We start from the raw sequence: 288,358 nt of genomic DNA on the forward strand, positions 1-288,358 counted from the left end.
TATATGCTCATTTGAACACATCATGAGGCTAGGCTTATCTACCACACAACTTTACATTCTTCTTAAGGAAAGCTAAAATAAAAGGTAATCCACTTTTAAGAAGAGATTTCTTTATACTGCTGTTTTAAATAACGAATTCACTAAAGAAAAACTACCAAAATCCACAGCAAGCATCACACGTGATGGTGAAACAAAAATTTTCTCACGCTGTTGCCATCACTAGTCACACTGCACTGAAAGTTCTAACCCATGCAAACAAGACAAGAAAAATATATGAAACACAGATATTGGAAAGGAAGAATTAAAGCCATTCTTATCTGTAGATTGCTTGGTTGTCTACCTAGGTATCCCAAGAGAATGGACTAAAATAACTGTTACAATTAATGAGAGTTTACTAAGGTGCCTGGATACAAAATCCCTAGTAATAACTAATAAGAAAATGCAACAGGAAAAAAAAAATCCCATTCATAAGAACCGTAAAGACAATAGAGTACCTAGGAATTAACCTAATTAAAAAATGTGCAAGCCTTATATGAAGAAAACTCTAAAACTTTATTGGAAGACTTAAGATCTCAATAAATGTATAGACATTCTATGTTCCTAAATGGGAACACTCAATATTGTAAAGATGTTGATTCTTCCCAAATAATCTATAAAGCCAAGGCAATCCCAATGAAAATTTTCACAAGATTTTTGTTTATTTGTTTGTTTTTGCTGAGGAAGATTAGCCCTGAGCTAACATCTGTGCCAGTCTTCCTTCACTTTTTATGTGGGCTGTCACCTCAGCATGGCTGATGAGCGGTATAGGTCTGTGCCTGGGATCCAAACCCGCAAATCCAGGCCACCAAAGCAGAGCATGCCGAACTTAACCACTAGGCCACAGGGCCAGCCCCTATATATTCTGTTTTTGTATGCATACAAAAAAACTAAGAAGAAAGTAAAAAATAACAGTGGTTGTCTATGGGTGGTAAAATTGCAGGTTATTTTCTTATTTATACTTCTAAATTTCCTATCATTAGCATGTAGTATTTTGATAATAAAATAATAGATATCATCAAAACAATAAGCAAAAGAAAATATCACAATATTAAAAGTGTATGGTGGAGTATGGGAGGGCAGTGCTATAGACTGAATTCCATAAATTCAGGTGATTAGGTTGAGTTACTATCTTCTAGTTAAGGTTGGAATTCTGTCAATTGATCGAAGGAATTTTTTAAACCTTTTTATTTTTTTAACTTGAAGTCTAAGACACATACAAAGGCACAAATCATGAGATGTACAACTCAATGAATTATTTACAAGGTGAACACACTGTATGACCATTGCCCAAGTTAAAAATGTGGACCGTTACCAGCACGCCAGAAGTCCCCTCCCTAGCACTGCTTCTTCCCTCCTCCCCAGAAGCTGCTCACCGTTCTGCAGGACTCTGAGGCTCAGGCTGCCAGGCAAGCTCAGCCAGGCCAAATGGGGAAGCAGGTAGAAACACCTATAGGTGGGGAGGGGGAGAACCTCACTGCCATCCCAGCCTACCTCCCAAACTGGGAGTACCTAGCCAGTGCGAAGGTGGGATACCAAGATTTTCTAAGGGTAGAATGCAACAACACATAAAATAAAAGTTAAAAATACCTCCAGATTCACTTTCTCTTATCTTGTCCCACTGCATCTGCCATTGTGACCCCAGAGAAGGGAAGAGTTCAAACGCCACCACAGCAAGAAGGAGATGAGGCAGGGAAAATTCTTTCAGAGAGAATAAGCCCACTTCTTCCAGCCCCATGGGACGGTGGGAGAAGATGGGAAGGGAAGTGATCAGGTGAGCATGACTTGTATTTCTCCTTTTCCAAGCTGAAATCTGGATTGTGGTTATGGGGTGCTGATAGGTTAAAAGGGATGCCAAAAATAGAGGAGATTTGACCCAACTTGCCACTTGGGACTCGGGATGCTTGTCATAGTCCATTCTGGCTGCTATAAGAAACCACCATAGCACATAGTGGCTTATAAACAACTGACATTTATTTCTCAAGGTTCGGGAGACTGGAAGTCAGAGGTCAGGGTGCCAGCATGGTCAAGTTCTGGTGAAGGCCCTCTTTTGAGTTGCAGACCATCAACTTCTGCATTTCTTGTTGTATCCTCACATGGCGAAGAACAGAGGGAAAGCCAGTGCTCTCCTGACTCTTACAAGGACACTAATCCCATTCACGAGGGCTCCACTCTCATGACCTCATCTAATCCTAATTACCTCCCAAAGGTCCCACCTTCTAATACCATCACATATTGTGGGGGGGGTAAGGTTTCAACATGTGAATTTGGGGGGGACACAAACACTCAGTTCATAACAATGCCTCACAGGAGGGGCCCCTTTGCCCCTGCCCCATCAACATGGGGTGGCTGCAAGGAGTGAAGTAAATGGTATGACATGGTTAGGCAGAGGGAGGCTTGAGCAGAATTTCTCAGATTCTCCATCTACTCCTGAGTGGTAATCTTTCTCAAGGGAGGCAAATATACTCCAAGGGTGCTGTATTTCAAGATGTGTGTGTGTGTGGCAGGGGTATTCTTGGTCATTACAATGAGGAGCCAGTGCTTTTGGTTTTCACTGGGCAAGAAGAACTTTTTGCAATGCCAAGAATTGTCCTGCACAGCCAAAAATTCTCTTGCCCCAAATGGCAGGACCATTCCCATGAAGAAATTTTACTAAAATTATGGCCACTCTCCTTTCATCATATGTAGAAAGCTTAAGGAATTTGTACTTACATAGAAAATAATGGAATTGTATTCTGCAATTTGGTTGGGAAGTTCAAGGATGCTATGCATCATGGGTCTCCCCCTAGGCACAGAAATTCCTAGCTAATCATTACACATTTACAGATTATGAAGCAAGCCACGGTCTGAACTTAAAGCACTGTTACCCTCAGCTGGGCGGCCAAAGAGTAATTTAGAAATAACTCACATTTTTTTCTCACATTTCTCAAATATGATGAAGGGTATACATAACCCTCATCAACCTTTTTTTTGTTGTTGTTAAATCTCCACTCTTCATTCCCATCCATTTCCTCACATCCAGTCTGCTGCTTCTCTTCGCTTAACTAAAAACTCTGAAAAAAAGTCCTCTTCTCTCCCTCCCTTTCTATTCTCTATCACTAAAGCTCAACTGTGAGGGCTAAATCCTGAAGAACATTCTCATCACTGGGTTTCAAGCTGGGGCCGGGGGTCAGACGGCCCAGCTGTGAGCGGAGTGCCGGGGCAGCATGCCCACCCAGCATCTGCCCTTCGTCTTGTGTTTGTCAAGCACACGCCGGGCCAGGGACAGCACCTGACTGGTGGAAGAGGAGACACACAACAAGCCACTTGTGGGGCGCCACTCTCCTGGTCCTCGTCCCACACACCAAAAAGGACAGCACAGAAACAAAGGAGCCAGTTGACAGCAACGTGGCTGTGGGACACCCGCTGCTGAGGAGCCCCTTCTAGGCTGCAGCTAAGCAGCCCAGTGTTCCGCAGCTCTGTTTTGAGGGGACTGGCCAGAACACCCCTTCCTTTATCAGAACCTGGAAGGCCACAGAGACCAAGTCATGACATCCTCCCAGGGAAGACAGGGAGGTAAAGGGAGACGGCCTTCAAGCCTCCCATCCTCTCATGTGAAGGTGTCTTTAAACAGAAACACACACAATACAAGGTTTTATATTGATCAGCTGATAAAAATGTTGTGACTAGAGACTTGTGGGAACATAACCCTGTATTTGCCTTAGGAGCAACAGTGCAGTATTCACTATTCAGTGCTCACAGCCACTCTACAGAACGTAATGACTGCAGCTAATGAGAGTGGGCTATACTATTAAGAATACAGGAACACGGGTGGGCTTTGCACACAGCCCTGAAGTGTCTCGGGGACTTCTCCTCCCTTCCCAGAAGTCCCTAGACCACACTGTGAGAACCCCTGCTCCAGGGCATGCAGTTTGACAGACGAGCGCTTCCAGTAGACCGTGAACTCTGTTAGGGTTGACCACAGCTATGTTGTTCATCTTTGTAGTTCCAGAATCTTGCACAGTGCCAGGTATACAGCACACATTCAATAAACTGTGAGTTAAATTAAAATGAGGTGAGATGATTTCCAATATAAATGGAAGGAAGATATTTATGAGGAGGCAAAAGAAACCTGAGACAGACAGATGGTCTGTTTGGTGTTGAAGGCCAGCTCAGTAGCCATCTTCCTGCGTCTATGTCTGGAGAAGATTATTTGACCTATTAAAAGTGATTAAACATGGTTGGGATTATTTAAACTGAGAACAACTATATCAAAGATATCAAAGAGGATTCTTTTTTAAAAGGAAAAGCAGACGGGGAAAGAGAGCATACTCATACTCAGAGTATGATAAATTGATAAAGAAATACAAATCTATACTGGTTAAATATCTTGATTATTGAAGTGGGTTTTACAGTGTGAACTGTTTTTAAAGATGCAGGATTTGAAATCAGGCCTAACCTCACATTCTTCTAGTGACTGTGTTAACGCTTATATAAATTTTAACTACTGTAGATTAGAAAATAGAACATCACTGTTCCTTATACAAACACGACTCAGCATTAGGTCTACGGCTTTAATGAAATAACGATTTGTAACGCACGTGTCGGGATCAGCCCATGCTTACTGTCATCGGGCCTCTGGCTCTTCCACAGCTAAGACCAACAAATGAAACATGCACATTTGGAAGAGGCGCCACAGTTAGATTCCCATTCTAGCAACCTACATAGCCGCATCCTTGCGCCCGGCAAGACAGAGGAGGAGCAGGTGCTAAGCAGATTGCTGGAAATCACTGGTCACAGGCCATGTGTTCAGAGAGGTGAGCGGATGGGAAATTACTGAGCGGAGGGTGAAGTCCACCCCGGCCTGAAAGAGAATTGGGACTGCAGCCCTGGAGACAGGCAGTCCTGAGGAACGAGGCCCACAGGCTTGGGGTGCTAAGCAGGCAGGCGATGCTGGTTGGCAGTGGGGAAGTGCAACTGGGCTGCCTGGCCGACTGGGACCCGGGCAGGAGTTTTGAGGAGACTAGAGGTTAAAGGTTCTGATGGAGGACCTGGGGGCCTGGAGTCAGGGCACTGGAAGAGCAGAAGTGGGGAGTAGGAGGGAGGACTTGCTCTCACCTTCCCTGTTGCGTGTGTACCAGCGCACGGGTGATGAACCACAGCAGAGAAGGAGTGGGCAGGTACCTTTCACCATCTCCCAGTTGTAGTGGTTTCCTGTGGTGGCCGTAACAAATTACCGCACACCAGGCGGCTTAAAACAATAAAAATTTATTCCCTCACAGTTCTGGAGACCAGATGTCCAAAATCCAGGTGTCGGCAGGGCCACCCTCTGTCTGGAGGCTCTAGGGAAGATCCCTCTTTGCCTCTTCCAGCTTCTGGTGGCTTATTTGGCTGTGACCACATCACTCCCATCTCTGACCATCTTCACGTGGCCTTCTCTTCTGTGCATCCCTCCTCTGTGTGTCTCTTCCAAGCACCCTGTCACTGGACTAAAGGCTTACCTGGATGATCCAGGATGATCTCATCTCAAGATACTTAATTACATTGGCAAAGACTCTTTTTCCAGATAAGGTAACACTCACGGGTTCCAGGGATTTGACATGGACATATCTTTTGGGGGGATGTGATGGTTAATTTTATGTGTCAACTTGGCTGGGCCACAGTGCCCAGATATGTGCTCAAACATTATTCTGGATGTTTCTGTGAGGGTGTTTTTGGATGGATTTACATTTAAATCAGTGGATTTCGAGTAAAGCAGATTGTCCTCCCTGGTATGGGTGGGCCTTGTCCAATCAGTTGAAGGCCTGAATGGAACAAACAGCTCACCTCCACCGAGCAAGAGGCAATTCTGCTAGCAGACAGCCTTTGGACTTCGTCTACAATACTGATTCTTTCTGGGTCTCCAGCCTAACTGCCTTTGGACTCAAGCTACAACTCCTTCATGAGTCTCCAGCCTGCCAGCCTCCCCCATCAGATTTTGGACTTGCCAAGCCTCCATAATCATGTGATCCAATTTCTTAAAATATACTTCTTTCTATGTATATGTATATGGGTTCTGTTTTTCTGGAAAACACTGACTAATACAGGAGGCCACCACTCAACCCACTACACAAGTATCTCGTCTATAGCACTGCTTCTCAGATCTGAATGGGCACATGATCTTGTTCAAGTACAGATTCTGATTTAGTAGATCTGGGATGAGGCCCAGGATTCCCTGTTTCTAACAAGCTCCTGGTGCTACTGGTAGGGTGACCAACTCACCCCAGGACTATTCTAGTTTTAACACTGAAAGTCCCTTGCCCCGGGGAAACCCTGAGCCCCAGGCAAACCAAGATGGTTGGTCACCCTACTGCTGGTCCACGGACCATACTTTGAGTAACAAGAGGCTAGAGGTCCCTGTGGGAGGGGGGAATTGTGAAAACTTGAAACTTCCCTCAAATATGGGGATAAGTGTAAAAGTATCTTGCAGTGGATAAATCCACAAGTATTGGTCCCCAGCATGAGGTCCCATGGGTGGTTGCACACTGACTCTCTGAGCGTCTTCCTTTTCCAGTGCTTTTGTTTCTTTTAATTTTCTATCAGATCAGGATGAAAGAGGCTAGAGGTGTGATGACTACCCTATCTGCTTGGAATGTTATTTCAGTTATAATTTTCCAGAAATCAGCTTTAAATCAATTCTTTTTTTTTTCTTTACTTCACCTTGTCCTAACTAATAATATTTGTGAAACCATGGGTTTAACTTGCTAATTATATATTTTTTCCAATGCACAGTAAGACATTTAGTCACCCATTCAAGACATATGTAGAGTACCTTTTATGCTGTCGATAGGATTAACATGCCAGGTACAGATCTTTTTCCTAATATACATTATAATGAATACATTCAGGTAGGCATTCATTCAGCAGATGTGAGAGTGTGTTTTTACATCAGGACAGCCTGGCGTGGTTCTAGGCCCCTGAGAACTCATGCCGAGGCAGGGGACCCCAAACCCCACTCACTCCTAGGACTGAGAAGATCGATGGCTTGCCACACTGGTTAGGGCGCTCTGGTCTGTGTTTACCCAGAAGCCGAGTCTGGATGCACGAAATCCTGGCCTCCGGCTGGAGGCTTTCTTCTGCTCTTCATTTGCCTCCACGCTATGGGAGGGAGGTGAGAAGGGTTGGGGCATCTATTTTAGGGCCTGACGTCTTGTTCTTGCTTTCTATCTAATGCTTCCTTATAGGTGACTGAAAGAAAAAGTGACTCAAACTTGCTCTGTAGGTTTGGCCATCCGGAGTGCGTGTGGGTGTGTGTGTGTTTTCTCTCCCTATGTTTCCTGTTTGCAGGCAGCTGCATGAGTAAATGGGCTTAGGGCCTACAGAGACTGGGCACGCCAGCCACACTCACCCTCTTTCCTTTTCCTTAGGGGCCTACATCCTTCTCACAATGTTGCTCTGGGCTCCAGGTCCATGCACTGATAAGATGGGAAGATTCCAATTTGGGATAGTTTAGGAGATGACACCTTTAGGCTAAGGCACAATGGCTCCCACCTTTAGTATGACTTTCCAAGGCTCCTCCTTCACTGGAACTTGCCTTTGTCAATTATCTCCTTTGTCTTTTTGGTCCTCCTTTCTCTAAGGGCCTTCCTCTCCGTATACCAACATGTTCCTTTATGGCAAAACAAACACGACCAGGTGTATATACGTATATCTTTATACATATATATACATATATATGTATATACTTATATATACAATGGAATATTATTCAGCCATAAGAAAGAAGGAAATCCTGCCATTTGTGACAACATAGATGGACCCTGAGAGCATTACGCTAAGTGAAATAAGTCAGACAGAGAAAGACAAATACGGGAGGATCTCACATGTAGAATCTAAAAATAACTCAACTCATAGATACAGAGAACAGATTGGTGGTTGCCTGAGGCGGGGGGGGGGGGGGGGGGGGGGGGGGGGGCGGCAAAACGGGTGAAGGGAGTCAAAAGGTACAAACTTCCGGTTATAAAATAAAATAAATAAGTTACGAGGATGTCATGTACAGAAAAGGAAAAAAACAAAACAAAACCAACCCAAACCAGTTCTCTGTGGTAAACGCCCTGTGCCTGTCAGCGCCATCTCTTTCCTTCCTTTCACGCCGCAGCATCGGGAGAACGGGTTGCACTTAGGCTTTTCACTTCAGCCACCTACTCGTTCCTCACTCTTCCCAGTCCGTCCCTAGGCCCCGCCGCCCGCCCGCCAGTCAGCAGCGCCCTCCCTCCCGACTCTTCCCCGCTCCCGCAGGACGCCGGCATCGGCGGGAGCCTCCCTCGCGGCAGCCCCTCCGCGCCCCGCCCCCCGCACGCGGCCGCCGCCCCTCCGCGCCCCGCCCCCCGCACGCGGCCGCAGCTGTAGCGCGCGAGGGGCCGCCGCGCGTGGTTCCACTCTCGTTCCACTCAAAGCCCGGAGCTCAGCACAGAAACCTTGTCATGGCAAACCTCATGACAAGGCCTCTGGGAAGGGCAGTGGGAACGACTCGGGGTTTCAGAAAGAAAGTGTGATCCGGGGGCCAGCTGTTCAGAAGAACAAGGATGTCCATCCAGAACGAGACACACGGGAGCGGCGCCTGGCTGTCCGCTGACAGGAAGCACACGAGTGGCGCTCAGGGGCAAACACGCAGGCCGCCGGTTCAGAGAGGCGTCAGTCCGAGCTTGTCGGACTGGAGGACAAGAGGGAGCCCTGGGGCCAGGTGGGAGGGCAGACCCGTCCCCCTAAAGACTTGTGGATGGAACTGAGGAGAAGGAAGGGCTCCTGAGGCACCAGGACTGTGACAGAGAGACCGAGGCTCCTCAGCAATGTGCAGAGGAAAACAGAGGCCTGAGACGTGCTCCGGGCACAGTCCGTGGGCAGACAGTGGTCCCTGCTGCTACCTCAGGCTCCCTCGACCACCCAGCTGATGGCTAGTGCCCTCGGTGGAGACTGGAGGCCCTTATGGGTGCTCCTCCTCATCAGGGAGCGGCAGACCCCGCCGTAAACCTCAGTCGGTTCTGACCGCAGCCGCAGAGGGCTCTCTGCCCTTCGGGACACAGGCGCCGGGCGGGAGGGAACAGAGCCTCCCCGGAGCCGTGCCCAAGAGCTGCGGGAAGGTGCAGCCCAGACCCCCTCAGACCCCTCGGGCAGGCAGGCCTGCCGCACGTGACGAGGGCGCAGGGGCAGTTGCGCTGCCCCGTCTGCCGAGTGCAGCGCGGCCTGCAGAGGCAGAGGGGCCGTGTCAGCAGCAGCCAGAACTAGGCAGGGCCTGCTTTATTACCAAGGGATATTTGTGAATAAGTTGCAGAACCCGTAGCACACTGGTCTGGGCAGTGTGCGTGTGTGTTCGATGACGGATACGTTTATGAGAATGTAAAACAGAGCACGCAAACGCAGAGAGGAGGAGTGGAAGGTAGGGTGGTAGGGCAGAGGACGAACTGCAGTCAGGCCCCGGCCCGGGGAGGAAATGAGGCCTGAAGAGCCTTTTGTGGTCTAAACCAGCACATCTTCCACGTGTAGGATCTCCACGAGCTGTCCTGCATTTCCAAGAGATGGTGTCCAAGAGCAGGAGGCATCCATCACGCAGAGGACAAAAGGGCTGTTGACCAGGAGGCCACACACTGAGGAGAGGAGCCCACGGTCTGGGGCTGCAGGGCAGCACCGGATCCCTAGGGGCGTTAGGAACCCCTGGCGCCGGCCCAGCCTTCCCTTCGCCTCTCTCTGCTGCTAGAGAGGGGGTCCAAGTCAAAACAAACAATGCAAACCTTCTTCCCTCTAGACTTTCCTTAACAATAAACTTATTTTGTATAAAATATAATAATCCAGCTTTTAAATTTTAGCATTATGCCATTTTGCCTCAGATCTTGGGGTTGAGCAAGTAAACGCCACAGATACAGTGGAGAGATTGACTCTGTCTGTTTCTAAAAGGAAACTTCATTTGCATCAGCTTCTGCTCTGCCGCGCTGCCCTGCGCGTGGAGTACGCGTCCCTGTGCCTCCCATCCTTAGGTCTTGATGTAGGAAGGCAGGCGCTGAAGTATGTGGACCCTAAATTCCCTCCCTCTTGCCCAGGAAGGCAGGCAGACACAGAGGGTGGGTGTGTGGGCAGCTCTGTTGTTAAGTGAAGCCTCCAGAAACAGGATACCTACAGAAGCCTTCAAGCTGTACCTGCATAATGTGGGCACCTGCCTGTGTACTGGCACCGGTCTGTCTTGTTTATGACTTTAATCTGGCTGGTTGACCTTTCACTCACATCTTTATTGAATTTTACACCTTTATTTGCAGTGTGTCCTTTTAACCACTGTGGTTCATGAAACATTACTGTAATTTTCCACTTATATGCCTTGATCTGGGTGTTACCACACTTACTCAGATACTTCCTGCTTATTCACCTGAAAAATTAGGACAATAATACCTATTTCAAAGATTTCTTGAGGACTCAGTGAGATAATATGTGTAAATCACTAGCACGGTGTTGGCAATATACATAGTAAATGTTTTTTTCCTTTCTTTTCTAATTTCTCATAAAGCATCTGTTTAAAACTCCATTTAGAATTCTTCAAATATTGCCAAGAAGCCCCACTATTAGAATTTCTGGAAACTATCTTTGGTCCACTAATGGAAATTGTGGCATTTCCTTTCTTGTGATTAACCTAGATCCTGGAAAACCTGCAGGAATTAACAGTGTTAAAGTATGATTTTTCAAAAATGTAAAAATATGACTTTTAGGCAAATATAAAATGAGCACAGGTCAAAGATTTTATTCAACTCATTAGTTAATCAGGGTACCAGTAAGACGCTAGGATTGTTTCAAAGGAGAATGGAAGGAACAGAGAGGGAATGAAGAAAGATAAAATGGTTTTGCTAATACATGCAAAACTGGTTAATATCCTAGTGCAATAAAATATAATGTGCGGGATTATCTTTTCTGCAAAGGAGAAATCAAATTCCTTTGCGTTGCTAAGGACAGGAACCATTTGCTTTACTATCAATTTTTTATACGTTTACTTTAACTCCCACAGAGATGAAAAATAGCCTAGTCAATAAGAAATCAGTCAAACTGCACAACATATGAGTCAGAAAATCACAGAGATTCCAGGAGGCAATGATAAGCATTCCACTGAAAAGAAACCTGGCAATCTCTTTTGTCCATTTCCATTTTTTGGACCATTTTTCCCGACGGTGCCTCTACCTTTAGAATGTGGTCTAGGAGAGAGGCCTTGGAATTTCCTCACTCGGGATCGTGGGGCCACAAAGTCAGCCTGGGACAGCCTAGATCTAGACACCCAGCCCCCACCAGAGCCAGGTCCTCACTCCCAGGCTCTCATTACAGGAATTCTCCTCTCCCTCGTCCATGATGGGGATTCAGGAGAGGGTGCCGGGGCAGCAGTTCCAGTATTAACCATTTTGTTCTTGTATTTGGTAGCCATGAGCTAACTGTATGTGTAGCACCATTATTGAAGGCTCCTTCCACAAACCGCCCCAATAGGCTTCCCAGACTACTCTCCTACTCTGCCCCTGTAAACCCTCAACCCAAGCCAAAGAGATAATTAATATATCCTGAAATTTGCAAAATTCCATAAGATGGTTTATTAAAGAATTCATCATGTACTACCTTGGAACACCTCTTGTTTAATATTTTTTAACTTGTCTACAATTTTAAAGTGTTATTTCTTATGTCTTCAATTAAGTTGTACTTCTTTGACAGCAGACACTATTCCCCTCTACCACCACCCAATATCAGGTGTTACTTAAATATTTAACAGGTGTTAAATTAGGTGTTTAAACAGGTGTTTAAATATTGATTAAAAGGATAGATAGAAACTGTCAGAATAGAGTCCTTTCCTCCTCAGAAAAAATCTCTCTTTTTTTGTTTTTTGCTGAGGAAGATTAGCCCTGAGCTAACATCTGTTAGCCAATCTTCCTCTTCTTTATATGTGGGTCACTGCCACAGCATGGCTGACGAGTGGTGTAGGTCCACACCTGGGATCCAAACCCTCGAACCCGGGCCACCAAAGTGGAACACACGGAACTTAACCACTACGCCATGGTGCCAGCTCCCCCCAAATTCTCCGACGTCCCAATACCTCCGGAATAATGTGCAAACGACTCATCAGAGAGCTCACCTTCCCCACGTCGTCCACCTCTATTCGTGCTATGCCAGATGCTTATCCCACAATCCATTTTATTTTTGCATCTCTATCTACTCTCCCAACCTGAAATGCTCTTTTCCTTTACCTTCAGGGCTTAACTCAAATGCCATCTCTTCCAGGAAGCCTTCCTTGATCCCCTGGTTAGAAGTCAGCTCGTCACCTGCCGTCTCCTCTCAACAGTGAGGTGAGATGATGACAGATGCAGGCTGTGCAGCCAGACTGCCAGAACCCCCTTATTAGTGTTGTGACCTTTGGCAAACCATTCTGTGCCTGAGTGTTCTAATCAAAATTTGGGGAGAATACGACTGCTTACCTCATAGGGTTTTCATGAAGATTAAATAAATTAATACAGGTAAAGCACTTAGAAGATGCCTGGAACATAGTGAGGGCCCCAGGAGAGTTTGTGATTCTTTCTCCTTTCGGAGGCCCTCCTAATTCTTTCCTGGTGCCTCTTTCAGTTAGTTCATTCTGTCTTACATGGATTTTATTTACCTTTTACATTTCTGTCTCCATCATTGAAGTGAGCTCCTTAAGGCATGTTTAGGGAACATTTGCTGAATGGATGAACAAATTAAAGAATAAATAATTGAGTAATTGCTGCCCTGGCTCTCGGTAAACAAATCAAAAATCAGACTTTTTGCTCATGGTATGTGGGACATTTTTTTAAAACCACCAAAACTTTTGAGCTTCTATTTTGCAATTTCAGGCATCTGCGTGACCGAGTGTCCCAGTCGGGTAGCCCTGACACCTGCTACAGCACCGGGATCTTTACTACATAAACCATCTGGGCATATTTGTTTTCTGGGGTAAGTCAGAGTAGTAACTTGATAGTCAATTTGTCTTGCCTTCTAAAATACACACATATAGTTAATTTTTTCCCAATGAAGGCCCTAGGTTGGAAGGAAGGAACGTTACGGCTGGCAAGTTATGTGACCTTGAGCAATTCACTTCCGCAACCTGGTTTTCTATTCCTCATTTTTAAAAGGGGGTGATTTCACTAACTGTGAGGAGCGAAGGGTTTGGACCACACATCTAGCACCCCAACTTTTAAGACTCCCACCTGAGGGATGGGCCCCAAAACACCCAGCTCTGGAAACCAATGGGGCTTTTGTCCACAAGACCCACAGAACCACAGCAAACAAAAAATGGTTCTTAATCACCGCGCTAGCCCACCAGGGTTCAGCACAGAGGGAGGGGCAAAAACGCCCATCTCCGCCTTTCTTTGAAAGAGGTTTGACTGCATACTTTACCAGCTGCTGCCAGAGGGTCTGGCTTCTAATTTACATGCATGTACGGGCTGGCTGCAATCCTTCCCAGAGTCTGGAGAAGCCAGTGGGCACTTTTCCTGCCTTCTCCCTCCAACTTGCTCCAACAATAAAATCAAGTCATCGGTATCTCCCTAGAAGGCACTTGTCTGCACATCTAGCACCCCAATTTTTATGGCTGCCACCGAAGGACAGACCCCTAAATCACCTAGCTCTGATAGCCAAGGAGGCTTGCATCCACGAGTCCCACAGGACCACAGCAAAAAAAAAGTAGTTTTTAAATGGGCTACCCAAAGCCATCTATAGATTCAATGCAATCCCTATCAAAATTCCAATGGCATTTTTCACAGAAAAAAAAAAATCCTAAAATTTGTATGGAACAACAGAAGACCCCCAAATAGCCAAAGCAATCTTGAGGAAGAAGAACAAAGCTGGAGGCATCACACTCCCCGATTTCAAACTATATTACAAAGGGATAATAATCAAAATAGTATAGTATTGACATAAAAACAGACAGACAGAACTACGGAACAGAATTGTGTGTGTGTGTGTGTGTGTGTGTGTGAGGAAGATCGGCCCTGAGCTAACATCTGCACCAATCCTCCTCTTTTTGCTGAGGAAGACTGGCCCTGCGCTAACATCTGTGCCCATCTCCCTCCACTTTATGTGGGACGCTGCCACAACATGGCCTGACAAGCCGTGCATCGGTTTGCGCCCAGGATCCAAACCCAGGCTGCCAGCAGCAGAGTGCATGCACTTAACCACTACGCCACAGGGCCGGCCCCCAAGGGAACAGAATTGAGAGCCCAGAAATAAATCCACGCATATATGGTCAATTAATTTTTGACCAAGGAGCCAAGAATATACAATGGAGAAAGGATAGTCTCTTCAATAAATGGTGCTGGAAAAACTGGACAGGCACATGCAAAAGAATGAAATTGGACCACTATTTTACACCATACTCAAAAATCAACTCAAAATAGATTAAAGACTTGACCTGAAACTGTAAAACTCCTAGAAGAAAACATAGGGGGTAAGCTCCTTGACATGGATCTTGGCGATGATTTTTTGGATTGGACATCAAAAGCAAAGGCAACAAAAGCAAAAATAAAAGCGGGACTACATCAAGCTAAAACGTTTCTGCAGAGGAAAGGAAACCATCAACAAAATGAAAAGGCAACTTATGGAATGGGAGAAAATATTTGCAATCCACATATCTGATAAGGGGTTAATACCCAAAATATACAAGGAAGTCATACAACTCAATAGCAAAAAAACAAATAATCCAATTAAAAAATGGGCAAAGGACCTGAATAGACATTTTTCCAAAGAAGATATACAAATGGCTAACAAGATGGAAAACGTGCTCAGCATCACTAATCATCAACAAAATGCAAATCAAAACCACAATGAGGTATCATCTCATACCTATTAGGATAGCTATTATCAAAAAGACATAACAAATACTGGCCAGGATATGGAGAAAAGGGAATGCTTACACCGTTAGTGAGAATGTAAACTGGTACATCCACTACAGAAAAGAGTATGGAGGTTCCTCAAGAAATTAAAAATAGAACTATCATATGATCCAAAGGGTATATATCCAAAGGAAATGAAGTCACTATCTCAAAAAGAATTCTGTACTCCCATGTTCATTGCAGCATTGTTCACAATTCCCAAAGTATCAGAGCAACCTAAGTGTCTGTCAATGGATGAATGGATAAAGAAAATGGTATCTATATACACACACACAATGGAATATTATTCAGCCATAAAAGAAAAGAAAATCTTGCCATTTGTGACATCATGGATGAACCTGGAGGGCATTATGCTAAGTGAAATAAGCCAGGCAGAGAAAGACAAATACAGCATGGTGTCACTCACATATGGAATTAAAAAAAAAAAAGGTCAAACGCATAGTAACAGAGAGTGGAATGGGGGTTGCCAGGGGCTGAGGGGTGGGAGAAATGGGGAGAGGCTGGTCAAAGGGTGCAAACTTTCAGTGATAAGATGAATAAGTTCTGAGGGTCTAATGTATAACATGGTGACTATAGTTGATAACACTGTATTGTACAATTGAAATTTGCCAAGAGTAGAACTTAAGTGTTCTTACCACAAAAAAAAAAAAGAAGGTAAATATGTGAGGTGATGGGTAAGTTAATTAACTCAATGGTAGGAGTCCTTTCACAATGTATACATATATCAAATCATCATGTCGTACACTTTAAATATCTTACAATTTTATTTATCAATTATATTTCAATAAAGCTGAGAAAAAGAACAAGGCTTGGCATCAAGTAGGCTCTTGATTATATTCACGGATGAAGTGACAAGGACTTGAGCTAACTAAAAATAAGTTTCAGATGTTAGAAATATTATGAATTAGCGCCTTCAGATCTTGGAGAGAAGACCTTGGCATAGCTGAGTCACAAATGACATAGCAACATTAAATGCACACAAGAATGCAAGAGCTGTCATAAAACTCACATGACCATCATCAGATAAAAGAATAGACAACAGTAGGTCCATACAGAGGAGAGAGCATTCACCTCACTGTGGGCAGGAAACGCGCCCACTGGGCTGCAAAGGATGGCGAAGATTCTGGAGGCTGAAGCAGGGACATGCTTCCTGTTGAGGAGGTGGTATAAGACTAAGCCAGACCAGAACTCCTGGAGCCAAGTGTTTACGTAAGACGGTACTGAGAAAAGAGATGGGGACTCTCCCTGTGCCCATCCAGAGGGCCCTGGCTACCAGGGGAGGGAGGACAGACTTCCATCCTTTAGTCCTTCAGATGAGAACTAAAGATCTGTTTTGTATTTATAACCACCAACCATAATCCATGGGCTTATGTATAAATTGCTTTCTGACGCAAGCTACCTTCTTTTTGAAGTGTTTCTAGAAAAAATAAAAAGCATCACAAGAACATGGCTTTAATACCATTTTAAAGGAGAATTTAATCCAATGAGTGTGAGCTGAGCTTGTTTCATCCACATAGTTCCAGGTCACACACATACCTATATAGTCAACAAGCATTTGGTGAATGGGTGAATACATGAATGAATGAAATACCCGAGGCCATCTTGATCTCTCAATGGACTGGAGCAGGGTGACCAGTGTGTGTGTGGGGGGACCAGATGAGCCACCCAGAAAGAGGTCTGTCTGATGGACAGGTTTTAAGAAAGAAAGCAGAAGCAGACATCTGCCTTTTGTGGGTAAGCCTTTGTTTAGCCTCAGAGCTCCGTGTGCAGAAGATGGTGTGACCCTTCTTTCTCCTGTGTCTGCTCAAAGAGGCTTTCTGACGAATGTTCACAGGCCACAGAGACAGTAAACACCAGCAAGTTTCTGGCCCTGGCAGGGAAACGTTTCAGGTTGGATCCTTTTCTCCAGTTTTAGTAGGGCCTGTGATGGGGAAAGGAATTACTAAATCTTTGCCAAATGACATTTTGAAACGCCCTCATGTTGGAGTGCACCAGGCCAGAGCCCTTGAAGAACAGATAGGCAAGGCCAGTGAGTGCTCTGCTGCCCGCTGCGCGCCAGCGGCGTTTCGGAGTTCCCCAATGGCAGGCACACTGGCGGCTCCTGGTTCAGAAGAACCCCATCTAGAGCTGGAGGGAGGCAGGCACAGGCACTGCTCTCCTGGGGGAGTCCACATCGGGGACTGGGAGAGCCCCAGGCCTAGAGGGAAAAACATTATTTTGGACACAGAAAGACCTGGGTATGGAGTCTGACACAACTGTCTACCAGTCGGATTATTGGGGGAGTTAAATACAGTTTCCAACTCTTGCTAAATCAATCTAAATCTGAGAGTGCTAACCCTTAGCCCTGAGGCAATAGCACCTAGGAGGTGAGAATAAAGGTGGGAACCCAGCTGCAAGACCCAGGCCAGCACTACCAGGCAAGAGCCTGCTGCAGGCAGAAGCATAGTCAGAGGCCCACACGTCTGTCAACTTAGTAAGGAAAAAATTACACCCTGATTTCCATTAACCTTTAACTACAATTTAGATTTTCCTTCAGTTAAGAATGTAGGCAGGGGAAGGGGATTACGAGGTACAAACTTTCAGTTATAAAATAAATAAGTCACAGGGATGTAACGTACAACATAGGGAAGATAGTCAACAATATTGTAATAACTTCGTATGGTGACAGACGGTAACGAGACTCGCCGTGGCGATCATTTCATAATGTATACAAATGTCGAATCACTATGTTCTACACCCGAAACTAATATAATATTGTATGTCAACTATACCTCAATTAAAAAAAAAGAATGTAGGCAACAAACCATGTGTATTAGAGGAAGCTGTGACTTTGTCACAACTAGAATCACAGATATTTTCATATCACATTATGATTGTCGCAGAGACCTCGAAACATCACTTACATTCATCACTTCTTCAGAATCACACTCATTATTAGACCTACTGCTAGATCTTGTCATTTGATGCATTAAAAAGCAGCATTTATTTTCCATATCACAAATTTGTTTATATTTTGATAACTATATTTCAACGTGATGGGTTCCCTCTATAGTCCGTTGTGTTTGTTTTATGCATTAGAAATGGTATTCTGAGAAGTGGTCCATAGGCTTCCCGGGCTGCCAAAGGAGTGAGTTCAGGGCACACAGAAGGCTTAAGGACTGAGAACAGCCGCCAGCAAAGGGGAGGTTCTGAAAACACAAGAGACGTTAAGTTCCATTTCGACATCCTTTTCAGAAGACACTAAGTCCTTTGCTGCTCATGTCTGTTGCCCATAAAAATTGATCAAGGGCCAACTTAGAGCAGGATGGAGACGTGGGAGAAGAATGGGTGGAGGGCCCAGAGACCTAAAGAAAAAGAAGGTCACAGGTGACACTCCCCACCCCGTCCCTAACACACGGAACAACCAAATGGAAGTACATAAGTTAGAGCTGAGCCAGCAGAGGCTGGGAGACCCGGCTCCTTGGGTACCTCGCACTCCGCAGCATCAGTCGGCTCCTGCCAGTCTCAGCGGCTGTCTGCTTACAACTCCCAGCCTGCTCCTAACACCTGCTCACGTTATTGAAAAACTCCCAGACCCCAAACATCTTTTCCTCAAGAAGGTCGAGACGAAATTAATGGTCTTTGTTTGATGACTCTACTGCAACTTGATCACTGAGTGTGGGAGCCAAAGCTCAGTACTAAACGCCCACTTGAACTTTGCAGTTTCCTTGTTTCATTAAGAAGGCTATTGTAGAGTCTGGCTAGGCGTCAAGGACATGTTGACTCTGGGGCAACACATTTCTCCAAGTCGGTCCTGGGGGATGGAAGGGTGTGGCCAGGAGCCAACAGGAAGGGGCGTGGGCCAGAGGGGAGAGGCTCTGCTGGGCAGCTGGCTGCCCTGGAACTGGCGGATGGACGGCTCAAGCTCTGACCTCTGGGGGATTGCCCAGGTCAGGGCTGTGGAGCTGTATCATCAGATTTACTGCCCCAGGACTATCTCCCCAGTAACTCCCAGTTAATGTGTAGACTAAGGAGGAAGGGGTGTGGAGGAAGGTAAGTGCCTGGAACAGAGCCTCCAGGTTTCATATCTGGTAAGGCTGAGTTTACCTATGTAAGTAGGCAAGAGAGTAAATCAATAGTGCTCTCTTTGTTTCTTCTGGGAATCCAGTACTGTAAACAAACCAAAACAGAAACAAAAACCCCCTGCCAACCCCATGTACTGGCTGAAGAGCAAATAGGTGCATGGCTGGCTGGAGGAGGGTGAAGGAAGAAAAAGTCACCTTGCTCCCCACCGCCCACATGGAAAGAACATGGTACCATCTACTAGGAAACCTGGGTCCCAGCCCTGGCCCTGCCTTTAACCCCCGGCTTGACCTTGGGTAACTTCCTTTTCCCAGTATGCCTCAGTTTCCACATTGGGAAGTTAACCCCCAATGAAGATCAGTGACCTGGGGAAGAGAGGGGCAGGAACAGGTAGCTGGAGTGTGAGGAGGCAGGCAGATCGTGGTCTGGGAGCTGGGCACAGACAGGGAGAATGGAGTGAGCTGTGAGGTCTGAGCAGGTGGCGGCAGAGTCCTAGCCAGGGACAGCCAGAACTCTCAAGGTGCTGGTGTGTCCACTAACCACTGGTCCTGAGCACAGACTGGTTCCCAGTCCTGGCTGGAAGCCCCCTCCTGGGTGTGGGCAACCAGAGGAGAAAAGAAAGAGTTCAGCCGGCTCTCCTGCGGCAGAGAAACAGACTTGTGAGCTGCAGTCCTACCCAACCAGTCAGAGCTCTGTATTTAAACGAAAGGAGGGGAAGACGGATGCAAAAATGGTCCTTCTGGCAGCTTCCATTCATTCATTCATTAAATATTGTCTTTGGATATTTTTCTGCTTCTAAAAATAAAATGTGCTTGTTGTAAAAATTTCAAACATGAAAATCTGAAAATGCTGGAAACAATGAGAGCAAACAATTTATTATTATGCGTTCACTATATGTACTTTTTTATTCCTTTATTTTTCTCTTTTTTTGGTAACATAGGAACATATTTATTTGGGGCAATATAGAAGTATTTGGATTAAAACACCAGAGAGTTCCTTTCCACTCTTTCAACACCTAATTCTACCCTCCTCTGCGGAGACAGTCACTGTTAACATTCTGGTTTCTATCCTTCTACACATTCAGATGCAAGTGGCTATCTATCTGAATGCCAGCTGTCCAGCACCGCTCAATGGGAGGGCAGCTCCTCCCAGCGCAGCCCAGCCAGCCGTCCACGCCTCTGCCTCTACACTTCTCAGGGAGGTGTCAGACACCGTCCCCTCTGCCCCCCAAAGTCCAGGGGCACATGTAAGTCCTCTAGTCGTTCCCGGAACATTCTTCTCAAATAGCTTTAGGTGAGGGGCAAGCATCTCTCCCTTCCTCTGGGGGCTGTTGCGGGGGGTGGGGCTCAGCACTCCAATAACTCTTCAGCCCTCTGTCCCTCTACAGGCTGCATGGGGTGAGCATTAATGCCAGCAAAGCTTGTCTCATGATTATCTCAGCATGTTCTGCATATGTGGTCCAGGCCCTCTCTTGGGATGCAGGGGAACTAAGCATCTATTATGTACTCTCAGCCTTTGGGGTCTCAGTTGAAACACAGACAGAAAGAATCCCATCTTAAATGTCTAATCACATATACCATCATTTATTTAACTGGCTTTCATTGATGGACATTGGGTTGTTTCCAGTGTGTGTGTGTGGGGGGGCGGGGTGGGTGTGGGTGTGTGTGCATATGCTCACAAGCTACCTCAGGAAGGCTTTTTTCTTTTCTTTTTTATTTTTTTGCTGAGGAAGATTCACCCTGAGCTAACATCTGTCGCCAATCTTCCTCTACTTTGCACGTAAGCCACCACCGCAGCATGGCCACCGACGAGTGGTGTAGGTCTGCACCCGGGAATCAAACCCCAGGCTGCTGAAACAGAGCTCGCTGAACTTAACCACTAGGCCACGGGGCCAGCCCCTCAGGAAGGCTTTTAATTTAGCTGCTGATTCTTATAAACAATTGTCATTTTAGCCTCCTCAGACCATCTAACCAGTCCTGGAACAGGTTCCCCTGCCCTGCTTCTCAAAGTGGGAGAAAGTTACCACTGGACATACCCAGTGTACACCACAGGGCTATGAGAGCATCACATTTACTTAAAGTTTTGGTGAAAAAGGTTATGTAACATAATTATTCAGTACTTCATATGAGAGGCATAAATTGGGAGACATCAAGAACATTTCTCCTTGGCAGTGAGCTGTTTAGGACTTTGGTGCCAGACCTCCAGGAGATGCACAGCCATTCTCCTATGCCTCTAGGGATGTTCTCCTACATCGTTCTCCTATGCCCCCAGGGACGTCTTGAAATGTACTGCTGGGGTAGCCAGCCTCCAAGACGGCCCCCAATGATCCCTGCCTCCCAGTAGCCACAACTTTGAGTAGCCCCTTCTCACATTGTGCCAGAGTTGGTCTGTGCGACGAACAGAATATGGCAAAAGGGATGGCATGTCACTTCCAAGATTAGGTTATAAGGTTACTATGTCATTAAAGACTTGGGCTCTCTTTCTTTCATGGATCACTTGCTTTGGGTGAAGCAAGCTACCATGTTAAGCAGCCCTATGGAGAAGCCCAGAGGTGAGGAACTGAAGGCTGCAGACGACCACACGAGTGAGTGTTGATGCAGACCCTTCAGCCCCGTCAAGTCTGCAGAGATTGCAGCCCCAGCTGCCACCTGGATCAGATCATCATTAGAACCAGCTAAGCCACTCCAGGGTTCCCAACCCTCAGAAACTGTGTGATAAAATAAATGTTTATTATTTTAAGCTGCTACATTTTGGGGTAATTTGTTATGCAGCAAAACTAATACCTTGCCTTATAACAGTTTCTTTCATAAAACAAACAGCTTGAACACAGGTTGTCTTTCTCCGGATCTCTCTCACTATTAAAAAATTATCCTGAAGTAAACGTGGCAGCCATGGGCCTCCATAACATCCAACTATTTCTGCAACCAACAGTTATTAACAGAGTTTATTCCTATGTGGTGTTAACACAAGGTCAGAAATTCAAGATTACTATGGCTGACAAGTGCAACGGAAAGGGTTAACTTCTGGAAAGATGACCTGATCAATAGGCAGGGCCTGACCTATGACTTTCACCTTTTTCAACCCTCTGGCCAAAGTGTTAATGGGTGAGGCCTCTCTTCTTTCAGTTAAGCCCAATAAACCACAGGGCTTATTCCCCATATGCCTGTAGGATGACCGTAAGTAGCTAGGAGGGATACATACTTCCATGTTTACACCCAGGGGGACAGAGGGCATTTCTGAGCCAACATTCCAAGGAAGAATCTGGACAGTCACCTTAACTTGCACTACTTAGGCCCTGGGCCTTCCTCAAAGCCCTGGCTGTGTCGGAGAGTGGAATGTGCTCACCGCTTTAACTCCTGGGGGCCCACCCTGAAGCCAGGACTGAAGTCGATTCCCTGCAGCCAACATGTGATGCATGGGGGTAGGGGTGGCTGGCTAGGAACTTTTAGGAAGAAGGAATGAAGGAATGGATCCCCAGCAGGCAATGAAAAATCTTCATTAGACAAAATGTCCAGATCTGCAAACCCAAGAACCTAGTCCAGAGAAAGATGTTCCATCTTCCATTTCAGAAGACAGTGAATGCTCAAGTCCTCCTTCAGGGGGTGAAAGAACTGATGTTTCAATCAATTCTGGGTTTCAACCACCCAACACCAATATGTGAATGATTCCAGAATCTTCTCTCCAGACCTTTAAGGGGTGCCTTTGGTCTCTTAGGGAAGGAGTAAATGAGAAAGGCATCAGTTAAGAGCCTGCCCTGTGGGTGGTACTATTGTTCGCATTTTCACTTGCACTAAATTATTTAATTTAATTCCTTTGATCCTGTAAAGAATCTTATTATCCTCAGTTGATAGATGAAGAAATGATACCCAAAGAGGTTAAGCAAATTACTCACGGACATAAAGCTAATTAGTGGTACATTCCAGGTATTAATTAGGATTCTCAATGAATTGGAGTTGAGTTAGCTGAGTCAAAACTCGCTTGGGAAACTTGTCATAAGGATCCAAGGGTAACTCATGGAGCCTGAGGGCTGAGATGAAGGTGGAACAAGAACCAGAGACTGAAGAGCCATCAAGATTCTCTCCTTTCATCTCCGCTCCTCTCTGTTTCTGCTTCATTCTTCTCTCCTGCAAACAGACTTTCTCTGCTTCTCTAGGCCTTGAAGCAGAAAAACCGGCCACTAAAGTGATTGTCCTTTTCTTTCTCCTTCAGTTCCAAAATCCTGCAGAAGCCACACCCACGGCACATGGGACGAATGACGTTACACAAAATGGCTGTTCCTGGGCTTTACTCTGGGAGAGTGTCAGCTAATAAGGCCACGACGAGCCCGCGTGGATAGCTGAGAAGCAGGGTTTTCTTTGTAGACCAGCAACAGGGAGCAAACCTCTGCACTCAGTCAGGACATTCAGCTGAGAAAGGAGCTTTGAGCCTACAACTTCTGCTGGTTGCCTCCTTTCTCTCTCCATGCACATTTGGTCCATGCAACCCCTGCAGCTGTTTATTGTGCAAATCACAAAGTGGATTGAGAACTCTTAAGAAAATTCCTGGGACCTCAGCGTTTCCTGCCACATTGCTGTGTGATGAAATTCTGCGGCATTTCCTCCAGCAAGGCCTTTGGCTCCAGGTTGGGTTTGGGTAGTGGATTCCTAGAAGAGTCATGAGGAGCCAGCCCCTGGGGGACAGGGAAGGCCCTCTCTGAACCATAGGCTCTGTTGGACCCGGGTGGTCAAGGAGCTGATGGCATCTGTGTTCGGTGCACAGGCCTGGGCTCGTTCCTGATTGTAATCTCCTTGTGCGTGTGTGAGTATGAGGGGCGCGGCTCTCACCCTGCCTGGGTTAATGGTGACTGAACTTGATTCTTTTGATACACAAATCCAGGAAGGGCAGTTTGCTCAGAATTGGGAGAGCCATGGGCACCTGGCCCATCTCAGCAAAGGAGTGTCTCTTTATTCTCTGCCATTCAGAGCCATGTGGAACCTGACCCATATCAGCATGCTCTAGTTCCTGGAAGAAGGTGGAGTTGGCCCCCTAGCCAGCCCTGAGGAGACTCCTTCTGAGACCTGAAGTTAGCCTTGTCTTAACCGACACCATTAAATGCTCCTAACACCCAACGGCCCAGGCTTCTCTCTGGAGCTCTAGACCTAGTCATTCAGTTGCATATTGGACATCGGCCCCAGCATGTGCATCTCACAGGGTGTCTAAAGGCCAGGTCCTCATCTCTCACACACACTCTCCCCTTCCACCCTCACTTTTGTCAAAACCTGCTCCTTCTGCAAGATTCATTCCTTGGGTGGTTGTTTCCACCAGTCATCTAATCATTCAAGCTGGAGAGTCAATCTCCACTCCTTCAGTCAAGATACATTCCTTGAACCCCTACCATGTGCCAGACTCTGTGCTAGGCCCTCGAGTTAAGACACCCTTACCTTTCAGTGCAGGCTCAGGATTCTCCTAGGCTAGTGGAACCCACAAGAACAAGTGCTGATAACACACTGGGGAAAGGAAAGGGCTCAGCCCAGGTCGTTGCAGGAGGAGGGGTGGAACGTCTAACCCAGCTTACAGAGATCAGGAAAGAATTCCTGGAAGAGGTGATACTTGAGTTGGGAGGAAGAGACCTTCCAAGCAGAGGGGTCTGCACGAGAAACTATACAGAGAAAGAAAGAGCACAGTGTGTCTGGGAAGTGTGAGCAAGTTGATGCTGCTAGAGGGTAAATGCAAGGCAAAGGGGTCTTGGGTGTTGAGGCAGGAACCATGATCAGGAGCAGACAAGGACGGCCTGTATTAGAGAGGGGGACATACTAGTGAGAGTGGACTTCGTCCTATGGGCAGTGGAAAGCCATTTAAGGGTTTCGGGCATGGGTGGTGAAGGGAGCCAGTCAGATTTGTATTTCGAATGATTCACTTTGAAGGCTATGGAGAGGTTTGAATGGGGCGGGGTGTGCAAAGCCAGAAGCAAGATCTTGAAAAGGCATATGATGGAACCTGAACTAGGGCCGTAGAGGAAGAGGAGACAAAGGGAAGATTGATTAGATGGACAAGTAGCAGAAGATGAATGAGTCAAGGATGACTTCTCTGTTTCTGGCTGGGGTGTCGGGGTGGATGGTGGGGCCAGCAATGGAGAGAATACAGAAGGAGAAACAAGTTTGGGGGACATCTGATGAGTTCATATCTGGATATATTGAGTTTCGGCGCCTATAGGATGTTCAGGAGGGAAAGTTCAGGAGATGTTCGGCAGGAAGCTAGAAACACAGGCAGAAGCTCTGGGGAGAAGGTGGGACTGGAGATACGAATGTGTGAGTCACGGGAGCTGATAAGACAGTTGAAGCAGGAGGAGAGAATGCAGTCACTCCAGGGAGAAGATGCAGAATCGGAAAGCCAGAGGGTGAGGAACACGTCCTAGGGAGCCCTGATATTAAAGGGGCAGGCCAAGGAAAAGAGACTCAGAGAGACAGGAGAGAGAAGACACTCAGAGAGAAACAAGGAGGATGGAGCAAGGGGTATCATGTGAGCCACAGGCACACAGCTTCAAGAAATGAGGAAAAACGAGCAGCGTCAGACACCACAGAGAAGTCCAACAAGACAAAGACAGGAAAGTGTTCAGTTGACCTGATACTTAGGAAGCCACTGGCAAAATTGTGATTGGTAGGGGTAGGTCTTAGTGAATATGGTAGCCCCAATCTCACTGCATGTGTGTGCGTGGGAGGAGCACGGGAGCCAAGTTCACGTGCAGGCATTGGCCTTGATCTACAGAGGGAGCCTGATTTTAAAGCTAAACAGAGTTGCATTTTAGAATACAATTAAAAAGAAAAGAAAAGAAAACAGTTGTAAGTAAACATTCAAAAACCATTTCAACTTTTAGAAGCTTTCCTTGGTATGGAATAAACACAACATGGCTTAGGAAGGAATGAGTGTCTGGGCTGCAGTGATCCTGTACTATTCTGGGAAACAGTTTTCTTATGCTTTCTGTAAATAAAAGCAACATTAAAGCACACTTTGAACGTTTATAACCACATCAATCCTGACCTATACATTAAAAGGCTTTTATCTGGAATTTGGTTTTGTACAACAGTGCCCCCTGGTGTGGATGTCATACATGAATACTTACCTTTTATTAGAATGGAGGCAATATTCTAGAAATATTGGTGTGCTAACACTTTTTTTTAAAGATTTTATTTATTTATTTATTTTCCCCCCAAAGCCCCAGTAGATAGTTGTATGTCATAGCTGCACATCCTTCTAGTTGCTGTATGTGGGACGCGGCCTCAGCATGGCCTCTCCGGCCACGTGTGGTGTGTCGGTGCACGCCCAGGATCCGAACCCGGGCCGCCAGCAGCGGAGCGCGCACACTTAACCGCTAAGCCACGGGGCCGGCTCCTAACACTTTTTAACTTAGAAATCAAGTTCAAAACACAGATGTTTTGGGATGGGGGAAATGTTTGATTTGGGGAACTTAAGTTTTATGCAATGCAATATTGGGGATATCAATGTACCTGGTATGGGTCATTTAAAATGATAAAAATTCTTTTGTCCACATCCATTGTACAGCTGTGCTTCTATCAAATGGATCCTGGAGTGGGACCTACCATTTATCTTTTAAAACGAAGTTTATAAAATTATATATACAGAAAATTGAACACATCGTAGGCACAGAGCACAATGAATTTCTCAAACTGAACTACTTGTGTAATCAAGCACATAGATCAACAGAAATTTACTGACAGCCCAGATGCCCCCCCTTGCCCTCTGTTCCTTCAGTCACTACCACCTCTCCCGAGGATAACCACTATCGTGCCTTCTCACAGCAGAGGTCCATTTTGCTTGTTTTTGAACTTTCTATAAATTGGAATAATCAGTATGAACTTTTGCATCTTATTAAATATTTTGAGATTCATCCATGTTGCTCTGTGTAGTTGTAGTTCATTCTCTTCACTGTATAAAATACCATTGTAAAACTCAGCTGTAATTTATTTATCAATTAAATAGTTGATAAAAATTTGGAGTGTTTCCAGTTTGGGGCCATTTTAGTCTGCTATAAACAAACATTCTTGTACATGCTTTTTGGTGCATGCATTTCCGTTGGGTATACACCTAGGAATTACGGGGTTATAGGGTATGCTTAGCTTTAGTAGATCATGTCAAGCAGTTTTCTAAGTTGGTTGTTCTAATTTATATTCCCATCAACAGTGTATGAGAATTCCATCCAGTTGCTTCACATTCTTACATGGTATTGTTAATCTTTTTAATTATAGACATTTTGGTGGGTGTATGTTGTGCTTTTTAAAAACAGCTTTAAGAATTTCAGAATATTTCCATTACCCCAAAAAGAAACCCCACACCCCTTACGCCATCACTCCCAACCCTCCAATCCTCTCAGCCCGTCAACCACTAATCTACTTTGTTTCTATAGATTTGCCTTTGACATTTCACATAAATAGAATCACATAATATGTGGCCTTTTGTCTGGCTTTTTTTACTTAATATAATGTGTTCAAGATTCATCAGATTTTGATTCAACAAAGGAACCATCATGGAGCAAATTGTACACCTGGGACATGTTATAGGCTCATTCCTATTTATTCATCCCCACTTTACTGAATGGTTTATTGATTGATTGATGGCTGAGGAAGATTCATCCTGAGCTAACATCTGTGCCAATCTTCCTCTGTTCTGTATGTGGGTCACCGCCACAGCATGGCCACCGATGAGGGGTGTAGGTCCGCGCCCAGGAACTGAACCCGGGCCTCCAGAGCAGAGCACGCCAAACTTAACCACTAGGCCACTGGGCCAGCCCCTATTCATCCCCCTTTAAAAAACATTGCTAATTGCTCCCTACCTGATGGTACACTTCATAGTTAACTTTCATAGTTATTTTCACAGATATACTAGGAAGCTGTCTACTCTGAATTAATTTGTAAGAACATGATTGAACCGAAGATAAAGGGATGAGCCCCTTTAACATTTTCCAGGTCAAAATTATTTTGGTCTTGCTTTATGATAAATTCTGGCGTTTTGAGTTCATTTGTTGGAACAGATTCAAATGATTTACTGAGTCGGGACAAATCTGGCTTTTCCTAAGGTACCCCTACTGCTGACCTCTACGTCAAGGCGTTGGGGCCTTTCAGTCAGTTGAAGACACACAGAGATGCAGGCAATGCGAAGATCCATGTGTAGACAGAGGCAGACATTGGAGTTAGTGTCTACAACCCAAAGAACCCCAGGGAAAGAGAGGCATAGAAATGAACTGACCTTGAACTCATTTTTTCCTTTCTCTTTCCCCAACTAAAATTTAATAGCTTGGATTAGGTAGACAGTTTCTCTTAGACACTGTAGTTAGAGCAAATGCAGCCTATTTTCCTCCCTACTGGTATCAAAACTGAGGTATTCGGAGCCTGAATCACCACAGATAGTGATACTTTTTCTTGGCAAGGCTGGCCTTATTTTGATAAAAGAGCCAAGGTATTTTCCCCTGATTCAGCTGAAGTCCAGTATTAATAAGTCCAAAAGCAGAAGGGAAGGGAAAGAACGACTAGAGCACGTGGATGCAATACTGACTGCACTGACTGCAGAATGTCTATTACTACCAGGATTAAGTTGGCACTGTCAGAAACGTAGCTTGGCATACGCTTGGAGAACTCTTTTTTATTAGAGGATATAACTACCAAGAAGGTTGGATAATTTACAAATTATTCTTAGCCAAACATGAAAAGACTGGAGTAGTGGGGAGAGGGAGCCAGCTATCTTACAAACCGCTGTTTATTATTACAGAGGGGCTGTGGGGAAGGGATTTTAACATTGAAAGGGAGGCTAAGAAGGCAGCTTGTGAACATGTTTACTGGGTACTGGCAGAGTGCTGGGTGTGGGTCCTTTTATTCACCAGCCCCTATACTTTGTTTCCATGTGTAGACCAAGAACCAGAGGTTTGCAGGGAATGTGGGTTCCTTCTTTTTGAACAATTCACTTCCTCTCTATAGTGGGAAAACATCCACACTGATCCTGCACCACATTTTCAGACTGTAAAGTGACACTCAGTATTCCTGGCTATCACTATGATTTTTTTTCTTCTTCACTCTTTCTTATTCCTACATTTCCTGCCTGCCAGTTCGGAGGCAAAGGTTAAGAGCATGTGCACTATAGCGTGATCTTGATGAGAATCCACCCCATGATCTCAGTGCTGGTTCCAAGTTCCAACTCTTAGTCCTTCAGGATGCCCAATTTTCTGGTTGGCAAATTAATCTTTTAAATAGCTGTGAATCCTGAAGGTGCCAAGCAAAGGTCTGATTAGAGAATTTACTGACAAACAAGGAACTTTGCTCTTGAATGTTATCTAGGCCAGCTACATATGTTCACAGCAACTAAGTCTGCTTTTTATGTATTTTTTATTTATGTATTGAATATAGCAACAAGTTATATTCAATTATACAGACAGTAAAATATTTCTAATCATACTGTATTTATTAAGGCATGCAATGATAAAATTAATGTCTTGGGGTATCAAAAGTAACATGCAGGGGCCAACTCTGTGGCATAGTGGTTAAGTTCGGAGTGCTCCGCTTTGGCAGCCCAGGTTTGCAGGTTCGGATCCTGGGCGTGGACCTACACCACTCGTCAGCCATGCTGTGCCAGTGACCCACATGGAAAATAGAGGAAGACTGGCACAGATGTTAGCTCAGAGCTCGTCCTCCTCAAGCAAAAAATGAGGAAGGTTGGCAACAGAATTAGCTCATAGCGAATCTTCCTCAGCACAAAAAAAAAAAAAAAGAAAAAATGTTCAATTCTTTGGAAACCAGAAAACTCCGCGTAGTCCCAGTCCAGACCTGTTCCATCCAACATGGTGGCCACTATCCACTTGTGGCTTTTTGAGCACTTGAAATGTGGCTAGTCCAAATTGAGATGTACTGTAAATGTAATTTATACACTGGATTGCCAAGACTTGGTATGAGAAAATAGAAAATCTCTCTTTAGTAATTTTTTATATTTATCACATATTGAAATATATGTGGTATGTTAGGTTGAATATGTTAAACATCTCAAGGGCCACCCCTGGTGGCCTAGTGGTTAAAATTCGATGCACTCCACTTCCATGGCCCAGGTTTGGTTCCCAGGTGTGGATCCACACCACTTGTCTGTCAGCAGCTATGCAGTGGTGGCAGCTCACATTTAAAAAAAAAACAAGAGGAAGATTGGCAACAGATGCTAGCTCAGAGCGAATCTTCCCCCGGAGAAAAAGAAAAACAAATTTTTTTAAATATATATAAAATATATATATATTTTTTAACTGTTTCATTTTTTAAAAAAATAAATTTATTTATTTATTTTTCCACCAAAGCCCCGGTAGATAGTTGTATGTCATAGCTGCACATCCTTCTAGTTCTGTATGTGGGACGCAGCCTCAGCATGGCCAGAGAAACGGTGCGTCAGTGCACGCCTGGGATCCGAACCCTGGGCCACCAGGAGCAGAGCGCACGCACTTAACCGCTAAGCCATGGGGCCGGCCCTCCTTTTACTTTTTAATGTGGCTACTAAAATTTTTTAAGTTACCTATGTGGCTTATTAACACTTCTATTGGACAGTATTGTCTATACAGTTCATTAGTAGACTGAAGCACACACAAGACCTGAAACACTTGGTAGTGATCTGACCACAAACATTCACAAGAATCTTATCCTCTGGTGCAAATCAGGTCTTGTGATCTATTAAGAAATAACTGTAACCAGTGATATTTAATTGGCACATCTAATATGCTTCAGGTTTAGTATTAATCCAAGCATAGTAAGAATAAGACGGAAAAAAAAAACTCTTAAAAGGGGGAAATAAACAGGCAAAGACTAATTCCTGATAAAGAGTCCACGTTTCACATCTTATTTAAGGACCTCTATGGCTCACAAAAAATCTGCTGCGAGTCCAGTAGCTTTCTAGGACAACTCTCTTCCAGGAAGTGACTCAGGACCCAGGGCTGCCATCACCATGGCAGAGGGAAAAAGAGCTGGCTTTTAAATGCTCCCACATGGCCTCCGCTTAGGCCTGTGGTCAAAACCAGGTGCATGGGCCTCCCTGCCTCACTGCAGGTAGGGAGATGTGGGAGAGTGCACGGTGTGTACAAGCACGAGCAGTACATGCCTCTGCCATAAGACAGCACCAGTTTTAGGTTTCTTGAGACATTCAAAGTCCACACTCTTTCAAATACCCTGGAAAAATGAGGGAGTCAGGACTTGGTTCCTTTTCTGAATGCTTCTGTCAGTTAAGCACTGGAGCCAGTCAGAGGGCATCACCTTCGTTTAAGCCAAAGAATGACTGCTTCGTGAGAGAGGAAAGAGAATTGGGATCTATTACCTAGCCTCACTGTTTCGTATTTTGTTTCTACTTTCCTTCCCAAGTAACACAGCCAGCATATATATATATATATGGAGATTGCTTTTATTTTCTTCCTTTTGTACTCAAAGGAAAGCAATTACACAAACATATATGGAAAATGACAAGCAGAGGCTCCTCTTTCCATATTATGTTGACAATAAGTTGGATGTAAGCTGTAGCTAATGTGGACAAATTTGCCCAATTTGTCTACTGTAATCTTATTTCCTGCGTCTTACGGTTAACACAGATGGAAAGAAACCTAGTTACCTACTTTTGTATTTCTTTTTTTTTTTTTAATTTTTTTATTTATTTTTCCCCCAAAGCCCCAGTAGATAGTTGTATGTCACAGCTGCACATCCTTCTGGTTGCTGTATGTGGGACGTGGCCTCAGCATGGCCTGAGAAGCAGCGCGTCAGTGCGCGCCCGGGATCTGAACCTGGGCCACCAGCAGCGGAGCGCGCGCACTTAACCGCTAAGCCACGGGGCCGGCCCTACTTATGTATTTCTGTTGTTCAATAAGCTTATGCCACATGTGTGGCTACACTCAGCTATCTTCTTGGCCTTTTAAAGGTATAAATATGTACCACATGTTATAGTGCTAGTTGCTTTTGTGTTTCTAAGATGTTTATATAAATGCAGAAACAAAATCTGAATTACAGTCTAAAAATTAAATCTGGCAGCTGGTAGCTCAACAGCTCTATCTTCTGCTGGAATCCCCTAAAGCACCCCCCTCCAAGCACACACAACTCCCACCCTTCCCTAACACAGTAACATGAAGCACAACAAAATGTTTTAAGTGTACATCATACATTTATTACCAACAACCCTCTCAACTCCAAAATTGGGCACAGGGATTAAAAATAAAAATTCATTGCACTACTTAGTAAAGCATTACTAGTAACTTTCATAAAAAATGTACAAACTTTGTTAAAAATTTATCAAGCCTTCAAATGATTTGGTTACACATATTTATAATACGTACATTTAAAACTATATGTTAACTGATACAATGGAATATGATTTGAGGAAATGACTCAGCAAATGATTCCAAAAAACACCCCTGTAAGCTTTCATCATCTGAAACAAACAGCAAAATGAGGTAACCAAATATACCAAAAGGGGGAAATCGCTTTCTAATGAAGGCCTCAAGATATCTGTGAAAAATGTTCTCATAAGTGAGTTGGAAAATCTCATTCAAAATATTATAAGAGGCCCAAATTTAAGAATCTTAATAAATCACATTTCAGAGAGTATATAAAATCTAAATATGCTTTCACATTTTCCAGATTTTGCTCAAAAAAATTCAGGACAGAAAATCCTAATGAGATCTTGATACCTGGGAGGCCTTGACTTGCTCTTTTGTTTTTTTTTTTTTTTTTTTTTTTTGGGGGGGGGCTAAAAAAAAAAATCAAAGATAATAATCCATGCCAACAAAACCCCAACAAAATCCCACAGCAGAGTTAAGATGGTAAAGCCAATATTGTTTTAGGAGGAAAGAGAAGAAGGCAACAAACCAGCATCTGCCTGCTATCTGGCGTATCACCAAGGTGACAACAGTCGGGCACGAACCAACTGTCCTTTCTCTTTTGCTAGCCACAAATTTGCTCACTGTGGCTCGTCTGAACTGCTCAGAACACACACATGTATGCTCCTAATACGCACTAATCACTTCATAAACAAGTCTGTACACATCTCTAAGAGCCTCATGCAAAGAAAAGACATTCCAAAGAGACATCAGTCACAAGAGGGCAACAATTAATTCAGGATTTTACCAAAATAGACCCTGCTGCCTCCTAAATTGCCAACTGCCTCTCAAAAATTTACTGGAAAAGAGACTTTATGTCTAGAACTCATTGTCAGAGAGAGGGAAGAAAGAGCTACTCTTCCTAGTCATTAGTACAATGTGCCTTGTTAATTAGGTATCTATATAAATTAGAAAAAGTGCTTTACTCGCATGCTTCAATAAAATGAATACTGAGTGTAATAGTGTTATGTTAGATCTGTACAGATATAAATTTTTTGCAGCTATATAAAAGTGTCTACGTTTAACACGGGTTTTTGCCATTTTAAACATGATCTTTTTAATTAAAAAAATAAAGATTAAACTATACGTGATTTGTAATGTAGCTGATTTTTATGCCAATAATTTTGGTGTTTAACCAAACACTCTTTACTCATCAGGAACAGGTGAGGGATATCCTAATGATTTAAAACTAACATGTACATTTCACCACTGTTTAGTTTTTTCTGATGCACTGACAAATGTAGGGGCAAACGCAAAGTATGCAAAATCCTATTCGTATAACTAGATAGAGGCAACGGTGTCTGGAAAGGGCAAAATTGTGCTTCTGTGTGAACTGACTACTGCACTCCAAGCTGTGATGGAGCTCACCGAGACTTCAGGGGCAGGCAAGCAGTATGGCAGTAACAAGGAGATGACACTGTAGGAGTGAAAAGCTGACACAGGGCCAACTTAAAGCTGAGCGAGGCTGCAGCAAGGTATCACAGTCTTAACTGGAATTACGCAGCTTGTGCTACTGCAAACAGAGCAACGACATCAACTGCAGGCGAGGCAGACAATGTTGAACACTAAAAAAAAACAGGGAGGAATCGAAACACCTCTGGAAAAATGACTTTAAACAATCTGAATTATGCTCAATGAACCTATTAAAAAAACCCTCACATAGCTATGTATTATTTCAGATCAACTAAATGAAGGTCAATTCCTGTTTTACAGCAGTATTTTTTTTATACAAAAACCAAATCTTCATTTATACTGCAAGTATTCTGGACATCTGTTATATTAAATTTTTCTCATTCAAACAAAAATTTAAAAGAAAAGCAATAAAACATCAAAGCACATCAGGTCTAAGGAACTTGAGCCGTCACAGCACTGGATCCATCCTGGAAACAAGGGTTTCGATGAGAAGCACATTTACTGAGGAAAGAAGAACTAGACAACTTGCAGAATCGGAGGCTGGCAGGTGAAGTAATACGAACAGAAATATAGTTTTCTTAAAACAGTTTAGTTGTCTTTGGGAGCTTGAACAAACGACACATATCAGAAGTCAAGCTCAGTTAGTTAACAGATTTTGTTCCGGTGAAAGTCAAGGAGGTGAGACTTCATGGGACCAGTGGTATTCTTAGAAATATATTACTAAAATATCTTCAGAATAGAACACAAATTTAAACATTAAAAAAAAAAAAAATCAAGAGTACTTCCTGTAAGAAGCTTAGTGGAAATGTAGAGAAAAAACAAGAAAGTATCAACATTCAAATCATTGATTGAAATGCTAATATTGCTAACTGATGATGTATGATATTGCACCTTCTTTTTGGAAACAGCAAGTTGGAGATTTAAAAATTTCTTTTTCACAACAGAATAAAAAAATCAGGTTCATGGAGTGAGAATCTGTTACACTTTTTTTCTTAAGTGACCCCCTTGGGACCACCAATGAAGAGAAGGTGACAGCTGCCTGAAGCACAGGAAGAAGGCTTTTCTCATTCCATTCACGGGGAGGGAAGGGGATGGAGTATTCAATGCTTATAATTAATTGCACCCTTAGCAATCAGTGTGCAACAGCAAACACAAGGAGAAAACCAGTGTACAGTACTAGTGCTGTTTAAATAACACACCAGATTATACATTGCAGCATAATTAAAACTACACACACATTCTTGGTACATGCTGGTATATAGGATCTCATACACACATTAGCTACCATGCCCTCACACAAAAGTAGTTGCACACACTCACACACACACAGAGACATTTATTACCAACAGTCACACGCTGCATCCATTTCCACTCACAGTTTCTGAAGGCTCTATATAAGGTAGATTGCTATATCATCTGGAGCTACCACTTTTTATAAAAGCACATGCTAAAAGATCACGTCCACTGTAATCTTGCAGCAACACTCGGAATGATCACACAAAAACCAGGGAATGTTAGTGCACACACAAAATTAAGCTAAAGAAAAAGTCTTTGGAGTTCCAATCACATGGTTAGTATAACAATCCCATAATTGTGAAGACTAATTGTAAGCTTTTATAGTTGATTAAGTCACACAGTGCAAAGAAAGGTCCATCGACCCTTTTGGTAAAGGGGGGGCTGGAAGCCACACAGATTAAGTTCAATGGATAGTCCGTATATACATGTGATGAGGAACACCCAAACTAAATTTGTGCTCTTAGGTTGGTCATTCTGAATCCCGATGCACTTCTGAAGCATCAGCTCGGCAAATTGGGCAAGTACGATTTGCCTAAAACACAAAAGAGAAAACTTGTCTGAATTGTGACTTACACAATGAAACATATTAAAAGCAATGAAACTATTTTTACTTCCCATATAATTTCTACATTCTTTGTTCCTTTAAGAAGGTACAAAGCGATCATTTAACCTGTCTTTTAAAAAATATCCCACTAAACTCAAAGACTTACTAGCCTATGAATGATTTTTTAATAGGTCAGTTTCAACATATAGACAAGATTACCCATCACCAGTTCACACAACTTTAATAACTGGCTTAAAACTCCATCTCAACAAATGGCACCACCATTTGCTGAGTTACTAAAGCCAGAAACAGGCATCATCAGCTCTCTTACATTCTAAAATTACTATTCATCAAATATTCTCATTTCTACACTTTAATAGCTCTCAAATCAGTCCCCTTCTTTTTATCCAATTGCCACTATTCGTTCTCTGTCTGGCCCAGAACATCCTTATTCCATCTCCCCGTCTCTCAGAAATCATCTCTTCTATTCCATTCTCCAAAGATTGGTCAGTGATCTTTCTAAAACATGATCTCAGTCTTATCTTTCCACATTGCTTTCAGGATCAAGCACAAACTCCTTCACACTTCACAGTGACCTCACAATAAGCTGGTCACTGGCTCTCTCTCTGAACGCTACCTCTCTTGCTCCTCTTCCTCACACTCCAGCGACCAGCCACACGGAACCTGGGGTTTTCGGAACATTCTTTGCTCTCGTGGGTCAGGGCTGTGCATTTATAATACTTTCTTTTTCTAAAAAGTTAAGACTCTTTGTCTTCAGGATTCAGTTTGGGCTAAACTGGGTACCCTTAATCTGTGCTCACACAGAGGACTGATTCTATTTTGTTTTAACTCATCTGTCTTCCTCACCAAACTGTGAAGTTATCTAACCCAGTATTGTTATCTCCTAATCAGAACAGTCTAAAAAAAAAAAAAATCATAGTTGACTATTTAAATTATTTTATTGCATCACATTTTTATTCTGCTATTATAAAAAATAGAAAAGAAGAAGCCCCTGAAATAATTTCACCCTGGCGTAACAATTGTTAGAATTTGTATCCTTTGGGTTTTTTTAAAAATCATATCTACAAAGGAGAAAATGATCAGAATTAAATAAAAGCACTAGAGGTTATTTCTCATGTAAATCTTTGACAAAGGAGCTCTAGTGAGGTCCCCTTCTAAACTCTTAAGAGGAAAGTGGCCTAACAAGGTCAGGCCTTGTCCCTACATACCTGGACATATAACCCATTTTCAAGTTGTGCATAATCACTCGCACATTGATGACAGTAGTTAATTTTTACTGGCCTTTTCTCTTCATTTGCAGAAATCATACTGAAAGCTCTGTTTCAATTTTGTCTCCTTATCCACTCTCCATCAAACCATGCACTTAACTCTACATGAAACTGTGGTCAATAAAAAAAAATTTAATGTTATTCTCTTCACAGATGCCATCACTTTACCTTAAGCCATTTGTCGACACACTTGGCATGGAACTCGTGGTTACAGGGTAAAACTCTAAGTAGCTGCCTCGACTCAAAATCACACATGCACACTACACACCTAAAAAAGCAGAAACATCATTTAACCATGGTTTTCTAGTTTGTTACGACTACTGAAGCCTACAAAACCACTTACCATCTCACTTATCAAAATGTCATTTAAATCTTAACACAAAATAATCTATCAATATCCTGAAAAAAATCATGATGTTAAGACATTTAGTAAGAGTGCTTTGCTAAATCTACTGAGAGATCAAGAAAATTTCTGGTTTAACATCCAAGCCAGCACTAAAGATCCTATAAAATTCAACAAATTATCCATATGCAAAAAAATGAAGTTGGACCCCTACCTCACACAAGATACAAAAATTAATCAAAGGCCTAAATATAAGAGCTAAAAACTATTAAACTCTAAGAAGAAAACAAAGTAAATCTTTGTGACCTTGAAATAGGCAATGGTTTCTTAGAGATGATACCAAAAGCACAAAAAACAACAAAAAATGTAAATAAATTGAACATCAAAATAAAAAATAATTATGCTTCAAAAGAGATCATCAAGAAAGTAAAAAGACAACTCACAGAATGGGAGACATTTTTGAAAACCATATATCTCATAAGGGACTTGTATGTATAATGTAACTTTTACAACTCAATAAAAAGACAATTCAATTAAAAAACGGACAAAGGATATAAACAGACATTTATCCAAAGACGACATATAAATGGTCAGTAAGTACAGTAAAAGAGCTCAACGTCATTAGCCATCTGGGAAATGGAAATCAAAACCTCAACGAGAGATCACTTCACCCCCACCAGGAGGACTAGAATCAAAAGACAGACAATAACAAGCATTGGAGAGGATACGGAGAAACAAACTTCGTACAGAGCTGGTGGGAATGTAAAATGGTATAGCCACTGTGGAGAAATTATAAGTTCTCAAAAGGTTAAACACAGAGTTACCATATGACCCAACACTCCTAGATACCCAAGAGAAATGAAAACATACCCACAGAAAAACTCTGTACACGAATGTTCACAGCAGTATTATTAATACTAGCCAAAATGTGGAAAAAATCCAAATGTCTACCAACTGAGGAAAGGATAAACAATACATGGTGTATCCACACACTGGAATATTATTTGGCCATAAAAAGGAATGATGTACTGATACATGCTACAACATGATGGACCATGAAAATATTACGCCAAGTGAAAGAAGCCAGACCATATATTGTCTGATCCCATTGATATATGAGATGTCCAGAATGGGCAAATCTATAGAGATAAAAGTATATTAGTGGGAGACTGTGCTGGGGTGGCAAGGGTTGGGGAGAAATGGGGAGTGGCTGCTAATGGGTAAGGGTTTTTTTGGGGGAGTGATGAAAATGATGTACATTTGAGATGATGGCTGCAAAACTATGACTATATTAAAAACTACTGAATTACACACTTTAAATGTGAATTATATCTCAGCAGAGTTGCTATAAAAAAGATCAAATAATGAACAGAACCTTTAGGTAAAAACCTCAAACTTTATAATGAAACTGTCTGATCTTATATAAAACATTCTCGAGTTTAAATTAGAAACCATAAAATTTCTAGCCAACCTAAAAGTCCACAGCAGCACTGTCCAACAGAACCCTCTGAGGCGACAGAAACGTTCCACATCTACATCTTCCCATAAAGCATCACCAGCTACTGCAACTGAGAGATTTGACTTTTCCTTTTATTTAAACAGCCCCACGTGACTAGCGGCTACTTTACTAGACAGCACAGGTCTCGAGTATAAAATAGAGATTACTTATCTTTATCAAATTATCTTTGATTCTCAAGCTTTTATTTCATAAAGGTAGAAAAGGAAACTTAACACAGAATGATGTCAGAAAAATGTACTTACAAAGTCTGTTCTGACTGGTGGTTGTTAGGATTGAACCGATAAGACGGGAGTTGTTCAATATCTGCTTTAGTCAGTCCTCGAGGCTTAGCCTCTCCCAGTCGCTCTGCCAGGTTTAACAGTGCCTGTGGAGGGAAAAGGGGACAAATTTTAATCTTTCTTTAAATCTTCTATTCCAATAATTTCTTTTAAAAACTACCTTTATTACGGAAAATGTTAAATACATACAAAAGTAGAGAAACAGTATAATAAACTTCCTTATGCCTATTACCCAGGCTGAACAATTCACAGCTAATTTTATTTCATCTATTACTGTCCACTCCTAAACCCCAGATTATACTAAAACATGGTATTTCATTGGTAAATAGTTTTATGTATATCTTTAAAACAGTCTGTCAAGCTCAGCACTTTGACCTTCTGGGCTGGATATAATTTTGTTGTGGGGACTGTCCTGTGCAGCATCCCTGGCTTCTACCTGCTAGATGCCAGTAGCACCCCCCACCTCCCCAAGTTGCAACAAACAAAAATGTCTCCAGATGTTGCTAAATATCCTCTAGGGGATAAAACTGTCCCCAGGTTGAGAACCACTACTCTAAAAAATAAAAGACTTTTTAAAGAATATAACCACAACAATAACATCATCACACCTAAACATTAACAATAATTCCTTACTGTCAAATGTCTCCGATTGTTTCAATTATTTTCAAAACACTTTTTGAACATAGTGTGTCCAAATCAGGATCCAAATAAATCTATACATTACCATTGCTTGATATGTCTCAAGTATCTCTTTTTACTCATATTTGTTGAAGAAAACTCTATACATTACCATTGCTTGATATGTCTCAAGTATCTCTTTTTACTCTCATATCTGTTGAAGAAAACAGGTCAATGGCCAGCAGAAATCCCCACAATCTGAATTATGCTGACTGAACCTCGCCACCCTGACTCATGTGGTTTAATACATTCCTTGTCCCCTGTACTTCCAGTAAGTTGCTAGATTTGACTATTTCCATCATAAAGCTCATCATGTCTAGCTGTTAAATTAACAGCCTCTGATGGAACACTGCCTAGACCCATTAATTCATTAAAGATGGCAAAATGCTAATATTCTAATTCTTATCATTCATTCTTCATTTACTAGATGAAATATTTCTATATGGAGCAACTGCTCCATAGTAAACTGTACTCAGTAGTATAATTTATATAGAAAGGGCAGGATAAGACCAATGAGTTTATTTTCTCTTTTATTTTTTTAAAGTATCACTAAGAACTCATGGATTTTAACACAGTTGTGCTTCAATATATTGCTGCTATTACGCTTATTGATTTTATACCAGGCCCTCCTTGCTCCCAGTTTTCAATGGCTCTACTCACTCACATGCTTTATCCTACAATCAAGAAGCCTTCTGTGTGCTCTTTCCCCCCCTTTTCAGGCTGCTACAGGGTTAAGAGAATGGGTAACAAAGAAATGATGGTGGACAATGAGAGGAACAGAATTAACTTCCCCAAATCTCAATAATTAATGCTGTGATAGCTGTGTGTTTTAACATGATGATGCCACAACACTGCTTTCAGTATAGTTTTATTTGGAGAACTGAGTCATCTAAATAAATTGCTCCCCCTTCACCATGCATGCCCCTAAGTTCTTCTAAATGCTAGAACATAAGGTAATTGTTAAATTTAATTGGTGCTGATTACAATTAGCATACAGAATTTAGATAAAATTTATGGTATAGCTGACATATATCTTTTACACCTCTATTGTATATATATTGTATACTGGATGGAGAATGTAATGATAATCATGCCTTCAACGAATTTACACAATCTAGGCAGGCAAGATGACTGAAGGGAGGGCACAATTTGTAGGTATGGTTTTATAAGAACTGTCAGAACAAAAGGGAGGGAGAGAATCATTTAGATCTGGGAATGGACTAGAAATGCCTTTCATGGAGGTAGTGGGTTTCTAGTTCAGTCTTGAAAGACGGTTATGTGTTAAAATGTGGAGGAAGGGGCTGAAGTTCTTAGGCGGAAGGATCAAGGAGAGTAAAGGCACATAGGCAAGAACGTATGGGGCAGACTCACAAAATGATGAGTACTCTGGTGTTGCAGGCATGTACACTATGGGATGAAACCAGAAAAGCAAGTAAGACTTTCTTGATTGGATTAAAGTATGGCTCTGTGGAAGATCAAATGTATTCAACCCAAAATACAGTTTAGAAAGGGATTCCAATATCAAAGATAAATATTTTTCTTATACTGAGATGGTATCACTATTTTTTTCCACTGATATGTATATGATCTGTTTAATGAAGAGCTGTCTTTTTCAGCAACATGACCTATGACAATTTTATTAGAGAATACCTAAAGGATAACCAACTCCTTTTCTTACTGCTCTGTACAAAACTAACATAAAGAGAGTAGAAACAAAACCAGGAAATTATTATAGCCCCCACTTTTCTCTCAAGAAATTTGGGAATGGAACCCAAAGGACACTGCAGTGTGATTATAATATGTAGAAAGAAAGTGACATAGCAGCATTTTGAAAACTAAAGAAGAATAAAGCATTTGGCCTGATCTTTGCCACATGCTTAAAAAAAAAACAAAGGTGCTTTAAGATTGTGTGTGTGTATGTGTCCCCTCCCTCACCTAAAACAACTGCTCCAGATTCACAGTGTATAAAGAGACACTTGAGGGAGGCTGAGTAAGAAAGATGGCCGGCAGTACAAAACAGTCATACGTCACTCACAAGCAACATATCCAAATCCAAATTTGCCTTCCGACCCCTAAATTGCACCTGCTAGTCCTCCCCTCAAATAATACAATAATGTCAACATCAAAGTCAGATGATGCCTTCGACTGAACCTGCCGTCCTCTTTGGTTCTGCCTCCTTCATGGGCTACCGCTGTACTTTTTTGCAGAGCATCTTCTTTTTCAACCCTCCTACTCACACTTGACACTACCATAAACCATGCAGTGATCAAATCCTGTTAGTCTAGGGTTGAAACATCTTTCAAGATGTACTCTTTTCTATCTGCAGTGCCCATAGTTCGTTTCTTTTGTTTTCCTGAGAAGACTGACTCTGAGCTAACATTCATTGCGAATCCTCCTTTTTTTGCTGAGCAAGATTAGCTCTGAGCTAACATCTGTGCCCATCTTCCTCTATTTTGTACGTGGGTCGCCGCCACAGCATGACTTGACGAGTGGTGCATACTCCCACACCTGGGATCCAAACCTGCGAACCCTGGGCCGCTGAAGCGGAGTGTGCGAACTTAACCACTACACCACCGGGCTGGCCACCCCATACTTCAGAACTTTCACAAATTATTGCCTGACCTATTAAATAGGTTTCTCTGCCACTAACTTCTAACCACTCCCATCTATTCCTTCATGCTACTAGCAGAGTTTTAACTCTTAAAGGTAGAGATCTGATCCCTTAAGCACCAAAACATTTCCTCCCACAATATTCAAAATTATGTCATTTTCAAGGACAAACAGTTGAGACTTTCAATCAAATTTCCATTTTCTCCCTTTCACTTGAGCCACAAACTGTATGCTGTTCCTCAAGAACACCCAGTACTTCCCTGCCTCAATTGCATGCACGAAAAAGCTTTCCCATCCTTCAAGAACCGGCTCAAACACTTCTGCTTCCATAAAATCTTCTCAGAACATCCAATCATAACTCACCATTTTCTCATTTACATTCCTTCACAGGAATCGTATGTAATTCTAACAGAGCACCCAAGTCCATCTTGTTATCATAGCTGCATGTTACATGTCAAAGTATTCTTACAGATGCTGAACACTTTTTTGACATATTTGTATCTTGAAATGTACAAAAGATTTACCTAATAAAGGTTTAATTAAACGAATGAATTGAGTAGAACAATACTTTTCATGCACGCAATACCCCCTAAATTAATTCACAGTTCACCTACTAACCTCATAATTTTCTACTTCTCCATCTTCCACATCCAATTCAAAGCTGAAAGTTGGGCCCACTGCAGGTGGCACTGGAAGCATCGATCTGCATTGAAAATAACCAAGACTAGCACTGACATATTAGTACCTTACTTCAATGAACAGGAGGGGAAGAATAAGGCCAGTGCTACAGGGATAAAGAATGGTCAGTTTTAATCAGTGGCAATCCTTTAAAGAAACTGACTTCACTAGCAACAAAAAATTAGACACTGACATTAAAAATAGACCATTTACAATAGCATAAAAAAACATGAAACATTAGGGATGAACTTCACAAAACAGGTGCAAGACCTGTATAATAAAAACTGTAAAAATACCACTAGGATAAATTTTAATTTTATTTATTTTTTTCCCCCAAAGCCCCAGTAGATAGTTGTATGTCATAGCTGCACATCCTTCTAGCTGCTGTATGTGGGACACGGCCTCAGCATGGCCGGAGAAGCAGTGTGTCGGTGCACACCCGGGATCCGAACCCGGGCCACCAGCAGCGGAGCCCGTGCACTTAACCGCTAAGCCACGGGGCCGGCCCACTAGCATAAATTTTAAAAGACGAATAAATAGAGAAATATATGATGTGGCTAGAAGACTCAATATCGTTAAGATGTCAATTCTCTTCCAAAATTGACCTATAGATTTCATGCAATCCCTACCAAAATCCCAGGCAAGTTTTTTTTTAAGTAGAAACAGATTTGCTGATTTTAAAATGTATATGAACACACAAAAGACTTTGATTTAATCATTTTAAGAACAAAGTTGGGAGACATACTGATTTTAAGACTTAGAATAAAGCCACGATTATCAAAATAGTGTGATATAGGCACATGACCCTTTGGTATAAAGACAACATTGCCTAGCTTTCCCAGAAGGTAGTTATAGACATGAGACTAAATTCTGGCCAATGGGATGTAGGCAGGAGTACTATGTGCAACTTCTAGGAAGTATCCTTGAGAGGAGGGAGCTAGGCAGAGATCCACTATCATTTTTGCTGGCTGGAATGTAGACGTGATGGCTAAAGCCTGAGGAGTCATCTTGTATTATGTAGAGGAAGCCATAAAATTTTGAGGATGGTAGAACCATTCCTCAGAGTTATGGGGCTAACAAATTGTCCTTAAATTACCTATTTCTGGACTTCATTATATGAGAGAGAAATAAAGAACTATCATGTTTAACCCATGGGTGTTTCTATTACAAGCTTAATCCTAACAGAATATTTCTAAGGCACAGAAATAACTTCTCTTTCTTCCTTTGAGAGAAGCAGCGGCATCAAAGCTGGATAATCAAAGAAAGTGGCAAGTGATGCTAGCTGTAAAAGATGCAAAAATTTTAAACAATTATTTATTTATTTATTTATTTTTCCCCAAAGCCCCAGTAGATAGTTGTATGTCATAGCTGCACATTCTTCCAGTTGCTGTATGTGGGACACGGCCTCAGCATGGCCGGTGAAGCGGTACGTCGGTGCGCACCCGGGATCCGAACCCGGGCCGCTAGCAGCGGGGCGCACGCACCTAACCGCTAAGCCACGGGGCCGGCCCAGAGGCAAAAATTTTAAACTTTTCTATCTTTTGATTTGTTAAACTTGTTTTCTAGCTCACAAATTTCTTCCTCCCCCACTTCTCCCTTATCCTTGCTCCTCTCTTTCTTTCACCCTTAAATGGTCCCCCACTCTAACTCCTTAACATTAAATAAAAACAAATATTTAACACACTCTAAATTATATACCACAGAGAAGATACTCATAAAGGAAAGAGAACCTCAAGGGTGTCAAAATTCAGAACTCAGTAGAGTAAGAAAGAGAGAACTTACAGCACATACGGCAGTAAGCTGGGATGGTAAGGGGGAGGTGGCATTGGCTGCTGAGATCGATATCTACTGCGTCCTGCGAGCCTCCGAGGCATGAACTGAGGATAAGGCTGTCGAAGGAAAACGTTAAAACAATTTAAGATCATTCTACCTTTAATACTATTTAATCTGTCAAATAAAATCTCTTCTTTTTTAAAAACCTAGAAAGTTCTTTACTGTTCAAGTGGTATTTCATTATTTCTTAAACGTTAACACAGATGCAACAACTAATTTAAAATACACACTTAGGTATCTTTCTAAACACAATTTGCCAACCAACTGCTTTCAAGACTACATTTAAAATTCTAAACATGTAGTTATACTGAAACAGAACTCAAAATGAATATGTTATTATTATTATGTTTTTTTGTGAGGAAGACCAGCCCTGAGCTAACATCTATTGCCAATCCTCCTTTTTTCCCCCCTTTTCTTCCCAAGCCCCAGTAGATAGTTGTATGTCATGATTGCACATCCTTCTAGTTGCTGTATGTGGGACGCCGCCTCAGCATGGCCGGACAAGCGGTGTGTCAGTGCGTGCCCTGGATCTGAACCTGGGCCACTAGTACCGGAGCGTGCGCACTTAACCACTAAGCCACGGGGCCGGCCCCTGAACACGTTATGAAAGCAAGTAATAAATGAACAACGATGACGGAAAACTTACTACTCCAAAGGACACCTCCTGATGCAAAGGGTCATGTGTTAAGAACTGCAGAGGAGCTGATGGAGGTAACGTTGGGGGGTGGGCTGATGGAGGGTAAGTAAAACCTCCCACTGAGAGATGTTCTCCTAAGAGTTCCACTTCATTTTCTATCCTTTGCAGAGGCTGAGGGGGGAAAAAAACAAACTTTAGATAGACTGTGCTTTATAATAATAAAAATCAAAAACTCCCAAAATATCTTTAGGGTCATGCATGTCTTGATGTTCACACCACTCTAAATTCATGCATGTGGACAGAGACTCTAGCAAAATCTTCCACCTTTCAATTGAATTTCAGTAAGAAAGTTTCTGAAACATGTTATTAAACATTTCCACTATCCATTAAAGGTTGCCATTTCTTTTACTATTTGAACCTTCTCTTAAAATGAGAAGGAAAGACAAAAAGTCATGTAGTAAGCCAATTATATGCAAGTTAAAATTACTTTTTAGTCATGGCACATTGACCTACTCATAGGATTTTCAGACACTTAACCCTAACAGATAAAATCGAACATGGTACATAAAGATCCAAACCAGGGTGCAACGGGATAAGATATGGCAGGTATTATGCTATAGTAGAACGCTATGGGCTTTGGCATTAGACAGACTTAGTGCTGTGAGACTTTTATATAATTTACTTAATCTGACCCTCAATATTGTCAACTACAGAACTGACATATTCATAGCCTACTTCAAAAGTGTGTTGTGAACAGAAAGCACATAATGCTATGCAAAGCACACTGCATGTGTTTTTTTCTTGAAAATATCTTTATTGAGATATGACTCACATACCATAAAATTCACCTTGCCAAGGGGTACAATTCAATGGGTCTTAGTGTATTCATAGAAGTTATGCAACCATCACCCCTATCTACTAATTCCAGAACATTTTCATCCCCATCTCAAAAAACAAAACAAAACAAAACAAAAAAAACCTACGCCCATAGCAGGGCACTACCCATTTCCCCCTAGACCTCTCCAAGTCCCGGACAAGCACTACTCTACTTTTCATTTCTACAGATTTGCCTATTCTGCACATTTCGTATATACGGAATCATGCAATACGTGGCTCTTGTATCTGGCTTCTTTCACTTAGCACAATGTTTTCAAGGTTCATCCATCTTGTAGTTTGTGTGTCAGTACTTCACTCTTTTTTTTATGATTGAATAATAATCCACTGTATAGATATACCACGCTTTGTTTATCCATTTATCAGCTGATGGACATTTGGACTGTTCCCACTTTTTGGCTATTAGGAATAATGCTGCTATGAACATTTGTGTACACATTTCTGTGTTGATGTTTTCAATCCGATTCTCTTGGGAACACGTATTCTTAAATGTTAGTCTGACTTCCTCCCCCAGTTAGACAACAGAAACATTTTTCAAACATAACTAATTACTAATACTTTAATTTGGAAGCTTATTTATGCTTGAGAGAAATCACAACTGCTGACACTATGACAACACAAGTAAATCTAAGTTTTGATTTGGCTATGTGACTGGACCTTTGAAAGAATTCCAAATTCAGATATAAGTGATAGCTAAATTTTGCTTTAATCTTGAATTCCTAGGTACTGGGAGCCAAGGAATATCTTGGCATGAATCCTGTCCTGATTCTAATATAAGATTTTCTTTTAGTAGTTTTAACTTTTCAGATTAGCCGAACTTCTACTACAGTTGGATTCTGTAGTCTTCAAGAAGAGTAGCCCCTCTGCCTGAGACAAGGCATGGTGCATAAACCTTTGGTAAAGAACGGTTAGGCTCTGCTAGAACAGACTGTCACGTTTCTTTCCCAGGGCTAAAATCTTCTACTCTAACCATTTCCATGTTCTCTCTCTTGTTCTCCCTTAATGTCTAAGGGTTCAGATGTTCAACCCGGCCTGTCCAAAAAACAACTGTGCCTTCTTCCTGTGCCCTTCCTTACAGTACTTATCACCTAGACCCCTGAAATAACACGTCTCCTCAGCTATATTCCAGCCCCAGGACAGAATTAACTACGTTAATAGACTATCTCATCTACTTTTCACCAGAACACAGTGGAAAAACAGACCTTCAGAAAAAACCATTGAGGCTCAGAGGATTACTTTACTTGCCTAAATGAATACAAATATTATTCTTAACAAGTATAAAACAATTTTATAATATTCTCATTTTAGAAATACATAAAAGGAAAAACTGAAACAACTAAATTTTTCTTCAGATTTACTTCTTGAAGTAGGAACAAATTTAAATTAGACAAATGACATATAAAATAAATAGAAAAATTTAAGAAACCAAGGCAATTCTAGGTAAATACGTCTATACTAATTTATATATCTGTGGATTCCTTAATTCTTTTAAAAACCAGAAGAATGCCTAAGTTATAGTTTTTAAATGGTAACAACTTACATCTACTAAATTAATCTGCCTAAAATTTTAGATCTCAACATTCTGTGAAAATTAAAGATGTAAAAGTAGAGATACCTACCGATCGTGATTGCTGCGTTTGGAAAGGGACAAACTGGCCCGGTGGTGGCAAATGAGGAGGATGATGGGGGGAAAGGTGAGGAGGATGTAAAAGAAACGGATCACTAGAAATAAGGGGTGGGAATGCAGCATATGGTACTGGTAAGTGCTGAACTGAACATGCTTGAAGCATCTGTAAGAGAAATTGTTATTTTTTGTTAAAAGTATCAGAATATATAAAACTAATGTTTAAAAAAACTATTAAGTGAGACTGAAATGTCATTGCCATATCCCTTCCTAAATCATACCAAAATGTTTTAATAACCTATATTAACAAAGAAAGACTAGTGTGTTTTTGCATCTATTAGTAAAATACTGGGAACTAATTATTCTGTATTTTATATAGTTCTTACAAATCAGTCAAAACACCTCTTTTACTTTAGTCCTTTAGCACGTGCAACGTGGGGAAAGGGCTGCACAGAAGAGGACCCTCTCTCCACTGGGTGTAAGATGTAGCAGATACTACTGCTTTTCAAGAAGCTCAACTTTTCAATCTTGCAGAAAATTTCATTTCCAGGATTTTTATATTTTTAAGAGTCCAACTCACAACTAAACGCCACATGGTCTCTCAATTTTTCAGTCTGCTAATTTAGCACACTGGTTCTATAATCTATAATCTCAGTAATAATCTATTACTGAGAAACCAAGCTTGGAGAAATTAATCTGTTAAACTAGTGTTGGTATTTGTATATGTGTGTCCGTTTTAATCCCACATTCAGACAAGGGTATTAGGATTATATTTAGATTTACTGAGGTGCCTTAGTTAGAAGACATTATTGACCTTAGTCACTGAAATCGTCTGGATTTCAGGGACCTCATTTGTGAAATAAGGAGGTTGGACTGGGGGTTGGTAGATCACAGGATAAAGCATAAGGTTAAGAGGCAGAAAGAAGTGGGTGTGAATCCCTTGCTCTCTCGTAATAATTGCCTCTACAACATTAAGCAAGTCATTTTCAATTTCATCATCAGGAAAATGGGGATACTGTTTTAATCACAGGCTTCCTATAATGAGGAACAAATAAGACCAAGCATTCAAGTGCCTGTTAGAGCCTAGTAAGCGCTAAGACTATTACTGTTGATCACTAAAGCCTCTAAGACGTTATTACTAACTAGTCCAAGGTCCTATGTTAACACCCTACAGCCAACCTTGACCAAAATTTAATTATAAACAGTGCTGATATATGAGAGAACATGCTGTGACCTTCAGGGTATTCAAATATGTTTAATTTAATTAATGTAAAAATAAATCAAGTTTTAAAGTTAATTTTGTTAAACTGATACTATAAGGATGCTATTGAGATTTCTGTTGCAATGAAACTGCCTTTTTTACTTGGAAGTGAAAAGCTACAAAAGGTAGTCTCTTAAATTTTGTTTGCTTATAAAACAGCCATTCTAAAGAGGGATTGTACAGACTTACTGGAGGAGGCACACTACAGACAGGGAGGTGCTGTCCACTGAAAACCACCGAGCATCCTGGGACCTGTTGTGTACTGCAAGCAGGGATGTGCTGGCCTGTGCAGAGTGGAATCCCATGTGGTGCCACTGTTGTTACTGTGTAAGAAACAGGAACGGTGCCCTGATGGAGCTATTAGGAAAAAAAACCAGAACTTTAACTGTTTGGATAAAACATCAACTATTAAAAATTAAAATCTAGGGGCCGGCCTGGTGGTGTAGTGGTTAAGTTCACACACACCGCTTCAGGGGCCGGGGTTTGCAGGTTCGGATCCCAGGCCTGGACCTACATACCACGCATCAAAGCCATGCTGTCGCGGCATCCCACATACAAAATTGAGGAAAAAGGGCACAGATGTTAGCTCAGGGCTAATCTTCCTCAGCAAAAAAGAGGAGGACTGGCAATGGATGCTAGCTCTGAGCCAGTCTTCCTCACATACACACACACAAAAAATTAAAATCTAGGCATTTACTGATCCTGCTCTTAGCTGTACAGATTTTCACAATGTACTTCTCCAATAGTTTCAACCATAATATTCTGTCATTGTACAGGAAAGCTGACTGCTTCAAGAGTAGTACATGATGCCCACAGAACCAACTAAACTCTTCCCTCAAAAAGACTTGAAAAGTCCAGTAGAATAATGAATTACTATATTAACTCTTCTAGCCTGCTTTATAGAGCAGAAAACTTTTGTAAAGAAGAAACTTGGAAAAATGAAAGCTCATATCTTCTAATACCTGGCCACATCCAAGAGGAAAAAAATTTTTAACTGCAACTAGTGAAACAATGTAAAGTAGTATTTAAAAAGTTAACTAATTTCCTACTCTCTTGGTCAGTTGTATTCCCATCCTACCTACCCTGAGGCAAACAATGTTAATAACATATCCTTCTATATCTCTCTCCATGAGCACACAAACATATACAAGCATGATTACCCACAAATTGTCATGTTTGTTTTTGTTTTCTTAACAGAAATGAGATATTACCCTGCAACTTACTTTTTTTCAATTAATGTTGTAGATATCTCTTCAAGTGGGTTAAAAGCAATTCACTCTTTTTGATACCAGTCAGGTATTTTAAGTACAATCCCTTAACACAGCCCTGTCATTCATACACTAAAGGATTCAAGTTGTTTTCACTCTTTCGCCAATACAAACAAAAGTGTAAAAAACATCACTGAACATACATCCTTACATACTAGTAGCTTCATTTATTTCAGAGGGATTACTGGGTAAAAGGGTGAATGTACTGTAAACTTTTGCAAAAAGGCTGGATGTGAGTTAAGTAACAACCCCAACAGTAACAACAGGGCCCATTTCCCAGCACCTCCAGTCAGGGTCGATACACCTGCAGTACAGCCTGCTGACTCACCTGAAGAACGAAGAAACAGTATCAGCATGCTTGCTTTAAATTTGCATTTCTGATCAGAGAGGTTGAATATCTTTTAATATTTTTATTAACCATTTAGACTTCCTTTTCTGTAAATAATCTATATCCTTTGCTCATTGCCCATTTTCTATTAGGTTGTCTATCATATTCATTTATAATTTTGTTTTTGTTTTTGTTTTGTGAGGAAGATGGGCCCTGAGCTAACATCTGCTGATCCTCTTTTTTTTTTTTCTGAGGAAGACTGGCCCTGGGCTAACATCCGTGGTCATCTTCCTCTACTTTATATGGGAGGCCGCCACCGCATGGCTTGACAAGCAGTGCCTCGGTGCACGCCCGGGATCCGAAACGGCGAACGCCGGGCCGCCGTAGCGGAGTGAGCACACTTAACCGCTTGCGCCACCAGGCTGGCCCCTATAGTTTTGTTTTTTAATTAGCGATATGAACCTACTGCTTGTCATGTATAACAAAAATATTTTCCCAGTCTATGTTTTATCTTTTGATAAACCCTTTATTTAATGGTAAATTTTATCTTTCATGGTCTGTTACATTTTTTGAATATAGTCAAAGTGTAGCTTTTGGGTTTCCTTTATTGATGAGGTTATACAAATGTGCTACTAAAATTTCTACCATTTTTATTTTTTACATTTAATTTATACTCCAACTAAAATCTGTTTTTGTTTGTAGTGTGAAGTAGGGCTCTAATTTTTTCTTACAATTACACTTGTTCCATTTATTAAACCATCCTTCATCCTCTAAACTGAACCACCACCTTTTTCCCATTCAATAACTTCTCACATATACCTGGATCTATTTCGTGTCAAATTCGTGCTGTTTCAATTATAGTATCTTACTAGAAAAGTTAATATGAGTAAGGCAAATTTCTCCTCGTTACCACACTTTCTTTTCACTTGATTGTGTAGTGATTTTTATACATTTATTCTTATGCAAAGAAAATTTTATCCAGTTTCAAAACGAACTGGTATTCTGATTTGTACTAATTTAATTGTATTACAGGTTACGTTATTTTATAAAGGACATATAATTTTATATTAAGGCTTTTCATTGGAATATTATGCCACCACATGCTCAATACTGTGGTACTGTTCTTCATGAAATTAGTTTTCTTCATAAATTGGCTAGTGCTAGTAAACTTACCAATTTTTATTTATGTAGCTTGAATCTAACAACTTTATCCAACTTAATTCCACTATTTTTAGAAATTAGAATCTCTTTCCCTTCCTATGTATACAACTATATCTGCTAAGATTCAACACAACTAGTTATTTTTCTTGTCTTTTTGCTTTACTGATAAAAGAACTTTCAAAAATGATACTCATAGGTACCACTCTTATATCCGATTTTAATGGAAATGTATACTGAATTTCTTTTTATGTTCTCGATCCTAGTCCTTTCTCAGAAATAGTATTATTAATATCTTCTTCTGGGCAGTGGCTTGCTTTTTCACATTTTTTTTTGGTGAGGAGATGAGCCCTGTGCTAACATCTGCCAACCCTCCTCCTTTTTTTGCTGAGGAAGACTGGCCCTGGGCTAACATCCGTGCCCATCTTCCTCCACTTTATATGGGAGGCCGCCACAGCATGGCTTGCCAAGCAGTGCATCGGTGCGCGCCCGGGATCTAAACTAGCAAACCCCGGGCTGCCACAGTGGAGTGCACGCACTTAACTGCTTGCATCACCAGGTTGGCCCCTCACTTTTTAAATATTGTCATTGCATGAAGCAGAAAATTTTATTTTAATGAAATCCAATATTTCATTGTTTTATTAAGTGGCTAGTACTTTATATATCCTGTTTAAAGAAACCTTTGCCTACCTCATGAAGATAGTCTCCTTTACTATTTTTTTTGTTTTTTACCTTTCACATTTAGATCTAGAACTCAACTTTATTTTCATGTATGATGTAAAGTAGGAGCCAAAGTTCAAATTCATCCACATGGACATCCAGTTGTTTCCATGCCACTACTAAAAAAGACCTTCCTTTCTCTCCTTGAATTCCTTTGGCACCTTTGCCAAAAGTGATCAATATATGTTTATTTCTGACAATGAAATAAAGTTATTTATTTAATGAAGTTTAATACATCAACAGTTCTCTGTATAGTTAGTGCTTTTCCTATATCTTATTTAAGAAAGCCTTCCCTATTTAAGGTCATGAAGCTATTCCTATATTACTTTCCTAAAAGCTTACAGTTTTGCCATTAACATTTACATCTTTTTTTTTTTGAGGAAGATCGGCCGAGCTAATATCTTACTTTTTTCTCCCCAAAGCCCCAGTACATAGTTGTATATCTTAGTTGTAGGTCCTTCCAGTTCTTCTATGTGGGACACCGCCTCAGCACAGCTTGATGAGCGGTGAGTAGGTCCGCGCCCAGGATCCAAACCCATGAGCCCCAGGCCACCGAAGCAGAATGCGCGAACTTAACCACTACGCCACTGGGTTGGCCCCAATATTTACATCTTCAATCCACCCGAAACTGACTTTTGTGAAAGGTATGAGATAAAGGACCCAGTTTCATGCTTCATTTGGATACTCAATTGTCTGAGCATCATATACTAAGATTTTGTCTTTTCCCAACTCATCTGCAGTCATATATCATATATAAAGTATTCATAAATGCATTGGTTTATTTCTGAGCTTTATATTCCATTTCATTAGCCTATTTAATTATTCTGGCATAAATGCTTTCATTACCACAGCTTTTTAAGTCCTAATAATTAGAAGAGGTACTCTTGCCCACCTTGTTCTTCAGGATTATAGACTAGTGGTTCTCTTAATTGTAACGTGCATTAGAATCACCTGGGTGAAAAAAGATTGCTGGGTGGTCCCACAAAGAGAGTTTCTAATTCAGTAATTCTAGTGTACAGTCCAAGAATATGCATTTCTCACAAACGTCTAGGTGATGCTTCTGCTGCTGATCAACTGATCCAGGACACACTCTGAGAACCACTTGGTCTTAGAGACTCTAGACCAGAGTGTCAGGTGGCCAACTATGTCATAAAGTGCCACAAAGTAAATATTTTAGGCTTCTGGGCCATCCTAGTCTCTGCACAAAGCAGCCACAGACAATAAACAAATAAGCATAGTTGTACTGTAATAAACTCTATAAAAACAGCCAGCAATAGTTTGCTTTCCTCTGCTGTAGGTAACTCCAGGTCCTTTAAAATGCCATCGAAACTGTAGAATTAGCTTCTCAAGTTACACCAAAAACTTGCTTGGAATTTACTTGGGATTATACTAACTCTACATATTCTATATGTCAGTTTTGACAACAAGAGTTTTTATAAAATTGGATCTTTCAAATTAGATCTCTCAGTATTTAGATAGGTTTTCTTTAAACTGACTCAACCAAATTTTATAATCTTCCACAGAGGTCTTGAACATCTTCTGTTAAGATTGATTCTTAACTTCCTTCACATTATTTTGATTTTTCAATGGTATTTTTTAATTTGCATATTTATTAAGAATTTCAAACATGCTCAATAGTAGTATAATGAACTCCCATATCTATCACCTAGGCTCCAAAACCATTAAACCACAGCCAACTCACCATCATCAACCTCTCCCTTTCCTGTATTTTGTTGAAGCAAATCCCAAGAACCCATCATTCAATAAATATTTCAATATGTATTTCCAAAAGAAAAGAATATTTAAAATAACCACAATACCAATATCAATATACTTTTAAAAAGTTCCTTTCAATATTAAGTTGCTGTTCAAAATTCCAATTGTGTCATTAATATCATAAATGATTTTTAACAGTTTTTTTCTTTTTCTCAATCAGGATCCAAAAATGGTTTACACATTGCAATTAATTAGAATGTCTCTTTAAATTTATAGTTGCCACTTGTAGCTCTCCTCATCACTATAGCTTATCTGTTGAAAAAACTGGGTTGTTCAGTATAAGTCTATCCTTTTAAAAGCTTTTTTTTAGATTATTTTAGATTCTGGTATAGAGAAATACAACTGATTGTTGTTTGGTTGTTATTGTAACCTATCAGTCTATTCAATTCTTAATTCTAATAATTTATCTAAGATGCTTTGGGATTTTCTATCCATATAATCATCTCATCTGCAAATACTGATGGTGTTAGGTGCTCTTTTCTTATTCTTATAACCTTTCTTTTTCTTGCCTTCTGTCCTGGCTTAGCCTCCAGAACAGTGAATAGCAGTGGTGACAGTGATCATCCTCACTTATTCCAGGTATCAGCAGGAAAGCACTCCAAGTTTCACTATTAAATATACTGTTTGAAATAGGATATCTGAACTCACTGTAGGTCTGCTTCCATTGGTTTTCATTTATAGTCCTTCTTTCTTCATGTACCTGGTTAACTTTGTTTACTGCCTACTGTCCTTGAAAATTATTTGAGGGAATTCTTTGAGAACTATAATGAAGATTCCTTCCATCAAAGATGATTTGCAAGTTTTCTACACCTCTGTGGTCTAAAACACTTGAAACTAATTTCACAGACTGATGAGAATGTGGCTGCAAATTACATTTCCTTCTAGTCACTCTTACCCTGAGGATACAGCCCTTTAACTTGCCTACTTAACACAGGAAGAGTCTCCAATGTAGGAAGAAAATTCCTTAATCTTAAGTGGTCTTTGATTTCTGTCCCCTATCCCTCCTGGTAGACTTAACATTGAAGTTCAAGTTTGTACAAATGAACAAATGCCCTCAGGACAGAACTAGCATCCCACCCTCCCTTAGATTTTGACCTGGCAATTCCTTCCTATGTTTAAGCTCCTTTGAGGTTAAATTTTAGGATATTGTTAATATTTTATCCAGCATACTCAGTACTCCTCAAGCAATGGGAATGCTCTCAATAACCTTGCCTACCAGCTCTAGAAAATTCAAGTCCCTTTTCCATTTTATCTAAGACCTTTTATTAGAAATGATGGCTAGGATTGCTTGGAAGATGGTAGCATAGGAGGACTCTGAACACATGTCCTCCCACTGACAAAACAAATTTACAACTACCCTTGGAACAATTACCCCTGAGAGAGAACCAGAAACTGGATAAAAGAACTCCCACAAAAATGGACAGTGCTGAGAGGTGCAAGAGGCAGAAATACCTTTCTGGAAAGGAAAAAATCCATATTCCAGCTGCAGCACTTCACAGCAGGGAGCAATCATAAGGTACGAAGCTTTCCCTGGAAAAGTGGGGGATCTGAACAGGAGACCTATGCCACAATAAGCAGCTTTTGAACTCAGCACAAATGAGAAAAGTGTCATAATATCTGGCTTTGCTGGCTATTAACAACTGGGAATACTCCCAGAAAAACTATCGAACATAAGAGAAAAGGACTGTTTTTAAAGAGCCCACATGTACAAATTCATGCATTTATAGAAAGCAACACAAAATGACCAGAAAGAAAGGTGCACAGTCCTTTGATGAAAAGATAATCACTTGATAGGTTCTGGGCATATCTTGGGAGGCAGGAGGCAGCTGGGACCACCTCACCAGGGAATGAGACATTGGAGGCAGCCATTATTGTGACCTAGTACAGGGATGCTGGCAGATACCACTGGAGTTCTTGCCCCTGGTCTGTTAGTGCATGGGTTTGCCCCACACACTACAGCACTGATTTAATCCAGTTCAGCCAGGGCAGGCAGCCAATCCTAGGGACGGGCCCCACTCACCAGCAAGCCCTCGGGTAACTTGTGGGCCTGCATAGGCAGGATGTGTGGGACCTCTGCAGTCGGGGGAGAGGGTCTGCCTTTGTGAGGCAGGGTGTGCATGAGGGTTGGGCTTGCGTTGGTGAAGCATGTGGGGAGTCTGCAGCGGGGCGAGTCTCTTCCCACGATAAGAGGGTAATGGATACACGTGCACAAAAAAGAGGTTAAATATGATATCAAAAACACAAAAGGTGGGAGGAGGGGAGTAAAAGCGTAGAGCTTTTAGAAAGAGGTCAGACTAAAGAGAGGATCAACTTAATATAGATTGCTATATACAAGGTTATTATACATGCACCTCATGGTAACCACAAACCAGGAACCTATAATAAACACAGAAAAAATTAAGAGAAAGGAACTCAGATATAATAATAACGAATGCCATCAAACCACAAGGGAGGAGAGCAAGAGAAGAAAGGAATAGAGAAGAACTACTAAAACACTCAGAAAAAAAGTAACAAAACAGCAGTAAGTACATTTTTATCAATAGCTACTTTAAATGTCAATGGAGTAAATGCTCCAAAAGCCATAGGGTCGCTGATTGGAAAAAAAACAAGACTGATATATATGCTGCATACAAGAGATCACACTTCAGACCTAAAGATACTCACAAACTCAAAGTGAAGGGATGGAAAAAGATACTTCATGCAAATAGCAATGAAAAGAAAGCTGGGGTACCTTATATCAGATAAAATAGACTTTAAAACAAAAACTGTTAACAGGAGACAAAGAAGGGCACTACAAAATGATAATGGGAACAATCCAACAAGAGGATATAACACTTGTAAATGTCTATGCACCCAAAATAGGAGCACCTAAATATATAAAGCAATTATTAACACACATAAAAGGAGAAACAGATGGAATAATAGTAGGGAACTTTAACACTCCACTTATATCAACAGACAGATAATCCAAACAGAAGATCAACAAGGAAACATTGGTTTTAAATGACACATAAGACCAGATGGACTTAGTAAACATATACAGAACATTCCATCCCAAAACCACAGAACACACATTCTTTTCGAAGACACATGGAACATTCTCCAGGATAGATCACGTATTAGGCCACAAAACAAGTCCTAATAAATTTAAGAACACTGAAATAATACCAAACATCTTTTCTGATCACGATGGTATGAAACTTGAAATCAACTACAGGAGGAAAATTGGAAAAGCCACAAATATGTGGAGATTAAAGAAAATACTAATGAATAACTATTGGGTCAACAAAGAAATCAAGGGAAAAATAAAAAAATACCTAGAGACAAATGAAAATACAACATGCCAAAATTTATGGGATACAACAGAAGAGGTTCTAAAAGGGAAGTTTAAAGAAATACAGGCTTATCTCAACAAAGAAAAAAAATCTCCAGTAACAATCTAATAGCGCACCTAAAGGAACTAGAAAAAGAACAAAGCCCAGGGAGAGTGATGTCAGCATCATGGCAGAGTAAGCTTTCCCCTTAGACTCTCCTCCACTAAGATACAACAAAAAGGACATTCAAATACCAAGAGAGGACATTCACACAACACAAAAGATGTCTGAGAGACCCACACACGCTTACAACTGAAGGTGGAGGTGCTGGAACCCCTGGAGGAAGTGGAAGGAGGTAAGAACTCCTCTCCATCCCCAGGCAGCGACTCCGGGTCCAAGTGGCTCTCAGAGAGGAGGAGGGGGCAGCCCTCTGTGGTAAAACTGTCGCTCTCCAAGTTCTCTCACAGCCCCTGGAGAACTCCCATATGGAGCGGACTGAAGTGCAGCTGGGGTGCCTTCATCAAGCCAGCACCCCAGGAGAGCAGATAGCAAAGGAAGAGCGAGAACCCCCAGCATCAGGCAGGCAAAAGAATCAGCCCCTCCCACTGCCCAGCGCTCCAGCACAGCCGGGTGGCCAGAGGGCATGCGGATTGTGGTGGGTTCAGAATACACAGCTCTTTACCTGCACCCAGTGGCAGCAGGTGGAAGCTGCATCCAAAAATTTTCAGCACGAGGGAAAACAAACCCACACTCTCAAGCAGTATGCAAAAATATATTAAATCTCCAGACCGGAAGGAAAATGACAAGCACACAGAAATCAATCCTGAAGAGACAGAAATTTATAACCTAAATAACAGAGAATTCAAAACAGCTATCATAAAAAGGTTCAACAAACTACAAGAAAACAGAAATAGACAATTTAATGATATCAGGAACTTATCACAAAAGAGACTGAAACTATAAAGAAAAACCAATCAGAAATGTTGGAGATGAAAAACACAATGGAGGAGATAAAGAAAAATCTGGGATCTTTAAAGAACAGAGCTGAGAACATGGAGGAAACAATTAGCAACAGAGAGGACAGAACTGCAGAAATCCTCCAGATGGAGGAGGAGAGAGAACTAAGACTAAAAAGAAACAAAGAAATTCTCCAAGAAATATCCAACTCAATTAGAAAATGCAACGTAAGGACTACACGTATTCTAGAGGCAGAAGAAATGGAAAAAGAAGCAGAGAGCTCCTTCAAAGAAATAATAGCTGAGAACTTCCCAAACCTCGGGAAGGAGCTGGAAATACAAGTGAATAAGTCAATAGATCTCCTAAATATATCAACGTAAAAAGACCCTCTCCGACGCATATAGTAGTAAAACTGACAAAAGTCAGTGACAAAGAAAAATATTAATGGCAACAAGAAAAAAAAAAAATGTACAAAGGAATCCCAATCAGGTTCTCAGCGGATTTCTCGGCAGACGCTTTATAGGCTAGGAGACAGTGGAATGATATATTCAAAATTCTGAAAGACAAAAACTTTCAGCCAAGAATACTCTATCCAGCAAAAACATCCTTCAGATACGATGGAGAAATAAGAACTATCCCACATAAACAAAAGCTAGGGGAGTTCATTGCCACAAGACCCCCACTACAAGAAATGCTGAAGAAGGCCCTCATGCCTGGGGGGGGAAAAAAAGAGAGAAAGGGCATACAAAGTTTTGAGCAAGGAGAAAAATACATAGACAAAATCAGAAAAATCACAGGTCTCTACCAGAATAAGATTAGCAACCAATTATAACATCAAAGATTAAGGGAAGGAGGGGGGCCGGCCCGGTGGCGCAAGCGGTTAAGTGCGTGCGCTCCGCTGCGGTGGCTCGGGGTTCGCTGGTTCGGATCCGGGCGCGCACTGACGCACTGCTTGGCAAGCCATGCTGTGGCGGCGTCCCATATAAAGTGGAGGAAGATGGGCACGGATGTTAGCCCAGGGCCGTCTTCCTCAGCAAAAAAAAAAAAAAAAGAGGAGGATTGGCGGATGTTAGCACAGGGCTGATCTCCTCACAAAAAAAAAAAAAAAAAAAAAAAAAAGATTAAGGGAAGGAAAACACCGAAAATAAATATAAACTCATCGCTTTAACCATAAACTCACAACACAAGATGGAATAAGTTGTGACAATAATAACTTAGAAGGGAAAGAGTAAAGGGATGGAATCAACTCATCTAAGGAAATAACAGGCCATCAGAAAATGGACTATCTCACCTATGATATTTTTTTCACAAACCTCATGGTAAACACTAAACAAATAATCAGAACAGAGACACATATGATAAGTAAAGAGAAAAGTAAGGAAACCATTACACAGAACTACAAAACTGAAGTGGTAGTCCGAAACACATGGGACAAGAAACACAGGAAATAACCAGAAAATGAGCAATAAAATAGCAACATTAAGCCCTCATATATCAATGTTACCCTGAAGGTAAAATGGACTAAACTCCCCAATCAAAAGACACAGAGTGGTGGGATGGTTTAAAAAACAAGACCCAACAACATGCTGCCTCCAGGAAACACATCTCAGCTCTAAAGACAAACACAGGCTCAGAGTGAAAAGATGGAAGACAATATTCCAAGCTAATGGCATCCAAAAGAAAGCAGGTGTTGCCATGCTTATATCAGACACAGCAGACTTCAAAATAAAACAGGAAATGAGAGCCAAAGAGAGACACTATATAATGATAAAATGGACAGTCCACCAAGAAGACATATCACTGATCAATATATATGCACCCAACACAGGAGCACCAAAGTACATAAAGCAACTATTAAAAAAGCTAAAATGAGATACTAACAACAACACAATAACTGTAGGGGATCTTAACACCACTCTTACATCAATGGATAGATCATCCAGACAGAAATCAATTAGGAAATAATGGACTTAAAGGAAAAACTTGATGAGATGGACTTAGACATATATAGAGCACTCCATCCAAACACAGCAAATTACACCTTCTTCTCAAGCACGCATGGAACATTCTCAAGAATAGACCATATGCTGGGAAACAAGGCATGCCTCTATAAATTTAAGAAGACTGAAATCATAACAAGCATGTTTTACGACCATAACACCATGAAGCTAGAAATCAACTACAAGAAAAATACTGGGAAAGTGACCAAGATTTGGAGACTAAGCTACATGATACTGAACAAAGAATGGATCACTGATGAAATTAAAGGAGAAATCAAAAAATATCTGGTGACAAATGAAAATGAAAATACACCGTACCAACTCATATGGGATGTAGCAAAAGCAGTCCTGAGAGGGAAACTCATAGCAATACAGGCCCACCTTAACAAACAAGAAAAAGCACAAATAAGCAACTTCAAACTAGACTTAATAGAATTAAAAAAAGAAGAACAAAGCCCAAAGTCAACAGAAGGAGGGAAATAAAAATCAGAGCAGAAATAAATAAAATCAAAACCACAAAAACAGTAGAAAGGATCAATGAAACAAAGAGCGGTTCTTTGAGAAGATAAACAAAACTGACAAACCTTTAGCCAGACTCACCAAGAAAAAAAGAGAGAAGGCACAAATAAATAAAATTAGAAACAAAAAAGAACTTACAATGGATACCACAGAAATAGAAAAGATCATAAGAGAATACTATGAAAAACTATATGCCAACAAATTGGACAATCTAGAAGAAATGGATAAACTCTTAGACTCATACAACCTCCCAAAACTGAATCAAGAAGAAATAGAGAAACTGAATAACCAATCAGAAGTAAAGAGATTGAAATAGTAATCAAAAACCTCCCAAAAAATAAAAGTCCAGGACCACATGGCTTCTCTGGAGATTTTTACCAAACATTCAAAGAAGATTTAATACTGATCCTTCTCAAACTACTCCAAAAAATAGAGGAAGATGGAACACTTTCCAACAGATTCTGGTACTAAAGTCAGACAAGCACAATACTAAAGGAAAACTACAGACCAATATTTCTGCTGAACACAGATACAAAAATCCTCAACAAAATATTGGCAAACCAAATACAGCAATACATTACAAAGATCATACACCATGATCAAGCGGCATTTATACCAGGGACACAAGGATGGTTCAACATTCCCAAATCAATCAATATGATACACCACATTAACGGAACAAGGAATAAAAACCATATGATCATCTCAATAGATGTAGAGAAGGCTTTTGACAAGATCCAACATCTATTTACGATAAAAACTCTCAAAAAAATGGGTAGAGAAGGAAAGAAAGTACCTTAAAACATTATAAAGGCCACATACAACAAACCCACAGCCAACATCACACTCAACAGGGAAAAACTGAAAGCCATCCCTCTGAAAACAGGAACAAGACACGGGTGCCCACTCTCGCCACTCTTATTCAACATAGTACTGGAGGTTCTGGCCAGAGCAACTAGGCAAGAAGAAGGAATAAAAGGAATTCAAACAGGCAACAAACAAGTGAAACTCTGTTTGCAGACAACATGATCTTATAGATAGAAAACCATAAAGAATACATCGAAAAACTATTAGAAATAATCCACAACTACAGCAAAGTTGCAGGTACAAAATTCACTTACAGAAATCAGCTGCATTTCAGGGCTGGCCGGTGGTGCAAGCGGCTAAGTGCATGCACTCCACTGCGGCGGCCCGGGGTTCGCCAGTTCGCATCCCAAGCATGCACCAACACACAGCCTGTCAAGCCATGCTGTGGCAGCGTCCCATATAAAGTGGAGGAAGATGGGCACAGATGTTAGCCCAGGGCCAGTTTTCCTCAGCAAAAAAAGAGGAGGATTGGCCGATGTTAGCACAGGGCTGATCTTCCTCACACAAAAAAAAAAAAAGTGAGAGAAATCAGCTGCATTTCTATATGCGAACAACAAACTAACAGAAAGAGCACTCAAGAAGACAATCCCATTTACAACTGCAAGAAAAACAATAAAATATCTAGGAATAAATTTAACCAAGGAAGTGAAAGACCTATACAATGAAAACCGTTAAGACATTATTGAAATAAATTGAGGACGACATAAAGAAAGGGAAGGATATCCCATGCAGGAGGACTGGAAGAATAAACATAGTGAAAATGTCCATACTACCTAAAGCATTCCACAGATTCAATGCAATCCCAATCAGAATCCCAAAGACACCCTTCATGGAAATAGAAAAAAGAATCCTAAAATTCATATGGGGCAATAAAAGACCCTGAATACCTGGAGCAATCCTGAGAAAAAAGAACAAAGCTGGCTTCAATATACACTACAAAGCTATAGCAATCAAGACAGCATGGTACTGGTACAAGAACAGACACACAGATCAATGGAACAGAACTGAAAGCCCAGAAAGAAAACCACACATCTATGGACAGCTCATCTTTGACAAAGGAGCTAAGAACATACAATGGAGAAAGGGAAGTCTCTTCAATAAATGGTGCTGGGAAAACTGGACAACCACATGCAGAAGAATGAAAGTGGACCATTTTCTTTCATCATACCCAAAAATTAAGTCAAAATGGATCACCAACTTGAAGGCAAGACCTGAAACTATAATACTCCTGGAAGAAAATATAGGCAGTACACTCTTTGACATCGGTTGTAGAGGCAACTTTTCAAATTTCATGTCTACTCGGGCAAGGGAAATAAAAGAAACTAAACAAACGGGACTTCATCAGACTAAAGAGCTTCTGCAAGGGAAATGAAACCAGGAACAAAATGAAAAGACAACCCACCCCAGCTTGGAGAAAATATTTGCAAATCATATATGTGACAAGGTGTTAAACTCCATAATATATAAAGAACTCACACAACCGAACAACAAAAAAAACAAACAACCTGATCAAAAAATGGGGAGAGGATATGAACAGACATTTTTCCAAGGAGGATATACAGATGGCCAACACGCATGTGAAAAGATGTTCCACGTCACTAATCATCAGCAAAATGCAAATCAAAACTACACTAAGATATCATCTTAAACCTGTTAGAATGGCTATAATCACCAAGGCAAAAAAATAGCAAATGTTAGTGAGGTTTCGAGAAATGGGAACCCTCATTCACTGCTGGTGGGAACGCAAACTGGCAGAGACTCTATGGAAAACAGTATGGAGATTCCTCAAAAAATTAAAAACAGAAATACCTTATGATCCAGCTATCCCACTACTGGGTATCTATCCAAAGAACCTGAAACGAACAATCCAAAGAGGTTTATGCACCCCTATGTTCAATGCAGCATTATTCACTGTAGACAAGAAGTGGAAGCAGCCTAAGTGTCCCTTGATTGACGACTGGATAAAGAAGATGTGGTATATATACACAATGGAATACTATTCAGCCATAAAAAAGACAAAACTGGCCCATTTCCAAAAACATGAACAGACCTGGATAGTATTATGTTAAGAGAAATCAGGCAGACAAAGACAAACACTGCATGATTTCACTCATATGTGGAAGATAAACTGACACATGGACAGAGAGAACAGTTTGGTGGTTACCAGGGGGAAGGGGATTGAGGGCTGGGCACAAGGGGCAAAGAGACACATTTATAGGGTGACCGACAAACAATAATGTATACCTAAATTTTCACATTATAAACTATCATGACATTAATAAAAAAGAAAAAACAAGGGGGCCGGCCCAGTGGCGCAGCGGTTAAGTGCGCGCGCTCTGCTGCAGCAGCCCGGGGTTCCCAGGTTCGGACCCCGGGCGTGCACTGACACACCGCTTGCTAAGCCATGCTGTGGCGGCATCCCATATAAAGTAGAGGAGGATGGGCATGGATGCTAGCCCAGGGCTTGTCTTCCTCAAAAAAAAAAAGGGGAGGATCGGCATTGGCTGTTAGGTCAGGGCTAGTCTTCCTCACAAAAAAAAAAAAAAAGGAAAGAAAAGAAAAAACAGAACAAAGCCCAGAACCACTAGAAGGAAGGAGACAATAAAAATGAGCGGGGAAATAAATGAAAGAGACTAAAAAAAACAATAGAAAAAAAAAAAAATCAACAAAATGAAGAGCTGGTTCTTTGAAAAGGTAAACAAAACTGACAAACTTTTAGCAAGACTCACCAAGAAAAAAAGAGAAAAGGCTCAAATAAATTAAAGAGGAGAAATTACAACAGATACCTCAAAAATACAAAAGATTATGAGAGACTACTATGAAAAGCTATATAACAACAAATAGGATAATCTATAAGAAATGGATAAATTCTTAGAATTATACAACCTTCCCAAACTGAACCAAGAAGAAATAGAGAATCTGAAAAGACCAATCACCAGGAAGGAGCTTGGGACAGTAATCAAAAATCTCCCAAAATATAAAAGTCCAGGGCCAGATGGCTTCCCTGGTGAATTCCACCAAACATTCAACGAAGATTTAACACCTATTCTTCTCCAACTCTTTCAAAAATTGAAGAGGTGAGGAAGTTTCCTAACTCATTCCACGAGGCTAACATTACCCTGATACCAAAACCAGACAAGGACAACACAAAAAAAGAAATTACAGGCCAATGTCACTGATGAACATCGATGCAAAAATCCTCAACAAAATACTAGCAAATCAAATACAACAATACATTAAAAAGATCATACACCACGATCAGGTGGGATTTATTCCAGGGATGCAGGGATGGTTCAATATCCAGAAATCAATCAACGTGATCCACCACATTAACAAAATGAAGAATAAAAATCACATGATCATCTCCATAGATGCAGAGAAAGCATTTGACAAGACAGCTGTATCCATTTATGATAAAAACTAAATAAAATGGGTACAGAAGCAAAGTACCCCAACATAATAAAGACGACATATGACAAACCCACAGCTAATACACTCAACAGAGAAAAACTGAAAACTATCCCTCTAAGAACAGGAACCAGACAAGGAAGCCCGCTTTCGCCACTTTTATTTAACATAGTATTGACAGTCCTAGCCAGAGCAATCAGGCAAGAAAAAGAAATAAAAGAGATCCAAACTGGAAAGGAAGAAGTAAAACTGTCACTATTCGTAGATGACATGATTTTACAAATAGAAAACCCTAAAGAGTGATGTCGGCATCATGGTGGAGTGAGCTTTCCCATAAACTCTTTCCCCAATAAGATACAACAAAAAGGACATTCACAGACCAACGAAGGACTCTCACACAGCACAAAGGGACATTGGAGACCCACGCTGCCACACATCTGAGAGTGGATGTGCTGGTGCCCATGGAGGAAGTGGGGAGAGGTAAGGAGAAATCCTCCCCCTCCCCATCCGGTGGGTGACTTGGGTCCACTTGGCTCCCACAGAGCGGGGAGGGGGCGGCCCTCTGTGGGGAAATCGTAGCTCTCCAAGCTCTCTCAGCCTGTGGGAAACTCCCACACAGAGGAGTCAGAACTGCTGCAGTGGTGCCGTCAACATCTGAGCACCTCAGGAAAGCGGATAGTGAGGAAAGAGAGAGAGAAGCCCCCCTCACCCCCAGACCGGGTGGGCAAAAGAGTGAGCCCCTACCCCCTGCATGCCCGACACTGCAGCTCAGCCCATCAGTCAGAGAAACCTGGAGCAGGCAGCCTCGGAGCAGGTGCAAGCAGTCGCGGATTGCAGCGGGCTCAGATTACACAGCCCCTGACTTCACCTGGTGGCGGCAGGTGGAAACTGCAACCAGATTATTTCCAGGATGAGAAAAACAAAGTGAATACAGCAAGCACGATGCAAAAGTACATTAAATCGCCAGATCAGAAAGCCAATAACAAGCACCCAGAAATCAACTCTGAAGGCACAGAAATTCATAACCCAAATGACAGAGAATTCAAAATAGCTAGTATAAAAAAGCGCAACGAAATACAAGAAAACACAGATAAACAATTCAATGAGACAAGGAGTTTCTTCACAAAAGAGATTGAAACCATAAAGAAAAACCAATCAGTATTGATGGAGATGAAGAACACAATGGAGGATATAGAAAAGAATCTGGACTTTTTAAATAACAGAGCTGACAATATGGAGGAGAGAATTAGCATTATTGAGGATAGGAATATAGAGAGACTCCAGATGGAGGAGGAGAGAGAACTAAGACTAAAAAGAAATGAAGAAAGTCTCCAAGAAATATCTGACTCAATTAGGAAATGTAACATAAGAATTACAGGTATTCCTGAGGAGAAGAGAGGGAAAGAGGAACAGAGAGCCTATTCAAGGAAATAATAGCTGAGAACTTCCCAAATCTGAGGAAGGAGGTAGAAATACCAGTAAGTGAAGTTAATAGGTCACCTAAATATGTCAACAGCCAAAGGCCCTCTCCAAGGCATTTAGTAGTAAAGCTGGCAAAAGTTAATGACCAAGAAACAATATTAAGGGCAGCTAGACAAAAACAAAAAATAATCTACAAAGGAACTCCCATCAGGCTCTCAGCGTATTTCTCCACAGAAACATTACAGGCTAGGAGAGACTGCAATGATATATTCAAAATACTGAAAGACAAAAACTTTCAGCCAAGAATACTCTATCCAGCAAAAATATCATTCAAATATGATGGAGAAATAATAACCTTCCCAGATAAACAAAAGCTAAGGGAGTTCATGGCCCTGAGACCTCCACAACAAGAAATGCTCCCTCATGCGCGAAAAAAAGAAGAGAAAGGGAATACAAAGCTTGGAGCAAGGAGAAAAATAGGTAGACAGAAATCAGAAAAAGAGTAGATCTTTATTAGAATAGGTTAGCAATCACTTAAATACAAAAACCAAAGATCACAGGAAGGAAAATCCTAACGAATCCACAAAAAAACTTTTAGAAATAATAAATGAGTGCAGCAAAGTTGCAGGATACAAAATCACCATACAAAAATCAGTTGCATTTGGGGCCTGCCCTGTGGCGTAGTGGTTAAGTGCGAGCACTCTGCTGCTGGCGGCCCGGGTTTGGATCCCATGTGCGCACCGAGGCACTGCTTGTCAAGCCATGCTGTGGTGGCGTCCCATATAAAGTGGAGGAAGATAAGCACAGATGTTAGCCCAGGGCCAGTCTTCCTTAGCAAAAAGAGGAGGATTGGCATGGATGTTAGCTCAGGGCTGATCTTCCTCTCACACACACACACACACACACACACACACACAAAAATCAGTTGCATTTCTATACACAAACGACAAAGTAGCAGAAAGAGAAATAAAGAATACAACCCCATCCACAATTGCAATTAAAAAGAATAAAATACCTAGGAATTAATTTAACCAAAGAGGTGAAAGACCTATACACTGAAAACTATAATACACTGTTGAAAGAAATTGAAGAAGACACAAAGAAATGGCAAGATGTTCCGTGCTCTTGGATTGGAAGAATTAACATAGTTAAAATGTACATACTTCCTAAAGCAATCTACAGATTCAATGCAATCCCTATCAAAAGTCCAACGACATTTTTCACAGAAACAGAACAAAGAATCCTAAAGTTTATCTGGAGCAACAAAAGACTGCAAATAGCCAAAGGAATCCTGAGCAAAAAGAACAAAGCTGGAGGTATTAGACTCCCTGACTTCAAAATATACTACAAAGCTATAGTAATAAAAACAGCATGGTACTGGCACAAAAACAGACACACAGATCAATGGACCATAATCAAGAGCCCAGAAATAAATCCACACATCTATAGGCAGCTAATTTTCGACAAGGGAGGCAAGAACTTACAATGGAGAAAGGAAAGTCGCTTCAATAAATGGTGTTGGGAAAACTGGACAGCCACATGCAAAAGAATGAAAGTAGACCATTATCTTACAGCATACACAAAAATTAACTCAAAATGGACTAAAGACTTGAATGTAAGACCTGAAACCATAAAACTCCTAGAAGAAAACACAGGTAGTACTCTCTTCGACATGGGTCTTAGCAGCATATTTTCAAAGACCATGCCTGACCAGGCAAGGGAAACAAAAGAAAAAAATAAACAAATGGGACTACATCAAACTAAAAAGCTTCTGCCTATAAAAGGAAACCATCAACAAAATGGAAAGACAACCTAACAATTAGGAGAAGATATTTGCAAATCATATATCTGATAAGGGGTTAATATCCAAAACAGATGAAGAACTTATATATCTCAACAACAACAAAACCAACAACCCAATTAAAAAACGGGCAAAAGATGTGAATAGACATTTTTCCAAAGAAGATATACAGATAGTCAACAGGCACATGAGAAGATGTTCAACATCACTAATTATCAGGGAAATGCAAATGAAATCTACAATGAGATATCACCTCATGCCTGTCAGAATTGCCATAATTAACAAGACATGAAATAAGTGTTGGAGAAGATGTGGAGAAAAGGGAACTCTCATACACTGCTGGTGGGAGTGCAAAGTGGTGCAGCCACCATGGAAAACAATATGGAGAGTCCTCAAAAGATTAAGAATAGAACTACCATATGATCCAGCTATTCTACTGTTGAGTATTTATCCCAAGAACATGGAAACACAAATGCATAAAGATATAAGCACCCCTATGTTCACTGGGGCATTATTCATAATAGCCAATACTTGGAAACAACCTAAGTTCCCGTCAAGGGACAAATGGATAAAGATGTGATATATATAAATATATACACAATGGCATATTACTCAGCTATAACAAAAGATGAAATCTTGCCATTTGCAATAAGATGGATCGACCTTGAGAGCATTATGCTAAATGAAATAAGTTAGAGGGAGAAAGTCAAATACTGAACAATTACACTCATGAACAGGAGATGAAAACAACAACCAAACACAAAGACACAGAGATTGGACTGGTGGTTACCAGAGGGGAAAGGGGCAGGGCGGAGGGGAAAGAGGTGACTGGGCACGTGTGTGTCGTGATGGATGGTAATTAGTAATTAGTCTTTGGGTGGTGAACATTATGTAATCTACCCAGAAATCAAAATATAATTATGTACACCTAAAATTTATACAATGTTATAAACCAATGTTACCCCAATAAAAAAAGACAAACATTTCACTACAAAAAAAAAAATAAAAAAGAAACGGTTAAATTTATATTTTCTGCATCTATTAACAAAATAAAACATTTTCCCTTCCTACTGTTGATGAAATCAATTACCTAGAAAGATTTCCTAATGGTTACTTAACCTGCACTGCAGAACAAACTCTAATAATCATTCTTCCAATAATTCTAAATGATTCTCTTACTACATCACCAGCTATCTTTTATTATTTAAAACCTCTGTATCTGTATTCAAAATGGAAACTAGTTATTAGCTTTGTTTTGTTATACTGTCTATGAGGTTTCATTATTAAGGTTATACAAGCTTCATAAAGTATACTTGGAAGCTTTCTATCTTTTTCTATAATCAAGAATAGTTTCAATTGGAACATTTATTTCCTTAGAAAGAATTCAGATGTAATTTCTAAAGACAGATTTTTTTATTATGCCTTCAATTTCTACCATGGCCATCAGCCTGTTGAGGTTTTCTGCGTCTGGGGTTGTTCTGGTATCTACACATGTAACTGTTCCATTTCTCAATGTGCAGACCCAACACATAATTTTACATAAATGAGATCTCACCTTTCTTGAAATGCAGTCTTTTCCTTTTCTTTCTCTGGTTCCATACGTAACCACCTTCTCTTTCCCTTCTCTTGAGTACCCACCTCCCAAGGCTAGTATACATTTCCCCATATTTTCCTGTGTTCACCCAGTCCTATGTATACACATATATTTGTTATGCTCTACGAAATAGCACATTACACTTTCCTCAATTGTGCTTTTCTTGCTCAACAATATCTTGCAGATATCTCTCACCTTCCTGGCGTAATTCTAATTAATACTCAGTAATAGTTACATTCCATGGTATGAAGGTATCATCATTTATTCCGGTATTCTACTAATAATAAGCAATCACTGTTTTATTCCTACTTTCCATTTCTAGAAATCTGTATATTCTAGACATTTCATATGAATGGAATCATACAATCTGTTGCCTTCTGTGATTGTCTTCTTTTACTTAGCTTGTTGCAAAGGTTAATCCATGGTGTAGCATGAATTAGTACTTCACTACTTTTTGAGTGAATAATATTTCATTGTATGGACATACCATATTGTATCTATTCATCAGTTGATCAAGATGTTATAGCTTGTTTTCTGTACATTTAATTTGCATTTAGGCACCACATCAAATTCTTTTCAACTAGAATCTCTGGTGTTTTCCTCTACAATTATATAACAAGGGGGAGAAAGATACAATTATTTCCTTCGTTGTTTTATATCCATTACTACATTATCTTATTGCATTCGGCAGAACTTCTAACAAAACATTTAATAAAAATGGACAGAGCAAGCATCTCTCTAGTTGCTGACTTGTCTCTCACTGATGAGGATACTCGCTGTTTTATTCACTATATTTAAGTAATTTCCTTCTTGTTCTATTTTATTAAATTTTAACTGACTTTTCAACACCTTTTGATATACAGTTTTCCTTCTATTTGTTGACGTAACACGAATATTTTCATATTAAACTACCCTCTTACTTGGAATAAATCTTAATTGGTCACGAGTTATTATTCTTTTGATATACTGCTAGACTATCTTCTAAACATCTATTTAGAAATTCTTTTATGTATTTGAGTTTTTTCCTATAGTTTTTCGGGGATTATATCTTTATATGTTTTTGGTATTAAAATTATGCTGGTTTCATAAAATAATTAGAGACTTGCCTTAAAAAGAAAATAGCCCAGAATCATTTGCCTATTATTAAAATGAGTGCTCCTTAAAGGTTAGAAAAAAAGCTGTGAACCCATCTGGTCATTGTGCCTTTTCAGTGGCACATCTCTAATTACCTTTCACACTTCTGTGGTAAATTCAAATTTTATTACTATTCTTAGATCAATTTTTGGAACTTCCTCTAAGTTTTCTTTTTGTCCCCTCAAGGTTATATATAGAATTTCATTATAATAGTTAATAATGAGGTAATACTTGAGCACTTACCACTTGTACTAATTTAGACACTCAAAATAGATTAACTCTTAATTCTCCTAACATCCCTTACAACAGAGGTGCTATTTTTGTTTTATAATTGAAGAAAATTCTTTGACTATTTCCCATATGTGTGGATATATGTCTTTTTTATATTTGTTCTTTTCTCCTTAACCAAGCTCACAAGAGATGTGACATTCTTACCAATTTTCAAAGCACCAGGATTGGGTTTTCTTTGTGCAACTTCTTTTATTAAAAATAAATTTCCATATCATTAATTTTAGTTGTTTTTCTTGGTAACTTACTCTTCTCAAGTCCTTTCACAGTTTACTCTGCTATTCTTTTCTCTAATTACTCAAATAATTAGTTCATTTATTTTCATTTAAAGTAAATAATGAAGATTTATAAAACTTTCTCAGACAACAGCTTTAGGTGTGTCCCACTGACTTGGATATGAAGCTTTTTTTTTTTTTTGGTGAGGAAGATTGGCCCTCAGCTAACATCTGTTGCCAATCCTCCTTTTTTTGCTTGAGGAAGATTGGCCCTGAGGTAACATCTGTGCCAATCTTCCTTTATTTTGTATGTGGGACGCCTCCATAGCATGGCTTGATGAGCGGTGTATAGGTCCACGCCTGAGACCCAAACCTGAGAACCCCGGGCCACCAAAGTGGAGCACGTGAACTTAACCATTACACTACAGGGCCAACTCCGAAGATTTTTCCTTTTAATTACAATCTTGCCTCAAATATTTCAGTGTCATTATTTTTTAAATCAATTTTTTTTACTTATGATTTATAGTTTTATTATATCATGACCACAAAGAATGTGGTCCAGAAAAACTTTTCTTTTTAGGATTTATTATACGTGATCAGTTTTTTAACGTGTAGAACATAAAGGTAGAACGTTTGATAGAAAAATGGCATCTAGGCAAGATCATTATTTTCTTTCCAACTGTCAGGATACAGTATTTTCACTCTTCTCTATCGTCCAGTGTAGCAGATGAAACATGGGATGCTAGTCTGAGTGTCTTTCCTTTGTAATTTCTCCTGTCTATAAACTTGCAAGATTTTCTCCTTATCCTTAAAATTCAGCAACTTTATAAGAATACATCTGATTTGTGTCTTCTTTGACTCAGAAGCTCCACAGAAAATCATACACTTTTGGTCTTCATCCTCAGGCTTGAACACTGGCAAGCTCTCTCCTCAGCTAGTCCCCTCAGTTCCTGGCAGGAACCAAAGGAAATGGAGTCTTGTACCTGTCATCTCCTTGAGGACCTATGGAACCTATAAGCAAAGATGCACCCAATCGTCTTGCCTACTGAATTATTCCAGAAGAAAGTGGAAAGAAGAGGGAAATCGGGACATGTACTCAAACCACCAGCTGTCTGATAGCTCTTACTAACCCTCGATCAGGCATTTCAAACCAATTATATGAAGTCATTCTGAGCTTTCATAACCTTGATCCTAATTTTTTCAAGTTCAACTTCCTGGTGTTGGCCTGGTGGCGCGGTGGTTAAGTGCACGCGCTCCGCTTAGGCAGCCCGGGGTTCGCAGGTGTGGATCCTGGGTTTGCACCGACGCACCACTTGCCAAGCCATGCTGTGGCAGCATCCCATATAAAGTAGAGGAAGATGGGCACGGATGTTAGCCCAGGGCCAGTCTTCCCCAGCAAAAAAGGGGAGGATCGGCATCGGATGTTAGCTCAGGGCTGATCTTCCTCACAAACAAACCAACAAAGTTCAACTTCCTAAGGAAGCTGTATAGAATTTAAATTTCAATCCTTATGAAGAATGATGAACTTATCTGAAACAGCTTCATTTTAGGTAATATTATTGTTTTCTTTTAGGTAAAATTAAAAGAAATTTACAACAAAAAATAAACAACCTCAATAAACTGCCACCAACTTTTGCACCTGTATTTTATGGACATTCTGTTACTATACCTGATCATGTAGATCAACCATTACTGCATTCTGCTGGGGGGGATGAGCAGCAGGGTGTAACAGACGGGGAGATACATTCGGAGGGTGGAAGGCTCGAGGTTCCTCTATTGCTTGCTGCTGTGCATAAGGGAGATGGTGATAGTTTTCATCTTGACTAATGGAATTATGTCGAGACAGACGATCCCTTCTTCCTCTCTGGCGCCTGACAGGAGGACTGTAATATAGCAAACGTCACAAAGGTCATTATAATGTTTACTGTCATGATCCATCAAGATTCTGCATTGTCTCTCTTGGCAATCCTTCAATAATATATGCTAAGGTAAGCTTGAGTATTAAATAATTACTGTGGTTCCCCATAAGCTCTGAAAACTTACAAATCTAAATAGAATGTCTATGTTTTTTTGAAAAAGTAACCAAAAGAAAACAAAACTGGTATCCAGCTTTAAAAGTATTTAAAAACCAGGGGCTGGCCCGGTGGCGCCAGTGGTTAAGTTCCTGTGCTCCGCTGCGGCGGCCCGGGGTTCGCCAGTTTGGATCCTGGGTGCGCACTGACGCACCGCTTGTCAAGCCATGCTGTGGCGGCGTCCCATATAAAGTAGAGGAAGACGGGCATGGATGTTAGCCCAGGGTCAGTCTTCCTCAGCAAAAAGAGGAAGATTGGCAGATGTCAGCTCAGGGCCGATCTTCCTCACCAAAAAAAAAAAAAAAAAAAAACCCAAGAGCCAACCACTGTCATTTTTTTAGTTTAATTGTATGAAACTGTCCTTTTTATAGGCAAAAATTAGTCAAATATCAGCAATTTCATATGGTTTAAACTACTATTTTGCTCTATTTTTTGAACATTATATAACATATTTTAATGTGCATATATCTTGCCAGTATTCCACATATGCCTAATGGGCACTTTAGGTTTGTCTATCTGGCTGAGACATATAGAAAGACATAGTTCCTATATGCCCGAAATGGCAATTTTTAAAAATGAGAGGAGAAAATACATGAAATAACTAAAGAACATATAATTTGTTGATAATGGCAAATATAGTAGAACTGAGTAAATGCTGAGAATGGAAATGATTCAGAGTGTCAACATAAATATTTCAGTATTATACGGAATTTTGAGTTAGAATCTGGTTATTGAAGGAAACCATTTTTACTCCCCATGCACTCGTCATCTACACAGTTTAACACAAATTTCACCAGGTTGCTATTGTGAGTAGACTTCCATTTTCTACTTCTATACAATTTCACGATTCATCTCCACTGCTTTTTACAATGGCTCAGCACCAACACAATTAGAAAAAGCAGCAGGCCTCATTAAAATGTACTCCACATTGGGCAAAAGAGGTGTAACAGCCCCCTTCTAGACACAGTTGCACAAGACACCTCAGTAATCTTTACTGAGGTCAGGTCGCTTTTTCCTCAATTGTCCCACTCTGTACCTCTAAATCTGTTTCTTCTCACTCCCACTCCCAACTGCCCAATCTTAAAGGGAACAAGGGACATTCCTTTGTGACATTAACTCCTCAATAGTGCCCTTGATATCACCCCCAGGTTCTTGCTCCATTAATTGCTTCCACTATCTTTATTTTTAGTATATTTCTTTTTGCATATTTGCTTCAAAATCTACATATTGTATTTCATTGATTTTAAGATGCCATCTACTTTAGAACTCACTTTAACATTTTGAGATAATTTTAGTATAGTTTTTGCCCAACCCTCACCCAGCTTTCCTTCATGCTATTATCTTCCATAAGCATAGAAAAATTATCAAAATAATTAGTGTCATACAAAATAACTGGTATCATACTATTAATTCAACAACAGAATGTTTTCAGACTTCACCAGTTTTTCCACCGATGTCCCTTGTCTCAGAATCCAATGCAGGATCCCATTATTGCATACAGCTGTCATGTCTCCTTAATCTTCTCCCATCTGTGACAGTTCCTCACTTTTTCCTTGTCTTTCATGACCTTGATACCTCTGAAGACATACAGACATATAGTCTACATAAAGTCCCTCAACTTGGGTTTGTCTGATGTTTGCTCAGGATCTGCCTGAGGTTATACATTACTGACCACAGAGGTGATATGCCCTTTTCGGTGAATTAAACCAAGGGGCACACGACACTGATATGCATCACTGGTACATATGTATGTATCATTGATCACTTGGCTAAACTGGTGTCTACCAAGACCCTCTACCACAAAACAACCATTCTTTCCTTCGCAATGACCAAATATCTGGGGGGAGATAGAGACTCTGAGACCATGCAAATATTCTGCTTCTGCTAGAAATTCCACCAATAATTTTAGCATGCATGAACAGATCTTCGGCAATCACTATTACGGTACTCTAATGGTGATTTTCTACTTACTTCATTTCTTCTACAAGTATTAACTGGAATTCTATAAGGAAGAGTTGTCGCTTCTCTCCATTTATTTATCTAGTTATTTATAATCAGTATGGGTTCATGGATATTTCTTCTTTGGGTTATAATCCACACAATCATTTTATTTTGTTGTTCAAATGATTTCATCCTTGTCCAATGGGACCACTTGCAGCTTGGCCCCCGTGCCCCTTCACTATGTCCCTATCCTTTTGAGTACTTCCTTAATATCTGGTACCACAATATGCTCTAGACTCGTCTTATATTTTGCCTATACCAGTTTTGGAATTAACCAGTTCTTCCAAGAGTCCTGGTTCCTTTAATTTCAGAATGGTATTTAGAAACTAGGTGTGCTCCCTGCTACATGGGAGTCACCGTTTCTAATCTAAGAGAACAGAACAAGAAAATTTATCTAAGTATACTAACACATGTATATACACATAACATATCTTTATATGTGTACAAATATTTTAAAGGAATGTTTTATGTACCACTAAAAAGAAGAAAAAGTTGGGGCCGGCCCGGTGGCGCAAGCGGTTGAGTGCGCGCGCTCCGCTGCGGCGGCCCGGGGTTCGCTGGTTCGGATCCCGGGCGCGCACCGACGCACTGCTTGGTAAGCCATGCTGTGGCGGCGTCCCATATAAAGTGGAGGAAGATGGGCACCGATGTTAGCCCAGGGCTGTCTTCCTCAGCAAAAAAAAAGAGGAGGATTGGCGGATGTTAGCTCAGGGCTGATCTCCTCACAAAAAAAAAAAAAAAAAAAAAAAAAAAAAAAAAAAAGAAGAAAAAGTTGCCAATTCAACTGACATCAATTTTAAGAATTTATCAAATATTAAGATATAAAAAAATATGTACCTTAAAATCAAAATAGAATATATATGCTCAGATCACTCATCTCCCAAAAAAATACTCAACCTGTCCACAAACCTTAAGGGCCCCTTTTAATATTGTTTTACTCTGTTGTTGCCACTTGCTCTCACTACCCTACTCAAAAATAACTTCAATAGCTTTCGAACTATACACAAATTAAGATAAAAGTCCTCATGCTGACATCTAAGTCCCTTTACGATTTTGGTCCCTATCTTTTCTGTATTGCCTCTTATTAAAACTGTGTTATGTGGGCCTTTGTGGTAGAATATTTAGGAAGTAGAATTATTGGAAAAACTAGAAATAAGAAACAACAATAAAAGATAGACAAATATTTCTTTGACTTCATACCAATGACAGATATGTATTTTTAAATTTTGTTTTAGGTGTATCACTTGTAAATATCAGCTGTGCCCTCTCGGCCTCACTTACCTGCCTTTTGTTGGACTGAGTTTTCTAGACAGTAAACGCATTGCTTAACAATTTTGTCATCATGCAAATATCAGAGCGTACTTACCCAAACCTAGACAGTATAGCCAACTACACACCTAGACTAGATGGTACTCATCTTAAGGGACCACTGTCGTATATGTGGTCCATCATTGACTGAAATATCATTAACGCAGTGCATGACTGTGTATGTTGTTTACCTATTTCACTGAGGGGAAGTTATACATTCTAGTTCTATTCTTCCAGTGATTACCCTTAAATTTTTAAACACATACTTCCATTTTTCTAAAAACATCTAGATTTACTCAGCACTCCTAGGGGGAAAAATGAAACTTAATACATTTTTACTTCTCTCTGCTCTGCCTCCATCTCATGTTCAGATCTTTTCTGTATTTCTCTTTTAAACAATCGACTTATGTCTGAATATGTCTTTTTTCTTTGCTTTGCTAACCAATGGTCTTGACTCCTATTTCATGCATTTATCCTTCTGCTTCCTGGATAGAGTACAATATTTAATAATTCTTTTAGGAAGGCTCTCTTACTGGTTAACTTTATTTGTCTCTGAATGTTTGAAATGCTTTTATATTTTGGCTTTATATTTAAATGATATATGAGCTGGTAAAACTCCAAGTTTTCTGTCTTGGGATGTTTGCAAATATTCATCCTTGACATATGTTCTGAAATTCCACCAAGATATTGCCCAACAGTCTTTCTTCAATTCTGGAAAATGATTTTGTATTATTATTATTATTACTTTTTTTTGTGAGGAAGGTCAGCCCTGAGCTAACATCTGTGCTAATCCTCCTCTTTTTGCTGAGGAAGACCGGCTCTGAGCTAACATCTATTGCCAATCCTCCTCCTTTTTTTTAACCCCTCAAAGCCCCAGTAGATAGTTGTACGTCATAGTTGCACATCCTTCTAGTTGCTGTATGTGGGACACGGCCTCAGCATGGCCGGAGAAGCGGTGCGTCAGTGCGCGCCCGGGATCCGAACCCAGGCTGCCAGTAGTGGAACGTGCGCACTTAACCACTAAGCCACGGGGGCCGGCCCCTGTATTATTTCTTTAAAACTGTTTCCCTTCTATTGTCTCTGTCTGAAAATATTAGACATATCTAGAAGTGATGGCTCTGTCTCTGTATTTAAACTTACTTTCCCACACTTTGCATTTTGCCCTTTTATACTACGTTCTGGGAAAACTCCTCAACTTGATCTTCCAGAAACTAAGACACTTTTTCTGCCCATTTATTGAGTTTTTAAGTTTTACCCACTAAGATTTCTAGTTGATTTTTATGGATATAATATCGTCTTGCATCTCTCTCATGTTATACTTATTCTGAAATTCTATTTTGTTTGTTCTATTAACTGTTTCTTCAAGTTCTTTGTTTATTGAGTTTAGTGTGCCCTTCTCTCACTTTGTTGGTTTTCCTCAAATGTTTGGTAATTTCTGGTTGTGTGATCTTTGTATTTGAAATTATGCTAGACTGTTAATGAATATTGCATCTGCTTGCACTGCCTATTTCTGGGAGGAAATCCGGCAGCTAAGTTATAGCCAGCCTACAATGAAGTACTAAAGGGAGAGTGGAGTTAGGAATAACACACACCACTGGCCAGAAAAAGCCTGTAGCTGGTTTTCTGGGTAAGTGCTCCTTATCCCCTCTTTGTGTTTCCACAAACTTACAGCATGATGCTTCTCTTCAAGTACCCATAGCTAGTTACTACTATCATCTGGAAAAAGGCACTTCTGATGACTCCCTTTCTGGTTCAGAGCATTTCCTATGATGCAGCTATTGTACTCCTAGGCTTATATTCTAGTGAAATGTTTGCACATGTACACCAGGAGAAGTGTACATAAAGGCTCCTAATAGCACTCTTTATAACAGTAAGAAATTGGGCATAATCATTACCCAACGGTAGATGGAAACATAAATTATGGTATATTAATATAATGAAAGACTGTATCACAGTAAAAATAAGTGAACTATTGCTACTCACATTAAAAACAGAATGTTTAAGGGGGCCTGCCCAGTGGCGCAAGCGGTTAAGTGTGCGCGCTCCGCTGCGGCGGCGCAGGGGTTCAGCAGTTCGGATCCCGGGCGCGCACCGACGCACTGCTTGTCAAGCCATGCTGTGGTGGCGTCCCAGGCAAAGTGGAGGAAGATGGGCATGGATGTTAGCCCAGGGCCAGTCTTCCTTAGCAAAAAAGAGGAGGATTGGCAGATGTTAGCTCAGGGCCAATCTTCCTCACAAAAAATAAAAATAAATAAATAAATAAAAACAATGTTTAATAAACAAAGTCAAAGAATACATTTAAATGAAAATAACACAGGAAAAACAAAAATTATGCTGTTTTAGAATACATTCATAGGTATTAAAAAGTATAACAACAAAAGGATGACAAATCATAGGACAGGGTTTAATCTCTGGAAAGGAAGAAGAGGGGCTTTTGAGGAATTACCAATGTTCTATTTTTACCTGGGTGTTGGGTACACTTGTGTGTTAGCCTTTTAAGTATACACTTGTTTTACATGTTCTTCTGAATGTACGACACATTTCACCATAAAACAATAGGAAAGACTACAGCAGGTGTTCAGGCTTGAAACAACCAACCATATTTCCTCATGCTATTATATTTAACAGCTATAAAATATTTTACCTGGTTGACATACATTATTTTACCTAATGCACCAGGTAATGAAAAACTCTTAGTGTCTCAACAGAATATAGCTCAGAAACAAGTTTCTTTTGTCTCGTCTGGAACAAAGAATGGTGGTTTTAAGATCCTGCAGTATTACTTTCCTAGAGCTACCTTAATAAAATACCACAGATGGGGTGTCTTAAACAACAGAAATTTGTTGTCTCACAGTTCTGAAGACTAAAAGTCCAAGATCAAAATGCCAGCATGGTTGGTTTATGGCAAGAACTCTCTCTCTGGCTTTCAGATGACCACCTTCTCCCTGTGTCCTCACATGCCAGAGAGAGTAGAGTGAGCTCTCTGATGCCTCTTCCTATAAGCATACTAATCCTATTGGATCAGGGACCCACCCTTCTGACTTCATTCAACCTTAATTACTTCCTTAGAGGCCCCATCTCCAAATACAGGCACTTCAACACAGGAATTTTGAGGAGAGACATTCAGTCCACACGACCTTCCTAACTCAAGATTATCAGTATTTCTTAGATTATCAACATCCTGGACGTGTTGCCTCACCCCAAAGATGTATGATTTCCCTGGAAGAAGAAATGTATGACCTCAGGCAACAACTAAAGAGAAAGAAGTTCAGGAAATGTATTCCTCTGGGAAGGAAAGAAAGGCAGGACCCAAGTCCCATGGAAGAGAGAACTGAGAGTTGAACTAATCCTCAGTCACTTTCATACTACAGACTCCACAGTTTTATAAGAAACCTAATTAAGCTCCCAATTGCCTTAGAGGATACAGAAGAAATAGAAATGGACTGGACAAGAGGTAGCACATTTCTAGGATCTCCATATTTCCTTAGAGTTGTAAACTATAAAAATGCACTCTTCCATAATCAGGATGGTAGTCTAGCCCACAAAGTCTTAAGTCACAAGGTAGTTGAATTCATATATAACGGCATGGACTGATATTAGGTAAGATCACTTTAGCCTCTTTCAGTTTCTTCATCTGTCAACCACAAGCTAAATGAACTCTCATGATCTAGTGTGGGAGTCTAAACAATCTGTAATGTTGTTTTTCATGTGTGAGTGTACGAGTACATATATGATGATGTGTTTATAAAATGCCTACAGAAAAAATGCTTTCTCACATTAAAAAAATTCACAAATCTACCAAGGGAAAAAAATTTAAGAAATAAATTGTAATCAACTAACCTTCTTCTGTTCCGTGCAGGTGTGTTGCATCGTTCCCCTGAGAAGTGATGTTGGCTTGGTCGAACTGAAGGGGGCTGCCTATTTGATGTCATCTCCCATGGTCGCATTGGTGGTGAGGGAGCTGGTGATGCTGATGTATAATCAAAGACTGAATGAGAGAGGCGCTGTCTCTTGGGACTCGGACTATCTTCACTCTGCCAATGCAACAAAATCAGTCAACCGAGTAAGACTTTTCAAGGATTTTGCATTACTGTACCGTCATGTACTGCATAATGACATTTTGGTGAACAACAGACTCAAATATGACGGTGGTCCCATAAGATTAGCACCACATAGGCTAGGTGTGTAGTAGGCTATACCATCTAGGTTTGTGTAAGTGCACTCTATGTTTGCACAACGACGAAATCGACGAACGATGCATTTCTTGGAACGTATCCCCGTTGTTAAGTGAAACACGACTGTATACGCGCAGGTGTTTACATATATTTACCTTAAAGGGTAAAGGAGAAGAAAAATATGCTATCAACCCGAATTCAATACCTTTAGAGAAAAAGATGCTGGGGGAAGAGAAGGAGAAGGGAGACGCACAGTAAACAGTATCAAATGAAAAGTGAAATCTGTTTCTTAAAAATCATAAAATTCATCAGGTAATAACATATAAAGTGCACTATAGGGCAATAAGCAATTGTATTGGTACTTGACCATTTCTTTAAAACCCCAAACCAACTGAGAAATTCCACTATGCTCCCCCATCAGTTAACAGTTACTCTTTGAGGCATCAATTCTCAGCTAAGAGATCAATCTAGGAGGGTAGGTATAATTTAAGTAGGCCCTTGACTTGATCCTAAATCATACTCCTCTGCCTCTTTATTCCTGTTGTTTAAGGCGATCACATTTATTTTCTTTAATAAAGGTTACAGGGGTAAAATAAGATTTATATAAAGCAGATAAAGAAACAGTCAACTGATCTAAACCATCAGTTCCTAACAAGAAAGTTACAGCATTTTGGGAAAGACATGGAGTTTCAGCTCAATTATGGGAGTGATGGGTAATTCAAAACCTATACCTGTTACATGTCAAGGCAAAGTCTCAAGGTTTCAAGGGTCATAGCATTGCTCACTAGCTATAAAATTGGTATGATCTCTTAATTGAATCAGTAACTTTCCAGGATTCCCCACACAACTCAATTTTCCAGTCCACTCTCACCAAAACTGTCAAAATTACAAATTAACTGATTGTCTGATGAGGGCTATGTGTTTTCTAAGAAAACCTCTCCTATCTCTAATCTACTCTTGCAAGTTCTAATTATTTGGGCATTGGAGCACTTTTGATTGCAAAATAATTGGTACCTGCTGCCAGCACAAAACATCAGAATATAAGCAAAAGAGGATATGGGGCTACATATTACAACATTAGATTTTAAGAGATAAGGACATAAAACAATTTATTAAACTGATAGGAATGAAGCAAATTGCTAAATGGTTACTTTTGATCATTCCAAATTATTTAGCAGAGGTAGTCTAAAAACCGTGTCATTTTCCTTCTATGTTTAATATTATAATTCAAATTTGTCACTATAATTAAAATAGAAAATAGTTTTCGGAACCATATACAAATGATATTGTAACTCTTCTCACTACACTGACCTTACCTTCTGTCTAGGCTTAATGGTGCTATTAAAGTATATCTGTTTTTACCCCTTGATTTTAATAAGAAAATCAGTCATGTTCTGATCACCTTAAAACTTAAAAAATGGAAAATAACCACTGAAATTTAGATATTTTGATTAAAACAAAACAAAACAAAAAGGCAGAATGACCAAGATCTGAGAAAGTCATAAGCACTAGAAATAAGTGATCTCCACAGTTGGTAAAATAGACTTGACTAACATTCACTTTTTCTTTAAGCACAAAATGCTAATAACAAATTATGATCATTAGCTTTCATATGTATATCCTATACTACAAACCTTAATGCACGCTAAGATATAGAAACTTCAAATTCTAAAAATTCACTGCCCAAAATGGAGAACACTACAGATCTACAAAAACCACCTGAAAAAGCACTTAGGCTATCAACCTTTACATATTTTCAGAGATGTTCAAACTGTGGGTTAACTCTGTTCTTATTTTACAACAAATGCATTACCTTTAAAAGTATAGATAAGGAAAGGTAACTGAAAAATTTCCCCATGTCTTCTCTTTGTGCCGTGATAGGTTCACATTAGTGAAAAAGAGGAGACAAAGAATAGGAAGTGAAGGGAAGTGAGCTATTCATTAGTACTATGGTAACAAGTCTCCTGTTTTTACTCGAACTAATGGGAAGCCATAATGGGAAGCCACAATGGATACGTTTAGACAGGGAAATATTAAAAAGTTAGTTTACTATATGCAACATGGTTTCATTACATTCCTCATCAATTTTAGTACCCTAAGGAACTGCACCAGAAAAGGGAAGAGGGAAGAACTTACACAAAGAAACAAGAATTAGATTAGCATTAGACTTCTCACAGAAAACTAAAGATGCTAAAAGTGCTCTGAAGGAAAATAATACTGAACTTAGAATTTTATACTCCAACCAAATTATTAATCTAGTGCGAGGGCAAAAACAAAGACCTTGACAGATGTATAAAGATTCAAAGTTGCTTCTCACATATCCTTTCAGAAAATTTTACTTGACTGATTTCATATGTGCACGCATGTACACGTGCTCTCTCTCTTTTTTACTTGAGGACATATATATATAAATACAGGATCCAATAAACAGCAGAAGTAAGCCAGAAGTGCAATGAAAAGAAATGCCACAATGACGGCAGTACAGCAGGTCTGAAAGTAATCATTCCAAATTAGAACAAGAAGTCAGAGGACTCTGAGAAAATGCCCTAACTAACGTGGATTCGAAACCAGTATGATTGAGAACTTGGAAGTTCTTAATAAACTTTAAGCACATGGCTCTTTTGTGATAAGAAATACAAAAGGCAATCAGAGAGTCTAGGAAAAACAAATACATATCATTTTGTCACCTAAAGCATTCTTCGAGTGGAATGGGTAGTCAGAAGATTCTATCTCCTCCTCCATGGGCCAGACATGCTACTTGGTTCTGCATGACTATACAGATATTCCTAACACTATGAAGACTGTTCACTGGTTTTCAATTATTATAATCAACTGAAGACAAGGCATGAAAGATCACTGTTGTAGTTACAGAAAAGAACGTAAATATTGTAAACTTTGATAAAGCAACTATAAAGACTTGTGTTGTGACTAAATCTGAAAAGCCTAATATAAATATTTAGAAATAATAGCTTAAATACAACGAAAATATGTTTTAATTGCATTGCTGAACTCGGAAAAAAAGGAATTGCCAAGGACCAGAAACAAAGAGGAAAGCTAAAAACTAGGTTTGTTTTTTTGATGCTCTCAAGGATGACAGAAGATAAGGCCTTATCACTGAGGTCCCTGCTTAAAACCAAAATTTCCAAAGTACTGTACTTTCAATAAAAGGGAAGACTAGAAAAAGTCAGCCCACTGACATACAGAATCAGTAAGGAAACACGTCTACTCTGTCTAGACTGGGAACTGGAGGAGGGATTTCTACCCTGAGAATTCAAACCACAAGGTTAACTACTTACATTTAGGGTTCAAATTTTTTATTACCCATAGAGGTTTTGTCTGTGAACCTTTAAGCTTAGAAATTAATATAAAAACTGGTCCAGAACTGTACTACCACAAGGACTCTTGACAGAAGTAAATGCAAAGCAGAATCTGGAGGGATGCTCCCATAACTAAGCCAGTGGTTCTCAAACTTTTGCACGCACCAGAAACACCAGATTGTTGGGCACATTCCCCAGTCTCTGGATTCAGAAATTTTGGATTAGGGCCCAAGAATTTGCATTTCTAACACGATCCCAGGTGATAGTTGCTGCAGCTGGTCTGGGACTACACTTCAGAGAACCACTGAACTAAGAGATAAGGGACTCTCAGGAAAAGTGCCTAAGGACAAACTCACCATAACAGAAAAATTTACCTTTTCAGTTCTCAGGGGGAGAAGGTCCTTCTTCTTGAAGGTTGACTCTGTGCCAGTGACCTGACTTTAGACAGTAACAGGCGTTGACAACCTAAATCCCTAAGATGTTGGTTCAAATCAGGTACAAGTACTGTATCTACTGGTACAGAATACTGTATAGGTATTACAGTACAGAATACTGGTGCAGATTTAGGAATCAAGAGAGGGAAGAGAGGGATGAAGGAAGGAAGCAAGGACAGAAGAAAATTAGTTAGCTAGCTTTTACACATCTATGTGAGTACAGGATTAAACTTGTATTAACACCAAATCATCTTTAAAACCAAAACATCATTATGAGAAGTGAAAACAACCCTGGTGACATAAAAATGCATTCCATGATTCCAAAAAAGCAAGTGAGAAGTCATTAAATGCTAAATGTTTTGGAAAAATATGTACATACAGACACACATATAAAAAAAGAATATATGTATCTCAATCAGGAAGTCCTGGAGATAATGGGAGATGCTGTGGCACACAAACGCTCCCCAAAGCGGAAAGAGGTTCCAAGTCCTAGATAAAAACTGGTGATTGAAATGTGTCCCTGACTCCAGCAACCACTAGGTGAGCCCCAAGGACTTCCTTCTCAGAGTAGCAAGGGGGCAACTAGAGTGGGGGTTAAATCTCCAATAAGCTGGTCCTCTCTCCATTCATCATTCAGGGCTACCCTTCATTTCAGGGGTACAAATAAATAAGCACAGCATGATTTAAGAGTCCCCAAGTCTCCTTTAAAATTCCTAGATTTCTCCATTTGTCTTAATTATCTTTGACAAAAGATGACGTTTCTCATTTCACAACTAAGGAAAAAAATGTTAAATTTAAATAGCCCTGAGAGAGAAAACACTCACTGAATTCCACTCGTTTTAAATAACAGATGTGAACGCACTCAGAAAACTAAAACACTCTATATAAACCAAGTTGCTAATAAAGAATAACGTCCAAGACAAACCCTTTTTAGTTTTGCAAAGGAAGGATATAAGCAGGGGGAAAGCAGGAAATTAATAATTTTATATTTGAATCACACAATACAGTTTACAATACGATCTCTACACATTCTCCCATTTAATTCTCCACAAACTGAAGTTTTATCTATTTGAAGTTGTATTTGTTTAGACTAATTTCATATTTATGTAAAATGTTTCTATTAGACAATTCAATAAATATACTGCCCTTGAACTACACAATGTATCTATTCCTGTTTCACATAATTCACACAGGGCTTTAGTTTTCTAATGTAGAGCTCTGATACTCCTGAGCTCAAAAGATTTCAGTCTTAGCAGTATCTTTTCAAATCCCATTCTACTCAGGCAAGTGAAACAAAAGAAAAATAAACAAACAAGACTACATCAGACTAAAAGGTTTCTGCACAGCAAAGGAAACCATTAACAAGATGAAAAGGCAACCCATCAACTGGGAGAAAATATTTGCAAATCATAAAGAACTCATACAACTCAACAACAACAAAATGAACAACCTGATCAAAAAATGGGCAGAGGATATGAACCAACATTTTTCCAAAGAAGACATACAGATGACCAAGAGACACATGAAAAGATGTTCAACATCACTAATTATTAGGGAAATGCAAATCAAAACTACGAGATATCACCTCATACTCGTCAGAATGGCTATAATTAACAAGGCAAGAAATAAGTGTTGGAGAGAATGTGAGAGAAGGGAACCCTCATATAGTGCTGGTGGGAATGCAAATTCATGCAGCCACTATGGAAAACAGTATGGAGATCTCTCAAAAAATTAAAAATAGAAATACCATATGATCCAGCTATTCCACTACTGGGTATTTATTCAAAGAACATGAAATCAACAATTCAAAAATATACATGCACCACTGTGTTCATCACAGCATTATTCACAATAACCAAGACATGGAAGCAACCCAAATGTCCATCAACTGATGAATGGATAAAGAAGATGTGGTGTACATACATATACAATAGAACACTACTCAGTCATAAAAAAAGACAAAATTGTGCCACTTTCAGTAATACAGATGGACCCTGAGGCTATTAGGCTGGGCAAAATAAGTCAGTCAGAGAAGACAAATACCGTAGGATTTCAAGGAGAATAGATTGGTAGTTACCAGACAAAAAGGGAGTAGGGGGAGGGCAAAGGGCACAAAGGGACATGTGTACAAAGATGGATAAAACCTGGACTGTTGGTGGTGAACACAATGCAGTCTATACAGAAACTGAAATATAGTGATGTACACTGGAAATTTACACAATGTTGTGAGCCAATATGACCCCAATAAAATAATAAAAAAGATTTAGAATAAAATCCAACCTCATATCCAGACTTGTTAGTACATTCTCCTGGGATGTTATCTTACTTGCAGCTATGGGAGAGAAAAGAGGCTTTGAATGTTGTTTTCAAAAGCATGTATTAAAAAAGAAAAATCAGGGGGCCGCCCCTGTGGCGTAGTGGTTAAGTTTGGCACATTCCGCTTCTGCGGCCCAGGTTCATGGATTTGAATCCCAGGTGCAGACCTACACTCGTCAACCATACTGTGGCAGCAACCCACATACAAAATAGAGGAGGACTGGCACAGATGTTAGCTCAGTGTAAATCTTCCTCAGCAAAAAAAAAAAAAAAAAAAAAAAGAGAGAAAATATATAAAAAAACAAAAATCTAAATTTTGCTTTTTGATACGGTCCAAGTTTGTATTTTTTTCATGAAAGGCCAAAGAAAACAATAGTTTTATGAGTAGTGAGTGACCGGAAAGAGACTCTAGTGGTGTAACACTGCAATCCCATCATGATGAACAGGATGCAATATTGTGTGGAAATATTGTGTTATCATCATTAGCCATAACTGCTGGCCCAGCAGTGGCTTCCTGACTTTGAAGGGGCCTGCACGGCTAATTTTTGAGTAATGTACTAGTGACCTTATGTCCTAGAGTTTTCTTAATTTTTAATTACACAAAACACCACTGGTTCACAAAAACTGATTTATCTTGATTCTATAATTGTAATGTTTTCAAATGCACTAGATTTTAGCCATCATGCATCGTAACTATAATTTTAAGCTGTAAACACAGACCAACAATGGTTCAAATAAAAAATGTGAAGCATAAACATGAAACCAATGAAAACAGAAAAGATATTAAGAACAACCTGAAATCAAGGGATCTCTCTGAAATACCCATGTGGAGTCGTTCTACACATAGCTAAAGCTCAGAAACTAGAAATATAAATTTAGGAGTTTTTGGTTGACAGACAGATGGTAACTAATGAAGCTCCAGACACAGACAAAATTTCCCAAAACAGTTTATACAGTGAAAAGGAGGCCCAATACTGAATCCTGAGAAACTCCAATATTTTATGCTGAGTAGTTGATGAGAGGAGAGTGGAGTGTGGTGGTAGATGCCCGTGGGATCGAGCTGCAATGATTCAACTGGAAGGTCAGGTAAGATGAGGGCTCAAAAACATCCACTGTGTCTAACATGGAGCTCAATCACATGGAGCTATTTCTTTCTTTTTTTTTCTGTTTTTGGTGAGGAAGACTGGCCCTGAGCATGTTCTCTTGCCAATCTTCCTCTTTTTGCTTGAGGAAGATTGGCCTTCGGCTAACATCTGTGCCCATCTTCCTCTACTTTATATATGGGATGCCACTGTCGCATGGCTTGATGAGCAGTGCACTGGTCTGTGCCCAGGATCTGAACCCACGAACTCCAGGCTGCCAAAGTGGAGCACGTGAACTTAACCATTATGCCACTGGGCTGGCCCCTGTTTCTTTATAATATGATTTAGTATCAATTATGGCATATCTCCTCTTACAACAATTTTTGAAAAAGTTTTTTCCTGTCTTTTCTTTGATTATCTTCCTTACAAATTTTAAGGATAACTCTGAAAAGTTCTAAAATTTAAAAATTCTGATTATTTTGGCTGAAATTTTTATTAAGTCTATAAATTTTCTGAAGAATATATATTTTTACAGTACTTAGTCTTCTCTTTCAGAAACTTAGTATATTTCTCTAGGTGTATAAACTGTCAAAATTTCAATCACCTAATTAACTTTAAAATTTACAAAATAAAGTTATCATATAGCTATCATTAAGGTACACACACACACTTGAAATCAAGGGTTGTGCCGGACATGAAATTCAAGTTCTCCACAATGTATCTGATTTTTTTTTGTGTGTGTGAGGAAGATTAGCCCTGAACTAACGTCTGTTGCCCATCCTCCTCTTTTTGCTGAGGAAGACTGGCCCTGGGCTAATGTCGTGCCCATCTTCCTCTACTTTATATGGGACACCGCCACAACATGGCTTGACAAGTGGTGCCCCAGTCTGCGCCCGGGATCTGAACCTGTGAACTCTGGGCCACTGAAGCAGAGTGCATGAACTTAACCACTATGCCACCGGGCCAGCCCCTGTATCTGACTATTTTATGAAAGCATACTATCTTCAATCACAATCATTGAATTGGTTGATAACACAGAAACTGCTAATTTTAAAACTGTCAGGGGTTGATAGCAGAGCTAAGACAGAGTTTTTGAGGGTGATGAAACTGTTTTATATCTTGATTGTGGTGGTGTTTCCACATCTGCACGCATTTGTTAAAACTCACAGACCTGTACACTAAAAGAGTGAATCTTACTGTATGCTAATTATACCTTAATTTTAAAATTTAATAACAACTATAGGAGGCACTTTGAGTCTAATTTTAAATATAGGCTTATTTTTACTATAGAGATGCAAATATGTCTACGCCTATATCTCTTCTGAGCAATAAATACACAAAGCCATCATTTTACAGAAACATTAAAATAGCAACTGAATGTACACCAGGAAACACACAGAATAATATTAATGGCAGCACTCCTTGTAATAATAGTAAAAAACTAGAAACTACACAAATGTCCATCAAGAAGATAGGGAATAAACTACAGTATATTCATATAAATGGAATACTAAAAAGTAGTAAAATCAATCAACTACACAGCCACACGCATCAATATGGATGAATCTCAAAATGACAAAAATACACAAAGTATGATACCATTTATATTAAGTTCAGAAACTTAACAGTATAGTATTGAGAGATACTGTATGTGGTAAAACCATATAGAGAAGCAAAGGGATACTAAACACAAATTTCAGCAGAGCTTTCCCAAGATGCAGGGTCAGGACAGCAGGTAGACATAATATGAAGGTCACATGGAAGCTTCAAAAGTATTGGTAATGGTTGATTTCTTAAGTTGGATGGTGCTTTTTTTTTATTATACATGTGTCTGCTTTATACTTTACAACTTCCATATTTGAAGTATAATATTTCCATATTTGAAATATTTCATAATTTTAAAAATTAAAAATCACGCAGAATTTGAATGATTTTGATTAGGAGTAATACAATATAAAACAAGTAACTAAAAAAAAAAAGAAGCAAAGTGCAACAGTCTATAATAAACAAGGACAGTGAGAAAATGGATCAACAGTGGAGATGAATGACAAAAAGAGCTCAAAACCAGGATAAGATTTTTGTTCAAAGATGACTAGTAGTTGGAAACAAAGATCCAGGAGGATCCTGGATCCAGTAAGGACTGGGAGAATACCAACACTTCCCTTCTCCTCTACAACCATCCCACTTATTAGCCATATTCCCAATCCATGCTTGGAGTGAGAAAAATCAATTTCTTTACCCCTAGAGAAGGTCGCAGGGCAAATGATATCCTCAGAATAGAGATTAGTTTCAGCTAAGGAAGTAAAGAGGGTGCTTTAAGAAAAAAATGAAAGAGGTAGGTAAGTCTGTTTAAAATGGACTATTCTAAAGGGAAGGAAAAGCAGAAAGAGTTGGGAGGGAAGGAACTTGGGGGAAAGCGAAGATTAAGAAAACATAATGCATTATGGAAATAACTTTGCGAGGATAGGAGATGGCTGGGTAGGTTCTCCTTTTCATATGGTAGCTAAACTGTATAAGGATGGAAAGCATAACTGGAACTAAGAAATCACACCCAATTTTGGTATCAGAATTAGTTGAAGGTATTGGACAGTATCTCAAAGGGGATGTGAGAAGGATTTACTTTGCTTCATGCAGAAGAGCGGTAGGGCAGTAAGCAGGCAAAGAAAATCTCTAGTCTTCCTTGGGAGCCAAGCACACTGAGGGCCTTATTCTAAAGTTAGAGGAAAGTAAGATTTAAGTTTAATTAGGGTTATAAACAAAAATTTAACAATAATATCTTTCACCTTTCTGCAACACACAAAATGGAATTGTCTCTAACCTTTTTATTTTCAAAACACGTTTAAATCTATTGCATTTGGCAGCTACTGTCTGAGTTTGAAGTTAACACTGAGTTAATGCTTGAACACTCGAAGTATGGAGAACACAGAGTGTGTCAAATAACTGTTTACTGGTGGCAATAGTAAAGGTACTAAGTCAATGTCTTCCTTAGCTGCATTAGTTTACTACTAAATATCAAGCTATTGCAGACTAATGCTTATCAAAAACGGCAGTCAACGTGCCATTCAATTCAATACAGACAACTATGTCTCAACATATACTGCACTGTGTTTACAGAAATACCCGTTGATATCTAAAGGTGGTATGATATAGTAGACAAAAATTAGCAAAAAAATGAATTTGAGTCTCTGCTCTGCCAATAACCAGATATGTAATTGGGCATCTCAGTAGCTTTTCTGAGCCTATTTCTTCATCTAGAAAAATCCATCCTTGACTAGTTTATTATGAGAGTTAACAACAAAAGGACATAATACATGCAAAGGTGAGAACCTGGCACAAATTCCAAGAAGGAATATCAGACTGAAGAGCCCTGGATCACCTACACAGCTATCCTCAGAAATTCCACATCTCCAATTTAAGGTGTCACAAGCATTTCTCTTTCAGAAATAGTCCTAAGCTCGACCATGTCACTCCCACATGAACCAAAAATGAGCTGGCTCTATTCAAAGTCCTGCCTTGATTAGAAACTCTCACTGCCTCAGGTTTACATACACATGTACAAACAGACGCCTTGGCCCACAACCCTAGCATTCAGAAGCAATTCTGTAATTTAGTTCCTTTGTGGTAACAGTAATACTGACTTCCATTACTAAAACATGCTTCTCTAGAAGTAATGGATTAAAAGTTTATATCCAATAATTTGTGTAAGCACATTTTAGTAATCTTGTTAACTAACGAAGGTTTGTACCTCAATTTGTTTTCATTTTATATGTAACAAAATTTTTAATCCCATTTTATCCACAGGTATCAAAAGTCATAGAAGGCAAGTAACCATGTTTTCTCTCTGAAATATGCATTACTATCAACCTCTGGGCACTAAGCAAATAAGCAGTAATGGCTTTAAAAAATATCTTACATGCTTCCATTTTTCCTTTCCTACATAATTTCACATATTTTGTATTATCTTCAACTTTCCTACAGAACTTGGCCTACTAGGACAAGTGACTAAGACCAAAAGATCAAAAAGCAAGAATATTAAGGGGTCAAGTAATAAACAGCAGCTCAAGAGAAGACAAACATTCTTCAGAAAAGCTGGCTGAAAAAGTTATATAAAAGAAGTCCTCTAAGAAGAATACTTATTCCCAATTACAATAGAAAATAAGAAGAAGATATTAAGAGTTTCATTTCTAGCCTTCCTAGAAACCACCTAGAATGTATCTGCGACTTTCAGCCCTATGTAGTGAAAGGGTAAATATATAAGAACCTGGAAGAAAGCTTTGAAGTGAGCATCCTCTTGAACGGTAGCGTTCTGATCACTTGGGAGGAGAGGGAACAGGCTCTGAAGTCTCACCCTTTCACAAATCACCTTGTTAGGATGGCCAGGTAGAGGTGCTGAATTGGCCCCGGGAGATATCTGGGAAAAAGAGGGAGAAGAAAAGGACAGTTCATGGCTAGCCACACCAATGTGGAGAATCATGCCTATCAAGGACAGTCTGGATTTTCTAGGTATGTGATGATTTTGTTAGCAGACACTGGAAAGAAATTAAAAATTAACCTTAAACATCAAAACATATATAAGGATGGCAAAGGCTGCCTGGCAATGGATCTCTCTTACAAAAACTTTTTTTAAAGGCAAAAGAGTGCTGCTCAAAAATGCAAAGTCCTTCCTATGTTTCCCACGTAATATCTATTGATATCTTTTCTGTTGGTATTAATAATGAAATTCTAAAGGCTAGATAAGATTTCGTGTTAAGAAAATCTGAGGTAAAATCACATATCTTAAATACAGAAAGATTAGTGTCTGCCTGGACTAAGATTAATATCTTTTTCTCATTCTATTCTTTCACCTTCTAAATGGCCAGGCAAAGGAAGATGAGAGATTTCAGAACATTCATAGGAAAACTTCTATAGTGATCATAGCTATAAAAAACAAGAGTTTAACTGTGGAGATCTCAGCTCTATTCACCACAAACCTGGCGACCTTCCTAAGAATAAAGGACAAGATCATAAGCCCCAAAGTAAAGGACTACATGTTTTAAATGCTCGACTTGATTGTGGGTTAATCCCCTTAAACTCATATGTAAATATACTAAATCTGTAGCATTTTTAAATATGGACATCAAGAGCATCACTTGTTCCACAGTGCTGTGGTGTGAACTGCCCTTGGGGGTTACGGTTTGTAGACCTGCTTGTCCCTACACTGAAGACCATGTGCTTTAAGGCTGTCTTGTTTTTAGAGTCTCATTGCCTCATTCATTCACTTATACATATAAGTGTCTATTCTGTGATAGACACTAAATTGAAAAGATAGGCATGGTTTCTTATCTTCAAGAAGCGTATGTTATAAAAAAGAAACCAAAGCAAATCACTACACTATGACACCCTTTGTACCACCCTTCTGATACTGACAGGCACTGCATGCTATGGGGAGGTAACAGGCAAGAGACAGCAGCGTAGTCAGGAAACTGCAAAATGTTCAGTATGGCTGGTCAGTAAGGAAGAAGCCAGAGAGGAGAGGGAAGCAGAGACAGATCATGAAGTGGCATGCTAATCATGTTAATAATCCGATTATAATAACCTTCCTTAGCTACTTTATAAATTTTTGTTTCTGGTTTGCTATGAGCCTGGTCAAAAGATAACCGTGCCTGTTGGTAAGAGTAAAATTACTTCCAAAGACCCTCCTAGGAGTAAAAGCAAACACTTGAGGGCAGTGCCTTTAGAACTTATACTGCTACATAAACAGTTTGGGACAAGGGCTAAAGATTATCTCCGTACTACAAACACGAATGTGTTAATATCCTTTACCACTGTGATTAAGTATGAACTGTTAAATCAAGGAGTATTTACTGACTGTCTCCTACAAGTCAAGAGTTATGTTAGGAAAGAAGATAAAACATGGATCCTATCTTCAAGGAGCTTATTCTAGTGACAAACAAACAAAACAGATGCAAGCAGCCAACTGTAGGATAATGTTTTAAATGCCATAATACAGGCAAAAATTAGAATAGAGGTAGGAGCCTTGAGTGTATCTGAGGATAAGAGTAAGAAATGATTTCACAGGAAGAAGTGTATTTCGCATTCCCGACTGCTCCCTCAATCGACTGCTCCCTCAATCGACTGCTCCCTCAATCTAAGGAGTTCTTTTACCACTTGAAAGCAATTCTCTCCTCTCTCAAAACAGTCTGTTCCTTTATGTAGGTTTCATATCCTTTTTGCAATCTTAAGCTTATAATTGGCACACTAAGTACCTTTTAAGAGTGGTTCTTTTTTTTTTTTTGCCAAGGAAGATTCACCCTCAGCCAACATGTGTGCCAATCTTCCTCTATTTTTTATGTGGGATGCTGCCACAGCATGGCTGCTGACGAGTGGTGTAGGTCCATGCCTGGGATCCAAACCCGTGAACCCAGGCCACTGAAGTGGAGCACACTGAACTTAACCACTAGGCCACGGGGCCGGCCCCAGAAGAGTGTTTTAATAAGCCCATCTGCCTTCAACTGTCATGCGGAAAGCAGCCTATATGAGCAGCACCATTACAAACTGCTAGGACAGGCAGCTGGCTGGGAAAACAGAAATAAGGGGCCAGATTCCCTCTCCTTAATTCTTTGTTCCTTTGAAAACTTAGATTTCAGTCATATCTAAGTGAAAAATTGGCAAACCCTGGCCCCTGTGGTCACAAGTGAATAATTTTCAAGCATATTCTTCCCCTACCCACAATAAATTCCTTTGGTCAGAAGTGCCATTTGTCTATAAAAGGGGAGAACAAACAATATAATGGAAAAACCTATATATAAACGCTGTGGATGATAAAGATCTAGGACAAAATGATAGATGGGTTTTATCAAAAACAGGTGCCCCCACCACTGGATAATATAAAATCACAATCAGTGTGTGTGTGTGTGTGTGTTTTAGGCAGAACTCGAAGGTGGCCTCCAAGATTCCCACCTCTGGTGTACATCTCTTGTATAATCCATCCCTCTATGGGGTGTAACACTGTAAATATGGTGGATTTCACTCTCACACAAATTTCACTGCATTATATGACCTAAATTACGCAAACACCTTTGCAGAGGTGAAGGGATTTTCAGGTGTAATTAAGATTCCACATTTAAGTTAATCAAAGGGAAGATTATCTGGGGTAGGCCTGACTTAGAGAAAGCTCTTAAAAGAACTGACCCTTCCTGAAGAGATTCTTCTGTCAACCCTGCAGTATAAGCTGCTATGTTGGGAGAAGGCATATGAAGGGGGCCATATGAAGGGGGCCATGCAGCAGAGACCTAATGGCACCCGTAGGAGCTGAGAGTGGTCACCAGTTGAGAGCTACAAGAAAATGGGGGACCTCAGTCCTACAATCACAAGAACCATATTCCACCACCTTCCTGAGCTTGGAAGAGGACATCAGGCCTCTGATGAAGTCACAGTTCCAGCAAGGAACAGAGGGCCCTGCAGCGAACCCATACCAGGACTCCTGATCCACAGAAACTGTGAGATAATAGATTTGTGTTTTAAGCTACTAAATTTGTGGTAATTTGTTACATACGATAGAAAACTAACAAAATGTGTATGTATATAATAGAATAAAAATTCTTGTAGCACACTCAAGAATTTCTTGTTGTTGCAGCACACTCAAGAGTTTCTTCTCCAGAATTTTAGCTGTATTAATTTAATGAAAGATATAAATTAAGACATTTTTATCTAAGCAATATAGCAGTTTTTAAAACCTCAATCTGGTAATAGCTAACTTCGTGCCAGAAACTGAACCGGGCTCTCTGATCTCTACACACTGCAAGCCAGGGTTAGCTGACTTGCTTCAAGTCACACATTGAAGCTAAGTCCCTCTGGCTCTAAGGTTCATACTCAACCCACTAAACCACCCTGTAGTTTAAAAATTTTAAAGGTAACATTCTTCTTTGTAATCTAGTTGGATTAGTAACTAGTAACTATTCCACAAGACCTATTTAAAGCTATTTTAAGTATTCAAAAATAAATTTCTTTGCTTGTAAATTGTTTCTGACATAACGTTCCACTACTTCCCTAATTCCCCCTCAGTTAAAATTACTGAGGTTATACTATATCTGAAAATTGATACAATTCTATTTTTCTCTAACCTGGCAACTGTTGAGCATTACAAAGATACAGTAACTTCAGCCTGCCCTAAGGATGTAACCTGTATTTAAAAAGTCCTGCCAAGGAAACATCCCTGAGACCCAAGTAAATCTGCAACTCCCCACATTTCTCATTTTTAATGTTTATTTACATATAACAGTATGACTAATTCACCTAGCATAACAAAGAAAAGCACCATTTTACAAGACTAAAGTTACAGAAAACAGTTTAACCTTTTAACCAACAACACGTTACTATTTCAGGAACACCTTTTGTTTAATGTAGCCTTTTCCTGTCTTGGTAACCATAATATAACCAACAATTTAAGCTTTGTCTTGGAGAGTGTAGTAATTATTATTGGTTATTGTGTTAAAATATCATAAGACTTAGGTCCAGATCTTGTCTCAGAACTTGCTTCCTCCAAAATTACTTCTGATGACAGCTTCCTTCTTCATTCATTTACATTTTTCTCATAAAGGTGAGGTAGAGGATGTGCAGGTGCATGACCTCTAAGCCAGTATTAAATAATGTACTTCCTACAAAATAAATTGTTTAAAGGCCCTAACAGCCTTCTCCAAAACGGCCACATTACTCTCTGGAAAAAAAAAATTGTCCACTGTTACTAGCAGCATACCACTGGTCAAAAGCACGCAAATCAAAGCCTACTAGAAGAGGAGAGAAAACAAAACAAAACAAAAGATGAGGAGCCAGGTGCTAAGTGTTGACAGGAACAAGGCCCTTACTCCTCTAGGTCTAAGTCTGGGTACCTTAAAAATGAAGGAGTCCAAATATTCTCACGGCTTCCATGATGGCAAATATTAATCTCCCGCAAAGTAATAAGGTAGATTTTATTAAAACAGTTTGAATCAGTAATTATTCATCTGATAAATTCTAAGGTTATTCTCCAAAATATAGGAAAAGCCATATGCACAAATATGTTCATCAGAGCACAGTAAGAGCACCAATTTAAAAGGGAACTAGAAGTAACTTAAACGTTTAATAAATAAGTATTTGCTAAGTAAAACTGTGGTGTACATGCTTGGTGGACTATTATGCAGCCGTTAAACCATTCAAGGACTGCTACTACCTACCAGGGTAGGATTATTACTGTCCAGCACTGGGACAATCATTTTTTAAAATAAACTATTATTCCCATTCTTGAGTTAAGGCAAACAACAAACTGGGCCCACATCTTTCTGGGAGCAGAGAAGAACCAGGGTTGGTGAAAATAGCTGAAAGTCTCCACCATCCTGTCCCTATCCTACAGGCCCCATAAATTAATGGGAAAGGAGGCAGGAAGGGAGGCACATGCAACCAAGGAGGTCTCTAACCATTATGTGTATTGAGATAGTGGACATAAAGGTTAGGAAAAATAAGAGTTACAGTCTTTTAATAAATTTTCCTTTGCTTCCCTTCTACAACCCATATTTGCCTGCACAAGGATTATTCTCTCCTCAAGGAAGTTTGTCTAAAATCATTTTACTTAGGCTAGTAACCTCTTAGTGGATTGCTCTGAAGTATCTCTTCAAGATTTATCTCTAAGAATTACACGGATTTGGAAATTATCTAAACCAAGACCAGACCAAATTAACACAAAAATGTTCCACATATAAAAATATATACATTTGGAAAGATGAAGTGTGACCAAGCTCTTTATGATTCTTATTAAAGATTATAATTAATTCAAATATTTACTATATGTCTACCATGTGCTAGATGCTGTGAATACAATGGGGAAAAAAAATAGTCCTTGCCCTCAAGAGATTCAGTCCAGTGAGGGGCAATTCAACAGGAACTAAACGAGGACAACAGGACCCTAACGCAGAGAGGCGTTCAGATCCTTAAAAAAGGAACACAAAAAGATTTAAGAGTTGGGGGAAAAAATGAGACTGTACATGGCCCCTCTTCATTTATTTCCTCAAATTTCTGACTTGTTAATTTACCATACAGAGTTTAAGCATTTGCTTGATCTCCTCCAGACAATGTCTTGTTAGGAATTCAACATTTGGTAAATGAATGCACTAGACTAGAACTATAGAGTTTAAATGTGTTTACCATCTGTACACTCTCTCCAGAGAAAAATAAAGCAAGCTATGAGTTAACCAAAGTAGAAAAGAAGTGAGAACAGATGCCTGACAGATGTGGCTAATAGGAAAACAAGAGAAAACTAGTAAATAAACCTAGGCACTACACAACAGACTAATCAAGAACTACCTTTCCAGGGGCCAGCCTGGTGGTGCAGCGGTTAAGTTCACACATTCCGCTTCGGCCGCGGGTTCTGATCCTGGGCGTGGACCTACTCACAGCTCATCAAGCCATGCTGAGGTGGCGTCCCACACTGAAGAGCTACAACTCTACAACTATGATACACAATTATGTATTGGGGCTTTGGGGAGAAAAAAAGGAAGACCGGCAACACGTGTTAGCGCAGGGCCAATCTTCCTCAAAAAATAAAAATAAAGAAAAAATAAAAAAAAAAAAAGAACTACTTTTCCAGCAAAATGAATTACAAAATGGTGGTGGCCTAAATAAAACTGGGGCAGCACAAAGAAAACAGGATGGAATAGACTGTAGTAGAAGACAAAGATAATCTTGACCAGTAATCTTTCCACAGTGATCAATCATTTCAGAGATTTTTATCTAAGGATTTCTCACATACTTCCTATCCACAACCGCAGAAAAAAAGTAAAAAATGAGCACAAAGAGACAGTCTGCAGATGTAACAGAGCGACAACAGATCTACACTCTCCATTATGATGCTAACACGTTCAGTTACGTCTAACTATGCCATCATTTATCCACCCTTCCTCAAAACTCAGGTTGCTCTAATAGAGAAAATTCTCAACATTTACTCAGGTAAATACTTGCCAACTCAGTGTAGCTATAAAACCAGATGGGTATATAAACCTCAACAAGTACAGAAACACAAACCACCTTCTAGAATCACAGAAGATATTCAGGACTGGAGGGACCACAAAGATGATTTAAATCCAACTGTCATATTTTACAGATGAGGTCCTGAGGCCCACATGGGTAAGTTTGTGGCAAAACTTATTTAACTGTAGTCTCTAAAGGCTGCCAAATCTTTGACAAATCAGTCTTACAGAAAATTACAGAAATCAACTTAAAACTTAACCCATATAATGAATGATTTAAGATTTAATAGGTTTCTCAAAAAGTGAAATATATTATGCAAACAAATTTATAAGCCAGCAAGAATTGGAAAAAGGGGTATGTGAAGTGATACAATTCCCACCTAAAAATGCAGTTAGTAATTTCATCTTCTGATTGCAAGCACGTCCCAGCTTCAATGCAACTGATCTGACATCTATATTTGTTCTTGTATTGTCACTTTGAAGAAGTCTTATTTCTTTCATTAGACTGTGTTCTCCAAAGACAGCAATAACTTAACTTTGATTCCAACTGTCCCTAGACGCTTACTAAGTTTTGATTTCATAAAAACTGTGCCAATGGATTTTTTTTTTTTAAGTTTAAGTCTACACACCGGGGATGCTTGCTATTTAAAGGAATTCTGTGGTAAATGTGTTAACAAGAGTATCTGCAATCAAGGTCAAACAGGATCCCAAAAGGCTTGCAATTTTAAGATAAACTGATTGTGTATAAGTTGCATACACTTAATTTTCGGACATTTCGGACATGTAAGGAAAAAAAGGCAATGCACAGACTATTCATTTCTATTTATGATGAAAGAATTAGCATACTCAACTTTCACTTAATAACAGCTTATACCATTTTTGCAGCACAAAGAAAAAGCGAGGTCCCTTACAAGTCCTACACACGGAACAAAAACTTGACTCTCTTGGCCCTCAATAATTTGAGAAACTCCCAGTTGAAAACCAACCTCTCGAATTCTTCAGCCCTGAAAGGAAGAACTTCCATCCCCTGAAAATAAAACGCAGCCTGCCCACGAACCCGCGGCGGCAGAAGGACGCGAAAGCGGACCCTTCCGACCGGGTTCCGCGTTCTCCCGGGTGACATCATTTCACTTGCGCCTCCGCGAGAAGGGCGGGAGCGAGGGGGCGAGGCCATCTGCCAGGCGGCGGCGGGCCGGCGCTCCCGCACCTCCTCGCAGCCTCCCCGGGAACAAAGAGCGCCGGGCGGCCAGGCCACGCCCCGCCGAATACCCGGCAACCACACCTCCGCCTGGTCGCTGGCCGCGGCCCCGGAGGCTCCCGACGGCCTGCGGCTCGGCTCGGCCCGTCCCGCCCTCGCGCGGGAACCGACGGCCACCGCGGCCCGTACCTGCGAAGGGAGGCTCCGCCCTGCGGGGCAGCTCCCGCGGCTCCTCGCTGGTCCCACGCCTCCTATTGTGGCCGCTCGCCCAGCCAGCGGCCAGCTGGCCAGATCCGCCGTCCCCGGGCCTCCTCACCCCCGGAACCCGGCCTCCGACCAAGGCGCTGTCACGGCGCTTCCTTCCTCCCGGCACCATCACACGGGTCGCGCCAAAAAACAACGGCTGCACGCCCAGAGCTGACACTCGGCTAACGCCTCGGGGGCCCCATCCTCTCCGCCACCACGCCCTAACCGCTCGGGCCGCTGCACCTGCCCGCACCGCCGCACGAGGGGCCCAGCCCCGCCCCGCTGCACCCACTCGGAGATCGCGGACCGGCCCCGCCGCGCCGGCGCACTGCTGGCCGCTGCGCGCGCAGACGACGCCCCTCGCCTCCAGGCCGCAGAATGCGCAAGCACGCAGCCCTCCCACTTCTCGGTTCTGGGCTGCCCCGCCCCCTCGCCAGAACAAACCTAGCGAGCCGGGAGCGCGAGACCGTCAGCCGCTCCGCCCCTTTCCCCCTTCGCCCAGCTCCGCGCGTCGAGCCCCCTTTGTTTCCTCCCGCGGGGGAGGCGGCGGGGCCGCACTGCGCACGGCGCGGCGCGCGACTCGGACTAGTTCCGGCAACAGAGCGCGTCGCGCGGCTCCCTGCGCAGCCCCGCCCCCCCCACCCCACCCCCGCCCGGCGCCCAGCCAGGCAGCAGCTCTCCCAATTCGTAGAATTCCCTAAATTGTTGCTGCTGGTCCATGCCTCCCACCTCCACAACTCAGCAACGAAAGAGTAACTAACCTCACTCAATTCACAATACAATATGTATTCATGTGGCCCGAGAGGTAGTTATTTTTATTTATGGAGAGGGAGGTGATTAGTCCAAGGTGTCTCACAATGGAGCAGGCAGGTTCGAACCCAAGTCCGACTGCAAGGCTTAATTAAACCTGACAGCTATTCAGACTGTGCTGAGGCTGGGAAATGAGATAGGTACGATGAAGCCGGCTCGGTGCCTGTCCTGATCACGTTCAAGATCCAAAAGAGGAAATAAGACCTTCCATAAAAGCACAATACAAGGAAAAGATAGCTAAGTGGTATCGGAGGGGACGGCAGTCAAGGTGACATTATGGAAGAAGTGGGCTTTAAGCAGATAGGAATTAGATGATATCTTCAAGGGCGGTGATCATATTTTAGGGTGGTCCAATCAACAAAAAACCCAGGTTCTAGTTCTTTCGGCATTACTTAAGCCAGTCTCCTTCCCGCTCTGCACCTGAGCTGCCTCCAGTCGAAAATTAAGGAATCAGACTAAAATAATGTTCCAGGACCCTCTGAACCTCTACGTATGAATAACACTATATGGTGATTACTTGTGTACACTTGTCCTATAGCAGACCGAGCACTGGGACTCTTGTGCCTCTGTAATCCCAAGGTCCAAACCTACAGCCTGAATGAAACACAACAGCAGGTGCTTAGCAACTGCTGAATCAGAGTTCCAGCAGTAACGCCACAGGCGTTTACAATTCCTGGACAAAGAGAAGCGAGAATGGGATAACAGGCTCCTGTGAAACACATCCCTTCACCCCACACCCCCTTTAGGTGGCCCTGCTATCTAGCTGACTTTTCTCTCAAAGCCCTCTCTGCCAGTTTTCCAAAGCAGCCAGTTTGGAGACGATTACATCCAAATTTTAATTTTTTTTTCATGGTACAGAATCATAAACCCCAAACACACCTTTAGATGCACTGCATCCAATGTAATCCATTTCTAACCTCTGAATTCCTCACAACCCCACCCCCCCAACCCGGACTGCTGTGGATTCACCTTCCAGCAGAATCTCAGCTGCAACAAGCTTCCTTACATAAAACAGACCATCCTGAAACAGCTTTTCCTTTATACTTGGATATGGGCCATGTGATGAGAGGAGGAAAAGGAGAAAAAAATTGGGAAAGAGGAGGGAGATTACCATGTGGGAGATGTCCAATCGTAAGAGTCAGATTCCTCAAGTGCTGAATCTCAGCAGCAAAAATCGATTACAGTCCTCCAGGGTTCCTAACCCTTAAAGCTTATGTGAATCCTCCTGGGCTTCAGCCAATCCTTTGTGAGGCAAACTCCTTGAGAACCCTTCTCAAATAATTAAAATCTTAGCTAACTAGGCTCTTACTCTTACAGCCTAACCCAAGAAGTCTGCCTAGATGTAAACTATGCTCCCACACCTCAAGGTTGGATAGTTTGAAATCTGCACTGCAATTTCTTCTCTAATTTGTTTTGTTCACCAGAAAATCTGGTATCCTGCTAATAAACACCCAATGAGTGGGATAGGCTTTAAGGTGGGCCACTTTTGACCATCTAACAACAAGGCAGGCAGTAAATTATACCAGAGCAGCTGCTCAATCCCAGTCGACCTAAAATTTTATTTGGTGTCTGTCCAAAAAGGTAGAAAGCCTTGTTGGAGAGGTATGCAATAAAACTTTCTGCCACGATGGAAATGCTCTACATCTGCACCATGCAAAAGGGAGCCACTAGCTACATGTGGCTATTGAGCACTTGAAACGGGGCTAGTGCAACTAATGAACTGAGCAGGATCAGTTTAAATAGCCACATGTGGCAGGGGGACAGCACAGCACATGTAAGAAAAGTAGTGTTGCAGGGCCCGCCTGGTGGCGAAGCAGTTAAGTTCGCGTGCTCCACTTCGGCGGTCTGGGGATCGCGGGTTCGGATCCTGGGCTCTGACTGACACACCACTTCTCAAGCCATGCCATGGCGGCGTCCCATATAAAGTAGAGGAAGATGGGCATGGATGTTAGCCCAGGGCCAATCTTCCTCAGCAAAAAGAGGAGGATTGGCAACAGATGTTACCTCAGGGCTACTCTTCCTCACACACACAAAAAGAATGAAAAGTAGTTGCTTGTAGCAGAGTGTTTTAAAAATTCTGACTGCCCTTTAAAATTGGTTTTCATGACAGAAATGAAAACTGAATGGCTACTAAAAACTTCTTCCTGAGGTACCCAAGTCATTTAGGTCCCCTCACTTCTAAAATAAAAATAGACCAATACATTGCTTACCAAATAGGAAAATACTGAAGTTCCTTCAAATGTGTCTGGTCACTGGGATAGTCTCCCGTGGTGTCCTACCATTCTAATACACGGGAATAACAGCTGAGGTTTTTAGTGGGCTGCATTGGATCTAGGGATGAATTAGGGGTATCGATATCTTTACAATACTGAATCTTCAATGAACAAGATGCATCCTTCTATTTACCTGAGTCATTAATTTTTTCAATAATGCTTCACAGGTTTCTGTAGAGGTCTTGTACATTTTTGTACTTAGATTTATTATAGGTTTTATATATAATTATTGATTCTAATGGTTTATCCTAATTCTTTTGAGTTTTCTACACATACAATCCTGTTGGCAGAAAATAATGACCATTCAATTTCTTTCTTTCCAATACATTTTCCTTTCCTCTGTCTTCTCTTAGTGCACTGGCTAGGACCTATAGTACAGTGCTAAACAGATACAAGGAGAGCAGGCATTTTTGTCTTATTCCAAAACTGGAAAACTTTCAACACTTCACCATGAAGTATGATGTCTGCAGTAGGTTTTGTGTAGATCCCCTTTAGCAAATTAAGGAGGTTCTCTTTTATTTCTAATTTGTTAAAAGTTTATCCTAAATGGACATTTTATCAAATTTTTCTGCATTTATGAAATAATCTTATGATTTTTCTGTTAATGTTTGAATTACACTGATTAGTTTTTGGATGTTAAACCAATTTTACATTCCTAATAAAATCATGTCTTGTATTACCCTTTTTATATATTGTTGGATTTGGTTTGCTAATATTTCATTTAGGATATTTATAGTGTTCTTACGTGAGATTAGCTGTCCAGTTTCGTAATGTCCTCGTCAAGTTTTGTTACAAAAGTTATACTAGCCTCAGAAAATGAATCAGGGAGTGTTCTCTCTTTTTCTATTTTCTAGAAGAGTTTCTGTAAGATTGGTGTTGTGCCTACTTTAAATGTTTGGTAGAATTTGCTTGTTAGCCAACTGAACTTGGAATTAAATTTCTTTAGTAGTTATGGATTTCTTGTCAGATTTTCTGTCTTTTCCTTAGAAAAGAAAGGAAAAACAACTGTAATCTTAGGACATACATAAGAAAGATCTCATTCTGAAACTCACAATCTGATTCTAGAAAACTTCTCCTAATCTTGTTAATTTGAAGAGTACCACTGCTGGAAATGCATTTTCAAGCACACTGCTAACAATAATCATAAATCTTACATAAGTGATAGTTAATCTGCCAAACAGTCTGCCAAACAGTAAATATAAAATTTAGTTCTGTGCTCAATTTTGCATTTCTAGAAATCAAAGAATATCTAAACAATGGTTATCTGAAGGATCTTTATACAAGAGGCGACTATGAGGCTAAGGCTTTCTTGTCTCTCTATACACTTCTATCATAACACCTTACAGTATTGGTTAAATGTCTGTTTCTCTCTATTAAACTGTAAGCTCCTCAAGGGCAGGTCCCATTTCTCCTTCATTTGTATATCACTGACGTCCATAATGGGAGAATGCTGGCTGGTAGAGAATGCACAAAAAGGAAGGAAGGGCATCTCCTTTTTTTTTTTTTTTTTTTGCTGAGGAAGATTAGCCCTGAGCTAACATCTGTGCCAGTCTTCCTCTACTTTATACGTGGGTCGCCAGCACAGCGTGGCAGACGAGTGGTGTAGGTCTGCACCTGGGATCTGAACCCATGAACCCGGGCCACCGAAGCGGAATGCACCAAACTTAACCACTACACCACAGGGCCGGCCCCAGCACCTCCTATTTTAAGATGTTGAAAGGCATGACTGAAGAGATGCAGATGAAGAAGCATTTTTCCAGATGTCAAAGAACAATGCACGTGGATGAAAAATATCAGAGGAAAAAAAATGCTACAAACTTCTGGGCCCTACCAAAGTAGGTGCTGGGTAGAGAATGGCCTTCCTGTTGGAAGTCTGTGAGCTCTATAATGAAGAGGCAGTTTCCTATTGTTGATCTTATCAGGAATAGGGCTGTGCTGCCATCATACCCACTGCCAAACCTCCAGACTGTAACCTCACTCCAACGCAACCACTACTGCTGAGTTAGTTGCCACAACTCTGTGTTATAACATCACATTAGTCATTCTTCCTTGCAAATATGTATTTATTTGATTCTTTTGCCTATTAGACAGTGAACTGCTTGAAGTCAAGGACTAAGTCTCACCGATTCTGACAAGGGGTCTAGCACACGGCAAGTGCTCAATAAATAGTTCAATTAATGACGTAAATATTTCACAGCAGTGGTAATTCCAATGTTTTTTCCAAAAAGGTAAATTCCCAGGGAGAAATGGGGCAAAAAACAGAGTGGGTAGTGAAAGAGAGGAACAACAAGACAAAAAATGAATTTTAAAATTTCCTAAAGCTAGCTGTGCTCACCCTCCTCCCTAACAGTTTCCCTCCTTCCAACAAAACCAGCTAAAAGAACCTAATAAGATGAAGCTGCACAGGACAAAGGTCTATTGGCCTAGCACCATTCAGGCTGTGCAGTATCTACAAGCATGACAAGACTTGATCTAATGCAAAACAATCAGCATAAGCACTTTTACCCATAAGTGTTACTACCTGTCAGAGTGGAAAGGTTAATTATCAGCAGCTGGCAGCTATAGCGGCTAAAGACCAGAAAGGGGCAGCAAAAGCACATCCAAACCCAAGTCCCCTGAAAGGCTCCTATAATACAGCTAGCTTTGGGATGGCAGAGCGGTCAGACAGCCGTTGTCACAGTGCAGGTGAGAGAGGCCAGGGTCTGGACCACGGCAGTGCAGATGACAGAGGGAAAGCTCTTAGGGCAGTGAAGGTGAGAAGGGGCTAAAGCAGACCCAAGGTGAAAAGCCATCAGCCAGGAAGGAGTTCAAGAGGGATGAGTGAATAAACCTGAGTGCCTAGGATCAGCAGAGTCAGAAACAGAAAAAGAGATCTACACCAAGCCAGAAATGGAGAGGCAAGGGTGCAAATGAAGCACGCCCTGCACATGAGAGCACATTCAATCTGTGGAGCAGGGGAAACGAGGAAGAGCTGACTCTGCGGCATGACCTGCCTTAACACACACCCTTTGAAGCAGAGATTTTTTTTTTTTTTTTGTGAGGAGATCAGCCCTGAGCTAACATCTGCCAATCCTCCTCTTTTTTTTTGCTGAGGAAGACCTGGGCTAACATCGGTGCCCATCTTCCTCCACTTTATATGGGACGCCGCCACAGCATGGCTTACCAAGCAGTGCGTCAGTGCGCGCCCGGGATCCGAACCAGCGAACCCCGGGCCGCCGCAGCGGAGCGCGCGCGCGCCCGGGATCCGAACCAGCGAACCCCGGGCCGCCGCAGCGGAGCACGCGCACTTAACCGCTTGCGCCACCGGGCCGGCCCCTGAAGCACAGATTTTAAAGGCACCTTGCTCATTCTGTTCTGGTGAACAGGGCACATCTAGGGAGCAATTCTAGTTGCTATGAATCTCATTCTAAATTGCTCCAGCAGCTTAATCTCAGGGCAAATCATATTGTAATACTATAGTTTTACAAAATCCAGTTGACAGCCACAGGCAAAGGAAAAAGTTAACCACATACAGATCTAGGTTATTCTTTTCAACAGAGCCTATTATTTCATTGTTAGTGATGACCCATCTCTAATTTTTAAAATCATGTATTACATTTAGGTTGTTCTCAGTGTTTTGATATTATAAACATATAATGAATATTCTTGTGCATATAGTTTGGCTTGCATTTGAAAATATATCCATAAAGGTAAATTTCTAACAGTGCAACTGTTGGTTCAAAAGGATTTGACCTTTTTGTTTTTCAATTTTGAGAAATGTTGCTAACTTGCCTCCCTAAAAGTGGCACCACTTTTTATTCCATCCAACAGTAAATGAAAGTAGCTGGGAGTCGACTCTAGAGGGGAAAGAGGTGTGCGTAAGGGCATCCCTGAGGGAAGATAGGCTGCCCTGCCTACAGCGGTAGGCCAAGGATCAGGGAGAGAGAAGCTCTAAAGCAAACCTCGGGCCAGGAGCTCTGAGAGCCATCATATTTCATATCCAGCTTCATGTTCTCTGTGTTATTACTCCCTCCTGTTAAATCCCTGGGACTTGACTATGGTCTTATTAAATGCAGTAGCCCAGGAACTGGGACCAAACTGGAGCCAAAGTGACACTGGTGAGGACAGCAGTATTTAGGAAAGCAAGTGACCAACAGGCCCTGGGTCAAAGGGCTAGCTGGGAGGGCAAGCAACCACCGAATAGACACCCAGGACGTCCCAGAAACACCTGGGGAGGAAAGCCAGCTAGAACCAGTCAACTGCAGTGAAGCAGAACAAGGGCTCAAATCATTAAGAACTGGGCAAGAAAGGAAAATATGACCCGAAAAGCCAGTGAACATCGATTATACTTATATAAGTGCTTCATGGCAATAAATAAAGGACGGTATAAGCACTGCTTAAGAAACAGAGAAGCACAGACAACTAGCTCCTTCACTTTGGGGAGGACAATGAAAAAGCAGCCGCTGAAAAGGGACACGGGAAAGAGAGGGGGCCTTAAAGTGTCTGAGACGCAAGAAACACGAGAATGTTCTCGCTGATCAGACCACATGAACATCTTGTAACTTCCACCATGTTTGATGAGGAACAGACTTCCTCTAGGGAACCCTGGTAGATCTCACGTGCTGCACAACTGATAATTTTGTTCTGGATGAGGCCCCCTGCTATATAATTCTAACATTTTGCATTCATGAAATGTGACCAGCTCACTGAAACTGCCAGTGTCCTCGTGGTTGCTTCCACTGATGACACACCTTTAGGACCCTGCCTAACCTGGGTAGTTTTCCACAGACATTGTGATACACAGCATGTCTCTACAAACCCTGCACCGTCCTGCCCATGCCACGTTCGACAGGCCTTTCCAGACTTGATCTAAGTTAAAGAAGGAAGTGTGTTACCTGAACAGAATTCCCATTTACACCACAAAACAGAAATGATAACCTTAAATAAAAACTCTTAAAGCAGGAAAACTCTTTGTAGACCAAATATAAAATTTAAGCGGCCACCAGAAGTTTATTTATCCCTCCTCTGCTTGCTTGTTCCTGTTACAACAGTGTCTTACAAATAAAAACAAAATAAACTTAGCAGGCAAGGACACTACAAAGGCCAAAAAAAGAGTGTCAATTAACAATCTCAAAATACCTATCATTACATCGTATTTCTAATTACCTCAGATATTTCACAATAAGGCCAAGAGAATCTATTCAAAAACACATTAGGTCACATAATAATACCATATAGCTCAGGAAGTATAATATAAAATTAAGAAAACTGTAAGAAAATGTAGATAAATATCTGAATGGAGACAGATTTCCTCAACATGAAAGCAATGAAATACATCTCAAAGGACTATATCAATAGATTTGCTCCCAAAATAATTTTAAATTTTTGTATGGGGAAAAAAATTCATTAGAAATTAAAAGCTGGGAAATTTTTTGCAAATATGAAAGATGATTAATGTTTCCATACAAAGTGATAGGAAAATAGGAATATCCCAAAAGAAGAGAAAAATATGCAAAAGACAATTTTTTAAAAAGCAATACAAATGACTAATGAACAAATGAACATATATGAAAAGCTATACAACCTCAATAGTAATCAAAGAAATACACATTAAAACAATTAGAAACATTCCTCACCAATCATATTCACAAAGTAAATGACACTATGGATGATATTCAATGATGTGAAAAGGAAGTGAGACAAGCATTCTCATGGAAGCATAAACTGATGCACATGAATGTGTGAAAAAATACATCAAGAGAGACAAAGGCTGAAAAATATTCATATCCTTTGATTCAATTCTACACTAGTAATCTAGGCTCAACAAACAGATCATTCAAAACTTATTACAAAGCTACAGTAATCAAAACACTGTGGTACTGGCATAAGGACAGACATATAGACCAATGGAATAGAAGAGAGAGCCCACAAATAAACCTGTACATATATGATCAAATGACATACAAGGGTCCCAAGACAATTCAATGAGAAAAGAACACTCTTTTTAACAACAGTGTTGGGAAAACTGGATATCCATATGCAAAACTATAAAGACAGACCTCCTTACCTTACACTATAGACAAAAATTAACTCAAAATGAGTCAAAGACCTAAACATAAGAAGTAAAACTGTAGAACTTTTAGGAAAAAACATAGAAGAAAAGCTTCATGACACTGTATTTGGCAATGATTTCTTGGATATGACACCAAAAAGACAGGCAACGTCTGTCCTGAGACAGAGAAAAAAATTAATTGGATTACTTCAAAATAAAAACTTCTGTGCAAAGGACACAATCACCAGAGTGAAAAGGCAACCTACAGAATGGGAGAAAATATTTGTAAATCATATGTCTGATAAGGGGTTAATACACAGAATATATAAAGAACTCCTGCAACTGAACAGAAACCAAAACCTGATTAAAAAATGGGCAAAGGATTTGAATAGATATTTCTCCAAAGAGATACACAAATGGCCAACAAGCACATGAAAAGACGCTCAACATCACTCATCAGTAGTGAAATGCAAATCAAAACCACAATGAGATACTACTTCATAACTATTAGGATGGCTACCATTAAAAAAAAAAGTGTTTGCAAAGATGTGGAAAAATTAGAATCCTTGTGCACTGTTGGCAGGAATGTAGGATAGTGCAGCGACTTTGGAAAACACTATAGTGGTTCCTTAAAACATTAAAAACAGAAATGATCCACTTCTGAGTATACACCCAAAAGAACTGAAAGTGGAGTCTCAAAGAGATATTTGCACACCTATGTTCCTAGCAGCATTATTCACAATAGCCAAAACATGGAAGCAATCCAAGTGTCTATCCTTGGATGAATGGATAAACAAAATGTGTTATAAACACACAATGGACTATTACTCAGCTTTTAAAAGGAAGGGAATTCTGGCACACGCTACAATATAGATGAACCTTGACAAGATTATGCTAAGTGAAATAAGCCAGGCACAAAAAGACAAATATTGTATGACTCCACTTATATGAGGTACATAGAACACACAAATTCACAGAGACAGAAAGCAGAATGGTGATTGCCAGGGCTGGGGGTGAAGGAGAATGTGGAGTTATTGTTTAATGGATACAGTTTCCGTTTTGCAAGAAAAAACAGTTCTGGAGATGGCTGCACAACAATATGAAGGTACTTAACACTACTGAACTGTACGCTTAAAAATAGTTAAGATAAATTTTATGTTAGCTGTATTTTACCACAATTATAAAAAATCTCGGGGCCGGCCCTGTGGCGTAGCGGTTAAGTGCGTGCACTCCACTGCTGGTGGCCCGGGTTCGGATCCTGGGTGCGCAGAGGCACCGCTTGTCAGGCCATGCTGTGGCGGTGTCCCACATAAAGTGGAGGAAGATAGGCATAGATGTTAGCTCAGGGCCAGTCTTCCTCAGCAAAAAATGAGGAGGATTGGCATAGGTGTTAGCTTAGGGCTGATCTTCCTCACTGAAAAAAAAAAAAATCTCATCACAGCAGCAAAAGAGATGTTTTAAAAATATAAACCAGAGGGGCTGGCCCAGTGGCTCAGAGGTTAAGTGCACGTGCTCTGCTTTGGCGGCCCGGGGTTCGCAGGTTCAGATCCCGGGCGCACACCAACGCACTGCTTATCAAGCCATGCTGTGGCAGCATCCCATATAAAGTAGAGGAAGATGGGCACGGATGTTAGCCCAGGGCCAATCTTCCTCAGCAAAAAGAGGAGGATTGGGGCCAGCCTGGCGGCACAACGCGCACTCCGCTGCGGCGGCCAGGGGTTCGCCGGTTCGGATCTTGGGTGCGCACCGACGCACCGCTTGTCAAGCCATGCTGTGGCAGCGTCCCATATAAAGTGGAGGAAGATGGGCATGCACGGATGTTAGCCCAGGGCCTGTCTTCCTCAACTAAAAGAGGAGGATTGGCAGATGTTAGCACAGGGCTGATCTCCTCACAAAAAAAAAAAAAAAAAAAGAGGAGGATTGGCATCAGATGTTAGCTCAGGGCTAATCTTCCTCACACACACACACAAAATATACACATATATACATATAAACCAGATCATGTTGTTCCTTTGCTTAAAACTTTCCAAAGGCTTCCCATTACAAGCAGAATAAAATTTAAACTTTTTTCCCTGGCTTACCAAGATCTACATGATCTGGCCTATGCCTACCTCTTCAACCTCATTTCACATTACCTCCACTCTCATCCACTCTGCTATGCACATCAGCCTTCCTTCAGTTTGCTTAATCTTTCTAGACTTAGGGCCTTTGCACTGTTTCCTCTCCCTAAAATGTTCTCCTCATGGCCCAGATTTTCATGATTTGTTCCTTCTTCTTTTTTTTTCTGAGGAAGATTTGCCCTGAGCTAACATCCGTTGCCAATCTTCCTGTTTTTTTTTTCGCTTGAGGCAGATTAGCCCTGAGCTAACATCTGTGCCAATCTTCCTCTACTTTATACGTCGGACACCTCCACAGCATGTCTGGTGAGTGGAGCAGGTCCGCGCTTGGGATCTGAACTCATGAACCCAGGCTGCCGAAGCGGAATTTTAACCACTTGGCCACGGGGCCACGCCCAATTTGGTCCTTCTTATTCAGATTTTAGCCTAAGTGTCACCTTCTTAAAGGGCTTCCCTAACACCTAATCTAGAGTAGCCAACAGCCCAATTACTTGCCAACCACTTACAGTATCTAATTATTCACTGGTTTACATATACAGTTCATTTTCTGCCCCTTCCACAAAAAATAAGTACCAGAAGAACAAGGACCTCCCTTGTCATTCTTTTCACCACTGTATCCTGGGGACTCAATAGTGCCTGGCACATAGTAGGCACTTAATAAATATTTGCTGAATGAATAAATGCATAATAGTTTTTTTAAATGATCTAAAGCTCCACAATTAAAGACAGGTTAAATAAATGACCATGTGTCCTTATGGTGGAACATTAAGCAGCCATTTTAACTGATGTTTCATGTATACATAGTATGCAGATTTTATTTTCCAAGATGGCCATGATAAGTTCTCCCACCCTTCCCACCCTTCTCTTCTTGTTATGCTGACATTCCTCCCCAGGGGTGGGATTGATATTCCCTCTCCTCCTGAATTTCGGCAGGCCTGTGACTGCGGTGGAAGTGATGCTTTGTAACTTCTGAAGTTAGGTCATAAAAGGCCACACAGCATCTGTCTGGTCCTCCTGGGACAGTCACTCTTGGAATCAAGCTGCCATGCTCTGAGGAAGCCCACGCTACACGTAGGTGCTCAGGCTGAGGGCCCCAAGTGAAGTCCCAGCTGACAGCCAGCATCAACCATCAGACATGTGAGTGAGGACTTCAAGATGACTCCACCCTCAGCTGCTGTTTGACTGCAGTGGATTAGAAACTCCAAGCAAGAGCCACCCAGCTGAGCGCAGGAAACCCCAGAACCATGAAAGATACTAAAAGATATGCTTTGCACCACTCAGTTTTAGGGTAATTAATTACACTGCCATTGATAATCAGAACAATTTAGTTTTATTTTAACCATGCAGAGAATGCAAAGAAAAATTTGAAGGAAAAATGCTTAAGAGTGGTTACCTACTGAAAGATGGTGAGTTTACTTATGACACAGTCTATTTCTATGTACTTCCCCAAATTTCCATAATGGACACGTATAACAACAATTAGGGACCTGGGGAGATTTGATTGATTTTTTTTTAAAGCACCTGGGGCAAGAACAATGAAAGAGATCTTTAACTGACTTTTTTTTTTAACCGACCATAGAAGGGTTAGGAATAGCCAAGAAGCATATAAAAAGATGCTCAGCATACTTAGTCATTAGAGAAATGCAAATTAAAACTCCAATGAGATGCCACTTCACACTCACTACAATGGCTGTAATTTAAAAAACAATCAAAAACTACTGGCAAGGATGTGAAGAAAGCGGAACCCTCATGCACTGGCTAGAATGCAAAACAGTGAAGCCAGTTTGGAAAACAGTTTGGCAGTTCCTCAAAATGTCAAACAAAAATCTGTCATGGGACCAACTAAACAAAAAGATACTTACACGAAAATGTTCATTACAACATTACTCATAATAACCAAAATATGGAACTGAATATCTATTAACTGGTAAATGGATAAACAAAATGTGTTAGAGCCATACAATGGAATATTATTCACCCATAAAAAAGGAACGGAGTACTGATTCATGCTACAACATGAATGAACCTTGAAATCATCATGCTAAGTGAGAGAAGCTGGACACAAAAAGCCACATATTGTGTGATTCCATTTACATGAAATGTGCAGAACAGGCAAATTCATGGAGACAGAAAAACTAGTGGTTGCCAGGAGCCTGGGGAAAGGAACAATGGGGAGTGACTGCTAATGGATATGAGTTTTTGAGGGGGGATGACAAAAACATTCTAAAATTAGATGGTGGGGATAGTTGTACATCTCTTTGAAGATACCAAAAACCACTGTTTGCAAAGGTGAAAAATATTTTATACAAATATAGCTTTAAAAAATCATGTTAAGGGTCTGACCCCATGGCCTAGTGGTCAAAGTTTGGCGCGCTCTGCTTTGGCGGCCCGGGTTCGGTTCCTGGGCACAGACCTACACCACTTGTCAGCGGCCATGCTGTGGTGGGGTGACCCACATACAAAGTAGAGGAATACTGGCACAGATGTTAGCTCAGGGCAAATCTTCCTCAAGCAAAAAGAGGAAGATTAGCACAGACGTTAGCTCAAGGCCAATCTTCCTCAGCAAAAAAAAAAAAAAAAAAAATCCTGTTAATACTAAAATTACAATTGTTACTTCCAGGGAGAAGGATGAAAGGTAGTACTGTATATCTTTTTACAATCCAACATGCAATTTTAAAAAATAAATAAATTTAAAAGATCAAGACGTATAAAGAAGTATATGGTCATGGTAGAAAAACCAGTAACACATTTCCCACCTTCCCTGAAAAGAGTCTGCAAGGGATTATCTATACACAGACTGAACTGATGCCTTCGTCTGTGACAAATGGCTCTAAGGCTAGCACAAGGAAATTCTGCCCAGAAAAGACTTCTGCTCTGAGTAGCCACTTACATACACGCAGTTTAGAAAGAATTCTCCCATTTCCCTCTTTCAAATGGCCAGCCTTCCTGGAAGTGTACCGGGCCACTCTGGAAAAAAATATACCATTGAGGCTACAAATTACTTCATCTCACCTGAAGGAATAGTTTCTTTTTATCAAATTGTGCAATATTGTATCTCATCCTCTAGACAGACCTATTCCCTCCCCGCCCCCCAAGCTTGTTCTCACGATGACAAGGAGACTATTCTGAACACTAGCTGAGTTGGGTTAATTTCAACATCTAGGTGAAACATAAAGATGCTATCACAATCACATTTTTGTGTTATACTTTATGCTTTTAAAGTACTTTTACATAACCATCACATTTGATAATCACAATATGGCAACAAACAACGTGAGAGTTCTTATAAAAAACCACAGAATTCTGACTATGAAGCAGGGTACAGGTGTCAAGTTAGAGGAGCCTGGAGTAACAAATAGTCATGAATCAGAATGGAGGCCAAAAGGATCTGGGCAAGAAAAACTGACAGAGACGGCCAGCCAACTGACTTAGTTTCCCTGTGATTCACCAGGGCCCTCCCCACTTGCAGATATCTTTTTCTCTGAGCACATCATAGTTGAGTGAGTGAAGCTAAAATAGGAATGGATTTCTTCAGATAGTAGAGTCAGACTCTGGAGCTAGGCAGCTTGGGTTTGAATCTCAGTTTTACTACTTACTACCTGGGTAACCTGGGGCAAATTACTTATCTATGTCTCACATTCCTCACCTATGAATGTGGATAAAACAACTCCTATTTCAAAGGGTGTTATCACTACCAGGTTTGGGAAGCAATCTTCTCTCAATACTCCTATACCCCTTCCCTGATTTATTATTCTTCATAGCACAAATGACCAATTAACAGTATCTTTATTTACTGTCTCGCCATCTCCCTAACCCACTTACAGAAAACAAGCTTCGTAAGAGTAAGGACTCCTATCTGTTGTTCAATGCAGTGTCTCTAATGGCTAGAAGAGTGCTTGGTAAATACAGTCATGCACTGTTTAACGACGGGGACATGTTCTGAGGAATGCATCATTAGGCGATTTCATTGTAGTGTGAACATCATATTGTGTATTTATTTATTATTTTTTTAATAAACTTTTTTTTTAAATTTTATTTATTTTTCCCCCAAAGCCCCAGTAGATAGTCGTATGTCACAGATGCACATCCTTCTGGTTGCTGTACGTGGGACGCGGCCTCAGCATGGCCGGAGAAGCGGTGCGTCGGTGCAGGCCCGGGATCCGAGCCTAGGCCGCCAGCAGCGGAGCGCGCGCACTTAACCGCTAAGCCACGGGGCCGGCCCCATATTGTGTATTTACACAAACCTAGCCTACTACACACCTAGGCTATATGGTACATATGGCCTATTGCTCCTAGGCTACAAACTTGTATGGCACATTACTGTACTGAATACTGTAGATAACTGTAACGCAATGGTAAGTATTTATGTATCTAAACATAGAAAAGGTACAGTAAAAATATGGTATAAAAGATTAAAAAATGGTACACGTGTACAGGGCACCTACCACGAGTGGAGCTTCCAGGACTGTAAGTTGCTCTGGGTGAGTCAGTGAGTGAGTGGTAAGTGAATATGGAGGCCTAGGACATCACTGTATACTACTGTAGATTTTATAAACGCTGTAGACTTAGGCTACACTACATTTATTAAAAAAATTTCTTTCTTCAATAATAAATTAACCTTAGCTCACTGTCACATTTTTACTTTATAAACTTTTTAACTTTTTAACTTTTTTTTGTGTGTGTGAGGAAGATCGGTCCTGAGCTAACATCTGTGCCAATCTTCCTCTTTTATGCTTGAGGAAGAGCGGCCCTGAGCTAACATCTGTGCCCATCTTCCTCTACTTTGTGCATGGGACGCCGCCACAGCATGGCTTGATGAGTGGTGCAAAGGTCCACGCCCGGGATCCAAACCCATGAACCCCAGGCCGCCAAACTGGAGCATATGAACTTAACCACTACGCCACAGGGCTGGCCCCTTATTTTTTAACTTGTTGACTCTTCTGTAATACTACTTAGCTTAGGGCTGGCCCCGTGGCTTAACGGTTAAGTGCGCGTGCTCCACTACTGGCAGCCCAGGTTCGGATCCCTGGCGCGCACCAACGCACTGCTACTCCGGCCATGCTGAGGCCGCGTCCCACATACAGCAACTAGAAGGATGGGCAGCTATGACATACAACTATCCACTGGGGCTTTGGGGGGAAAATAAATAAATAAATAAAATTATTACTACTTAGCTTAAAACACAAACACACTGTACAGCTGTACAATGTACTCTTTATATCCTTATTCTATAAGCTTTCTTCTATTTAAAAAAAATTTTTTTTTTTATTTTTTAAAACTTTTTTGTTAAAAACTAAGACATAAACACACACATTAGCCCAGGCCTACACAGGGTCAGGATCATCAGTATTACTGTCTTCCACCTCCATGTCTTGTCCCACTGGAAGGTTTTCAGGGGCAGTAACATGCATAGAGCTATCTTCTCCTATGATAACAATGCCTTCTTCTGGAATACCTCCTAAAGGACCTGCCTGAGGCTCTTCTTAAGGAGATGTCATTCTTTTGAGAAATATGTCCAGGGTGGTTTCCCTGGTTTGTTTCTTTTTTTTCATCATAGATTTGCCTGTAAGCAGATAACGCACCACGAACATTCCTCTCTATTAATGAAAACCTTTCGGTGTTGGGGTCCATGTTTTTAAACTTTTTAAAGGGTTTGTTGAGGTCTGCAAAAGCTCCTGATAAACTCTTCATTGCGAATTTTCTTGGGAGTTCTTCTTTTTCTTCTCTTGTAGTTTCCTTTTCTCTTGCCTCTTCTTCAGCTATGCATTCCTGTTCTAGTTCCAGCAACTCCTCATTAGTCAGTTCCTCAGGAACCACCTCTGAGAGCTCCTCAATGTCATAGTCATCCACGCCCAGGTTAAAGTTGTTTGCCATCTCAACAGCAAATGCCATCTCAATGCCAAATCCTTTGAAGTAACGGACAAACCTCAAGTGTCTTCTTCCAGATGTCATTCATACACTCCTTGGTGACACCACCCCAAGCTCAAGCAAAATTCTTGATGCAGTCATAAATGTTATAATCCTTCCAGAATTGCATCAGTGTCTTCCTCAGTGCAGCAAGTTTGGGCAAAGACGCTCCTCAGGTAGTAGGCCTTAAAAGCTGCTATAACTCCTTGATCCACTGGTTGGATCAAAGAGGTAGCATTTGGAGGGAGAAACACCACTTTGATATTGGGATGAAGATCACCAATAAAAGGAGGGTGTCTGGGAGCATTATCAAAAATAAGCTAAATCTTGAAAGGTATGTTATTCTCCAAGTAGTACTTCTCCATTTCACTGGCACAGCAATTCAGGAGGGCATCTTGGAAGAGAAGCTAGGTCATCTATGACTTCCTATTGCTCCTGTAGAACACTGGCAGTGTGTGCTTACTGATATGCATGAAGGCCCTGGGGTTCTCACTGTGCCAGATCACAAAGGGTTTCAATTTGTAGCCTGCATCATTGCCCCCAAGCAAGACTGTTATGCTGTCCTGAAAGCCTTGAAACCTGGCATTGACTTGGCCTCCTTATGGATGAAAGTCCTTTCAGGTATCCATTTCCAGAACAGAGAGATTTCATCCATACTGAATATTTGCTCTGGCAAGTAATTTTCCTCCACAATCAGCTTATACATAGTCTCCAAAAATTCTTCAGCTGCTTTCACATCAGCACTCACAGACTCATCACTCACTTTCACATTATGTAATAATGATTCTTGAATCATTTAAACCGCCTAAAGCTGGCAGTAAATTCAGCATCATAAGTTAGGTCCAGTATTTTCTTTCAACATTGCAAACTTTTTGCTTTGGCCATGATTGTCATGGTGGTGAGAGAGATGTTTCTGTGTCTGGTCTTCAATCCAGTCATTAAAAGTTTCTTCCGGTCATTAGAAGTTTCTCCATGTTTAATATAGGCCCTTCCTGAACTTTTGTTAGTCGCAGTGCCTTCAATGAAGCAGATCCTTTAACAGCATCTGTTACTTGGTTCTTGTTCTTCAAGATCATAATAGCTATGGTGAATGGGACATGTCTTACTGGTGAGCATTAACTATCACTGATTTTCCACCTTCAGAGTCCTTAATCACCTTAAATTTTTTTTTTTAACTTTTAATTTTTGTTTATTTTTCTCCCCCAAAGCCCCAGTAGATAGTTGTACGTCATAGCTGCACATCCTTCTAGTTGCTGGATGTGGGACGTGGCCTCAGCATGGCCAGAGAAGCAGTGCGTCGGTGCGCGCCCGGGATCCGAACCCCGGCCGCCAGCAGCGGAGCGCACGCACTTAACCGCTAGGCCACGGGGCCGGCCCCCTTAATCACTTTTAATTTCATTTCCAGGTTAATCACTCCACGTAGCCTTTTACTGGCAACATTAACAGTGGATTTTGTATGCTTAGGAGCTAGGATGAACAAAACAACACGAGATAAAAACAGGCACAAGAGAAATGATGTGATCCAGAGATGCAGTAAACACGAGACGTATGAGGCTGCTACCGAACAATGTTAACATAGCATACTGTTTTACAGTAAACTTTTTCTTTTTAGTAAGTAGAAAGAGTACACTCTAAAGTAACACGAAAATATATAATATAGGGCCGGCCCCGTGGCTTAGCGGTTAAGTGCATGCGCTCTGCTACTGGTGGCCTGGATTCGGATCCCAGGCGCGCACCGACACACCGCTTCTCTGACCGTGCTGAGGCCGCGTCCCACATACAGCAACTAGAAGGATGTGCAGCTATGACATACAACTATCTACTGGGGCTTTGGGGGTCAAAAAAAAAAAAAAAAAAAAGGAGGAGGACTGGCAACAGATGTTAGCTCAGAGCCAGTCTTCCTCAGCAAAAAGAGGAGGATTAGCATGGATGTTAGCTCAGGGCTGATCTTCCTCACACACAAAAAAATATATACATATAGTATAGTAAATACATAAACCAGTAACAGAGTTCTTCATTATCAAGTATTATGTAGTGTATATCATTGTATGTGGTATACTTTTATATAACTGGGGGCACAGTAGGTTTGTTTACACCGGCATCACCACACACGAGTAATGCACTGCACTACAACATTATGATGGCTATGACATTATGATGGCTACGATGTCACTAGGCAGTAGGAATTTTTCACCTCCATTACAATCTTATGGGACCACTGTCGTATATGCAGTCCATCGTTGACTGAAACATCATTATGCGGCACAACTGTAATAAATACTCAAATATATAATAAATACATAAAGTGTTGGCTACCTGGAAATTATGGATTATGGCACTACGAATGCATATAAAAATACTGCTAGAGGGCTTGTGTATGAATTGCTGTATCCAGTATAAACTGGTAATATGAGAATCTGCAACTCACAGTATTCAATGGTAAACCTCAGGCCTGGAATCAGCTCTTTCCAGCACTATAGGCTACAAGCTGATGTACATCAGCAGAGAAACGTGAGTTGGAGAACAGGCAAAGCCACGGAATTTAGGGACCTGTCACCATTTCCAAAGCTGTAGAAGGGGGCCCAATAAATGGATTGGTCCTCTTTCTCCTTGCCTGACCCCTGGTTCCACCCCCACCCCAGTCACATGTGGATTAGTTAAAATTGAGGCAACTTTTAAGAAAAATTACCTTTTGTTTCCAAATCTGAGAAATGGACCATGCCTGGAAGTTAAGTGAGGATAATAAGCAAAGCATCAACATGTGTTTTAACAATGTGTTCAGAACAGTTAAGCAATTCTTTTACATGACTCGTATTGAGGATAGAAGATTTGGTCTAGCCCCAGCACTGCAGGGTGACTCCTGAATAAGTCATTCCTCCCACTGGGGTAACAGCTTCCAAGTTTATTTTAAAAAGAGGGTTGGGGCCGGCCCCGTGGCTTGGCGGTTAGGTGCGTGCGCTCCGCTGCTGGTGGCCCAGGTTCGGATCCCGGGGGCGCACTGACACACCGCTTCTCCGGCCATGCTGAGGCCGCGTCCCACATACAGCAACTAGAAGGATATGCAACTATGACATACAACTATCTACTGGGGCTTTGCGGGGAAAATAAATAAATAAAATCTTTAAAAAGAGGGTTGGAGGGGCCAGCCTGGTGGCATAGTGGTTAAGTTCGGGTACTCTGCTTCAGCAGCACAGGGTTCGCAGGTTCGGATCCTGGGCGCAGACCTATGCACTGCTCATCAAGCCATGCTGTGGTGGTGCCCCACACACAAAATAGAGAAAGATGGGCACAGATGTTAGCCCAGGGCCAATCTTCCTCACCAAAAGAAAAAAAAAAGAGGGTTGGATTAGCTGTACTCTACAATCCCTTCAATTCTCAGTGAGAGAGAGAGAGAGAATGTGTGTATGTGTGTGTGTGTGTGTGTATACACACACACATCCAAGTGGTATGTATCAGGCAGCAGGTTCGTTTTGCAAAACCAATATCCATTTCTTATAGAAAGAAAGTAGTCAGAAGCTGTTGCAAACATACACATCTGATTTTTAAACACGTTATCCACCACTCTCCTCCCCAGAATGACGCCTGATGATCCTATTCAAAGCTTCAATCTGTAACATCCAACTCTTGGTAGTCCATATAGTCTGCTCTACATTTTCTTTAACCCACTGCACTTATTGTAACATACTACATAATTTACATATTATGTTTATTTTTATTGTCTGTCTCCCCCAGTTAGGCTGTACACTCATGAAAAAAACAGTGATCTTTTATTTGTTTTATATCCTGATGTATTCCCCAAGTGCCTACACACATAGCTGCCAATCAATAAATATTATTTGCTGACTGAATCAGTTGAATAAATTATAAATACATAGTCAAAGGACCCTAATCCATTCTCTTCATTTCCCTCTGGGAAACAATCACAAGTATATCTATGGTAGGCAGGAGAGAGAGGAGAGCAGTTCCTGACAGTTCTTTGATCTGCCAATCAAGTGACAAAATACCTTCAACTTCTCTTCCCTCTCCCCATTATTTCAGGAAAAATCCCATCTTCTAAAAGCACGAAATCAATCCTACAAAGATTCAGAAATTAGGAGGAAAAGCATTTTAAAAAGTAGATGGAAAGTATCTGGCAGAGGTGAACAGAAATTGCATCTCCAGACTCTAAACCTGGAGACAGAACAGAACAGTTTGGCTTCTCCACCATAAATGAACGAATGAACAAAGGCATATTATATTTTAGCAGGGGAAGGAAAAGTTAACCCAAATCATCTTCACAATTATAAAACACAATTGTTTGTAATATTACTGACCTAAACTGATTTTGCCTTTTCCTTCTATCATCACTCTTATTTTCAAATGCTCATTTCTAAAATCTGTGGTATACTGAATTTACGGAGCTGATATTGGCTCAATACACAAGGTTGACATAAGGGAAGTCATATTGTAGAAAAGAAACTATATTGTTACTTAGAATGACTTCTGACTAACTCTGGATTTTATGGCCCCTCCCAGCTGCTATAAGTTGGTAACTGTGTTCTTTTGAGTTCCTTAGGAATGCAATGACCCCCAGGTAGAAAGTCTATGCTGATGGCCATCATCAAGGACAACTGAAAGATCAAGGTATAGGGCATTGCTCCAGTCTCTGAGGCATGTCAATTAAAACGAAGGACTGCCAGGAACTAAGACCAGACGGATGTCCCTACCCTGAGACCAGATGCCTTCACCCAGTAATCAGATGGATGCCCCCACCCTGGGACCAGCCCTCTATATGTAACTGGCCTGTAGTCTTTATTCTGTAAGATGGTTCTTTGAGACATTAGTCGGCCATCTTCCCCCCTGCTAGCAAACTGTAATAAATTGCCCTTTCTTTTCCAACGTCTTGCCTCTTGACGATTGGATTTTGTCTTGTGGTGAGCAGATCATGCCCTTTGTGCTGTAACAGGGCCAACTATATAGTCTAGAAGTCTCTTTCAGTGGCCTGCTTCTAAAAGAAGTTAAATGTTTAACCCATGCCTCTGGATTACTGTAATAATAAAACAGACTCTGGAAAGCTAAAAGCATACCACTCTTTGTAAAGAGACTGAAATCTGTCTGAGCAAAGCTCACAAAGACAGAGAGATCAACACACAGAACAAAGACAGCCATCTGAAAAATCCCAATGATCAACCAACTTCTTGATCTAGCTCCAACAGGATGAAGGAGGCGGCTCTTGATTAAAAGAGCAGAGAGAAAGATTATTTGGATTGGTCAGCCTGGGGAAACTACCAAGGGAGTGACATATTCCTGCATAGAAGACACAGGAAATGGGAGAAAACCCACTGGAAACTGATGATGGAAAAGACTAAATTTAAGCCCATCCAACATTAGTAGCCAGATGTTCCAAACACCACGCCCACTAATGTATCCACAGCAACAGCTGGGCCATCAAGGGTGTTGATGAGCACTGGAAAGTCCCCAAAGACCAGGTTTCTTTAGAGATAAAAAGAACAGAAGCAAAACACCAAAATGAAACAAAACCACCAAGAGTTTGGACCTGATTTAAAACAGAAACAAAACAAAACAAAACGGGCCCTAAGTAGGTTTCTTGTCAATGAATCAGACAGGTTCCATTCTCAATCCTCAACATTTAAATTGGGCTTTGGAAACAGAGCTTAAAAAAAAAATAAAGATGAGAAGAAACCACAATCTAGCAACAATCAGCTATAAAAACAAACAAAGTTGGAATGTCTGAGATATTTCAAATCAGAAACAAGACACAACTGCTGAGATAGTTATCACATTTGGGAGCACTTGTTCATATATAAAGAGAATCCAGAGCCAGCCCTGATGGCCTAGTGGTTAAAGTTTGGCACTCACCACTTCGGTGGCCCGGGTTCACTTCCCAGTCATGGGGAATGAGAGAGAGAAGAGTCATGTTGTGGCGGGGCTCACAGAGAAGAACTAGAACAACCTACAACTAGGATATACAATCATGTACTGGGGCTTTGGAGAGGGGGAAAAAAAAGAGCAAGACTGGCAACAGATGTTCGCTCAGGGCGGATCTTTCCCTGCAAAAAGAAAAAAAGAGAGTGAGAGAATCCACCCAGGCTGTGCAGGAAAAGAGGAAGGGACAGGGATGAAGGTAAGAAAATGGAAGGTTTATCAAGAGTCCAGCTCATCTCCGGGGAATTATCCTCAAGTTTTCTGGAGCAATCTAATAATCTGACACACAAACCTGCAAGACCTTCTGCATCTCAACATTGTGCCCCCCAAGTCACATTCTCCTGGCACTAGGTCCAGAGTTACACCAGTGAACCCAGCAATGTATGGACAGCATGCATTTTCACCAGGCAGACATCAGCATGGACCTCACCTTGTCACTGTCATCATGACAAATGTGGTCGTGATGGATGGACTGGCACTGAAAAGAAGCACCAACACTACCTATAAGAGAAAGGGAGGAAAAGTTAAAATGCAGTTAATTCCTTACATTTAAACTGCTTTACCAATTAAAAGTACTTTTATATCCATTATCACATTGAATCCTGAACAATACTTGGTAGTAGGTAGGATAGGGATTATTATTTCTGCAGTTTGAGCAAAACAAAACAGACAGGCTGACTTGTACAAAGTAGCAGTCAGTGAAGTGGCAGGTCTAAAACTAGAACCCCATTCTTCAAACCCCTAATTTGCCACTTTCTACTCTACTGAGTGGTTGTCTTTCAAAGTAGGGCCACCTAAATAAGCAGAACAACCTTCAATAAGGCAAAGATCTATTTAGAAAAAAAGTATACTCCTTGTCAGACTACACATACTTTGAGAAAAAAACTGACCCTATGAATTCTCAGCATATAAATAACACAATCTAATACACAATCATATAAGATTATAAATAGGTTATTACCATTTGTTAATTTGAAGAACTATTTCCTAATAATAACTGCTCTATGATAAGAGTGACATTTCTAACCAATACAAAAATAAAATGATTATCCAATAAATGACTGGAACTGATTAGACAGTTGAAGTAAAGTTTTGTTTCCTACCTCACACCATACAGAAAATGGTGGTTCTAACTAGAAGGATGTGCAACTGTGACATACTACTATCTACTGGGGCTTTGGGGGAAAAATAAATAAATAAAATTATAAAAAAAAAAAAAAAGGAAAATGGTGGCTCTAAGATCTATGTAAATGTAAAAAATGAAACCAGTTTTAAAAGAAAATGTAGATTTTTACAATAATCTTGGAGTAAGAAAAAGCTTCTGAAAGAAGATACTAAAACAAGAAGCCATAAAATGAAAATTAAGCAGGTATGGTTGTGGACCAAAGATGAGAAAACCCCTTCTCCTTATGTATGAGAATTTGACCTAGGGTTAATCTCTGTTAACCTGATTACGACAGCATGCTACCTATGTTTCTTGGCAACGTTGCTTATGATAGAAATTACCAAAATTGTAAATTGCACCTGGACTGGAAGTACAATAGACACTCAGGAGGAAGCCATGTTTTTGAGCTTCTCTGAGTGTGGTGACATAATTATGGGTGTCCTTTGCAGAGGATCCTGAAAACTATGCCTACAGAGTTCTCTGCACCACTCAAGGCAGATGTCATCTCTTTGAACCTCAGCTGTCAGAAGAGCACTTCAGAAAGTATGGACTGCTAATGGACTGCTGCAGGGAGTCCACTGTCTTCCTGACCAGTTACAGTTTCTGTCATATAGCCTTCTGAATAAAGTGGTGCCAAGTGAGCTCTACGGTGGTTTTACCAGTCTGCATGTGCAAATGTTCAGCTAAACCTAAGAAGATATCCTACTGCCACCCCTGTGGAAGTTACACTGACAAATACTGTATTTTGTAAAATTTATGATGCAATCAATTCAGATGTCCATTTATTCCATCTGTTGCTGAGAAAGAATGCTGTCAAATAAACTTTGACACAATGTTTTCTTGATACTGAACATTTTTATTTCACACTTACTAAAATAACTTTTAGACTTGTTTAAAAGGTAGACTTTTATCATATATTACCCTTATGCATTCATAAAAAGAAAATAATTAAATTGGCAATAGCAGAGAAAATTATTTAAAAACTACAAAGGATAAAAAACTCCTTACTAGACAGATTTACCAATTAATTTCTTCAAATGTGCAGATTCAATAATCACAGTGACAGTGACTACTCCTAATGTACCATATAAGCTGTTGTCTCCAAACTCATTATATACGACATTGATTATAAAATATAAAAAGCATTAAAATAAGAAAACAAATTAATCTCACTCAAACACAAGAATAAAGATACTAAATAAAATTGTAGCATACACAGAATAAACAGCATAGTGACAGCATATATCATATAGTCTGTCACCATAATCTACTCATGTTTAAGCCTCATTCCTTACCATATTCACTAAAAGAAAATATATCAACAAAGTATTAGGGTAATAAACAATATTTAAAAGTTTGATCACATCAAAAGATGCTGCAAAAGCATTTGATAATATTTATTTCTCTATTTTTCAGAAATAAACTTATTAATAAACTTAAGTTTTGCCACTGGCTGACAATTCTAGAAGAATGAGGTATGGAGAGGTACAGTTGCCAAGAAGGTATAATTATGGATGAGAATAATATAAACCAAAGAGTTCCCTCTAGTACTGATATCAGTTATCATTTACCATATTCCAAATCCATGATTTGGAAGAAAGAACGTACAATAATGTCCCTAAATATTAAAATCTTCTGGGATACTAGAATGACAAAACAAATCATGACATAAACTATTATGTCAAAAATATGATAGATGTGTTTCACAGAGGAGTTAGTAAAAATTATACTTTCAGTTCTTATTACTCTAATACCATGTAAAGTTAGACTGGTGAAAAGAAGTGATTGTAAGTATACATCAGATACCTTCAAAGAGGTACCAAAACAGACATTATTCTATTCTTACACAAAACCCTTGGATTTAACGTATCATGTCACATATGTTTCTACTGGACACAGTTTAAGAAAAGATGAAATTACGCTGGTAATAGTTCACATAATACTATGTAATGACTGTGGGAGAGACCACCACTTGTGACCATTGCCAAAAACTCGAACTCCATGATGGCTGGAAAGACGAAGGTTGAGATACATTATTTAGCCACTTAAAAATCTCTTATGAAAAAGAGTATTAAAAATAAATGAAGTGGGCCGGCCCCACGGCTTGGCGGTTAAGTGCGCGTGCTCCGCTGCTGGCGGCCCGGGTTCGGATCCTGGGCATGCACACACGCACCGCTTCTCCGGCCATGCTGAGGCCGCGTCCCACATACAGCAACTAGAAGGATGTGCAGCTATGACATACAACTATCTACTGGGGCTTTGGGGGAAAATAAATAAATAAATAAAATCTTAAACTCTTAAAAAAAAAAAAAAATAAATAAATGAAGAGACATCTACATATGTGTACATACCTAGACACTGACCTTACACGTTTCACAAAAATTAACTCAAAACAGATCATAGACCAAAATATAAAACACAAGACTATAAAACTTCTAGATGATAACACGGGAGAAAATCTAAGTGACCTTGGTGTGACAATGAGTGTTTAGATACAACACCAAAAGCATAATCTATGAAAGAAAAAAAATCGATTGAGATGGACTTCATTAAAATTAAAAACTTCTGGGGGGCCAGCCGGGTGGTGTAGTGGTGTGGTTAAGTGTGTGCACTCTGCTTCAGCGGCCCGGGGTTTGTGGGTTCAGATGCTGGGCGCGGACCGACGCACTGCCTGTCAAGCCATGCTGTGGCAGCATCCCATATAAGGTAGCAGAAGATGAGGACGGATGTTAGCCAGGGCCAATCTTCCTCAGCAAAAAGAGGAGAATTGGCAACAGATGTTAGCTCAGGGCTGCTCTTCCTCACACACACAAAAAAATTAAAAACTTCTGCTCTGTGAAAGACACTGTTAAGAGAATGAAAAGACAAAGAAACAGACTGGGAGAAAATATTTGCAAAATGCATATCTGATAAAGGACTGGTATCCAAAAGTATTCAAAGAACTCTTAAAACTCAACAGTAAGAAAACAAACAACCCTATTTATTTATTTATTTACTTACTTACTTTCTTTTTATTTTTTGTGAGAAAGATCAGCCCTGAGCTAACATCCATGCCAATCCTCCTCTTTTTTTGCTGAGGAAGACCAGCCCTGAGCTAATATCTATTGTCAATCCTCCTCCTTTTTTTCCCTTTTTCTCCCCAAAGCCCCAGTAGATAGTTGCATGTCATAGTTGCACATCCTTCTAGTTGCTGTATGTGGGACGCCGCCTCAGCATGGCTGGACAAGCGGTGTGTCGGTGCGCGCCCATATCTGAACCCGGGCCGCCAGTAGCTGAGTGTGCACACCCAACCGCTAAGCCACGGGGCAGGACCCCCAACCCAATTTAAAAATGGGCAGAGTTTCTCTTTGATCTTTTGCCCTGAATATCAGAACTCACTCTTTTGCCACTAAGGGAAGGGCCCTTTGCTGGAAAACAGTGCAGAGGAATCCTGGAAGCAATGGACGCGCACAAGCACCAGCTTTCTTCTCCAGCTGTCCCTGATCCGTAAGACAAAGGACGCAGACAGATTGCTCAAACTGAACTCCTGAAGAATAAAACATAAGTCTTAAGGCAGCTTTGGATAAGCTAATCAGAGAAAGCAGTACACAACAGCAAAAGAAGAAACCTTCTATACTAGAACAAGGGGACCAATTTTTGAAACTTGAAAGAATCTAGCAGAGAACAAGCCAAACATACATTAAATAACAGTGTTTACCATGAGTTCTCCAATTTTTTTCAAATACATTATGAAGTTATTATTCCTGCTCAAGAACCTATCCTGGCACTCCACTACTCGAAGCACAAAGTCCATGTCTGAATCCTTCTCCCCCTATGGGGAATGTTGCCTGGTAGGTGCCAGGGGCATAAAGTGACAGTATGCTTCCAGGCAGACATGGCTTATTCTTCCACCTGGTGACCTGGTCAGTGGTCTGCTCACACCAGCATTACAATTCTCACTCTAGGTTCTTAACACAGGACCCAAGACTTACATGGGAATAAAATTTCATCTTTATTTTCATTACCTTATAACTGCAATGTAAAAATTCATTCTATTATGAATACAGCAACAAACCACATTAGTCTTGATAGTACCCATGACTTTGTCACTAATAAACCACATACATTTTCATAAAATACAATTGCTACAGGTACATTGAAATATCATTTACACCTATCGCTGCTTTGAATTTACCATAGCTATTAGGCCCACTGCTAGACTATGTTACTTAATGCATGAATAAAGATGCAAATATATTTTTATCGCAAATTAGTTTTTAATATTTTGATAACTACATTCCACTATAATTGGTTTCCTTTGTAATCTCATATATTTTATTTTATGCAATTAAAAATATTCTCCTGGAAAGAAGCCTGCAAACTTCATCTGATTATCAAAGGAGTCCATGACACACCAAAAACAATTACAAACCCTACTTGAGGTGGCATGAGATGCTCGGACCAGGGCAACAAACTAGATCAGAAGCATTGTAAGCGAAAAGAGATGCACAACAGCCTGGGAAGAGTAGAAAAATGTGTGAAATCAAGAGAAGAGAACAAAAGTGAGGACTGAAGTCAGGGTATGGAGCCCAAAGTTTAGAACCAGGGAACACAAAGGGATCAAGGCTGAACAGTGGTGGGAAGTGGAGAAGTTTCAGAGCACCTGCCAACAATCTCAGCTAGTGTTTTTGGTCCACAGGGGCAAGGTGGTGATGTAAAGCAGAGACACTATCTCTCATGTTCCCAGAGACCACTACACTGCAAAATTCAGGAGTCAATTCTGAATCCTCATCTTTCTTGATCTATTGGCAGCATTTGACCCAGCTGATCCCACTCTCCTTCTTGAAACCCTTTTCTTCGCTTGACCTCAGAGAAACTTCTTTCATCACTGACTGTAACTTCTCAGTCCCATTTGCCGCATTTATACTACCTTTATCACTTACCATTTGTCATGCATTTATCCCAACCAAACAGCCCTGGTTCTACCTAGTTCTACATTACAGAAGAATACTAGCTAATACATGTAGAAGGAGTTTCATCTTCCCAACTTCTAAAGGTTGGAATGTCCCAAAGATCAATCCTCAGACTTCTCTTTTCTATCTATATTCACTCCTTTAGTAATCCCAACTAGTCCCATAAAGCTGATGATTCCAAAATTTCTATCTCCAAGCCCTGATTCTCCCACCTCCCACCCCAAGGAAATCTTCATTTCTATATCCTGCTACCTACTCAATATCACTTAGATATTAACTAGCATCTCAAACATAACATGTCCAAAACTAAGATCTTGATCTTTCCCTCCAAATATACCCCTCCTCCAATTTCAGTAAATGGCAGACCTATTCACCAGCTGCTCTGGCCAAAACTTGGCATCATCTGCAAGTCCTCTCTTTTACTTATATCCCACATTTGATCACTTAGCAAATCCTGTTGGCTCCACTCTCAAAATTTGCATGAAATCTAACTACTTCACATCATCTCCACTACTACTATCCAAGCCAAAGCCTGGACTAATGAAATAGCTTCCTAACCGGTTTCTTTAGTTCCACTCTTTTCCTGTGAACTTTCCCTACCTCCTCCCCGTTCTATTCTCCATAGAGTAACATGAATAACCCTTTTAAACATACAGACAGATCATGCCATTCCTCTTCTGAAAATATTGGTTCTTTTCTAACTCAAAATAAAATCCTAAGTCCTTATACCTTGTACTACAAGGTCTCACATAACTTGGCTATCCTAGACGTTTCTGACCATATCTCCTAGTACTTCTCCTTCCCTAAAAGGAAACTAAAATGCAGTAAACACATATGTAGCAAATTATCATGCTAGTATGTAATATACTTAAAACACTGCCAAACAATACCATTAACAGTTCTTTGTATGCAGTAATATGGCCTCTTAGTGCCAGGCCCACGTCCCCTTTGTTGACATGCAGCATGATTTTCCAAATGACATGTTCTACCAAGGATAGTTGGAATGTAACTGAGACTCTTCTGCACACTGCTTTGTATTAGAAAAAAAGTGTATTGAGTTTGTGAAACATAAACATAAAATCTTCTTATATAGACATCAGCAGAAAAATATTGTTGAAACATATACATATTCCTTTAAATCTGAGTATATAAAACAAGAGGCATTAAAACATGAAACTGAACTGCAAAGACTTGGGCAGAGTGTGCACATATCTTAAAATGTGGCTAGCTCTTTAAGCTGTCATAAAGGTATAGTATTTGGGGCCATGTTAGAATTATTCCTCAGTGTGCACATCTGAAATGGCAGTTTGCATTGTAATAACAATGTGTTAATCTACAAATATGAAGTGGCCCTCTTACGCATTTCCTAGACTCAATAGCTAATGCCTGTCGTCTCAGAAACAAAATCTGAGGGTTTAAAAGTGAAGGTTTTGACTTCTGTGGCCTCAGATTTCTGGACTGATGACTACAACTAAATGGACATTCATTGATCAGTGGACAATACCCACACAGCACATCAAGACCCCTAAGACACCCAAGCAGCTATATATCTAAAGGTGGATAGACCACTCCCCAGTGGAGGTAGGTGACGACCCTCTGGCCCCCAGGCAGCCCAGTGCATGCGTGCAACTGTTCTCCCAGCTTGAGTGCCCATAGCACCACTGCAGCCCTGAGTGTGGGAGTATGCCTCGCTGCAAGCGTGCGTACAGGTGATGGCAGCCCTGAGCCCCGGCACGATCGCTTTCCCGTCTGGTGGGAGAGCACACAGTGCCACTGCAGTCCCAGGGAGTGGCCAAGGCTCGCACCCAGTGGGCAGGCCCCACCCACCAAGCACAATAGCTGGTGTGACCTAGGAGGAGAGGGCGGCAGATCTGTGCACCTGGGCGAACAAGTTCCCAGCTGCTGCAAATGCCCATAGTACTGCTGCAGCTGCAAAGGGGGAAGTGCGTCTCATTGGGACTGTGGGAGCAGATGGCAGCCCTGAGCCACTGAGTGATCACTTTCCCATTTGGTGGGAGAGCCCACAGGGCCACTGCAGTCCCAAGCACTGGCCCAGGCTCAGACAGGCACAGCTGACAGGGGTCATGGCGGGCTCAGAATACACAGCTCCTGTGGCAGGAGGTGGAATGTGTGACCAGATACCATCACCATGAGAAGAGACAAATCCATGCCATGAAATAGTATGAAGAAGTATATTAATACTCCAGACCAGAAGGAAAAAGACTAACACCCAGAAATCAATCCTGAAGGCACAGAAATCCATAATCTAAATGACAGAGAATTCAACATAGCCATCATAAAAAAACTCAACGAGTTCCAAAAGAACTCAAAAAGACAGCTCAATGAAATCAGGAACAAAATTAATGAGCAGAGGGAATTCTTCAAAAAGAGATTGAAACTATAAAGAAAAACCAATCAGCAATGTGGGAGATGAAAAACACAATGAATGAGATAAGGAAAAATCCCAAGTCTTTGAATAACAGAGCTAATATTATAGAGGATAGAATTAGCAATTTAGAAGACAGAAATATAGAAATCCTTCAAATAGAAGAGAGAGAACTAAGACTAAAAAGAAACGAAGAAATTCTCTGAGAAATATCCAACTCAATTGGGAAATGCAACATAGGATTACAGGTATTCCAGAGGGAGAAGAGAGAGAGAAAGGAGCAGAGAGCTTGTTCAAAGAAATAATAGCTGAGAACTTCCCAAACCTGGGGGAGGAACTGGACTTACAAGTATATGAAGCCAATAGAACTCCTAATTACATCAATGCAAAAAGATCTTCACCAAGGCATGTATTAGTCAAACTGGCAAAAGTCAACAACAAAGGAAAAATATTAAAGGCAGCAAGAGAGAAAATAACCTACAAAGGAATTCCTATCAGGCTTTTAGAGGATTTCTCAGCAGAAACTTTACAGGCTAGGAGAGAATGAAATAATATATTCAAAATACTGAAAGAAAAAAACTTCCAGCCAAGAATACTCTATCCAGCAAAACTATCCTTCAAATACGATGGAGAAATAACAGCTTTCCCAGATAAACAAAAGCTGAGGGAGTTCATGACCACAAGACCCCCTCTACAATACACGATCAAGAAAAAAATAGAAAGGGTTTACAAAGCCTTGAGCAAGGAGATAGAGAAAATCAGAAATTTGCAACTCTCTATCAGAAAAGATTAGCAAACACTTAATTATAACATTAAAGATAAAGGGAAGGAAAACATCAAGAATAAATATAATCACTTAATTTTAACCACAAACTCACAACACAAAATGGAATGAGCTGTGCCAACAATAACTTACAAGGGAAAGAGAAAAGGGAAGGAACCTGCTTAGACTAAGGGAATAAGAGGCTATCAGAAAATGGACCATCTTATCTTTGAGATCTTTTATACAAACCTCTCAGAAACCACTAAAACAAAAAATCAGAACAGAAACACAAATGATAAATAATGAGAACACCATCATAGAAAGCCACCAAACTGAATTAGCAATGCAAAATACATGGGGAGAGAAACAAGGGAAATACAGAACAACTGGAAAAACAAGTGATAAAATGGAAGCATTAAGCCCTCATATATCAATAATTACTCTAAATGTAAATAGATTGAATTCCCCAAACAAAAGACACAGAGTGGATGGATGGATTAAAAAAAAAAAAAGACCCAACAATTTGCTGCCTCCCAGAAACACATCTCAGCTCTAAAGACAAACACAGGCTTAGAGTGAAGGGATGGAAGATGATACTCCAAGCAAGAGAAACAGAAAACAAGAGAAATCAGGTGTAGCCATACTTATATCAGACAAAGTAGACTTTAAGATAAAAAATACAAGGAAAGACAAAGAGGGGTAGTATATAATGATAAAAGGGACACTCCAAAAAGAGGACATAATACTTATAAAAATATATGCACCTAACACAGGAGCACCAAAGTACATAAAGCAACTATTAATTGACCTAAAAGGAGATATTAACAGCAACACAATATAGTAGGGAACCTTCACACCCCACTTACCTCAATGGATAGATCATCCAGACAGAAAGTCAACAAGGAAATAGTGAAACTAAACGAAAAAGTAGACGAGATGGATGTAACAGATATATATAGAACACTCCATCCAAAAGTAGCAGAACACACATTCTTCTCAAGTGCACATGGAACATTCTCAAAGATAGACCATATGTTGGGAAACAAGGCAAGCCTCAAGAAATTTAAGAAGATTGAAATCATATCAAGCATCTTTTCTAACCATAATGCTATGAACTAGAAATCAACTACAAGAAAAAAGCTGGGAAAGTGACAAACACGTGAAGACTAAACAACATGCTACTGAACAACCAAAGATCATTGACGAAATTAAAGGAGAAATCAAAAAAACATCTGGAGACAAATGAAAATGAAAATATACCACACCAACTCATATGGGATGCAGCAAAAGCAGTGCTAAGAGGGAAATTCACAGGAATACAGGCCCACCTTAACAAACAAGAAAAATCTCAAATAATCTTAAACCACACCTAACAGAATAGAAAAAGAAGAACAAACAAAGCCCAAAGTCAGCAGAAGGAGGGAAATAAAAATCAGAGCAGACAGGGCCAGTCTTCCTCAGCAAAAAGAGGAGGACTGGCATGGATGTTAGCTCAGGGCTGATCTTCCTCATGAAAAAAAAAAAATCAGAGCAGAAATAAGTGAAACTGAAACAGAAAAAGAGTAGAAAGGATCAATGAAACTAAGAGCTGGTTCTTTGAGAAGATAAATAAAATTCACAAACTCTTAGCCAGACTCACTAAGGAAAAAAGAGAGAAGGCTCGAGGCAGGCCTGGTGGTATAGTTCACATGCTCCACTCGGCGGCCTGGGGTTTGCAGGTTCAGATCCTGGGTGCAGACCTATGCACCGCTTATCAAGCCATGCAGTGGCAGGCATCCCACACAAAATGGGGCACAGATGTTAGCTCAGAGCTAATCTTCTTCAGCAAAGAGGAGGATTGGCAATGGATGTTAGCTCAGAGCCAGTCTTCTTCACCAAAAAAAAAAAAAGAGAGAGAGAGAGAGAGAAAGCTCAAATAAATAAACTTAGAAATGAAAGAGGAGAAATTACAACGGATATCACAGAAATGCAAAGGATTATAAGAGCATACGATGAAAAACTTATACCAACAAATTAGACAATCTAGAAGAAATGGATAAATTCTTAGACTCATACAACCTCCCAAACCTGAACCAAGAAGAAACAGAGAAGCTGAATAGACCAATCACAAGTAAAGAATTGCAGTAATCAAAAATCTCCCAAAAAATAAAAGTCCAGGACCACATGGCTTCCCTGGAGAACTCTACCAAACATTCAAAGAAGGTTTAATACCTATCCTTCTCAAACTATTCCAAAAAAGTGAGGAAGATGGAACACTTTCTAACACATTTTACGAGGTCAAAGCCAGACAAGGACGACACAAAGAAGGAAAATTACCTTCAGGCCAATATTGATGATGAATATAGATGCAAAAATTCTCAAAAAAATATTGGCAAACCAAATACAGCAACACATCAAAAGGATCATACACCATGATCAAGTGGGATTTATACCAGGGATGCAGAGATAGTTCAACATCCGCAAATCAATGTGACCACCTTAACAAAATGAGGAATACAAACCACATGATCTCTCAAGAGACACTGAGAAAGCATCTGACAAGATCCAACATCCACTCATGATAAAAACTCAAAATAAAATGTGTATAGAAGGAAAGTACCTCAACATAATAAAGGCCATATATGACAAACCCACAGCCAACATCACACTTAACAGTGAAAAACTGAAAGCCATCCCTCTGAGAACAGGAACAAGAAAAGGGTGCCCACTCTCACCACTCTTATTCAACACAGTACTGGACGTTTTGGCCAGAGCAATTAGGCAAGAAAAGGAAACAAAAGGTATTCAAATTGGAAAGGAAGAAGTGAAACTCTTGCTCTTTGTGGACAAGATGATTCTATATATAGAAAACCCTCAAGAATCCATCAGAAAACTAGGAGAAATAATAAAAAAATATAGCAAAATTGCAGGGTACAAAATCAACTTATAAAAATCAGTTGCATTTCTATACACTAACAACAAACTAGCAGAAAGAGAAGTCAAGAATACAATCCCATTTACAATTGCAACAAAAAGAATAAAATATCTAGGAATAAACTTAACCAAGGAAGTGAAAAACCTATACAATGAAAACTATAAGACATTATTGAAAGAAATTGAAGAAGACATAAAGAAATGGAAAGATATTCAATTCTCATGGATTAGAAGAATAAACATAGTTAAAATGTCCCTATTACCTAAAGCAATCTACAGATTAAATACAATCTCAATCAGAATCCCAGTGAAATTCTTCACAGAAATAGAACAAAGAATCCTAAAATTTATATGGAACAACAAAAACTCCAAATAGCCAAAGCAATCCTGAGGAAAAAGAACAAAGCTGAAGGCATTACAATTCCTGACTTCAAAACATACTACAAACCTACAGTAGTCAGAATAGCACGGTACTGGCACAAAAACAGACACACAGATCAATGGAACAGAATTGAAAGCCCAGAAATAAAACTACACATCTACGGACAGCTTATCTTCAACAAAGGAGCCAAGAACATACAATGGAGAAAGGAAAGTCTCTTCAATAAATGGTGTCAGGAAAACTGGACAGCTATATGCAAAAGAATGAAAGTGGACCACTATCTTTCGCCCTACGCAAAAATTAACTCAAAATGGATTAAGACTTGAAGGTAAGATGTGAAACCATAAAACTCCGAGAAGAAAATATAGGCAGTACACTCTTTGACATCAATCTTAGAAGGATCTTTTTGAATACCACGTCTACTTGGGCAACGGAAACAAAAGAAAAAATAAACAAATGGGACTTCATCAGACTAAAGACCTTCTGCAAGGAAAAGGAAACCAGGAAGAAAACAAAAAGATAACCCACCAACTGGCAGAAAATATCTGCAAGTCATATATCTGACCAGGGGTTAATCTCCAAAATATATAAAGAACTCATATAACTCAACAACAAAAAAACAAACAACCTGATCAAAAAATAGCCAAAGGATCTGAACAGACATTTTTCCAAAGAAGATATACAGATGGCCAACAGGCACATGAAAACATGTTCAACATTACTAATCATCAAGGGAATGTAAATCAAAACTACAATGAGATATCACCTTACACCCATTAGAATGGCTATAACCAAGACGAAACACAACAAACGTTGGAGAGGTTGTGGAGAAAAGGGAACCCTCATACACTGGTGGTGGGAATGCAAACTGGTGCAGCCACTACGGAAAACAGTATGGAGATTTCTCAAAAAATTAAAAACAGAAATATCATACGTCCAAGCTATCCCACTACTGGGTATTTATCCAAAGAACTTGAAATCAACAATTCAAAGAGACTGATGCACCCCTATGTCATTGCAGCACTATTCACAGTAGCCAAGATGTGGAAGCCAGCCAACTGCCTACTGACTGATGAATGGATAAAGAAGATGTGGTCTATACATACAATGGAATACTACTCAGCCATAAAAAAACACAAAATCGTCTCATTTGCAACCACATGAATGGACCTTGAGGATATGTTAAGCGAACTATGCCAGACAAAGAAAGCCAAACACTGCATTATTTCACTCATATGTGGAAGATAAACACAGGATAAGGAGAACAGATTAGTGGTTACCACTGGGGAAGGCAGTTGGCGGTAGGCATAAGGGGTAAAGGGGCACATATATATGGTGACTGATAAATAATAACGTACAACTGAAATTTCACAATGTTGTAAACTATTTTGACCTCAATTTTAAAAAATTAAAAGAAAAAAAGAAAAGTGAAGGCTTTGAACTACAAAATTGGACAATGGGGAGAGCAATAGCACCACTAAGCACTAAGCACCACATGCTTTCTGAGATCTATTCCACAAGACTAAAAGAAGCAGCTCCCACTGTTTAAAGTTTCATCAATTTAAGCATTAAAAACAACAACAAAGACTGCAGCTGACCAAAATATATCATACCAGTGAAAATCTGTGAAAAAAAGAGAGAAGTAAAACCTCAACTAGTTGTCTATTAAAACAGATTCTTACTTCAAAAACTGGTAATTAAAACCAAAAAATCATGCATTTATCTTACCTTTTAGAGTAACCAAATAGCCCTCATTCTACCTAATTTTGCGTTACAGAAGAATGCCAGGTTATACACGTAGAAGGAATTTCAGAATTAGAAAACTCCATAAAACTGCTGATTCAGGCAAGGGTTATCAATTAGGTTAAAATCATTAGGTGAATGGCTGATGGGGATTTGTAAAGTGCCAAAATAACACTACACAGGCTCCTTGTAGTTGCAAGGAGAACCTAACTACACAATAAAGAGATCAACTCTCATCATCTTAATCCAATGGCCAATCTTAGCATCATTAACAGTGGGCCAACCAGATACGTCTTCTGATATGATACACTATGAAATTCAGACATGACCTGTTTGGCATTCAAGCAAAAAGTATTTCACTTGGACCCATCAAACTACTAGATATGATTCCCAGTTTATAGAAAATACAGGAGCTAAAGGAACAAATGAGATCACAAGGAAGCAATCAGCTCATCCAAAAGTTGTTCTGCAGAACTGGCTCAGGTTCTCAATAAATCAGTGTTATTATTTTAAAACGAAAAAGGAACTGTGCTAGATTAAAAGAGACTTAAGGAAAATAATCAGATACAATGTGCATACCAGATTGTATATTAGTTTAAATAAACCAGATGAAAAGGATATTGGGAGAGAATTGGAGATATCTGAATATGGTAAAATTAGATGAGATGAAAATATACTGAAATTAAATGTTAACTTAAAAAAGCAGGATATAGGAGAATATAAATAGTATGATTTCATCATGGTTAAAAAATACATATATGTGTACATAGATACGCACAGGAAACATTCAGATGATCACTAAGATACTAACAATGGTAATTCCTGGGTAATAAAAGTTTTTTTTGTTTTTGCTCATCTGTATTTTCTGATTTTCCATAATGCCCATGAAAAAAAGGGCCTACCTCCAACCACGGCTAGCTTCCAGTATCCCTAGGAATACTGGACCAGATGGGTCAACTAGCCTCAAGAAAAAAAGACAGAGGTCTCTGAGAGCACCCTCATGACCATGAGCAGGATTCCTGAGGTGAACTATCTATTATCTTATCTCTCCTTTGAGGCCCTGCCTACAAAATGATCTTGGTGGCAACTGTTAAGATGCTCTGCTCTGCTAAGATGCAACTGTTAGCCTAAATGTAGGCAGGGATATTCTCACTGCATTCATTTTGTTATTAAGGTCCAGTCTAAACCCCTAATGGCTTCTGACAAAGGGACCTTAGAGAAGGTAGTTGAAATCAACATATAAGCACCTTGCCTGGCTTGTCCATGAAACCCCTCAAAGGCGATGTCTCTCTCCTCTCCATCCCATCCTCTGACAGGCAGATACAATCAGTGACCTGGCCTGGCTCAAGGACAGCACCAGGCAAGTAAAGACTGAAACTCATGCCTCAGTGATCCAACCAGGGCTTCTTAATCACCAATTAAGTACATAAGCTAATGATCAAGGCTTGGACCAACTACTGTCCATACATCTGAAGGAGGCCAAGTGGTTAACCTGGGGTCACGTGTGGGCCAAGACAGAAGTCCTGTCTTAAACAGGATCTCCTTGATAATCCAAAGACACAACAGGCTAGCGAAGTAGAATTCAATCATTCATTGTTGGCACATGGATTTGTAAGTTCCCCCAAGGAGACTGTAAGACTTAGTTTAGATAAAAGATGCCAAGTCTTACACTGCTTTTAGATCCTTTAGGACACTAGTACCGGCCCTTGCACATAGTGGGTATTCTATACATACTCAACTGATTGTTCTGAAATCTGGTTCTGTTCTCTAAGGTACTAACAACCCTTCCAAATCAGTCTTGTGAAAACTTAATTAGCCTACCAGCCACGGCAATTCAAATAACTGATACACATGCTAAAAAGCACTTGAACTCAATCAACAATACAAAAAAAAAGAAAACTAACCAGCTACATTTTTGTTCATTCCACACTGAGAGTGATAGGTAGACTTTTTTTTTTTTTACATCGTGCCCCAGGAATCTTGCCTGTACTTTTTAAGTAACTGTCACTGCAATTACAGTCTAAAGGAGACACTGGGCACTTAAGTCTAATTTTTTGGTTCTGCTCCCATTTACTGTTCTTTCAGGGCTCTTTTCCTTTCCCTCTAGCAGAAAGAATTTTTTTTTTGAGTGCCTGATTTTATACCAAGGCATGAAAACACATTGAGCCTTATCCAATACTTGGCCCAGAGGTTGCTAAGTTCTGGCACATGATCTCTCTGGGTTTTAATCACATCACTTGCAGTGGCCTTCACAATCGCTCCCGGGATACCAGAGTTTAGGGCACGGCTACAAGGAAATGTGCTAAGAGGGCTCTGAGTCTGAACAACTAACTGACAATGTCCATGTTTCTGCTCCAACGATTCAAGTATCATCCAGCTGGCAAAACCCAACTTTATTTTCTCAGCTATTCTCAATGTTTTAAGCATTCTCCAAATAAGCTTACAACAAAACAGACTACACTGTTTTTAGAAATCTTACTTAAAATTTAAGGCAAACTCTTGGCTCTAATAGATAATACACTTTAAGACATTATTAATGTTAGGGAAATGTTGATAAATAACATGCGAGGAAAAAGCCAATCTTACTCTGTAAGTGAGGATCAGCTTCTTATTCACTATTACAATAAGATCTTATTGATACCTCTAGCTAAGCAGAGCAGGAAATTCAATTTCAGAGTCTTGGGTTGTTTTGTTTTAAACAACTTTATGGAAATATAATTTACACCATATAATTCATCCATTTAAAGTGTAAAATTCAATTTTTTTAGTATATCCACAAGGTTGTGCAACCATCATCACAATTTTAGAACACTTTATCATCCTAAAAAGAAACCCCAAGGCCATTACCTGATTTTCCCTTCCACAAGCTGCTGACAACCACCAATCTAACTTGTGTATATGCCTATTCTAGACATTTCATATAAACAGAATCATAAAAGATGCAGTCTTTGTAACTGACTTCTTTCACCTAGCATTATGTTTGCAAGGTTCATCCATGGTATAGCATGTATCTTTTTACGACTAAATAACATTCCAGTGTACGGATAACCATGTTTTACTTATCCATTCATCAACTGATGGACATTTGGGTTGTTTCCACTTCAGTGCTATTGTGAATAATGTTATGACATTTGTATATAAGTTTTTACATGGATGTTTGTTTTCATTTCTCTTGAGGAAAATTCCTGGTCATATGGGTACCTCTATTCAACCTTTTAAGGAACTGCCAAAGTGTTTTCCAAAGTGGCTGCATCATTTTACAATCCTACCAGCAGTATACAAGGATTCCTCTGGTTGTTTTTCGAGCAGAATGAACTTTGGAGTCAGACCTAAATACGTATTCAGTCATTTACTGAATATGTGATCTTAGGCAAGTCATTTAACAAATTACATGCCTTCTCCATCTGTAAAGTGGGAATAATAATATCTATTTACATCTACTTCATTGAGTTGTTTTTTGTTTTTTTTAATAATTTTATTTATTTACTTTTTCCCCCAAAGCCCCAGTAGATAGTTGTACGTCATAGTTGCACATCCTTCTAGTTGCTGTATGTGGGACGCGGCCTCAGCATTGCCGGAGAAGCGGTGCGTCGGTGCACGCCCGGGATCCGAACCCGGGCCGCCAGCAGCGGAGTGCACACACTTAACCGCCAAGCCACGGGGCCAGCCCGTCTACTTCATTGAGTTGTTACGAGGATTATTATGAAGATTAAATGTAAGAAAATGCTCACAGCACGGTGCCTAGCACATAGCAATTCAAGAAATGGTATTATAATTAACACTTCTGTTCAAACCAAGGCTGCTGTTTTGCCTTGAGACACTTGCCTAACTCCTTAACTTTCTGCTAGAACTCTTTCATTGTGCTCATCATACTGTAATTTTTTGATTACCTCTGTCTTTCCAACCAGACCATAAGCAACTTAATTTACCTTTTCATCTTCTAGCTTGGAGCACATTTCCTGGCTCATGGCAAGTACTAAGTAAACACAGAAACAAAAGAAGGCAGAAAGGAAATAAAAGAGTGTGAGAGAAAAGTGGGGAAAAAGGAGGAGGGGGGAAAGAAAGCAAAAGAAGCCTACCTGATTCAGCCCCTCCTCCTCTGGTCTACACTTCAATCAGTCCCTCTAGCCTCCCACCGCGATGAGATTTACTTCTGCCTTCCTCCTTACTCCCAACAAGCTGCTTAGGTCTCATAATATGTTTTGTATATAATAGTTAAACACAGATAAATTCAATTTCCCCTGCTGGACCACATTTTCCTTGGGGTCAGAGCCTGGGCCTTATTCATCTTTATAATCTCTGTAGAGCCTAATGCCAAGTTTTGTTCACAGAAAGTCCTACTAAAAAAGTTTGCTGAATACATAAAGACTTTGTACAAGTGAGTAACTCTGATTTTATGCCTAACAAAACAATCAACCAAGTGAGGGAAGGCGTATACTACAACTGGATAGATGCAACAAGACACAAGTCTGGGGAAGGACCCTTTCTTCTCACACTCAGGGCTGTGATTTTGAATGGTCCATTCTAAAGACAGTCTTGAGCATTACCGACTATCTACTCTGTACCAGACACCTGTGTACAAGACACAGCAATAAGGAAGCAAGGCCCTTTGTTCTGTGGAGCTTACGGCTCAGTAGAGAGCATTTGCCTTCTACCCTGTAGGTTCAAATCTCATTTCTACTTCAGAAATTTCATCTCTGCAATTGCTTCATTCATTCAATAAATATTTATCAAACACCCACTATACATCAAGTCTATCCTAGGCACTGGCAAGATGGGAATAAATAAGACAAGGTCTCTGCCCTTCATTTATCTTATATTTTAATCAATTCTATACAGATGCATTTCCTAGTCAATAATTCTGTGAAATACCAGCATGTAATAGCAACACATGTACATAAGTTTAAAAAATAAAAAAGAATGAAATGGTTTATGATGAAAAAAGAATGCCACTACCCTCTAGTCCCCAGTCTCCTTTCCCAGAGGCAAGTATCCTCAAATAGTCTAGGCATTTCCTCCAGTATTGACCTCAATTTTTCTAAGTAATATGCTTATATGACCATTTCTTGGTTATCAAATTTTATGATTTATTTATTGAATTTCTGCCATTCTACTATCAAAGGACTAAACTCTTCCAACCCTCCTAGTCCACTTCCCCTCTCATCCAGTCCTCCAAACATAATTATGTCATACTTTGTGTTTGTATCAAAATAATGGTCACTGAAATTTCAGAAACAGATAATATCTCCTAAGAAGTTGTAGCTAGAGAAAAGCAGTTGGCTAGAAACTAAAATTTTTTTTAAATTTAATTTCACCCCATTTATTTCTTTATTTTTATTTATTTAGTGTGTTTGTGTGTGTGTGAGAAAGATCAGCCCTGAGCTAACATCCATGCCACTTCTCCTCTTTTTGCTGAGGAAGACTGGCCCTGAGCTAACATCCGTGCCCATCTTCCTCCACTTTATATGAGATGCAGCCACAGCATGGCCTGACAAGCGCTGTGTCGGTGCACGCCCGGGATCTGAACCCGGGCCGCCAGCAGCGGAGTGCGCGCACTTAATCGCTACGCCACGGGGCCGGCCCCTAAAAAATTTTTTTTTTTTTTTTTGTGAGGAGATCAGCCCTGAGCTAACATCCGCCAATCCTCCTCTTTTTTTTTTTTTGCTGAGGAAGACGGCCCTGGGCTAACATCTGTGCCCATCCTCCTCCACTTTATATGGGACGCCGCCACAGCATGGCTTACCAAGCAGTGCTTCAGTGCGCGCCTGGGATCCGAACCAGCGAACCCCGGGCCGCCGCAGCGGAGCGCGCGCACTTAACCGCTTGCGCCACCGGGCCGGCCCCCCTTAAAATTTTTTGAATATTGAAATGTATGAGGGGGGCAGGGGGAGTAGTTAATAAAGAAAATAAACACCAGGAGACAAAAGAAAATAAAGACAAGGTAATATGTTTGGGGACCTTGGAAGGACCAAGAAGGAACTGACTGATTTGATCGATTTTCTTAAGTTTTAACAAGAGGCTAGTAGTAAAGGAAATGGCTCCACTGTTTACTTTTCTTTGTTTTAGGAAATATGAGGACTTCAGATAGGAGGGGGGAAATTCAATTTCCAGAGCATCTCCTTATTCTTTGTGAGAGAAGATAAAGAGAATGCAGAAATTCTGACTCCGAACAAAAATATGGCCTGAACGTGATCCACTCATTGCATTGTAAAACAAGTAATCTAATTGGTGATTTCTAGGTGTTCACCCCCACAGCTTTAAATTAATGTTAAGTATTGATATTTTTATCCATTCATTATTTCCCATTTTGCAAGGGATACAGGTGATATTTGACAAATACTATTTCAGCCATTCAGTAGAGGATGGCAGGTACACAGATGTTAAGCATGGGTGATCCTCTAACAACTATTTATGACAACCAAACATCGTAACATAATATACTTAATTTTTTACTTTAGTTCGTATAAATTCAAATCTTTGGGCTAAAAGACTGAAATCTCTAATATCTTCCCTAAATGATAAATGAGAAGTTACATTATTGCTACGATTTCTAGGAGAGACACAACATTGATATTCACACACAACATTCCATTCAACAGTAGGAAAAGGCCTGATAAGAAAAAAATTCTCACATTTCCAGAGAAACAAAGGAAGGAAGGAAGGAAGTGAGGGAGGAAGGAAGAAAGAAAGAAAGAAAGATGTATTAAAGAGTAGTAACTTATGAATAACCACTAAAAATAAGAAATGAAAAACAACAAAAAAATAGGCAAAGGGTATGAGCAGTCTCAAAAATATAAACGGCTTTTCAAAATATACAAATGGTAAGATTTTCTCAAAATAAACATGCAAATGAATATTACAATGACATGTCTATCTTACCTCTCAGATTGGTAAAGATCAATAAGTTTGATAACATACTCTGTTGGAAAAGGTATGAAAAAACAGGCATTCAAACACTGCTAGTAGTAGATACATAAACTAGTACATCTAAACTAGTACATCTTCTCAGAAGAGCAATTTGGCAGTTAACCACCCCAATGAAAAAAAAACATACCCTTTAAACCAGACATTCCGATGCTGAGAGTTAATTTTACAAACAGGCTGGCACTCAGACAAACTGATATATGTACAAATTTTGCATCATAGTTTACCACACATCCCCCGAGATTAGAACTGGCTCCATGAAGGCAGGAGATTCCCCTGCTTTATACATTGTTATCCTAAGTGCAAAGAACAGTGCCTGGCCTGGTGCTCAACAAATATTTGGTCAATAGAATTGAGTAAGAGTCAAGATTTTAAGAGTTTAAATGTCCATCAATAAAAGAACACTGCAACTGTAAGGGAAAAAAGAGGAAATTCTTTATGTACTGATAAAGAACGAGCTCCACCACATACTGTTAAGGGAAAAAAGCAACGCTTGGAACAGCATAGTTGGCCACCACTGTGCAAAAAAGATGGGGCCAGGGTGTGGTACAGATGTATAAAAAACTCATTACAGGGGCCGGCCCCGCGGTGTAGAGGATAAGTGCAAGCACTCCGCTGCTGGCAGCCCAGGTTCAGATCCTGGGTGCACACCGATATACCACTTGTCAGGCCATGCTGTGGCAGCATCCCATATAAAGTGGAGGAAGATGGGCACAGATGTTAGCCCAGGGCCAGTCTTCCTCAGCAAAAAGAGGAGGAGTGGCATGGATGTTAGCTCAGGGCTGATCTTCCTCACAAAAAACAAAAACAACAAAAAAACTCATTACACTGACTGTCTCTAGGTCCAGGAAGAACTAAGAGGCTGGAGAACAGGTATCAAAGAAAGTCTTTTCACTGTATGCTTTTTTTATACTTTTTGAATTTTGAACCATGTGAATGTATTACGTATTCAAAAAAATAATTTTAGAAAAGAGATTGGTCCTAGTCTCAATTACAGTGGTTGTAAAATGAAACAGATTCTTAAACACACTTGAGGTTAGCAAGTTGAAAATGTGAGGCAAACACAAGAGTCATAATTTTTTTTTCTTAATTTTATTTATTTTATTTTCTTCCCCCAAAGCCCCAGTAGATAGTTGTATGTCACAGCTGCACATCCCTCCAGCTGCTGCATGTGGGACGCGGCCCCAGCATGGCCGGAGAAGCAGTGCGTTGGTGCGCGCCCAGGATCCGAATGCCGCCAGCAGCGGAGCGCGCGCACTTAACCGCTAAGCCATGGGGCCGGCCCAATTGTCATAATTTTTAAGTGAGATGTGACTTGTACCCAAGAATTATTTGCCTTCCAAAACAAAAGTAAAAGGTAAGTGGGAGGAAATTACTCTAATAATTTATATTATTCTGTGAAGTCTATATAGTTGCCCTTGGATAACAGACCATCACTTGGAGCAAGAAACTGAATTTCCAAAATAAACAATAGTTAATGTTCAGTTCTGGTTCTTAAACGTTCAAAGACAACTGTTGATGCCTTGGCCTCAACAGTGTCTAGGCAGCAGATATAATCTAGTTGTTTTCAATTCTGTGTTTCCTTATCTACCAGGACTTGTAGATTTTTATTTCCTAAAAAATATCACCTGTTTCAAAATGGCAAAACAATTCATTTAAATGTTAAGCCTCCCACATGACGCTGTCAGCTCCTAATGCTAAGGACAGCCTCTGTGTGCATATTTATAATTGTGTAATCAAGTTTTGTAGATGTGTCTTCCACTGAAACTAGGCTGTTATCACTCCCAAGTTGTAGCAAGGTGTTTTGCTTTGTTTTTATGAGGGAGTGCCAAAAAATGTGAAGAATGGGTAGAAAAGTAAAATATTAGGAAAGTGCATTGTAGACTATCTGGGGAAGCCAAATGATCTCAATGGGAAAGCTGACATTAAACTGATAATCCAAACAAAAAGAGATTCAATTCAGTTTGGAAAGAGCTGAACTATTCAGCTCCTTTTCTGACAGATGACTGCCCATTATTAAAATGCCGATCGATTTAACATGGCATATTTTGAATTATCATACATACTAGATTCATTTACATCCATTTTTTCCTTTTATTATGTGTGGAAAATATTCTAATTTACAGAAGCATAATCAACAGCAGGAAACAGTCACAATAAGATTACCACTTAAGAATGAGAACATAAGAATAAAATAATACAAAATGGATAATTGTCCATCTTTTAGCCTTGCCATGGCAACCTGGGCCAGTAATCCGTGAAGCTGTTTCCTGACTTGCTAGTTCTGAGAGAAAGCAGTTTTCTACCACCAGACAAGCAAAAGATCAGGCCCATGCTTTCTGCCTCTTTGCTGCCCCTGCGCAGATAAACATTTGAGGAAGCAAATAGGGTAGGAGTGGCTACTTAACAAGGCCACTCAAGCTGCAGTGGCGGGTGGCCAGCCCTTCCCTCCCTCTCCTGGCATTTCAGCTGAGCAGGGCAGGAATAGTGAGAGAATTCATGTGTCAATCTTACTATCAAAATGCCACTCTTTACTCAGCATCAGATGGGTCATACATATACCATATGCTTTTTTACTCAACAAATCTTACAATTAAAATATCTTCTTGTATCAACTCTTGGTTATCTATGATCATGCAAGTGAGCCCAAATATACATACCAGTAAGCAAAATCAACTCTGAGGAAAATCTACTTAAGCTTGGTCAGTTACTGTTATGGGTATCTCATGTAAAATTATTCACACATCCTTGGCTGTAAAATGTTTATCTTCCATCTAGGTAACTAATCCTTTTCACCTGAGCTCAAAGCTTTCTAAGGGGAACGCTCTAAAAATTGAGTGTTCACTTACCACCTGATGAGTGACAAGCCAATCAACGCTACTAGCTGCCAGATTGAGCCAGGTGTGGAAGGAGGACCAACGCAGCAAAACATGGTCCCTATCTTCAGGCAGCTTTCAACCTAGGAAGTGGCACAGAGCCTAAATATCGGAGAACAGCCCGAAAATAACTTGTGAAGACGGTTTACTTCAGACTCTAAGTGCAATGGCAATCCAGGTAGTGGTTTTTAACAGATCCACAAAGAAGTCCAAGATTCTCAAAAAGTTAAGATTCACTACTCTAAAACAAAGTGTTCAAGATTCCTCCCTCCACACTTCATCCCAACACACGCTTACAAGCAGTCCAGAGTAGAGCTTTCACTGAGCTGAGCAAAAGGTTTAAAGGTAGGAAAGGACACTCATTTTTGGGCACATTTACTTCTACAAAGCCGAAGAGGTAGGGGGCCTGGGGAAGTGTCAACACCATTCCTAACTGGAAGGACAAACTCTCCTTCTCACCCCGCTGGCAGGTAAGAGGCTTGGCATCTTCCCTTGCTTGGGTGGAGATGCCCTCTCTCCTGCTCTCACCACCTTAGAGTCCATAGGCCTGGGGGAGGGCAAAGCAATACACGAGGTAAAAAGTTTTACAGACATTAGAAGCTTAAGAATTATTATTAGACATTTTTCTCAGCCTTCATTACCACTACACAGACATTTATATCAAATACTCTCTAACCCACAAACAAGAAGAAATAGGAGCTAAAATGAGCCACAGGGACCACTCCATATTGCCATATTTCAAATCTATGCAGAAGAGAGCTACACATGAAAAGCAGTGGTGGGGGCCAGGGGGACTACAGAACTACAAATAAGCAAGGAGTGAATTTTTAAAGGGAAGGTGAAACTTATATTCAAGCTCATTCTAACAACATCACTGCAGGAAAAAAAATTTTACTTGCTAATAATATATTTAGACCTAGAAATGAGAAGTGGAAAAGAAACAAGATTTTGCAATGAGTCCGGCTTACGTTTTAATCCTTGTTCTTTCATTTATGAGCTGTGAGACCTTGGGCAAGTGAGCGTCACTTTTGTTCCTTACCTGGGAAGAGGTGTAACACCTATGACACAGGTTGCTGCAAAGTTTATATGATGTGTGTAAAGAATTAAGCACTGTGTCTGGCACAAAAAGGGTTAATAAGTGGATATCCTTATAATATATCAGTAGAAAAAGTTAACTGTACCAGCTTCCTTTCTCCAGACCTCCAAAAATTGTCTGGCATAGTCAGCAACCGGGAAAATCTTACCAGCATCCATCAATAGGAAAGTGGTTAAATAAATTATTGTTTTTCCTTCCTAAGATCTACTTATTATACAGCCCTCCTGAAAGTTACTGACATGAAAAGGTGACATGAAAAGGCGACCAAGTTATATTGTTAAGTGAAAAAAAAGCAAACTGCAGAACCATAAATAAATATAATAAGGACCAGTTTATCTGGAAATATATACAAACTGTTAACAGTACTTATCCTTGAAAAGGATAATGGGACTAAGGGTATGTTTATATATTTTGTATTGTTTGCATCTTCTACAATTACCTGCACTACTTGCACAATTAAAACCTAGTAACAAAAGGAAAAATGGTACTACTTGTGCAAATAAAATGAAAACTACTCATACAAAGCACTTATATACCTCAGGTACCAATTTAACCTTCCTATCCAAGACATTTTTTTTTCTGAAGTAGCTCATGGTCTGACAGTCTTGAAAACCCCACAAGCAGATGTATTTTTGGTTCCGTCTGCAGCCAATCTAATACAGCCAAGGCAAAGCCAGGCATGGCTCCTTTAACCACAGTAGTGGCCAGGGGCTGGGGGAACAGGGTGCTGGTGCGGGGAGGTGAGAAGGTGGTAGAAGAAATGTTGAGCAAGAATAAGCTCAACGGAAAAAAGAGCACCCTTCCCGATTTTGTACTGTCCTGCTGAGGTTACGAAATGGTCTCTGCCCATGCTGACAGGTACCTACCGTGACCTCAGCCATCTACGTGCAATACAGCCAACCTCTCCATCAACATCAGCTGATAAGTAAAGATATAATTTACGTAATTTCATTTTGGAGGCTTTTTACCTGTTCAGGGTTACTAAATTACTCTGCCAAATCTTCCTTACTATTGAATTACATCAACTAGGATGGATTCCAAAACTACTTTTCTCATCTCATTTTATTTTATCAGACACTACAAAATGTCTAACATTCATAAACATGCTCTTTGATAAACTTCTATATCTCCTTCAAAAAGGCTTGTTTGGGGAAGTTAATACGAATGCTTAAGGATGACTTCAAGTCCATCTAAATTAGCCTGAGAAGCAGCCTTCTGTTCGAAAAAAATCACAGCTACTTAAGGAATGACTACCTTCAAGAAAGACTATTTCCTAGTATATTAAATCATTTGTACTTGCAAACTGATTTACAGCGAACACTAGATTGTAGCCTATTAGCTGTTATGCCTGAATGTTAGACACTCTTCTTACACACTAATGATAACATATTCTTTTATGTATTACATGATATTAAAACATCAAATCATAAAACTCTTTCCTAATACTTCACTTTAACATGATCATTCCTTGCATACGACCCATCAATTGCTTTCTGCTACTTATAAAAATAAAAAGTCCAATTTGTCAATCAGGCATTCAAAGTCCTATACAATCGGCCCTGGCCAATTTTCCTAGTCTCACCACTACCAACATCTTACCAAGGCCCCTGCTTAAGTCGGCTATCAAGTTCTTGTTCTTTGTGTTTTTTTTTTGCTTTGTTTTGTTTTGTTTTTTGTGGCACTATTCTTTTTTTAATTTTTTAATTTTTTGTTTATTGCAGTAACATTGGTTTACAACATTGTAAAAATTTCAGGTGTACATCACTACACCTCCACTTCTGCACAGACTACATCATGTTCACCACCAAAACACCAACTACAACCCATCACCACACACATGTACCGAACCATCCCCTTCACCCCCCTCCCTCCCCCGCCCCCCGGCAACCACCAATCCAATCTCTGTCCCTATGTGTTTGTTTATTGTTGTTATTATCTACTACTTAATGAAGGAAATCATATGGTATTTGACCTTCTCCCTCTGACTTATTTCACTTTGCATTATACCCTCAATGTCCATCCATGTTGTCACAAATGGCTGCATTTCATCTTTTCTTATGGCTGAGTAGTATTCCATTGTGTATATATACCACAGCTTCTTTATCCATTCGTCCCTTGATGGGCACTTAGGTTGCTTCCAAGTCTTGGCTATTGTGAATAACGCTGCAATGAACACAGGGGTGCGTGTACCTTTACCAATTGGTGTTTTCAAGTTCTTTGGATAAATACCCAACAGTGGAATAGCTGGATCATATGGTAGTTCTATGCTTGACTTTTTGAGGAATCTCCATACAGTTTTCCATAGTGGCTGCACCAGTTTGCACTCCCACCAGCAGTGTATGCGAGTTCCCTTCTCTCCACATCCTCTCCAACACGTTGTTTCTGTCTTGTTAATTATAGCCATCCTGACGGGCGTGAGGTGATCTCTCATTGTAGTTTTGATTTGCATTTCCCTGATAGTTAGTGATTTTGAATATCTTTTCATGTGTCTGTTGGCCATCTGTATATCTTCTTGGGAGAAATGTCTGTTCAGGTCTTTTGCCCATTTTTTAATTGGGTTGTTAGTTTTTTTGTTGTTGAGATGCATGAGTTCTTTATATATTTTGGAGATTAAGCCCTTATCAGATGTATGGTTTGCAAATATCTTCTCCCAATTGTTAGGTTGTCTTTTTGTTTTGTTGATGGTTAACTTTGCTGTGCAGAAGCTTTTTAGTTTGATGTAGTCCCATTTGTTTATTTTTTCTATTCTTTCTCTTGCCCGGTCAGACATGGTGTTTGAAAAGATGTCGCTAAGACGGATGTCAAAGAGCGTACTGCCTATGTTTTCTTCTAGAAGTTTCACAGTTTCAGGTCTTACATTCAAGTCTTTAATCCATTTGGAGTTAATTTTTGTGTATGGTGTAAGGTAAGGGTCTACTTTCATTTTTTTGCATGTGGCTATCCAGTTTTCCCAACATCATTTGTTGAAGAGACTTTGTTTTCCCCATTGTATATTCTTGGATCCTTTGTCAAAGATTAGCTGTCCATAGATGTGTGGGTTGATTTCTGGGCTTTCGATGCTATTCCATTGATCTGTGTGTCTGTTTTTGTGCCAGTACCATGCTGTTTTGGTTACTATAGCTTTGTAGTATATTTTGAAATCAGGGAATGTGATACCTCCAGCTTTGTTCTTTTTTCTCAGGATTCCTTTAGCTATTCGGGGTCTTTTGTTGTTCCATATAAATTTTAGGATTCTTTGTTCTATTTCTGTGAAAAATGTTGTTGGAACTTTGATAGGGATTGCATTGAATCTCTAGATGGCTTTAGGAAGTATGGACATCTTAACTATGTTAATTCTTCCAATCCAAGAGCACGGAATATCTTTCCATTTCTTTGCGTCTTCTTCGATTTCTTTCAGAAATGTTTTATAGTTTTCGGTGTACAGATCTTTCACCTCTTTGGTTAAGTTTATTCCTAGGTATTTTATTCTTTTTGTTGCAATTGTAAATGGGATGGTATTCTTAATTTCTCTTTCTGCTACTTCGTTGTTAGTGTACAGAAATGCAACTGATTTTTGTATGTTGATTTTGCATCCTGCAACTTTACCATATTCGTTTATTACTTCTAAAAGTTTTCTGGTGGATTCTTTAGGGTTTTCTATATATAAAATCATGTCATCTGCAAATAGTGACAGTTTCACTTCTTCCTTTCCAATTTGGATCCCTTTTATTTCTTTCTCTTGCCTGATTGCTCTGGCTAGGACTTCCAGTACTATGTTAAATAGGAGTGGTGACAGTGGGCATCCTTGTCTCGTTCCTGTTCTTAGAGGGATAGCTTTCAGTTTTTCACCATTGAGGATGATATTAGCTGTGGGTTTCTCATATATGGTCTTTATTATGTTAAGGTACTTTCCTTCTATACCCATTTTATTCAGAGTTTTTATCATAAATGGATGCTGTATCTTGTCAAATGCTTTCTCTGCATCTATTGAGATGATCATGTGATTTTTATTCTTCATTTTATTAATGTGGTGTATTACGTTGATTGATTTGCGAATGTTAAACCATCCCTGCATCCCTGGAATAAATCCCACTTGATCATGGTGTATAATAATTTTAACGTATTGTTGTATGCGATTTGCTAGTATTTTGTTGAGGATTTTTGCATCGATGTTCATCAGTGATATTGGCCTGTAATTTTCTTTGTTTTGTGTTGTCCTTGTCTGGTTTTGGTATCAGGGTAATGTCAGCCTCGTAGAATGAGTTAGGGAGCTTCCCTCGCTCCTCAATTTTTTGGAAGAGTTTGAGAAGGATAGGTATTAAGTCTTCTTTGAATGTTTGGTACAATTCACCAGGAAAGCCGTCTGGTCCTGGACTTTTATTTTTGGGGAGGTTTTTGATTAATGTTTCGATCTCCTTACTGGTGATTGGTCTATTCAAATTCTCTACTTCTTCTTGTTCCAGTTTTGGAAGGTTGTATGATTCTAAGCATTTATCCATTTGTTCCAGATTGTCGAATTGGTTGGCATACAGCTTTTCATAGTATTCTCTTATAATCTTTTGTATTTCTGAGGTGTCTGTTGTAACCTCTCCTCTTTCATTTCTGATTTTACTTATTTGTGCCTTCTCTCTTTTTTTTCTTGGTGAGTCTAGCTAAAGGTCTGTCAATTTTGTTGATCTTTTCAAAGAACCAGCTCTTGGTTTTATTAATTTTTTCTATTGTTTTTTTGGTCTCTATTTCATTTATTTCTGCTCTGATTTTTATTATTTCCCTTCTTCTACTGATTTTGGGCTTTGTTTGTTCTTCTTTTTCCAGTTCCTTTAGGTGCACTGTTAGATTGTTTATTTGAGATTTTTCTTGTTTGTTGAGATAGGCCTGTATTGCTATAAACTTTCCTCTTAGAACCGCTTTTGCTGTATCCCATAAATTCTGGCATGTCGTATTTTCATTTTCATTTCTCTCCAGGTATTTTTTGATTTCTTCTTTGATTTCTTCATTAACCCAGTCGTTGTTCAGTAGCATTTTGTTTAATCTCCATGTATTTGTGGTTTTTCTGATTTTTCTTCCTATAGTTGATTTCTAGTTTCATACCGTTGTAGTCAGAAAAGATGGTTGGTATTATTTCAATCTTCTTAAATTTATGGAGACTTGTTTTGTGGCCTAACATGTGATCAATCCTGGAGAATGTTCCATGTGCATTTGAAAAGAACGTGTATTCTTCGGTTTTTGGATGGAATGCTCTGTATATATCTACTAGGTCCATCTGTTCTAGTGTGTCATTTAAGGCCAATGTTTCCTTATTGATCTTCTGTTTGGATGATCTATCGGTTGGTGTAAGTGGAGTGTTAAAGTCCCCTACTATTATTGTGTTACTGTCTATTTCTGTTTTTATGTCTGTTAATAATTGCTTTATATATTTAGGTGCACCTACATTGGGTGCGTAGATATTTACAAGTGTTATATCCTCTTGTTGGATTGTTCCCTTGATCACTATGTAATGCCCTTCTGTGTCTCTTTTTACAGTTTTTGTTTTAAAGTCTATTTTGTCTGATATGAGTACTGCTACCCCAGCTTTCTTTTCATTGCCATTTGCGTGGAGTATCTTTTTCCATCCCTTCACTTTCAGTTTGTGAGTGTCTTTAGGTCTGAAGTGTGTCTCTTGGATGCAGCATATATATGGGTCTTGTTTTTTTATCCAGTCAGCCACCCTATGCCTTTTAATTGGAGCATTTAGTCCATTGACGTTTAAAGTAGCTATTGATAAGTATGTACTCAATGCCATTTTTTAACTTTTTTTTTTTCTCAGTGTTTTAGTAGTCCTTCTCTGTTCCTTTCTTCTTCTATACAGAATTGATGGTCACTTTAGTTTGACTTCTTCTGAAAGCTGTACTCTTTAACTCCCCTCCTCCCTCCTTTTATGTTTTTGATAACATATCTAACCTCTTTTTTGTGCTTTTGTATCCATTACCCTCTTATCATGGAAATAGATAATTTTTCCTATTGTGGTCTTCTCTTTTCCCCTTAAATCAGTCCCTTTAACATTTCTTGTAGCACTGGTTTCTTGGTAACAAACTCCTTTAATTTTTGCTTGTCTGGGAAATTTTTGATCTCTCCTTCCATTTTGAATGATAACCTTGCTGGGTAGAGTATTCTTGGCTGTAAGTTTTTTCCTTTTAGCACTTCAAATATATCGTGCCATTCTCTTCTAGCCTGTAAGGTTTCTGCTGAGAAGTCAGCTCATAGCCTTATGGGGTTTCCTTTGTATGTAACTTGACATTCTCTTGCAGCTTTTAGGATTCTCTTTATCTTTAATTCTGGACATTTTGATTATGATGTGTCTTGGTGTGTGCCTCTTTGGGTTTATCTTGTTTGAGGCTCTCTGTGCTTCCTGTACCTGGATGTTTGTTTCCTTCCTTAGGTTAGGGAAGTTTTCATCTATTATTTCTTGAAATAGATTCTCTGCCCCCTTGTCTCGCTCTTCTCCTTCCGGGACACCTATAACACGGATGTTAGTGCGCTTGATGTTGTCCCAGAGGTCCCTTAGACTGTCCTCACTCTTTTTAATTCTTTTCTCTTTTACCTGTTCACCTTGGGTAATTTCTTCTAGTCTTTCATCCAGCTCACAGATCCATTCTTCTGTATCCTCTACTCTGCTTTTGAATCCCTCTAATGAATTTTTCATTTCCAGTATTGTATTCTTCATTTCTGATTGGTTCTTTTTTATATCTTCCATTTCTTTGTTGACATTCTCACTGAGTTCATCTATTCTTCTCCCCAGATCAGTGAGCATCCTTAACACTCTTAGTTTGAACTCTCTGTCGGGTAGGTTGCTCATTTCTGTTTCACTTAGTTCCTTTTCTGGGGTTTTGTCCTGTTCCCTTACTTGGAATGTATTCTTTTGCCTCCTCATTTTGCCTCTTTCCCTGTGCTTGTGTCTACGTATTAGGTAGGTCAGCTACGTCTCCTGCTCTTGGATAGGTGACCTTATGTAAGTGATGCCTTAGGATGCTTCCAGTGTGCTTCCCTCAGTTCTCAATGTTCCAGGGGTGACCCCTACTTGGGCCACGTGTGTCCTTCTGTTGTGGCCTGTTTGCTCTCCCTGTAGGCACCCAGGGAGGCTGAGTTATGCTCCTGGCCAGCTGTTGTAATGCTCAGCTGCTTGTAGTTGTTGTGGGCCCTTCAGTCTCTTTATCAGGTGTGGGGAGCCCCAGCACAGTTGGCTGCAAGTTCTAATACCACATTTGTGTTGCAGTATTTCTTTTAAGTGAGTAGGCCCCCAGCGTGGCAGGTTGTTAGGCTCGGGGCCTTACAATTGCTGGAAGCCTCTAGCCTATTAGGTCTCTTGTCAGCTCTCTGAGGATTACAGCTGGGCGGGGCTGGCCTCAGGCACAGGAGCACCCAATTGTTTCAGGCTTTGGAAGGTGGGGCAAACCCTCTATGTGGGTCTTTGAGAAGCACAAGTCTTCTGCAGCTGACAATCCCCGCCGCCCACAGGTCCACACACACAGTCAACACAGTCCTGCCCCGTGTGAGCGCCCCGACCTCCCCAAGCAGACCCAGTCTCTCCATGGTGGGAGCCCCACACACTCCGCCACCACCCCACACTCTCCACCCGCTCCTTGTGGACACCCTGCCCCGCTAAACTCGGCTCAGTTGCCAGGCTGCAGAGAATCCAGTCACCAATCTACGCAGGCCCACAAGTTGCCTGAGGGCTTGTTGTTGGGTGAGGCCAGTCTCTAGGGTGGGCTGCCTGCCCTGGCTGAGCTGGATTAAATCGGCCTCAGGGAGAACTCCAATGGCGTCTGTGTCAGCACGCCCACACCAGGCCACAACAATGGCCGCCACCAATGTCCCAGTCCCTGGAGAGGTCTCACCCCTCACCGAGATGCACTCAGGGCCTATTAGATGAGTCTCTTTTCACCACAGCACTGTGCACCTTTCTTTCTGGTGATTTTAGGTTGCTTTCTGAAATGGGTGAGTTTGTGCGTGGGCCCTTTAAGAGCCGGTTTTAGTTTCTTTGTGAACCGGGTTTTCTGGGGGTACTCCTCAATGTTTTAGTAGCAGACACAGTCAGATATTATGCCACTCGTCTCGATTGTGCTGGGTCCACAAAATGCCCACAGTGGGGGCGCTCCCAGCTCAGGGCCCCGCGCCTCCAGGGAGGCTGCGTACCTGTGAGCTGCTCCCAGCGGCCATGAAGCTGGCAGCTTGTGTAGGCGGTGTTTTTCCTCTCCAGAAGGGAGTTTCTGCCTCTTCCACCTCAGTTAGGATTGTCCGTTGTTGCAGGAGTTCCTCTTATCCAGTTTTCAGTTCTGTCTCAGGGGTAATTTTTCTATGAGTAGTTGTAAATTGGCTGTGTCCACGGGAGGAGGTGAGTTCCGAGTCTGCTTATGCCGCCATCTTGACTTCTCTCCAACTTCCTGTTCTTTGAACTTACCTTTATCGGCCTGAATTTTCTCAAGTCAACATGCCTTTAAAATCCCACCTGAATTCTGCCATCTCTCAATACCCAACTCAAACCTCAAAAAAACTAGAAAGAATCACCTCCTCTATGAACTTGTTTGCAATGATTACTATTGGGGTTTAGGGGATTATTAAATAAAAACTCTTCCTCTTATCTACCTATCCACCCGCTTCTGGAATAATTGAGAAATAAGACAAAAAAGTCAAACAGATGGAGATCAAACTGCTGGCTTTATTATAGATAAAGCCCATATTTTTAAAAAGTAATTTAAAGGCACAGCAACAACGGGTTTCCTAAAACTGCACCCGAGAATTGAGCCAATTCACCCACCAAACAGTCACAGCTGGAAAACCACAGGTCTCCACACACGGAGGTCTGTTTCTAGAAAGCTTGCAGCTTAGGGGAACAGGCTACAGGTGGCTGGCTCCCCAGAAAGGGGAAGAGGAAAGGGACTGAGAGCTAGGCCCTGACTAGTTCCTTGCCCAGAGTCTCCAATAAGATCAGTTGTTCCTCCCCTGGGATGAGGAGAGGCCAAGAGAACTACACAGGGACGTCTCTCCACACGGAAACATGAATCTAGGCTAAAAGAGGCTTCCATCCTTCTAATAACTGCTTATATAATTTGATTAAGCAATTTATCAAATACAGGCTTATGCCACTTCTTCTATAGATGCCTTAAAATGTTTCTATTTAAGTCTTCCACCATTTTTACTTACTGTGTTTGTTACCTCCAAGTCAATGTTAAGCTCCTTGAGGGCGGCATATTCAACAGATTGTCCACACACACCGTGGTGTCAAGACTGAGAGTGAGGGGCCGGCCCGGTGGCCTAGTGGTTAAGTGCACGAGCTCTGCTGCTGGCGGCCTGGGTTTGGATCCCGGGCGCGCACCAATGCACCGCTTGTCAGGCCATGCTGTGGCGGCGTCCCACATAAACTGGAGGAAGATCAGCATGGATGTTAGAGATTGAGAGTGAGGATAACACCATGAACCAGAGACAGAACCTCTCCTGAACTGAGGGAAGCAGGATGAGAGCACCGTCTGTGTAGGAAGTTTCAGCAGCTGACCACAAACAAACAGGGGTAAAGGGCAGCATGGCGTAAACCTCAAAGACAGGTTTTTACACGAAGGTGTTAAAGCAAAGGTACGAGGTTGCAAGAGGGAGAAAAGTGCCAATGCTGCTCCATACTTACATTAAAGAGTAAAAGCAAAGCAATTCAACCTCCACAGCATTTATATGCACAACACAACCACTCAGCTCTTGGGGCACAAAAGACTCAAAGGACAATTAGGAACCACTACAAGCAGATAAAAAGGCTTAACATACATTGCTGGAAAATTATTTCACACTATCAAATCTTACAGACCAGAAAGCAACAGAAAGAATGTGATTAAAATGCAAGGAAGAAATTAACTCAAACACTGAAAGGCAGGCCTAACCACTGAACTGAAAACCAATTACTTAAAATGGCAAACAGACTCATCCATCTGGCTTCCAAGGCTGCTGGGGCAGAGGTGCTCAGCGAAAGCGTGTGGAGAGAAAAGAAGAGATCCCAGACACGAATGAGGCGAAGATCACGTGGAAGACAGGGGTTGCAAACTCCAACGTACAGAGACGGGTGATTCAGAAATGGGTGCACCCACTGGATGGCATCGAGCCAACTGGAGCAAGAGGAGCGGCTCTCAGGCTCCCTACCACAGGGAAACGGCACCCAGTGCAGCCAGGTCATCTCTTCCCCCAAAAAGCTACACATTCAGATTCTCAATATAAAACATTATATTTATTATTGGCAACTACTACAAACTTTCAAAACACTTCAAGTGCCAAATAAAACATCTCAGCACACCAGATTTGACACACAGATTGCCAGTCTGCCACTGATGACTTGAGACATAACCAGAGCACCTGAAAAGGGACACTGAATGATCAGGACAGAAGAGTTCATTGAGGCCAAGGGAGAAGGATTTCAAGAACAGTGATAAACAGGAAGTTCAACTAAAAAATCAAGACTGAAGGGCCAGTGTGGTGGTGTAGTGGTTAAGTTCTCATACTCTGCTTCAGTGGCCCGTGTTCGCAGATTCAGATCCTGGGCACAGACCTACGTACCGCTTATCAAGCCATGCTGTGGCGGCGTCCCATACAGAGTAGAGGAAGATGGGCATGGATGTTAGCCTAGGGCCTATCTTCCTCAGCAAAAAGAGGAAGATTGGCAGCGGATGTTAGCTCAGGGCTAATCTTTCTCACCAAAAAAAAAATCAAGACTGAAAAGTATCCAAAGAATTTGATTCACTAGAAATTCATTGATGAAATAAAGGCCCAGAAGGGACAGTAAAGCAGGCAACTACTTTGTAGCAAAATACTTCAAGTAAACTGCCATTTTTGTGAACTTAGGGAATCTAGTTCAGAAAATTTTGCTCAACTAACCAACTGATCTATATATCCCCAGTTAAAATCAAACAGACCCTGGCTTTACAAGTACAACTATAGTTTAGCTTTTCGGAAGAAAACAAAGTTAAAGAGTAAAATCTGAATAAAAAAAGGAATGCTCCTCACTCCCAAATGCTGTTAGTGCTCTTTATTAACCTGAAAACTCAGCAGAATTTCATATTTCAGCTTTAAGAACCATTCTCCTTTCTCTTCACAGCCATCTCTGGGGATCCCTTATGATCCACTCTGGTTAATCCATTATCTCCCAGACGCCAGCAAATTCTGCATAGACCATAAAGGCTCAAATCTCCTGGGCTACACTGGCTGACCCAGGACACGTGGTGCCCATTAGGGTTCAGCACCCACAAGAGTGGACCACCTCACTCTTCGTTACCACAGGACTGCATGTTACGGCATGATGCCCACCCTCGAAGGAGAGGGTACACGCAAATCATGTGACTTAGGAACACTTAAAGACAACTGATCAACAAGAAATATTAAGCATTAGAAGCAAAGAACAGAAAAAATCCAAGTGGGAAAAAGTTAATCACGAAAAGCTTTCTGAGAAAATCTGAACACGGTAGAGGAACCGAACACGGTTAGGGATACAGACAATAGACATATGAAGTAGATTTCATGGCCATGTGTCTCCAATTTTGAGACAATACGATTTCACATAATTTTTTTCTTTTTAATAATGGTTATTTGTTAATTGCATAGCTAAATGGACTTAATTACCATTTGTTCCATTCTTTTTCATATTAATAGTTTTACAAATTAAAAAAAATCCTTTGTCAGACCTTGTACACAGTTTGAGACTGGATAACTGGTTGCCATATGTATCAAAGTAATGGAACCTACAACACTTGGTATAGAGATGCTTACAAATCAATTATGGAGCTGGGATGAGTGGCAGTATAAGCAGACAGTCCACGCTAAGACAGGGAAGTCAAACCATAGCCCAGAAAGACCTGGGGAGGGTGAGAAAGAGAGAACCAGCTGGTGCAAGACTCTCCTTAAGCAAGAAGGCACACAACTCTCTGAAAGCCAGGCTACGACTCCTTAATCCAGGTTTTCAACTGAGTACTTCACAGTGTCAACTGATCTCAAGGAATGTCACAAAGCAACAAAAACACCAGCAGTGAATACTTTCCTTTACAAAAACAAATCACAGCTTCAAAGTGTCACCTGACATGACAGCCTAGGAGAAGATGTATTGAAATCCTTCTCCCTTTCAGTTCTCATCCAGGCCCGAAACGCTTCACCCTGAGGTGCAGCATGAGCGCCAGTTCCACATAGTGCACATTCAGGACCTGGACTGTCTACTCCTCCCACACTCATTCTCTCTCATCTAGTCCTGGTCTTCTTTCTTCTTCTTCCCCTGAAGTTTTAGCTCTTGCACAGGAAAGCCTACCAATGTGTGTTCTGTGTGGTCCACATGCATAACTGGACCTCTGCTCATGCCAGGGAGTTTCTCGGTAGGTTAGCCTGCCAAAGTCCTAACCATGCTAACAGCCTCCAGGCAGGACTTCTGGCCCTTCAGGTACAGAATCCAGCAATGTTACACTGATTTTTATCACATGGAGCATTATTTTCTGTTCCTGGAGTTTAAGGGCAAGGAGTTAATACAAAGGGCTCATATACAGTGAGGATTATCCTGACAATCTCTAAGAGTTGAGGACAGTATGAACCCAGAACAACAGTTTACACAAATCTCCCTTGTGCTTCTTGGAAAGAAAATTTGGAATAAGGAAATGGTTTAGAAACAACTGCTTATTTCTTTGTATTCAAACAAAAATGACTGTTTATTAAGTCTAAAAACACATCAAGTTAGACTGATGAAGGTCTTGAGATTGAGACACTCCTCTGAGCTGCCACAGACCTCTGCAGAGTGCGTCATGACACATGGCAATGCCCCACCTCTCCTTCTAGACCAAGAGCTAGCTGCTCGAGAGCAGAAGCCACAACTGACATGTTCTGATATCCCGAGGCCAGCACAGCGCTGGGCACACAGTAGGTGCTAAATAAATACTTCTGAATGGAAAGACATGACACTCATTATGAATCAAGAGACAAATTTCTGACTAAAATTCTGCTATCTCTGAAGGATTCCAAATTAGTAGTAAATAGCTCCACACCTCAAGCCTTAGCTGTGTGGGCATTTGGTAAAGTGAAGCTAGTAAATGTTGAGTAACAAACAACCTGTTAAAACAGACAACTGAGGAAAAGAATAAGCCCCCAAAGAAGCAAAGAAAATACAAGTTTTTTACAAACTCTGAATTCTTGAGCTCTCTTAGCATATTGAGTATTGAAAATAACTATTGAATAAGTAACAAAAATGTAAACACAGAAAGGAAATGGTCTTGCCAACTACCATTTGCTTTCTCTCTATTTTCTTTTCAAACACAATGACCTTAGGACCCACGGGCCAAGAAGAAGCTTGAGATTTCAACACTCAAGAAATTTATTAACTGTGTTAAGAGACAAATAAAAATTCACTCATGTGAACTTCATAATTGGGTTTGTTTTCACTATGTGCGTAACTACTGTCACGCGCAACCAAGAGCAGCAGCTTCTACCCTGTGAATTCTTTTTAACTAAAAGCATGAAAGCAGGTGATTCTTCACTGCAATCTTGAAGCCTGCATACAGCTCAACTGCTCTGGATGGCAGTATTGAAAGGAACCTTTAAAGCTCATCAAATCTATCTCTACCAGTTTGAGCACAAATCTGTGGTCCACCGAGGCGGGGGGACTTGCCCCAGGATGCACAGAAAGTTCACGGCAGAGCAAGGGCAGAACAGGTCTTGGGGCCAAGGCCAGCAATCTACTACCCCGAACCACCTCCCTGCAGCTACTAGATTTGTGTTCACTGTGATAAACCATATCAAAGTATCATGCAAGTGCAAGTTGAAATGGTCAAATACAGCAAAACCTTCCCAGGCAGACCTCTCAGAAGAACTGCATTTTCTAGTTGATTGAATTTTCTGGTTACCAAAGGTTGGTTGTAGTAACTGAACCTCACAATTATCAAGGGGGGAAAAACCATGAGAAAAAGGGAAAAAGCAGAATGAATATCAGTCTTGTCCTGTCTCTAGACAGAGAGCCATCTTCTTGACAGACTTTGATGTAAAGTGGGGGCAGCACAAAGAGCCCAGCCCTACCACTGACTGACTAGCTGTGCAGCACTGCTCAAGCTGATCTCTGGAACTCAATTCTCCTATCTTTAAAAAGAACAGGATGAACTAAATAATGTAAGATCCCTTCCAGCTCTGAAATCCAGAACGCTTTCTTATAATCTGCACTGTTCCCCAGGAAGTGCCTACATTCCCCTGCATCCTCCAAAAAAAGTTCTAAGTATACGATTATCTCAGGTTGAAACAGACCTGAACGACAAACCAGTTAAAACAGCCAACTGAGACCTGGATCTCCTCTACGAATACTCGTAACTCTGATGAATGATTGCTCTTTGGTTTACGAAGGAACTGCTCAGAGAATTGACAAGGTTTAAAAAATTTAGGGGCCCTACAATAGGGTGAAAGCAGGGAAGGTTGGTCAACTAGACGGAAGAAGCTTTCCAGACCCCTTGCTATATCCAAGGAGTTCCAATCTAATGTTTCATTTATGACTTTGGGAAGCTCACTGATTTAAAGGCTGGTCTAGGGCTTTCTCCCCCCAAAGAAGATAGTATGACAAACACATATTATTTCTTTTCATGAGAACCATACTACTGAATCTCATGTATTTATATGCTATCATATACTGTCATGAGGTTGTCCTATGTTTTTTTTTTTTTTGTGGTAAAATATACATGACATAAACCATTTTAACCATTTTTAAGTGTATAATTCAGCGGCATTACTTTCATAATGTTGTGCAACCATCACCACTCTCTATTCCAAAACTTTTTCAATACCCCAAACAGAAAACTCTGAAATCATTAAGTAATAACTCCCCGTTCCCCCGTCCTTTATTTTTTTATAATTATATTCCCAAGGGACTTAATAACTTTCAAACTATGGTATGCTGCCACCAGGTGGTAAGAGAGTGTCATGGCTGCCCAAGATTGGGAACTGTTTCAAAATAATCCAAGGTAGGTGTGGGGACATGGAAGTGTAGTTGAAAGAAAACTGTCATAATCTGATAACTGTTGAACCTGAGTGATGGGAACACATGGGTTCATCACACTCATCTCTCTACATCTGTACATTTGAAATTTTTCCATAATATTAAAAGTGTGCCTACAATATTACAAACATATAGATTTCATACATTCTTAAACCCTAGAAAACAAAATACAGCTGTTACATTTCCTACATCAATATTGCACAAATACTGTATTTCTTAAGGTATTTTTTAAAACCGGAGAAAATATTTTATGCCTAATAAAATTATTATACCTTAATTTTAAATCCTGTAACTAGACAACAAATTTCCAAGATTACATATTTATGCTAGTTAACAAAAACTTTGTGTTGTATGCAACTAAACCTCAGCTACAATTGTGGAAAATCAAATTTATCAGTATTCAACTCCCACAGGTATGCAGAAATAAATCCATAGAGTAATTGCAAATGCAGTGTTGTACTTTATCTCACTTAAGAAAGTTTTGTTTCTTTAACAGTGAGCACAACTGTACAAAGGAGTCCACTCTCAACTCTCTCCAGTAGAAGGAAGCCAAGAAGCAAATACGTCAGTTTAACAGCACTCGTTTCCTTAATTCTTGTTTTCTTTCATAAATTGCCATCTGACCAGATCACAGAAAAGTTAGCCCAGTAATTTTAATTTTTCTAGCTTCAGGAGAGAGTAGAAGCTCCACCTGAATGAATTTTCTTTGTAACAGCTGATCCAACAAATAATTTTTTTTTAAGTTTATTTTATTTTTTTTTTGTGAGGAAGATCAGCCCTGAGCTAACATCGATGCTAATCCTCCTCTTTTTGCTGAGGAAGACCGGCTCTGAGTTAACATCTATTGCCAGTCCTCGTCCTTTTTTTCCCCAAAGCCCCAGTAGATAGTTGTATGTCACAGTTGCACATCCTTCTAGTTGCTGTATGTGGGACGCGGCCTCAGCATGGCCGGAGAAGCAGTGCGTCGGTGCACGCCCAGGATCCAAACACAGGCCGCCAATAGCGGAGCGTGCGCACTCAACCGCTGAGCCATGGGCCGGCCCCTCCAGCAAATAATTTTATTTCAACCATCTTGACTGATATTATTCCAAAATATAATATGCATTCCTCTGCTTTATAAAACATTAAATCCATAGTAATTTAAAACTTTTCATGATACATAAATCATTAACATCAATTACTGAACTCTGATACTTGCTGCTGTAGAATCAAAGAACAAGACATTGCTTCCTGAATGCCAAGCTCCTGGTCTTTCTCTTCAGTGATCTACCCTGGGCTCTGACATGCCAGTGAAACTCCCTCCCCTCTGGGGCTGAGGGTTTCTCCTGCTCTCTTTCTGCAATTCGGCTCTCAGTCTACTGGACTCACTGAACCTGAGGAATGCCCACTGCTTCTCTGTTCCTGCCTAGCTCAAATGCCCCACCTCCTTGGTTCCAGAATTGCTACATCCTACATTGTGTCAGGTATGAAGACTAACAGACTGGATTGTGTTGACTACTGTGCTGACCTATTAAATGGTGGATGCAATTGAGAATTATGAGATATGAGAACCTTAGTGATAAGAGTTCAATCTGTTTCATGGATGAGTAAAGCCCAGGAAGACTAAGTGACCCAGTCAAGGTCACAGGGTTATTTAGTGGCAGAATGTATATTAACAGTCAGAACTGCTAGTTTCTAGACCAAGTGCTTTTTGTACTACTTACATCAACACACACATCCTGCAAGATGATTATACAATAAGTTACAAGCTGATAAAACCATTAAGGGAGCCAAATTTTACCCAAATTCTTTAAATTCTTGCACACTGGTCCTTGCAGGAATAAGACAACAAAACCCTAAAATCTGATTTCTGCTAGATGAACTTATGTTAGTGTAGGACTAGCTTTATCACAGGTGCTTTCCTCTTTCAGAACATGGAGGCAATGAACTCACAGGAATCAATCACATCTAAACGAAACGTAACAAACATAAAGCTATCCTATAGAACCACACATACTGCATACAAGTAACAGTTTAAAGTAGAACATGCTTTAAACAGACTCTCTCTCACTGAATTTAAACCATTTAATTAGCAATTGATCTACTAATTTTTAACTCTTTTCTACTGAGTAATAAGAGTATGACATATCTATTCTTTCAACATAGTTCTGCTCACCCCATAAGATTCTGAAAGTCTGCAAATGGGCAGACATTAATATTTATTTAAATAGTTTAGAAGTCTTTGTTCGGAATAAAAGTAGCCCTTATGTATAAATTTTATGATAAGCCTTGTTGATGTTAATCTGTAAGACAGAGGTTTTCAAACTGAAGTCCACAGGCCCTAAAAAAGTTTATCAATGGACTTCAGGAGGTCTGTGAACTCTAAAGCTTTACAAAAATTCTGCGTGTATGAGCATACACGCATGTGTTAGGAGAGAAGATATACAGCTTTATCAGATCAGAATCACTGTTTTCAGTGAAACAAAGTTTTCAGGCTGTGGAGGCAAGGCAGTTAACTGCTGGCTGCAGAATGGTCAACAACAAAGGTCATGGGTTTGCTCTCTTCACACACACCAACTCTTCAGGAACGCAGAACCTCAATATGGTGGTAATCGTGAGAGACCAGAAGTTCCCTGGTCACAAGACTAGGGGACAAGTTCATTACATATATTAAGTCCTCTATATCTTCCAAACAACATATCGCCACATTTGGTCTCTTAACCATGGAACATCAAGACATTTTATAAGAAAGCAAGACTGTCCTTCATGGCCACACACTGAAAAGATGGGGGAAGGGGTGGAGACATGATAGGGGAGTCCTAAGGTAAACGGCCTTCCAGCATCCACGAACTAGTGAAAACTCTTCCTTGAAATTACTTTATCTCATTAATACTACCACCTCTGAAGGTTAAATTTACTAACCTGTGTTAAGGTATTAACTCCTTTTATTTGTCCAAAAAGAAAACCTCTCTGTCAAACATCAGGGAGGGGTATTGCCCTCATTTTGGAACTTTGAGTATTTAGTATTTTGAGATTAAACCCATTATCATGGTTTCATAAGCTTTGATCACAAATCCACTTACAGCATTTTCTGAGACTGAAGAATTCTTTTATATTTAACACACTGGATGCATAAGAGAGAGAGAGCGTGCGCGCGAGTGACTGTGTGTGTGTGGGGGGGTGTGTGTGTACATACTCCACACTCCATCTTGTACAGACCACATAAAACATTAATTCTAAATACTGTATGTTGCTTACACAGAAATTCTTCTTTCCTTCCCCCACCAGTAAATACTATCGATTGTTCACTTTAGAGGTTTGTGGATTTTAGAAATTGTTATTTTCATATTCACCTTCTACTGCCATGTACAATGCTAAGAATGAGTTTTACCTGATTTTAGTGTTCTTCCAAAAGAAAATGGAGAAAGGATTATTTAGTCAGGAAATCTGTGATCACAAGATTCTCCACAGTGATTGGTAACATCAAACAAATGCTCTGCTTTACACCTATGTATTTTTAGGCTACTGCAATTGAACACTTTAGGGGAAAAATTTTTAATTTAATGCAAAAAAAACCTTTTTTTTTTTTCACTTAAAAGGCAGAGAATTAAATCCATTCACCAAAACCGTGACTCAGTATCTGAAAACTGAGAGTCAGAGTCAAAATCAGTGCTTCCAATTAGAGATCACAAATGTAATTAAAAAAACATTTTTTGGGGCCGGTCCCATGGCCGAGTGGTTAAAGTCCCACGTGGCTCCGCTTCAGCAGCCCGGGTTCACGGGCTCGGATCCTAGGCGAGGACCTGCTGCACTCGCCAGCAGTGCTGTGGCCGTGTCCCACGTACAAAGTAGAGGAAGACTGGCACAGATGTTAGCTCAGGGCTAATCTTCCTCAAGCAAAAAGAAAAGAAGAGGATTGGCAGCTGATGGTAGCTCAGGGCGAATCTTCCTCAGCAACAACACAAAACAAAAAACGAACACATTTTTCTTGTGGTTTCGTAAGATCATGATCAATTGCCTACAAAATGATGTTGAGGATTAAAAACAGTAATGACCAATAAATATACTAGAAATTTCAATTCTCTCATTTACAGGCATAGCATAATTATTTAATATAAGCAAATGAAGTTAATTATCCAAACACCTTCTTCACAACTCCATACTGGTGTCTAGCAAACAAAGAAGGTAGTGGAAAGTATTAAAAATAGATTGTTCTTGGTTTGCAAAACTTTACTTCTCTAACAAAAGTGAGCACAAGTAGAAAGAAACTAACCTAATCCAAAATATAAACAACCAAACAGGAAATTCAGAGGCAGGAATAAAAAGAACTTTTATCTATATTAGTTTAGTCAAGCTATTATATACACATACATATTGGAGTACATGGAGTAACAACAAAGTGTGTGTGTGCCAGTGCCTGCTCCCCACCCCCAACCACCCCAAGAACGGGGTTGATTCAGCGAGTGAAGTAAATCAAAACACAGTGGTAGGATATGGGCTTTTCCTTGCCCCAGAACACTTAATGGACTGGAAGAAGCAACTAGCTTCATCAGTGACACGAACACACGTAAAGAAATAAAGGGCCACCTGAAGGTGGCAATCAGCAATGGGAAACAGGTTCTGAAATCAAACTCTGGTCCTGTCTAGCTCTGCCCGTGGGGGAGAGGGGCCTGGGATAAGACGCACAAATACTCTGGATACTGGAGGCATTTGCTACTAGAGGAAGAGATTTTTCATCCAGCGCCCCCATCACTTAGATGAAATTCTCAGAAGACGAGCTACCTGCTTTTGCTCCAGTTCCATTCCATGCATATGCACTGAGCAGCCACTAAGTGCCAGGCACCATATAAGCACCGATGGTACATCATGATGGTGAACACAGGAGACAGACTATCTCCTCATGCTGCTTTCAGTCTGGTAGGAAGGAGAATTAAAGAAGCGGGCAGAATGGGGGACCCCAGTCTCCTCCATTCCCTCTGTTCTTCCCAATGCCAAACTCCTGGTCAGAAGGAGGTATGTTAGTTAGGATAATATATCAAAGTTATATGAGGAGAGATGGACAAATAACAGAGAGGTCTGGTCTGTCCTCTAAATGTTCAGTTTAGAAGAATATGATGATCCAAAACCACCTCACTGGATGGAGCCAGGGACAAGCTAACCCGGGCTTGAGCACAAGCTGTCAAAGAGCCTCCCAGGCTTGGGCAAAAGGAAGGTTATCAGAATAGAGAGGGAAGGGAGAAGGAAGATCAAAGGAGAGTGCGCTTCAAGGAACTTCCCCAAGACAAACAGCATTTGTGCCTCTTATGAATTCACTTTCTTTGTGATCAGTTACAATCAAGGTCGAACTCTGTCAGACCTAGAGGGACAAGTGTCTGGGCCACATATGTAAACCCATGAATGAGTAATTGTAACTTGTGTTAAGTGTTACACAGGAAAAAACAGGATGCAATGCCTTTTTTTAAATCTACATGGACCAGTAACACATGAAAAGATGCTCACTATTATTAGCCATTTGGGAAATGCAAATCAAAACCACAATGAACTACCAATGCACCCCCAGTAGGATGGCTATAATCAAAAAGACAGATAATGAGGCCAGCCTGGTGGCGTAGTGGTTAAGTTCGAGCGCTTTACTTCGGCAGCCCAGGGTTCGCAGGTTCAGATGCCGGGCGTGGACCGACACACCGCTTGTCAAGCCGGGATGTGGCGGCATCCCACACACAAAATGGAGAAAGATGGGCACGGATGTCAGCTCTGAGCCAATCTTCCTCAGCAAAAAGAGGAGGACTGGCAACAGATGTTAGCTCAGGGCCAATCTTCCTTACAAAAAAAAAAAGATAATAAGTGTTCACGAGAATGTAAAGAAATTAGAACTCTCATCTATTGTTGGTGGAAATGTAAAATGAAATGGTACGACCACCTTGGAAAACAGTTTGGCAGTCCCTCAAAAGGTTTAACACAGAGTTACAATTTGACCAAGTAATTCTACTCCTAAGTAAGTGTGTGTGTGTGTGAATCTAAGAGAAATATAAACATATGTCCATGCAAAATGTAGTACACAAATGTTCATAGCAGAATAATTGAAGGGCCAGCCCCGTGGCCTACTGGTTAAGTTCGGCGTGCTCCACTTCAGCGGCCCAGGTTCGGTTCCCAGGCGTGGACTTACACCACTCGTTGGCGGCCATGCTGTAGTGGTGACCCACATACAAAATAGAGGAAGATTGGCACAAATGTTAGCTCAGTGTGATCTTCCTCAGCAAAAAGAGGAAGACTGGCAACAGATGTTAGCTCAGCAAATCTACCTCAGCAAAAAAAAAAAAAAAAAAGAATTATTCAGAATAGTCCAAAAGTGGATGCAACCCAAAAGCCCATTAATTGATGAATGGATAAATAAAATGTAGTATTATCCATACAATGAATATTATTTGGCCATAAAAAAGAATGAAGTACTGATGTATGTTAAAATATGGATGAACCTGAAAACATTAGGCTAAGTGAAAGAAGCCAGTCACATATTGTATGATTCCACTTACACAAAAGGTCTAGAATAGGCAAATCTATAGACATAGAAAGTAGACAGCTGTTGCCTAGGGTCAGGGTGGGAGGAAATGGAGAGTGACTGCCAAGGCCGTACAGGGTTTCTTTTTGGGGTGATAAAAATATTCTAGAATTAGATAGCAGTGATGGTTGCACAATTGTGAAGATACCAAAATACCAAAAGCCATTGAACTGTATACTTTGTATGGATGAATTGTATGATATGTGAGTTATATCTCAATAAAACTGTTAAATTTAAAAAAAGAATGAGGTAAGGGCCGTAACGGGAGGCTTCTGGGGTATTTTTAATATTATATTTCTTGATCTGACTATTGGTTACACAAGTGTGTTCACACTGTGATGATTCACTGAGCTGCAAACTTACAAGATGTGCATGTTTCTATACGTATATCATATGTCAAACAAAAGTTGTTAAAAAGAGTAACTAGATCTATAAATACTGACTTGGAAAGAGATCCCAGATATAAAGTGGGGAAAAAAAGCAAGTTTCAAAACAATATATACAGTATGGTCCCACTTCTCATAAATTTATACACATATGCATGCGCACAGTAAACACACACACACAAGTATACACATCAACCTGTTCTCACCAATCTCTGAAGAATTCAAATAAAGGGACTTTTATTTTCTCTGATACTTATTTCCTTAACGTTTGAATTTTTTGCAATGTGTATTTCTGTAATCAGAAGACAATAAATGTATACTTTTTAAAAAACTTTTAAGGCATACATAAAGAATTTAATAAAGATGAGAACAGAAATTCCTGAATCAGTACACAAAAATTTAGAAATAGTAAATCCAAGAATAAAAGATAACCATTTTTAAAAAAAAAAACAGCAACTATCACTTGATGGCTTACTATGTAGTAGGCACACACATTAGCTCATTTTCATTACACCTACTCTATAGACAAGGACACAGGCAGAGGTAGATTTTAATCTAATCAAAATAGGACAAAATACAGCTTAAGATTTAAAAACCTGTTAAAATCATATTTATGGAGGAAATTTTAAAGAGTAAAAGAACACAGTGAACTCACTCATACTTTTTGTAAAGCTGGAAAAGGATTTAATTTTCCAAAATAAAATCCAATTCACCAAAATTAACTACTGGCGCCCCCACTACACACACACACAAAAAAACAAGAAAAGTGAATGGAATAAACTAAACAACAAAATAGAAATGGTTACTGTCCCTCTTCCCAAAATGACTATTTTTCCATGTTACCAAAATCCTGACATCAAGAATGGCACAAGGAAGCAAAATTACAAAAATATGTACCAAAGCCCTAAATGTTTACAAATCAATCCAGTAGTATGAGATTTATTCCAGAAATCTAGGAATAATTTCATATTGAAAACTGAATTATAACTCAGCACATAAATAGGTCAAAAGAAACATAATCTCTAAGGGTAGATAACTCAGTTGAAAGGCATTTGACAAACTTATCCTTTCTGAGAAAAATGCTTAACAAATAAAAATACTTCTTTAACCTGTTAGGTTTGAGACCTACAGCCAACCCCACAATGCACAGTGAAGTGCACCTGCAGCAGCCTCATTACATGTAAGTCGACTATAGGACACTTTTCTGAATGTTATACTATAGACAAGGAAATAAGAAAGAAAAATAACAGAAGAAAATACTGAACCGGAGTCTAAATTAGCAACATTTGCCAATAATAAAGTTCTCCAAATGGAATACCCAAGAAAGATTTATGAAAAATTATTAAAATGACTAAAAGAGCTCAGCAAACAGGGAGGTTTTTAAATAAATATACAAGAATCAACAGCTTTTCCTAACATTAGCAAAACTCAAAAGAGTATGGTGTCAAAACCAAGAAGAATGTAAAATATTATGGAATTGACAAATATGAATTAAGCTACAAAATCAGTAAGGCACATACTAAGGCATATAAAAAGAGAATAAGTGGAGGGGCTGGCCCAGCAGCGTAGCGGTTCGCGCTCTGCTTTGGCGGCCTGGGTTTTGCCAGCGTGGGTTTTGCCAGTTCAGATCTCGGGCACAGACCTATGCACTGCTCATCAAGCCATATTGTGGCGGTGTCCCACATATAAAGTAGAGCAAGATGGGCAGGGATGTTAGCTCAGGGCTAATCTCCCTCACCAAAAAAAAGAGAGAAAGTGGAAAGAAATCATGTTAATAGTTGAAAAGACTCACAAGTGTGAAGAGATCAATTATTTCCAACTTAATAAATTTAACGAATTTCCAATCTATCTATCAATGGGATTTTTGTGGTAATCCTGACAAAAACTTTTTAAAAATATATCTAGAAGGGGAAAAAAAGATATGTGATGAAAAGCCAAAAGTCTTTTTCAAAATAAGGATAACTATAAGGATTTGCCCTCCCAAGCATTTATCTGTATAAAACTACAAGGAAAATGTGTAATATCGGTGCCAGAATAAAGACAGATTAATACAACAGAACAGAGTGCAGAAATAGATAATAAGTACTAATGAAAATTCAGTGTATGATTAAAAATGTCATATATATATTAAATATGTAAGAGGGGCCAGCCCGGTGGCGCAAGCAGTTAAGTGCACACGCTCTGCTGTGGTGGCCTGGGGTTCGCCGGTTCGGATCCCAGGCGCGCACCGATACACTGCTTGTCAAGCCATGCTGTGGCGGCGTCCTATATACAGTGGAGGAAGATAGGCATGGATGTTAGCCCAGGGCCAGTCTTCCTCAGCAAAAAAGAGGAGGATTGGCAGATGTTAGCTCAGGGCTGATCTTCCTCACAAAATAAATAAATAAATAAATAAATAAGAAACTGGTTAAATTGTGGTACATCCATATCAAACAGAATGGGATATTGCACAGCTATTAAGAATGAGGTAGGTTATACTGATGTAGAAAGATGATCACAATATAGTATGATGTAAAAAAAAATGTATACAATAGGAAGTACAGTGTGATCCCCTGTGTGTTAAATGTATATATTTATTTGAGAGCCATGCTATGTATAGAAAATGTCTGGAAGGATACACAAACCAAAACAGTACTATCATTACCTCTGGGATTACAGTAGAGAGAGTAATAAGAATGGAGAATCCTTCAGTTGAGGGCCCAACAGTAAAGAGATGACAAACTCAAATTAGAATAATCTGAAGGAGATTTATTTATAAAAAGAATAATTATAAAGTTGGGAGGTGAGGCCTACAGAAAAACATAGGGGATGGAACAGGAACCAGGCCCTAGCAAAAGCAGAACAATTATCACTCTGGCATCAAAAAAAGACAGGAGAGAGAGATTATCAAAACTCAGGTAATGTGCAGGCTACCGGGAGAGGGGAGGGGATAACTGTTTTGACCTCATTCTCCTCCTTCTCTTCAATCTCCTCTTAAGGCTGAATCCATCAAGAAGCCAGAAGACCTGGGGAGCTCTTTGCCGGGAGCAGAGAGCCAGGTGGAAACGGATACAGGACAGATCTGGAAAAGTAAATGGAAGACATCTGGCCCAGAGTTCTCTCACCTTTTATAAAATTAATTACATAAATACAAGTACAATCTATTCATTAAAAATTAAAATCTTACATAGAATGCTAAAATCCCACCCTCCACAATCTTGGATCCTTCTTAAGAAGTAATCATCTTTATTATCATCATTTTGGTAGGGTTTGTTATTGATTTTTTTCTAGACAGAGACACAAATACCACAATAAGACATATAGAATTGTTTTGCTTTGCTGTTAGTACCACGGAGTGTATTCTGACTCCTAGGGACCCTTGTAGAGCAGAGCAGAACACTGCCTGGTCTTTTTGCACCATCCTCTCACCTTCAGGTGCTATACCAGACAATGCTCCACTGCTATTTATAGAGTTTTCACGGCCAATTTTTTTTAGAAGTGGGTGGCCAGGTCCTTCTTCCTAGTCTGTCTTAGTCTGGAAGCTCCCCTGAAACCTGTCCACCATGGGTGACCCAGCTGGTATTCAAAATCCTAGTGGCACAGCTTTCAGCATCACAGCAACACACAGCCGCCACAGTATGAAAACCGACAGATGGGTGGTGTGGTTCCCCAGCGGGAAACAAACCTGAGCCAAGGCAGTGAGAGCAAAGAATCTTAACTACTAGACCACCAAGGCTACACACTACTTGGTAAGCAGGAGGCAGAGAGAGAGGAGATAATATTTATAGTTTTGAAAACCATGAACAGAAATATCCACAACAGGAAAAGCCAGTTGAGTGGGAGGGGGCAGGAAATGAGACAAATGCAGAGTTCAGTGTGGACATATTGAGCACGAGGGACATGTGGGATATTCAGGAGACATTCAACAGGATACTGGAAATCGAAGTCTGAAGTTCAGGGGAGAGGAAGTTCTAATTCCAGCAATGGTGGGCAAAGTGTTTAGGGCCAACTCTTCTAGAACTAGAACAACTAGAAGAGCTGGGCAAAAAGTTTAACAGATCTCTTTGAAGATATCAGAGGACTACCAAAGCAGTGAGGAATTGTGGGCCCCAGTTCTGGGAGAGGCAGGAGGCCAAGAAAAGTGAGCCTAACATTTGGAGCCATGTTTCCTCTCAAGGAGATTGTTAGTTCTGGAAGCAGAGGCTGAGAAGCTGAGTAGAGCTTCAGTGAACAAGGCTGGGGAGATCAAACAGTTGAGGGCCTACCAAGAAGGAGGGGTCCTGATAAATGTACCAGGCTTTTTGTGGGGACCCTGTGGGCTACACACTAGGAATAAAGGGGAAAGTAGACTAAAGCCCAGCTTTGAGTCATATAAATCCTTGGTTGAATTAACATGATCCAGGCTTTCTAGGGCCCTTAGCCTAGAGCTGCCCACCAAAAGCAAAAGCAAATTCTCTGATAGAAAAAACTTCATCCAAAAATAACTAAGCATGTAAAGACAAAACACACCAAGAGACGTTTTCAGGGACAGACAACAACAGAAATCCCAGGGATTCAGATAATGGAGTTATCAGACTTAGATTTAAAATAGCTATGATTAAGCAGTTGAAGGACTTAAAAGCTTTTCATTAACATTAAGAAATTTCAGGGGCTGGCCCAGTGGCGTAGCAGTTAAGTTCACGCACTCTGCTTCGGCAGCCCAGGGTTCGCCGGTTCAGATCCTGGGCGTGGACCTACTCACCGCTCATCAGGCCACGCTGAGGCGGCATCCCACATAGAAGAACTAGAAGGACCTACAACTAGGATATACAACTACGTACTGGGGCTTTGGGGAGAAAAAACAAAAAGACGAAGATTGGCAACAGATGTTAGGTCAGGGCCAATCTTCCTCAAAAAAAAGGGGGGGGGGGGCCAGGCTGGTGGCGCAGGTGGTTAAGTGCACGCGCTCCACTGCGGCGGCCTGGGGTTTGCCGGTTCGGATCCCAGGCGTGCACCGACGCACTGCTTGTTGAGCCATGCTATGGCGGCGTCCCATATAAAGTAGAGGAAGATGGGCTCGGACGTTAGCTCAGGGTCAGTCTTCCTCAGAAAAAAAAGAGGAGGATTGGCATCAGATGTTAGCTCAGGGTTGATCTTCCTCACAAAAAAATTATATATATATATAAAAAAAAAAAGAAAGAAATTTCAGATTCTTACTTTTCCTCCATGAACACATACTACCATTCCAGCACGTGCCCCTAAGTTCTATCCTATTAGAATTTTATTATGCTTTAAAGACTTTTATTGATTAATTTATAACACTTGTTTGCAACAAAAATCTGTAACACTAATATAACTGACATTTAAAAAGTATCCCATGACCATAAGGCTTTGAATGTTAAAATTCTGTTTTGGACTGACATCATTATCATTATTAGCAGGATGCATTTATAAAAGCAACAAAATATACCAGAAAATTTCATAAATAATTATTAAATATAAAAACTACAATGTTATGAGACATTCCTGTCTTAAAGAGATAGATGGGCTTGTATCATCTATTCCCGTGTAATAAACTATCATAGAACATAGCACCTTAAAATAACAAATATTTAGTATTTTGCACAGTTTCTGAAGGTCAGGAATCTGGGAGGGCTTCACTGGGTGATTCGGACCCAGGAGCTCTCATGAGGCTGTAGTCGAGCTACTGGCAGGGGCTACAGCCATTGAAAGCTTGACAGGGGCAGGGTAATCCACTTTCAAGGTCACTCACATGGCTGCTGGCAGGAGGCCTCAGCTCCTTGCCACATGGGACTCTCCAAAAGGTTATTCATGACACAGAAGTTGGCGTCCTCCAGAGTGAGTAATCCAAGAATGAAGAATGACCAAGACACAGGCATCGTATCTTGCTGACAACCATAGTGAGATACAATTTAGATACCACACACAGGGCCGGCCCCGTGGCTTAGCGGTTAAGTGCGCGCGCTCCACTACTGGCGGCCCAGGGTTCGGATCCCAGGCGCGCACTGACGCACCTCTTCTCCGGCCATGCTGAGGCCGTGTCCCACATACAGCAACTAGAAGGATGTGCAACTATGACATACAACTATCTACTGGGGTTTTGGGGAAAAAAAAAAAGGAGGAGGATTGGCGGTGGTTGTTGGCTCAGAGCCAGTCCTCCTCAGCAAAAAAAAACAGGAGGATTAGCATGGATGTTAGTTCAGGGCTGATCTTCCTCACAAAAAATAAATAAATAAATAAATAAATAAATAGATAGATAGATAGATAGATAGATACCATACACAATTCCCCAACTGAAAGTGTATAGTTCAATGGCTTTTAGTATATTCACAGAGTTGTGCATCCATCACCACCATCAGCTTTGAAATATTTTCATCACTATCCCCAAAATGAAACTTTGCATGTTTAGTCACCACTCCTCAATCCTCTCAACTCCCCCAGCACCAGGCAACCACTAATTTTCTACTTTCTGTCTCTATAGATTTGCCTATTATGGACATATCATAAAAATGGAATTTACAATATGTGGTCCTTTCTGACTCATTCTTTCACTTAGCATAATATTTTCAAGGTTCACCCATGTTATAGCACATATGCATACTTTATTCCTTTTTATGGTTTAATAATATTTCATTGTATGGATATACCACTTTTATTTATCTATTTATCATTTGATAGACATTTGGATTGTTTCTACTTCTTGACTTACGAATAATACTGTCGTGAACATTCATGTACAAGTTTTTGTGTGCACATATGTTTTCATTTTTTGAGTATATATACCTAGGAATGAAATTAATTGGCATATAAACCCAGTACATATATTACCGGGTCATACGTTCACTCTATGTTTAATCATTTGAGAAATCGCCAGACTGCTTTCTAAACTGGTTGCACCATTTTACATTAACCCCTACAATGTGGAGGGTTCCAATTTTTCCACATCCTCACCAACACTTCTTATTATCTGTCTTTTTTATTACAGCCATTCTATTGGGTATGAAGTGACATCTCATTGTGGTTTAGATTTGCATTTCACTGAAGTCATCAGGATATTGAGCATCTTTTCATGTGCTTGTTGCCCATGTGTGTATCTTCTTTGAAGAAATGTCTATTGAGATCCTTTGCCCATCTTTTAATTGGACTTATTGCCTTTTATAGATGAGTTCTAAGAGTTCTTTCATATTCTAATACGAGTTCCTTGTCAGATATGTGCTTTTCAAATATTTTCTCAATTTGTGTCTTTTCACTTTCTTGAAGGTGTCCTCTAAGGCACAAAAGTTTTTGATTTCAGGCTGGCTCCGTGGCTTAGCGGTTAAGTGCGTGCGCTCCGCTACTGGCGGCCCGGGTTTGGATCCCGGGCGCACACCAATGCATCACTTCTCCAGCCATGCTGAGGCCACGTCCTACATACAGCACCGAAAGGATGTGCAACTATGACATACAACTATCTACTGGGGCTTTGGGGGAAAACAAAGGAGGAGGATTGGCAATGGATGTTAGCTCAGAGCTGGTCTTCCTCAGCAAAAAGAGGAGGATTAGCATGGATGTTAGCTCAGGGCTGATCTTCCTCACACACAAAAGAAAGTTTTTAATTTCGATGATGGTTATTTACGTTTTTGGAGTAATATCTAAGAAACAATTGCTTATCTAAAGTCATAAAGACTTATAGCTATGTGAGACTGATAAAGGTTTCTTAAAAATTCAAAATTAAGAATAAAAATGGGATCACTGAATTATAAAGTAATTATAAAGATCATAAGGAGATAAACAATTGTGGTAATAACTCTGAAAATTTAAATGAAACAGAGAAACTCTGAGAAAAGTACAACTTAAAAATGACACAAGGAGAAATAAAATTGAATGTTCCTATAACTAGTAAAAACGATTTAATGAATTAAAAACCTTCCCACAAAAAAAACACCATTTGGCTTCATTAGTCAAAATTTTAGTCTTCATAAATTCTTCCAGAGAATTTTAAAAAGGAGGATACACTCCTCAACTTACTTTATGGAAAGCATAATCTTGATACGAAACCTAACAAAGACAGTGAAAGAAAGAAAAATAACAGGCAAAGTAATTCATGAATAGAGACGAAAAAAACCTGAATGGGAGTAAGATGGAGTAGGCACATTCCTCCTGGTCTTTCCCACTGAATGCAGCTACTAAACCTAGCCAGAACGCATGAAGCAGAAGCTATACGATGACTCTGAACAGCAGATAGTGGCAGGAGAATTGGCGAAGAAGAACAAAATATGAAGCACTGCACTGGCAATGAGTTCACCATTTTTTATCCTCTGGTGATCCTGCCACTTGGCCTCAGACACGGGCTATGAAATGCATGGCAGAGTGGGCTAGGTAAAGCTCTAGCTTTCCGGCTGGAAAACTAAAAAGATAAAACCCAGGGAACTGAATAGTACAAGGGAGATCATAGGGATGAACCTGGGAAAGTGACCCCATAAAATTGTTTACAAACTCCTGGGCTCTGTCCTGAAGTGTACTTAGGTTGATCTGGTCTTAATCAACATATAAAATACTTGAAGAACTTGATTTACCATCATCCAGGTCCCACTGTCCACTGGGTGGCACACACACGGCACATATCTCAACACCACTGCAAAGTCTTTGAAAATTGAAATGAAATTTTAACCACAGCCCACAAAGTTCAATTGGAACTTATGCTCTGAATTTATTCAGAATGTCAGCTGCATACTAAAACAAAAACTTCAACATTCTTCATAGGATTTCAACAAGACCCAGAGTTTCATAGCATAATATTGAAAATGTGTAAGATTCAATCTAGAATTACTTGGCATATGAAGAACTAGGAAAATCTCAACAAATAAAAAGACAATCAACACATGACTTTAAAGCAGATATTTTAAAAATGTTCTAACAAATAATCGTAAACACTCTTCAAACAAATGGAAAAATAGAAAGCTTCAGTAAGGAAATGGAAAATACAAAGAATAAAAAAATGGAAATGTTAAACTGGAAAATAAAAAGAGAAATTAAAAACTCACTGGATAGACCCCAAAGCAGGATGGAGATGACAGAGGTAAGAGTCAGTGGACATACAGGTTGATTAGTAGAGATTAGTCTGAACGGTGAGCAAACTATAATGAAAAGAGCCCCAGGGACCCGTGGAACAATAAAAAAAAGTCCAACAGTTGTTCTACCAGACTTCTAGAAAGAGGGAAGAAAGACTGCAGAGCTATAAAAATATTTGAAGTAGTAACAGCTGAAAACTTCCCAAGTTTGCCAAAAGACATATATCTACAGATGCAAAAAACTCAGTGAACCCCAAACAAGATAAAGCCAACTAAATGTATACCCACACACATAATAAAACTACTGAAAACTAAGGGCAATAAAAAAAATCTTTAAAGCAGCCAGACCAAAAAAAAAAACATTACTGACAGAGAAATGGTTTGAATGAATGTTGAATTCTCATCAGAAACCATGAAGGACAGAAGGAGGTGGCACAACATTTTTAAGGTGCTGAAAAAAGAACTATGGAGCCACAATTTTATATCCAGTGCAAATAACCCTTCAGTAATGAAGATGAAATAAAGACATTCACAGAAGAAGGAAAAGAAGAGAATTTATGGCCAGCTGACATGCTCTAAGAGAATTGCTAAAGGAAGTTTTTCAGAGAGAAGGGAAAATGACACCAAAAGCACACCTGCAATATCAGGTATAAAAAAAGAGTAACAGAAAAGACAAATATAATAGACTATTCTTTTTCTCTTGAATATTTCCTTAAAATATGCTTGATGTCTGAAAGCAAAAAAAAAAATATAACAGTGTCTGCTGGGATTTCTATGTCTGTAGATGTAATATATAAGCCAACTATCACACAAAGGGGGAGAGTAAGGAACTGAGATGACAGTAAGCTTTTTATATTCCACTCAAAGTAGTAAACTATTAATTTTAAATAGACTACGAAGTTCAGTATGTATATTATAATCCCCAGAACAACCACTAAAATCTTTACAAAGAGATATAGTCAAAACACAAAAAATCAAAATGAAACACTATAAACAATATTTGAATAACCAAAAAGAAGGCAGGAAAGAGGGCAAAGGAATGAAAAAGAGGGAAAAAATGGAGAACAAATAATAAAATGGTACACCTGAATCCAAACATTATCACTACCTACACTAAATGTAACTGTTTGAAAGACACCAATAACAAGATCAGAGGGGGCTGGCCCAGTGGCATAGTAATTAAGTTTGCACACTCCGCTTGGGCGGCCCGGAGGTCACAGGTTTGGAGCCCAGGCATGGACCTACACACTGCTTACCAAGCCATGCTGTGGCAGGCATCACACATATAAAATAGAGGAAGATGGGCACAGATGTTAGCTCAGGGTCAATCTTCCTCAGCAAAAAGAGGAGGATTGGCAATGGATGCTGGCTCAGGGCTAATCTTCCTCACCAAAAAATATAATAACAATAAAAAAAATAAAAAGATCAGAGGTTGTCAGAATGAATAACAAGACATGAACCAATTACATTCTGTCTACAAGAAACTCACTTCAAATATAATGATACAGATAGGTTCAAAGTAAAAGGATGGAGAAAGACACACCACACAAACACTCGTATCAGACAGAGTAAACTCAAAACAAGGAAAATTACAAGGGATAAAGGCATATATTACACAATGATAAAAGGGTCAATTCACCAAGAAAACATTACAATCCTAAATGTGAATGTAAGAAACAACAATGACCTCAACATACATGAAGCAAAAACTGACAGAACAGAAAGGAGAAACACACAAATCCACAATCATATTTGTGGACTTCAACACTCCTCTCACAGACTTCTACAGAACTCATAGAAAGAAAATCAACAAGATATAGGAGGAATGCAGGGTACCATCAACCAACTGGACCTAAGTGGCATTTACAGGACACTCTATCCAACAATAGCCAAATGTACATTATTTTCCAGTGCACATGGGACATTCACCAAGATAGACCATGTCCTGGGTCATAAGACAAACCTTAACAAATTTAAAAGCACTAGAAAAAAGTACAATGTATGCTCTCTGTCCACAATGGAGTTAAAGTAGATATCACCAATAGAAAGGTATGAGGAAAATTATAAACCTATAGAAATTAAACAAAACACTTCTAAATAATCCACGAGTCAAAGGGGAAGTCTCGAGGGAAATTAGAAAATATTTTGAACTGAATGAATGAAAACACAAATATAAATTTTGTAAGATGTAGTTAAAGTTGTTTTCAGAGTAAAATTTATAGCATTAAATGCTTATATTATAAAGGAAGAAAGGTCTCAAGAACATAATCTATTTTTCTCCCTTAAGAAACTGTAAAAGAAGAGCAAGAGAGGAAGAAATGAAATCTCTATTTGCAGATGATAGGACTGTCTACAGAGAAAATTTCAAGAAATTTACCCAAAAAACTCCTAAAATTAATAAATGAGTTTAGCCAAGATGCAAGGTACATGATCAACACACAAAAACAATCATATTTCTATATACAGTACAAGCAATGTATGATTAGAAACTAAAATTAAAAACATGCTATTTACCATCGTTCCATATGACAATTTTACAAACAAAAACCTGGGGCCAGCCCCGTGGTGGAGTGGTTAAGTGCATGCGCTCCACTGCCGGCGGCCCGGGTTTGGATCCCAGGCTTGCACTGACGCACTGCTTGTCAAGCCATGCTGTGGCGGCGTCCCACATGAAGTGGAGGAAAATGGGCACGGATATTAACCCAGAGCTAGTCTTCCTCAGCAAAAAGAGGAGGATTGGCATGGATGTTAGCTCAGGGCTGATCTTCCTCACCAAAAATAATAATAATAATAATAAAAAATAATAATACAAATAAAAACCTAAGTGAGGGCCACCCCTGGTGGACTAGTGGTTAAGTTAGACATGTTCTGCTTTGGCGGCCCATAGTTCAATTCTCGGGTGCAGCCCCACACCACTCACCTGTCAGTAGACATGCGGTAGTGCTGGCTCACATACAAAAAAAGGAAGATTGGCAGCGGATGTTAGCTCAAGGAGAATCTTCCTCAGTAAAAAAAAATAAAAACCTAAGTGAATATATAGCAAACAGAATCCAGCAATCTTTTAAAGGAATTATATAATTACTGAGTCTAATAATTATATAAAACTATATAGTATTATATATAAAATATATAATGTCATAAGCAAGTTAGGTTTACGCCAGGAATGGACAGAGGGTTTTACACTGACAAATTAATAACAAATTAAACAGCATGTTTAAAGGAGAAAAACATGCTCATGTCAATACATGCATAACATTCAATATCATGATAAAAACTCAGCAAATTTGGAAAAGAGGAAACTTCCTTAAAGAAAAAAACAAGTCATTGTTTATTCATGATAAAATTGTATATATGGAAGTATGAAAATATGTACAATAAATTATTGGAAACTTCTTTTTATAGTCCAGATACAAGTCCTTTGCCAGATAGGTGATGCTCAAATATGTTCTTCAATTTGTGGCTTGTCTTTTGATCCTCTTAACAGTGTCTTTCCCACAGCAAAAGTTTTGCATTTTGACGAGATCCAACTTATCAATTTTTTAATAGATCATGCTTTTAGTGTAATATCTAAGAAATCTTTGCTTAACCCCAGATTACAAAGATTTTCTCCATGTTTTCTTCTAAAAATTTTATACTTTTACATTTTACATTTAGAGCTATGATTCATATTGAGTGAAGATATTTACCACATGTACAACTGAAAATGGGCTCACATCCAGAATATCCAAAGATCTCCTACAATTTGCTAAACATAAATTCCATATACATATGGGTAATTATATATATATTTCTATATATATACATATTAAAAAATTCTCCAATGTCAAGTACCTAGGAACAAATCTAACAAAAGCTGTGTGAGACCGCTAAAGAGTGAAGTATAAAACTTTAACAGAAATTAAAGAAGACTTCCCAAAATGGAGAAATATACCATGTCCATGAAACTTGATATCATAATTAAAAGAAATTTCCCTAAATTGGTCTATAAATTCAGTGCAATCACAACCAAAATCCCAACAGGTTTTTTGTGGATCTTGACAAACTAATTCTAAACTGTACAGGTGATGCTAAAGCTATAGTAACGGAGCCTGTGGTGTTGGCATACTTCAGACAGACAGACCAATGGAATAAGAGAGCTCATGAACACATCCACCTGTGTACGGACATGTGATTTACAACAAAGATTGCACTGCCGAGAAGTGGGAAAATTGGTGCTGGGACAATTATATATGCATAAGGGAAATTCCTGACCTCTTCTACTCTGAGTAGAGAAAGATTTCTTCAAGTATCAAAGAGCATTAACCAAAAAGGAAAAGACAAATCGGACTAATTAAAATTAAAATATACCATTAAGAGTGAAAATGTGACCGAGGAACCAGGCAAAGAAAGGGTTACTGAGGATCTGATGAATAACTAACATGGTCTGTCAAACTTTTTCAGAATAACTAACATGGTCTGTCAAACTTTTTCAGACAGGAGAAACTGTGTGTTCTGTTTTGCAGAAATTCATGTCCCCCCTTTGCAGATGTTGCTATCTTGCAGAGAAACTTACATGTTTGCAGCAAGACCCCTGCAAAATGTTCCAGCTCCAAGCATCTGAAAGTTACCTTAAACTTATTAGTATCTTAAATTCTTCTCCTCTGGCAGGGTCCAAGCAGCCATTTTCAGATTATGAGATGTATGTAAATAGCATGTTTACCTGCTATGCATGCACCCTGAATGAGCACAGTTGTTACACAGTCGTTACAAATAATCCTGTGATCCTCTGTTCTCTTGTGTATAAAGTCTCCACCAGCACTGAGCTGTGGGAGACCCTGTGTTTCGGAGAGATCCCCAGTGTTCCGGAGAGATCCCCAGTGTTCTCCATTGCTTATGCCAGCAATAAACCTTTTCTTCACCTACTTTGCCTTGGTTGCTTTTCAGCTCCGCACTCACCAAGAGACGAACCCACTGAGTTTGGTTACAAAAAGGCAAGCCACAGAGTGGGAGAAGGTATTTTCCACATGTGTAACTGATAGAAGGCTCACATGCAGAATATATTAAGAATTCCAACAAGTCAACAAGAGAGGACAGTCAATCAAAATAGAAAAAAGAAGAAAAGATTTCACAAAAGAGGAAATCCAAATGGCCAATAAACACGAATAGATGCTTAACCTGATTATCAATCAAGAGAATACAAATTAAAACCACACAGAAGTTGGACAATACCAAGTATTGGCAAGCATGTAGAGCAACAGGACTTCTCGTATATTGCTGATGGCAATGGGAATTGGCACAATCACTGCAAATTAGCCTGGCATTATCTAGCAATGAAGACAGCAATTCTACTCCCAAGTATATGCCCTAGATAAACTTGAGTGCACGTGCACCAAGATACATTCACGAGAAGAACATCATCTGTCACTGACCAAAGTGGAAATAACCCAGATATCTATCAACGGGAGACTGGATAAATAAAATGATACATTCCTATGACACAATGCTATACAGAAGAGGAACGGAAAGAACTATGCCTACATACAACAACATGGAAAAATTATCAAAACAAAATTTTGAGTCAAAGAAGCCAGATACAAAAAAAATTCATACCGTACAATTCTCTTACGTAAAGTTCAAAAATAGGCCAAACTAATGTCTATATTTGAAAGGCCTTCTTAGATGGTAAAATTACACAAAAAAGCCAGGAACACATTATTATAAAGGTCTGAGGGGAGAGAAGGGATTATAATCAGGAAGGGGCTGCACAGGAGACTCAGGATGTGTTGGCAATGTTCTATTTCTTGAACTCAATAGTGGTTATGTGGATATTTACAATATTTACAGTAATTCATTAAGCTACACAATTATGTATAGTCACTTTTTATGTGTTAGATTCATAATAAAAAAGGTTTAAAATGTTTCTTACAAGGCTGAATAAGCTTTCTAACCTACATGTGATATATTTACTTTTGTTCAAAGATGTAACACTGCCCTTTCAGAAGTAAGCGTGGAACTTTTTATGTCATCCTTTAAATGGTACAAAATAGGCACCTGGACACGGGAGAAGGGGAGCTCTTTCTCATTACAAGAGCGGTGAAAATGCAGAGAGGACACTCTTGGTAGGGGATATTTCTAACATACTTGTAACAAAGCTCAAACATTCTAATTCTAAGAAAGGAGAGGTAGGAAGGCAGAGAGGCTTGTCATGATTCCACGGCCTGAATGAAATAATGCACTATGGCCGTCAATGTTCCTGAGCCAGGCTCTCTTGGTTTTGTCCTCACAGAGCTCTTCCTCAGAAGGAATACTTTCGCTGGTAACAGTTGGGCACGGAAGAGGCTAGGTTATTAAACAACTGGCATAAAAAATAAGCTCATGAAAAGGTGCTCAACATCATTAGCCAGCGGGGAAATGCAAATCAAACCACAATGAGATGCCACTTCCTCCCACTGGGATGACTGTATTTGGAAAGACAGTAAGAAGTGTTGGTGAGGATGTAGAGAAATTGGAACTCTCCTACATTGCAGGTGGGAATGTAAAATGATGCAGCTGCTTTGGGAAACAGTCCGGCAGTTCCTCAAATGGCTAAACATAGAGTTACCATTTGAGCCAACAATTCTACTCCTAGGTATATACCCAAGAGAAATGAAAACATATGCGAACACAAAAACTTGTACACGAATGTAGAGTTATTATTCACAATAGCCAAGAAGTGGAAACAACCCAAATGTCCATCAACTGACAAACTGATAAATAAAAGGTAGTACATCCACACTATGGGATATTATTTACGCATAAAAAGGAATGAAGTACTGGCACATGCTACGACATGGATGAACCTTGAAAGTGTTATGCTAAGTGTAGGAAGCCACATGAAAACCCACATATTATCTGACTGCATTTATATGAAATGTCTAGAATAGGCTAATCCAGAGAGATGGAGAGTAGATTAGTGGCTGTGTAGGGCTGGGAAGATGAGGGGGTTAGAGGGTGACAGCTAATGGTTACAAAGTTTCTTTCTGGAATAAAGAAAATGTTCTAAAATTGATTGTGATAATAACTGTACAACTCTGTGAACATACTAAAAGCCATTGAATTGTATACTTTAAATGGGTGAATTATATGGTATTTGAATGATATGTCAATAAAGCTTTTAAAAATATGTCATGATTCCATCACGCTACTTAACATTTCTGAACAACCCAACTTGAACCAAAATACCCCAGTTTTTTATTTTTTTTAATTGATGTTTTACTAGTTTATGACATTGTGAAATTTGGGGTTGTATATTTTTGTTTGTCTATCACCATATATATGTCTCCCTTCACCCCCTGTGCCCACCCCCTACCCCCATTGCCCCTGGTAACCACAATACAGTTTTCTCTGTCCATGTGTTGGTTTATCAAAATACCCCAGGTTTTAACACCAGACTCCACACTTTAACAGAAACACTGCAAAGATATGAGAGAAAAATTCAACACACTCCTCTCTGGATACTGGTGTCTTGACAAAAGTAGGCTTCACTGGCGCCTCACTGACACATTATACTCTTATGTGGCATCCTAGGAAGACTGGGGATGGGTAAAGGTTGCTGTGTGTGTGTGTGTGGAAAGTGTTTGAAAGGGAAGGTGGGAAAAGAGAACTACAATGAAATCTCTAGGCATATTCTCAGGTAGAACAACTTTAGGAAAAAATGTGAGGATCTGGAAACTGATTCCCTTAAAACCACGCATGTCTGAACTTCCCTTGGAAGGCCTTCAGGTACCCATGGGAAGATCTGAGCTGTAGTTCAAAACCTTGTCTTTCAAGACCATAATCTCTGCTATGAATTGATCAAGCTTCCCCAGCAGCAATGCCAAGAATTTGACTCTGACTCCTCCATTCAGTGAGCCAGCCTCCTCGAGGTGACAAGCCCTGAATCCTTCAGCCTCCTGGTCTAATTTTCACATGGGAAGAGCTTAGGAAGGAAGAAGGAAGGAGGATCACATCAGCTAATATATCAAATTATGATCCCAGTATGCTGAGAAAAAGACAGAGAGACAGAGTTGTCAGGAGACACTCTGGTGGCCTGGTGGGAACAGAGACAGATCTGGAGCCAGAGAGCAGAGACAACTTGTAGGAAGCTCAACTGAGGAAAGAGATGTGCAGACAGCAAGAGGCAGACCTCAGAGCAGAGGAGGGTTTGCTTTCAGGACAGGAGAAACTTGAGAATATTTGGGATGGAGAGAAGAAATCAGCAAGGGGATGTGGAGAGAGAGGGAACTGAGGAGGCTGAGAAGTTGTGAGGGGACAGAATGAAGACACAGGGAGGCATCAGCTTTGAATCGTGGACGGACACCTCTTCCTCTGAGGTGCTCAACAGCAGCAGCTCTGGAGAGATTTTTGGTGGACATGGATTGTTTATGGAGCTCAGATCATCTGACTCTATTTCTCTGGAGTTCTGGTGCCAGAATGAGAGGTAAGGGGCTGAGAAAGAAGAGAGGGCAAGAGTGGGGCCCCAGGACACCAGAGAGGGTGGAGAACCAGCTGTGGGGAATGGCCTCCGGAGTCAGTAAGAGGTGACTCAGCGGTCAGCTGAGCCTGGTGGGGTGGGGAGTGGGCAGCTGGGCTTAGCTGCATGGATCTGGAAGACCCTGCTCTTCCAGCAGGCAGATGGCAGTGAGGTGAGCAGAGGAGGGCGCTGCCCAGGGCTGGAGAAGTGAGGAATGTGGGAGAAGTTCCAGGGGAGAGAGGGTCAGCTGTGAAGTCCAAGGTCCTGGCCTGGAAGGAGGAAAGTAAGACCTGGGCAGAGGAGCAGGCTTTCAAGAGAGAGGCCAGCCAACAGAGAGGTCAGGAAGACGAGGCTGAGCAGGTGAGCAGGACTGAGGGGGAAAAGGAAGGGGATGGAGCAGATCTGAACCATGAGGACGTGTAGTGTCCTGCGTTGCCTAATAAGAGCCCCTATCCTCCTGGGGCTTCGTGTACGTGGTTAGTCCAAACTGAGCTGTGCTGTAAGTGTAAAGTACACACTGGATTCTGAAGACATAGCATGAAAAAAAGAATTTCAATATCATATTAATAAATGTTTACATTGATTACTTGTTTCAATGATAATATTTTGAAAATATTGGGTTAAATAAAATATATTATTAAAATTAATTTCACCTGTTTCTTTATACCTTTTTAATGTGACCACTAGAAAAATTTAAATTACCCACGTGGCTGGCATGATATTCCTGTTGCAGGGCACTGGCATAGATACTCCCTCCCAGGGCCATGGATTGTCCGTGTCATGCCTGTGGCCCCAGCACCTGGAACAGGGACCTGCACACAGAGGCCTCAGTGATGGCGTTAGTGTGTGAAGTGGAGGAGAAAGTGAATTCATGATGAATGAGAGAACGGATGAATAAGGATTCTATACGCTGTTCCAGAATGTGGTCAGTTTCTTCTAAATTGCTGAGGGTTACGTGTGAGTACACACATGACTGAAGGGGAAACAGGGAGCTGGAATTGAGGAAAGCTCACCAAGGCTTTGAGGGCGGGAGTCTCAAAGAGCATCTGATGGGACCTCACCTAATATAAGGGCCCAAGAGCCCGGACCCTTGCCTCCCCCCTCTTTCTTTCCTTCTAAAAAAGTACTCCTGTAGCACTTTAATATATGCCAGGGACTGTCCTCAGCATTTTGCATGTATTGACTCATTTAAACTTCCCACCACCCTATGACGTAGGCACTCTTACTGTCTCTCTTTTAGATAAGGAAACTAAGGCACAGAGATGGTGAGTAACTCGCCCAAGATGACCCAGGAAGTGATGGAACTGGTATTTGAACCAGGCCATCTGTCCCCAGTGTCCATACCCCTAACTACTACACCCCCCGTCTCTCTTATCCTGTCATCTTGCCTCATCTCCAAGCTTCTCTCCAATAGAGAAATAGGTTTCTTTTTTCTCCCTTGACTGATCTCTCTTCCACCCCCAGTCCCTCAGACCTCATATTTCAAGAGAAAGTTCTCAATGAACCTTGCTCTCTGGAAACAATTGTGAGTAACCCCCCAAGTTCCCCACAAATGAGTCACAAACACACCACAGCTGCATGGTCCAAAACAACAGCCAAGTAACCCTGCCCCCTCATTCCCTCTGCCCCCATCCGTGAGGCTGGCTCACAACACCTTCACCCTTCCCAGCCCAGGAGGCTCCTCTCCTAGACTGGGGATTGGTCTCCGCCTTCCTGGGCAGACTCAAGGGAAGTGACTGTTGGAGGAGCCTGAGGCTTCACAGATCTAAGCAACTGCTTTACCTGTCAGTCTAGCAGATGCCTGCAAGGCGACTACAGGGGACAGAACAGGGCGCTTCCAGATACCACCTTGGCCAGTGCCCGGGAGATGCTCAGTTCCACCCACCAGGGACTCCATTCCAGCCTCAGCTTGGATCCCTCCAGTGACAGAGTAGCCCTGAGTTTCCACCCCTGGGAGCAGCCCTAGCCCAGGATCTCCCCTTCAGGGCCAAGCATAGACCGAAGCACTAAGAAGGAACCCACAGGCCATCTTCTCTTTCTCTCTCTCATTAAATTGTGAATAATACTGCATTCAATTATTCTCCCAACTAAAAAGTGTTTTAATTCCTTTGAAGAACCTTGCAAGGCAGCTTGGCTAGACAGCAGGCAGGACAGTCCAGTGCTTCTGGTGGGGGGGCCAGGGTCTTCCACTGGCCTGTCTTTTGGTCCAGCAAGTAGGCGTTTGGATTGATGGTGTAGTCCCTTTTCTGAACATCACTGGCTGTAACGACACCCCCACATACAAACACCCTGCCGTCTTCAATGCAGCATATAGCATGGGACTCATCCAGGGGCAGTTGTTGGGCAAGAGAGACACTGACATGGCTGTCTTGTGGCCTTTATCTTCTGCAGGCTGATTTCCACACTGTGCTGGTGGCTGTGCACGCAGAGGATGCTGTCCTGATTGAAGGAGAGCAGGGGCCAGTGGCTGAACTCAATGAGGAGAGTGATACTCTGGACCACCTCTCTAGTGTTGGTGTCAAAATAGTCTACCACCCAGACCTGGGAGATGTAGCCCTTCACCAGGCACCGCCCAGTGACAACGTACAAGTTCTGGTCACCCCTGGTGATCATGGCTGTGGCATCCATAGGGATGCTCATCCCCTGCCAGGCACCAGGCCTCCTTGGACTCATGAATCATAACGACAGATGTCAGAGACATACTATCTTGGGGCAATGCTCCCACCCAATGAGTACACTGTCCCCCACAGGTCACCATGGTGTGGAAGACAAGCCCGACCGGCAGGTCAGGCAACTTGGTCCAGGAACTGCCATCCATGTCATACCACCAAGCTGTCTTCAGCCCTGAAATCTGGTCCATGGTGCCACCAGAGATGTAGATGAAGCGACCGGTAGAGGTGGCACTAAGTGCTGCTGCCTGAAAGGGCATCTCTGAGAGCTTCAACCACAGGTTCTCCTGGATGATACAGGCAAACACTCCATCATGAACTTGCCCTGGGCCTTCTGGCCACCTAGGACGACCACCGAATCAAGCAGGGCCCCTTTCCACTGGTGGCTCAGCAGGCTGGATGGCCTCTCCTGCTTTCGTTCATCAAGCACACTCTCAATCAGGGTTGTGTGGGCTGATCTGTTCTTCATGACCCTCAATTTGTTGCTCACAAACATGAGTGCCTTGTTGGAGACGGCATTGAGATTGATGTAATAAAAGAACTTCTTGAAATACTTCTCCCGCTTCTCCTTCTGGAAGTACACCCAATTTAGGAGTACACTGAGAGCCTGGTCCTCGTTGAGCAAATGCAAGTTTTCATCTTGAAGCAGGCGGCCAAAGATGACAGGTGGACAGCACAGGAAGCCCTCAGGCATGGAGCCCTCAGGACTGGCCCAGTAGTGGAAGTTGTCGCGAATGCCAGAGTAGGCCAATCTGATACCTCTTTGAGCCCAAACATCTCAGCCAAGATGGGGTAGCGCAAGCAGTTGGCATGGAGAATGGACTTAATCAGGACGTCATTGCAGTGGATTTGAAGGCGCGGTGTATTGAAATACTGGGCCCCACGAAGGAGCTCCTCCACGTTCTACTCCGAGATCACCACCTTGCCGCAGTAGAAGTAGTCCAGGAGCTGGACTCACGTAGTTGGGGTCAAGGGTGATAAAGAGCTCATCAGTGGTCTTTGCCTCTTTTCTGGAGATGAGGCTCTTCACTGCTGGAGTGACAGCAGCCAGCAAATTGAGACATAAATAAAAGACATGACGGTCCACAGTCAGGGCCATGTCCCAGTACTCTTTGAGTTTCCTCTGTTCGTTTAGTTTCTGCAGCAGGAAGGTGTCTTAGTTTTTCTCAGTGAATTCCAACTCCATGGTGCGGCTTGCTAGCTGAGGCAGAAGATCAGCAGCAGGTACTGTAGAAAAGACTTTCTCAGGCTGTTAGGATTCAGACTGATGGTTATTTGCAGAGCAGTCGATTAGGGAGGAGTGAAGTGGGGGAGAGAGGATGAAGTCAGAGTCCACGAGGTCATCACAATGCAGGTCCCCCTGGGGGCTTTCTCAGAGGCTCAGGGCCTTTCTCCCCTCTGATGGCTCCAACCTGACAAGGCCAGGTACCCTACCAGGACCTAGTGCCCAGGGCCCAAAGCTCAGCAGGAAACTCAGACATGGGTTGTGACTGCCACCCGGGACCTTCGAAGCTCAGTTCAAGGCTGCTTCCGGAATGTCAGAGCCAGTTTGGACAGGAGGTCGTGTAGGAAGGAAGAGGGGAGGCTTGGAGAAAGAAAGAGATTATTAGATCATCCAGAAGAATCCTCCCATTGTACAGGAGGGAAACTGAGGCCCAGACAAGAGAAGGGACTTGCCCAAGACCACACAGCAAATTGGAAGTAGAGCAGGAGCAGGAACCCAAGCCTTCTGTAACTTAGTACTCTGTCCATCCTTCCAGGAAGCTCCTCACTACTCTGCTTTCCCCAGCCTCTGATTCTCAGGCCTGGAAGTGCCTTTCTCTGCCAAGGTTCTGGCCATCAGAGAAGAAAGGCTTTGTCCTTTGGCTTCTGACCTTTGTGGTCACAGACACCACTCTTCTTTAACATAAAGGGAGAGGTGGAGGCCACTCTCTGGAGCAGGGATGCTAGGGTTAGCATCCAGTGAGTGGGGATGGGAGGGCCTCTAAAGCCCTGATCATTTCAATTCCACGGCAAACCAGGACATCCTCTGCGTATTCCCAAGTCTCTAGCTGTAAAATGCTGGGGGCTGTAGGGGTCACTTGTCTCCATCAAGTGTGGACTTGGACAAGTTGCTCAGCCTCTCTAAACCTCAGTTTCCTCATGTGCGAGATGGGAATAACAGTACCTGCCTCAAAGGCTGTTAAGAGTTTAAATGAGAAAATGACTAGAGAGTGTTAGCACCGTTTGCCTCACAGCAAATGTTCAATAAACGCTAGGTGCCATGTTGTTGTTCGGGCCGTCGAGTGTATCTGGACTCCTAGCGACCGCGTGCACAGCAGAGTGGAACCCTGCCTGGTCTTTTTGCACCATCCTCTTACCTTCCAGCGCTATATCAGACAATGCTCTGCTGCTATTCACAGGGTTTCATGGTCACTTCTTCAGAAGTCGGTGGCCAAGTCCTTCTTCTAGTCTGTCTTAGTCTGGAAGCTCCACTGAAACCTGTCCACCATGGTGACCCTGCTGGTATTTGAAATCCCAATGGCATAGCTTTCATCACAGCGACAAGCAGCTGCCAGAGTATGACAACCAGATGGGTGGTGTGGTTCCGAGTGGGAAACGAACCCAGGGTGACAGGTGGTTGAGAGCGCTGAATCTTTTTATGACGTGTTATTTGGTTAATACAAACAGTATTAATCACTCTATTACTTTCTGCAACCTTTTTTCCACCATTTTCAGTTCAGTTATAGAAGAATGCTCAAGAAGCCATGATTCTCCTCAGGGTTATTTATACTCTGCCTCAGTGGCTCTCAAAATATGCACCTCCCCCCAGCTGTATTAGCATCTCCTAGGAATTTGTTTAAAATGCAAAGTATCAGGCCCCACCCTAGTGAGGTGAATGCAAAGCTCAGGAGGCAGGGCCCAGTAAATGCCCTTTTACCCAGCCCTCCAGGCGACTGTTATACAGGCCAAACTCTGAGAGCCACTACTCCACCTCCTGCTACTCAAAACTACTTCACCATCACCTGTGCCCCTGCTAGAAATCTGCATTTTTTTTTTTTTGTGAGAAAGATCAGCCCTGAGCTAACATCCATGCTAATCCTCCTCTTTTTGCTGAGCGGCTCTGCGCTAACATCTATTGCCAATCCTCCTCCTTTTTTTCTCCCCAAAGCCCCAGTAGATAGTTATATGGCACAGTTGCATCATTCTAGTTGCCGTATGTGGGACGTGGCCTCAGCATGGCCGGAGAAGTGGTGCATCGGTGCGCATCCGGGATCCGAACCCGGGCCAGCAGTAGCAGAGCGCGCACTTAACTGTTAAGCCATGGGGCCGGCCCTAGAAATCTGCATTTTAACAAGAACCAGGTGATGCATAAGCAAAGCGTGAGAAGCGCTAGTCTATCTCAGAGCCATAAACCTAACCCCAATCCATTGTACCCACACCCCCCCGCACACAGAGTATCTATGAGTGGTTTCTGGGGATGGGAAGTGGGGAGGCCAGCAGAAAGAGCCATGGTTTTTAATCTCTTTGAATCTGAATCACTCCAGTGGGAAAAACACCAGCACTGCACATCCTAGTTAGGCAGAGCACGTTAGCAGTGCCATCTTTTGCTCACACCAGATAGCAGCTAACTACCATTAAACCACCCTGGAAATTTATTGCTCTTAGGGGTCAGTGTTATTTCATAAATTTTCATTTTTCTTTTAAAATAAGTGAATTTCAATTTTAATCCCAGGCATAATAAAATTATATAAGACTAGCTAACCTTTGTTTGTATCACCAATATTGTAGTGGGAATCTACCATTTTAAAACAAACCAAGGGGATACACCTTTTCTGTTCTAACAAGGGTACCTTTACCTCAACAAGTGCATCTACCCTCAACTTCCATGCTGCAGCCTCCACCTCTGTACAGCTCGTGAGGAGGGGAAAATGTCCCCAGAACTCCACCTTTAACTCCCTGCAGCCTCTCAAAGGCTCAGAAATTTTCTTTGATAACCTGCACCCTAAGGCCCCTGCCTCAACCTCTCCCTTTGCTCTTCTCTCATTTTCCTCCATTGAGTCTCAGGTCTGTCCTGAGTCTACTGTGAACATGCTGACTGTCTCAGGAAATCTGTCAGGTGAACTACATACACATTTGTGCCTGAGAATCAGTCTCCCTGCTCAATCCCGCCCGACTCAGCCCAGTACCACGATCTGCTTTTTTAAGGCAGTTCCAGTTTCACTTCTAGTTCCTCCCAGGCTAGGGCCCCGCCCAACGCAACAGAGCCGCCCTCTGAGCTTTCCTAACCCAGGAAGTAGCCTGGTCACTTCTGTGGGGCCCATACCCAATTTGACTAGCCTCTCTCCCTTCTTAAGGCAATCTCGGAATCAAAATTTCTAAAGCCCTTTTCAACTTGATAACTTTTCTTCCATAGAAGCAAAGACTTTTAATCAAGCCTTAAACTAAATGTGGGTCTCGGGTTTTCAATTACAAGGTACTGGGAAAAATAATATAACTATTCTATCAAATAATTTTATTTCGAAAGGAAACGTGTTGACATCTCAAATGTGCTAGACAAAGATTTGGGTAGGGTAAAACTAGTTTGATTTCTACCCCCACCCCACAGAATTGTTTATGTTAAAATCACTCATGTAAATTGAGACAGAGTTCATTTGTCTAAAAGATTTCATTCTACCAAAAGTTAGACTCAAAATATGTACAGTATTATCTAAATTTTAATTCTATAGTCAAATTCTGACTTCAGTTTTGATCTCAACATAGAAATTCACAACTTCATGAGTTGCACACAAATTCATTTTAAGAAGGCAAATATCTGAACTTGCTGCCTATGTTGGTTTTTCGGGTTTATTTGTTGTTTTTTTTAAGCACACAATGGTAGCTTTTCTTTAAAGCTAAAGCTCAAAAATATTATGGAAGATGAAGAGAACAGATTAGTGGTTACCAGAGGGGAAGGGGGTTGGGGGGTGGGCATAAGGGGTAAATGAGCACATATATATGGTGACTGACAAATAATCACGTACAACTGAAATTCCACAATGTTATAAACTATTACAACCTCAATAAAATAATAAAACATATTGTGGAATATTTCTGTGTTCAACAATATATGCACAGCTTTTAATAGATATATTGGATAATTAGATCACAAGAGTTCATGACTCGTATTGATAAACAGCAAAGAAAGTCAAGAATACTGCCTTCCATTAGAGCCCGCAAACGTATTATAACTCTAGATACGTTCTGAGTCTAAGGTTCTTAAAGAAACTCAAACCAGTAAATGGGTGGAAATTCCTCAATTATCTGGATTACTCAGTTTTTATCCTACCTGAACAGAAAGAATATCCTCCTCCTAGGAATTAATTCCATATATCACTTAGTAATTTGAAAGGTGGAGAATTCATTTTTCCTTTCTAGGTATCTATAAGCAAAGTAGGAGAAAAAGATTGAGTTGGCAGTGCTCGACTCAAAAACAGGCCATGTTCCAAACGTTTATGAGTACTGTACCTACTTTTGACCTTTGAAGCCCATTTTCCCATAGAACATTTTCTTTTCTCTCTTTTTTTTTTTTTGTGAGGAAGATCAGCCCTGAGCTAATATCCATGCCAATCCTCCTCTTTTTGCTGAGGAAGATTGGCCCTGGGCTAACATTTGTGCCCATCTTCCTCCACTTTATGTGGGACGCCGCCACAGCATGGCCTGACAAGCTGTGCATCGGTGCGCGCCTGGGATCCGAAGCGCACGCACTTAACCACTACGCCACAGGGCCAGCCCCGAACATTTTCTAAATGGATGGCCCACCAATGCCTATTAAGCCCATAATATAAATGAAATAATATTAAAAACACCATCTATAACAGCTTATGAGAAAATTTACTCCATCTCAGATTCCATCTTTAGGCCACCTAAAGATAGAGTTTTGTGTGTGTGTGCGTGTGTGTGCGTGTGTGTGCGTGTGTGTTTTTTTTGGTGAGGAAGATTGGCCCTGAGCCACCATCTGTGCCAATCTTCCTGTTTTTTTTTTTTGTATGTGGGATGCCGCCACAGCATAGCCTGACAAGTGGCGTGTAGGTCTATGTCCAGGACCCGAACCTGCGAACCCTGGGCCACCGAAGCGGAGCAGGTGAACTTAACCACCACGTCACTGGGCTGGCCCCTAAAGATAGAGAATTTTTAAGAAGCATTCCACCCAATTTTGAAGAGCTCATTTGCAAACCACTATGCTACATTATCTTCCTCAAATAATCCACTGTCTCAGACAGCATCAACCCTACACCAGGCTATCCAACCAGTGCCTGAAATGTTCATCTTCTATGCCACTGAATAAAGGGATACGTTTACGTTTTAGCTTGTGACAAATCAGAGTTTATCATGAAAGTTAAGAATGCTAAAAAGAAATCTGACATCCATTCCTGTGCCGATTTTGGGGCAAGGGGTACTCATATCCACAAAAAGGTGGGATTCACAAGTTCCTCTGAGTAGGGTTAAATCTTTCCTTGAGAAGTTTTTTATCCACTTAAGTGCCCAAACAAGCACTCAGTGAAGACCCTAAAGTTCAGAACCACAGAACATGGGAAATTTTATAACTGAATGACTAAAAAAAAAAAAAAATCAATTAAATAATCCTAACACAAAATTCAGAATTAAAAAAAAAGAAGTATATTTCTCAGGAGGAGCAAAGGTAAAACTAAAGACTGCAAATTCTCTTTAGTGGCTAACACAGTGATCACCTGTGCTTATATTCAATCTTTTGTTAACAAAACTAACCAATAAATTTGCTTAGGCTATCTATATATAGTGAGATGCAGTAAAGCATGATGGCTAAAAACACAACTCTGGAACAAGACAGCTTGGGTTCATATCCCAGATAACACTCTTAAAGAGCTGGACCATCTCTAGAGAGTTAATAACTCTAGCGAGTTATTTTACCTCTCTGTGCTCCAGTTTCTTCATCTGCATAATAAAGATAATAATAGCATCAGCTATAGGGGACTGTACTGAAAATTAAATGAATCAATCCAGGTAAAGCATGAAGAACAGAGCCTTGCACATAATAAGCACACCGTAAGTAATCACTACTATCAAGACATTAAGAAATAAGTAGGATTTGGGGCTGGCCCAGTGGCGCAAGTGGTTAAGTGCGTGCGCTCCGCTGCGGCGGCCCGGGGTTTGTAGGTTCGGATCCCGGGCACGCACCGACGCACTGCTTGGCAAGCCATGCTGTGCCAGCATCCCATATAAAGTGGAGGAAGATGGGCACGGATGTTAGCCCAGGGCCAGTCTTCCTCAACAACAACAAAAAAAAGCGGAGGATTGGCAGATGTTAGCACAGGGCTGATCTTTCTCACAAAAAAAAAAAAAAAAAAAAAAACAAAGAAGTGGGATTTGGAAAAACTGAAGGAGGATAGACATTCCAAGAGATGAAGTAACAATCGAAGTACAGAGATGAAAAAGAGATATACATATGGACAACAGGGCATTCTATTTCCCTGGAGAATAACAATCATGAGGAAGAATCGCAGAGATTGGGAATAATCAAGACTCAATTATTCTGGCCTTGAATGCTAGACCAAAAAATACTTCTCTTACTTAGAAGGCAGCCACTTAAATTTTCGATCTGATTAGATCTGTACTTTAGCAACCTTAATTACCAATGTTATATCATATCACTACTAGGAATGCAATTCTGATGTTCTCTGCCCTCTTACTAAGGGTTAGCAGACCCCAAAATGCATTTGTTCTGCTAACACACTGTCAGAATCTATCTCTGAACTGCTGCGTATCTGAATCATCCTAAATCCTCACTGTGCCTGGTACATAGTAGGCATTCAATAAATGTGTTATCGTTACTTTCAGTGGCCACCAGAGAGCAGTGAGTAAGCAGAAAAAGAGGTTAATCCCTGAAGGAAATATATATTACAAATGAAGCAAATGAAGTAGCCAAATAACAATTTACAATTAAGCTAAAACATAACTCACTGCTGATCAATATACTTGCCTAAAACAGTGGAGGTGGGAGGTTGGGATCAACCTTTTCATTAAAAGCAGACAAAATGGATTCCTGTGTATTTTTAAATCTCAGAAAAATTAGCTGTCAAATTGGTAGTCTTTTCAAAGGATCATTTTGGGCAATATCTTTGTAATGGACTACTCAGTAGTTTTATGCAAAAATAAATTTAAGGAAGATTTCTCAAGATACTCCGACTCCCCTGTTCATTGCAGCATTAATCACAATAGCTAAGATAAGGAAAGAACCTAAGTGTCTGCCAGATGAAGATGTGGTATACACAGACAATGGAATAGTATTCAGCCATGAGAAAGAAGGAAATCCTGCCATTTGCAACAACATGGATGAAACTAGAGGACACAACCCTAAGTGAAATAAGCCAAACAGAGAAAGACAAATACTATATTATCTCACTTGCATGTGGAATCTAAAAAAACAATTTTTTAATTTAAGAAGTCAAACTCAGGGGCCAGCCCGGTGGTGTAGTGGTTAAATTCGTGTGCTCTGCTTCGGTGGCCCGGGGTTCACGGGTTACGATCCTGGGCAGGGACATAACGCACTGCTTATCAAGCCATGCTGTGGTAGGCGTCCCACATAAAGCAGAGGAAGATGGGCACAGATGTTAGCCTAAGGCCAGTCTTCCTCAGCAAAAAGAGGAGGATTGGCAACAGGTGTTAGCTCAGGGCTAATATTCCTCCCAAAAAAAATAATAATAATATGCATTGTATACTTGGAATTTGCTGAGAGAGTAGATCTTAAGCAGTCTCACCAAAAAAAAAGTAACTATATTAGGTGATGGATGTATTAACTAATCTGATTGTGGTAATCTTTTCACAATGTATACATATATCAAATCACGCGTTTTGCAAACTTTAAATATACACAATTTTATTTGTCAATAAAAAAGGTAGATTTCAAAAGAAAAAAAAAAGTAGATTTCCTAAAACAGGACAAAATCATGCTAGACAGTAAAACTAAAGGTCCAACTCCTGACCCGACTCCAACAAGTAACTAGAGGAAGGGCCAGCTTACAGGAGCTGCAGGCTCCCACGGAGTACACACCGCCTACCTGGCTGCTTCACTCGCCACAGGCGTCAGTGCTAATGACAACAAAAAGGACCCTCTTCCCCTCACCTCGAGTAAGGGTCCACCATCCTACAGATAACCTTTGCAGTCAACTGTTGGGTGCATTTCTTAAAAAAAAAAAAAAGAAAGTTTGTTTGAGACACCAGTAAGAGTAATATACTAATAGTTAACATAGTAAGAAAAAAGGTGTTCACTAAAAGATTGCCAACAGAGCTTGGAAGCACACCATGACATAGGAGGGGTGATATAAGAGTTTATTAATAAACACGTATCCCCACATTACTGTTTTTTTCTGGTGGTGGTAGGGGAAAATCAGCTTCCCAAAAACACATCAGTCAGTGCTTACTTTTAGAAACTTAAAAAAAAAAAAATAGGACTAGTAAGAGCACTCCTTGGATATAAGTAAGTTATGTATTTGGCTTCCTTGGGCCATCAATCATTCTGGCAACACAAACATAAAGCAAAGTAGGCCCAGATTTCTACATACCTTCTTCTAAAGTACTTTTCAGTTACAATTTTAGACTAAAAAAGTGGGGGGAAGAAAAATGTTCTGGCTGCCTTGTGCTTTTTAAAGCTTTAAGTATCTTGCAAGTATTAGAATTTAAAACTCTGAAACGTATTCACTTAAACATGTTCCCGTCAGCATTACCAACAACGCCCCATTATCTGTTCTGGTACTGTCTCTCGATGATTTTTAATCCCGCCTGGTTTCTCCCTACCAACAAGTACCTGGATACCTACCCTGCCTGCCCCCATTGCTTGGTTGTGCTTAGGGAATTATAATTACAGTGATCCTGCCTTGAGAACATCCTCGGAGCACAAAGCCTCTTTGTATGACTGGGGGGGGGGGTGGGGGGCGGGGAACCTTCCAGGCTCCACAGCAAAGGGTGGGCGGTAGCAAAACAGGCAGCAACGAAGGAAGAGGAGCTGGAGCCCTGTGGTGGCCCTCAGTCTAGCTCAATACTGTTCGAGGGATTTACTTGCGGGTGCCCAGTCCAAAGAACGGGACAGGGCCTGTCCTAACAGATGGGCAGATCACCACCAAGCCCAGAAGGCCAGGAAGCAGAAGGAAGCATGAAGAAAGGGAAAGAAGAAAGCAACGGCTGAAGCACACTCTGTGCTGTCGTCAGTGCCTCAGGTAATGAATGAAGTCTCCGACAACGAAGGCCATCACCCCAATGAATTGGTGCTGAGTACTGGGAATACTGGCCCCTAGAGGTGCTCAAATATGTACTGAGGTGGCAACAAAAATCTACACAGGAAGACAAACCTATTAAATATTCTAAAAAATAAAACAGCCTAAAAGCCAAAGGAAAAACAAATTTTGTTTGTTTTGTTTGTTATTGTAGAGTCCCAACTCCTATTTGCAAAAGCGATTATGAAATAAGTACTTGTTTTACTTTTAGCCTACCCTACCACCTCAGTCTAGTCTCCAAAATGGCTACTTTCTAGCTCTGTGACAATAAAACAGGTTTCAACTGAAGATCAGTAAGCACCATCTGCAGACACTGAAATCAGAGGTGCTGAGGCAGAAGGGATACAGACAGGTAACTTTCAACTCAGGACATCCCCAAAGCTACAAAACGTCCCACTTGAATGTTTGCCACTCTCTCTTCCAGGGGTAGAGTTTTTCCTCTTACCACTTCTTCCCTCCATCTTTCCCTTCAGCAGGGTCAAATGATTATATACATCAAAGGCACAATCTCTCCCTTATTTCTACACATATTTTACCACAAAAGCAGAGAAGGCAGGAACAGCTTTCCACATCATGAGTGGAGGGAACTACTGACCACCCCTAGTATAATCCCGTCATTCTCCTCCTCCACCTGCCCAAACTCACCCCAGGTAAGTGTTCTGAGCAATCCCTAGAACAGCACTACAGGAAAAAAACCAAACTGCTTTGGGTAAGGCCTACAGGTGAGGACTGTTTATTCTCCTTGTGTGGGCATAAGACTACTAGTGTTAAACATTTTTAGTTTTATTTACACACATTTCCTTCAAAAAAATTCCTTCAAGACAGCAGCAAAAGCACAATGGAACTCTCTATCCATCATCCTCGATCATGTTTAAAAATAATAAAAAAGACAACAGAAACCACTTCAAATGTCCCTCTCCCTTGAGCCCACAGAGCAGCACTCTGTCCTGACAACTGTTCTGAAAACCCTACTGCCATTCTGTGCGAGAGCAGAAGGAAGTCCAGTCTTGTCCTCAGTTCAGCTCCCCCCACCCCTCTCTCTCCAGGAAAAAATGAAACAGCAGGAAGCGTCAACAACCACTTAATGGAAAATACAAATGGGTAAATATTTTCAAAATTGGCTAAAAAGCCTCAGGTCTTAAGAAATTCAAGAATGCTAGTATGGGTGAAATAAGTAGAGAAAAATAATATCCTATTTCCCCCTGAAAAGTGAGCAGTGTAAGAATACAAAGGCAAATGTGGCATATACCCACTTCTCTCCTCCACTTACCAGACGGTTTTGTCTTTTTAGCGATTTCTCTCTCATTCTGTCTTTCCATACATAATGGTATATTCTAAATAGTTCATTCTGTACATATTTCTGCAGCCCCGTTCAACTGAGCATGGTGATGAAAAGCCAGCGGTAGGTCCCTTCCCGTAAAAGCTCATGCGGAGCCCCAGGCCCAACATCGCGCAGCCCTCTTTGCAGAGCCCGTGATGAGTATGGACGGCACCGTTAGTTACAGCTGGACCAACAGGGCCCCAGCTGCAGGGCCATGCTGGTCCATAAAGCACCTTTGTGACAACGAGAAAGGGGTGCCCCCTCTCCGAGGCAGCACAGTTCCACAGAAGGCGCTCATCCTGGTAAGTGGAGCACAGAATGGATTTCCACTCCCACTTGCCGCCCAACACAGGCGTCCTTGTGCTGCGCCCAATCTACACAACCCTACACAGCAGCCCTGCAAAAATGTACCCAAGGCAACACTGCACCTCCAAAGTAGGATTCCAGAAAGAACCACCTCACCAAAGACAAACAGGCATTTCACAAATTTTCATTACCAGAAATCCTCACATTTGTTAATAGAAATTCACCCCTAAGCATAATAGGACCAGAGCAAAAAGGGTCTAGCAGAGATGGAAAACTAGCAAATTTGGGAAAAAGGAACTCTCATATCTAAAGGGACAATCAGTTGTTTCCTAAAGACCGTAATCTTGGACTACAAGTTCAAACAGCTGAACTTCCAATGCATGTCATAAGCTAAACACTAAAACAATCACTATCATCTGCAGAAGAAGGCATGATCACATACATTTACCTTTGGGGGTTTCCTTTCTCCAAATTTGATGGTTTTCCTTCTTTGTTAGACCCTTTTTGCTCCTATCCTATAGTTATATGAAACCACATATAGTGACAAACGTGGTTAAATTTGTAAATCCGGATAAACAGCCCTCCTGGGAGGTGGGCCCCTTAGCTACCTGCATGAAAATAAGAGGAATAGCTAGCCTGGATTACGAAGGGCTTAACATTCAGTGGCTTCCAACCCTACCATTCTTTTGTGCCCTGCAAAAGAGCTAAGTATCACATGGGTCCACATTAGTCCCAGTTATGCAGGACGGGCAACAGAAGGCAGCAAAGCTGAAATGGAGGACAGCCCAGAGTCAGAAGTCTAAGGCAGTGGTTCTTGAACTTTAGTGGACATCAGAATCTACTGGGGAAGCTTTTCAGAACCAGATTTCTGGGTCCCTCCCTACATCTGATAAGTCAGCATGTCCTGGAGCACTTATATTTTGACAAAGCTCAAACTGCAGACCTAGACCCACTAGAATGTTTAGAGAGACTGGGAAATGCTCCATGCCTATCAGCAATTCCAAAACAAAAGTTGGCCACCGCAACACTAGGCTGTGCGGGTCAGAAAGGGGTGAGAAAAGGATCACGAGCCTGCAGCCTAACAGGCTGTGCTGGGCGGGGGCCTGTAGCTAGAGCTTCATTATTACAGGGCAAAAACCCTGTGCTCTATAAACAAAAAAATTTTTTGCATGTGAGAAATATTTCAAACATCTGAAAAAATACTTAATATAACAAATATCTCTGTACCCTACACCCAAGATAAGCAAATCTTAATCTGCAATGATCTGATTCAGATGTTTTCAGTAACAGAATATTACAGATATAACTAAAGCCCTCTGTGTACCCCTGTCCAAGCTTCTTCATCTTCTCTTCCCAGAGGTAATCACTACTCTGAATTTGGTGTTAGTCGTTACCATGCACGTTGTTCTACTATTACTACGTCTGCACACAGCCACAAACAACATAATGTTGCCTGCTTTCAGATTTTACGCAAGTGGAAACATTCTGTAAGAATTCTTCTGTTCCTTGCTCTCCCATCCCATATTATATTCATGAGATGCAACCACTTTAATGCACGCAGCTATAGTTTATTTGTCACAATGCTATACCATCAATTGTGTGGGACTATCTAACAATTTGTGTATTCCACTGCTGGTGGACATTCAAGCTGCAATGGGCATTCTTGTACTTCTTTTGTACTTATTTTCTTAGACCAGTGTGCAAGGATTTCTTAGAGTATATGCCAGAAACGGACATTTTGGTTAAACAGGTATGTCTGCCCTCCTTCAACTAGACATCACTACACTGCTCTCCACAGTGGCTGGGCTCAGTCACATTCCCACTAGCAGTATACGAAAGTTGATTTCCCCACAACCTTACTAACACTTGGTTATCACAGCATTGAATTTTTGCCAATCTGATGGCTGTGAAATGGCATCTCATTGTTGTTTCAATTTGCATTTCCCTGATTATAAGTCTCTGACAAGTAAATTTTCATGCTTTTACATATATCTGTCAAATATGTGTTAGTTTAGAAAAATCTAACCCATCTTTTCTGAATCGGGGCAGTTCTTCCCCAAGTACCCTGCCAACAGCCACCGCAACTGCAAAGCTGAGGTGCAGGAGGGCAGCAAGAAAACAGCTGAGTTAAAGAAGGAATCATCTAGCACAAAGGGCCCTAATTAACGCATTGGCTAATTAGTCTTTCCCTTTCCTCTTTTGTCAAGTCTTACTTCCAAGACAACACTATGGGCCTGCGGCCTTACAACAGGAGACAGAATGGGGGTGGCGAGTGCAAAAGCTAAAACGTTCATATAAAAGTACTACCACTGTCCGTGCTCAAAGAAAACACAGTGACTGCAGACCAAAACCTATTACTCAACCTTGTAAGATACTGTCCACCCCTAACCGACTCCTTCAAACTCATCAGTTTGGCTCCCTCTTTGAAACACTCCCATCTTTTTCTCTAGACCAGACACTGTCCCCCTCCCTTCAGCAGTCCTTTCATCTCCCTTCGCCCACAAAACTGACTAGCCTCTCCTTTGTCCCCATTCTACAGCTTCTGGTTTCAAGTTCCACAGGACCCTCTTCATTGCCTATAACATGTGCCCTCTCCCTCTCCTCTAGAACTCCAAGTCCTCTCTTTCTTCCCTTCCCAAGATGTATCCTCAGTAAACAACCAACCCAATCACCCACCCCAAAGAAAAACAGGAATCCCCTGCAGTACACGGTCCTGCGTTACATGCCAGGCAGGCGGGTGACTGGTCCTCATGCTCCCAGCTTCCTTCCCCGCTCGCCTGGGACAGCTGTCCTGTCTCTGGGGGTTCTCCAAGTGTGAGAGGTCCAGACCACCTGGAAAAAGCTCATTCGGCCTTCTGTGGCAGAAACGTCCTCACCAGGGCCATATATGCAGTTCTGTTCCGGGCATGAGCGAAACTCGGGCCCTTTGGTGAAAAAGACACCTTACGGGCGTCTCCGCAAAAGCAGGCAGGCCTCCCTCCTAGTCAGCCCAGCGGGGTTGGTGTAGTCTGGTAGGGAAGGTGGCCTGGCAGAGACCAAACGGTCCCCGCGATGAGAAGTTTCTGAAGCTCTGGCCCACTCGCTCAAGAAAGCCCTCTTCCCCGAGAGCACACCCCTTACGGGGGTCTCTCCCCCTGCGGCTCCCCAAATCCGCTCCCCAGGGCACCACCAAGCCCAAAGCGGCCCCTGCTCCTCCGTCCCACGCCGCAGAGACCTCTTCTCCCAAGCCAGCCCAAAGAGCGTTGGGTGGGCGAGCCTGGGACCAGGGCCTAGCGCCCCCTGCTCCCCATCAATCTCTCCCGGTTCTCGGGCGCGGGGGGCTCTTCCTCCTCCCAGCCCCCTGAGGCGCTGGGTGCCAGCCAGGCGACGACTCTCACCGGTATGTGACCTCGGGCAAGTCACTGCCCCCGGAAGCCTCAGTTTCCTCCTGTGCCGGGCGGAGACCTAGAGGGGTCCTGCCCTGCCGCCCGAGGGGACCGGGCTGCCCCGGTGGGAAAACGCTTTGTGAGCCGCTCGGCGCGGCGGGGCGCGGGGCTCCCAGGGGCTCCGGGCGCACAAAGCTCACCCCGACCACGCTCCCCGCTTCGGCGGGGCCGCGCGGCTGGACCGCACGCCCTCGGCCCCCACCCCGGAGCCCACCCCACACCCCTCCCCGTCTGGCCCGCTGCCGGCCCCCGTACCTGCTCCCGGCGCTCGGCCGCAGGCGCCGCCACCCTGGGCGCCCGCCCGGAGAGGCCCGTGGCCCGGAGGGCTGAGGCGGCCGACGGCGGCGGGCTCGGGCCGGGGCGGCGGCGGCGGCGGCGGCGGCGGCGGGGGGCGCGGGGGCCCGAGCTCGGCGGGGCCCGGCCTGGGAGACGACGACTGGGGCTGGAAGTGCGCGGCGGCGGCGGCTGCTGAGGCGGCGGCGGCGGCGACCGCGGCGGCAGCGCTTCCGCTCATGGCGGGGCCGCGGGTAGCGGCTCCGGCGGCGACTGGACTCCGGCGCGACGGGCGCTGGCTGGACCCCGGTCGGCGGCGGCGGCAGCTGTGGCGGCGGCGGAGGCGGCTCCGGGACCGGGAGGAGGCGGAGCCGGGAAGCGGCGGCGGCGGAGGAGGCGGGGCCGGGGAGGGGCGGGGACGCCGCGCCGCCGCCGCCAATGGGCGCCGGGCTCCCGGGCAGGGCGGGTGGCGCTGGGGGGCATCATGTGCCGGGGCCGCTCGCGGGGCGGGGAGCCTGAGGGCCCGCGGCCGGGAGAGCCCTGCTCGGGGGCAGCCCCGCCCGGCTCCGCCTCCGGGGGCGACAGGGGCCTCCCGGCCAGGCCTCGCGCCACCCGGGCCCGCCTGCGCCTGGGGCTCCGCTCGCGGCTGCCTCGGCGCCGCTGTTCGCGCCCGCGGGGTAGCCAGGCGCTCGGCCCGGGTAGCTGCCGCCCGCCCGCCCGCCGGCCTCCCGTTGCGCGGCCGTGTCGCCGCGGCCTCCTCCCTCCGCTCCCACACTGGAGCCGCGGTCTCCTCGCCGCTCGCTCTCCTGGCTGTCTCCTCGCACTTCTTCCCGTCCCGGCGCCTCGGAAGAAACTCCCTCTCCTCTTCTTAGGCTGCGTCTCGGCGCGAAATCGGCCCCCGCGGCCCGGAGAGGACAGCAGAGGCGGAAAGGCAAGAGACGGAGATGCGCTGCCTCCTCTGAGTCTGGAGACCCGACTTGAACTCGGAGCAGAGGCCAGCTGCCTCAGCCCCGGCCCCTCGCCCCTTTCTCTGTCTTGCTCTTTCTTACTTTAAACGCCCTTGTGGAAAGACTTAGAGCAAACCATCCCACCCAGCCGGGCCTAGTCTCAGAAGAGGGAGAGGCTGTGAGGTGAGGACAGGCTTTTGAGCTGTGCTGACAGTTTTGCTGAGAGAAGTCTGCAGATTCATGACCCCCTTGGCCACCCTCCTCTCCTTGGATGTGATGCTGGTCCCTGAGCCCATTTCCTTTTCATATTTCTCTGACTCCCATATCAAAGCAGTAGAGGACAAAAGAACTCAGCCGTGGGCCGGGAGTGCCTCTAAGTACAGCCGTGTGGGTGAGGGCGCAGCTAAACTGCTGACTAGATCATTTCAATGAAGTGTTATCCTCAGCCGTTCCCCATATGCAGCCACCAACTGGGGACTGAGCAGAGACAGAGCTGCAAGTTGACAAGGCCCAGTGCCACAGTGGTAGGCTGGCCCCGTGAGAGAGAAGTGGGAATGAATCTTTGGCAACAGACATTTCAGATGCCAACCTGACACTTACCAGGTGCGTGATCTTGCGTTCACATGGTCGTCAACAGTGTTAGGCACTGAGGGTATGGTGACGAAGGTCGAGTCCAGGCCTTCAAAGAGTTGACAACCTCCTTGGAGGATGGTGAGATATATTCTTGGAAGTTAAGAACTTAAGAATAAGTAGAGGGCCGGCCCCGTGGCTTAGCGGTTGGGTGCGTGGGCTCTGCTGCTGGCAGCCCGAGTTCGGAACCCCGGGCGCGCACCAACGCACCACTTCTCTGGCCACGCTGAGGCCGCGTCCCACGTACAGCAACTAGAAGGATGTGCAACTATGACATACAACTATCTACTGGGGCTTTGGGGGGAAAAGTAAATTAAAAAAAAAATTAAAAAAAAAAAAAAGAATAAGTAGGAGTTTACCAGGTGGAGCAGGTTGGGGGAAAGTGGACTGGGAAGACATTAAGATTATAATGGGCCAAGACACCTAGTATTTCCTGAATCCCACTCTTGATTTTCTGGTCAGGAAGGAGACAGATAACATCGTACTACTAGCTGGGGCTTCAGTCCCAATGCCCACTGTAGACTGCCCATGAACTATGCCTATAAACTAGGGCGTTCCTCTCTCCTTTAATAGGGTTCAGCAGCCTTGAACAAAATCAGACCTGTTTTCACCCAAAAGCCCAAACCCAGTTGAAGCTCTTACAACTCCAATTTAGTCAAATGCCTTGCCCAACAGCCCTAGAAGAAAAGGAGCAGGCAAGCCGTTTAATCCAGTAACCAAAGGAGCCCACTGAGGCTGCCCTGCAGGCCAAGAAGAAACGATGAAGACGGCCAGGCCATGCCCTGAGTCACCTCACCTTGCCAGTTAAGGGGTGCAAAAGAAAGAATGGCCCACATTCATGTGTCGTCTTTATTTCTGAAAATTTCCATCCTCCAGTAGTCATCAGGAAGACAAATGAGCGTGATGTGTTTAGGGAACCACAAGTTGAAGAGGGCTGGGTGATGAGTGGAGAGTTAAGAGGAGACCAGAAGACCATGAAGAGTCTTGAATACCACGTTGAGGAATTTGAACTTAGCCCAAGTGACTAAAGGGAGCTATTGAAGGGTTTAGAGAGAATGACATGATCAGATTGGAATTTGGAAAGACTCTGGCTGCTGTGTAGAAAATGGAGTAGAGAGAAACAAGAAGAGAAGCAATAAAACCAGCTAAAAAGCTATTAGGCAAGGGATGAAAGTGACCCAAGCTGGCGCAGAGATGGTAGGAATAGCGGTGTTAAGGTGGTAGAATCACCAAGACATAGCTGTTGAGGACGAAAGAGAGGATCAAGGATGACAAAGTTTTTGGCGTGGGCAACTGGATGATAGTGGTGCCATTCCTGAAGAAGATACAGGAGGAGGAACAGAGAACTATGATTGTGGTTAAATCATTCATTTCTGTGACCCTCTCTCTCCTCATCCCTATAAAGCAGAAGGGCTGAGGGAGGTGGACTAGAGTCACTACTATACAGTTACTAATGTCCTCCTGAGATTGGCATCCAGAGATTTACAAAGGAGAGGCAAGACAGCAGATTGCCCATTTCACTCTTTGTTTCCATTTTTTTTGATTATGGTAAAATATACGTAACAATTTTATCATTTAAACCATTTTCAAGTGTACAGTTCAGTGGCATTAATTACTGACTTAACTCGGGCTGCCATAAAGAAAAATACCATACGCTGGTGGCTTAAACAACAGAAGTTCATTTTCTCACAGATTTGGAGACTAGAAGTCCAAGATCAAGGTGCCAACATGGAAAGTTTCTGGTGAGAGCTCACTTCATGGCTTAAAGATGGCTGATTTCTCACTGTGACCTCACGTGGTGGGGAGAGAGAGAAAGCCAACTGTCTGGTGTCTCTTCTTATAAGGACACTAATCTCATCTTGAAAGCTCCATCCTCATGACCTCAAAACCTAGTTAGTTACCTCCCAAAAGCCCCATCTCCAAATATTACCACACTGGGTGTTAGGACTTCAACATATGAAGGTGACACAATTATGTCAACAGTGTCACAATGTTATTCAATCATCCCCACCATTCATTTCCAGAAGTTTTTTATCATCCCAAACACAAATTCTTTACCTATTAAACAATAACTCTCCCATTCTCTCCTCCCGCCAGCCCCTGGTACCTCTATTCGACTTTCTGTCCCTATGAATTTCCCTATTCTAGGTACCTCATACAAATGAAATCATACAATAGTTGTCCTTTTGTGTCTGGCTTATTTCACTTAGCATAATTTTTTCAAAGTAGAACCATGTTGTAGCATGTATCAATTTTATTCTGTTTTAAAGCTGAATGATATTCCACTGCATGGAATCCACTTTGTTTATCCATCATGCATTCATCAATGGACATTTATGTTGCTTCCACCTTTTGGCTATTGTGAATAATATTGCTATGAACATTGGTGTACAAGTGTCTGTTTGAGCCCTGCTTTCAGTTCTTTTGAATAGGAGTGGAATTGCTGCATCATATGGTAATTCTATACTTAATTTTTTGAGGAACCACCAAACTGTTTTCCATAGTGGCTGCACCATTTTACATTCCCACCAGCAATGCATGAGGGTTCCAATTTCTCCACATCCTCATCAACACTTGTTATTTTCTTTTTTTATATATATATTAGCCATTTTAATGGGTGTAAAGTGGTGTCTCATTGTGGTTTTGATTTGCATTTCCCATTTCACTTTCAAGCCCAACATATATATTACTTGCATTTATCTTCCAGGTTGGTTTGCAAATTTTGGGGGGGGCGGGGGAGATAGAAGAGAGAGATTGTAAGAAAATACTGAAAGGGTTATTTACTGAAAAATTATTATACAACAATAGACTTCTAATAGAATATAAAACCAAAAGAAGAGGAAGATGGTCTCGGCTACACCACGGAAGAATACTCTGCAGCCTTAGCAACTACAGGACTCCAGAAGAGGTGGAACTCAATGACAGTCGTAACCATGCCCAGCAAAGGCAGTGGAAATAGCAAAGCCAAATGGAAGGGGTGGAGCAGGAGATGATGAATTTAACCACCAATACCTTGTGACTACACTTGTTCACAAGCAGATCACAAACACCTGTGAAACACCTCTGAGGTTGCCCTGAAACACCCGGGGATGTGTATTACAGGGTGTGGGCAAGGGCAAAAGAACATACCCTGACCTTCTTCTCACTGTTGTAACGCTAATAAGCATGAGTTTCTATTTCCTAAGGCTAGATTCCTAAAACTAGAATTGCTAGATCAACGTTTTTAAAGGTTTTACTTTCCAGAAAGATTGTAGCAATTTATTTATTTACTCATTTCTTTATTTCTACTTAAATATAGGGGATTGACTTGCTCCTGTTCCTCGCTTGCTAAGCCTCTGGCATTGGTTTTATTTATTTAATTCTTTCTTTTATCCGTATTCTCCAATCTCATTTCCCTTTCCCACCATAGGAAATCATTCCAGTGTGTCTAGTGTGTGTCATTCCAGTGTGTCTATCCTTTTGTTTGTAAGTGTTTACTTTAAATGTGTATTACTGTTTTAAATGCATATATTTTTTTCTTATGTATGTAGTATTGTAAGATATCTACTTTTTTTCTTTTTATCTTCCTTGCAGCAACGTGTTTTTAAAATCTGGTTTGTTGCTCCTAACTACTGCTTAGTACTCCATCCACCACATTTTGCCTAAGGACTTCTTCAATTATGGACACCCAAATTGTCTCCACCTCCCCACAGCCAAAAACAAAGCTGCTGTGCATATCTTTATATGCATCCCTTTTGGGACCTGTGTGAGAATTTCTCTGAGTTACATATCCACTGGCAGAACTGGATATTTTATAGTTTTTTTCTCTTTTATATAGTTTTGATTTTCATTTTTTGATTACTGATAAGGATAAATGTGTGTGTATGTGTATTTCTTTAACCACTATATTCTTCCAAGAATTTTCTGATGACATCTTTAGCCCTATCCTCCATTGCTTCTTTCTTTCTTTCTTTTTTTTTGTGAGGAAGATTGGCACTTGTTGCCAATCTTCCTCTATTTTGTATGTGGGTTGCTGCCACACAATGTCTTGATGAGTGGTGTAGGTCCATGGCCAGGATCTGAACACACAGACCTGGGCCGCTGAAGTGGAGTGCACCGAACTTAACCACTGTGCCACCAGGCTGGCCCCATTGCTTCTTTAAAGACTAATTTAGCTAATTTAACACATTGAATAAATGTGATACATGAGTCCACATACGAGTCCATAATGATTCTCAGAGAAAGGGAGAGAGAAAGAAGGGAAAATCTCATTTGCCACCAATAGAAATACTATGACACTAACTTCTTGGTCAGGAAGTTGGTAATTAAAAAGAAAGAATGAATGGGGGCCAGCCCAGTGGTGCAGCGCTTAAGTGCGCACGCTCTGCTGCAGTGGCCCGGGGTTCGCAGGTTCCGAACCCCCAGGGGCGCACTGATGCACCGCTTGTCAAGCCATGCTGTGGCATCCCATACAAAGTAGAGGAAGATGAGCATGGATGTTAGTCCAGGGCCAATCTTCCTCAGCAAAAAGAGGAAGATTGGCGTTGGATGTTAGCTCAGGGCTGATCTTCCTCACACACACAAAAAAGAATGAAGCATTTAACCTGCCATTTTAGGAAGAAATTAGGTTCATGTCCAGTTGATGAGGGTAAACTCTTATTTACAGAAGAATGTCAGCTAATAAATGTAGAAAGACTGATAGAATTAGAAAATCACCATTTCACAATCTCCAATGAGATAATTGATTCAGGAAAGGATCATCAGTTAATGTTCAACTATTAAAAAAGAAAGAAAGAAAAAAGACCAATCTACCATTGTATCTATTTCCTACCATTCACTTACCCCATGAATACTTCCAGTTTGCCTTCTGCTGCCACCATTCTATTAAAACTGTTGTGCTTGAAGGACAATGGTGACTTCTTAATTGCTAAATGCAATAGCCTTTTCTCACCCTCTATGATCTCTTTATGATATTTGACTTTAGGGGCCACCTCCCTTTTCTTATAACTCTCTTCTTTCATCCACAAAAGACTGGTTATCTGTTGCTGTACAACAAACCAACCTAATATTAAGTGGCTAAAAACAATAATTTATTATTTCTCATGGTTCTGTGAGTAGATTGAGCTCAGGTGGGTGGTTTACACTCAGAATTTCTTGTAAGGTTGCAGTCAGATGTGGCTAGGGCTGGAGGTATCTGAAAGCTCCACTGGGATAGATATCCAAGATGGCTTCCTCACTCGCTTTTCTGGAACCTAAGCTGGCATGGCTGGAATAGCTGGGGTTAGCAGGGCATCTCTCTCTCTCTCTTAATGTGGCTAGTTGGGCTTCCTAACAGCATGGCAGTCTCAAGATAGATAGACTTCTTACATAGCACCCAGCTTCCCCAGAGCAAGTGTTCCACATGTCCCAGGTGGAAGTTGCAAGGCTTCTTACGAGACAATGAATAGTCTCCTTCTCACCCAGTGTGCATCATCCACTATTTCCAGCACTGGTTTCTTTAGAGGGTAAAAAGAACCTAAAGACCCTTCCAAAGCTAAGTGTAAAACTCATCCCCACTTTTATTGTTTCATTTTTAACTATGTGTGTGTACATATCTAACCCAAAAGCAATTTTGAAATACATTTTTCCCCCCTGGGGAAGGTTCACCCTGAGCTGACATTCATGCCAATCTCCCTCCATTTTGTATGTGGGTCATCATCACAGCATGGCCTCCAATGAGTGGTGTAGGTCTGCGCCCGGGAACCCAACCCACGCCACTGAAGCAGAGCATGCCAAACTTAATCACTAGGCCATGGGGCCAGCCTGAAATACTCACTTTTTATCAAGTGTTTTGAAAGCATTTAACTTTGTTTTCATAGAACCAGTACCTATCTTTCCTTCTGTACTTGTATTTCTGCAGTTTACTTAATATTTAATTAAAAATATAATTGCAGTAATAAATACAACTGACATAAACAGGTTTGGGAGCAAAGTACCAGAAAGCAGCCTATTGGCTGTGAGTGTTCAGTATACAGAGGCATAAATTGGTAGTATATTTTACATAGGGAATGGAAAGCATTGGTTAATCTGGTTAATCCGTTAAAAGAGTTTCTGGGGGCCCGCTCCCTGGTGGGGTAGTTAAGTTTGGTGCACTCTGCTTTGGCAGCCTGGGCTTGCAGATTCGGATCCTGGCCACGGACCTACACCACTTGTCAGCCATGCTGTGGTGGCATCCCACGTACAAAGTAGAGGAAGATTGGCACAGATGTTAGCACAGGGCTATTCTTCCTCAAGCCAAAAAAAAAAAAAAAAAAAGAAAAAGAGGAAGATCGGCAGTGGATGTTAGCTCGGGTCAACTCTTCCTCAGCAAAAAAGAAACAGTTTCTAGTATCTCTTTCAATGAACATTTTGAATTGGAAGTAACATAAACCACTTTAAGAAACATGGAATTTATTGGCTTCTATAACCCAAAATCTGGGGTGGATCTGGCATGGCTCAAATGATGTCATCAGCTCCCAATCTTCCTCCATCTCTCAGCTGTGCTCACCACTACGTTGGCTTCATATGAGATTCCATGTGGTGGCAAGATGCCGATGGCAGCTCCTGGCACAGAAGAGAGAACATGTATCGCTCTCAGCAATCCTAGCAAAAGACTCCATACTCTTTGTTGCTGAGATTGGGTACGTGCCCCTCTGCACCGATCTGTTGCCAAGGCAATGTGATGACCTGATTGATTAGAGTCCCATGCCCCCTGGAGCCCTAATCAACCCCATGGACTGGGAAGCATCGCCTTGGAGTGTTCCAGCATGCTATTACAGAAGTCCACTCCTGCGCTAATGATTGAAGGACGACTGCGTGCTGCTTGAGGACAAGTATAACATCTTGTTCCTCCCTGTACTCCCACCCCACACACACAGCACCCGCATGTTCCCCTGCACACAGCAGGCACTGCTCATTGCGAACTACAAATCACAGGCATCTTTCTCTTCATTTACTGTGCACCTTAAGGCAATTCATAGAAGATTTGCCCTTGGCGTGCAAAATGCCAGTCCCCATTCGCCTGAATTTTGCTATCTTTGGATCTCTCATGCTGTCAAAAGGCCTCAAAGCACAGGTTTGAATGGGGTTTGGGCTCAAAGACCCACAGAGCTGAGCTCCATATAGAATCCCCTGAGTAAAGTCTTTCCTCTCCATCTCGAGTCTTGCATGGTGCTTTATAATGCTGGTTATGGCGAGGCTGCGGTTTTAATTTCACCTTCTGGGTTTGTACCAGAGCCACTTTTAAGGGCTCTCCTTGAGTCTTTGCCCTACACCCCCTCCTTCTCCCCACTTCCGTTGGTCTCTCCCTTCCCTGTAGCCACAGCTGCTTGGCTCCAGGGCACTCAGACAGCAGTGTTGCCTAGGCAACCCAGAAGGGGGCTTCAATTTGCTGTCTCCCCAGAGGGGCTGGGCTGGCCCTGAGCCAGGAAGAGGCAGGGGGCAGGGGACCTGACCGCCCAGCACAGGGCATGTAGGGAAGTAAACAGACCACTGGTGTGCTGCCTGCCAGAAGAGGTAGGAATGTCATGGGTGTGACTGTCTGAGTGTCATACAAACAAACTGCCAAGGATGCTACGGCCGGCTAAGAGAACAGGAACGAGACAGGAGAAGGAAGGCCTGATGCATCTTGGGCTCAGATCTGCAGTGTTGGAGTTAAATGACTGAGGCTCTGTGTTATTTTCCTGGGGCTGTGGCAACAAAGTATTACCAACTGCATGGCTTAAAAATAACAGAAATTTATTGTCTCACAGTTCTGGAGGCGAGAAGTCCCAAATCAGGGTGTCGGCGGGACCACACTCCCCCGGAGCCCGTAGGGGAATCCTTGCCTCTTCCTGGCTCCTGGTGGTTTACGGCATCATCGGCCTTCCTTGGCTTGCATCTGCGTAGCTCCAGTCTCTGCCTTCGTGGTCACATGTGTCTCTTCACGTGGCCATCTTCTTATAAGGACACCAGTAATATTGGAGTAGGGGCCCACCCTACTCCAGTGTGACTTCATCGTGACTAATTACATCTGCAACGACTCTATTTCCAAACAGGTCATGTTCTGAAGTATCGGGTGTTAGGACTTCAACATGCCTTTTTTTTTCAGGGGACACAATTCAACCCATACGAGGCTCCCAGACACGTATGAAATGATGGAGAAAGTGGTTTTAGAAGGTCCTGTTGTGTAAGACAAAGGCCTGGAAAGGTTATCTGATCAGACGGGAAGGCCCGGAAGACCAGGCTGAGGAGCTTGGCCTTTATTTATCAGAGGGGAGTCACGAAGCGTCTCGGAGCAGCATGACTGCCTGTGTGACTCCCTGTGAGACTCAGGGGTTTTGTCATTGGCTGCTTTTTAGTTTTTAGTACCAGTGAGATGAGCCACTTCCTTCTCCAGTGCATACACCCCAACTACCAATTGAAGTCACAGGCCAACCGCATAGTTGAAGCATGGCAAAAGCCTCCGAAATGGATAGCACAGAGCTTGGTGTAGTTCAGAAGTAAGACCACCGCTTGTCAACTGTGTCAGCCTCAGTGCCTCATCAGTCCAATGACGATAATAAGAGTACCTATCTCATAGAGTTGTTGGAGGGATTCAGTGAAGATTTTATATATGTATCTTAGAAGAATGCCTGGCAAAGGAAGAACTCAACAAATGTTCACAATTATTATGCAAAGATGAACAGTTCATTTGGCCAAGAAGGGCAGGAAAAGGGATTATTATTAGTGCTGGTTGTAGGACAGTAGACCCTGGAACCACTGCCCTCCCCCTCCCCCTCCCCTGCCACTCCCTTCAGGGAACAACAGTGTCTCACATTTGCACAGCACGTGTTTTCCAAGTGCTCTGTCATCCGTTCTCCTTCTCTCGATGTAATCCTTGCAAGATAATCTGTGTAATCTTGTGAGGTAGTCAGGGCTCTCATTATTATCTCCATTTTGCAGGTTAGAAACTGAGACCCAGATGCATTAAATCGGCTACTTTCAAAATTTTTTCTTCTGAGACGCATATGATAGATACACGCCTATGTGTAACTCCCGCCATAGCTTCATCCCTTCCTCTCCCACTGAAGAGTGTTTGATGCTATGCAGCCGTTAAGCAGGGTACGTAGAGCTATATGTAATTGATTGGAAAGATACTTCTGACATATTGTTATGAAAAAAATCACGTTGCAAATTTACTATTTATAGTAATACTCTATGTATGTTTACACGTGCATAAAGTTGTGAGACAGGCCACAGAGGACTCTGCTCACAGTGGTGAACTCTGGAACTGAGGAGTGAGAGGTGGTAGAGTGGGTGGAGGGAGCTTTCACTTTTACTTTATGCAGTTTTTACATAGGCATGTATTATTTTTTTAATGAAAACTTAATTCCATTTTGAAAATAAAAGAGAGCATTCAGTATGCAAGCAACATTATTATAGGCATACCTTGCATCTGCTCTGATTTTCTTCAAGGAAATCATTCGTGAATATGCATAGACTATCTCTGGAAGGATATTTAAGAATTGATGACAGGGGTTGCCTCCCGAGAGGGAGAGTGGGGGACTAGTGTTAGGAGTCAGGGATGGGAGGAAAATGGACTTTTCACTGTATACGCTTTTATAAGATTTAATTTGTTTTCAACCAAATGCATGTATTATGAATTCAAATGAGTTGGGAGAAAATGATTAAAAGCTTCAGTGATTTATAATTACCAATGAATAATTTGTAACTCACCTCATGACTGATCACAACACGCTAGTGCTTCCCACTGGATTAGGTGCTATGCAGAGCACTGAGATCCAGACTCGGGACTTCTGACTCCTAGTCTGTGGCTTTTTCACTATGTCATTGCCCAGGGTGGTTGCCTCAAGGCTGCACCCTCCCACCCCCAACACCTGCCCTGGACCCACCCCCAAAGTTCAGCAAGCCATGGCAGTAACCTCACAATTGTCATGGCAGAAAGTCATGACTGTGGAATTAATTCCCCAACCAGTCTTTAGCCAACCACACTTCTGTACTGTTTCACCTGCTTCCTTTTTTCTCACTGAGATATAATTCACACATGGTAAAGTGTACAAATATGAAATGTTCATCTCAATGAATTTTTATATATGTTCACTGTGTAACCGCCATCCAGTTCAAAATATAGACCATGCCATCTTTCTGGAAGGCTCCTTCATGCCCCCTCCAGTCCATACCACCCCCTAAATGTAACCGCAACTCTGACTTCTATCATCACAGATTAATTTTGCCTGTTTTTGAACTTCACAAAGTGAAATCATAAAGTATCTACTCTTTAGTGCCTGGCTTCTTTTGCTTACCACTATTTCATGAGATTCACCTGTGGGAGATCAAAATTGGCCACCCTGAAATATGTCTCTTTAGTTTGATTATTTTCTCTGACGGACATTTGACCTCCCCCAAACTACCTAAAGAATTTAACATAGAAGACCTGTTCCAGGAAGGAGCCAATACCATATGATGGCTGTAATATAACGTAAAATAGGTGCTACAATAGGAAAGGCACCATCAAGCCCATCTTATCAAAATTCTGTCTCTCCCTGGCCCTGAAAAGAGTTGCCAGACAAACATTTACATTTATAAGAGAAATCTCCATTTGTAAAGCTATCTCCCTCTCTGTAGTGGGAAGAGGGGAAGATGATCTTATCTCTGGAAACTTTTTTCAGCATGGAAGGAGAGGACTTAAATCGGCATACCCTTCATTACTGTGATTTCTGTCTTCCTTCTGTCTCCCTTCTGTCTCCCTCCCCACCCCAACATCCTCCTTTGTCTTTAGCTGAAGATAGTATTTAAGATGAGACTCTCTGTGATTTTGTTGAGAAACTCAGTTTCTCTGGTTTCTCCCATGTATACATGTTATTAAACCTGGTATTATTTTCTCCTGCTAATCTGTCTTTTAATTGTTTGGCCAGCCATAAGAACCTTAAGGGAAAGGGCAGAGGGGGATTATCCCTCTTCCCTGACACACCCATGCTGCATGTAGCCATTGTTTGTTAATTCCAGGAGTGGAAGTGCTGAACCATAGGGTATACATACACTTAGCTTTATATAGATGCTAAACAGTTGTCCAATGTAGATGTGCAATTTATACTCCTACCAGCAATAGAAGAAAGTTCCAGGTGCTCCACATCCTCACTCACACTTAGTATTACCAGTCCTTTAAATTTAAGCCATTTTAATGGGGCTCACCAACTCTGCTTTGATCCCCTCCTTGGTTCTCTGGTTCCCCATCTGCTCAGTTCCCTGTCCTAACAGCCCCTCAATGGAATCTTAGGACGTAGGACTCCTGACCAATGCTTCCTGCCCTTTTTTCCTGGAATAGAGCACTCTCTCCAGCCCCTGATGGAATCCTAGTGCTCATGACAAACAAATCGGATCTCTGCTACAGGCTGAGACATGACTCCAGCACAGACTGGGCCCTGATGCTAATCACAGACAGGCCTCTACCCTAGTCACAGACCATACTCATAGCCCACCGCAGACTGAGCCCTAATCACAGCCACAGGGTGAACCCTGAGCCCAACCACAGTCTGAGCACTGATCCCGGTAGGAGAGTGAGCTCTCATCCTAGAAATAGGCTGAGCCCTGATCCTACTCACAAACCAACCTGATCCAAACTCACACTGATAATACAAGTGGGCCAAGCACAACATTAGAACCTATTAGCGAATGTGAAAATGCAAGAATAAAATGCATCGTGAAGCGAACTACTATCTCTGTAGTCTGTCCTCAGTTCACTTCAGATTTTAACTGTAACTGAATTTTGCTAAGTCGGGGAGAGAGACTATAATCAACTCCACCCTGATGTGTTGTAAAGAACAGGCTGGAGGCGGGGGAGTGTGGCTCAAGGAAGCCTAAAGCTGAGCTAGCCCTGCAGATGGTGGTGGAAAGACGGGTAACCTTCCTCCTGTCCTCACAAGATGGCAGCTTTATTTTAAGGGTGTTTTTAGCACCTTAAAAAAATGGATTCAAAGAACACTAGGGGAAGCCTTTGGTTTTAAGGCTTCTGCCCATGGTGCCTTTTTTTTTTTTTTAACAACGGTGTCTGACTTCAACGGAGATTTTTTCATTCATTACATTCTGATCACGTTGCTTTTCACATCCCCCTCCCTGCAGTGGCTGTTGGAGAGGAGAAAGGAACCAGAGCCTTCAAGAGTAAATGCTCAGAGGTTCTGTTTGCCCTCCGTCTGCTAGTCAGCAGCAAGCTGAGAGCACAATTTTCACTTTTCCTTATGCCCTTGAGAAAAATCTTGATTTCACCCTCACTACTAAGAGAAGTGCACCTGAATGGACTGTGTCCTGTGAAGGATGGGCTCGGGGTCCACATGGCAAGTGGACCTTCCCAACAGTTTTCTCTCCTGGGTGAAAACCCTGGTTGGTCTAGATTTCTGATTTCCTAAACATTAACTGGGTAAGACAACTTGTGTGAAGAGGCCACATGGTATTGAGGACGGCCACTGGGCTGGGAGTCAGGAGACCTGGACAGTTCTGCCACCATATGTGACCCAGTGCAAATACCTCTCTCTCTAGGCCCCCTCTCTCCATCTATAATAATAAAGCTTAAGTGTAGCTTTTTGTAATATCTTTTACATACATTATCTCATTTAATCCTTACAACAATCCCAATGAAATGGGGATTGGAATATTCCCATTATTTCCACAAAAGAGGGAGCAGGGGTTTAGAGAAATTAAGACTTGCCCAAGGTAACAGAGAAGTCAAATAGTTTTGTCTTTTTTAGTTGAATATAACCCGTTAATGTTGCTATTTGTCCTTAATTTGCTCTTTGAAAAACATTTATTAAGCATCTTCATTTCCCAAATATTGTGTTTGACTCAAAGAACAGGGACGTTTCCAGACCTAATCTTGTTACCTAACTACTCTATAAAGGTCAGCGTGTCAGCCGAAGGGAGTATAAATAGAGTTTTCCTTTCTTCTTCTCTTAGGACAAATTTGGTTAACTTTACAGCTCTGTCTCCCTGGAAGTCTAACATAAAGGTGCTATGTCAGCTAGGTATTAGGCAGCATTGCTTATGGTAAAAATAACCCCTGATTGGTAAAGTGCCCCTGGGCCAGGATATGTAAGTACCTGGTGAGAAGCCATGGCTTTGGGCCTCCCTAAGCACAGTGACACAGTAAGTGACACAGTAAGTAGGCTCATCTCTCACAAGGAACCTGAAAGCTATGCCTAGGGGATGCAGGGTATTGACTCTTATTTGGGACAGGGCATTTCTAAACTAAGGTTGTCACCACATTCACTGATGTGATCTTGTCTCCTTATACCTGAGCTGTCACCTGGGGGGCCAAAGAAGACTCATCACTGAATCACTACAAGAACTCCTGCTGGAGAGAAGGACCAGATGCTGTCCTACTGGCATGCTGTTTCTTATCTTGGATGCTTGTGAGTTAATCTGTTGCCAAGTGAGGCCTATGGTAACTGAGTGAGGCCAGATGACTAGTTGAGCCCAAACACCATCTGATGGTGGACATTTCAGGGACAAATTCAAGTCAAGTAGTTCTGAAGATGGGATTTCAACCCTACTTTTTCTGACTCTAGAGCCATGGTTCTCAATCTTGGCCACACACCGGACTCAAATTCAAATGATGTTGGAATCCTTCACCACAATGGACACAGCAACGGAAAAGAACAAAATGCTGCTACACAAACATGGATGAATCTCTCTGACATGATGGTGAAGGGAAGAAGCCAGACACAAAAGAGCATATACAGGATAATTCCACTTATCTGAAGTTCAAAAACAGGCAAAACTAACCAGAATAGTGGCTGTTGTTGAGGGGCGGGTATCGGCTGGAAGGAGGTACAAAGGAGCCTTCTAGGGAGCTATAGATATTCCATATCTTGATCTATGTGGTGGTTCCGTGAGTGGGTGTATATATTCATAAAATATGTGAAGACAGAGTTAATCGGAGAATCCAGATGCAGAAAGATAGGCTGGACCCAAGGGTGAGTGGGGTGCTTAGTGGGAGATCAGGCAAATTTGATGCCTTGGGCTAGAGGCTGCATCGTCTGGCAAAGCTCCCAACTGGCTCTGCAGGGTAGAGAGTGCGAGCCCCATGGTACAGGTGTGTGAATAGTGTTCAATCAGAGAGACCCAAGGTTTTATGGAGAAGAGAAATAGGAGTACTGGGCCTGGATGTCCAACTCCCAGGGGAAGCAGGGAGGCAGGGAAGCAGAGCCTGGAGCTTTAACCAAAAGGCAAACCTCCACTCTGCCAGGGGCTAGTAATATAAAACATAGCGGAGGTAATATTTTGTGAATACCAAGTGACAGCTTTGGAGATGTTTTACTTTTCATGTGTCTCTCTTTTTTTCCCCATCTACAGGAGTCCCCCGTTGTCTACAGTTTTGCTTTCCATGGTTTCAGTCACCCACGGTCAACCACAGTCAGAAAAGACAAAATGGAAAATTCCAGAAATAAACAATTTGTTTTAAATTGTGGCGTTGAGGTGAAATCATGATTTTTTTCTGCCCAGGAGGTGAATCATTCCTTTGTCTAGAGTATCCAAGCTGTATATGCCACCCCCCAGCCACCCCCCACTGTTAGTCACTTAGTAGCCATCTGAGTTCTCAGATCAACTGTCTCAGTATCGCAGTGCTTGTGTTCAAGTAACTTTTATTTTATTTAATAACGGCCCCAAAGCACAAGAGTAATGATGTTGGCAAATCAGATATGCCAAAGAGAAGCCGTAAAGTGCTTCCTTTAGGTGAAAAGGTGAAAGTTCTAGACTTAATAAGGAAAGAAAAAAATCATATGCTGAGGATGCTAAGATCTTTGGTAACTTTTATTACAGTATATTGTTATAATCGTTCTATTTTAATATTAGTTATTGTTGTTAATCTCTTACTGTGCCTAATTTATAAGTTAAAGTTTATCGTAAGTATGTATGTATAGGAAAAAATACAGTATATATAGGGTTCAGAACTCTCCACAGTTTCAGGCATCTACTTGACATCTGGGAATGTATCTCCCGCAGATAAGAGGGCACTATTGTATTTTGTAAGAGGTTTAATTGCAGGAGAATTTAATAAAATAGTTTATAAGGTCTTATTTTTGTCAGTTTGGAGCCCAGAGAGCACCTAAAATTAGGCCCTGCCTATGGTTGAAATGGATTCATTCATTCCTGCCTTCAGGCTGGAATGAAACTTGTGCCATAAAACCAAATTGAAAGGGAGAAGCCAGGAGTCATGTCTTATGAGAAATGGTTGGGAGGATGGAGGCCACGGCCCTGGAGAAGCAAAGATCCGGGGGAACAAGACAGGACATGAGAAGAGATCTTTCTCCAGATATCTGAAGGTTTTGCCATGTAAGAAAAAGGCAGACTTGCTCAAGGTGACTTCAGAGGGGAACAGGGACCAGTGGGAGGAAATTCTGGAAATAGAGTTCAATGTGAAGACCCCTTCGTGAGGAATCAGAGACCTTGCAATTTTCCTAAAATGCAGTTTATTCATGGAAGCTTTCATTCCCTGTGCTAGGCTCTGGGTACAGAGAGCATGACCCACAAGGTCCCATACAGAGCTTATTAAGTGTGGCAGAGACTGCAGGTTGCCTATCTAATATTTATTCTCCTCTTCTTCCTTATTGACAAAATTCTGATTTTGTTACGGGCTGTAATGTGTTCAGCTCAAATATTATGTTGTCCAACCTCTCTTGGACTAAGGGATGATCAGTGAGATGTGAATGGAAGTTATAGGGTGGGACTTCCAGGACATCTCCTTAAAGAGGCTGACTTAGGTAATAGAGGTACCATTATTGCCCTCTCCTTATTTCTGCCTAGAATATAGATGTAATGGCTGAAGTTTGAGCCGCCATCTTGGACCATGAGTTGCCCCTCAAAACTGAATCCACTAAAGATAGTGGAAGAGAAAGACATAGGGATCTTGTGTCTCTAATGACTGTGAAGTCTCCATATGAGTTCTATATTGACTGTCTCTGGGTTCTTTTACATGACAGAAACAAACCTCTACTTTGTTTTCTTGTTTTTTTGTGTGAGGAAGATCAGCCCTGAGCTAACATCCATGCCAATCCTCCTTTTTTTGCTGAGGAAGACTGGCCCTGGGCTAACATCTGTTGTCAATCCTCCTCCTTTTTTTCCCCCTTTTTCTCCCCAAAGCCCCAGTAGATAGTTGTATGTCATACTTGCACATCCTTCTAGTTGCTGTTTGTGGGACGCTGCCTCAGCATGGCCTGACGAGGGGTGCATCGGTGCACGCCCAGGATCTGAACCCAGGCCGCCAGTAGCAGAGTGTGTGCACTTAACCACTAAGCCATGGGGCCAGCCCCTCTACCTTGTTTTTTAAGTTATTTCCTTAGGTTTTCTGTTATATGCAGCCAATCCTAATCCTGATACACTAAGCAAAACTTTTTCAAACTAAAATTGTATAAAATGACAACTGAGATCACTTTTAGCTCAAACAACTGGATACTATGACTATTATTCTCTGAGGTCCCAGTATTATGTCACTTTCTACTTGAAACTTTCCCAGATTCTTTAGGAAGATTCAATTTCTCCCTCTTTGGTTCTCCTACAGCACTTTGTTTATTCTGCTAGGATAACACTTATCACATTGAGTCTTATGGCAGGTCCCTGACACACATATTTAGGATTACTGTTCATTATTGGCTCCATAGGCATAGCATGATGAGGGTGTTTAAATGGGGAGGGCATGCATGTTACTGTCCAAGGTCCTGAAGCTTCCGTCACACTAGGACACCATTGTTTTCTCCAGTCTCTGAGACACTGACTCCACCTGACCAACCTCACCAAACAATTCTGAGGAGGCAGGGAAGAGGCAATGGTAGGAGAAACCAATAAGAGCTGAAAGAGAGAGACAAACAGACAGAACACAGAAGCTGCTCAGAACATAGCCACTGTAAGGAGGCCAGGGAGCAAAAATGAAAAAAGAAAAAAAGTTTTCTTTTGACAATTTCAAATAATGTCATCAGAGTTACAAAGATTGACAGCTAAAAATTTGTCATAATTTTGTGTTCTAAGTGATGCAAAGCTGTGCAGTTATTGATATGAACAACTACATTTGTGGAGACAGGGAAACAGAACGTCATCCAGGTGGAGACAGCAGGAGGAGTGATCTTCGCTGGATTTACACCAGTGTACTCACACTTCTTCTTTTCAATCTTGATAAATAGTTTGTGATTTTTTAAATAGTGTCACACAAGAACTTGGACTGTGACTCATGTTTTAGAATTCGTACTGCTGATTTCATGTATTTTTTCATGGTCTACTGTATTCTTATTGGTTACAAGAAATGTTTTCCCTCCCCCAAATTTGGAGAATGGGATATTCTGCCCATATTTCCCTCCTCCTTCAACCCATCCCAGTTGCTCACCTATGTTTGGCTGGGCTAGCCAAGTGGGCCCCTCCTCAACAAGACTCTTACAGAGCTCTCGATTTGAATTCATGCTAGGTGTTTAAAAAAGCACTATCTTGGTTAGCCCTCTCAAGAGCCCACAATATCAGTATAACTATTCTCATTACAATTAAATTCATGTCATGGATCTTTTTTTTTTTTTTTTGTGAGGAAGATCAGCCCTGAGCTAACATCCATGCTGAATCCTCCTCTTTTTTGCTGAGGAAGGCTGGCTCTCAGCTAACATCTATTGCCAATCCTCCTCCTTTTTTTTTTTTTCCCCAAAGCTCCAGTAGATAGTTGTATGTCATAGCTGCACATCCTTCTAGTTGCTGTACGTGGCACGCGGCCTCAGCATCGCCGGAGAAGTGGTGTGTCGGTGCGCGCCCAGGATCCGAACCTGGGCCGCCAGCAGCGGAGCGTGTGCACTTAACCTCTAAGCCACGGGGCCGGCCCCATGTCATGGATCTTTGGGCTGTTTGTGAATTGAATAGCTGAAACAATGAATAGTGATTCACAAATATCAAGGGTCTATTCTAATTTACCTGTCTGTCTCCCATAACAGGCTATAAAAACTTTGAATTCATGAACCGTATCTTATTTATCATTACATTTTCAACAATATCTAGCATGGTTCCTGACACAAAGTAGGGGCTCAAAAGTATCTTTCGAATAAATGAATAAATTAATGGAAATATATAACAATTAGCATTGCATTTAAATCATTTAAATAGGGTGCATTTATGAATAACAGATCAAAGATACATAAGGGAAATCTCAAAATAGTCTTAACTCTGGTGAAAGGATTAGAAAAACATCCTACATGCCATTTCTACTAAATGAAATAACGCATTCTTGAAAATTAAGACAGTGAGCAGAAATAGTGAAATATTCCCCTTTCACATCTAGGTGTCACTCCTGTAATGAACCAAAATGATTTAGCTTATTCTAAGGAATAAAAGCGTAAGCCCCCGGTCCCCTCTCCTTCCCTTCTCTTCTTTTCTTCCCTTTTCTGCTTTCTGCTTCCTCTCCTTCCCCTTCCCATTTTCAAACATGTACTGAGATCCTACAGCATTAAGGCACTGTGAGGATTTCAGCCCCTGCCTTCAAAGAGTTTACTCTTTAGTCAAGAGGAAAAAAAAGCTCACAAATAGCAATATTTATAACTGTAGTTACAACATCTGACTTTGTATAGTCACATCAAACCCACAATTTTGCCCAGAGCTGCCTTCTTGCTCAACATGGACCCCATCTTGGAAGACTTGCCTGATCTTATCTCCTGAGCACAGGGGCAAAGAAAATTCTTTTCCTCAGTCTGTAAGTACCCACTGTATCTGGCTGAATTACAATGACAGCAAGGCTTTCCTCTGGGATTAAAAGCTAGGGAAAGGGGCTGGCCCAGTGGCGTAGTGGTTAAGTTTGTGTGCTCTGCTTCGGTGGCCCAGGGTTCGCGGGTTCGGATCCTGGGCGCAGACCTACACACTGCTCATCAAGCCATGCTGTGGTGGTGTCCCACATATAAAACAGAGGAAGATGGGTGCAGATGTTAGCTCAGGGCCAATCTTCCTCAGCAAAAAGAGAAAAATTGACAACAAGTGTTAGCTCAGGGCTAATCTTCCTCACCAAAAAAAAACCTAGGGAAAGCCTCAGGATGATATCCAAAATGACTAGAGCTACTTAAAAGAAGGATTATAACAACTGAAAGGGGCCATGATAGCTCTTCCAATCCAACTCTCTCATTTTTCAGATCTGGAAGCTGGGATCCAGTGAGGTAGAAGGATCTGCCTGCAGTCACACAGCAAATCAGTGGCAGTGCCAGGGCTAGGGCACAGGTTTACAGGATCCCAGTAAGTACTCTTCCTGGGCCAGCCTTGGTGGACTAGTAGTTAAGTTCAGTGCGCTCCGCTTTGGTGGCCTGCGTTTGGTTCCTGGGCATGGACCTACACCACTCATCTGTCAGTGGCCATGCTGTGGCCATGGCTCATATACAAAAAGAGGAAGATTGGCAGTGGATATTAGCTCAGGGAGAATCTTCCTCAGCAAAAAAAAATAAAATAAAATAAAAAATAAAATAAAAGTAAGTACTCTTTCAATTTTCCACTATTTCTGAGAAGTTCCCCAGGTTTACTCAGGGCTAACGTGTACAACCACAGGCTGTGCCCTGAGCAGCTTTGACATGACCGTGATGCAGATGGCACTCTTCAAGTTTTGCATGCAGCAGCCCTGGTTTCACTGACTTGCTTCTGAGATTATCTAAGTAGTGCAGGACAAACGTGTAAAGATACTAATAATTATGCATTTATTTTAATGTTTAGGAAACATATAAAAAGCCCATTGAAGTTTGATTTTATGGATAGCGATATTATATAGTGATCTAAAGTTTCCTCTAAAATTTAAGTCAAAAAGGTGAATGAATTAAGATTAAAGTAGTTTTAAAAAGCAGTGTAACTGGTACAAGAATGTGGTAAAAATCATAAAAGTGGTATGCAAATTATTAAATTTTAGGTAAATCTTGTTTATTATGTCATGCCACATCCCTCCAAGATAAGATAAAGGACTTCAACCAATCCGTCTGCTCAGGACATTATGAGAAGACAACTCTTTAATGTGAAAGTGATGATTGAATAGCTGGATATATGTACATGTAGCAGAAACAGGTTAAAAGCAGTTAGGAGAGGATATTTTATTTGGGAAGGACAGGGGGCAACGAGACGGGAGAGTTGGGCCTGAGTTTTGGCGTGTCACAGAGATGATTCTGTTTTCAAATATGCACTCTTGGATTAGCAAAGGGTCAGGTAGACACCGTGTGACCTCTTCTCCTGTAACTGAACGTGAATATTTGTCAGAAGAGCTAGGTTCAAATCCTGCTTCTGCCACTTCCCAGCTGGTGTCATCTGCCGAGTCACTTAACCCCTTTGAGTTTATTAAAAAAGCTGTGTTGTGAGGAATAACTATGAGGATGTAAAAATGCCTTTAAAGGAGAGTGAGAGAAAGACTGAAAGAGAGAGGAAGAAAAAGAGCAGAATGATGAGAGAGAGGAGGCCAGGTTGGAGGGACTGTAAGAAGAATGGGAGCTGGTGAATTTGCTTCAGACTTTATGGGCTGAAATAGTCATCCTTATCACAAGCTGCTAGATTTTCTTCTTAAGAAAACATTTCTAAGGTGGCAGATGAATATATTTTTAAAAAATTTCCTGAAACATAACACTCCAAGAAGATGTGTTAGAGAAATGCCAAGGAAGGAAGGCAGAAGGAAGTAAAGTCCTTGGATGAAGAGGAAGATAAAGGGATTTATGCATGATCTACAGAGGCAGAAGCCTCACCTCCTCCACGAAGCCTTCCTGACCTCATGGGTGGAACTGACTGTCTCCTCTTGGACTCCTGCTGTATTTACACACCTTCTACTAGGGTTGGTGCAATGAGCTTCTCTGTTTGTCTGTCATTCCCATTAGACCATAAGCCCCTCGAGTGCTGGGACTGTGTTTATTCACCTTCTGCATTCCCAGTTACTCCCACAGAACCTGGCACACGTGATGTGCTTGATTAATGTTTATTGAATGAATGCACCTGGGTCAAGGGATGTGAAGCCATGCCCTTTGAGGGATGGAAGGCAGTCCAGAGGACATTTAGCCTGGAGAAGAGATAACTCTTGGGAGACATACTCACTATTTTCCAATATTTGAAGACCTATCTTGAGGAAGTGTATTTGGAACGGGCTGTGTGGTCTCCATGGCACAGCCACGACTAAGAAAGCAACCTGAAATCACTGCAAGGAATTCTAGCCATCAGAACTGGCCAACAATGCCATCTCAAGGGGGCAAAGCCTCATTTCAGCAGAGCCTAGATACCACTTTTCAATGTTTCAGATGATCTCTGTAGTCTGCCTGTCTTCTACTCTTCATAAGAGTCTCTTCTCTTTTGCTTGTTAGGTTTCTGGTGGATTTTAAAACATCTCCCCACTGGGCACCTCTGTCCATTCTTGGAACCATAGACCTCAGGGCTGGAAGGAACCTCAGAATTCATTTGGTCCAATCCCTTCTTTGTACCACTCTACAGATGAGAAAACCAAGACTCAAGTTACATAGCTGGCTTATGGTGGAAGATAGCCCCGGAACCCAGATCTCCAGGGTTCTCTTCATTGCTGACCAAGATACGGTGCCATTGTGTCTGAGCAGCATGACTCTCTTTCCTTTTCTTGTATCTGCGTCTCACAGTATCTCAGCAGGTACTATGTCTTTATTCCCCATTCTCTCACTTCAGAATAAAAATGGAAAGAGAAAATTTGCCGAATTAGTACAGTCTTATAATGAATATATCGTCATTCTTTTGATAAACTATATAGCATAGTGGCTAAGGGCTGTGAGCTTGGAGCAGAATACACAACCGATGCACAGCAGAATGTCCCCTATGTCCAGGAGCTCTGGTGCAGGGCTTCATGTGCCCAGAGGCAGAGGCACCGTTTTTAATTGACACAGGTGACATATGGGATTGAAACTTGAGGGTCAGAGAGACCTGGATTCTGGTGACTCCACTTTTCTAGCAGTGTGACATCAGGCAAGTGACTTAGCCCTCTGGTTCCCTAGTTTCCTCATTTCTAATGTGAGAATAACTATACCTCCCTCCCACGGGGGTGGTAAGGTTTAAGTAAAAAAGTATACAAAGCTCTGAGCACAGTACTATAATAAAGACTCGATATATATATTTTTAAAAGATAGCCCTAGTCTTTCTGTTTTTCTTCCCAGTCTCTTCTCAGATATAGAAAGACCAAATGGAATAAAGCTTCTCCTCAACATTGCAGCCTCCTGCCTTTCTGTGGGAAACAGTCCTGCTCAGTCCCAGTGTCTGTCTCCATGAAAACTTCCCCTGCACTCTAACTAGATGACATTGCACAGTCACATCCCTCTGTGAGCTTGTCTCTCCATCTGCAAATGAAGGCAGGAGAGGAAGGAACATCTACTTTCTATTTATAGCAATCCATTAACACAGTATATCTTAATTTTGTAATGTAGAGAAATAAAGGATTTTTAAAAATCAGACTAGAATGCTACCTAAGATCCCTCCCTGCTCTGACATTATTTGAGCCTGAAAATCTAAACCTCCCTCTCTCCCCCTACTCCCATTCCCTTCCTCCACCCCTACCCTCGCTCTGGCCTTAGAACACAGAACTCAACAAGAGTGCACCGTGCAGGTGGAAGGATCATAAGAAATGAATTTCTCCTCTGGACCCCCAGTGGGAACCAGTCCCAGAAATCGCTATAGCGGGAAATGTGGAGAAGCCCAGAACAGAGCTGGTTGCCTCACTTAGCTGAAGCATAGCCTATCTTTTAAATCTGAGCACTTTCCTTTATGATTATACTGTGTCATCCTCATCTAGTGCCCAATTTCCTCTTGGGAAATCCAGCAGTGGAGTTAGAGAACTACAGACCTAAAAGTGTGCAAACTGGGTGATCAAGAAACCAGGTTTCCACAGCAACCTTGCAACAAACGCTGTCCTGGTCTGGTCTCCTTTTTGTTTCTCAAGAGCCAAGTGGCTTAAGCTTTTCTGACCAAACAACATTAATTTTATCTTTTCTTCTTTGGCCCATTTTAATAAAGAGAGGCCACAAGCTAGTTACCCTAAAGATTTATATTTAAAATTTTCAGGGCCGGCCCCGTGGCTTAGCGGTTAAGTGCGCGTGCTCCACTGCTGGTGGCCTGGGTTCGGATCCCGGGCGCGCACCGACGCACCGCTTCTCCAGCCATGCTGAGGCCGTGTCCCACATACAGCAACTAAAAGGATGTGCAACTACAACATATAACTATCTACTTGGGCTTTGGGGGAAAAAAAATAAAAATAAATAAAAAAAATTAAAATTTTCAAAGAGAACAGAAAATTTAGAAAGTAGGAATATATGAAAAGATATTTCTGACTTCTCTGGGGAAAATTACACAGGATCCAGTAACAACGAGGCCACGTTTCCTCAGGGCAAAAATTGGCTGTGACGAAGCAGCAGCCGCCTCCCTGGGGCAGCGACTCTCCATTGACCAGTCTGTTTCTCCCTTGTATCCCCTGATCCCATGGTCAATGTCAGTGTTATACTGTTAAGCACAGCCCACTTCACTAGAGCCGGATCCCTGTAGACAAATGAGTTTCTGACTCCAGGAATAGACTGTAAATGCAATAGGCTATGAATCAACAATCACATGAAATCAATTGCAGTCAGTTAGTAAAAAATTAAATGCAATGAAGGAGATTACAAAAGTGTCTGGACCTGGCATATTATAGGCACTCAAGAAAGAGTAGTTGCTATTCGTAGTAGTAGTAGCATTAAAATTATTGTTACTTAACTGGAATGTATCTTGTCACTTTGAGGACAAAATTAGGTCAGTCATGCATCCAAGAGAAACACAAATGGGACTCTAAAAAAGCATTGAAAAACAGTATAAGTCTTTACTAAATGCCCTTGAAAACAAGAGGGGAATTATATCTCAAAATATACAATTATTTCATGAAAATCCTCATTACAAGGTTTTGTCCCCAGAGTTCAACTCCTTGGGGTGACAGCTCTTTTGATTGCCTCCATCTCTTCCCACCCCAACCTCGACCGATTTCCCTCCTCCTCCTTCCCTGCTCCCATTCGTTCTCCTGGAAAACAGTCTGGCCTGCTCTCAGCTTCTGTTACACTCTTGGTTAGAGGGTAAAGGGAACAGGCAGAGTGTTTATAAATACTTACATTTAATGTTCTCTTCTTTTATCTTTGTCTCAATTATTAATAATTACAGGATGATTCCTGAGAAACTGCAGAAATGTTTCATTCATTGTCAAATATCCCAGAAAAGAGTTAATATAATTTAGGCTGGGGTGTGTTGATGAGCCCCATAAGAGGGGCCTGTATAAAGTATATTAGGAGTATAGAGATGGGGGCACAAATGGATGTAAATTGGTGAAATCTAGACAATGTCCTTCTCCCTCCCACTACTCTGCTCCCCTAAACATCACTCCCCAACATTCCCAATGAGCTCAGCAAAAATGAGTGGGAGTTTCAGGCTTGGGGGGTCATCCCTAGCTGGCTTCTGAGAGGAGGTGGGGGCCCAAGTGTCCTTCAGCAGAATTCTGTAGTCTAGAAGCTTCTTCAGTCCTTTCCCTTGCCTTTCATAAGCCCTGCCCACCGTTCCCTTCACCCTCCTCTTCATGCCCAGTTGGCTAGAATCTCTTTGCAAATAGACTGAAAGTGTTCTCAGCAGGAAAGAAACTACTCTTTTCACTTCCTTTCCTCTGCTTGTCTTTGGTGGGTGCAGACTTGGGCCAAGTCCAGGGAGGAATACACAGAGTCTTTTGAGAAGGGCATTGGAGTCTTGTAACAACTGTCTGGTGTGAAATCCAAGGATTACTTCCTTCCTGTGTGACTTCAGGCGAGATGCTTTCCTTCCCTGATTCTCAATTTTCTCTTCAACAAAAGGGAGCTATAATCCCATCTCTGAATGCCTCACAAGACTGTTGGAAAACATAAGCTATAGAGTGAGGTGCTCACTGGGGAGTTGTTGTCCTTGCTCTGATCCTTCTTTGCCACCCACGATTACCCAAGGTGACATCTCTTCTTGTAGGGAGACTGCTTCCCCCTGCCTGTTATTTTGGGCATTTGGCAGTCTTTCCTGGTCTATGTGAAAGTAGCCTCTCCCTTGGATGTTGCTGTTGTGAGACCTAGGTCTGGTTTTTCAGAGAGACCCTTAGATGAAGTCTAAGTCTGTGCGTTTTGACTTAAAGGACCCTGAGAATATCTCCCTCAATCATTCACTCATTCATTCATTCATTTGATTAGAGGGCAGCCATCATTCATCCAATGCACTTTCTTTGTGCCTTTAGTCTGCCTGCTGTGTTGAGGACAGAGTTAAATGACCAAGTCCAAGGCTCAGGGCTCGAGGAGCTCAGAATCCATCAGGGATGCAGCTGAGTAACCAGACAGCTTGTAAAGCATGAGAAAAGGTCAGTGGCAGAGTGTCTCCCGTGAGCTTGCAGTCAAGATGTTGGCCTGAGGCTGGAGGATCCACTTCCAAGATGGACTCATATAGCTGCTCAGGAGACTTTAGTTTCTCCACCCACATGGACCTCCCCAGAGTGCTGCTTGAGTGTCCTCACAACATGGCATCTGGCTTCCTCCAGGGCGAGAGATCCAAGAAAGAGCAAGACAGAAGCCACACTGTCTTTTATGACCTTACCTCGGAAGTCACTCTCCATCATTACCAAAATATCCTATAGACTACACAGCTCACTCTGTTCATTGTGGGAGAGAGTGAATGCCAGGAGAGGAAAATCTATGGGGGCCATCTTGGAGCCCGGTTAACACAAAGGCCCTTGGAAAAATCTTTGGATATCTAAATTTGTGGGTTCTCTTAGCCCTTTCACAGGAGCTCTCTCGGCACTGGTACACAGCCTCTCATCAAACCTGTTCTTGGGTCTCTGGCCCATCACCATTTTCACACAAGTGTAAAAATCCAGTCACACTTATTCTCAGAGAGTAATTGGAGGTGGGATGATATCACACAAGATGCACCTTTCAACTGTCTCTGGCACCATCTCTGAAAGTCCACCACCCTCTAAAAGCCCACTTTCCTAACACCCTGTTCCCAGCTGCTTCCCTGATGGAAAGCAGTCTCAACATATGTTTTCCCGGTCCTCCAGGAATTCTGCTGAATAATGTTTTCTCCATCTTGTTACAGAGGTGTTGATAAAGTGGGAGCCCAGAGGAGCTACTGACTCTGTCTGAGGATGAGGGCAAAGCATCACACGGATCGAGGTTGAGGAAGGAAACTCCTTACCCCAGGTTTCACGCATTCCCAGGGAGGGACCTCCTTAAAGGGAGAAGCAGTGGCTTACGTGACTGGAGGAAGGAATAGCATATTCAGGGCTCAGCATTTCTCTCTCTTTTTCTTTGGCACAAGCCCACATGGACCTGGCAGACATTCTGATCTGTTCCTTCATACCTCAAGTGTACAGGACATCAATGATCACCTGGAGCTGAGTGAGGAGAGGGTCGGTGCCTACTAGGAAAGGATATGGGACACTTTTAGGAGTGACAGATATGTTCATTACCTTGATTGTGTTGATGATTCCACAGGTATATAGGAATGTCAAAACTGTAAATATATGCAGTTTATTATATAGCAATTATATCTTAATAAAGCTGGAAAAAAACTGAACAGGTAAATGCAGAGAGAATTGTGAAAAAGCATTTTATAATTGTGAGAAAGCATTTTCTATAATTATATGATTCTATTATAAAATCCAATGAGAGCCACCTATAAAATTTATATATACACACATAGAAAATTAAAAAAATTTGTTAACCAGTTTTAAAATCTTCCAGATAAAGAGCATCAGTGGATTTTTTTACACGTTTGTTAAAATTATTGTAATGCCACATCTTCCAAATAGTTTGCAAGAAAAATTGATTGACAAAAAGGAAGATGGAAATTAACTAGCTGAATTTCAACAAAAGTAATGGGAGTATATAATTGAAAGAGGAAATTAGGTTTTGATATAGTCTTACATCTACATATCACTGTGAAGTATCTTTTTAAGGTATGACAGCCTCAAAATAAAGCATCTAAAAAATCTGAAATGAGAAGAGATCTTCAAATTTCTATATCAGAAATGACAAAAATTTTTTTTAATAGTGAAATACATTCAATCACATGGTACTCAAAATATTATCATTGGTAAAAAGTGTTTTTTCCATAACTATTAGATAAAATAAGATACAAATAATTTTAAATAATTTTTTTATCAGAAGAATTTTTTTATTGAGATCATAATAGTGTATAACATTGTGAAATTTCAGTTGTACATTATTATTTGTTAGTCACCATATAAATATGAATGTCCTTTTTGTTGTATCTCAAGGGGGAAAGTCTAAGGGGAGAGCTCACTCTGCCATGATGCTGATGTCACTCTCTAAGTAACTTTTAAATAATACTTTTATTTCCCTCAAAGCCCCAGTAGATAGTTGTATGTCATAGTTGCACAGCCTTCCAGTTGCTGTATGTGGGATGCGGCCTCAGCATGGCCAGAGAAGTGATGCGTTGGTGCGCACCCGGGATCCGAACCCAGGCCGCCAGCAGTGGAGCGCGCACACTTAACTGCTAAGCCACGGGGCCGGCCCTAAATAATACTTTTAATAGTTAAAATAAAATTTTAAATATTTAATAAAGTGTTTGCCTAATTCTAGAGCGAAATATTAACAAAGTCATTTGACCTCAAACATAAGCCTTGCGCTCCAACCTACACTTTATTAATAATAAAAATGACATTTTGTTTTGAACCGAGAGGGAAAAGGTGGGAATCATTTATTGACCTCCCAATAGTGGTCACATTTTGCTTGATTTTTGAAGACTGAGTAGAAGGCCACCAAGTAAAGATGTGGGAGGGGACCTCACAGGCAGAAAGAGTCACATAATAAAAGTTATGGAAACATTAACGAGCCTGGGGCACCAGGGAAGTGCATGGCAGGAGGATTTAGGGTGTATGTTGGAAAGTGGCAAGAAAAGAGGCTGTTGAGCCATAGCCCCGGATCCAGATCCATGCTAGACATATGTGTCTTGAAAGCAACGGTCACGTCCATCATGCTCCCCACCGACTTCTTGGAGCCTAGAACAGTGTCTGGCTCAGGCAAAGGAATGAAGGACATTTTCCACGATGTTCAATGACTCTGCACATTTCCCTGTGGATGATGGGTGGTTTGGTTCTTCAGTCTTTCCTTTTCTTCTGTGAGCTAGCCCACGTCATTTTTTCTTAAATTAGCCAGAGCTGGTTTCCGTTGCTTGCAACCAAAGAACCCTGCCTGATTCAGGCCTCTGAATACCTCTTCCATGCGGTATATCAAGGTCATCCAAAGTGCTTTCAGTAGTGGGCACAAGTTCAGACATCCCTGGGTGTGCAGCCACTGGCATTTAAACTAATAAATGTGGTGAATCAAGAGGGCCCATATGTGTACCAGATGGTCGTCAAGGGTGTGTATTTAAGTCAAGTGTGTGCAACATACGAATGAGCAGAACATTAAATACAACCTTTAGGAACAGACAACAGGCAAGTGCAAACAAAAAGAAAGCAGATATGTATTATTCATATTACAAAATAAATTCAAGGAAAGCAAAATCGATTTAGATATTTATCAAAGAGAGAGTGCTACATAACAAAGCTTATAGAAATGGGCCAAATCTCTACTTACAAGAAGATTAACAAGCTTAAGTTTCCTTATTATAGAAATAAGAATGAAAATACCTGAAGTGAGCAGTCAAATTACGAAACATAATGAAGAGAAGGGAACATAATGAAGAGAATGAGACAGGTGGTTGGCTGCAGCCAGGTCCATGGGGGTGGGACAGGAAGAGAGAGAGGGGCCTCTCAAGTGCACAAAGCATATGGTCAGAGAGGTTCAAGGACAACCAAAAGACCTCAGAGCCACAGAAACTAGAGAAACAAAGTTTTGTGTTTTTTTAATTGATGTCATAATAGTTTATAATATTGTGAACTTTTAGTTGTACATTATTGTCAGTCAGTCACCCTATAAATCAGTTCCTTCACCTCTTGTGCCCACCCCCTAACCACCTTCCCCCTGGTAACCCACCAAACTGTTCTTTCTGTCCATGTGTGAGTTTATTTTCCACATATGAGTGAAATTATTCAGTGTTTGTCTTTCTCTCTCTGGCTTATTTCTCTTAACATAATACCCTCCAGGTCCTTCCATGTTGTTGCAAATAGGACGATTTTGTCTTTTTTTATGGCTGAGTAGTATTCCATTGTATATACATACCACATCTTCTTGATCCAATCATCAGTGGAGGGACACTTCAGCTGCTTCCACTTCTTGGCTATAGTGAATAATGCTCCAGTGAACATAGGGGTGCACAAGTCTCTTTGGATTGTTGATTTCAGGTTCTTTGGATAAACACCCAGTAGTGGGATAGCTGCATCATAAGGTATTTCTATTTTAAATTTTTTGAGGAATCTCCTTACTGTTTCCCATAGAGGTTGCACCAGTTTGCCTTCCCACCAGCATTGAATGAGGGTTCCCGTTTCTCCACCAGCTCTCCAACATTTGTTATTTTCTGTCTTGGTGATTATAGCCATTCTAATGGGTGTAAGGTGATATCTTAGCATAGTTTTGATTTGCATATCCCTGATGATTAGTGATGTGGAACATTTTTTCACGTGCCTATTGGCCATCTGTATATCTTCCTTGGAAAAATGTCTGTTCATATCCTCTGCTCATTTTTTGATTGGGTTGTTTGTTTTTTTGTTGTTCAGTTGCGTGAGTTCTTTATATATTATGGAGATTAACCCCTTGTTGGATATATGCTTTGCAAATACTTTCTCCCAGCTAGTGGCTTGTCTGTTCATTTCGATTATGGTCTCTTTTGCCTTGCAGAAGCTCTTTAGTCTGATGAAGTCCCACTTGTTTATTTTTTCTTTTGTTTCCCTTGTCTGAGTAGACATTGAATTCGAAAAGATCCCTGTAAGACAGATGTCAAAGAGTGTTCTGCCTATAATTTCTATTAGGAGTTTTATAGTTTCAGATCTTAATTTCAAGGCTTTGATTCATTAGAGTTGATTTCTGTGTACGGCAAATGCAGATGGTCTACTTTCATTCTTTTGCTGGTGGCTGTCCGGGTTTCCCAGCACCAATAATTGAAGAGACTTCCCTTTCTCCATTGTATGTTCTTAGCTCCTTTGTCAAAGATTAGCTGTCTGTAGATGCGTGGTTTTATTTCTGGGCTTTCAATTCTGTTCCACTGATCTGTGTGTCTGTTTTTGTACCAGTACCGTGCTGTTTTAATTATTGTAGCTTTGTAATATATCTCAAAGGCAGGGATTGTGATGCTTTGTTCTTTTTTCTCAGGATTGCTCTAGGTATTCAGGGTCTTTTGTTGGTCCATATGAATTTTAGGATTCTTTGTTCTATTTCCATGAAGAATGTCATTGGGATTCTGATTGGGATTGCATTGAATCTGTAGATTGCTTTAGGTAATATAGACATTTTAACTATGTTTATTCTTCCAATCCATGTGCACGGGATGTCTTTCCATTTCTTTATGTCATCATCAATTTCTTTCAATAACGTCTTACAGTTTTCGTTGTGTAAGTCTTCCACCTCCTTGGTTAGATATATTCCTAGGTATTTTATTCTTTTTGTAGTGATTGTACATGGGATTGTATTCTTGACTTCTCTTTCCGTTAGTTCATTATTAGAGTATAGAGATGCAACTGATTTTTGTGTGTTGATTTTGTACCCTGTGACTTTGCTGTAGTTAATTATTTCTAATAGTTTTATTATTTTTTTGGTGAGGAAGATCAGCCCTGTGTTAACATCTGCCAATCCTCCTCTTTTTTTGCTGAGGAAGATTGGCCCTGGGCTAACATCCGTGCCCATCTGCCTCCACTTTATATGGGACGCCGCCACAGCATGGCTTGCCAAGCAGTGCATCGGTGCGCACCCGGGGTCAGAACTGGCGAACCACGGGCTGCCGCAGTGGAGTACATGCACTTAACCACTTGCGCCACCAGGCCAGCCCCTCTAATAGATTTTTTATGGATTCTTTAGTGTTTTCAATATATAAAATCACGTCATCTGCAAACAGTGAGAGTTTCACTTCTTTGTTGCCTATATGGATTCCTTTTATTCCTTTTTCTTGCCTAATTGCTCTGGTCAAAACCTCTAGTACTATGTTGAATAAGAGTGGTGAGAGTGGGCACCCTTGTCTTGTTCCTGTTCTCAGAGGGATGGCTTTCAGACTTTCCCTGTTGAGTGTGATGTTGGCTGTGGGCTTATCATATATGGCCTTTATTATGTTGAGGTACTTTCCTTCCATACCTGTTTTTTTGAGAATTTTTATCATAAATGGATGTTGGATCTTGTCAAATGCCTTCTCTGCATCCACTGAGATGATCATGTGGTTTTTATTCCTCGTTTTGTCAAAGTGGTTTATCACATTGATTGATTTTCAGATGTTGAACTATCCCTGTACCCTGGTATAAATCCCACTTGATCATGGTCTATGATCTTTTTAATGTATTGCTGTATTCGGTTAGCCAATATTTTGTTGAGGATTTTTGCATCTATGTTCATCAGCAATATTGGCCTGTAGTTTTCCTTCTTTGTGTTGTCCTTGTCTGGCTTTGGTATCGGTGTGATATTGACCTTGTAGAATGTGTTAGGAAGTGTTCCATCTTCTTCTATTTTTTGGAATAGTTTGAGAAGGATAGGTATTAAATTTTCTTTGAATGTTTGGTAAAATTCTCCAGAGGAGCCATCTGGTCCTGGACTTTTATTTTTTGGGCAGTTTTTCATTACTGTTTTAATCTCTTTACTTGTGATTGGTCTATTCAGATTCTCTATTTCTTCTTGATTCCGTTTTGAGAGGTTGTATGAGTCTAAGAATTTATCCATTTCTTCTAGATTGTCCAATTTGTTGGCATATAGTTTTTCATAGTATTCTCTTATAATCCTTTGCATTTCTGTGGTATCCATTGTAATTTCCCCTCTTTCATTCCTAATTTTATTTATTTGAGCCTTCTCTCTTTTTTTCTTAGTGAGTCTTGCTAAGAGTTTGTCAATTTTATTTATCTCTCAAAGAACCAGTGCTTAGTTTCATTGATACTTTCTACTGTTTTTTTTTTTTGTTTCAATTTCATTTATTTCTGCTCAAATTTTTATAATTTCCCTCCTTCTTCTGATTTTGGGCTTTGTTTGCTCTTCTTCTAATTGTGTTAGGTGTAGTTTAAGGTTGGTTATTTGGGATTTTTCTTGTTTGTTAAGGTGAGCATGTATTGCTATGAGTTTCCCTCTCAGGACTGCTTTAACTGCATCCCATATGAGTTGGTATGGTGTATTTTCATTTTCATTTTTCTCCAGATATTTTTGGATTTCTCCTTTAATTTCTTCAAATATACATTTGTTGTTCAGTAGCATGTTGTTTAGTCTCCAGATCTTTATCCCTTTCCTGTTTTTTTTCTTGTAATTGATTTCCAGTTTCCTAGCATTATGGTTGGAAAAGATGCTTGTTATGATTTCAATCTTCTTAAATTCATTGAGGCTTGCCTTGTTTCCCAACATATGGTCTATCCTTGAGAATGTTCCATGTACGCTTCAGAAGAATGTGTAATCTGCTGTATTGGATGGAGTGCTCTCTATATATCTATTAAGTCCATCTCATCTAGTTTTTCGTTTAAGTCCACTATTTACTTATTGACTTTCTGTCTGGACAATCTATTTATTGACGTAAGTGGGGTGTGAAGATCCCCTACTATTATTGTGTTGTTAATATCTCGTTTTAGGTTTTTTAATAGTTACTTTATGTACTTTGGTGCTCCTGTGTTGGGTGTATATATATTTGTAAGTGATATGTCTTCTTGGTGGAATGTGACTTTTATCATTATATAGTGCTTCTCTTTGTCTCTCATTACCTGTTTTATCCTGAAGCCTGCTTTGTCTAAGTATGGCAACACCTGCTTTCTTTTGTTTGCTGTTAGCGTGGAGTATTATCTTCTATCCTTTCACTCTGAGCCTGTGTTTGTTTTTAGAGCTGAGATGTGTTTCTGAGATGCAGCATACTTTTGGGTCTTGTTTTTTAATCCATCCAGCCACTCTGTGTCTTTTGATTGGAGAATTCAATCCATTTACATTTAGAGTGATAATTGATATATGAAGGCTTAATGCTATTTTATCACTCACTTTCCAGTTCTTTTGCATTTGCTTTGTTTCTTGTCCCATATGTTTCAGACTACCAATTCAGTTTGGTAGTCTATATGATGGTTTTTTTTAGCTTTCTCTTTATTTATCATATGTTTCTCTGTTCTGTTTATTTGTTTAGTGGTTACCATGAGGTTTGTATAAAAAATCTCGTAGATGAGATAGTCAATATTCTGATGGCCTCATATTCCCTTTTACTAAGTCAATTCTGTCCCTTTCCTCTTCCTCTTTTAAATTATTATTGTCACAACTTATTCCATCTTGTATTGTGAGTTTGTGTTTAAAGTGATGAGGTGATATTTATTTTTGATGTTTTCCTTCCCTTAATCTTTGCTGTTATAATTAAGAGTTTTGCTAACCTATTCCGATAGAGAGCTGCAATTTATCTGCTTTTTGTCTACCTATCTTCTCCTTGTTTAAATCTTTGTATCCCCTTTGTCTTTTTTTTTTCAGGCCTGAGGGCTTTCTTGGGCATTTCTTATAGTGTGGGTCTTGTGGCAATGAACTCCCTTAGTTTTTGTTTATCTGGGATGGTTATTATTTCTCCATCATATCTGAAGGATATTTTCGCTGGATAGAGTATTCTTGGCTAAAAGTTTTTGTCTTTCAGAATTTTGAATATATCATTTCACTCTCTCCTAGCCTATAGAGTTTCTGCCAAGAGATCCGCTGACAGCCTGATTGGGATTTCTTTGTATGTTATTTTTCTTTTTGGCTTGCTGCCCTTAATATCTTTTCTTCATCATTGGCTTTTGCCCGCTTTACTACTATATGCCTTGGAGAGGGTCTTTTTGATATATTTAGGAGATCTATTGACTTCATTCACTTGTATTTCCAGCTCCTTCCCCAGGTTTGGGAAGTTCTCAGCTTTCTTAAACAAGCTCTCTGCTCCTTTTTTCCTCTCTTCTCCCTCTGGAATACCTATAATCCTTATGTTGCATTTCCTAATTGAGTTGGATATTTCTCAGACAATTTCTTCATTTCTTTTTAGTCTTATTTCTCTCTCCTCCTCCATCTGAAGTATTTCGGTATTCCTATCCTCAATAATGCTAATTCTTCCCTCCATATTGTTAGCTCTGTTCTTTAAAGATTCTAGATTTTTCTTTATCTCCTCCATCGTGTTTTTCATCTCCAACATTTCTGATGGTTTTTTCTTTATAGTTTCAATCTCTTTTGTGAGGAAGTTCCTGATATCATTTAATTGTCTATTTGTGTTTTCTTGTAATTTGTTGAGCTTTTTTATGACAGTTATCTTTAATTCTCTGTCATTTAGCTTATAAATTTCTGTGCCTTCAGGATTGATATCTGGGTGCTTGTCATTTTCCTTCTGGTCTGGAGATTTAATATATTTTTGCATACTGCTTGAGGGCATGGGCTTATTTTTCCTCATTCTGAAAATATCTGGTCACAGCTTCCACCTGCCACCACTAGGTGGGGGTCAAGAGCTGTGTGTTCTGAGCCCACTGCACTCTGCAGGCCCTCTGACCGACCGGCTGTTCTGTAGTGCCAGGCAGTGGGAGGGGCTCTTTCTTTCACCTGCCCGATCCTGGGGGTTCCTGCTCTTCCCTGGCTATCTTATCTCCTGGGGTGCTGGCTTGATGAAGGCACCCCCGCAACAGTTGAGTCCCCTCCGCATGGGACATTCCCACAGGCTGTGAGAGAACTTGGAGAGCAAAGGTCTTCCTGTGGAGGGCTGCCCCTCCACCCCCCCAAGAGCCATGCGGACGCAGTCTCAGGGTTGCTGTTGTTTGGGAAGGAGAAGAGTTCTCCTTATCTCCTTCCACTTCCTCTGGGGGTTCCAGCACCTCCACCCTCAGACGTATGGCAGTGTGGGTCTCTCAGACGTCGTTTTGTTGTGTAAATGTCCTCTGTCAGTATATGAATGTCCTTTTTGTTATATCTTAGAGGGGGAGAGTCTACAGGGAAAGCTCACTCTGCCATGATGCTATTGTCATCTCCAAAACAGTTTTAGTGAAGAAGTAATGAGTTGTAGAAAGGAGGGAATAAACAGCATCAAATGCAAAAGAGAGATCCAATAAGAAAATTATTTAAATTTCTACATTTGGTAATTACTAGCAAGAGGTCACTTAGGGTTTCTTCTGAGCTTCCAACAGAGAGAAAAAACTTGCAGAATTAAAAGAAAGGACATTGAGGTAGTGGTCATTACTTATGTTTGCCATCCAGCATCTTGTTAGCCTTCTTATGGTAAGTGCACTCCAATTTTGCTATGAAAGAGACATCCCTCCTTACTGTCAGCTGTATGGTTCAAGTGAGCTCATTTCCACGTCCAGGGGTTGATGTGGCAGACTGTGGGTTTGATAACCTAACAGCATTCCCAACCCTCTTTCCCTTGCCCGCCTCACCTGTACTCATTTTACCAATCACTTTACAGCAAGCAGTGGCAACGTGATGTACAGTACAAAGGAGACATAATGTCTAGATGGACATGAGGACTAGAACCGGGGCATCAATCTTTTGAAACAAGGGAAAGATCAAGAGAATCACAGCTCTACTAGCCCTGAATCATTGAACCACTGGGTGGACACCAGTAGTTACATGACTCCAGACATTTTGTGGTGTGAGAAATACAAACCCCTGATGTAAACCTCACCCATCGGTGGGAGGAGTATCAGTCACACTGCACAGGAAGAGCACGTGCAATGGGATAGATGTATTTGTGCAGTCATCTTTGGAAAGTACAATCTGCTATGGACTCTTTCAGTTTCCTGTTACAGAAAACCCAAGACCAACTGGTTTAAACAAAGAGGAAATTTGTTGACTCATATTTGTGAAAACTCCAGGGGTAATGCTGAATTAATCTCTGCTGCAGAAGACTTGTGACTTGTGATGCTGACCTTGTCCCTAGCTCCCAAGGTGGATCTGTGACTCAGGCCTAAGCCAGTTCACACAGAACATTTCCTTAATGACAGCAGATTGTTCAGGGCTGGGCACAAGAGCCAAGTCAGGACAGATGGAGCCAAAGAAACTCAATCTCCAGGATATTTGTGTGAACTATCAGAGAAGCAGACTTCTCTTTTCCTGAAGTAATTGAGCAAGTGAAGATGTGTGGATGAAGCTGTGGCAGCTTATTGCCACCATGAGGGGAGAATCTGTCTGAGATTCAAGCCAGCACAGAAGAAGCTGAGCCCAGAGATGAAGAAAGAGAAACCGGGTTCTGGTGACGTAGCTTGAGGTTTATTCAAGCCTTGTTTGGAGTTGGCCCTACCCCTGTTTTCACATATGTGAGTCAATAAATATCCTCTTTATTTAAACGTGTTAGTCTTGGCTTTTCTGTAATACGAAACTAAAAGAGTCTGTAGTAGATTGTGTTTTCCAAAGATGGCTGCATCAACATATTTACCCCATTTCACCTGCTCTTCTTGAAATGTGAGTTATACTCCCCCCACTGATGGGTGCAGCTTGTGTTCCCACCCCTTGAGTCTGGGTGGGGCTGTGACTGCCCTACCAGTGGAGTATGGCATGGTGATGCTATGTGAAACCTGAGGCTAAGGTATAAAAAGGTGCAGATTCCATTTCTCTCCCTGCTTGCCTTTGTAACCCACCCACTGTATTGTGAGGAAACCTAAGTCGCTTGGAGAGGCCGCATGTAAGTGTTCTAGCCAACAATCCCAGCTAAGGTCTCAGCTGATAGTCAGAATCAATCACTAGAAGTGTGTGAATGAGCCTTCAGATGATTCCAGCTTCCAGTCTTCTAGTCTTCCAGCTGAGACTGGAGACATCAAGGAGCAGAGACAAGCCATTTTGGTGGTGCCCTGTCTGATATCCTCACCTACAAAAAATGTGAAAGACAATAAATGATTATCACTGTTTTTTTTGTGTGTGTGTGGGGAAGATCAGCCCTGTGCTAACATCTGCCAATCCTCCACTTTTTTGTGTGTGTGTGTGAGGAAGACCAGCCCTGAGCTAACATCTGCCAATCCCCCTCTTTTTGCTGAGGAAGACTGGCCCTGGGCTAACATCCGTGCCCATCTTCCTCCACCTTATATGGGATGCTGCCACAGCATGGCTTGCCAAGAGGCGCATCGGTGCATGCCCGGGATCTGAACCGGCAAACCCCAGGCCGCTGCAGCAGAGCATGCGCACTTAACTGCTTGCGCCACTTGGCCAGCCCCGATTATCACTGTTTTAATGCAACTTAGTTCTGGGGTAATTTGTTACACAGCAATAGATAAACTAATACAGAGTCCTAATTAATAGAATTGGTGTTCTATGTGAGAACGTTTAAGAACAGTAGAAGGGGAAATAAGACTGCAGAGTGTGAGGAGTGAATTGGAGATGAGGAAAATGGAGCCAGAAAGTAAGCTCTCTGGAAACTTTCCATGAAAACATCTCCCTGGTATTAGAAAAGGATAAAACAAGTCTGAATCCAAAGCAAACAGCAGCCTTCATGCTTCTGCTCATCTTCAGAGGACTAAGGTTATGAGTTTGATAGAACCCAGGAGGAGGAACTTCAGCTAATAGGTTTTGTGAATTCCTCTGAATTCCAAATGGCATTAAGAAAGAATCAAAGGGGAATCAGTGAAACCCTCAAAGAAAAGACATTTATCCAAGAAGGATTCTCTGCCCCAAACATCCAGCAGACTCCACTGCCTACAGTAAAGATCAAGCTCTTCTGCCTGGCATTCAAGGCTCTCCTTGCCATTTGTTTCCCAGCCTCCCTTTCCCATACCCCACACTCTAGCAGAGCTGCAGTGCCGCACAACACACTGCTTGATGTTCTCCAAACTCTCCTTCACTTTGCTACCTCTGGGCCTTTGTCCTCATGGGGAGGAAGCTCTGGGACACCAGCACTGGTCAGAGTGCTCTTCAGGGCCTGCGCCCATTCTCACCTTAGCCAAGGTCGAGAAGCCTCCTGGAGAGAGCGATCAATGATGGGTGGTCTTAGGGCCTCCAGCCTTCTTCTTACATGATTTTTAAATTGAGGTATAACGTATACCATAAAATGCATGGATCTTAAGTGTACAGTTCTATGAGTTTTGACAATTGTATTCATGGGAGTAACTACCAGTCCAATGAAGCTTTAGAATATTTCTATCACTCCAAAAAGTTCCCTCATTCGCCTGCCTCTTTCCAGTCAGTCATTGTGTTCCTCCCTCCCCATCCCCCAGGAAACAACTGCTCTGATCTCCATTACCATAAAGTAGTGTTTGTTTGTGTTTGAACCTGATATAAGTGGCGTCACACAGTATGTATTCTGTGTCATGCTTCTTTCACTCAACATATGTTTCTGAGATTCACCTGTGTTTTTGTGTGCATTAGTTATTCATTCCTGCTCCTTGCTGAACAGTATTCCACCGTATGAACACAGGACAATTTGTTTATCCATTTCCCTGTTGACGGACATTGGAGTTGTTTGCAGTTTTGAACTATTATGAATAAAGCTACTAAGAACATTCTTGAATGTTTCTAGTGGACATTTGTTTTTATTTCCTTGGAGTAGAATTTCCGGGTCGTTGGATAAGTGAGTGTTTAACTTTATAAAAAACTGCTAACCAGTTTATCTGAGTAGTTGTACCATTTTATGCTCTCATCAGCTTTCTATCTTTGCCAATATTAGGTATTGCTAGTATTTTGGTGTTGTCAGAGGATGTGAAATTGTATCTCATATGGCTTTAATCTGCATTTCCCTGTGACTAAAGATCTTGAGAACATTTTCATGTGCTTATTCACATATCTTCTTTTTTCTTTTTCTTTTTCTTTCTTTCTTTTTTTTTTTTTTTGTGAGGAAGACCAGCCCTGAGCTAACATCCGATGCCAATCCTCCTCTTTTTGCTGAGGAAGGTTGGCCCTGGGCTAACATCCGTGCCCATCTTCCTCTACTTTATATGGGATGCCACCACAGCATGGCTTGACAAGCAGTGTGTTGGTGTGTGTCTGGGATCTGAACTATGAACCCGGAGCCGCCGAAGCGGAGCACGCGCACTTAAAAACTGAGCCACTGGGTGGCCCCCACATATCTTCTTTTGTAAAGTATCTGTTCATGTCTTTTGCTATTTTTAAAATTGGTTTGTACCTGAAGCATTCTTTGTTGCCAAGGCTACAGACACGGACTCCAGAAGCCCACCTGGAATTCACCTGGCCCTGGCACACAGGTTCAAGGCAAGAAGAAAAACCAGCTGTCTATAATCAAAGGATCTGAATCTGCTTAGGAGCTAGGCTACACAGGATGATGCAAGTGTTGCAAATTGTGTCTTTGGACCTTGGACATGACACAGTGCACCCAGACAAAGAGCAGAAATTCTGAATATTGTACTACAGTCCTGGTTCTCAACCTTGGATACAAATTAGAATCACCTGGGGGGTTCCCAAGCCCAGAGATTCTGATTTCACTGGTGGAGGAGCAGCCTGGGTGTTTGGAGTTGTAAAACTTTTCCAGGTGATTCTAATGTGCATCGAGGTTGAGAATCACTTCTCTAAAAGGAAAGACATTCACTCATTACTGAGCATCTGCTACAATATTTTGCTAAACCGTCCAGCTAATTTGAACAGAATATTAGGTGTCTTTTTCACATAGGTAAGTTGTTTAGAGAGGCTGGAGATTTTTTATTTATTTATCAATATCAAGTATCAAACTGCAGAATGTGGACCATGATCAGTTACTTTTCTTTCCCGGCTTCACAACTCTCTCGTGACCTCATCTCATCTATAATAATCATGTCTGAGATTAAGTGGGGATTTAGCCCTCATAGTTCTAATCACATCCACCTAGCAGTTAAAGTGAGGCATAAAAGTCATCTTTTTTTCTTGTCTTAAGCTGACGTAGAGACATCCCATGTGTTTCTAACTTACCGCCAAGTTCCATCCCCCAAAAAACCAGATTTCAAATTTGGAAAAGGTTGTGCAGAAGTTATGATCTAGGGCAAGGGTCAGCAAACTACAGCCAGTGGGCCAAATCCTTCCCGTGGGCGAAATCCAGTCCACTGCCTGTTCTTGTAAAGCCTGTGAGCTAAGAATGGTTTTTACAATGTCAAATGATTGACGAAAGTCAAAATGAGAATAATAATAAGAATTACATGAAAATCAAGTTTCAAGGTCCATAAAGATTTATTAAAACACAACCATTTATTCACATATTTTTTATGGCTGCTTTTTCCCTCCAATGGCAGAATTGGGTAGTTGCAACAGAAACTGTATAGCTCAAAAGCCTAAAATATTTATTTGCTGACCCCTGGTCTAGACAGAGATTCTCGGGATGGGGGAGGAGCAGAGTTGGAGAAGTGAGGAATGTGTAGATTTTGCGGGTCTTTCACAAAGAGTGACTCCTGTCTCCCCCCTTCCCCACTGCACGAAACTCTGAGAGATAAGGAATACATAGTAGTAAATAATAGAACTTCCAATTTGTTTGGGTCATCTGAATGTAGAAAGTTGACCCCCTTCCTGGTTAGAGCCCTAGAAAAAGTGGCTGCGTGGTAAGTCCAGGCCCCTGTTCTCAAAGCCTGGTCCCCAGACCTGTAGCATCAGCATCCCCTGGGAGCTCGCTTGAAATGTAAATGCTTGAGCCTCACTCCAGACCCAGTGAATCAGAAGCTTCGGGAGTGGAGCCCAGCACTTGGTGATTTAACAAGCTCTCCCGGTGGTGCTGTAGCACGGAGGAGTTTGAGAAGGCAGGCAGGGCGTCAGACGGCAGCTTGAAGTCCCTGTGACTCTGCATGGCCTTGGACATGCTGACTGATCCCCAGGCATCTGAGAGGGACACAGAAGTAGCTGAGAGAGCTGGGTTCAAAGTCACATCGTTGGGATCAAAGGAAGATGTGATAGCAAAGCATGGGACAGGGACTGAAGACCAGCTGGGGAGAAGCACATCTCGGTGACGGCAACATTTAGAAGCCATGCTGAGGAAAGAGGCAGGCTTCCCAAATGACTGAGAGTGGCTTTTGCCATACTATAGAAATAACAGAACTTAAGGTACAGGAAAAATAAAGTTTAATTCCCACCCCTCAGCTTTGCTGAGGTATAATTGACAGATAAAAATTCTATATATTTAAGATGTGCGATGTGATGATTTGATATATGTATACATTGTAAAATGATTACCGCAATCAAGCTAAATAACACATTCATCACCTCAAATAGTTATCTTTTTCTTCTTTTTCTTGGTAAGAACATTTAAGATCTACTCTTAGTAAATTTCAAATATACAATATAGTATTATTAACTATAGTCACCATGCTGTACATTAGATCCTCAGAGCTTATTCATCTTATAACTGAAAGTTCGTACACTTTGACCAACATCTCCCCATTTCTTCCACCCCCCCAGCCCTTGGCAACCACCATTCTGCTGTCTGCTTCCATGAGTTGAACTTTTTATATTCACATATAAATGAGATCATTCGGTACTTATCTCTCTGTGTCTGGCTTATCTCACTTAGCATAATTCCCTCCAAGTTTATCAATGTTGTCACAAATGGCAGGATTTCCTTCTTTCTTATGGCTGAATAATATTTCATTTTATACATATATCACATTTTCTCTATCTATTCATCTGTTGACAATTAGGATTTTTACATATTTTGCTTATTGTGAATAATGCTACAATGAACACAGGAGTGCAAATATTTCTTTGAGATCCTGATTTCAATTCTTTGGCTATATACCTAGAGGTGGGATTACTGGATCATATAGTAGTTCTATTTTTAATTTTTTAAGGAACTTTCACACTGTTTTCTATAATGGCTGAACCAATTTACATTCTCACCAACAGTATACAAGCTTTCTCTTTTCTCCACATCCTCACCAACACTTGTTATTTCTTGACTTTTTTTTTTTTTAAAGAATTCTGTTTTACTGAGAGTTTATTTTTTTAAAAATTGTTTTATAAGTGGGTTTTTTTTTTAGGAAAATTGGCCCTGAGCTAACATCTGTTGCCAATCTTCCTCCTTTTTCCTGTTTTTTTTCCTCCCCAAAGCCCCTGTAGGTAGTTGTATGTCATAGTTGTACGTCCTTCTAGTTGCTCTACGTGGGACGCTGCCTCAGCGTGGCTCGATGAGCAGTGAGTAGGTCTGTGCCCAGGATCCGAACTGGTGAACCCTGGGCCACTGAAGCAGAGCACGCAAACTTAACTGCTAGGCCACTGGGCCGGACTCCGCTTGATTTTTTGATAATACCCATTCTAACAGGTGTGAGATGATAGCTCATTGTGGTTTTGATTTGCATTTCCCTGGTGATTAGTGATGTTGGGTACTTTTTCATATACCTGTTAGCCATTTATATGTCTTCTTTGGAATAAAGTTTCATTTCTTGAACTACAAATTTGTGAACTAAGATCTGTACTTGCCGTATCCTTAACAAATGTTGGTTGATTGTTTTAGGGAAGATGTGGGGATATAAGGACTAGCCAAGGGGAAAGTTCAAGATCCTATGCAACCAGCTAGTAGTAAAATGTTGTGCAATGATGATCCCAGACTCTGAATTTAAGAACAAGAACTTGTCATTTGTAACACCTGCAATGCAGGAAGGAGGGAAAGAGGGGAGTACTCACTTGACAGAGGTTGGGACTATCAAGCTCCAATTCCTTAATCCATCCAAATATAGACTTCCTTTTATCCACTAGTAAAACCTCATATTCTCCTCCAAAAATCACCTTGTGATCACAATGGAGGAGGCCCTTGTGACACAGGTAGGGAAGAGGAGACACTGTGACCCTCTGTAGTGGACACATCTTGTAGTCAAGAGTTAGCCAACTTCACAAAGGCTATTTGATTACAAAACTCTATAAATAAATCACAAGAAGAAAAGGATAAGAAAAATTCTATAGATTAAAAGAGACTTAAGAAACATTGCAACCAACTGGAAAGTACAGGTTTTGTTGGGATCCTGATTTGAACAAACTGGAAAAGAATGAGACAACTGAGGAAATGTGCACTCTGGATATTTGATTATATTCAGAAATTTTCATTAATTTTTTTACATGTGAGAATAGCACTGTGGTTATATTTTAAAAATAATTCTTAATTTTTAGAGATGCATTCTAAAATATTTATATGAAAAGATATCGTATCCAGGCTGCCTCCAGATAGTAGAGGGCAGGAGGGTAGTGGGCAGGGGGATAGATGAACCCGGACTGTGTGTGAGTGAAGAAGTGCCGTAGTCTGCTGATGAGTGTATGTGTTCATTATACTGTTCTCTCCACTCTGTATATGTTTCAAATTTTCCAATATAAAAAGCTTTGTTTTATTTTTTTCAAAAAGGCTTTTTGAAAGAGTAATAATATTTATTTAAAAGAAGTCACAGTTATTTGTCCAATAAGGTATTTAGAATCCTTATAAAAGCCTTACAGTATTAGTGCAGGTGCGTAAAGCATTAAAGATGTTTTTGATGATTGGGGTTTTGCCTGCATGGTATTTTCCAGTGTTTTATTGAGGAGGGGCTGCTTTCCTCCTTGTATTCTCCCCTCTCAGGATAGACGAATCCACATATTCACACCTATGCATTCACCGGGCCATGAATATGCCTTTCTAGGGACGATTGCTGTTCATCATCCCTACATGATGGAGGGAGGCGAGGGGGAGAAGGAAGATCCTCCTGGCAGCAGCAGCAAACTACCATTGCAAGCACGGTAAAGACTGCAAGGAAACCTACAGGCAGGGTTGGCTCTGAGTTCTCCCAGTTCACACAGTCAGCCTGGGGTTATTTATCCTGCATCTCCATACAGTTCTCCGAGAATACCTCTCTGTGGGCATCCCTTAGTTAGTTATGGATGCCACTTTTTCCAGGTGAAAGCCCCTACAGAGCAGTGAAAACAGAGGGGTTCTCTTTCAGGCTATGGTGGTCCTAAATGGTATCTGTGATTTGCAGAGGACTCAGGAGTACTTAGTTTTTAGTGCTTTGGATGTGGCTGTGGCTTGTCTCCGGTCTCCAGGCAGGCTTGCAATGAGATGTGTGTATCCACGTGGGTGGTTTGGTACAAAGTACAGCCATGGGAGTGGCCAAAAGAATTTAATAAGGCTGAGGAAATAGGCTTGGCAAGTTTTTCTCTAGAATTCCTTTTTTGTACCCAGTTCCCCCAGCTGGAATGGATGTGTTGATATGGAGTCCAATCTTGGCCTGGAAGCCAGCTGAGGCACACGGTCCTTTAAATTACAGTTTGCAAGTACATCACGATAATTGGAAATGGCTCAGCTATTTAAGGCTGTCTTGTTGCAAAGTTTACTCAGTCTTTGCTTTGCAGTCTATTTGCCAGAGTTTTGGGGGTGATGCCGAATATGTGGTTGAAATTTGATGTTTAAGTTTTCATATACATGTTGGAAAGTTTGTCTTGTAAAAGGAAAACCTTGCTCTGAGTCTATATTAAGAGAAAGTTCCCAGGTTGGCATTATAATCCTTCTTATCAAAGGTAGTAGCATTTGCTTCCTGCAGGGAAATGCTGTGAGCCACCCAGAGAATAGTTATTCCTTGCTGCCTAACAAGCCACCCCAAAACTCAGCGGCTTAAAACAACAATATATTGTTCTCATGAATCTGTGGGTCAGGAGTTAAGTCCACGCTCAGCTAGGTGGTGCTTCTTTCCACCTGACAACGGCTGGGTGACTCAGGTGCATTCAGCTGGCAGCTGGGCAGCTGCAGGTGCCTCCGTGGTCCTCCATGGTCTTTTTCTCCAGATGGCTACCTTGGGCATGGTGGTCTCAAGTTAGTCTCAATCTTACATGGTGGCCAGCTTATAGGAGAGCATCAAACCAGTTCTGTGACAGGCTAGGCCCAATACTGGCCCAGTGACACTTCTGCCATATTCTTTTGGCCAAAGCAAGTCCCAAGGCCAGCCCAGATTCAAGGGATGGGGAAGTAGACTTTACCTCTTGATAGAGGAGGGAAGGAGTTGATGAAAGCCATGTTTGGAGACAGTCTACCACAGTCACTTCTCTCCCACACGTAAGATACACTCACACCTTCTCCCAAGTCTCATTCCATTAAGGCATTGGTTTGAAGTCTAGGATCTTAACATCTAAGTCAGGTCTAGCTGTGAAGGAGGCTCCTCAGGTGCAGCTCTTCGGATGCAGAGGGCTGTGAACAAGAAGGACAATTTATGTTTCCTCCACACTTGCAATATACAGTGGTGAGGCAGGGATAAGAGAACCAAGTTAGACGTGATCCTTTATAGAGCCAGGGAACAGCACACAGCAGCTACCAATTCATGACGATCCTGAGAGGGAGAGAAGGAGAAAGATAGAGACATATATATAGAGAGAGAGCGAGAAAGAAAGAGAGAGACATATATACGTATATACAGAGAGACAGAGAGACTTGTTATGAGGAATTGGCTCATGGGATTACAGTGGCTGAGGAGTCCCACAATTGGCTAGCTGTGAGCTGGAAACCCAGGAAAGCCTGTGTGCAATTCAATCAGAGTCCCAAAGCCTGAGTACCAGGGGGCCATGGTGTAAATCCCAGTCTAGGGGCAGAGGATGAAAGGAGATGTCCCAGCAGCTCAAGCAATGAGGCAGGAAAAAAGGGGTGAATTCTTCCTCCCTCTGCCTGTTGTTTTATTCAGGCCCTCAAAGTACTAGATGATGACGCCCACTCACATTGGGAAGGGTAATCTATTTTGAGTCCACCAATTCAAACGCTAATCTCATCCAGAGGCAGCGAGAAATAACATTTAATCTGGGCACCTGTGGCTAATCCAGTTGACATATAAAATTAACCATCACACATGGTATGGATGTACCAGTTTATTTAATCATTCATCTATTGAAAGACACTTGGGTAGTTTCCAGGTTTTGGCTATTGTGAATAAAGCTGCTATGAACATTCATGGACATGTTTTTGTGTGAAAATAAATTGTCATTTTCCTGGGATAAATCCTCAAATGTGAAATTGTTGGGTCACATGTTAAGTCCATTTTTGGTTTTAAAAGGAACTGCCCAACTATTTTCAGAGCAGCTGTGCCGTTTTACATTCTCACCGGCAATGTATGAGTGATCCAGGTTCTCTGCATCCTCACTAGAACTTAGTGTTATCACTATTTTTTATTTTGGCTGTTCTTAATATTTTGACAATCAAAATTCCAAAAAGTTCCTTAGGTGGTAGCTTTGCTTACATTTTTTTTTCTTTTTTGTGAGGAAGATGGTCCCTGAGCTAACATATGTGCCAATCTTCCTCTACTTTGTATATGAGATGCCACCACAGCATGGCTTGACCAGAGGTGTGTAGGTCCGCGCCCTGGATCGGAGCCTGTAAACCCCGGGCCGCCAAAGCGGAGTGCATGAACTTAACCGCTACACCACCGGGCTGGCCCCCAGCTTTGCTTCCATTGAGAACAGCTAGGTCACTGGTTCTCAGACTAGACTGCACATTGGGATTACCTGGGGAACCCGTGCCAGGGCTAGAGATTCTAGTTTAACTGGTCTGGGATGTGACCTGGCCATTAGAAATTTTTGAAGTTTCTCAAGTGATTTCAACATACAAAGAAACGCATGAAACACTAATGCCATTCTCATGACTCAGTCATTTTTGTCCTAAAGTTTCAAAATCCCTTGAGTGAGGTAAATGCAAGATTTGAGATAATTTTCTCTTGAATAAAGTGAGATTTAAAAGGCAGAGCTTCATTATTTTCCCAGCAGAATGTCAGTAGAGCTCAAAGGGGGGAGGAAACGTAACTGTGGCCCAACAAGCCATGTTATAAGAAGGAACTTTTTTATAGGCATATAAAAGACTAAAACCCAAATCAAATTATATTAAAAAAAAACGCAAATGCCTGGCACCCATTTCAGTTCACAGACTTACGATGTAGTGGTCGAAAGAGAATGGGTTTTGGAGTTGGAAGTCCTGGTTTAGAGTTCTGTTTCTTCCACCTAAAAGCCGTGGGATCTTGGCTGAGTCATTTGGTCTCTCTAAACTTTAGTTTGCTCACCCCTGAGATCTGTAACAATGGTTACTTTAGAGGCTTTTTGCAAAGATTAAATATGTTGATATGTGCTGTACTTTTCATTATAACGCACTGCAATTATGATACAATTATTATTGATGAGAAAATTAGAAATATTTGCTATCTGGGCAGCATCCAACTCACCCCAACCAATATTTAATGAGCATGTTTTATGTAATGTTTCCCATACATTATCAATTTTATTTTTACAACTTCTTAGTTTTTAAGTTTTTACTGTGAAAATCTCAAACATGCACAAAAACAGAAAGCATTATGTAATTTGGTGTTTCTCAAGCCTTAGTGTTCCTCTTGTTCACCTGCGGAGCTTGTTAAACTGCAGATTATTGCTCAGTAGGTCTGGGGTGGGGCCTGAGACTCTGCATTTCTAGAAAGCTTCCTTGTGACACTCATGTTACTGGTCTACTGACCACAAACACCATATATTTGAGCTGCTATAACAACATCCCATAGGCTGGGTGGCTTACACAACAGACATTTATTTCTCATAGTTCTGGAGGCTGAGAAGTCTGAGGTCAGGGTGCCAACATGGTCAAGTTCTGGGGGAGGCCCTCTTCCTGATGTGCAGACGGCTGCCTTCTTTCCGTGTCCTCACGTGGCAGAGAGAGGAAGCTCTGGTGTCTCTTCCTGCTCTTAGAGGGCACTAATCCCATCAGGGCTCCACCTTCATGATCTCACCTAAATATAATTGATTCCCCACAGTTCCACCTCCTAATACCGTCGCATGGGGGTTAGGGCTTCAGCACAAGAATGTTGGGGAGACGCGAACATGCGGTCCATAACACAAGCGTATAATGAACTTGCAACACCATGACTCAACTTCAACCAGTATTAACTCACGGCCAGTGTTGTTTCCACCTTCTCCTCATCCATCTCCCCTCCACCCACAGATTATGTTGAAGGAAACCTCAGACGTCCTGTCCTTACACCTGTATTTCAATATGCATCTCTTTTAAAAGAGATATTAAGGTACTGCCTCTGAAGAAATAAAACCACAAGACCAACAGCACCCCTTCCCCAAATTTAACAGTGATTCCTTAACATCATCCAATGTCCAGTCAGCATTCACATTTCCCAGAATGCTTTTTTATTGTGATATGTTAATTTGTCTCTTTAGTCTCTTTTAATCTGAAGATTCCTCTTCCAGCTTTTTCTTTTCCTTGTCTTTTTTTTTTTAAGAAACTAAAGTGTTTGTCTTGTAGAGATTTCTGTACTCCAGTTTTCCTTCTCGTCTCCTCATGGGGTTGTTTAGCATGTCTCCTTCTTTCCTGTATTTCCTGTAAATTGGTAGTTGGATCCAAAGCCTTAACTGGATTCAGGTTTGAATTTGGCAAGGCTATGTCAAAGGTGGTGCTGTGCACTTCATCAAGAGGTACACAGGTCTGGGTGTCTTCTGCCCATAACCTTTGAAAAGGAGTCTCTCCCAACAATGGAGCCCATGGCGGGGGTATGCTGCCACCAGGTGGTGACAGCACACATAGCCACAGGTTCAAGCAGTAAAACAGGAGAAACACTTTGCATGTGACATCCCAGGAGGTGGCACATGTCTTCCTCCTTGAACCTACATTAAACCTCCATGATTCTTAAACACGATACTTCAAAGCTACTTTTAAAACAAATGAATTGTGTGTCTTTATAGCACTTTTATAGCACATAATAATAGCAACAATTTATTGAGCTCAAGAACCTTATATTCACGACCTCATTTAGTTCTCACAACCCCCAGGAATATTAAATCGCTGGGTCCATGGTAAAACAGTGGTGAGCCTGGGATTTGATGTCTCCAGTGTTCTCTTTACCGTTTCTGGGCCTCGCTACCTTCCTTTGTGGTCTGTACTGGAGTCACCGGCACTTCCGTCCTCTCTCTCCCCCAGCTTACAGCTCTGCTGGCTTTTGTTCCCCCATCCATTCTCCACCCATCCCTGCCCTGGGACACTGGTTCTGTGGATTCCATCACCAGCTCCCCTCCGTCCCCCATCCATTCTCCACCCATCCCTGCCCTGGGACACTGGTTCTGTGGATTCTATCACCAGCTCCCCTCCGTCCCCCATCCATTCTCCACCCATCCCTGCCCTGGGACACTGGTTCTGTGGATTCTATCACCAGGCTGCCTTACCTGCTGCCTCCAATGGCTTCCACCTGAATTCAGCCCCATTTATTCTTTGTGCTTCTTCCCTGCTTCGCTGTTTCTGAGTGCTGCTTCCCTCAATTACAACTTCTGTTCCACGTGGCCCTCTTCGTGGCTTTCCACCCAGCTTCAGTTCATAGAATTTTCTCCTCCTGCCCCTCAGGCCTCAGGGTTTTAGCAACTTCCCACTATTCTGTCCCCTGGGAGCCTCAACTTCCCCTTTAGCACCCCCACGCCACGCACCTCAGTAAACAGTATCTTCATTAAGACGTCTCTTAAGAAATCCCAGCAGAGATTTTTCCTGCCGGGGTTCTCTCACACTCTTCACTCACTTCCTCGCCTTTCATTTTCTCCTCAGTCCACGTCAGTGAGGCAGCAGCCTAGCGCTTCACCAAAGGGTCACCACAGTCTCCACCTGTCTTAGCCAGGGGTTAGTTCTAGTTCTCATCTCACCTTTAATCTACTAAAGCTTTTGACGCACTTCCTCCCCGGGCTTCCCAGTCGCCATGTGGTTGTCCTTGTGCCTTCTCAGCCCCTCCTTCTCTTCCTGACCACATCATGGCGGCATGTCCAGCGTTCAGTGCACAAACCTCTTCTCCACCTCTACTGTCTTCCTTTTCATCTCATCTAGTCCTGGAGCTCAAATGCCACCTCTACACGGATGACTCCCCAGTCTGTCTCCAGTCTCAACCTATCTCCAGAGTTCCAGAATCACATGTCTAGCTGCCTACTTGCCATTGCAAAATTAACAAGGCCCAAATAGAATTCTTGAGTCGGACGTCTTCCCAGCCCAACCCCTAGATACAACCATCTCAGTTCACGGCATCACCATACAGCCAGTTGCTCAGCTCAAAAACCTTGGGGTTATCCTTGACTCTTCCCTTCTGCTCACTCCCCAAGACCCAATCCATCAGCAAATCCTGCGAGTTCTTCCTTCAAAATATATCCAACATCCCAACAACTTTCACCATCCGCTACTGTCACCCAAATCCAAGCCACCGTCATGCACTTGGACAGCAATAGCTTTCGTGACTGGTCTAACTGCTTAAAGTCTTCCCCCTTCCAGTTGATTCTCCACACAGCTGGCTTGTGGTCTTTTAAAAATGTAAGTCTGGTCATGTCACTCTCCAAGTGTGACTTTATATCACACTTGGAATGAAATCTGAAGCTTCCATGGGCTGCAGGGCCCATCACAATCTGGTGGCTCCCGCCCCTCCACCTAACTGCCAGCCCTTCTGCTCTTGCTTCCTTCGCTCCAGCCACACGGCCTTCTTTGAACATGCCAAGCGTGGTCATGCTCAGAGCCTGTCTCTGTGCTTCCCTCTCTGTGGAATGTTCTTTTCCCATCTTCAAATGGATCTCTATTTTTCATCCTTCAGGCCTCCGCTCCCTTGTCACCTCCTCAGAGGGCCTTTCCAGACTGCCTTATCTGAAACAGCAACCCTTTCTATCCCCTGGGCCTCCTTAGTTTTCCTAGTCATCAAGTGTCAGGGTCTGAAATGAAATCACTTATTTGTTTACGTGTTTGTTCTTTGTCTCACCCACTGGAAGGTAAGCTTTGTGAGAGTGGGGACTTGTAGGCACCCAGTAAATCTTTTTTGGGTGGGTTAATGAGTGAGTGGTATCACTTTCCTCTGTCTCTACACACAGCAAGTGCTTGGTACCTCTGCTCAGTGGAGAGCCTTAGCATCCAGGCTCGGATTCTGAAGGTTCAGGCCTGGGGCAGCCCCTCCGGCCTTGAGGGTGGAAGGTGTGTGAACTCACTGGGAGCCCCTGAGGGCTCTGCGTGCCCTTCTCAAGGTCGTGGTGATATCACAGCTGTGGGGTCGGAGGTGTTAGAGGACTGTCAGTAAGCCTTCCTGTTGCGGCCACGGCCATTTCTCAGCCTGAGCCCCCCTCTTTGTCCTTCAGTTCAGTTCTACACGCATCCCAGAGTCCTCTGCGGGCCCTGCTGTGGGGAAGGCAGAGCCACGGAGGCTTTGCTGTGGCAAACTCATGGCAAGAAGGGGTCCACAATAGCTGTCACAGGAAGCAAGAGGCCTGAGTGCACAACACAGGCCGAGCAGCCAGGCCCACAGGTGCTTAACCAGGAGCCCATCTGGTCCCAACCTCCTGGCCTGAACCTTTCTGGCCTTGGACCTGCTGCCTCGCCTTAGCCTCGAAATAATCCTCAGAGTGCAGGTAGGGCCTCCCCTGCTCCAGCCCAGCTTCAGGGATTCTGGGAATCCTGGCTGGCATGGATAGCCTCTGAACTGAGGGTTAAAGCTGTTTCAAGATTGGTTTGTACCCAGGGAGGGTGATCTGTGGCTCCGGTGATCGTAGATGACCCTCCATATGAGCTCTTCTGACGGTCATGGCTCTCGGGCACATGCAGCCGTGCAGCTGAGTTGGAGATGGGAGACAATGCAAGGTCACTTTTTTCCTCGGCAGGTGTGGACTCATTCATTCACGTCATTAAAAACGAATGGTGTCTTTATGTGTCGTGGAATAAAATTGTTTGAGATGCTTAACAATATTCCTTTTTCCATGTAGTTTACCACTCTCCCTTCAACTCGTCCCCCTCACCCCCTCCTTCACTCAAGGTGCTGCTTTTTTGTTGTCTATGTCCCCAGGGAAGGGATGTGATAGAGATGAAAGAAAAATCAAAGGAGTCTTTCTTGCTTTGGTATCCAAAATGTGTGCTCTTCCAAACACAGAGAAGTCCTTAGGAATAGACACAATCCCGCTCTCAAGCACAGAAGAGCTTTCCCTGCAGCTGGGAGAAAGAAAAGATAAAGGGGGGGCATGCGTTGGTGTGCGGCGGGAAAGGCCTGCCTTCTGGACAGAGCCTCAGGAGGCAAAGCTGAAGCTCGGGATTTCTTCACCCCGAGGAAGGAGCAGCCTGATCCCCACGGTCCTAGATGTGGCACAGAGGGGAAGAGAGCCTCCAGGCCAGAAGGGTCCTGGCTGTCAGGAATGAGAGAAACAGCTGTGGCCGCCGGCATGGGCCGCCGACTGAAGGCCAGATGCCCACCTCTATCACCTTAAAGCTGGGGGGAAATTGCAGGGTGGACTCCAAAAGACTAAGTTTCTGCTCCTTTGGCAGAATGGGAGTTCAGATTAAAAGTTAAGCTGAGTTTCCACACACACACACACACACACACACGCACACACACACACGCACACACTCACAAATTGTATTTCAAAAAGAAAGTTTATTGGGCTCCTACTATGTACCAGGCTGGGAGCAGCCACACAGACACAGTCTCTGGCCTCCAGTGTCACAGAGTCCGGTCTAGGGGAGCAATGTGTGACCCCCTGGCCACGCGCCTTGGTGCTAAGTGGACTGCTGGAGGTGTGTGCATGAGGCTGTGTGATCATAGGTGAAGCAGGCCTTCTCCCGGGGACTACAGCTCGGGCTTCGCAGACTCAGAAGACCTCAGTTTCAGGGTGCTCGCAGAGGTCACTAAACTCCCAGAAGACTGCTAGGGAAAGCCAGAGCCTGTGGATTAATTCACACGAGGACGAGGACGATAGACCTTTGGGGACTGGCCACTGAACTTCCAGAAGGTTGCTTAGAGAGTGCCGGCTCGAGTGAGGCAAGGTGCAGGGATACTGCTGTGGGACAGTCCCCTCCCTCTGGCTCTGAAAGGGCTCAGACCTGGAGAACTCGCCCTACTCTCCACTCAGTCTCTCCCCTGGTGACAAGTCCTCCACCCATAAGGACTGGAACACTGGACACAGTGCTCTTTTCTTAAAAGTTGACCTTCTTTCCTCTGTGCTCCAGGCAGGTCCTTTTCCTCCCCCTCTTTTGTCATCCACAGTTTACAGTTTCCTGGATTATCATTTCTCTGATAATTGTGACCATTTTGCTTGTCTGGTTTCTGTTCTCCTGGTTAAGATTTGAGGGAAGCATCTGTATTTCATTGGCGACACACTTATAGTACATTATCTCCGTGGGTGGGCAAGATTCCTAAACTTTGGTTCATTCTCACTAATCCCAATCAGAGTAACACTTCCCGACCAGGTCCCCAAGTTCGGGAAGTGCAGGCCGTTTGGAGAGGAATATATAGCCCTGAAACCTCTCTCCACATACAGCTTTTTTGGTTTCATCTAAAAATCATTCTTAAAAAATGTTTTTTTATTTTTTATTTTTACTGGAAGTGATCATGTCTGTTTGAAAAAATTTAAAAGTGCATGTATTACTTAATAAAAATCAGTTTTGAAAAGGTAATAGACAAGCTTGGTATATAACTCAAAAGCCGAAGTAATGAAAAGAAGTCTTTCCTCCCCTTTCCTCTAGCCACCCAGTTCTCCCCAGAGGCAATCTCAGCTACCAGTTTATTTTGTTTGTCTATGTTTAAGTCATAAATATTCCCCAGTTTGTTGTTTCCTTTTTAATTTGTGTTTTTTTGTTGATGTTTTAACATTTTTATATGTCTATTATTTTTAGATCTAAAAATTAGTTTTAAAGTACATGCAATAACCTGAACACAAATGTTCATAGCAGCTTTATTTGTAATAGACAAAAACTGGAATCATCCCAGATGTCCTTCAGCAGGTGAGTGGGTAAACAAACTGGTACATATATACCATGGAACACTACTCAGCAATAAAAATGAATGCACTATTGATACACCAAACTATTGGATGAATTTGCAGGGATTTATGCTGAGTGAAAAAAAGCCTATCCCCAAAGTTTACATATTGTCAGATTCCATGTATACAACCTTTCTGAGATGATAAAATTGTAGAAATAGAGGGTAGATTAGGGGTTGCCCAGGGGTTAAACGTGGGGTTGGGGGGGGGCACAGTCCAGAGGGAGGTGGATGTGGTTATAAAAGGACAGCACAAGGGATCCCTGTGACGTTGGAACTGTTCAGTATCTTGACTATGCTGATGGGTACGTGAATTTCCACAGGTGAAGCATTGTATGGAACTTAGTACACACACACATGAGCACAAGTCAACTGGGGAAATCTGAATAGGATTAATGGATTATTGAATCAATGTCAGTATCCTGGTTGTGATATTATACTACAGTTTTGTAAAATGTTACCATTGGGGTGTGACATAATAAGTATATATTTGGTCCCTGCCCCCATCCCCCCCTTTCCTGGCACACAGCTCCCAAAACCCTTGGAATCTCTAAAGCTGTGTCTTTTTGGGTGCTAATGAGATGTAGTGGCTGGAGGCTACTGGAAAGCCCCTAAGGATGGGGGCTGGTTGCGGGGGGAACCAAGAAACTGATTGGAGAGTTGGAGAGAGGCTGGAGGTTGAGTTAATCACTAATGGCCAATGATTTCATCAATCCTGCCTACGTAATGAAGCCTCCATAAAAGCCCTAACAGAAGGGGCTCGGAGAGATTCTGAGGCGCTGAACATATCGAGGTGCTGGGAGGGTGGTGGGCCTGGAGAGGGCACGGAAGCTCTGTGCCCCTTCCTGCGTACCTTGCCCCATGCATCTCTTCCATTTGGCTGTTCCTGAGTTGTACCCTTTCATGATAAATCAGTAATATAGCAAATAAACTGTTTTCCTGAATTCTGTGAGCTGCTCTAGCAAATGATCAAACCCGAGGAGGGGCTCACGGGACCCTTGATTTATAGCCAGTTGGTCAGAAGTACAGGAGGCTCACACTTGGATTGGCAACTGAAGCGGGGCGGGGGCAGTTTCATGGGACTGAGCCCTGAACTTGTGGGGTTTAATGCTCACTCCAGGTGGGTAGCGTCAGAACCGAATTGAATTGTAGGCACCCGGCTGGTGTCTGAGAAGTGTTCAGTGTGAGTGTACTGACAAGAAGAGGGAAACTGACAAAGCATATAAAGAATTTCTCTGCATTATTTCTTACCACTGCCTGTGAATCTATAATTATCTTACTAAAAGTTTCAATTAAAAATACATGTAATATGGTAGTATAGAAAGTAAAAACTCAGTCTTCTCTCCATGCCTTCCCCTAATTCCATTTCCTAGAGGGAATGTTAATGGTATAAGGTATATCCTTCCAGACATTTTCCTATACGTACACATGTTTCTAAACAAAAGTGGGGCTGTGCTCTTTATCTATGATGTCATAGCTCATTTTGTCCACTTAAAAAACAGACATCCTTCCATGGCCTTTAGGGCTGCCAGATATAGCAGATAAAAACACAAGATGGTCAGTTAACTTTGAATTTTGGATAAATAATGGGTAATTTTTTAGTATAAATATGTCCTCAGTATGTTGCCATTTTCTCTAGCACCCCTAATGGCAATATACGTACCTAATTCTTTTGAGAAATTGGTTGCATAGTATTCCACTGGATAATATTTAGCTTTTGCCTCTTGATGAGGGTGCTCTTTAGATCAGAGTGGTCATCATCATTCTCATTAATACATAATGTCTCTTATATTTGTATGGTACCTTAAATATTATTGTTCAAACTTCTCTCATATTCAATTCAGCAAACATTAAGTAAGAACTACAGCAGAAAAAGCTTTGGATCCCTGGCTCTGCTTCTTACCAGATACCTAAACTTCTTGAGCCTCAGTTTCCTCATCTGTAAAATGAGACTAGGAATAGCTACTCTGCAGGATTAGAAATGATGTCCCTAGCAGAGACTGGAAACTCAAGGGATAAGTCATTATTTATTTATAGTAATGTGAAGATCCTGTGGTAGGTGCTAAGGAATAAGCAGAATTAAGCAACATATTCCTGATATTTTTTGTCACTTTTTATTTCGATATAACTTCAAACTTACTGGAAATTTGCAAGAATAGAACAGAACAAGGAACTCCCACATAGCCTTTGCCCAGATTCACTACTTCTACATTTTGTCCTATCAGCATCAACATCATTCTTTTTCTTTCCTCTCTCTCTCTCTGTGTTTTCCCAAGAACGAGGACATTCTCTTACGTAACCACTGTTCAATTACCAAAATTAGGAAATTTAACAAATTCCCAAAGTAGTTTTCAAATTCAAATTCCTGAAGCATTTTTAACAGGTTTTTAAGCCTATCTCTTTTTCTAGCAGGACTATGGCCAAAGACTTAATTTTGTGTGGCTTCCCACTTTCTCGTGGGTTGGATGTGAGAATCAGGGTGTGGTTTGTCGCTTGAGGTGGGCTAAGCTGGCCGGCCCTGGAAGGGAAGCCCATTGCTCTGAGTGGACCGCAGCCTTTGCTGCCCGTCCCCTGTGAAGCCTCAGCCACACGTGGTGGTGACATTCAGCACTCCTTCTGCCGCAGGGCAGCACAGCTCTCGCCCTGCCTCGCCAGGCCCAGATCCGCCTGTGCTGGCAGAGTGGCTGCTGGGGCTTCCTCTGAAATGCACGTCTGCTCGTCTCCCTTTCCCGGTCAGCGTCCCTCCCAACTCCAGCCTGGCACACATGGCCCTTCACGGTGGGATCCCCAATTACCCGCTTTTCCTTTCTTGCCACACCCGTCTCCCGTGCTCCACCCACCTGCCTCTCTCTGAGGAGACTCGTGCTTTCTTGGCTCTGTGCTTCTGCACTTACAGCTTCCTCTGGGGAATACTCTTGTCCAATTTTCCTATTGTTTTCAAGGCCTAACTCCAGGACAAAATACTTCAGTCCCCTGGTCAGAAATAATTGCTCCCCGCTTTGAGCTCTAACCAGCATGGCTGCATGCACTTGTACTCAGTACTTCTGTTTGGTCCTTTATTAGAGTTGGTTGTCTGTGAGTCTGGCTCTTCTGTCTCTGAACGACCTTGGGCAGAAGCCACATCTCTTTTCTCCCTTTCTCTGGCCCTCAACAGAGTCTGGTGTGGGGTGGACACAGGTGACTGATGAAAGAATAAATACAACAAATTACCCTGTGTGAGAGGGGCAGACATTTGTTATGAGATGATGCACGTAAGTGCACATTAATTGTTCAAAATATTGTAGTGGGTTTTATTATTGCTGTTAATGGTGTTATTATTGGTGGGGACGTGACATCCCAAATGGCCTGACCCACCCAGTTAGTGACTCATGAAACAGGGAGCAGCAGCATCATAGCTAACCTCTTTCTTGTCCATTTGAGGAAACAGGTCCACAGGCTGTTCCTTCAGGTCAGGCCCCAGAGCTCAGGGCCCTGCCTCCTTGCACTGGACTGTTTCCTCCTGGGGCATAATTACTCTCCTTAATTCAGCAATAGTCAAATGCTTTTGAATATGTACACTCAAGATAACTTTGCAAAACTTTAAATAGACATCTAAATTTTCTCATCATAATTTTGAATAGTCCCAAAGTTTGTAATTTTGGGATTATTATAAAATTTTGTTTTTTAAATTTTATTTTATTGAGGTCATAATAGTTTATAACATTGTGAAATTTCAGTTGTACATTATTATTAGTCAGTCACCATACATATGTGCCCACTGCCTAACCCCCTTCCCCGCTGGTAACCACGAATCTGTTCTCTTTGTCCATGTGTTTATCTTCCACATATGAATGAAATCACATGGTGTTAGTCTTTCTCTCTCTGGCTTATTTTGCTTAACAAAATACTCTCAAGGTCCACGCATGTTGTTGCGAATGGCAAGATTTTGTCTTTCTTTATGGCTGAGTAGTATTCCATTGTATATATATAGCACGTCTTCTTTACCCATTCATCAGTCCATGGGCACTTGGGTTGCTTCCACATCTTCGCTGTTTTGAGTAATGCTGCATGGGGCCGGCCTGGTGACGTAGCAGTTAAGTTCACACGCTTCACTCTGGCCGCCCAGGTTCGCCGGTTCAGATCCTGGGTCTGGACCTACTCATCTCTCATCAAGCCATGCTGAGGCAGCATTCCATATAGAAGAGCTAGAAAGACCTACAACTAGGATATACAACTATATACTTGGGCTTTGGGGAGAAAAAAAAATGAATAATGCTGCAATCAACATAGGAGTGCATAAGTCTCTCTGAATTGTTAATTTCAAGTTCTGTGGATAAATACCCAGTAGTGGGATAGCTGGATAATATAGTATTTCTATTTTTAATTTTTTGATAAATCTCCATACTGTTTTCCGTAGTGGCTGCACCAGTTTGCATTCCCACCAGCAGTGTATGAGGGTTCCCTTTTCTCCACATCTTCTCCAACATTTGTTATTTTTGGCTTGGTGATTATAGCCATTCTAATAGGTCTAAGGTGATATCTCAATGTAGTTTTGATTTGCATTTCCCTGATCATTAGTGATGTTGAACATGTTTTCATGTACCTGTTGGCCATCTGTATATCTTCATTGGAAAATTCCTGTTCAGATCCTCTGCCCATTTTTTGATTGGGTTGTTTGTCTTTTTGTTGTTGAGGTGTATGAGTTCTTCATATATTTTGGAGATTAACCCCTTGTCAGATATATGATTTGCAAATATTTTCTCCAAGTTGGTGAATGTCTTTTCATTTTCTTCCTGGTTTCCTTTGCCTTGTAGAAGCTCTTTAGTCTGATGAATTCTCATTTGTTTATTTTTTCTTTTGTTTCCCTGGCCCGAGTAGACATGGTGTTTGAAAAGATGCTTCTAAGAATGTCAAAGAGTGTACTACCTATATTTTCTCCTAGGAGTTTTACAGTTTCAGGTTTTACATTCAAGTCTTTAATCCATTTTAAGGTAATTTTTGTGTATGGCGAAGGATAATGGTCTACTTTCATTCTTTTGCAGGTGGCTGTCCAGTTTTCCCAGCACCATTTATTAAAGAGACTTTCCATTCTCCATTGTATGTTCTTAGCTCCTTTGTCAAAGATGAGTTGTCCATAGATGTGTGGTTTTATTTCTGGGCTTTCAATTGTGTTCCATTGATCTGTGTGTCAGTTTTTGTACCAGTACCATGCTGTTTTGATTGCTATAGCTTTGTAGTATATTTTGAAGTCAGGGATTTTGTGTGTGTGTGTGTGTGTGTGTGTGTGTGTGTGTGTGAGGACAGTTGGCCCTTGGCTAACATCTGTGCCCATCTTCCTCTACTTTATATGGGAGGCTGCCACAGCCTGGCTTGATAAGCAGTGCATTGGTGCGCACCTGGGATCTGAACCCGGGAACCACAGGCCACTGAAGTGGAGTGTGTGCACTGAACCGCTATGCCACCAGACCAGCCCCTGAAGTCAGGGATTGTGATGCCTCAAGCTTTGTTCTTTTTTCTCAGGATTGTTGTAGGTATTCAAGATCTTTTGTTGCCTCATATGAATTTTAGGATTCTTTGTTCTATTTCTGTGAAGAATGTCATTGGGATTCTGATTGGGATTGCATTGAATCTGTAGATTGCTTTAGGTAGTATGGACATTTTAACTATTTTTCTCATCCACGTGCATGAGATGTCTTTCCATTTCTTTATGTCATCATCAATTTCTTTCAATAATGTCTTATAGTTTTCATTGTATAGGTATTTCACCTCCTTGGTTAAATGTATTCCCAGATATTTTATTCTTTTTGTTGTGATTGTAAATGGGATCACCTTCTTGAGTTCTCTTTCTGTTAGTTCATTATTAGAGTATAGAAATGCAACTGATTTTTGTAGATTGATTTTGTACCCTGAGACTTTGCTGTAGTTTTTGATTATTTCTAATAGTTTTCCAATGGATTCGTTAGGGTTTTCAATATATAAAATCATGTCATCTGCAAACAGCAAGAGTTTCACTTCTTTGTTGCCTATTTGAATTCCTTTTATTCCTTTTTCTTGCCTAATTGCTCTGGTCAAAACCTCCAGTACTATGTTGAATAAGAGTGGAGAGTGGGCACCCTTGTCTTGTTTCTGTTCTCAGAGGGATGGCTTTCAGTTTTTACCCCTTGTGTATGATGTTGACTGTGGGTTTGTCATACATGGTCTTTATTATGTTGAGGTACTTTCCTTCTATACCCATTTTGTTGAGAGTTTTTATCATAAATGGATGTTGTATCTTGTCAAATGCCTCTCTGCTTCTATTGAGATGGTCATGTGGTTTTTATTCCTTGTTTTGTTAATGTGGTGTATCACATTGATTGATTTGCAGATGTTGAACCATTGCTGTATCCTTGGTATAAATCCCACTTGATCATGGTATATGATCCTTTTACTGCATTGCTGTATTCGATTTGCCAATATTTTGTTGAGGGTTTTTGCGTCTCTGTTCATCAGTGATATTGGCCTGTAATTTTCCTTCTTTGTGTTGTCCTTGTCTGGCTTTGCTACCGGGGTGATGTCGGCCTCATAGAATGTGTTAGGAAGTATTCCGTCTTCTTCAAATTTTTGGAATAATTTGAGAAGGATAGGTATTAAATCTTCTTTGAATATTTGGTAGAATTCTCCAGAGAAGCCATCTGGTCCTGAACTTTTATTTGGGAGGTTTTTCATTACTGTTTTAATCTCTTTACTTGTGATTGGTCTATTCAGATTCTCCATTTCTTCTTGATTCAGTTTTGGGAGATTGTATGAGTCTAAGAATTTATCCGTTTCTTCTAGATTGTCCAATTTGTTGGCATATAGTTTTTCATAGTATTCTCTTATAATCTTTTGCATTTCTGTGGTATCCACTGTAATTTCTCCTCTTTCATTTCTAATTTTATTTATTTGAGCCTTCTCTCTTTTTTTCTTAGTGAGTCTGTCTAAGGGCTTGTCAATTTTGTTTAACTTCTTAAAGAACCAGCTCCTAGTTTCATTGATGCTTTCTACTTTTTTTTTGTTCAATTTCATTTATTTCTGCTCTAATTTTTATTATTTCCCTCTTCTACTGACTTGGGCTTTGTTCGTTCTTCTTTTTCTAATTCTGTTAGGTGTTTTTAAGATTTCTTATTTGAGATTTTTCTTCTTTGTTGAGGTCTGCCTGTATTGCTATGAGTTTCCCTTTTAGCACTGCTTTTGCTCCATCCGGTAAGAGTTGGTATGGTGTATTTTCATTGTCATTTGTCTCCTGGTATTTTTTGCTTTCTCTTTTGATTTCTTCTTTGATCCAATGGTTGTTCAGTAGTATGTGGTTTAGTCTCCACATATTTGTCACTTTCCCAGCGTTTTTCTTGTGGTAGATGTCTCGTTTCATAGTATTGTGTTTGGTAAAGATGCTTGATTTGATTTTAATCTTCTTAAATTTATTGAAGCTTGCCTTGTTTCCCAACATATGGTCTATGTTTGAGAATGTTCCATGTGCACTTGAGAAGAATGTGTATTTTTCTGTTTTTTTTATGGAGTGTTCTATATCTATTAAGTCCTTCTAGTCTAGTATTTCATTTAAGGACACTTTTCCTTGTTGACTTTCTATCTGGATGATCTATTCATTGATGTAAGTGGGGTGTTAATGTCCCCTACTACTATTGTGTTGCTGTTAGTATCTCCTTTTAGGTCTGTTAATAGTTGCTTTATGTACTTGGGTGCTCCTGTGTTAGGTGCATATATATTTATAAGTGTTATGTCCTCTTGATGGAGTGTCCCCATTATCATTATATATTGCCCCTCTGTGTCTCTCATTGCCTTTTTATCTTGAGGTCTACTTTGTGTGATATACATATTGCAACACCTGCTTCCTTTTGTTTGCCATTAGCTTGGAGTGTCGCCTTCCATCCCTTCACTCTGAGCCTGTGTTTGTCTTTAAAGCTGAGATGTGTTTCCCTGAGGTAGTATACTGTTGGGTCTTGTTTTTTACTTCATGTAGGTAGTCCGTGTCTTTTGATTGGAGAATTCAATCCATTTACATTTAGAGTGGTTATTGATATATGAGGGCTTAATGCTGCCATTTTATCACTCGTTTTCCAGTTGTTTTGTATTTCCCTTGTTTCTTGTCCCATGTATTTCTGACTGCCAGTTCAGTTTGGTGGTTCTCTATGATGGTTTTCTTATTTTTCTCTTTATTTATCATTTGCGTCTCTGTTCTGATTTTTTTGTTTGGTAGCTACTGTGAGGTTTGTGTAAAAGATCTTGTAGACGAGATAGTCCATTTTCTGATAGTCTCTTATTTGCTTAGTTTAAGCAGGTTCCATCCCTTTCCTCTTCCCTGTCTAAGTTATTGTTCTCACAACTTATTCCTTTTTGTTTTGTGAGTTTGTGGTTAATATGCAGTGATTATAGTTATTTTTTATGTTTTCCTTCCCTTTATCTTTAATGTTATAAATAAGTGTTTGCTAACCTACTCTGATAGACAGCTGCAATTTTCTGATTTTGCCTGCCTATTCATCTCCTTGCTCAAGGCTTTGTAAACTTTTGTGTTTTTTTTTTTCATGTATGAGGGCTTTCTCTATCATTTCTTGTAGGGGGTGTCTCGTGGTGATGAACTCAGCTTTTTTTTTTTTTTTTACCTGGGAAAGTTTTTATTTCTCCATCATATCTGTAGGATATTTTCACTGGATAGAGTATTCTTGGATGAAATTTTTTGTCTTTCAGAATTTTGAATGTATCATTCCGTTCTCCCCTAGCCTGTAAGTTTTCTGCTGATAAGTCCACTGAAACCCTGATAGAGGTTCCTTTGTATGTTATTTTCTTCTGCCTTGGTGCCTTTAATATTTTTTCATTGTCATTGACTTTTGCCAGCTTTACTACTATATGCTGTGGAGAAGGTCTTTTTACATTGGTGTAATTAGGAGTTCTATCAGCATCTTTTACTTGTAATTCCACCTCCTTCCCCACGTTTGGGAAGTTCTTGGCTATTATTTCTTTGAGATAGCTCTCTGTTCCTTTCTCCCCCACTTCTCCATCTGGAATACCTATAAACCTTATGTTGCATTTCCTCATTGAGTCAAATATTTCTTGGAGAATTTCTTCATTTCTTTTTAATCTTAGTTCTCTCTTTTCCTCCATCTGAGGAATTTCTATATTTCTGTCCTCTAAATTGCTAATTCTTTTCTCCACACTATCAGCTCTCTTATTTAAGGACTCCAGATTTTTCTTTATCTCATTCATTGTGTTTTTCATCTCCAACATTTCTGATTGGTTTTTCTTTATAGTTTCAATCTCTTTTATGAAGAATTCCCTCTGTTCATTAATTTTATTCCTGATTTCATTGATTGTCTTTCTGAGTTTTCTTGTAACTTGTTGAGTTTTTTTATGATGGCTATTTTGAATTCTCTGTCATTTAGATATTAAATTTCTGTGCCTTCAGGATTGATTTCTGGGTGCTTGTAATTTTGCTTCTGGTCTGGAGTATTAAACACCTTTTCGTACTCTTTGATGAGGCGGATTTGTCTTTTTATGTAGTGGTAGTATCTGGTTGCAGAGTCCACCTATCACCACTGGGGGTGGGCAGGAGCTGTGTGTTCTGAGCGCGCTGTGATCCCTGGGGGCTGTGCCTTTCCTTTGTAAGCTTTGCTGATGGAGTCCATCTGTGTTTGCCTGCTGGCCGCTGCTGCTTTACACACACTGTATGCACCAGCATTCTGGCAGGGGTCCTTCGCTCTGGCCAACTGGTGGAGCTGACGTGCCAGGCAGGAGGAGGGGCGCTTTCTTTCATGTGTGATCCTGGGGGTGCTCTCACTTTGCCCTCACTATCTGCTCTCCTGGGCAGCTTGGCTTCATGAATACACCCACACGATTGCTTATCTTCCTTGGTGTGGAGCTCCACATGGGCTGGGAGGCAATTCAGAGAGCAAAGTTGTTCTCATGGAGGACTACTCCCTCCCTCCCTCCTCTTAGAGCTGCATGCGGTCCACACCCTAGGTTGCTGCTGTTGGTGGAGGGAGAGGAGATCCCCTTACCTCCTTCCACTACCTCCTGGAGGGTCCAGCACCTCCACCTCCAGATGTACAGCTGCATGGGTCTCTCAGATGTCTGTTGTGTTGTGTGAATGTCCTCTGTTGGTTTATGAATGTCCTTTTCACTGTATCTGAGGGGGGAGAGTATAAGGGAAGAGCTCACTCTGCCAGGATGCTGACATCATCACTCCCCTGTAAAATTTTTTTAAAAAGCTGGCTTACTGTAAACCTCCAAAATAAAGCTGTAACATCACTCCTTTAAAGATAACCAATTGATTAGAAATACCAGAGTAATATGATACCTACCATCATCCATTAAAAAAATACACAAATAAAAATACACAACTCTTTTTAAACACTTGCTCATTTTCCCTCTTTTTTTTCCTTACTCATATTTTCATTCCACAGAATGTTATCTTAATTTAATGTTTTTTTTTTTTTGCTTAAAAATCTTTCATCCAGCATCCTATCATACTTCGTTGAAATAAAAATGCATATATAACACTATACCACTTCATGGGTAGGTGGAACAGAGGAATTGTAAGGCAGTAGGTGGAACAGAGGAATTGTAAGGCAGTGAAACTACTCTGTATAATACTATAATGGTGGATACATGTCATTGTACATTTGTCTAAAGCCATAAAATGTACAATACCAAGAGGGAACCCTAATGTAAACTACGATCTTTGGGTGATAATGATGTGTATTCACATTGATGTAGTTGTAACAAATGTACCACTCTGGTGGAGGATATTGGTAATGGATGAGTCTATGCATGTGTAGGGGCAGAGCATTTAGGGAAAATCTCTGTACTTTCCCCTTAAACTTGCTGTGAACCTAAAACTGCTCTAAAAATATAAAGTTTATTTAAAAAATACATATATAAATTTATATTTAATATTTTTTCTTTCCTGTGGCTGTAATTTAAAATTTTTTCTTCTGGATTGAGTGATCATTACAACTGTAATTCATACAGCTGATGAAAATTGTATGTATTTCATATGTACGATGAAAATAGACAAATAATAACCAAACAGTAAAATAAATTAGAAAGACTTCTATTATGATGCTGGGTTGGTGTTTATGGTACCTTGAGTTATCTAATGGACAGTCAGTTTGGCCCCTGGGGGTTTTTATTGCTTGTGGCAACACATTTTAGGAAGATCTGGGGACAGGAGAGGTATATTTATTTATTTTTGCGTGGGAGAAGGGCCACTGAGCAAGGGGAGGATGAACATGAGAACCATGACTACTAGTGACTTCTTTGCAGATCAATTTTAGGAAATGGAACATAAGAAAGTTGAGTTAGGTAGGAACTTTGCCTGTCCAGCCACCGGGAAAATCTTTCCATGCCCCTCGGGGGAAGCACACCCCAGTTTGAGGACCAAGGCCTTAAGTCACCCATCAGCAGCCCCAGGGCCACCCAGCCATCCCACCCACTGGCCAGCCCTTCCGACTCCCAGGTGATGGCGTGCCTGTCCCTTGGCCCTGCCCCCTGCGCCCCACTGGCCCCACCCCTTCCAGCCTGGGAGGTTTAATTCCTTGGCCCACCTCGCCAACTTCCACCCCTCAGGTCAGTGTCCCCTCCTCAGGTGTGGGCTGGGTTAGGGTGGCGTGCGGCGTGGGGGCGGTGGCACCGGCCCCTTTGCCCCTGGTCACAGGGGCCTGAGAATTTCACCTAAGCCCCACCTTCGAGCCCTTCCCTGCATGAGCTAGTTCCCTTTCAGACCCCCAGTTCCCTCCTCTGTAAGGGGGAGTGATGAGGGTATCCAGCTCAGGGTTATCGATGAGGAGTGCTGGCAGAGCGACTGACACCACAGAGTCTGAGATAGAAGTGGATTCCCTCTCAGTGTGTCCATGACCTTGTCTCAGCAGAAGAAGTTCCAAGAAGGGATGGAAGTTATTTCTCTTCCTACAACGAAGTTTACTGGGGCAGTCCTCTAGAAAAGGAGACGTGTTATCACTGTCTTTTCAGAGTCCACATCCTTCCTGTCCCTTCTCCCCAGAGTGGTTTAGGGGCTCACCCTGAAGGGGAACATGCATCGAATGCTGCAGCAGTGAAACGAGCAGCGCCCTCCAGGAAACCTGCGGGCAAAGGGAGACTCCCGAAGGAGGGCATCCCAGGGAGGATCAGGCCTCTAGCTCTAGGGTGAGTAATTGTTCCCGAGCTTCACCTTTGGTGTCTCTTTGGTAGTGGAACCAAGGAAGGCTGGGGTGGGCGGTGTCAGAGGTACCTGGAGATTTGCTTGGAGGCCAGCGTTCCTAACATTTTGTTCATATTTTGATTTCTGTTTCCCGTGTTGTGTGGGAGAAATCAGAAAAGCCCTTACTGCACCTTCACAGGCTCCCTTCACCAGTGGATCTGCCCTTCCTGTGTGTCTACTGTGGGCCAAGGATATGGGCAGATTATCAGTCCCTTAATGCCTTTAGGAAGGAATGCCTCTTTGTTGGTGCTTCCGGAAGCCTCTGCAAGGGAACAGGACAGGATGTTAATTAAATGTATTACAAGGCCACATTATAAGCCATTCTGTATTCTGCTTCTCATTTGAAATTTCCTCAGCATCGGTGTCTTTCAAAGCTCACTAGATAAGGTAAATGTATTACATAGCAGGTAATAGCATAGCCAAATAATACTGTTAGTAAGAAAATGTCCCCAATTTGTTGCTATCCTATAAAATTTAATGGTAAACTTCCTCTTATTATCTAGGCACTTCCCTGTTTCCTCAGAGAAGTTCAAGACCCCAATTATATAGCTCCCATTTCTGTTATTTAGTTACACTCAGAGGGACATCCAGGTGTCTGGTTGGGGTCTAGTTTCCTTGGTTATCCACAGGTGAGAGGCTGCCTTCCCTGTTGACTGATCACATACCTCCTTTAGCAGCTACAAGTTGGGTTATTCCAATCACAGGTCTTTTCCTGTGTTCTATATTTCCAAACTCTGCAGGATAAACAGGGCACTTAAGAATATTTAGAACCAGCTTCACATTCACATAATTCAAAAACCAGGTAAAATCTGCTATCATTATAGCAGTTTGCAATGTAAGCACCAGTTTTCTTGCACAGTAGCAAATTCTATGTTCCCTGGATTCAATAGATATAATATAGGCCCATATTGGTGTACTCAAGACGTGGTGTAATTTGAGGGAAGGGGGTTGATAGAGAAAATGGAAGAAAGAAAAAGAGAAGATGCTTGGGTTGAGCTCTGCTATTTGACCAGAGGTCATGACCTGGAAGTTCAAAGCTCATTTTGGAGAAATCTATCAAGAAGTTAACTATAATACTCTTACGTCCCTCATCTGGGGAAGTGAATCCCAACATTATACAAACTGCTCTCTCTTTCTGAGTGTGGCAATTTGAAATAGCCTAGACCTTTGTGTGGAATTTAGACATGTGCAGTGGTGGCAGTTAGGATTCTTGTATTTCCCGAGGCCTACTTCTTTCCCTTTATCTATTTCCATCTCATGGTTTTTAAACTTGGAAATGTCTCTTTGTGTTTCCTCTTCAGCCCCTGTGTTGTGAATACCCCAGTACTGCATTAGTTGGGGCTTCGCTCTCTAATGAACCTGATAGCCTACTTTTATAGCAGGCGACTGTCCAAACAGATTTGTAGCCCGACATTCCCCCATTTCCAGCCTCCTGCCCTTTCTCTTCTTCCTCGTCAAGATCCCAAAGATTTCCTAGCCCCACGCTGACCTCTGTACCTTTACTGCCATTATGGCCTGCTTTGAAATTTCTTGGTCCTGTGATTCCTGTCTTTTGGGGTGTGGTTTCCCTTCATTCCCACACGTGCCCCGCTGACAAATGCCCTGTAAGAGATTTGTGATTCAGTGCTGCTGTTAAGGAGATTTCTACTCCTGTGCCTCGGGGGCCAAGTGAGAGTAAATATGTCCTCTGTGGTGTCTCCTTGCCTGGAGTAACTTTTGCCTTTCCAGTGAAAGCAGAGCTGTTTCATTTTATACTACCAGCTTTCCCTCAGCACGGGCCCTGACTGCTTCCTCCACGTGCCTACCCCGTTCACGCAGGTTCAGCTGGATTAGAAGTTCAACCTGTTTATGAAGTTTGTCCAATGCCGTCTCTTCCTGGGAAATGGCTGATGTTGTTTGTTGGGTCAGAGTGTCTTTTGCTCATGATCTTTATCTTTCTTGCTATTTCAGCTTTGATGCTGAGACCAAAACTTCTCTTATTTTTAAAGCTTATTTTTTCTTGAGTTTTGATATTTTTGCTTCCAAAGCTTCTGCTCTAGGGTTCTGTTCACTGACAAAATTTTAAAGGCTTTTTACTTGCTGATAACAATTTACCTTCATCTCCAGGTAAAATGATTCATGGAATCAGAGTGCTTTAGGCATTTTAAAAAGATATTTTAGGGCCGGCCCGGTGGCTTAACAGTTAGGTGCGCGCGCTCCGCTACTGGCGGCCTGGGTTCAGATCCCAGGCGCGCACCGACGCACCGCTTCTCCGGCCAAGCTGAGGCCGCGTCCCGCATACAGCAACTAGAAGGATGTGCAGCTATGACATACAACTATCTACTGGGGCTTTGTGGGGCTTTGGGGAAGAAAAAAAGGAGGAGGATTGGCAATAGATGTTAGCTCAGAGCCGTTCTTCCTCAGCAAAAAGAGGAGGATTAGCACGGATGTTAGCTCAGTGCTGATCTCTCTCACCAAAAAAAAAACAAAACAAAAGATATTTTAAAAAACATCCTTTGTGGCTCTTGGGCTTTTGATAATTTCATTCAATTTTTTTCTCCACCTCAATTTAAGAAGATGACCCATCCTCACTGTAGTCAGGACCCGCCTGTTACTCTGTCTGTTCCTTTATAAACCCACCACACTGCCGAGGTTGAACTCACTCTCTTGGTCTTCCAAAGGCATGACCATTATTAAGGCTTTGTCACATGTGGATCGCTCTGCTCTGGATGAGGACAAGACGCAGAACAGAGAACTTAAAGGTAGTGGGCATGGTGCTGGCCCCCTGCCGATCCCAGAGCCCTTATTGGGCTTGCTGGGGCTCTGCCTGTTGGTGAAGGAGAAGGGAGACTGTCTGGCTCTAGAAAGGAGCACTGGCACCAGGTCTCCACTGCCAAGAGGCAGTGATCAAGATTGACAAGCTTTGCCCTTTCCAGGTGGAACTTTGCTTCCCTAGTCCCAGTTGGCTGTGCATATACTCAAGTGTTAGAGAGAATGGGGTCCTGGGATCCTGAACCCCGTGCTACCATAGCTAGTCCACTGCTAGGTCACCAAGGGAGATTTGTGCACAGGGGACAGGCCAGGCAAAGGAGGATTTCCTCACTGGCTGGCTCTTGGCCTCAAACCTCTTTGTGAACTCCAGAGCTCTGGTGTGCTGTACTGGACTATAGGGGAGATTCTTGTGTTGGACTCAGTGACTTCCACTTCCCTGGACCCCTCTTATTCCTGCTTGGCTATGGAGGAGTGTGGGGGCATCTCTTCCCCGGGCTGAGATCCCAAGTCCTATCCTTCCATACCAGCCACTGGGAAGAAAAACCCCTTAGAGCAATCATTTCTGTATAGGTTCTGAGAGATTTCACCCCAGGTCTGCTTGTAAAGAAAGCTCCACTTTGCAGAACTTACCTCGTGTCCTAGGATTTGACCTATGTGTGAGTACTTTTAGAACATCTATTTAGAAATCTGCTTCCCAGAAACTTTCTTTTACTAGTTTTCCTTTTTTCTCCCTTCTTGGCTTCCATGAAACTGTATTCTTCTAATTCTTGCTTTTCTAACTGTTCTCTCTCTGCCTCTTCCTCACACCACTCCTGGCTGTAAGTCTGGTATGAGTGAGGTCTTAGTGGTGTACGTTTTAAAGATTAGTCTTTTACTCTCAAGTCTTTACACTAACTGTAGTTGCTTTTGTGAGATAGAGATCCAATGTTCTTTTTTTCCATATGGCTAAACAATTGTCCCCGTTCTAAATCTGCGTTTCCATTTGTTGGTACCTCTAAAAGCAGTTTCTGTTCAGTACATGTGAATCTTCTCTTTCTCTGGGATCTTTGCACCTAAATTCCCTCTTTCTGGAATGCTCTTCTCTTTCTTTTTGGGCTAACAACTCCTGTTAATGCCTACCGACCAAAGACCACTAAGAACACATCTGTAGTAAAAAGCATTAGTTGTATTTATCTTGCTGCCTCAAGAGAAATTATACTCCCTAGGACCTTGGGGTGCCTCAGTAAGAGTAAGTTGAAAGGGCCAACAAGATATGAGCTTGTGCCGGGTGATTTTAAGAAGTGATTAGGGAAGCAGGGACCAGTTTTGGGATGATACTGTCAAAGAGAGGGGCATGTCAGTATTTGGGTATCTTAGGAAGCAGTAGATGGGAGGAGTGAGATGGGACTGAGGATGTCATTTGTGAGAAGCCCCATTCAGTCAAATAAAGGGTCAGTATCATTTTAACAGCCTGTATAGAAACATTGTTTCCACGGTCACATCCAGGTCCTGTTGGAAATATTGTTCGCATTTTGATAGGAATATCCCAGTCTGATTGCTGCAGGCAATTTTTTCTCACTTCTCATCGTTTGAATTAGATCTTGACTTAAATATTACCTTCTCAGCGACCCATTCTAATTGCTGTTGCTTCTTTCTTTCCAAGTATTTATTACAAACTGTAATTATTTAATTTATTGTCAATTTGCCTTTTTTCTTCTCTACTAGAATGTATGATCTGTGAGGGCAGGGACTACGTTTCTTTTCTTCTCCATTATAGCCTTATTGCCAAGTGTAGGTTGGGCACATTATAGGTGCTCAGGAAACACATCTGTATGAGAAAATGAATGAATAAAAGAAAATTCAGGGTTAATAGTTGGATTGCATTAGCAGTTCTGCTAGATACACTGCTCATCTCTAGTTAAAGTCAACTGAGAGTGTATCCTCCATGAGTAAGAGAAAGCTGGTACGAGTGTGACCTTGTACATTCATGCACACAACAGGGCCTTACTCATCCTCCTGGTTTTTTGTAATTCTATATAATTTAAAAACTCAGGAAGACAAAATCGAGTAAGATCTACCTAGGACTTTTTTACAATGAATTTTTATGTATTATTTGATACATACCTAAGAGCATATATAACATATGTACATTGTGAAGCATAATAATAAAATATGTATCTCGTTATATGTATCTTAAAATTGTGTACCATTGGAGTCTTAATTTGCATTTCCCTGATGTCTAATGAAGTTGAGCATTTCTTCATGTTTTTACTGGCCATTTGTGTTTTTTGTGAAATACCTTTTTATATCATTTGCTTATTTTTCTGTTGGGTTGTCTTTTTCTATATTGTTGTGTTGGAGTTTATTTTTTCTGGGTAGAAATCATTGTTATATGTGCTGCAAATATCTTCTTACATTTATGGTTTTCTTTTTTTAAAATGGTGTCTTTGGACATGCATAAGTTCTTAATTTTAATGTTTTTTAATGTGTTAATTTTTTATGATTAGCATTTTCTGATCTGTTTAAAAGATCCTCTTCTATCCTGAAATCATGACAAAATTCTTTTAAAAGTTTTAAAGGTTTATCTTTCATATTTAAGTCTTTACTTAACCTGGAATTGATTTTTATATATGGTGTGAGATAAAAATCCAGGTTTTTTTCAAATGGCTAATCAGTTTTTCCAGTATCATTTACATGCCTAGGACTTATTTATATCTGAAGTTACAAGAATGGAAGAGATAATCTCGTAATTGTTCCTTTTTAGATAATGTACTATTTCTATTTTATAGGTTCTTCTTGTAATTTTGAGTAAGCTTCCAGGAGACTATGAAAGATTATGATGAAATTCTCAAATACCATGAATTATATGAAACTATTGGAACAGGTAATTGTTATTTTTTCTTGGAGGCAGAGGGTAGATCAGCTCTTGGAGAGTAGAGTGCATTTGGGCAGTCATGAGCTTTTTAGTCTAACCTATGTGGTTTTAAAATTCTTAACCTACTTTAGTAAGAAACAGTGGAGCAAGAGAGAGGAGAGTAGTAGGAGAGGACTTGTAGGTCATTTTATTTAGAATAAAAGTCACTGGAGGGTTTTGAGCCAAAGAGTGAACTGACCTTTGTTTTTAAGGGTCACTCTGGCTGCTTGGTTGTGAGAAGATTGGGTAGAAGAGGGCAAGGGCAGAAGCAGAGAGATGTGAGGAGGTTACTGCGATAATTTGGGGCAGTGATGCTGGAGATGGTGGTGACTTGGATGAGAGCCATAGTAGTGAAGGTAGTGAATGGGTGGCATTCTATATACTACATACGTGTGTGTGTTTTAATTTATTTATTGAGGTCTAACCCATATAAAAATATGCAGAGTGCACTAATCTTTCTTTTTTTTCCTCTCTACTATTTTTTTATTGTGGTAAAATACACATAACAAAATTTATCATTTTAACCATTTTTTAAATTATTTTATTGAGGTCATATTGGTTTATAACTGTGTAATTTCAGGTGTACATTATTATATATCAGCTTCTGTATGGACTGCATTGTGCTCACCACCAATAGCCTAGTTTTTATCAGTTATCATACATATGTGGCCCTTTACCCCTTGTGCCCACACCCACCCCCTTCCCCTCTGGCAATCTGTTCTCTTTATCCACGTGTTTGTTTATCTTCCACAAATGAGTGAAATCATACAGTGTTTGTCTTTCTCTAACTTATTTTGCTTAACATAATACCCTCAAGGTCCATTCATGTTGTTGCAAATGGGGCGATTTTGTCTTTTTTTTATGGCTGAGTAGTATTCCATTGTATATATATACCACATCTTCTTTACGCATTCATCAATTGATGGGCACTTGGGTTGCTTCCACATCTTGGCTATTGTGAATGATGCTGCAACGAACATAGGGGTGCATAAGTCTCTTTGCATTGTTGACTTCAAGTTCTTTGGATAAATATCCAGTGACGGGATAGCTGGATCATATGGCTTTTCTATTTTTAATTTTTTGAGAAATCTCCATACTGTTTTCCATAGTAGGTGTACCAGTTTGCATTCCCACCAGCAGTGTATGAGGGTTCCCTTTTCTCCACATCTTCTTGAACACTTATTATTTCTCATCTTCTTAATTATAGCCATTTTAACAGGTGTAAGGTGATATCCCATTATAGTTTTGATTTGCATTTCCCTAATAATTAGTGATATTGAGCATCTTTGTATGTGCCTGTTAGCCATCTGTACATCTGAACATCTTTTCATGTGCCTGTTGGAAAAAATGTCTGTTCAGATCCTCTGCCCATTTTTTGATCAACTTGTGTGTTTTTTTTCTCATTGAGTTGTATGAGTTCTTTATGTATTTTGGAAATTAACCCCTTGTCAGATATATGATTTGCAAATATTTTCTCCCAGTTGTGGTGTCGTCTCTTCATTTTGTTCATGGTTTCCTTTGCCTTGCAGAAGCTTTTTAATCTAATGTAGTCCCATTTGTTTATTTTTTTCTTTTGTTTTCCTTGCCTGAGTAGACATGGTATTTGAAAAAATTCTGCTAAGACCAATGTCAAAGATTGTACTGCCTATATTTTCTTCTAGGAGTTCTACAGTTTCAGCTTTTACATTAAAATCCTTAATCCATTTTGAGTCAATTTTTGTGTATGGCAAAGGATAATGGTCTCCTTTCATTCTTTTGCAGGTGGCTGTCAAGTTTTCCCAGCACCATTTATTGAAAAGACTTTCCTTTCTCCATTGTATGTTCTTGGCTCCTATGTTGAAGATTAGCTGTCCATAGATGTGTGGTTTTATTTCTGAGCTTTCAATTCTGTTCCATTAACCTGTGTGTCTGTTTTTGTACCAGTACCATGCTGTTTTGATTACTATAGCTTTGTAGTATATTTTGAAGTCAAGGATTACGATGACTCCAGCTTTGTTCTTTTTTCTCAGGATTGCTTGGTTTTTTGTTGTTCCATATAAATTTTAGAATTCTTTGTTCTATTTCTGTGAAGAATTTCATTGGGATTCTGATTGGAACTGCATTGAATCTATAGATTGCTTTAGGCAATATGGACATTTTAACTATGTTTATTCTTCCAATCCATGAGAATTGAATATCTTTCCATTTCTTTATGTCTTCTTTAATTTCTTTCAATAATGTCTTATAATTTTCAGTGTATAGGTCTTTCACTTCCTTGGTTCAGTTTATTCCTAGATATTTTCTTTGTTTTGTTGTGATTGTAAATGGGATTGTATTCTTAACTTCTCTTTCTGCTAGTTTGTTATTAGAGTATAGAAAGGCAACAGATTTTTGTAAGTTGATTTTGTACCCTGCAACTTTGCTGTTGTGGATTTTTTCTAATAGTTTTCTGGTAGATTATTTAGGGTTTTCTATATATAGAATCATCCTGTCCACAAAAGTGTGAGTTCATTTTTTTTGTTGCCAATTTGGATACTTTTTATTTTTTTTTCTTGCCTAATTGCTCTGGCCAAAACCTCCAGTACTGTGTTGAATAAGAGTGACGAGAGTGGGCACCCTCATCTTGTTTCTGTTCTCAGAGGGTTGGCTTTCAGTTTTTCACCCTTAAGTATGATGTTGGCTGTGGGTTTGTCATATACGGCCTTTATTATGCTGAGGTACATTCCTTCTATACCCATTTTATTGAGAGTTTTTATTATAAATGGATGTTGGATCTTGTCAAATGCTTTCTCTGCATCTATTGGGAGGATCATGTGATTTTTATTCCTCATTTTATTAATGTGGTGTATCACATTGACTGATTTGTGGATGTTAAATCATCCCTGCATCCATGGTATAAAGCCCACTTGATCATGGTGTATGATCCTTTTAATGGATTGCTGTACTTGATTTGCCAATATTTGTTGAGGATTTTTGCAACTATGTTTGTCATCAATATTGGCCTGTAATTTCTTTCTCTGTGTTGTCCTTGTCTGGTTTTGGTATAAGGGTAATGTTGTCCTCATAGAATGAGTTAAGAAGCATTTCATCTTTTTCAACTTTTTGGAATAGTTTGAGAAGGCTAGGTATTAAATCTTCTTTGAGTGTTCAGTAAAATTCTCCAGAGAAGCCATCTGGTCGTGGGCTTTTGTTTTGGGGGAGGCTTTTGAGTACTGTTTCCATCTCTTTACTTGTGATTGGTCTATTGAGATTCTCTATCTTCTTGATTCAGTTTTGGGAGGTTGTGTGAGTCTAAGAATTTATCCATTTCTTCTAGATTGTCCAATTTGTTGGCATATGGTTTTTCATAGTATTCTGTTGTAATCCCTTGCATTTCTGTGATATCCATTGTAATTTCTCCTCTTTCGTTTTTAATTTTATTTATTTGAGCCTTCTCTTTCTTTTTCTTAGTGAGTCTGGCTAAGAGTTTGTCAATTTTGTTTATCTTCTTAAAGAACAAGCTCTTAGTTTCATTGATCCTTTCTGCTGGTTTTTTTTTTCAGTCTCTATTTCATTTATTCTGCTCTAATTTTTATTATTTCCCTCCTTCTGCAGACTTTGACTTTGTTCTTCTTTTTCTAGTTCTGTTACTTGTAGTTTAAGATTACTTATTTGAGATTTTTCTTCTTTGTTGTGGTGGGCTTGTATTGCTGTAAATTTCCCTCTTAGCATCATGTTTGCTGCATCCCATAAGAGTTGATATGTTGTGTTTTCTTGTCATTTTTCTCCAGGTATTTTTTGATTTCTCTTTTGATTTCTTCATTGGTCCAATGGTTGTTCAGTAGTGTGTTGTTTAGTCTCCACATATTTGTCACTTTCCTAACCTTTTTATTGTAGTTTATTTCTAGTTTCATAGCATTGTGTTTGGAAAAGATGGTTGATGTCATTTTAATCTCCTTAAATTTATTGAGGCTTGCCTTGTTTCCAAACATACGGTCTATGTTTGAGAATGTTCCATGTGCACTTGAGAAGAATGTGTATTCTGCTGATTTTGGATGGCGTGTTCTCTATATATCTATTAGGTCCTTCTGGTCTAGTATTTCATTTAAGGACACTGTTTTCTTGTTGACTTTCTTTCTGGGTGATCTATCCATTGATGTAAGTGGGGTGTTGAGGTCGCCTACTATTATTGTGTTGCTGTCAATTTCTCTCTTTAAGTCTGTTAATAGTTGCTTTATGTATTCTGGTGCTCCTGTATTAGGTGCATCATATTCATAAGTGTTATGTCCACTTGGTACAATGTCCTTTTTATAATTATGTACTGCTCCTCTTTGTCTCCCATTGTCTTTTTTATCTTGAAGTTTGCCTTGTTTCATATAACTATGACAACACCTGCTTTCTTAGCTTGCCATTTGCTTGGAGTGTCATCTTCCATCCCTTCACTCAGAGCCTGTGTTTGTCTTTAGAGATGAGATTTGTTTCCTGGAGGCAGCATATTGTTGGGTCTTGTTTTTAATCCATCCAGCCACTCTGTGTCTTTGATTGGAGAATTCAATCCATTTACATTTAGAGTGATTATTGAAATATGAGGGCTTAGTACTGCCATTTTATCTCTTGTTTTCCAGCTGTTGTATATTTCCATTTTTCTTTTCCCTTGTATTTCTGGCTGCCAATTAAGTTTGGTGGTTTTCTGTGATGATTTTCTCACTTTTCTTTTATTTATGATTTGTATCTCTGCTCTGATTTTTTGTTTAGTGGTTACCATGAAGTTTGTATAAAAGATCTCGTAGATGAGATAGTCCCTTTTCTGGGAGCCTCTTATCTCCATTAGCCTAAACAGGTTCCACCCCTCTCCTCTTCCCCTTCTGAGTTATTGTTGTCACAAATTGTTCTTTTCTGTGTTTAAGTTTGTGTGACTAAATTGAAGTGTTTATGGTTATTTTTGGTGCTTTCCTTTCTTTTGTCTTTTATGTTATAATTGTTTACTAACCTATTCTGATATAGAGCTGCATTTTTCTGATTCTATCTGCCTATCTATCTCCTTGCTCAAGGTTTTGTAAACCTTTACTTTTTGGTTTCAGATGGGAGGGCTCCTTTCAATCTTTCTCATAAGCTAGGCTTAGTGGTGATGAACTCTCTCAGCTTTTGTTTGTCTGGTAAAGCTTTTATTTCTCCATTGTATCTGAAGGATAGTTTTGCTGGATAGAGTATTCTTGGCTGAAAGTTTTTGTCTTTCAGTATTTTGAATATATCATTCTATTCTCTCCTAGTCCGTAAGGTTTCTGCTGAGAAATCCACTGAAAGCCTGATAGGGGTTCCCCTGAATGTTATTTTCTTCTGCTTTGTGGCCCTTAACATTTTCTCTTTGTCACTGACTTTTGCCAGTTTTACTTTTATATGTCTTGGATAAGGTCTTTCTGCATTGATGTGATTAGGAGTTCTATTTTCTTCATGTACTTATAAGTCCAGTTCCTTCCCCAGATTTTGGAATTTCTCAGCTATTATTTCTTTGAACAAGCTCAGAGTGCACTAATCTTGACGGAGTTTTACATACATGTACATCCATATGTTCCCTGCTCAGATCAGGCCATAGAACCCTTCCAGTCAGTACCTGCTTCCTTTTCTGCAAGGTAACCAATGATATATTTTGAAGACAGAGCCAATGGTATTTGTTGATGGGTTGGATATGGGGTGTGAGACATAAAGGAAGGGCTAAGGGTGACTCCTGGGTTTTTGGCCCGAGCATCTGAGAAAATGGAGTTGCCACTTACTGAGATGGAGAAGACCATGGGAGGGACTACCAAGAGCTTCATTTTAGTAATGGCAAGTTGGAGATTTCTATTAGATAACTATGTATAGATGTTTATCCAGTTTTTGATCCAGTTTTGAAACATAATTGCTTATCTTCACGGTTTTAAAACTGAATGGAAGTTTCTTATTATTTGCTTTTTGTCTCAGGAACATTATATTGTGTTCTAACAATGTTAATTATAAAGCAAATTTCTTGAGTCACTTCTATTTTCTTACTTCTTCATTACAAAATTAGAGATATACTATCATGGTAAAAAAAATATCTTCAGCTAGAAATTGGATGAGGAGAGGTTAGGGTCCTGGTTGACACTTTCGAAGCGACAGGAAGAAAGAGCTACAAACTTCCAGGAAAATACGGATTCATAGAGCCTTTTAAAAGTGTGTGGAAAGGTATTTGTGCCTGAGTCCTGGGTTTGCTCAGATGATGATTTTTAGGTTAGTCTTGCTTATCTCTTCATAATACATTTTCCTGTACTTAGGTGGCTTTGGAAAAGTCAAACTTTCCTGCCATATCCTCACTGGAGAAATGGTCACTATAAAAATCATGGATAAAAATGCACTAGTGGTAAGTTTAAAATTATTTTTTAAATATTTATAGATCAGTATTGTGAATTACAACCCAACTTTGCTCTAATGTTGTAGTTACTGCTCTTTTATTAGGATAATATTTCTATAGCTTTTTTTGTTTTTCAAATTGCCAGTTATGTATAGATCTATGGTTTTAAAAAGTAATCTGGAACAGGGAAAGACTGAAAGCCATTCCTCTGAGAACAGGAATGAGGAAGGGCTGCCCACTCTCACCACTCGTATTCAACATAGTACTGGAGGTTTTGGCCAGAGCAATAGGCAAGAAAAAGGAATAAAAGGAATCCAAATAGGCAATGAAGAAGTGAAACTCTCACTATTAGCAGATGACATGATTTTATATATAGAAAACCCTAAAGAATCCATTGGAAAACTATTAGAAATAATCAACAACTACAGCAAAGTCGCAGGGTACAAAATCAACATACAAAAATCAGTTGCATTTCTGTATGCTAATAATGAACTAACAGAAAGAGAGCTCAAAACGATAATACCATTTACAATTGCATCAAAAAGAATAAAATATCTAGGAAAAATCTTACCAAGGAGGTGAAAGACCTATACAATGAAAACTACAAGACATTATTGAAAGAAATCGATGATGACATAAAAAAATGGAAAGACATCCCATGCACATGGATTGGAAGAATAAACATAGTTAAAATGTGTATATTACCTAAAGCAATCTACAGATTCAGTGCAATCCCAATCAGAATCCCAATGATTCTTCATGGAAATAGAAAAAAGAATACTAAAATTCATATAGGGCAACAAAAGACCCTGAACAGCTAAAGAAATCCTAAGAAAAAAGAACAAAGCTGGAGGCATCACAATCCCTGACTTCAAAACATACTACAAAGAAACAGTAATCAAAACAGCATGGTACTGGTACAAAAACAGACACACAGATCCATGGAACAGAATTGAAAGCCCAGAAATAAAACCACACATATACGGACAGCTAATTTTCAACAAAGGAGCTAAGAACATACAATGGAGAAAGGAAAGTCTTTTCAATAAATGGTGTTGGGAAAACTGGACAGCCACATGCAAAAGAATGAAAGTAGACCATCTGCTATTGCCATTCACAAAAATTAACTCAAAATGGATCAAAGACCTGAAGGTGATACCTGAAACTATAAAACTCATAGAAGAAAATATAGGGAACCCACTATTTGACATTGGTCATAAAGGAATCTTTTCGGATGACATGCCTACCCAGACTGGGGAAACTAAAGACAAAATAAACAAGTGGGACTTTATCAGATTAAAGAGCTTCTACAAGACAAACGAAACCAGAATCAAGATGAACAGACAACCCATCAGCTGGGAGAGAGTATTTGCAAAACATACATCTGACAAGGGGTTGATCGCCGTAATATGTAAAGAACTCACACAACTGAACAGCAAAAAAACAAACAACCCGATCAAAAAATGGGCAGAGGAAATGAACAGACACTTCTCCAAAGAAGATACACAGATGGCCAACAGGCACATGAAAAGATGTTCAATATCACTAATCATCAGGGAAATGCAAATCAAAACAACACTAAGATATCACCTCACGCCCATTAGAATGGCTATAATCACCAAGACAAAAACCAACAAATGTTGGAGAGGATGTGGAGAAACAGGAACCCTCATACACAGCTGGTGGGAATGCAAACTAGTGCAGCCTTTATGGAAAAGGCTATGGAGATTCCTCAAAGAATTAAAAATAGAGATGCCCTATGATCCAGCCATCCCACTACTGGGAATCTATCCAACGAACCTGAAATCAACAATCCAAAGATGCTTATGCAC

At 41.2% G+C, this 288,358-nt stretch overlaps 1 protein-coding gene and 1 pseudogene across 10 annotated transcripts; both read right to left on the reverse strand.

Annotated features, from left to right (window-relative positions):
* Positions 1-32,077: 32,077 nt before the first annotated feature.
* Positions 32,078-207,319, reverse strand: RNF38 (ring finger protein 38). 10 transcript variants are annotated; one of them, XM_058523528.1, is made up of 13 exons: positions 207,060-207,316; positions 124,628-124,698; positions 93,078-93,125; positions 81,231-81,424; positions 73,679-73,892; positions 49,430-49,597; positions 47,975-48,145; positions 45,471-45,632; positions 44,774-44,880; positions 42,932-43,037; positions 38,990-39,111; positions 37,054-37,153; positions 32,078-35,584 (listed from the first exon to the last, which is right to left on the reverse strand). In XM_058523528.1, exons 4-13 carry the CDS (start codon positions 81,335-81,337, stop codon positions 35,522-35,524), a joined length of 1,320 nt encoding a protein of 439 aa, XP_058379511.1. In that variant the 5' UTR covers positions 81,338-81,424; positions 93,078-93,125; positions 124,628-124,698; positions 207,060-207,316; the 3' UTR covers positions 32,078-35,521. The 10 variants fall into 10 exon arrangements, 9 of the variants coding, with proteins under 9 accessions (XP_058379511.1, XP_058379508.1, XP_058379510.1 ...); XM_058523525.1 differs by having other exon boundaries at positions 92,976-93,125; XM_058523527.1 differs by having other exon boundaries at positions 42,932-43,016; positions 92,976-93,125; positions 207,060-207,155.
* LOC131393100 (calicin-like) lies at positions 190,548-193,236 on the reverse strand (annotated as a pseudogene).
* Positions 207,320-288,358: the final 81,039 nt, after the last annotated feature.

The sequence above is a fragment of the Diceros bicornis genome, chromosome 28, assembly GCF_020826845.1.
Source record: "Diceros bicornis minor isolate mBicDic1 chromosome 28, mDicBic1.mat.cur, whole genome shotgun sequence".
NCBI classification, from domain to species: Eukaryota; Metazoa; Chordata; class Mammalia; order Perissodactyla; family Rhinocerotidae; genus Diceros; species Diceros bicornis.

Coding starts and splice junctions, on each gene's coding strand:
- RNF38 (XM_058523529.1), bottom strand. CDS start 81,337: ATGCGACCATGGGAGATGACATCAAATAGGCAGCCCCCTTCAGTTCGA. Junction 45,633..47,974: donor AAACGCAGCAATCACGATCG/GTAGGTATCTCT, acceptor TTCCCCCCTCAG/CCTCTGCAAAGGATAGAAAA. Junction 35,585..37,053: donor GTGTCGACAAATGGCTTAAG/GTAAAGTGATGG, acceptor TTTGTGTTTTAG/GCAAATCGTACTTGCCCAAT.